Source organism: Trematomus bernacchii, unplaced genomic scaffold (assembly GCF_902827165.1).
Source record: "Trematomus bernacchii unplaced genomic scaffold, fTreBer1.1, whole genome shotgun sequence".
Lineage (NCBI taxonomy): Eukaryota > Metazoa > Chordata > Actinopteri > Perciformes > Nototheniidae > Trematomus > Trematomus bernacchii.
In genome coordinates, this window is record NW_022987705.1 from 7,302,288 (window position 1) to 7,589,769 (window position 287,482).

At 39.2% G+C, this 287,482-nt stretch overlaps 34 protein-coding genes, 1 long non-coding RNA gene, 1 other non-coding gene and 3 pseudogenes across 40 annotated transcripts; 25 read left to right on the forward strand and 14 right to left on the reverse strand.

Annotated features, from left to right (window-relative positions):
• Positions 1-11,868: 11,868 nt before the first annotated feature.
• Positions 11,869-13,546, forward strand: LOC117490612 (mesenteric estrogen-dependent adipogenesis protein-like). Its single transcript, XM_034140372.1, has 5 exons — positions 11,869-12,195; positions 12,276-12,412; positions 12,786-12,907; positions 12,998-13,171; positions 13,298-13,546. The coding sequence occupies exons 1-5, from the start codon at positions 11,996-11,998 to the stop codon at positions 13,310-13,312; spliced, it is 648 nt and encodes a 215-aa protein (XP_033996263.1). The 5' UTR covers positions 11,869-11,995; the 3' UTR covers positions 13,313-13,546.
• Positions 13,547-14,383: 837 nt separating this feature from the next.
• On the reverse strand, positions 14,384-19,223 carry alox5ap (arachidonate 5-lipoxygenase-activating protein). Its single transcript, XM_034140373.1, has 5 exons — positions 18,998-19,223; positions 18,828-18,909; positions 16,376-16,446; positions 14,908-14,989; positions 14,384-14,832 (listed from the first exon to the last, which is right to left on the reverse strand). The coding sequence occupies exons 1-5, from the start codon at positions 19,065-19,067 to the stop codon at positions 14,670-14,672; spliced, it is 468 nt and encodes a 155-aa protein (XP_033996264.1). The 5' UTR covers positions 19,068-19,223; the 3' UTR covers positions 14,384-14,669.
• Positions 19,224-20,717: 1,494 nt separating this feature from the next.
• Positions 20,718-20,789, forward strand: trnae-uuc. The gene has a single exon. It is a non-coding gene; the product is annotated as a tRNA-Glu (tRNA).
• Positions 20,790-21,536: 747 nt separating this feature from the next.
• Positions 21,537-34,273, reverse strand: uspl1 (ubiquitin specific peptidase like 1). 4 transcript variants are annotated; one of them, XM_034139979.1, is made up of 10 exons: positions 34,138-34,273; positions 33,510-33,575; positions 33,000-33,156; positions 32,122-32,244; positions 31,089-32,022; positions 30,301-30,411; positions 27,238-27,367; positions 26,578-26,703; positions 24,121-24,281; positions 21,537-23,635 (listed from the first exon to the last, which is right to left on the reverse strand). In XM_034139979.1, exons 3-10 carry the CDS (start codon positions 33,123-33,125, stop codon positions 21,855-21,857), a joined length of 3,492 nt encoding a protein of 1,163 aa, XP_033995870.1. In that variant the 5' UTR covers positions 33,126-33,156; positions 33,510-33,575; positions 34,138-34,273; the 3' UTR covers positions 21,537-21,854. The 4 variants fall into 4 exon arrangements, with proteins under 4 accessions (XP_033995870.1, XP_033995869.1, XP_033995868.1 ...); XM_034139978.1 differs by having other exon boundaries at positions 33,510-33,578; XM_034139977.1 differs by lacking the exon at positions 33,510-33,575.
• Positions 34,274-37,670: 3,397 nt separating this feature from the next.
• Positions 37,671-41,718, forward strand: hmgb1a (high mobility group box 1a). The gene is made up of 5 exons (XM_034140175.1): positions 37,671-37,805; positions 40,049-40,209; positions 40,461-40,606; positions 40,763-40,937; positions 41,040-41,718. Exons 2-5 carry the CDS (start codon positions 40,063-40,065, stop codon positions 41,190-41,192), a joined length of 621 nt encoding a protein of 206 aa, XP_033996066.1. The 5' UTR covers positions 37,671-37,805; positions 40,049-40,062; the 3' UTR covers positions 41,193-41,718.
• A 17,828-nt stretch (positions 41,719-59,546) lies between these two features.
• On the forward strand, positions 59,547-89,721 carry ubl3a (ubiquitin-like 3a). The gene is made up of 5 exons (XM_034140639.1): positions 59,547-60,182; positions 83,900-84,008; positions 85,606-85,692; positions 86,869-86,946; positions 87,745-89,721. Exons 1-5 carry the CDS (start codon positions 60,156-60,158, stop codon positions 87,795-87,797), a joined length of 354 nt encoding a protein of 117 aa, XP_033996530.1. The 5' UTR covers positions 59,547-60,155; the 3' UTR covers positions 87,798-89,721.
• Positions 89,722-96,927: 7,206 nt separating this feature from the next.
• On the forward strand, positions 96,928-98,262 carry LOC117490822. Its single transcript, XR_004556696.1, has 3 exons — positions 96,928-97,004; positions 97,831-97,912; positions 98,117-98,262. It is a non-coding gene; the product is annotated as an uncharacterized LOC117490822 (long non-coding RNA).
• Positions 98,263-105,233: 6,971 nt separating this feature from the next.
• Positions 105,234-106,217, forward strand: LOC117490809 (olfactory receptor 1-like). Its single transcript, XM_034140640.1, has one exon. The coding sequence runs from the start codon at positions 105,234-105,236 to the stop codon at positions 106,215-106,217; it is 984 nt and encodes a 327-aa protein (XP_033996531.1).
• Positions 106,218-106,820: 603 nt separating this feature from the next.
• LOC117490577 (olfactory receptor 51M1-like) lies at positions 106,821-108,817 on the forward strand. Its single transcript, XM_034140340.1, has 2 exons — positions 106,821-106,830; positions 108,276-108,817. The coding sequence occupies exons 1-2, from the start codon at positions 106,821-106,823 to the stop codon at positions 108,815-108,817; spliced, it is 552 nt and encodes a 183-aa protein (XP_033996231.1).
• Positions 108,818-110,391: 1,574 nt separating this feature from the next.
• LOC117490821 (olfactory receptor 1E5-like) lies at positions 110,392-111,237 on the forward strand. Its single transcript, XM_034140652.1, has one exon. It carries the CDS (start codon positions 110,392-110,394, stop codon positions 111,235-111,237), a length of 846 nt encoding a protein of 281 aa, XP_033996543.1.
• Positions 111,238-113,757: 2,520 nt separating this feature from the next.
• Positions 113,758-114,741, forward strand: LOC117490810 (olfactory receptor 1-like). Its single transcript, XM_034140642.1, has one exon. It carries the CDS (start codon positions 113,758-113,760, stop codon positions 114,739-114,741), a length of 984 nt encoding a protein of 327 aa, XP_033996533.1.
• Positions 114,742-116,144: 1,403 nt separating this feature from the next.
• On the forward strand, positions 116,145-117,128 carry LOC117490811 (olfactory receptor 1-like). Its single transcript, XM_034140643.1, has one exon. It carries the CDS (start codon positions 116,145-116,147, stop codon positions 117,126-117,128), a length of 984 nt encoding a protein of 327 aa, XP_033996534.1.
• A 1,236-nt stretch (positions 117,129-118,364) lies between these two features.
• On the forward strand, positions 118,365-119,519 carry LOC117490579 (olfactory receptor 1-like). The gene has a single exon (XM_034140341.1). It carries the CDS (start codon positions 118,536-118,538, stop codon positions 119,517-119,519), a length of 984 nt encoding a protein of 327 aa, XP_033996232.1. The 5' UTR covers positions 118,365-118,535.
• Positions 119,520-124,717: 5,198 nt separating this feature from the next.
• LOC117490580 lies at positions 124,718-126,421 on the forward strand (annotated as a pseudogene).
• Positions 126,422-129,635: 3,214 nt separating this feature from the next.
• Positions 129,636-131,685, forward strand: LOC117490581 (olfactory receptor 1-like). Its single transcript, XM_034140342.1, has 3 exons — positions 129,636-130,568; positions 130,891-130,914; positions 131,674-131,685. Exons 1-3 carry the CDS (start codon positions 129,636-129,638, stop codon positions 131,683-131,685), a joined length of 969 nt encoding a protein of 322 aa, XP_033996233.1.
• A 28-nt stretch (positions 131,686-131,713) lies between these two features.
• Positions 131,714-133,007, forward strand: LOC117490817 (olfactory receptor 1-like). Its single transcript, XM_034140650.1, has one exon. The coding sequence runs from the start codon at positions 132,024-132,026 to the stop codon at positions 133,005-133,007; it is 984 nt and encodes a 327-aa protein (XP_033996541.1). The 5' UTR covers positions 131,714-132,023.
• A 2,515-nt stretch (positions 133,008-135,522) lies between these two features.
• On the forward strand, positions 135,523-136,506 carry LOC117490814 (olfactory receptor 1-like). Its single transcript, XM_034140646.1, has one exon. The coding sequence runs from the start codon at positions 135,523-135,525 to the stop codon at positions 136,504-136,506; it is 984 nt and encodes a 327-aa protein (XP_033996537.1).
• Positions 136,507-137,905: 1,399 nt separating this feature from the next.
• On the forward strand, positions 137,906-138,889 carry LOC117490815 (olfactory receptor 1-like). Its single transcript, XM_034140647.1, has one exon. The coding sequence runs from the start codon at positions 137,906-137,908 to the stop codon at positions 138,887-138,889; it is 984 nt and encodes a 327-aa protein (XP_033996538.1).
• Positions 138,890-140,990: 2,101 nt separating this feature from the next.
• LOC117490820 lies at positions 140,991-142,103 on the forward strand (annotated as a pseudogene).
• A 1,684-nt stretch (positions 142,104-143,787) lies between these two features.
• Positions 143,788-144,771, forward strand: LOC117490813 (olfactory receptor 1-like). The gene has a single exon (XM_034140645.1). The coding sequence runs from the start codon at positions 143,788-143,790 to the stop codon at positions 144,769-144,771; it is 984 nt and encodes a 327-aa protein (XP_033996536.1).
• A 1,407-nt stretch (positions 144,772-146,178) lies between these two features.
• On the forward strand, positions 146,179-147,163 carry LOC117490819 (annotated as a pseudogene).
• Positions 147,164-148,848: 1,685 nt separating this feature from the next.
• Positions 148,849-149,832, forward strand: LOC117490582 (olfactory receptor 1-like). The gene has a single exon (XM_034140343.1). The coding sequence runs from the start codon at positions 148,849-148,851 to the stop codon at positions 149,830-149,832; it is 984 nt and encodes a 327-aa protein (XP_033996234.1).
• Positions 149,833-155,025: 5,193 nt separating this feature from the next.
• On the forward strand, positions 155,026-156,514 carry LOC117490583 (olfactory receptor 1-like). Its single transcript, XM_034140344.1, has 2 exons — positions 155,026-155,254; positions 155,970-156,514. Exons 1-2 carry the CDS (start codon positions 155,026-155,028, stop codon positions 156,512-156,514), a joined length of 774 nt encoding a protein of 257 aa, XP_033996235.1.
• Positions 156,515-158,406: 1,892 nt separating this feature from the next.
• On the forward strand, positions 158,407-159,390 carry LOC117490812 (olfactory receptor 1-like). Its single transcript, XM_034140644.1, has one exon. It carries the CDS (start codon positions 158,407-158,409, stop codon positions 159,388-159,390), a length of 984 nt encoding a protein of 327 aa, XP_033996535.1.
• Positions 159,391-160,484: 1,094 nt separating this feature from the next.
• Positions 160,485-161,778, forward strand: LOC117490816 (olfactory receptor 1-like). The gene has a single exon (XM_034140648.1). The coding sequence runs from the start codon at positions 160,795-160,797 to the stop codon at positions 161,776-161,778; it is 984 nt and encodes a 327-aa protein (XP_033996539.1). The 5' UTR covers positions 160,485-160,794.
• Positions 161,779-163,185: 1,407 nt separating this feature from the next.
• On the forward strand, positions 163,186-171,552 carry LOC117490584 (olfactory receptor 51F2-like). Its single transcript, XM_034140345.1, is given in 4 exon segments — positions 163,186-163,266; positions 170,127-170,673; positions 171,196-171,337; positions 171,339-171,552. Coding segments are annotated over 4 exon segments (984 nt in total).
• A 4,415-nt stretch (positions 171,553-175,967) lies between these two features.
• Positions 175,968-176,993, reverse strand: LOC117490818 (olfactory receptor 2AT4-like). The gene has a single exon (XM_034140651.1). It carries the CDS (start codon positions 176,991-176,993, stop codon positions 176,028-176,030), a length of 966 nt encoding a protein of 321 aa, XP_033996542.1. The 3' UTR covers positions 175,968-176,027.
• A 2,008-nt stretch (positions 176,994-179,001) lies between these two features.
• Positions 179,002-179,967, reverse strand: LOC117490585 (olfactory receptor 2AT4-like). Its single transcript, XM_034140346.1, has one exon. It carries the CDS (start codon positions 179,965-179,967, stop codon positions 179,002-179,004), a length of 966 nt encoding a protein of 321 aa, XP_033996237.1.
• Positions 179,968-181,940: 1,973 nt separating this feature from the next.
• LOC117490587 (olfactory receptor 2AT4-like) lies at positions 181,941-182,906 on the reverse strand. The gene has a single exon (XM_034140347.1). It carries the CDS (start codon positions 182,904-182,906, stop codon positions 181,941-181,943), a length of 966 nt encoding a protein of 321 aa, XP_033996238.1.
• Positions 182,907-184,419: 1,513 nt separating this feature from the next.
• On the reverse strand, positions 184,420-185,881 carry LOC117490628 (olfactory receptor 2AT4-like). The gene has a single exon (XM_034140386.1). It carries the CDS (start codon positions 185,879-185,881, stop codon positions 184,916-184,918), a length of 966 nt encoding a protein of 321 aa, XP_033996277.1. The 3' UTR covers positions 184,420-184,915.
• Positions 185,882-187,993: 2,112 nt separating this feature from the next.
• Positions 187,994-188,959, reverse strand: LOC117490712 (olfactory receptor 2AT4-like). Its single transcript, XM_034140500.1, has one exon. The coding sequence runs from the start codon at positions 188,957-188,959 to the stop codon at positions 187,994-187,996; it is 966 nt and encodes a 321-aa protein (XP_033996391.1).
• A 3,254-nt stretch (positions 188,960-192,213) lies between these two features.
• Positions 192,214-193,179, reverse strand: LOC117490588 (olfactory receptor 2AT4-like). Its single transcript, XM_034140348.1, has one exon. The coding sequence runs from the start codon at positions 193,177-193,179 to the stop codon at positions 192,214-192,216; it is 966 nt and encodes a 321-aa protein (XP_033996239.1).
• A 2,110-nt stretch (positions 193,180-195,289) lies between these two features.
• Positions 195,290-196,255, reverse strand: LOC117490589 (olfactory receptor 2AT4-like). The gene has a single exon (XM_034140349.1). It carries the CDS (start codon positions 196,253-196,255, stop codon positions 195,290-195,292), a length of 966 nt encoding a protein of 321 aa, XP_033996240.1.
• Positions 196,256-198,302: 2,047 nt separating this feature from the next.
• LOC117490197 (olfactory receptor 2AT4-like) lies at positions 198,303-199,345 on the reverse strand. Its single transcript, XM_034139811.1, has one exon. It carries the CDS (start codon positions 199,327-199,329, stop codon positions 198,364-198,366), a length of 966 nt encoding a protein of 321 aa, XP_033995702.1. The 5' UTR covers positions 199,330-199,345; the 3' UTR covers positions 198,303-198,363.
• Positions 199,346-200,231: 886 nt separating this feature from the next.
• Positions 200,232-201,855, reverse strand: LOC117490198 (cytochrome c oxidase assembly factor 4 homolog, mitochondrial). Of its 2 annotated transcripts, none has more exons than XM_034139812.1 (2): positions 201,687-201,835; positions 200,232-200,609 (listed from the first exon to the last, which is right to left on the reverse strand). In XM_034139812.1, the coding sequence occupies exon 2, from the start codon at positions 200,587-200,589 to the stop codon at positions 200,338-200,340; it is 252 nt and encodes an 83-aa protein (XP_033995703.1). In that variant the 5' UTR covers positions 200,590-200,609; positions 201,687-201,835; the 3' UTR covers positions 200,232-200,337. The 2 variants fall into 2 exon arrangements, 1 of the variants encoding a protein (XP_033995703.1); XR_004556660.1 differs by having other exon boundaries at positions 200,297-200,612; positions 201,687-201,855.
• Positions 201,856-203,923: 2,068 nt separating this feature from the next.
• Positions 203,924-204,877, reverse strand: LOC117490655 (olfactory receptor 2AT4-like). Its single transcript, XM_034140430.1, has one exon. It carries the CDS (start codon positions 204,875-204,877, stop codon positions 203,924-203,926), a length of 954 nt encoding a protein of 317 aa, XP_033996321.1.
• Positions 204,878-216,292: 11,415 nt separating this feature from the next.
• waif2 (Wnt-activated inhibitory factor 2) lies at positions 216,293-217,364 on the reverse strand. Its single transcript, XM_034139791.1, is given in 2 exon segments — positions 216,293-217,306; positions 217,308-217,364. Coding segments are annotated over 2 exon segments (1,071 nt in total).
• A 16,085-nt stretch (positions 217,365-233,449) lies between these two features.
• On the reverse strand, positions 233,450-238,809 carry smyd4 (SET and MYND domain containing 4). Its single transcript, XM_034139788.1, has 10 exons — positions 238,621-238,809; positions 238,266-238,410; positions 237,950-238,039; positions 236,450-237,419; positions 235,878-236,123; positions 235,415-235,617; positions 235,144-235,291; positions 234,921-235,037; positions 233,818-233,941; positions 233,450-233,659 (listed from the first exon to the last, which is right to left on the reverse strand). Exons 1-10 carry the CDS (start codon positions 238,755-238,757, stop codon positions 233,536-233,538), a joined length of 2,304 nt encoding a protein of 767 aa, XP_033995679.1. The 5' UTR covers positions 238,758-238,809; the 3' UTR covers positions 233,450-233,535.
• Positions 238,810-239,114: 305 nt separating this feature from the next.
• LOC117490175 (replication protein A 70 kDa DNA-binding subunit-like) lies at positions 239,115-277,066 on the forward strand. The gene is given in 19 exon segments (XM_034139789.1): positions 239,115-239,247; positions 239,729-239,776; positions 240,008-240,083; positions 240,315-240,420; positions 240,510-240,601; positions 240,689-240,787; positions 246,452-246,637; positions 246,699-246,855; positions 249,124-249,175; positions 249,177-249,227; positions 249,341-249,409; positions 252,400-252,592; positions 255,812-255,948; positions 256,489-256,637; positions 258,873-259,002; positions 265,670-265,846; positions 265,984-266,091; positions 266,330-266,416; positions 276,253-277,066. Coding segments are annotated over 19 exon segments (2,052 nt in total). The 5' UTR covers positions 239,115-239,214; the 3' UTR covers positions 276,355-277,066.
• Positions 277,067-287,482: the final 10,416 nt, after the last annotated feature.

Here is a 287,482-nt window from a genome sequence, read left to right on the forward strand (position 1 = left end):
AAAATCCTGCCAATGATTGAATGTTTGGTAGTTTTGAATACGTTAGAAGTTGTTTATGTGATTCATGAAACAAAAAGTAGAAAAAGATATTGATGTATGATGATTTAATAGAAGTTATTATGGGCGTGTACATTTTTGCCACGAAGGTGTCCAGAGGTAGTATCTGATACTACGTAAAAAATAATAATGCAGTCAAATCAATTGTGTTGCTAATCTTTGACACATCCCAGACTCTAATAACCACCAAAGTTCCATCCCTCTACTAATTATTATATTGAAAGAAATTCATTTTTTGTGTTTTTTTGTAATAAATAATGAAATAATTCAAATAATTAAACAGGCATTTAAAGGGTTAAAATCCAGAAAAGTATTGAATGTTTGCTAGTTCTGAGTATGTTATAAGTTGTTTATGTGATTCATGAAACAAAAAGTAGAAAGAAATGTTGATGTATGATGATTTAGTAGCAGTTATTATGGGCGTGTACATTTTTGCCACGAAGGGGTCGAAAGGTTGAAAATTCGAGGAGGGCACAAGGGTTAAGTAAAAGTACAAAAGTATAAGCATCACAATATATGTATAGTACCAAAAGTACTCAGACATTTAACTAAACTAAAAGAAGAGCATCAATATCACGTTGTTTTTTGGACAACTATACAAACTATACTCCTGGGAGACGGATCCCTCCTCTGTTGCTCTTCCCTGGGTTTTATAACATTTTTACAGATTAATTGTGGGGTTTCTTTGGTAGTTTTTCTTTTAGCGCTGCAACTCTAAGGATAGAGGGTATTGTATGCTTTACACACTGTAAAGCCCCCTGAGTCAAATGTGTAATTTGTGATAGTGTGATTGATTGATTGAGTCATTGTAATACCAAATAAATTCCAAGTCTTACATTTTTACAACAGTGCTTGAGAGAATGTAGCCCACTTATTTATGTTCAACTTCTGGTAATACTGATATAATTAGCCCTAGTTTTGCTAACAGACTTATTTGCTACATTAGAGGTATTCAAAAGCTAGACTGATTTTACTAACAAAATATGATGGCTGAAAAATATATACTAAACTATTTTTTTTTTCAAAACCATTTTTCCTCCTGGTCTCTTGCGCCCCTGTCATGCCTCTGCGCCCCCCACTTTGAGAAACACTGTACTAACCAAACAGTATATGTTCCTCCTCAATGCTGCAGATCAGCCAAAGCTGCACTGACTCTTATCTCTGAGAGCAGCTTTTTCACTTTTGGACTCAGTATGCTACACAATCAACAGACAATAAACAACTAGAGATATACTAGAATTTATGAGTTTTTACACAAGCTGATTGTAAGGATTTTGAAGCCTTGTTCCCAGTATAGCAAACGTTGTCTAGTGTAATTTATATTATAAATAGATGTTCAGAAAGAAGGCTGAAAGCATGATTTCTGTTGTTGTCCATGCAGACTGTTAGACATACAGAACAAATGAGTCAACAATATCCTGGCCACTGAGTCTAAACATGGACTTCTTGCCCACACAAATTAAATAGTCTGTCTCCGTGAAACCACAGCTGTGGGTGTTCACATTTTTGTGTGAATAAAGCGAACTCTACGGAAAGAAATCCAAATGGGATTTATGTTTCCTACAAGCTTGAAGAACAAGGAAATAAGGTCAGAGCTTTACTAGCTTTATGGATCTGTTTTGGACTCTTATCGGGTGAGTGTTTAGGGGAGACAGCTAAAGTAAATACTCGAAGACTTACTCATGAGCACTGACCAAACATTGCTTATGAATAAAAACGCCAACAGGACGAGAATCTGTTGATACACAAACACCCACACACAAAGACACACACATAGCCTACACACATGCAGAATATTAATGTCATCGTACCACAAAGGCTGGCAGGTCACTCAATATGTTTTTCATTACTGTACTTTTCCTTCTCTGTTCAAAAGCTCACTTTGTTCTCGACAGGAATGCCAATTGCTCACCTCAAGTGGCTTTCCCGTAAAGTCCGGAAATCCATCTTCATTATTGTGGACATAATTGAACAATAGTGTTATTTAAAAAAAAAAAGTTTTGATTTAGTTATTTATTCAGGTATATATTAATTGTTCATTCATAATTCACTTATTTTCTCGCTTACTTAGGGCCTATATTGTAGGTTTATCATGTAAGCTATGTAGGAAATGGCCAAACAGTTTTATGAAAGTAAATACAGCTCTGGAAACAAATTAAGAGACCACTGCACGATTATCAGTTTCTCTGGTTTTACTATTTATTTTACTTGTGTTTGAGTAAAATTAACATTGTTTTAATTGTATTCTATAAACTACTTACAACATTTCTTTGTGTTGGAATTCAACAGAAACTGGAATGGATTGTATGGAGCTAATTTCCTGCCATAACTCCACAAACAAACTAAACAGGTTTTACAAATGCCTTATGATTCACTAACAAACACAATGTGGTTTGCAAATACAAAACACCATCTACAAACTAATGAATTTAGTTTTGCAAAGAAAAAACGTATCTATCAAACAAACACATAACATTATTCTAATAAATCATGTTTCAGAGACAAATTCAGCTTAGGTTTTTGTTGTGCACCGACAGAAATGCTAGAGAGATGCATGTTATTTACGTTTGCTTTCTCTCATTCCAGGCTTCCTGATTATTTTCACCTGTGTCTCCTGTGCTCATCAATGTCAGCCCCGCCCCTGATTGGTCCCACCTGTGTCTAGTTACCCTGTGCTTATATTCCCCTGTCTCCCAAGTGTTCTTTGTCAGTTCGTATTGTCTCTTGCTATGGTCAGGTCTATGCTCTTTGTACTCTTGTAAAGTTTGATTCCTCACTACGTGAGCGCTTTCATTTTGTTCCTCTATTTTTGTCATCTCGGTTAGAGATTTGATAGTTACCTTTTTTGTTGTTCATTGCTGTATTTTGGAAAATAAAGTATCTTACTAATACTTTACCTCTGTCTCCCGGGTCGTGCAATTGGGTCCTACATCCTAAGTGTCTGAGTTCGTAACAGAACGAACTGACCATAATGGACCCAGCCGACCCAAGAACGCTTCACGCAGCGCTGTCAGCACAGGGCGTGAAGATCTTTCATCACGAGGAACAGCTGGGCCTAGTCAACCAGGAAATGCAAGAACTAAGAGGACGCCAGGCCGAGATTCAGGAAGCATTATCCACACAGATGCAACAACTGGCTGTCCAAATGAATCATTTTTTCACTCACCAACAGACTGCTCCTCCGGTGACGTCATCCACAACTGAGAGGTTGCCTGTCAATGCTCCAGCTGATTTCCCAAGTCAGGCTGTTTCTTCCCCTTTACGGCTGGCTCTTCCGGAGAGATTTTCCGGAGATTCTTCTAATTGCAGAGCCTTTTTGGTACAGTGCGATCTGCATTTTCAACACAACCCAGGAGCTTTTTCATCGGACCATGGTAAAGTGGCGTTTATTGTGTCTCATTTAACGGGAAGAGCTGCAGCCTGGGCTACTGCAGAATGGTCAAGAGAAACTGAACTATGTTACTCATTGACCGATTTCATAGAGACTATGAGTCGTATTTTTGACCACTCATCGCCTGCTACAGAGGCCAGCAGAAAACTTTTTCATATACGCCAGCTCAACCGCCAGGTGGTTGATTACGCCATCGAGTTTCGCACAGCAGCAGCGGACAGCGGATGGAATGTTCCGGCTCTTCGTGACGCCTTCATGACGGGACTTTCGGAACCGATAAAAGACCAGCTGGCTCCACTGGAGACACCCCGGGATCTGGAATCTCTCATCGCCGTGGCCATCCGGATCGATAACCGTCTTCGGGAAAGAGAGAGGGAGCGTCGACGCAACCGAGACGTTATTCCCAGCTCCCAGAATGCATCTTGGTGGGTCGCGCCGCCAGCCGAGGATGTCCAGCCCATGTTACCACACCGTCAGAGGATTACACTTCCGAATGACTCCGGGGAATCCATGCAGCTGGGAAGAACCAGGCTTTCTCTGGAGGAGAGGCAGCGCCGTCTACGGGAGGGTTGTTGTTTCTACTGCGGCCAGTCGGATCATCAACTCGCTTCATGCCCGGGAAAAGATCGTGCTCACCAGTCAAAAGGAGGGCGCTGGTGAGCAAGTTTCCCGCAGACTTTCCTCCTCGACCTGTTACGCAGGTAAACATTTGTATTAACAATCAAACCATTGACCAGGGTGTGTTAATAGACTCAGGGGCTGACGAAAGTCTTATGGACTGGGGCGTAGTAAATCAGCTAGAAATAAAGACTGTTCCGCTATCTCATCCTATTAATGCCAGTGCCTTAGACCAGGGGTTCCCAACCTTTATTGTGCCAAGGACCGGTAGATACATTAAAAAAAAATCGCGGACCGGTTGTCAATTTTAACTGATTTTAATATTTACTCACCACCAGCAGGTAGCAACAGAGGCTAATTGTATGTAACAGCCTGAACAAATACTAGAACAATATGCATCCAAAACATATTAACAAAGTTTAAAAAAGAACCGGTGTTGTTTTTTGGTTTTTCGGAAAACCAAAAAACCGACGTTATTCAGTTTTTAAACCAAAACGGGAAAACAGATAAATCAACGTTTTGGTTTTGTTTGTATGATTTACGGATAATCCAGTGAATGCTGGGAAAATGTCGTTCATTCCGGTGCACTCCCGACAGCATTTAGCATCGAGATTAAGATTAAACTAATTTATTTTGGGAACAGCCGCATATATGCCGGTGTCGGACAGACACAAACACACCGAACACACAGAGCTGAGCTGAGCAGAGCACATACACACACACATCATGCGCCTTGGTGACTGACTGGACATCTCCTTCATAAAACTAATAAAAGGGGGAGTAATCGGGCAGTTCGATGTGTGTAGATGTGTGTGTGGTTAACACGTAGCAGCCTGCAGTCACTCTTAAACTGTTCTGATTAAGTTAAACACAGCGAAGGCGGTGCGTAAAAAGGCACAGCTCTTTACCGAGTATAGGCCTACGTCCCGCTGCCTCCTGATGCTGCAGCCATTTCATGAAGGAGGGTTTCCTTCTATAAAACAGCTGCGGGCAGCAGATCGTGAGAGTCCCGGACATTAATTCATAGATCAAGGCATACTGGTTTACTCTCCTGTTTTGCCAATCCAGTGCTTAAACAAATAGCTCTACACCCCTGGCCGACATGTCCTTAAAATGAAGTCCGAGTTTGAAATATATCTCAAATAATGTATGCACCACCATTTCCCCCACATAAACATAACAGTCTGCAATCAAACGGTGTCTCCTGTGCGCTCCTCTTCCTACTTGGCGCACCGGTAACATGCTCGTGCGCACAAGAGGCTGAGACCTTAGGCTGAGCCGCCGAATCCCTCGGAACATCATAAAAGCCATTTTCAACGGTTTTCTGGTGAAAGATTAACTAGCTACTGGATGAAATAATATGACTGGTGGCATAGGTGCGAAAATTAAACACTTTTTGAAAAAAATATTATGATAAAATATTTTTATATATTTATAATTCTGCAAATATTACGATAAACTCACAGCTATTTCGCGGCCCGGCAGTAACACCTCCGCGGCCCGGTACCGGTCCGCGGACCGGGGGTTGGGAACCCCTGCCTTAGACGGCCGCTTGTTGTTCAGTCACCCATTGCACTGAGCCCATTCAGATTACTGTGAATAAGGACCATACCGAGAGCATGCAATTCCATATTTTTGAGTCGGCTCAGCACCCGATTATTTTGGGGTTTCCATGGCTAAAGATCCACAATCCTCACATTGACTGGCGTTCAGGGAAAATTAAGGAATGGGGAGAGGATTGTATGGGCAGGTGTAAACTTTCACAACCTGTTAATGCACCAACAGACTCTCGTAAAATCATTATAGATCCCCCCGACTATCCTGATCTACAGAAGGTACCTTCCTGTTACCATGATTTAAAGGAAGCCTTTAACAAATCCAAAGCCATGTCGCTACCTCCTCACCGAGATTTTGACTGTCCCATTGATCTCTTACCGGGAGCCCCCATTCCCAAGGGGAAACTTTATTCGATTTCGAGACCTGAGAGAGCAGCAATGGACGAATACATTTCCTCTTCACTCAAATCAGGAATTATCCGTCCTTCATCTTCTCCAGCCGGAGCGGGATTTTTCTTTGTGGGAAAGAAAGACGGGTCTCTGAGACCTTGCATAGACTACAGTCCACTAAATGACATTACGGTGAAGAACCGCTATCTTCTGCCACTCATGACATCTGCCTTTGAACTACTTAAAAGCTGCCCTCGAGGAATGGAGACACTGGTTAGAGGTTGCAGAGCAGCCGTTTTTAGTCTGGACAGATCACAAGAATCTGGAATATATAAGAAAGGCTAAGCGTCTCAACTCCCGTCAGGCCAGGTGGACACTATTCTTTAGTAGGTTCAATTTCACCCTCTCTTTTCGTCCCGGGTCTCAGAATCAAAAAACCCGATGCTTTGTCTCGTCTTTATGATCCGGAACCACTTGCGGTAGAGCCCAAGACCATCCTTCCACTTAACCGTGTGATCGGAGCCTTTTCCTGGCAAGTGGAGTCGGACGTAAAAAAGGCGAATGTCAAGAATCCAGCACCTAGCGAGTGTCCCAACAATCTGCTGTTTGTTCCTGAGGCTCTTCACTCCAAGGTCATCCACTGGGCTCACTCATCTGTGCTTTCGTGCCATCCGGGGGTAACAAGGACAATGTTCAGGATACAACAACGTTTCTGGTGGCCAGCCATGAAGAAAGATGTGGCAGAGTACGTAGCGGCTTGTCCGGTGTGTGCGTGTAATAAGACCTCATCACAAGTCAAGATGGGCTTGCTCCAGCCCCTGCCGATTCCCCAACGTCCTTGGTCACACATTTCAATGGATTTTGTGACAGGATTTCCTTCATCCAGAGGCAAGACTACGGTCCTAACAGTGGTGGATCGATTTTCAAAGATGGCTCACTTCATCCCATTGACCAAGCTTCCCTCTGCCAAAGTCACCGCAGAGGTCATGATGAATCACATATTCAGGATCCATGGATTCCCTGATGACATTGTTTCCGACAGGGGTCCACAATTCATTTCCGTTTTTCTGGAAGGAGTTTTGTCGACTCATAGGTGCCACCGTCAGCTTGTCATCAGGATATCATCCTCAGTCAAATGGACAGTCGGAGCGTCTGAACCAGGAACTAGAGACTACGCTACGTTGTCTCGTCTCCCGGAACCAGACTACCTGGAGTGACCACCTCACATGGGTCGAGTTTGCCCACAATACTCTTCCTACGGCAGCCACAGGTCTCTCTCCATTCTGTCAATGGTTTCCAGCCTCCATTTTTCCCTAACAACGAGGAAGAGGTGAGGGTTCCATCGGCTCATGCCATGATCAGACGTTGTCGACGAGTTTGGGCTGGTGCTCGCCAGGCTCTTCTCCGAAGTTCAGCTCGGATGAAGGCTGTTGCAGACGTCCATCGCAGGGTCGCTCCCTCCTACAGACCAGGCCAAAATGTTTGGCTTTCCACTAAGGACTTACCACTCCATGTCGCCTCAAAGAAACTGGCTCCGAGATTTGTGGGTCCTTTCCCGGTGTCCAGAGTCATCAACCCGGTGTCTGTACGCTTGCAACTCCCCAGAACTATGAGAGTACATCCGACGTTTCACGTCAGTAAAATCAAGCCGGTGTACGAGAGCACACTTGTTCCCGCCTCCAAGCCCCCTCCACCGCCCGAGTTCTTTGAAGGGGGTGAGGTTTACAAGGTCCGTAAGCTACTGGAGGTCCGTAATAGGGGGAGGGGGAAGCAATTCCTGGTAGACTGGAAGGGTTACGGTCCTGAGACTAGAAGCTGGGTAGCTGCGTCATTTATCGTAGACAAGACGCTTATCCACGATTTTTACAATCAGCCTGGGCCATCAGGAGTTGGCCCTAGAGGGGGGGGTACTGTTGTGCACCGACAGAAATGCTAGAGAGATGCATGTTATTTACGTTTGCTTTCTCTCATTCCAGGCTTCCTGATTATTTTCACCTGTGTCTCCTGTGCTCATCAATGTCAGCCCCGCCCCTGATTGGTCCCACCTGTGTCTAGTTACCCTGTGCTTATATTCCCCTGTCTCCCAAGTGTTCTTTGTCAGTTCGTATTGTCTCTTGCTATGGTCAGGTCTATGCTCTTTGTATTCTTGTAAAGTTTGATTCCTCACTACGTGAGCGCTTTCATTTTGTTCCTCTATTTTTGTCATCTCGGTTAGAGATTTGATAGTTACCTTTTTTGTTGTTCATTGCTGTATTTTGGAAAATAAAGTATCTTACTAATACTTTACCTCTGTCTCCCGGGTCGTGCAATTGGGTCCTACATCCTAAGTGTCTGAGTTCGTAACAGTTTTACAAGTACACAACTTTTTTTTACAAGTGCACAAATTTGTTTTACAACTACAAAACTTTTTTTTACAAGTACACAAATTTGTTTTACAACTACAAAACTTTTTCTTCTCACGGCGGAATATTACTGCCAAAAGTCACGTGAGTCACGTGACTTTTGGCAGTAATATTCCCCCGTGGCTGGCTCATACACAGTCACACATGCTACACGGCAGCAGGGGGCGCTACTGAGTCCATTGGGAAGACGGGAGGTTGAGCAGAGCATGGAACAGCTCTTGCCAGTCTGATGACAGGTGTTATAGTGATAATATTATAAACAAGGTGAATTTAGCGATCACAACGAAAACAGTCAAGACACATATTGAGCCCAGAAAATAAATGTTATTAGGGGCTGTAAATATAATAAGCCTGTCTAAAATGGACAACATTGTAACTAAAGAGATTTAAACTATATATACAGCCAGGGGACGTTCGGGACGAATCCCGATGGGCCGGTACTGAAGTGGGCCGGTCGGATAAGTCACTGCTCACCCCCCCTTCCCCCCCGTCGACAATTTCCTCGCGGTATTTACTTGCGGCACCACCGAGGTGGGCCGCTTACTTGCGGTACCGAGGTGGGCCGGCGGTACCGAAGTGGGCCGGTCGAGAGTCCCGGGCTGATTTGTTGTCCCAGTCCGCCCCTGTATACAGCGATTCTGCACTCGGTCAATCAGCTGCTTTTCATTTTTATTCCTGCTATATTCAATGAGTGATACAAATATTTTTTACCACAAGTTCTTAATAAAACTGACACTGTTGGACTTGGTACTAGTTGACTGCAACCAGAAATAAAATGAAGTACTTTACTGTGTACTTTGTGAGTAATCCTCTGTCAGAGTCCCCTCCATAGTACATAATGCATGTTTTTTGCTATCTTTGATGAATGATAAAAATAAAATGTTACCATTAGTTCTTAATGAAATTGATACGGTTTGACTTTGTATTAGTAAGCCTACTACTAACAATACATTGAAGTACTTTTACTGTGTATTTTTTGAGAAATACTCTGTCAAAGTCCCCTCCTGTGAACAAAATCAAGCCACTTCTGCTAAGTTTGATGAGGGAATTCTTTTTTGTTGCCATTAGTTCTTCGTGAGATTGATCCTGTTGGACTCAGTACTACTGATACTACTCCCACAAGTACTATGAAGTACTTATTGTGTACTTTTCCAGTAATCCTCTGTCAATGTCCCCTCCTGAGTACAAGAATGCATGTTTTTCTTTTAATAAGCATTAAAAAACATTTCTTCCTGAGACTGATATTGTTGGACAGAGTATTTTAAGAGGATGGTAGACATGATATCAGCAATACTTCCAGTCAGTACTCCGGCAGCAGCATTTTCACACCTTGGAAAGTCTTTAGAGTCTGGCCTGGAATGGATAGCTGGTCACAAATATCCTTCAGCAAAGTAACACACTCTGTCACATGGTTGCCCTCTTATGATGCTGCTGTCTTTTAATATATAATTATTCCTCTGCCGCTAGTTCGTTCCTCGCAGATTCTTCAGTCTCATCAGCCTCATCCTTCCATCAGTCCCAGTTAACGCCTCCAGCCCACTTCCAGTATCTGACTCCATATGATATTGTCCTGATGCTGTAAGGGTGATGCCCCATGATCACAAAATGACCCCTCTAGAGTGCCAAGGACCTCATATTATGTCTGTCATTAATGTTACATCACCCATTAAATCACCCAACAAATATTTTTTTCCCTCATCAAACTTAGAAGAAGTGGCTTGATTTTGTTCTCAGGAGGGGACTTTGACAGAGTATTTCTCAAAAAAATACACAGTAAAAGTACTTCAATGTATTGTTAGTAGTAGGCTTACTAATACAAAGTCAAACCGTATCAATTTCATTAAGAACTAATGGTAACATTTTATTTTTGGGTCATTCCAGAATTGGAGGACATTTCATGTCCCCCATATAAAAAATCTAATAATCCATGCCCAAAAAGCTAAGACATGCACTTGTGTTAAATATACTTGTCTTGAGACAAGATGCATATAAAGTTGTAGAAAAAGTGGTTTCAAAATATTATTTAAAATATCAAATAGCTCTCGAACACCCCCTAAAATTGCCCTTTTCTCTTGTCCCAGCTTCTTGGTGACCAACTTGCATGTCAACTATAACATTTAAAATAGGGTTTTTATTTACTTTTTTGGTATTATTCTATTGATATATGTGTCTTGTAATGGTAAAATCAATTTGTTAAATCATAAACACATTTTAAATAACAGTAATTTTGCACAGAAGGTGTGTCCCTCAACATGCGCGCAACCCTGTTACCGAAACCTTTTTAGCTTGGCAGAGGAAGTGAAAAAACTGTTTGCCGCATGACACAGTGGAAAGGACATCAGCAAGCCATGTGCTACTACCATGGGTAGACCAAAACTAAGTCCTCTCTTTTATTTGTAATATATTTCCAATCTTGTCACTCTTGAAGGAGTGTGGCACTCATACAAACGCAACCCTGTTACTCAAATTATGAAACAAAAACAAATTAATTTCAAATGTATCTTTCTTTTGTTAAATATATATAAATATAAATATAAATATAATATAAAGTGTGTCCATTCCTTGACAATAGCATTACATTGTGCAGCTAGCATTAATTCCTGAGGTAAAAGCTAAAATTAGCATTGATTTTCAACCCTGTTACTTGCAACCCTGTTACTATAATTAGAGTAACAGGGTTAATTCTTCATTGGAAAATATACATTTGATGCCTTAGCTGGGCAAATCACTTTTTTTTATGGTTTATTATCTGTTTTTCCTAAATACATAACAAAAAATAATAAAATGAAAGGTTCATTTTTCAAAAATGTTGGTGTCTAAATTGTCCTCCAATTCTGGAATGACCCTTTTATCATTCATCAAAGATAGCAAAAAACATGCATTATGTACTATGGAGGGGACTCTGACAGAGGATTACTCACAAAGTACACAGTAAAGTACTTCCTTTTATTTCTGGTAGCAGTCAACTAGTACCGAGTCCAACAGTATCAGTTTTATTCAGAACGTATGGTAAAAAATATTTGTATCACTCATTGAATATAGCAGGAAAGAAAATGAAGAGCAGCTGATTGACCGAGTGCAGAATCGCTGTATAGTTTAAATCTCCTTAGTTACAATGTTGTCTATTTTAGACAAAGGCTTATTATATTTACAGCCCTAAGAACATTCATTTTCTGGGCTCAATATGTGTCTTGGCTGTTTTCGTTGTGATCGCTAAATTCAGATGCTGGATCGCTAGAAACACGGCTGTCATGATCAGGCTGGCAAGAGCTGTTCCATGCTCTGCTCAACCTCCCGCCTTCCCAATGGACTCAGTAGTGCCCCCTGCTGCCGTGGAGCATGTGTGAGTGAGCATGTGTGAGTGTGTATGAGCACAACCACGGCGGAATATTACTGCCAAAAGTCACGTGACTCAGTCACGTGACTTTTGGCAGGAAATTAGCTCCATCATTTGAGACCGGAAGTCTGGTCGTGTCACCATCATGTCTAGCTTCGCAGCGTTTATTTAAGCTACAGACTTCAGGCAGGCATTATAAACAGCCGGAGCCACAGGAAGACGTACCAGAGAAAAGCGTGACACCATGAATGCGAGCAAGACGTCCCACAGCAGGATGAGAGTGACAGAAGTGGAAGAGTTTCTGAAAAATCCTCCGGACGGTTTCTCCGTGGAGGAACTCTCCTCCGGTCACCGAGTCTACAGCGACCCGGAAAAGAGCCTGGTGCTCATCGACGACTTAAACTCCTGCAGACGGGAAATAGTTTTCCTGAACTCGGTGGGAAGGTGAGGGAAACGCTTCATGGGATGCTTTAAAACACACATATTATTATACACAAAAACATGTTTGAATTGTTTCAAAACAGGAAGGTTAAAATGCAAAACTTATGGGAGTATACCAGCATGAGGAAGAGTCTGCTGTCCAAGAGGATTTATCTGCTGATGTCTGCATGCGAAGAAAACTTTTCAGTGAACGACAAAAAGGCAGCCAATAAAGCAAGAGGTAACTTTAACTGTACACAAGGCTACTTACTACCATTATACAAAATGACCTCATCATGACGCAGACACACGTTTTTGTGTAATTACACTGAAATAACTCAAAAAAGATAAATGGTACTTAAATCCACCACTGGCTTTTTTCAATTCGCACAACATTATACTTTTGAGCACAGTGTGTCATGCTGCCTATATGTGGCATGGGTGACTCAACTGCATGTGGGCTGAAATCGAACTTGGGATGTTTGCAATGGGTGGAGTAGAGTAATGATAATGGCTGTACAGTGCTTCTGCACAATGACAACATGTCTTTCTGAGCTCTCTTCTCACTGGTTTCCCTCTGTTTTCCCCATAAATTATCCTACACCTTGTATCAGTGGCAGTGCTCAAGCAGTTTGTGGTGTCCATCGATGGAAACGATCCTTTCATCAAGTGGCAGATGGAGAAAGGCCTGGACTGGAGCATCTCCTCTGTCGCAGGAGAAAGCTACAGGGTGGATGTAAGCAGGACTTTGTGTCACTTTTAATGTAGTTCACACCGGGAGCTAGTGTGTTTTGTGGTTTTTAAATATGTCTTTTGTTTATATCAGATTGACTTGACTGAAATAATGGAGAACTGGGCAGTGAAAAACAGCAGCGTTATAACCGACAAATTAACAAAAGTCCAACCTGTGTGGAGAGACACCTCCTTCACCCTCAAATACTACTCTGATGCCCTCTTTGACTTTGCACACCGGTTTGGGTTCAGCAAAAGGAAATTTAGTGTAAGTATGTCTTATTCTTCTTAGCAATATAGTAGTGATAGTATAATATAGATAGTTACTTTGCTGGATTTGTCAGATTGCACTTGTCTAATTTGTGTTCTCTGCTCACATCTTTTACCATTACAGTTGAGACTGACATGAGCAAGCAGTGGATGGGAAAGAGAAACAAATGGAGTTTTTGCACTCAGTTTTAATGGCGTCTGGGTCTGCTTCCTTAAAGGAGAGGTGTCATGCTTTTCCGGTTATTATCCGTCCCCTTGTGTGTTATGAAGGTTTTTATGCATGTAAACGGTGTGCAGAGTCAAAACCCTCAAAGTACACCCTGTAGCGAGTAAAACTCTAACACAGAAAAGACCTCCCCAAAACGCCTCGTTGGAGATACGTCACTGCCCATTTGAGTCTTCCATTTCGTTCCGGGTACGGCATGATGTCAAGCGGTACCCGGAACGAAATGGACCAATCCCGAAGAGCCGTTACGTTACGTCCGCGGAGCCGTTACGTTAAGCCCCCGCTGATTGGTCCAAATTGACCGATCCACGGACTTCCTCACACACACATCTGTGTGCAGGGAGCAGGCAGCTCAGCTGATTTCTCATCCCTGGCTGCAGGCTGATAACAGACAGTTGGGATCGCGGCAAAATTCTCTCTGCAGACCCATTCTCACAGCGTTTATCAACCTTTTTTTTACTCAATATCAAGTCACACTTATTGTTTTTACTTCGGATGTGAGTTTGTGTGTGCTCAGGATGAGTTTGGCTGTGTTTCGCTATGTATCCTAAACAAGGAAACAACACCTCCACGGAGCTCAGCGTGATTCACAACGTCCCGACCAATCAGAGCACACTGTGCTCACAGGGAGGGTGGGGGCTGGAGCTATTGGAGCTACAACGAGCCGTTAAAGGAAGATAGTGAAATTCAGTGAATACAAGTAGTTTACAGAGATGCTGTATGAGAAACCAATGTGAGTTTGGAAAAATGCACAATATAAATCTATTTTAGTAGACCTCAACAATGGAATTATGATCAGTGGAAATGGCCATGACACCTCTCCTTTAAGGAAGTTTCCTGGTCAGCAGAAGAATGTAACCTGCCAGGTAAAGGAGCAGCCTACCTCTTCAGACAGAACTGCACTATAATGGCTGTTGGGTACTTCTTCTGTTAAGTTGGTGGAAACCACTGACAAGGACTGACAAAGAATTACTGAATGCCATGAAGATTATCAAGGAATATATTGTGTATTTTTTTCCAGTGTTTTTCGATAGTAACCAGATGTTTACCTCATTTGATTAGAGTTGAAGGGGTCAAATCTATATTGCAGAATGAATTGTTTAAGACGTTTGTACAGAAGAATCATACTTTGTTAATGACATTTTATTTATTTACCAAACTGACACACAATAAATGCTCTTTTATAAGAACAGAAATTAAATCAGACTTTTGTTTTTGTTCAATTAAAAGACATATAAGTTGTTTGTGCCATTATGGGACACACCTTGCCCTAAGGGAGTAGGAGAAGAGCAGACGCAGCGCTGGTGATGGTTTCCACGTATTCCTTATAGTCGCTGCTGCAGAAGCGCACCAGCAGGTAGTTGAAGATTCCCACAATGCACATCAGGAACAGGAAGAACAGGATGCGTTTTCCAAACAGGTAGCCTGGGGTGCTACGAATAATATTTAAATATATGTTAGACTATGCCTCTTAACAAACAAAACACAGATCGCTCATTATAATTTACCTTTGAGAGGTTTGTCCCATGTATCCGACAAAGTACTTCTGCCTGACTACAAGATAGATGACCCCAGCAAAGGAAGCAGGAGCTTCAGAGATGTGACAGAAAAAGAAATATATATATTACTTCCTGGTTGGGTTGTACAAACTGAGATCATCATGGTATGGTCTCAGAAAACATCACAGTATTACATTTGTGTAATTATCATTATTAGTTACAATGAAACTCTAAAGAATGAGAACATAGTTGTACAGAATTATGAACTGGGAAACCAATATCATATTACTATATGAGGCTATATTAGAAAAACATGGCAGTTTACATGTTAGCAGCACTATAGCATGTTAAAAAATACTTTTAAGTAGTTTATTTGAGTTTTAACTATTATTATTATTATAACAATTAACATATACTGTTGGTGCTGCTCGTGTCTTTCTAACTCACACACACTCACTTTTGTCCATTCATTTAACAGAGCATATTTTTTACATGTAAACGTTATATGATGACCAGCAATTTTGAATAGCCTGGTATATTACTACAATCCCCATTTTCATAACTCACAATATGGAACATATGGAAACTCCTGGCCACTTTTATTTGGGTGTCATGTTTTGGTCTGTGGCTCTTTTTCCCGGTTCAGTGATACAGTCACTAATGATACTTCAGAGAATACCGTGATTCAACTGTGTGAACCAAAAATAATATATTCACACATTTGTTTATGTATTACTTGAAGTGAAGCCCAGGTAGTGTGGGCAGAGGGAGAAAAAATGCATTTGAGGACTGACTGTTGGCAGTCTAGAAACTTCAAGAGGCTCTCTGTTTATTGTTCTATAAGGTGTTTTATGAGCTATTGTAATGGTTGAGACATTGTTACAGTAAGCTATAAGGAAATGTTGCTTTCCTTTACAAGTAGTTGTCACTCAAGTGTAAAGAGCTTCTTATAGATGGTAGTGTATGAAAGGTAAGAATTCCAGAAAAAAGGTTGGAATACTTTTGATTTACATTTTAGTGTAAATGAGAGCCTAGGTGGAACAACATGAGTTAATATGTGTCAGTTGTATCGGCCTGTTCTGACTATCCTGGGTTAAAAAGTTGTCTCAATATTTTAAAGTTGCAGATGAATATACAGCAAGTTTGATATGAATTTATATTGTAATTTAATTCTGCCAAAGCACCCTGTCCTCTGCATGTGTTGGCTGAGCCTGATTGGGCTGTACTTCATTGCTGCGTAAGTTTTGAATTACATGTATGTGTGGTCAAGTGTCCATATCATTTTGGCTAAATAGGGTTAATGGTATTATATTATAAGTGCTCCTCAAATTAAGGAGTCATCTATAAAGAACAAAATAAAATAATCTATAGAACAAAATCCTTTCTTGAATGTTTTTCCTCAGCTGAACTGACTCTGTGGGAGTGTTCTGTTTATGACCAAAAAAAAAGTCCTTTACAGTAACTGATTAATGATTACCTTGACTGAGACACAGACCGGCACACCACATCACTGCCAGGAACGTTGGGTAAGAATCCATGCAGTTACGACTGAGAGATGAGTAAACAAGAGGTGCGATTAGTACAATCAAGGAAGTTAACTGCAAAGAGGATTTATGGAGCAATCTGATAACGTTTGATATTTAAGAAAACATTTTTAAACTGTATAGCAGAAAAGGCTGTAAAAAAACAACAATGGAAAACCAATGTGGCTGTCTGAGTGTTGGAGGAGAAGAGTTGAAATGGAAAAATGTCGTCCACTCTGAGGTAGTACGTACTGGCTGCTGCAATACACTGCAATAATCAGTTCAGTGTGTTTCACAGAGCCATGTCCCTCAAACCTTTTCTATCTCACGCATGTCTGGAGAATTAGCCAGTGGTGTAATGTAGTGAATTACAATTACTCAAGTTTTGTACTTAAAGGTGGGGTAGGTAATTTTGGAGAAACCAGCTCGAGTGCGCTAGAATTTGAAAATACACAACCGGAGAAAATCTGCCACTTCCTTACAGAGCCCCTCCTCCAACACACACGAACGCGCACATGACCAATGAGGGCACGAGATAAGTCTGTGCACAGATGGAAGGCTGACAGGCAGGTAGGCCATCCAGTTATTTTAGCCGGGCCGGCTAAAATGATCGGTCGTGCTTTTTACAGTATTACGGCTTCCACAGATGACATTTTTTTATGGAGTTTTTGTCAAAGCACTTAAGATATTCATTGCTATCGGGATGTTAAGAGCATTCCATGGAATATAACAAAAAGTGTATCTCGAGCCGGTTTCTCAAACTTACCTACCCCACCTTTAAGTACGATTTTGCGTTATTTTCCTTGAGTATTTTTATTTTATGCTACGGTTTTACTCCACTACAATATGGAAGCCAATATTTTCCTTTTAATCCACTACATTAATTTGACATAAATATATACTTGTTACTTTACAGATTCAGATTATTAGCAAATACAAAATATAAGAAATAAACTATGCTATATAGTTATAAGTAAAGTATCCAGCAGAAGTATAAGAGTAGCTCCACTTTTACCAGCTGTGATAAACACATTACTTTAATAAAAAATAATAATCCAGTAATTGAATGTTATTCTGAAATTGGAATTACGTACACAATAAGTACTTTCCCTTTTGATACTTTAAGTATATTTTGATGTGAATACTTATGTACTTTTTCTAAAGTAAGATTATGATTGCAGGACTTTTACTTGTAAGAAAGTATTTTTACACTGTAGTATTTCTACTTTTATTCAAGGAAAATATCTGAGTACTTCTTCCTCCACTAAACTGGCGAAAAATGTCCTATCTCAGAACGTTTTTTTTTTTTAACCTTTCGGTCAGGACCCTACAAGAGCCCTCAACATAAATCTGAGAGGTCACAAGCTGATTTGTTTCCTGAAAGGTAATTATATATCTTTTCTCAGATTTATTTCTACACCTACCTCGAAAAACCTTTAATAAGAGACGGGTAATTTTTCAACTTTAAGCAAACGTTTGCATCACCCAAACGTTTGAAATCCAAGACAGGATGTGGCTGAGATGTTTCTTAAAAAAAAACAGGAAGTGCATTGCAGCCCATGGAGCTGCCCAATACTGAGACGTTGTGTCACTAATATTAGATTTGAATTTCAAGGTAGCCTAACTACTTTTAATGATTAAATGCAGCATAACGCATTTTTGTCCTCAGTGCCACAATTTATGGATTTGTTGATATTTTTCTCTGTTTAACCAATGAATTGTGGCCCATAAAAAAATCAGAAGCAAATGTGCAATAACTACAAGTTCCCGAAGCCTGAGGTGACGTTTTTTCACTTTTCTTACCAACAGTCCAAAACACAATCACATTCAAATGACAATGACAGGAAACAGAGAAAAATTGAAAATTCTGATATTTTAACATAATAGTTGTCAAAGTGTCAAATAATTGAGTAGTTTTGTGTGTGAGGTATCTAAGATGTAAGGTGGATACACTCTTGAATTGACAAATGTTGATGTGCCAAGTGGTTTTGCAAGAAGCGTGAAAGTTACAGTTTTGAGAAACAGGCTTGATTTTATATTGCACGATCATACCTGGATTGCAATTTTAAACAAAGCAAAACAACCTAAGCTATAAGTCATTTTTAAACACAACTTTAAACACATGAGGATGATGAGGATGAGTCACCTCACTGAGAGGCTTGTGGAATTAAATGTTTTCCTAACGGTTATTGTTGCTTTCCCAGCAAGCATTCAAATGAGCTCTGTCGTTTTTTCCAGTATCTGGGAGTGTTCAGGCAAATGCAGACTGCCTCTCCAAAACAGGTCAATGGAAAACCAAATGGAATTTTTATTTTAGAAGGAAACAAAAATAACAAAAATCCCATAGTTTCACTGGCATATGTTTCATTAGATTAGCAGAGGAACTGAGTATACAATTGTACTTACTTGGCACAAGAAACTCGTTCAAAAGCAGCTGGGTTTGTATTTACCCTCCTGCACTCCTTCTCTACCTTCAAAGCAAAGAATGCTAAAACACAAAGATCATTAACGTCATCACACACATCTTACTCACATCTTTAACTACTGATTTAGAGTTGCTTCTTGCTTTTTCTCACCATTCTGAAGTACGCTGATGAGGGTGACGATGACCAGCATGTAGATGTTTTCCACCACGATGCTGTACATGATGATTGTGTGAGCTGTAAGAGAAGATGAACGGAGATGCTGAGCTTCTTTTTCCCGTCCAGAAGTGTGTCTCTCCAGTCAGCCTGAAGAAAATAAACTTGATCTGTGTCTCTATGACATACTGCACCATCCCACCTCAATCCTACATAGAAAACTCGTTTGTGGTTTCCTCTTTATGCAAATTATGTTCTGGCTTAATACAGAGGAGTGCACACAGGCCTGCTACTTCCTCTGTGTTTGTGTCAGAGATTGCACGGCCATGAACACATTTGCATTACTCTATTAGGGTAATTAAATGTTCTTTGTGAGGGCCTTTTTGGAGTCTTTCTGGCAAATGAGCAAGACCAATACACGGGAATCCTTTAATATTATATTTTATGAAAGGATGTCCCCCAGACAAGTTCAAATGTGGATAGCCTTTTTCTCAAAGCAACAGGGTGACTTATATGAGAGAAACTCCAGGTGTTCCTATTCAAATGTTCATTCATGTTAATAATTACACCTTCGCTTCTCCTTTTATGAAGTCAAAACATCTACTGCACTGGAAGAAGAAGTACTTATACATTTTACTTAAGTAAAAAGATAAATACATCAATATAGAGAAATTACATAACAGCTAAAGGTTGTTCTTTTATTGTACTAGATCAGAATGTAAGCAGTATACAGTTAAAGTGTGTAGATTTGAGAGTAGGGGTTTTCCTGGAGGTGGGCTCTTGTCAGACTACGCTTGGAAAAAGGAGCCCCCTCATCCCTACAGTTAACTTGGCTTGGTTTCACTTATTTCCTGGATGGCTGTGAGGTCCTAATTATGTTATTTGAACCTACCTCCAGCTTTGAAAACCTCTAGTATAAAGCAATCATATTAAAAAAATGTATCCTATATGTTTTGTATTTGTGTTCTTGACTTTTTATCTCATTCAAATAAATGAAGATAAGAGGAAGAGAGCAATGTTCACCCCTGGAACATGCTCGATAAGCAGAGAAGTGTAATATATAAAATGCTGATCTCGGGGAAAGCACACATGCCTGAACAAAAGGGTTTTATTGTAGTACAGTATACAGTATACAGCCATTTACAACCTGTCTAAATCAAAGACTGTATATACTATGTCCTGGCCTACCAATAGACAAACAGCACCTGCGAGTGCATTAAAATGGTAATGCAGCTGCTATTTCCCCCAATTGGTTAGTGACTGTATTTAAAAACAGAAACATGTTCAAAATGCAATATTTGTTGAAGTAGTTTATGAAAGCTCTTTAATTCAATTAATTAATTATTTACATACAAACTTACTATATGTACTTAATGACCAACATACATACTTGAACCTACTAAATGAATAAACTACTGTTTTTTAACCTCCCAACAAATACAAATGAAGAGATTTTCTAATGTGAAGCTAGTTCAAACATTTAATCAAGCAGTGTTGTTACATTGTTTAGGCTGACATTACTATCAAACACAAAACTAACTAAGCGTGGTAGTGTATTTAATTTAAATTATTTACAGTAGATAGTCGAAATGATACCAGCTGAAGTCATGGTCTGCTAGTTTGTACCTTTATAGTTTATATAATTTATATACGTATACACGACGCGTTATCCATGGCTATGTTCAAAATGGCTAACGGTCGTGAAGGTTAACGTGAGTCCCATATGGTCTAGCGGTTAGGATTCCTGGTTTTCACCCAGGCGGCCCGGGTTCGACTCCCGGTATGGGAACGACTCTTTTGAATTCTAGGTTGAAATTCATCCAGGCTAGACACTAGTGATCCTAGAGACTGCTTAAATATGTAAATAGTAATAACGATTTACATATTTTATAGTTTGCCATTTTCCCACAAGGTCTGCTAAGTGACTCATTGATATATGAAGTTTAGCATTGCTTTGGTAAAACAAATCATATTACTTTTTTTATGCATGCTTCTACGTAACATTAAGCTGTCTTTGGCTCGTTTTCTACTGTAACAACGTACATTTCCCCTCTGTGGGACTAACAAAGGTATTCTGATTGTTTCATATTACCTGGTAGTTATACAGTATGTGACTATGTTCCTATTTGTTGAAAGACTAGATCACTTTGGACTAAATACACATATTATAATTAAAGTTCATATTGAATTACGTTAAACCAAGCAGCTGAAAATTACACCTAAACTTTACAGATTCAACTGAACATTGCCATTTTCAAATGATACATTCTAAAGATAGTTATTGATGTGCTGTAAATTAGACATATTTTCCTGCAAACAATGAAAAAGATGCATCGTGTTACCTTGCTGCATTATCACAACATTTTGTTTTGTTTTCTTTCAGGTGTAAAAGATGTGTAATCAAAGCAATGTTGATGTCTGATTGAAGGCACAGGGTTTTATTTTCTAAATATGTGTTCTTAAATGAACTGTTAATCTTTCAGTTACAATAAACTAACAGTTTTGCCCTCAGTTATAGTCTCATGTCTAAGGCAAGTCAGTTTTTACATGGACTTAACAAACCTAAACTATAAATATTTTATTGTAAGAGGAAGCTGAAACCAAACAACACATTTTGTACAACACAGTAAAGTCATTAAAGTATTTATTAAATGACAATTAAAAAAAAAAATCATCAGGAGACTTTTCAAGTAATTTTCTAATTAACAAAACAGAAAACTCAAACAAGCTCTGCTGTAAACATAATAAATGCATACAACTCATTTACATACAATATTTACACTACAAAGTGCCAAACTTGCAGACAGTATTTTAAGGTGTACAACACTTGACAAGCATATAAACTTCATAGAAGTCAAATGAACAGGTCACTGAGGGCGTCCGTCTCCATCTCACTCGGCGATTGAGTCACGGCCTGCGAGAGAAACTCCTCCAGGAAGTTGTCTGTGTTGTTCATCTGAGGCAGCGCTCCTGCAGCATTGACCCCACAGTGTATCTGCTCCACCTGCCCCTCCTGGCCGCTGGCGAGCAGCTCCAGGAAGCCCGTGCTGTCCGGGGAGAGGTTGCTGGCGGTCGTTGCCGGCGAGAGCAGGTCCGAGAGGAAGTCGTCGCAGATGGAGCTGTCGTACGTGCTGGAGGTGACGGTGTTTGGGGATCCCAGGATGGTGCTGTCCGGTCGGAGGCTGGCCCCGCCTTTATGCCCCAACATCTCATTCAGCTTAGCGAGCTTCTTCTTCTTTGCCTTTAGCTTCTTTATCAGCTTGTACCTGAGGGCTTCTGTCTCGCTGAGGCCTGGAGGAAGCTTCGAGGACTTATTTGAGGACCTTTCCGGTAGCCGAGTTGCTCCAGGCATACACAGCGGCGTGTCAGACACCACCATAGTGTTCAATAGGGATTTCTGGTTGCTAGGTGTAACAGGTGGACTCAGCTTTGATTTTCCTTTGAGAAGCGCATAAGATGGGAGCGGACTTGGGGAGCTCTTCGCACCAAATCCACCGTACATTTCTGCAGCTTTTAGCGGGAGACCATCGCTGTCCTCTGTCCTGAGCTGAGGTTTTTGGAAGACTACTGCAGGAGGCAGCTGTTTCCTCACAGGGTTGGGCGTTGAGTGGATGGGAGGACTGAGCTTTCTTAGAGGAACAGAGGTGGGTGTTTTGGAGGGGGTGACTTTAGCAATTGACTTTTTAACTTGGTAGACTGGGTGTTGGCTGAGCATGTAGGACCAGTGAGGGTTCTGAGGGGGCATGGTGGCATTGGGATTTTTCTGTGGCGTATCAGTTGCAGACATGGGGGCTGCTCGCTGTGTAGTTTCAACAGGCGGTAGGTTTTGAGAAGCAGCGTCTCTCTCAGGTTTGCTAATGACTTCTTTTGAGGGCTCAGAGGATGTAGTTGGTGAAGTTTGCGGAGCTGCTTTTGGCTCCGCTACCTTTGTAACCGTTTTTCGGCCAACCTTTCTGCCTCTGCCAGCTGCTCTGCCTCTGCCTCTGCCCCGTCCTCTCTTTCCACAAGGCACAAATGTAGGATCACACAACGAGCCGTCCGCAGAATCCGATGAAATGGAGGGTAGCTGAAAATCAGGGTTGGGAGACGCTTCACTTTGTATTACAGCGGAAGAGCTATCGGGTATAGAGTCAAGTGTTTCATCCCTGCTGGGAGCGCTCAAATCCTCGGTTTGTTTGTTCTCGTCCAAAGGAGGCATTTCTGAAGGATCTAATTCCACCAGGGTGAGTGTAATGATGTCATCGTGGGAAAGTCCCTCGAAGGCGTCCAGCAGCGTTGTGGAACCGATAGACGTGTCACCTCCTGCCGTGATCGTCGTGTCAATGATGTTGTTCCCGTCATCAGATGCTGAGAGTGCACAGACTATGTCAGTGTCGTTGTGAGACATAAGAAGAGACTGATCGGTGGAGCAGTTCAACACATTGTCCGCTGTTGAGCCATTTTCACTTAGACAGGGGTTCTTCTCATTCTCAGATGGGGGACATTCAGAAAATGTGCTCGATGGAGAACAGGCACGAGACTCTTTATCCTCCTCCGCCTCCCAGAAGACGACGTGCATCTCCTGAGCCGGGACCTGGAGCTTTTGGTGAGTCTTACAATCGGGATGTTTCAAGTCGTCATATTCTAACCAGGATCCTGTAAGACAATGCACAATAAGAACTATAAACGGCATAAAAGTGCCTCACATATTCATAATGGAGGAGCCAGGACAGCAGCAGCAGCATATGTAAAAGAATGTTAAAAAATCGAAAACGTAACAGACTAATAATAGAATAGGTAAAATGTGGAATTGTCATCCGTCAAGCCGCAGAATAACTTATCTATAAAATGGCAATGAAACAAGTCTTCCTCAGTTAACATTGCATGAATTGTCCAGCAGAATGTGCTGTTGGCAATCTACCACCAACACTTAAACAAGCACATAGTAGATTACAGCTAAATAGAGTTCTCATTCACTATACATGTTAATGTACAAATATTGCAAAGGATAACAGCATCTAACAACTTAAAATTGTACTAAAATACAATTAATGATGTATTAATTGATGCCTTAATCACAAGGGATGTTTTTTTATTGACTTACATTTCAACAATACAACTATAAGAAAATGGAAACCTACCGTCAGAATCACAAATCCAGGTGACAAAGTGCTTCAGTTGGTGGTTGTACTGTATGACGGTGGTGATGGAGTAGCGTTTCCCCTTGAAGGAGAAGGTGTAGATACTGACATCGTTGTCAGGAAGTCCCTCTACAAAGTGCAGCCCAAACACCGGCGCCACACTAAACAAAACACAAAGCAAAAATCTGGTTAAACAGATAGAAAAGTGAAGAGCACAGTGTTCTCACTCCTGTAATTATTAGACTGCATGTACTATAATGAGATGGTTGCGCTTCATTGTGAACAGATTTCCTACTAAAATGAATGAAGTCTTTATGTATGCATGTCTGTTTTTAGATGTTCTCCACAGTTGTACATTTGTTTAGTTTCACACATGGTGGGTGTTTTGCTGAGGACCAAAGGAAGCCGTGTGAAGATGAAGATGTTTTGATGAGTTTTCAAAAAAAGTGAATGCAGCCAAACCAGAGGCAATCGGCCATAGAGGCACTGCACTGGTATCTTTTAATTTCTCACAATTTGAAGTGTTAGGAATAATTAATTGGCAATTTCAATCACCTTGGGAGTCATTACTGCCACTTTAACCTGTTAAGCACCAAGCCTGTTTTTCATGTTTCAGGCTCGAAAATGACATGCTCAAAACAAATGAGTACAACTTAACTTCTAAAAGGGTTATATGAATAATTTATTTTATCAAAGCAAGGTTACATCTGTGAGTTGGATGTAGAAGTCTCAGAATCAATATAGATGTTTTTTATTTTAAAGACAATTCAGATTTTACATAGTAAAAAACGGTAAATGATAGTGTCCGTCCAAAAAATTTATTTTTACTTATAGTGAAAACTACCCTTGGATGATGGGTTAGTAGACTAAAAGCTTTAGGAATCCAAAGTACAACATATAATAAGTACCCTGTATCAAGATTGATGATGTTTTGTTGTGCCTACTGTGTCACTGTTGACAGAACTTGAGAAATTAGGAAAAAACGCCTATGGATACACCTGTTATTTGTTCATAAAATGTGTATATAGGTTCATGCTACCTCAATCAAACTTTCACATTGTCATAGTGACATCCCATGTATATATTTCCAGCTTTCAAATTGTTTCGTTGTGCATGTTTGTGTTACCTATATAAAAAATAATATCATTTTCAAAATCCGTTTTTACATTTTTTTCTCAAAATGAAAAAAATAACTATCAGGCCATATAGGTGAGGGTGTCCTTAAAAAAAAGATACCAAACATTGACATGCCAAACATTTCTTAATGGGGTTTAGTAAGACAAATCGAGTATGCGAAAACGGCCAAATTAGCCCAGGACTCCAAAGGGTTAAGCCCCGAGCCTGTTTTCCAGGTCTCAGGCTCGAAAATGACATGCCCAGAACAAATTACCATAACTTCACTTCTAAAAAGGGGTAAATTAATAATCTTTTTTCTCAAAGCAATGATAAACCTGTGAGTTGGATGTAGAAAAGTCAGAATCAATATAGAATTGTCTTTATTTTAAAGTAAATTCAGATTGAACATAGTAAAAAAAAAATGTAAATTATAGTGTCCGTCCAAAATAAACACATTACTTATAGTGAAAACCACCCTTGAATGATGGGATAGTAGACTAAAAGCTTTAGGAATCCAAACTATAACGTATAATAAGTACCCTGTATCAAGATTGACGCAAAACAAGTGACATTTGACCTTTTTAGAGAGGTTTAGCAGAAAATAAAACCACCTTTGGGGTCATTTGGGTGGATTTGCCATTTCTCTGGAACCCATTGGTCGATTTTGGTGATTGACATCTCTTTTGAACTGTTAGAGCCAATAGAATCGAAGGGGAAGTTCCACATACACACGCGTTACCATTGAGGAGGGAGAGTGACGCGCACACAAGCTATGTTACGCTCTGAAAACTGAAACCTGAAACCTAGGCTCAAAGGCTGGTGTCTTGTTTGTGCAGATCTGATAAGTGGTGGAGTGTTTCTACCGTGAGTTCTGTGCTAAGTGCATTAGCATTTTTTCGCTCAGGGCTAATTCAGAGGCTTGGCGTTAGACTTATGTTTCATTTGGCTAAAAATTGTTCATATCGTCACTTAGCTGAGTTTCTTCCCATTAAGTGGATATGACACATTCATAGTTTGTTAAATGTTAAGAAGCCCTCAGACGCTGTTTCTTGCAAGATGTTGCGTTTTGCCCCCCGCGGGGGCATGGGGCTTAACAGGTTAATGTCTTTAATTTTTGTAAAGCATTTTGAATTGCCTTGTGTTGAAAGGTGCTATATAAATAAACTTGCCTTGCCTATACAATTATGTGACATTCTTTATTGACATGGTAAACAATACACCCCTGTGCTACAGAATAATAATGTTTGAACAGTAGATGTGATTACTTTGCAAGTGGTGGTCTGATTTCTGACATATTCACAAACAAAAAATCCCACCACACACACACACACTTATTATTACCTCTCCAGTATCAAAGTCCTTCTCTGGTTCTTCTGGCAGCACACATTGCACGGGGCCAAGTGGACTGCATCAAGAGGGCGCCAATCAGGCAAAACCTTTGTGAAGGTGGGAAGAGTTTTTATAACCCTGAGAAACACAAAAAGAAAGGGATTAAGAATGTGTTCAGTTTGCTTGCAATAGAGAATAATTATACATTTCTAGCAATGTGATGTTGACAAATAGGCAACGTTCACTTGTTTCATATTTATAATTTGGTGATTGGCTTTTCTATTTTTTTCTTTCATACTTAATTTAACACCTTACTACTTCTAGTCAAATATAACAAGCAATCTCCTTTTGGGCTCTGGTAAACGGATAGGCCTTTTGCAATGTTTTCAGGTATAATATGGACTAAATAAATTAACTAATTAATTATTAAAAATGCATTAAGTATGTGACTATTAACAGGATAACCACCTTGCAGTTGTATGCCTCCTCTGCTTAGTCAATTTGCATCTATTTTGGACCAAAATGTCATAGTCAGATTTTATCAACGCATTGGCAAAAAAAAAAAAAGAATAGCTTAAACTTCACAAGCTACACACACACACACCTCTACGGACATAAAAACATCACTATCACTCTGTCAAGTAAATCATGTAGTATCTGATCATCATCTACCTTTCTTTTGTGGCAGTTTTGCATTCGCTGCACTTGAACTCCCAGTGAAAGGTGGACTGGAAGAGAGGCTCCGCCCAACAGTCAGTCTTCAGGAGCAGCGGCAGGGCGAACACCGGAGTCTCCTCCTGACCTGCAGGCACAAACATGCAGCCGTTAGAGCATCATCACAGGGGGGGTGCTGACGGAAGCTGTGGTTACACACTCTAGGGCAAAAATCATTATCCCGATTATATTTGGTTAATATGAGACGACAAGTTCTTAAAACAATCATTGCATTGAAAACATCACACATTTTACCGTTTAAAGTTGAATGCCTCAATCTGGTGTACTTGAGAGCAGCATTAAGGGGTGGGACCTATGAAGAACCTGCTCTTGTTAACAAAATAAACATATTGGTCAGATATTAATGGTGATGACAGGTCACACCAAAAAGGCTTTCTTAAAGGGGACCTATTATGCAAAATCCACTTTTTCATGTCTTTTATACATAAACATGTGTCCCCTCTGTTTTAAGTGATTCTGAAAGTTTCAGGAAAAAAGATTCGCTCACTTTTTGTCCTGATCCATTTATATAAAAACCTGTCTGAAAATGAGCTGATCAGATTTTGGCCACTTTATGTCATAACGATTTGTTGGGTTGTGTAACCATTAGCCAATCAGCAACCAAGGTAACCCCCCCCCCCACCTTATCACCTGAATCTCCTCCTAGAGCACCAATGTGTTCTTTGTAACCAAATATCTATCAGAGGGGCGTGGGGAGTGGCTCCTTATTATTCATCTAAAGTAAAAGACAGAATCAACACTTTTGAAACACGGCTGAAAGAGAGATGTCTAAAATGCATGATCCGTTTGGTATTTTGAGCAAAACAGATCATAGACATGTTTTTTATATATTTGTATATATCTGAGACTAATAATATATGCCTAAAAACAGCATAATAGGAGACCTTTAAATCTGTTAAGCCCTGAGCCTGTTTTCCATGCCTCAGGCTCGAAAATGACATGCCCAGAACAAATGACTATATCTTCACTTCTAAAAGGGGTAAATTAATAATCAAAGCAATGATACACCTGTGAGTTGGATGTAGAAAAGTCAGAATCAATATAGAATTTTTTTATTTTAAAGTCAATTCAAATTGAACATAGTAAAGAAATGTAAATTATAGTGTCTGTCTAAATATAAACCATTACTTATAGTGAAAACCACCCTTGAATGATGGGATAGTAGACTAAAAGCTTTAGGAATCCAAACTATAACATATAATAAGTACCCTGTATTATGATTGATACAAAACAAGTGACATTTGACCTTTTTAGAGAGGTTTAGAAGAAAAGAACCCACTTCTGGGGTCATTTGGTTGGATTTGCCATATCTCTGGCCCCCCTCGGTCGATTTTGATGATTGACAATTTGACTCTTTTGAACCGTTAGAGCCAATAGAATCGAGGGGAAGTTCCTAAAAATCCATCTGAACATTACCATTGGTGAATGCATGCCAGCATGCCCAAAACCGAAAGCTGGGTTGTAGCTCTCACAAGCATGCATATGAAATCTCCGTTTTTGACAAAAATGGAAGGAAGGATTATCAGTGATAATTTTAAAGTGACACAGAGACATTGGATTAACCTTGAGCAGCGTTTTTATTCCCTTGAACACAACTTTTTATCACAAAACAGCAAAGGTAAGATGTAATTATTGTTATGGTTTTGAAAACTGATGTTTTCTTGCTCTGTTCTGGCTGCTCGCTCAGTGAGTTCTGGTCGCGCAATGATGAGACTTATACCAATGGAATCTCAGCTTTCAGATGATATGTCGTTTGTGCAGATAGTATGAAGTATAAAAGATCGTTTTTGTGAGATATGAGCAGAAAAGGCATTAGCCCGTTTTCGCCAAGCACTCATTTAGCTTCTTGTGAGACTTGTGTTTTGTTTCTGTAAAAATGATTCGTCTCGTCAGTTAGCTGAGTTTCTTCCCGTTAGGTGGGTACGACACATTCATAGTTTGTTAAATGTTAAGAAGCCCTGAGACAGTTTTGTGTGATCTGGTTGGCAAAAAAAAAGGCAGTATGAAATATAATATTCATGAACAGGCGGCTTGAGGGGCCCTGGGAGCGCAGTGTTTTCGAGTTTGAAAAACATTTGCTCAGACATCTCCCCCATGCTCACAGTAGCTTTGCACTATTTGCATATTGTTTCTGAACTGAGAAAGATTTCCCATCATGTCTGGTAGCACCAGAAACACCGGCCCAATCCAATAAATATTTTACTACTTTATTTTCAAAACGTAGCCTTGGCCTAACATCGTCTAATTGTATTGTTAACCTTTGTATTGTCAACCAATGTATGTGCAGTGAAGTAGCCAGTGTGAAATTGTATCTTTGCTACATTGCACAGTCTTCAAACCAAGTTGAGAGAAAATTAAAGGGGACCTATCATGCAAAATGCACTTTTGTACGTCTTTTATAGATGAATATGTGTCCCCGGTGTGTCAGGGAACTCACCAAGTGTTAGAAAACACAACCCTCTCTTTTCCTCCATACCCAAATCTCTCAAAACGGGGCTGCAACGGAGCTGATAAAGATTTGAAATTGTTCTGACGTTAGAGCGAAATGAGGCATGGCTAAAATGCATGATCTGTTTGGTATTTTGAAAAAAGAACTTCACAGACATGTTTTATATAGGTATGGCCCTACAATATATTATTCAAATATAGCATGATAGGTCCACTTTAAGCAAGAAAAGTATGAATGATGACTGATGAAGTAGTGCACAACAATTGTTGCCTTTTCCATCACATACTAAAAAGGTATGCTAAACAGGACTTGTGCACTGTGCAAATAAACCTCGGGAATGAGACATCCATTCAGAATGTATTTCTAAATATAATCCTGAGAGCGAATATCATCTCCTCATATCGACACAGCCGTTTTTTTTGGCTGCCATGGCCTGAATCTGCACCAATGTGGATCGAAAGAGACATTAACCAAGAATGTCCAAAAACATTACTTCATCAACAATGTTCAATTCCTTTCAGCACTGGTTTGTCTTCAGTGACTGAGCTTACCCAGCTTGCAGTGCAGCTTGGGCTGCAGCAGTTTGAAGATGGACATCCTGAGAGTGTGTAGTTCTGCATTGGCCTTTTGCAGCACATGATATGGCACCCGCACGTCGCCATCTAGATAGATAACACACATTATATATTATATCTTCAAAACTTTTACAGATGTGTATTTGGTAAATTGTGTAATTTCTTTAATCTTTAATATATATATATTTTTTTTTATGCATGCTTCTTAGTTAATATTAAGTTGTCTTTGGCTCTTTCTTGCTTAAGCAAATGCAAATGTCCCCTCTGTGGGATACATAAAGGTATTCTGAGTAATGCACTCCATTATATCTATATATAAAAACAAAAAAATTATCACGAGTAAATTAACTCAATTGACTTTTTAGTCGAAAGAATTTGCAATTTGTCATTGATGGTAGCGCTACTTTACACCCAAGTTAAAAACCTATCAAATTGAAAACCTTTTGTGTACATTTGGAGAGATTTCTGTACATGTACACCTGGCTTGACATTGGTATTTCCTTAATCAATCATCTCTGAAATACAGTTTATTGTCTCTTAGGAGTAACACTTATATGTATGTACTCCATTAAAACAAATCTACAATTACATTATTAATATAAACAAATATATTAAAACACCTTCATGCGCCATTTTTGGCTTCTGACCTCTCCTAGAAAAAACCCTAAAGGCATGTGATGTAATATTGAGTGTGCCGTTTTAGAACAAGCAGCTCTTTTGTATTGCAGAAGATACAATAGAGCTCAGGGATGTGCACAACCTACCTCTGTCAGTCTGTTGATGGAGTTGGGTGGCAGCACAAACGTCTTCATATCCTCTCATCAGCTGCAAGACAGAAGACTGCTGAGGCTCATCTTTGGGTTTACTCCTTCTCAAGCTCTTACAGCTCACCAAAGCAATAAGCATCGAGTCCAGCCAACACAGGTTGTCACAGTTATTCCAGAAAAGATGATTCGGAGCAGATACAAGCTCGTCTGACTGCGTGGTTATCCTGGTAGGGGACAAACCCTCTGTTTTGGACTTAATGCTGTCTGTAATCAGTGGTTTCTTTGCAGTCCTTGCTGTCTGTTCATTGTGCGGAGGTGATGGAGTATTGATTCCGTTTGAATCAATTGCAAAAGAGGACTGATCGGAGTCCAGACTGCAGCATCTGTTCAGCGCCTCAGGAGGACTGTTCTCCTGACAGAAGTCATCCTCGGCCTCTGACACATCAGGAGAAACACGATGATGAGAAAGTGCAACCTCAGCCGCATCAGAGGTCAACGCGGCTTCTGATGAGCACTGCAGGAGTCCAGCTGGAGTCAAACATGTAGCAGAAGCAAAAACATCCGTACAAGTGGCATTCTCTGGTTCCTGGTCCAAAATATCATCTTCATATTGTAATGACTCCTGTAGCGGTGTCTCTACAACTGGATAATCCTTATATCCATTAACTCTTTCATCGCCTGCCTTTGGTGCTGCATGTTGGCCATTAACGACACAGTTCAAAGCACCTTGCTCTGCTTCTTTCATGAGGTCGTCCGTAATGCTTTGTGGTCCAAGACTGTCGGATTCACTCAGTCGCAGGCGTTTGTGTACTGGTCCAATCAACTCTCCTTCTTCTTCTTCTTTTTTTCTCTTGTTCCCAACTGAGGGCTCCACAGGAACCAAGCTGGCCAAAACATCCTCCAAGGAACGGCTGACCAGGGGGAAAAGGCACTATGAAGAAACGAAAACAGAAAGATTTTAACATGGCTGCTTGAAAGAAAAGCATAAACCATGGCTGTTCAGCTGGATGTTTGATGAACTAAGACTTACCTGTGGGTTTGTGCAGAGTGTGATGGACTCCTGGAGGTTGATGCGATAAGAGCGCAAAGCATAGTTCGAGCCCTTCGAGGTACACCATGGACAATACTCAAGTGAAGCAGCTCTTTCCTGAACCTTTAAAAAGATCATTAAGATCACAGAAACATGGTATTAATACGATATGCCACAAAAAAGGATGATTGTTTCACTGTAGCATATTAAAACACAAGTTATCAAACAGTTTTAAAGAACATGCAAAGCTGTGTAAAACTTACATCTATCTTTTTGCGATTCATGCAAAAATGTTTTAAAAACTTTATACATTTGTATCAGATGAATGGATTTCTACCTACCCACTTCACTGTCATATTTCAGCATCTTTCTCCACCACTGTCAGCAGCATTCATTGTATTCGTCCAATCACATTTAAATACACATCTGTACATGCATTTAACTAACAAAAGAAAATTAGAATTTTGTATTCGATTTACCTTGCAGGGGTGACGCATACAAGCAAGAGTAAAACTGCTGACAGAAATGTTCAGTTTTTAGTGATTTTTTTTTTTCACTCTAGATTTTGGCTTCACGTTTTCACTCATCATTATTAATGGGATGAAGTATACATGAAGTTACATTTAAATAGATCTATAATTGAATTGTAGATAAGATTATTTTTCTAAATAGATCATTTTAACAAAATCATGTAGTACACAGTTTCTTATAAAAACATAAATAATAGGCTTCAAGCCTACCCAAAAATCTTTCGCCTTTTACTAAAGATTTCCTTTTTATGTTTTGGATTGGTACTGCAAAGTCACAGTATTTTTTTCAAATATAATTCAGCTTTGCGCAAGTGACAACTGTTAGAGGAAAACAAGAGCTCTACTGACTTTTCCCAAATACCCCACCAGTGGTAAGGCCAAAGCCCCCAAACCAGTGTCTTCACCAGTCATTGGCAAGCCACTGCTGCTCTTCTGATCCATAGCTGTCCGATGCCATTCAAAAAATAACACCATGTCACTGCAACCAGGTTCCAGTCCTGAGGAGCTGGGGAGAACAATACAGCACCACATAATGCAATGTTACTCAATACATGAGGTGTGTGAACACAATTGACCATAAGACTATATAGATGTGTTAGATAATGGTATATTGTTAATACAGCAATACCATTCACTTTAATGTTTCAAGTTATATTGACTGAATGGTGCAAAACAATGAGCAAACGCTTTGTGGCAATACTGGTTTGACAGGATCGCATCCATGTCATAAAGCCTTATGATCTGTCAGGTATTTCATTTACTGTACGAGTGTAACTATTTAGAATTCCTTGATTTCCTAATATGATATTAATAATAATGTGAACTTTTGTATATTACTTACTATTAATAATTACTTACTTCACGTGTCTACAGTCAACATTTAAATAATCCAGAATGATGTGTACTCTTTCACATTAGCCGTTTCTGCTAACAACAACAACAACAACAACAACAACAATCATTACGGGATATAATACAGGATAAAAAACTGTTTCACTGACTATCTTCACAAAAACTAACCTAAGATAGATGTTTGCTGGCACACGTGGGACCAGCGGTCCACTATGACCTAACACATGAGTGTTAACCTTTAAAACAATATAAAGACATTGTAATATACATGGGAAACTGTTAAGTTGACACACTGAGTAAATGAGCATTTCCCATGGCAAATGCGGCCTTCAGAGAACACTTTAACTCCTTTTAGGAGCCAAACTAATTAGGAAGATGCAAAACAGTCAATTTTATTTAGCTAGGTGATTCGATAAATCCTTAAATGGCTTGATTTTTTAAACCTGTCAAACCTACTGTAGAAGTGTAAACTCTATTTACAATCCTAACATTACAGTTAACAATCCACGCACTTACTAAACCATCAGCCTCTGCACCTTGCTGCTAGCATGCTAACATATTAGCCAAGAGCCGGGCATTAATTCAGGCACTAAAGTCTCATTTTCAGTATTTGTGAATGAATAAATATACGTACCGACACCAGATTTAAATGATATCTAATATAACGATGCAGGTCGGCGAAATTCATCCACGCAGAGCCGCATTTATTAATTCACAAAGAGTCCATGTGCACCCTTCTGCCAGTTCGTATTACAAACGTTCTTATTCCGCTTGTTGGGCGGTTGTGCAGCGGCCTTTGTCTTCCCCCTCTTACAGACAAAGGTTCCGCTGGCCCCCTCTTGGTAGTTCAAGTGAACAGCAGTAGCCTCTCTATTCAAGTTATTGTTCCTGCTTGTACTGTATGTTGGTAAGACACTGCCCATGAAATCGGGACTAATCGATGCGAGAACATGCACGTGATAAAAGATACGCTGAATTGAATCCCGTTATTTAATAGCATGCTCATTTTTGCTTATGAGTATTAGGCCTTGGTTATCATTGTTTTTGTCTTCCAAGTCATTCTTTTACAGGGTTATATACATGTGGAATGGCATGTTTTTGAGGGGAAACTATAAACTGCTTAGAAACAAGTCTTACTTGTTAACAAGCAATTATTTTATATTGAATTATTATTACTATTATTATTATTGTTATTCATTTATTTTCAATCACCATAACTGATAGTAGTAGTAGTAGTAGCGGCACAACGGTTATATTTTTAAACTGAAATAAAACAGAAGAACAAACATCCTTTTACATTAATTGTGTAAATACAAGATGGATGGATTTTCAATATTAAAACGGATAAGCCTGATTGTCTCTTCTGATTTGTCAAATATACTTGAAGCAGTAAGTCCAGAGTCAATTCTATTTTTAAAGATATTTCATACATATTGATTATTTGATTTCTTCTTCACCCATTCTGTAGTTAACTGTTTTGGTCTAGTAAAAAAGGTGAATTTATTATTTATATGAGAGGTAGGTTAGTGGAGGCTGGGGGTTACATATGTCCCTCAATCTGGTGCTTTTAATACAGCCCAAATCTCACACCTCCTGCTCCTCTACTCTCCAACGTACACATTCACAGACGTGTGCACACATGTCTCCCTGCACCCAATCCCCCTTTTGCATGTGCCCTCTTCCCTTAAGCCCCTCCTGTATCTGCTGCTTTCCTGTCCTCTATTTTCCTCTTGATGACAAAATGAATTTGCATATCTTTCCCAGGGAGTGCTCATTAGAATGCATAAACCGGCCGCCTCCTAGCCTCATGAGCAGGCTATAGCTTTCTACCGCGGCATCTCCTGATGCAAAATGAGACACAGACAGGGAGGCAGCAGCACAGACATGTGGCCTGAGTCTGGGTTGTGATTGGCATTTGGAACCACTTCACCCTTCCCATTCTTAATTCAAGGATAAGAAAAAAAGTCTGTGTCAGCCATTTTTCTTTTGTTTCTATATTAGCTGCTAAGGAAAAGCATATTTCCTCATAAATTGCATTTAGAAACAGTTAATTGTTTAATAAGCATGATTATTTCACCTTCAGTGGGCATATTCCATGTCTTGCAACAGAGCATGGGCATTCTCTTTTTTTCTGGCACCCCACCCCCACCACCATATTAGAACACGTACACAGACAAGACCAATATAAAGTCAGGTAATTGCATTACCTCTTTTTTGGACAAAATTAGCAAGTCATCTTGAAGAAGGCCTTTTCACAGTCTGAAATCATCATCCTGAAAGGTGTACAGTAGCTTGGTCAATGGTTGCCATTTTTTTCTCATCTCATTTTATGTGATATTTTATATTTTTTAACTATGGTGGTGCTAAAGCTCAGGTCACAAGTTCACACATAGAATTGTACCTTTTGGAAGGGTAAGGGTTGAATCCAGTAAAAATATGTAATCACAATTAACTATGCAAAATTACTACATAACCATTTTATATTACAATAATATACAGTAAATTAAGTGTATATCGAGATAGCATAATGATACTAATGGGCAAAACACTAATTAAACCAATTATAATCTTTGTCTGATGGTGGCGCTAGAGTGATTTTACAGGGTCATTCACCTCATTATAGTTGGTTTCTAAAGAGCCTAAATGTGCAAAGAACATTTAATATATATGCTACCTAATACCATCTGTTGTTGGTCAGACAAATCAGCAAATACATAATCACATGACATATGGACATATTTTGGCAGAGCTAATGAGATACATTGTTTAACAGCTGCACAACAAAACAGTATTTTAGAGTCCTGTTGTCTACATATGACAGAAAAACAGGTGGATGTAGGGTATAGTATAGCTTACAGGGTATTCTGTACTCTAATTTGTATTAAATTATCAAAAAGTAGGACAGTGTTTTGTAAAGTAAAATATGTTTATATTAATGTGGTCCAGAACAATGCAATATCAGATAAAACAAATATTAAATATTAAAATGAATCTTACCTCAATATTGTCTTTTTCAAATCTATCTATATTGTTATAGTATGTTGAATTTAGGGGTTTTAACCATTGCATTGCACAGAACATGTGTCTGGGGTAGAGAGTGGAGTCTCACTGTTATATCTATGGGTTTATCAGCAAGTTTAAATATTTAAATATTGCACAACACCGGCCTGCAAGCAATATTTAAATCAGTCTAATTATAAAACAAATATATATGTCGACCTGAAATTACTCTCAAATGCCATACTTTTAACTATAAAATGCCCTATTCAAAAACGTTGGCGTAAACTATGTAACTCTTTGATCTTGATAAGGCTGTGTTTTACCTGGAGATGAGCACACTATCATTTGCCAATGAGTACTGTAAGCCCATTCAAATTACCCCCAAAAACCATATAAATCTGAAAAAAATAAAAGCTTTGGGTCCTAGTATACATATTAAATGCTTTCACCATGATTTGATGCCTGTTTATATCTTTTTTTATATGAGCCTATTAGGGACTTCAAATACAGACATATATTATGAGTGCTTGCTAAAAGTATTATTACGTATTCTTGTTGTAAAAGACTAATATAACACTGTGTGGTTACGGTATAGTGACATTACCTATATAATTGTCTGACAAATGAAAATTACGGTTTATAATGTAATTAAAAGGCAGGTCATTAACCCAATTGGTATTGTGTTTTCATTCTAAATCCTGTCTTAATGCTATAAAATGTCTTATAAAGTGCGTATAAATGAAAAAAAGCATCTGCTGCGTGTTACACTTGAACGTGCGATGTTTATTTTATGCATTTTTCAAAGTCATAATTTGCAAATAAGCTTAGTATATTGAGGATAATGAACAATGGAGGTGGTGGAGGAAGAGGTGTGCAGCCCACCCAACACAATCGCACAACGTCTTACAGCTTGTCCGTTCACTGCCTACAAGCGCTCCACGTTTTCTCATTCATTTAACTTGCCTACTGTACACTGTGCTCAACGTAGTGAATTCAATACTATGGCAAACACACTACACTACTACCAGCTCCAGCATGCTGGGACTGGAATATTTTTGTATCTACGCGCCTCAGAAAACTTCAGTGACGTTTCACAAAAGGTAGCCAATCGAACCTCGTCTTCTATTAGGACAATGAAAACCCCCCGTCCAATCAGAGCAGCGCTAGACCGGGCGCTGGCCAATGGGGTGAGAACCCCGTCGAGAGTAATGTTAGAGAGCTGAAGACTGAAGACACTGCGTATCGCCTGTGTTCCTCACATACAGCCATTGCAGAGCATTCAGATCCAGCGATAGTCCCTAGGTAAGTATCACACGCGAAAATTCTAAGTGTTCTTAATGATGAAAAGTATGATAACAATTCTAGATATCTCACTTATGTGTTTGCTATGATTGAATACATTATGTCTTACTGTTTGAAAATGATTTTTATTGCGATGAAACGTAAAAAAAACAAAAACAAAAATAGCCGGCGCAAAGCAGGTAACGTTACAGTGCCCTGCCTGGTGTGGTCCAGACGCTCTTTAAAAAAACCGAAAACAAAATATTATCCTTGACTGAATTCGACGATAATGGTCGATTTTGTTGCATATAAATAATTTTGTATATTACTATTGTGTCATTGTTATAAAATGGAGTCGAATTGAACGGTGGATATCGCGTAAAAATTCAGGAATGTCTAGTGGACAACACCGTTAGCGACAATGGTAGAAAACTCACCGTTTGCTAGCCATTGCAGTGCATTGCGAAGCTGAACGGCTGTCATGTGAAGACTGGAGAGCGTACGGGATATGCAATGCAAACATAACAAATTACAAAAACATGAGAAAAAGAAAGAATGTTTCAAAGTATACAAGTCCATATGATTGTTTGCTATAATTCTCCCGAGAAGACGGTGAAAAAATTACCTCACGATCTGCGCTTTTACTGTAATGGCTGACTGTATTCGCATAGGAGGAAAGGCAGCGAGGCTAGTGACAGAGGCGCAGTTCAGATCAACTTTTTCTAACCGGGTTTTCTCGAAAAACAAACCGGTAACTATCAAATGTAACGACGTAAAAAGAAATACCAATCTTTCGTGATTCCAACGATGCTATTGCAATATTTTTCCGATTATGTTAAAGGGTTTAAATCGGGGGTTGAAGTAGAGTGGTCGCCGCGGTCGCTCTGCCCTCTATCGCATGGCTGTGCGTTGACACAAAGAGAAGGAGCCATATTCTCCATGTTAGTGGATGAAGACGAGCGGCCATTAGGAGCTCATAGAAACCAAGGCAGCAGCAGCCGCTCATAGACACAGTGCAGTCCCAATGTATTACTATACAAACCGGCTAGTGCAATAGGATTCAATCGGGGAAATATTTTGTATAGAACGCCGGCTTTCCAGACATATTTGTCGAGTTGCAAAGCGAACTGAAGGGAGTGAGGAGACATTTGAGGGGGACTTTCTTTCATGAAGAAGGCTTTCTCACAAAATGGAAGAAGAAATATTGCTGTCGTTGTTGACCTCCTTTTCCTTAACGAAAGCCTATGCGCCATTACTACTTCGGTCGACACAAGCTTTAACGGGGAGTTACAGTAGGCATTTTAATGGGAAAAATACATTGGAAATATAACAGATTTTAACAGATTTGCAAATCGAACGGAATTATTTTCAGAATAGGAGGAAAGGAAGACTTATAATATACTATTGTCAAACGACATGGAATTGCAGTTTACGTGTTTTAATTTCAATAAATAAGCTTTTATGTGCAATTTGTGTCTTTTTTGTGTCCAAGTAATTTGTTGGATAAAACATGAACATGAATGGTCCAGATGGTCTTTTTTCATGGCAGATGAGACTTGAGGGTATTTTTTTCCACAAAAATGTCTTAGCGCCAGGTCCACTGTTATAGTCCCGCAGAGGGCTGGGGTTTATGTTATCCCGTTGCACTTGGGGAACTTTTGCACAACATGTGAAAGTGATATGGACCAAAACGGGCATCCCAAGATGGAATAAATGTATTTATGGACGTTTTTGGTGATTTTTATTCTTGATTACATATCTGTGGGTTAAGACAGTTTTAAACCACCAACATTGTAGTTGACCACTTAGTTATATGAAAAGACCCTGTTACAGATTAACGAATGGTTAATAAAGTATTTTTTTTTCGCATTTGCCCCTTCTTTGCCAAACGGCTTTATTTTTAGCGGACTGTATAAAAGGTCCTAACTTGCAGTTTGACCGCAGAGGGGGCCGGGTCACTTAAGTAGTGCCATCAACAACACCAGTGGTCAATGGAGGGACATAAAGATGTTCCTATTGTATGACACGATTAACATGGTGGGTGGGTATATACCACCTGCTGTGTATGATTCATAATTGGAATTATAATAATTAATAAAAACAAATATTACAAACAATTAATTATGTTTATACATATATAATAAAGTATATTTGGGAAATTTTTCACAACATCCCTGCTAGTAATCCACTTGTTCCTCTTTCCAAAGTAAACATAAGATTCAATTATACATTGAATAAAAGCTAACCTAAACCTTTGTTTTTAGATTCAACTGTCAAGATGGTGAGAGAGCCAGGAAAGCCCAGGGGCAAGATGTCCTCCTATGCCTATTTTGTCCAGACCTGTCGGGAGGAGCACAAGAAGAAACACCCTGAAGCTTCGGTTAACTTCTCCGAGTTCTCCAAGAAGTGCTCTGAGCGATGGAAGGTAGGCTGAATGGATGGATGATGTCCATTTATAAAATAGTCAGATTATTACATTTCACATTTTATTGTTCTAAATGGACTATTTGACCTATATCAAGTTAATTCAGTGACAGGATGTTGATTGTTTATCTTGATTAGCTACACTTAGGTTGCCACATTGTGCAATAAAAATATCCCAAACCTAGAAATCTGAGGTTTTTGTTAAAGGAATATTCTGACAGTACAATCAGCAAATTACTTCTCTTCTTTCAGCCATTGACTGCTAAGGAGAAAGGAAAATTTGAGGACCTGGCCAGGCAGGACAAGGTGCGCTATGAGAGAGAGATGATGAACTACGTTCCAGCCAGTGGAGGCAAGAAGAAGAGGTTCAAGGACCCCAATGCACCCAAAAGGCCCCCGTAAGTACAGCAAGTCATTCAATATTTGACACTCTTGAAATAGAAATCTTTCTCCAGAACAAAACTAATCTGAATCATAAGCAGCTGACCTATGTTATGAAGACACTGTGAATATTGTTGTACTATGAAAATGACAATCTTATTCTTTGTTTCCAGATCTGCCTTCTTCGTCTTTTGCGCGGAGTATCGCCCTAAGGTGAAAGAAGAGTCCCCTGGTTTGACCATTGGAGATACTGCCAAGAGGCTTGGGGAGATGTGGAATGGCACCGCTTCAGAGGACAAGCAGCCCTTTGAGAAGAAAGCGGCTAAACTGAAGGAGAAGTATGAGAAGGTAAAGACGCAGTGATCTGTTGTATGCAAATAGCACACATGATACTACCTACAAGTGACTGTTTGGGCATTAGTTCAATATGTTTTCATTCATCCCTCCCAGGACGTAGCAGCATACCGCGCTAAGGGCAAAACAGGAACCAGTGCCCCCGCACCTGCAGCAAAAGCCCCGGCCAAGGTAGAGAAGAAGGAGGATGACGATGATGATGATGATGACGAGGAGGATGACGACTTTGATGATGATGATGACGAGTAGATGTGGAATGACATGTGTTGTGGTCATTTTTCTTGTTTATAAAGCATTCAACCCCCTTGTACACACGTCACTTACCGAAAGAAATACATTAGTATCCAAGGGGTAGAAAAAAAACTAAAAAGGCTGTGTATATCAGTTGTTTTTATGCTGTACAGTTTTTTTTCTCCTTTTTGTATAGTTGACACTACACAAGTATCGTGTCTATCTTTCTGCCAGTCTTATTTTTTCAGTGATAGTTCCTAGACCACTATCCTGCCTGGTACAGTGTAAAGGAGTGGGCTTACAGTATGTTCCCTAGCTAGAGGTGCACAGCACACAAAAACAGTTCTAAGTTAGATCTGAGTGTCTCTTCTTTTCCTTTTTCCTGTGTGTTTTCATTTTAAATGACGTGTTATCAAAATTGACGTATCACAGTTGTTTTACTGAACTTTATGTACCACTGTAATAGCAAGAGTAAAAAAAAACGGCTTGTTTAATGTTGAAATTTAAATTGCTTCTGATGTCAATAAACATTTTTTTTAATAAATTGGTTTTGTGTTTGTGTGTGAGCGGGTTCTGTCTTAAAAGAGCTAGCTTATTTTCCTCCTCCCAAAGTCCACTAGTTTCAGTGAACATTAATGCAAAATTCCTCTGAGTCAAAGCTATAATATCCCTATTATAGAAGTAGTATTAGGATAAACAGTAACTCAAAACAAATCAATTTTCTGCACTGGAATGCTAGCACTGCCAAAATCAATACAAACAATTAAAACAGCCTAGATGATTAAATATCATACAAACGTCTATGGGACTGATTATTCCTCTTAAGTAAATGGTTTAAGACTAAAGAGTTATTAATTTCCATTTGGAGGTGTGTCTTGTGTGCTAATTGCATTACAGTCTACGCAAAGTGAAATTGAGTTATTATGCTGTGCTAAGAGATGGTTAAGTGAGGAGGATGTCCATGCCTTTACTAGCTGTCCCTAATATAACTGAACTAAAACATTTTATTGTATCATGCATGTTTAACGCTACCCTGATTCTATGCCAAGAAGCTGTGTGTTGAAGCTCCTTGGCGTGGTGGAGGTACACTGACAGTTGTAGCATGATTGCTCTGCATGCATCACTAACTGTTCCTGTTTTATTTAGATACAGCTGCTTCATCTGTCACGTATATTCCTATCCAGAGGGGGGGAAAAGCATTTATATAAGAAGGATTATGTGCTTTGAAAACCCAGTGACACAAGGATATAGCTGATGTGTACAAACCACTGCAGACCACAACTAAAAGGCACACACACATACTGTACATTGTGCTGTCAACACCGCTTCCCCCATGGGAGAGGCATATTCAGACGGGGGTTACCAACCTTCAGCCTGAGCATACAGAGATTCACAGAAATGAGCTGGGCAGCACAGTGTGATCGTTGGTGTAAAACACAATGATGTATCTTCTTCTTTGCCGCCTGTCTGCTCAGCCTCTGTCATAATGCCGGCCTTGGCCTATATGATCCTTGCATCAATAAGACCAGAGGACAGGCAGACACAGGGCAGTAGCTGACCTCTGCACTGCTCCGATAAAGCCCAGCTGGTCCCTGAAGGTGACACAGCCTCTTGCTATCCCGGACCATTCCTCACACTTACTGATGAGGCTTGCTTTTTCCTATTACATTTGAATCTAGCGGATGATGGCATCCATGGGGACATTTTCCTTACCCCCAGCCCCAGCCTTGAGTCACATCATGGATGTGTTGTCTACATCTGATAGTGTCGTGAAAGCTGCACGGAAAGCTAACTGGGGGCAAACATAATATACAATTACCAAACATGTGACAGCTGCAAGCTGCTGTCACGGCTCATTATTATTTCCCCACTCTTCCTGTGTTCAATGTGCAGTATGGCCTACCTACAGTTACAACAGATTGAGGGAAGCAGTTCAAATGGAGAATGTTCACATCCACAGAATAGGCCCACATGTTGTGTACTCCATACTGCAGTTGAGCATGCAGGATAGGGGGAAACCATGCTGGAGCAGTTGCAGCCCCGCATGGCTCTCAGCTGTTGATCAGTGCCTGTACGGGCCTGTTCAGACCAGAACAGAAGCATACAGAGGGAGGTTTAGCTACACAGCGCCACTGCCGGCTCCACAGCCTGTTAATCCAGCCACCTGGTGTCCGCTGCACACTGCAACCAACCAGCGGTCTCCGGTGACACCTAGCGGTCAATCACTGCAACTGCAACAACACTGGGGATGAAATCCATCATTAGAGGTGAGAACAGTTGTTTTCAAATTGTAGCTGATTTTCAGTACTTATGATGACAGGTCCAAAAATCAATTAGTGGCTGATTATGTAAATGTAGTACAATTCTACCACAACTGCACTTAAACCCAATATAAATTGTTTTTTATTCTTCAAGTGACTTCAAGCAAAAGCATCGCAGTTTTTTCATACACGGGTCAGGTTTAAAATGTTGCTTCCATGACATGAAGTAGAAAAAAACATCAAAAATATACTTTTAGGTATATATTACTACACGATATCTATTCGCATGTGCAGATAATTTCCCCAAAATTCCCTGAAAGTTATCATTAGACATGTTAATACATCGTGGAGGGATATGTGAACCTATGGTAACAATTTAACCTTGGCCCTTTGAGTGAGGAAACCCTACAACTCCATGCAAACAGAGCGAAATAATAGCCTTAAAGAAAATGTGCAGTTTATGCAAATCTGTAATTGTCTTTCTCCTGACCCATTACAATTGGATGTGTTTTTACTGCTTTAGAGACTTAGAGCATTGCTGGATTATTTATTATATAATTTCCTTTCCTGCCTCTCTGATTCTGCCTGCCTGAACCCCTGCTTGTTTCCTGGATTGATGATTCACTGCCGGCCCCCTGCCTGATTGAATTTGCCTTTCTGATTAATCTCACGGTTTTGACCTCTGATTTGTTCAGGTTTAAAGCTGACAAGAACTTGGCATTACTCTGACTGCCTTTGTCTCTCTTTTGAGTTCTGGTCTAGTCTGTGGTGTAAACATCAGGCATTCATTAAATGGATTTGTGGCTAATTTCATATTTAACTCCTGCATTGTAATTGAATAAGTAAGTTATTGAGTCAAAGGAAAATCCAACTGAAAATTCAACTATGTTAAAGGTTCCATGTCATGGCCATTTCTACTGATCATAATTCCATTGTTGAGGTCTACTAGAATAGATTTATATTGTGCAATTTTCCCAAATCTCATTGGTTTCTCATAGAGCATCTCTTTATAGTATGTGTATTCACTCTCTGTCCTAAACGGCTTGTTGGAGCTCCTGCCCCCCCTCCCTATGAGCCCAGTGGCCGTCTGCGAGACAGCGAGACACAGCGAAACCCAGCCCGAACACACACACACACCCGCAGCCTGGCTGGGAGTTTGTGTGTGTGCTCACACACCGACTCACAGCCTCGCCGTGTCCCGCCGTCTCAGGGAGGAGAAATCGGCGGAGCTGCAGCTGAGAAAAGATTGAGTGTGTGTGTGTGTGTGTGTGTGAGGAAGTCCCCGGATTGGTCCAAATGGACCAATCCCTGGAGCCGTTACGTTACGTCCGCGGAGCCGTTACGTTAAGTCCGTGGATTGGTCCAAATGGACCAATCCGGGGACTTCCTCACACACACACTCAATCTTTTCTCAGCCGCAGCTCCGCCGATTTCTCCTCCCTGAGACGGCGGGACGCGGCGAGGCTGTGAGTCGGTGTGTGAGCACACACACAAACTCCCAGCCAGGCTGCGGGTGTGTGTGTGTGTTCGGGCTGGGTTTCGCTGTGTCTCGCTGTCTCGCAGACGGCCACTGGGCTCATAGGGAGGGGGGGCAGGAGCTCCAACAAGCCAAATGGGTCCATTTGGGTATGGGCACGTCACTGTACCCAGGAAGAAAAAGAGAAATCTCCAACGAGGCGTTCTGGGGCAGCATAGACAGGTCTTTTCGGTGTTAGAGTTTTACTCGCAACAGGGTGTACTATGAGGGTTTGTGACTTTGCAGACCGTTTACATGCATAAAAACCTTCATAACACACAAGGGGACGGGTAATAACCGGAAAAGCATGACATGGGACCTTTAAAGGAAGAATAATCTCACTTATTTTTCATTGCTGAACACACTGGTGGCTTGTTTCTGTCCGCTGGGGGCCATCAAATGGAGCCATAGTTTGTGTGTTGACGCTATTGGTGTCAGTTTTGAACCTCTGCCATACACTCATTTAGTGCTGCCTGCATTGACGAGCAGTTGCATTTGCTGGACAACATTTCTCATACCACGTACATATACTTTTTATTGGCACCATGATTTAATCGAAATATATTTTTTAAATAGCTATTCAAATGATGTAAACAAAAAATAAGAAATAATCATATTCAGCGTTACAAGCATCTGTGGGATTAACGACAAATAATTTGTTTTATGTCTTTCCCACTACAAATATATTGCGTGAGTTAAATTGATCCTTATATTTTTTATGGTGTCATTGACTCAGCTCACCTTAACAGATACTTTTCAGTTCATTCACAAGATTGGATATATTTTTAAATATATATTTAAAAAAAGATTTCCTCCATTCATCTTGTGTTGGAAGTTTGATGCCTTTTTTATGTAATAAATACCTGTTCCTTTTTCCACATGGGGAAGTAGAGTGTGCATAAGACTTGGTTTATCTCCCTGAGAAAATAAAGAATTGCGTGCATAGCCCTACAGTCTGAGTAGCGCAGGTACTGTGATGGTCAGTCAGCTCCTAATGAAGGCCCAGACCTGATGAAAGTCATTTGTACTCTGCAATTCTGTGGAAAATAACTGCTCTTCCCCAAAGACATTTTGCACATCCAGGAGCCGTCAGCCAGCATGAGAAGCATCATAACCCGGTGCCGTCTACCGACTTCATGTTCACTGAAGGGAGCATATCGAGGCTCTGCAGAAGGATGGCAGAGCGCTTTGATTAATTGCTTTTTTCTGGATAAGAGACGTCTCATATTGTGATTCAGTGAGGTTTTTTCATTATTTCTTATATTTTTTTCAGTGATAAGTCCTTGTTATAACAATGTGTGTTTCATAATAATGTGTTCCTGCATGTATGTAGGACTAATATGACAGAAATCCACATTCCTTATATAAACAGTATATTGTTCTTTTGTTTTAACCTCATACGACGATATACTTGTGATTTTTGTGTGTAAACTGGACATAATTTGTGTGACTCATAAATGCAATGCAAATGTAGGCTACACTGGCAAGGCCATGCATGACTGCACACAGATGTTCACACGGCAATATGTGTGTGCATGTGATTGTTTGTTTATGTGTGTGTGTGTGTGTGTGTGTGTGTGTGTGTGTGTGTGTGTGTGTGTGTGTGTGTGTATGTGTGTGTGTGTGTGTGTGTGTGTGTGTGTGTGTGTGTGTGTGTGTGTGTGTGTGTGTGTGTGTGTGTGTGTGTGTGTGTGTGTGTGTGTGTGTGTGTGTGTGTGCGTGTGTTTGTGTGTCATACCACTCTCTGCTTCCGAATGTCATCATGATTAAAAGTGATGACCCAATCAGCTGCATCTTTTCAGATCCAGCCCACATCTGCACCAATCAGGTAAGGGCTGGTTCCCTCAGGCCTGGAGCATCGGCGTGCCCGAGCTGCCTTTAAATACCAACAAGGGATTTTATTTGAAAGAACCAAGCACAAGGGAATCATTTTGAAGGGATATCATTTATAAAGGCTGTTCTTATCTGTAGAAGCAGCCTTTTAAAGATAGTTTTCACCATCATTTTCACACATTTACTGTTTAATCTGGTAAACCTCATCATCCACTGGGTGATGCTGTTGGACAAGGTTACCCTGAGTTTACATTCACTTTTATTGTGATTTCTAAAAACAAGAGTATAGTTGGTCTGCCACCATTTGAGATTTTCACTACACTATCATCTTGTCCAAAATAAATTCACAATAATGGAATTGTTGCAATATCTATAGAAAAAAAGTCATTCTCAGTCATATTCATCTTCATCCTTGTTACTTTTCTCTCAATTGTGTATGTGCCATTGGGGAAGAGAGACCATTCATATGATATTAATATTAAGATGATATGCATATTTAATCTTTTAAAAAATCCTGGTTATCACCAGTATACTGCAACACCCCAATGTTCACCGATATAATATAAATACTGACTGTGTTTATTTTATTTGTGCTCAGTAAAAAATAACTCACTGAGATGTTACAGTACTTCTATTTTCAGCAGGGAGCTTTCTAAGTGGGAGAAAAGTCAAGCACTTCTGTTTGTCTGTGTACATTAAAGACAAAGTGCACGTTTCTGCATGTTCTCGTGTTTTTATGCTGACAAACGCTTGAGTAGGCGGCTACACAAATGTTGAGTTCATGTGAAATCAGATTTGTCATCCTGCACTCATAGTTGCATCACATGAGTCATCGTATCTTATGCCTCTTTTCTGTGTGTGTGTGTGTGTGTGTGTGTGTGTGTGTGTGTGTGTGTGTGTGTGTGTGTGTGTGTGTGTGTGTGTGTGTGTGTGTGTGTGTGTGTGTGTGTGTGTGTGTGTGTGTGTGTGTGTGTGTGTGTGTGTGTGTGTCTTTTCAAACTGCATGTTGACTTGTGGCTGGTAGTTAAGTAAAGTCACATGAAATACAGAGAATTATGTTTTAAAATGATCCGTAATGCAGCATTAATATGTGCACACATTGAAATACACATTAGTCACCATGTTTTCTATAAAGTTGATCTCTCAGGCTGTTTTTAGTGCTCTTTACGTCAAACCTACTATGCCAGGAAGATACTTTTATAACTTCCTTATAAAATAATCCAAATAACTTTAAAGAACTCTTGGCATGTCCTTACAGCGCCACAGGGTTGTTGTTTATTCTCTTATGAAATGTCTTGACAACTTTTTGATGGATTGCTATCAAATTTGTTGCAAACATTTATGTCATGAAATATTTAAATCACTTTGATCGCTTCACATTTCAAGTGCCACCAATTTATCAAAAATGTATGTTTATTGTTAGATTGAGACCCCTTATTTTCCTTAAGTAGTTTTGTTTAAATTCCCAATGTTTACAACTTAAAAATGCATTTGCTTTCCAACCTGCGTGACCTCATAGGTCATGTTGTTGTTAGGGAGTCATTCTGTTGTTTTTTAAGGATGTGCTGAGTTTGGGGCATGATGAATTTACGTTTGTTGATACTTCTTTATATATCATGTTGTTGCATACAAACACATCCGCCCAAGAATGAAGCCAAACCAATCACATGAAAGAGTTCTGTCACCTCCATTTGACAGTGTATAGTTAAGATAAAAACTGTTCTTTGTATCATGTATTTTGTAACCCTTTCTTCTTCATGTATCAAAGCCTGCTCTATAGATTTAAGCTCTGACCAACTTTGTACATTTAATCTCAAATCCATCCCCGAATAGATAGTTTCAGATTAGTTGGATAAAGTAATTGCATTTATGTTTCTCAAAATGTTTATGACAGACACAAAGCAAAACATCTGTTCAGGATAGTGTTTACAGACGTGTCATGCATTGCTTCCAAGATCAACAGAACAGCCTGGTGCTTCATATCTGATGAAAAAGCAAACAAATAGTAACATTTACTGACTGAGTGTTATCTGTGGAGGTTTTCCGTTATAACCTTTGAACAATAGTGACAATAAAGCTCAACTTACACATTTTATTATCGTGATATTAACACAGTTAATAAAAAGGGAATGCTGTAATTAGCACTGACATTGGCAATATAATAAATGTGCTCTTTACAGCAGTGTCACACATCCGTTTATTGATCTGTAATCAATACCTTTGTCAGTTACATCCTCCATTAAGTCCCTCCATCAGTCTGTATTTTGTGTGTGTGTGTGGTGTGTGTGTGTGTGTGTGTGTGTGTGTGTGTGTGTGTGCGCGTGCGTGTGTGTGTGTGTGTGTGTGTGTGTGTGTGTGTGTGTGTGTGTGTGTGTGTGTGTGTGTGTGTGTGTGTGTGTGTGTGTGTTGCTGTGTCATTACTCAGACGAACAAAACAAGCTCGAGATGAAACTGAAATGTCAAAGGAGTTTCTCAGTATTTTCCCAATTTAATATTAAAAGATCACATTAACACAAGGTTTGGAATATGTTAAGGTGCTTTATGAGAAAGGAGGGAAACAGGATGTTAATAAAAGAAGCAAAAAAGTGGCATTACTTTCACTTTGTTGCTGCCTCAGTGTGTGGAGCAGGTTGAGACTGGAAAGGCTGATTAAGGTAATCAGGTCATGAACACACTACAGTTTTGATTTACACTGATTATACTGTAATCACAAAGCCAATATAAAAATATTCTCCAGTTGGGAATTGCAAATAAGGCATTCCTCGAGCTCAGCACTTAAAGGGACCCGGCCTGGCTTTAACAGACTAAACAAACAATCAATCATAGGAACCAGAGCTAATGTTTTAATATGTTATTAACCTCATTCCTTCTCTCTGAGACAGCTGGGACTGCTTTCATAGATACATCCATTTTCATTTCTTTGATATAGAAAACATACAACCAATGTACATTTAAAGCAGGCAGTTAAACCATTTACCATGCAGTAGAAAGTACCAACAAGACATGTCATTGTATAGGATGAATAGCAACTATTAAAACATTGCAAAGACTTTACAGAAGGTAAATATGCAATAGTTAAAATGTCTGGTACTAACACCATAAAAGATAACATACAATATGAAAGGGGTTGTGTTTAACCCACAGAGAATAACTCCAGACCTTTGAAGCTTTTAGCTGTAATAAACACACTGACACTACCCACCCAGCATTTAACAGATGGCAAATAAAATGAGCAACTACCTGGTGATGAAAGTTATTATGACAGTGAATAGAGCATGCATATAAATGAATGCAGTACTTTTCCACAAAAGTACTCAAAGCCCAGGTGGTATTAATATTGTTAAGAGTGGCTCTAGTCTAATCACGTGTCCCAGTAACCTGAAGGAGCTAAATGGAACTCAGCCATCGTTCATTTGTGCATTATGATGGGGTCTATGTCAAAATGTCTTACCTTACATGACTATTACAGCCTGTCTTTGGCGAAGACAGCTTGGTAACAATGATAACTTTCCAGAATTGTAAAAGCCTGTCAGTTGCACTGTGCAGTGTTTTTGGTGTCTGATAAGCCTTTAAAATGGTGGATCTCCTTAACCTTAGTCAGGATGGAGTATTCTTTTTAAATACCGGGCTTTTTCCATTCCTCTAACTTCATGCCAGTCTGAGATCAGAGTTTAAACCGCTCTCTCTGTTTGAAAGTTTGAAAGCCTTTAGTAGCGCCCGAGGGAAACCAAACTTTTCTCCCAGCTCAGATCACTCGTGATGTTTTAAAACAGTTTGGTCTTAAACCCTCCAAAGGTAGCTTGGAGAAAGATTGAGGATTTGTGAACTTTCACAGAATCAAAGCGTGTACTTTCAAAGGGGTTTTATGAGAAAATATGTGCCAGGGGTTTTTATCATCAGCCTCTCATAAACCAATGTTTTTTCTATGTTGTACAACGATGCATTTTTGGCACATTCATCAATCCAAAGGTTAACAAGATAACATCACCACACTGGTTCAATGAATAACTTGATGTGATTACTTGATTACAGTTTACCTGTTTTAACTCCCCGACTGTTTTAATAGCGTGAACAAAACAGCATCTTCTATGATAAGGAAATCCAACATCAATATTGCAAGATACTGTATATATAATAACTGTGTGTGCATCTTGTTATTTATATGATATCCTGTGTAAAATTACATATTTTACTGAAGAGAATAGCTGAGAGCACCTTGTCGAATTATATTTCAGTTTTTCCTTTAACAGATTTTTAACTGCTTGGATAGACGTAACATTTCCTGCACTTGTTTTCAACAATAACTAATCAACTTTGTGTGTGTGTGTGTGTGTGTGTGTGTGTGTGTGTGTGTGTGTGTGTGTGTGTGTGTGTGTGTGTGTGTGTGTGTGTGTGTGTGTGTTAGTGCACACACAGACACATCCTCCCTTGACTTTGAGCCAGTGAATTTCAGCTGATGGAAACTAAAGCAGGAAGTGAGGCGCCGACAGCAGAGGGAACAAACACATCCTTCCCCACAGACAACTTATTGAAGGGCATTGAATATTACTTATCGTAACAATAATGTTTTTGTCTATGTATTTAAGTATGTTTTTTATGATAATGCCGTTTTACTGGTTGTATGTAGGCAGACGTAGATGCATTAAATGTTAAAAGCCAAGTTTCCATCCAATTATATTGAATTTCAACACATTTTGACACATTTTTTTGTGCTTGTAGGAGATTAGCCCACATCTAGATAGGAGAAAGTGGTGCAAAGTCAGATTTTTCTCCCCATGTTTTTCTTCCTACTTTGCTATCACTGCCATATTCTGTCAAAAAATAAATCCATGCCAAAACAAAGCACTTGCCCAAGGTGATTCAAAGAGACAGTCTTGGACAAACATCAATCAAGTGGCCACCTGAAAAGCAACAGCTGCACGAGGACTGAGCCCAGCAAAAACAACACCTTAAATGTGCTCATTGATAAAAGGCCAAAGGAAGCAGATGACAACAACCTTTATATGTATCCTCTTGTTTTTGTTTTGAGCTCTACAGGGAAGTCTAATCACAGCTTTGTGGTGCCATAATAACCACCTGACATCAACAGTGTGGCCATAATGCCAACCGTGCACTGCTGATAACGCCGACTCACCCTCCACTTTATGCCTGCCTAGTCACCATAAGAGAGGGAGGAATGGAAACAGGAAGAACAACAGAGGGGGAGGTGAAGGAGGAAGCCAAGGCTGACTCAGGTACACGGAGGTTGTTGCTGCTTGCAGTTTGCTATAATAATGTGTTCATGGCCAATGTTATCCGACTTAACTGATGTGAATAGGGTTGACACATAATCACAACAACAGAAATTGTAATCGTTTCTATTTTTTGTAGGTTGGTGATAGTATCTGTGTAATCATACAGGCTTGACGGTGTCACAGTGACAATTGGATTTTGCATCAATGACATTACAGGTTTTGTGACTTCCTGGTGTCATATGCCTCTTCTCAAATATCATTCTGTTAGTTGAGAGAAAGAACAAAAAGAAAGAAAGAAAGAACGACTGACCTTTCACTGACCTTTTTATATAAGAGCCAAATCATTTGGACTTTATGTTCCAGATTGGCTAAGCTGCATGCAAAGCCATTCATTTCATTTCAAACCTTTATTTATCCAGGTGTATCCCATTGAGATCATTGATCTCTTTTTCAAGGGAGACCTGCTCAAGTAGGTTCCACATGAAACATAAAAACATAAACAGAACAACAAAAAGGACATCATACAGCATCATTACAGGGATTACAATTTACATAACTATCCACATGAACAGGTACCAACAGCTTCCAATTGAGTAGCATCCAACCGAGCTTTAAAAACATTTAGTGGCACCAGATTGCTCAGTTTCCATTTCAATTGCAGACTATTCCAAGACAGTGGAGCTGCGCATCTAAATGCTATCTTCCCTAAGACAGTCCTAGCAGTTGGCACATTTAATAAAACCACAGCATGCGATCTCAGGCAGTAGCCACTTACAATTCGCCATGAGATCAGGGAGCAGATGTAGGATGGCAGTTTCCCTAACATGGCTTTGTATATAAAAATTGTAAACACAGAGCTGTGAAACATTTCACACTGAATTAAAAACACTTATCTCATGATCATAGGGAATTGTAATTATTAGATGCAATGAAGATGAAAAATGAAAAGAGACTTTGTGTGTGCCCTTTAAAATGTGTCATTTTCGATTTCGTCTGTTTCTCTTCTCTTAAAATGATTCACTTAAGCTTGATAGCCAATCAGAGTGATTTCTGTCACCAACAGGCTCTGCTGTCAATTCAACATGGCGACAAGGGCCTATAAGTGACAGCAAACCGGACACACCACAACCCAACCTTGGTGTGTCCGGCCCTTTAAACCCTTACTTTTAGATAAGGAAAAACTCCCCCACCAAAAAACCTTTTAGATAAATACTGAATCTCCTTCTAACTGGTAAACGGGAAGAGAACAGATAAGCATGTACACTCACAAAAGCAGGTGCACAAAGATACAAACACTGAGTAATGTACTTTATTCCCCTTCTGTGGCAGACAGATGGCAAGAACGTGAGATGATGAAAAATTGTTTTCACAGCAGAGCGGAAGAAGACTATGACGAGTGTGTGAGTGGTGTTTCTATCTTCAACAAACCACCAACAACATTCAAAAAACAAGCACTCAAATGCAGTCACAAGATATCACAGTTACAACTCCTATCTCAGATTTATCCTCCAGCGAAAGGTCTATCAGAGGGATCTGTGGATATTTACTACTGAGTGTGTTAGACAGGTGGTCAGATTAGAGAAGCACCCACCTCCTCCTGATTCCCACAACAACAGTTAGTGGATAAGCTCAGGCTTACACTGTCTCCTGGTAAGTCCGAGCCAAATCCAACACAGGTTTAGACTGCTGCTTTCGAGAGGGACATGATCCTGAGTAATAAAGGCAGCTCTATGACGTTGTAGAGACACAGAAAATAATGGGTATGTTTGAGTTGTCTATGACAATGACAGGAGAGAATATTGGAAAAACAGGCTAGACTAATCGTGTGGCTTATTAACAGTTTCATTTGAAAAAGAAAACGTGTACCATATTCACATTTTATGCCTTATTTCCACTTCTTGGTAAGATATCGCTCTACTCAACTCTCTTTTGGTCCTTAATACCAAAGTTGAGGAAAGCCCTCAACTCTTTGGTAGTCTCGGTTCCACGCCAGTGCGACAATACGTAAATGGGGAGTTAAAACACAACAGACCACTGACGGTTATAAAGAATTGTGACTAGCGGACAGGATATTCTGCAGTCCCGCCATTTTTAGATGACAAGATACCGCCATTAGAGACAGGAATTTCTAAATTAGGAAAACATTTACCAAACTACGCTGTACACTACGCCGTCCTATTGACGAATTTCAGAGGTTCTTGAAGTCACCAATGAAAGGATATGTCGTGTTGAAAATTATGTAGGAGCAGTTTTTGGCGGCGACAGTGAAGGGGTTCTCTTCCCAATGGAAAACAATTGGAGAGAATGACCTGGTACCATAAAATGAGTTGAGCCGAATAGACGGAAACGGTTCGTGCTGATGTTATTCAGAATTGCAGTAAGCCCCACATACAAAAGCTTATTGACTTGCACATTTGAAACCCAAACGACCCCAAAATCAAATCTGCATGGTTGTAAATCACTAGATGAAAGTGAGATCATATGGATCATTTTGGCAACTTCCGAACAAGGCCGTCAGTGTGCCATTGATCTCTCTCAGGCAGGGGCTGAAGGCCACGAGGGAGAGTGAAGACGAGCAGGAGGGCATATCAAACAGTGCTGTGGTTATGGTTGGGGAAATGATTGCTCACATCTCCTCTGGGAGAGCTGGATTGTTCTATTTGTTAGGGGGTGTGAAGCGTAACGCTGGGTGTTGAGTTCTGTCGGTGGCTCCCAACATCAACCTTTGCGCCACAGTACAACTCAAAGTCTGCAGCAGGATCTCCGAATAGCTGATGGAACACGGTGAATGTTAATTATCAGCGGGAAACATGAGGAGGCAGTGGAAGCACAGCAGGGAGATGTTCGAGTACTGCTATCTGGGCGTCAGTGTTTATATATATGGAGCAAGAGTGTCGTGCACGCTGCCCTTCAATGCAACAACTGTTTTGCAGTGACACTAAAAACAGAAATAGATCAAAGTTTATCTTCTGCTCCGACCCCGTACAAGTGGATACAATATACTGGTTAAATTCTAATTACGCCCTTTGACCTTTCAACCTCAAAAACCTTGTTGCCTTATTTGTGCTCTCTATATATATATATATATATATATACATATATATCACTATATGTCTGTGTGTGGTCTAAGCAACACAGCACGTGCTCAGACGAAGAGTCAAGAGGCTTAATAGATTACAGAGTTGTATTGTCTTTACACAAAATGTAACATTTATGTTTGACCAGCAGACCTTAAAGAGAGGAACGAAGGGACTGTAAAGGTGACCTGGTGGTTCGCATTACACAGACCTGCACTGTGAACAAGTACAGGCAAGTGGTGAGGAGGGAAACACACACACACACACACACACACACACACACACACACACACACACACACACACACACACACACACACACACACACACTCACACACACACACACACACACACACACACACACACACACACACACACACACACACACACCACCCACAAGTATTTCTTTGATCCAGATACATTTTGGCTTTGGTTGAAAGATAGCCCGCACATTTAAATTATGATAATAAACAGGCATGTATTGTTCAAAGTAAGTTAATGAAATGTACTGTTATGTTAGTAAAACTAAAATAACACAATTTCCAAACCTAGCATTAGACAAAAGCACATCACAGGTTTTAAAGGATAAATAGTTTTACTGTTAGAGCCTTGAAAGCAGGAAGCAGACAAGATATTTATAAAGAATTAAGTTGTATACCTTGCTGAACATTGTACCACAATTATTTTTAGACATAGGCCATTCTTTATAAAAAAAAACACAAAAAAACAAAGTGACTGAAAGGATGAGACTCTAACACATAAATAATTATGTTTCATAGTCATGTAACCTATTGTGGTGTTAGCGGTCAGTGAAAGTTAAACACAGCACTGGCGGTTGGAACAGTGTGTGGTAGAATTCACTTTTAGTAAGAAGAGAAAGGTAAGCACTGTCTAAAAGTGGTGAAACATGACTATGTTTAGTAAGTTACTATAGTGCAGTGGTTCTCAAACTTTTTCTGTCAGGCCCCCCCTTTGGAGAAAAAAAAAAGTCGGGCCCCCCCAACACATGTCAGGCTCAGTGGCGGCGCCAGAGATTTATTTTGGGGGTGCTGTGGGGTAGCTTGACGTTTCATAGATGGTGCTCAAACATTTAGGGTTTCCCATTAATGTACCGGTCGCTACAGTGGAATTTTCTACTGCAACAATCCCCACGCATATACACAATGTACCCGCGACTGTTACAATGAAGGCTCGATAATCAGCTCACGGCATATAGGTGTAAGCAGGGGTAAAGTGCTATTTTTATAGGTGGTGTGTGGACCTCACATAGGGGGGTCCGGGGGCAAGCTCCCCCGGGAAGATTTATTTTTAAATATTGAAGTTAAATGGCGCGCCCCCCACATTGGGAACCACTGCTATAGTGCATGATAGAATAATACTGTATGTTTCCACCTGTTATTTCTGTATCACTTAAAGTTGTAATCATTAAACTGATAATTCAATGGTGTAAAATAAATCATCGGTAACAGAAATGACCGATTCATGTTCAAAATCATTAATTAAGCTTGGCCATGTGACAATTTGCTCTTAATTTCTTATTTATATCATATTGTCTACCTTTTTTTAAGATGATCTGGCCTTTTAACATTTTATATATCGAACTATTAATTAAAAAAAGAATCACGAGAGGATTGACTGATGAAATGGTCATTAGTCGTTGCCCTATTTGGCTCAATAGCTTAAAAATCACACACTGACCTACATTTTGAAAACACAGCCAACAAAAACACATTCACACCTCCCTTGTGTTTGTGCAGGCATGATTTGTTTTTGTCTCTGTCTGTGTGTGTGTGTGTGTGTGTGTGTGTGTGTGTGTGTGTGTGTGTGTGTGTGTGTGTGTGTGTGTGTGTGTGTGTGTGTGTGTGTGTGTGTGTGTGTGTGTGTGTGTGTGTGTGTGTGTGTGTGTGTGTGTGTGTGTGAGGCCCCTCTCCACTCTCCCTTTATGGTGAGGAGATTAGGTAGTTAATCCAGTAGATCTCAGAGAAAAAGCCACTCCTGATGCCACAATGGATTTCACTCAGTCCGCCAGAGAGACGGCAGACTTGCTGCCGATACGCATTGCGACCTTTGACGTTAACAGGGCACACGCACACGCACACGCACACGCACATGCACACGCACGTGCACGCACACACACACACACACACACACACACACACACAGACACACACACACACACACACACACACACACACACACACACACACACACACACACACACACACACACTTTACCAAGGACAGGATATTATATTACATATGTATTAGGTGCATGCTATTAATAACTCCACAACCACAGTGAACTAATATTATTAAACTGTCACGTCATTCACGAACTCCCTATGATAATGCTGACTTTATACTGTATGTTAAACTTACAACATATATAGTTAAGCAAGTGTTACACACACCCAAGTCACACAGGCTGTTTAAAAAAGGCCATTAATATACTGTTAAGCTATATGTGACACTCTTCATTCTCCATGACAGCACATGCACTCGTGGATACTGATTAGCTAATGTATTGATTAAGTCCTTACTGAAGGAGTCTGAGGGATGAACAGCATGTTCCCTTGTCTTATCCTCTAAGTCACTGATCACTTTGAATAGACCTAGTGTCACCATGTATGACAGAAAATATAAATGCAAATAGTTGCGTTTGAAGCACTTCCGTGAACCAGAGATCAAACTTTGAATTCAGCTCTATGCTGCCATTCTGCAGCTGATCCTGACCTTTGACCTTATACATGTCAGACAAAAGGGTGTTTCCTTTGACAGTCAATCATTTGTGTTCTTGTGGTAGACTTTCTTAACACGGAAACACTCATACATTGATTATTGTGTTCGGATCAGGTGTAGCTTTTAAACATTAACAGCAGGATGTCATGAATTTCTTATATTCTCAGAAAGATCTCATTGATTATCCACAGCCCATTTTGTCTCGGCTTGTCTATTAAGAAGAACAAAACTCAGGAGGTGTGTGTAATCCTTCCTCCACCTAGGCTGTGCTCTCTCCCACTCAAGCTCCCACTTCTCACAGCACTCTCTTCCCTGTTCAACCCATAGTTATTGTTCAACCCTCCAATCTGTGGATTGTCGCCATGTTCTTAAAGAGGCTGCATCAAGCAGCACGTTGAGAAACATAATCCCCGGATATTCAGTGATTCTGACTTCAAAATAAAACACATACTCAAAATGAACCTAACTACTTGTTTTTTTGACAGTACCTAAATAATATTATATAATACTAACAATAAATCTTATTTTTTCCCCAAAACATCAAAATTGACCAACTACAATTACCGTTTACTTCAAAATAAAGGTTCTCAAATTCTACATTGTTGTGTTTTTAATTTATAATTTTAGAAATTTTACAAAATGTATGATTTTTCAACTTCTGTTTTATCAATGCTATTAATTTAACGAAAAAACAAACACACATTACTTGATACAGTTAAAAGTAGGTCCAACATGATTAATTAATGATAATGATCGATTACAAGAAAAGCTGAATGTCTCAATAATAGCTTATTTTACTTCATTGATGTTAAGTTAAATGATTACAATCCCACTTGGCTTTACCCCTCTGCAGTAGGCCTATGCACACATAATGTTAAGTCGTTCTTATATAAAGAAGTTTAAGTTATATTTTTGTCCTCCCTTTTTTGTTACATAGCTTTGGTGTAAGACCATCAAGGACACAGAAATCGACAGTCTTAATATTTCATCATTAACCAATGTCAGCAGAATATTTGATATGATTTATATAAATGATACACAATAAGAGGAATATGAATATTAACATAAACATTGATTTATATAAATTGTATCCTATATATTTATATGCGTTTGAGTGGGTGTGCTTGTGCATATGCCTGAGCGTGCTGATGAATGGTTAACAGTGTATGCAGACAGCAAAACACAATACAGTTATCATATGTAGGAAATCATTCACTAATTCAATAAGAAAAAAATTATCCAATTAAGTATTATTTATGCTTAATTATATTTAATTTACAAAAACTCTGCACTTTACTGCTTTCAGCACTTCTTCAAATACAATATTATACATACTGTCTTATATTGTGCCCAGTGATGTAAAGTAACTAAGTGCATTTACTGTACTCTAGTACAATTTTGAGGTACTTGTACTTTACATGAGTATCTCCTTAGTACTTTACCCCGTCATTGCCGTCAATATTGTACTTCTATTTACCTACATGTATTTAATACCGGAAGTTACTTTTGTACTTTTTCTTGAGTAACATTTTGATTTCAGGACTTGTACTTGTAACAGGGTATTCATACACTCTGGGTACAATATCTGAGTATGTCCTCCCCCACTGATAATACCACACACCAAAACGTATGCGCATACTGCGTGCAAGAAAGGTGGTTTTATTCTGAAATGCATAACCGGAAGTCCAATTTCGGCTTCGGTCACTAGCTTGCCGTTAGTGTTCAGGATGACAGCTGAACGGGTCGTAAAGGTAGAGCAACGCAGTCTCTACCATTAACAACAATCATCACAAACTCGAGTTTAACAGAGAGGACAGACACATTTCACGGTGTGACACATTTTTATACCACCGGCGGAACTGTTTGAGTGTACCGGAGGACGGTAATTGTTAACCTTGCGGATATTTGTAGTTCTTTTTCAGGAAGAGAGAGAAAGATCCGTGTCCGGATGTGCCAGCAGTATTGGGTTTTTCGCATGGCGTAGGCACCTTTTCTAAAGCAGGACATTCTTCATGTTTGGAGGGTCGCAGGAGGCCCTCGGGTCGAGAGTTTATCCCGCTTTTAACATTAACTACACCTCTGAAATAACCAACTTGTGAGGAAATGATCAACGAGATGATTGTGCAATAAGAGAAAGAAGCGTCGTAACACGTCTTGCCTCAGTGTTGTCACTGTGGAGAGAGCAATTCACCGGAATACATTGTTTTTTTGTTTCCTGGTCGAAACCCCAACAACAAACGTTTCTTTGAGCTCTAACAAGGGAGAGAAAAAAGAGAGGGGATATTGTGTGTGAAGCCCTCCAAGGACCGGGAAAACCTTCACGATGACGAGCAGCACCCCAGCGGACATGGTGAGAGAATTGACTTTCACACTTTACCATTTACATCCATTTACTTTCCTGAGGGTTATGACAAAGAATGTTGAGACTGTGGCAGTTTTCAATGCTGCTACTTCTGGTTTCATTAATTTGCCTTCAAAACTTATTTGTAAAGGCCCATAATGGCATTTGGAATATGTATCCTATTGGTTATAAAAGTTGGGCTTGTGTATCTCCAGTGCAAATTGGAAAGAAAACAGTGGCAGTTTAACTGTTCTTATCAGCAATTGCAAGATATAAATACTTAACTATATTCACTTTGCCTTTAATCTTTTTTGATCCTTTTTAAAATGCATGCATCATTTTAGATTCAGTTCCAGGCAGCCATAGACTCCCATTAAATTATCCGTACTACAAAACACTACAAGCACACTTCCAACTCTTCTTCATGTTCTCTATTCTATTTCTGTGAACAATACGTTAGTATAATTGTCTGTTTGGTTGTTGTCTGATAGATGTAAACATTTTCACTAAATTGCCTCAGGATGATAAAGGAAGTATGAAAAACATGAATGCACACTTGATGTTCATTATAGATCAAACTGCAAAATAATATATCGCTCAAACTGGTTTTCATAATGCTTAGAAACGAATGGAAGACAAAGAAAGTAAACCAAATCCACATTTCTAAAACCAACCAAAGTGGCTTGCAGTATAATTTGGTGTTATTCTGATTACAAATATTGTCCGTCAAGCGACAAGACCAACAGGAACAGCTACATATTATTTTTATTTTGGTTAGATTTCTTTGTTTTGTTATTATGCTACAATTCCCTGTTTGGACACACTGGCACCAAATTCCTCTCAGAAAATCCACCAAGCTCTCATCAAATGAAGGCTCTACTCCTTTCCCTGATTTCTACTTCTCTGTATTTGATGTTTGACATTTTGTGAACCTTTAGCATCACATATAGCCGGTCAGGAAATGAGTTGAGGAGAAGGTTAGGAGCTCTGCTGCTGGTCTGGAGTGCATGGTGACCGGTAATTGCATTGCTGCAACAACCCCATTATGTCACACCTGCTGATGTAGTGGTGCTTTCAAAGGAGGCTCAACTATAACCTTTAAGTCTGCGGTCATCATCGGGTGACTTTCAGCTTAACCTCACCCTCTGAAGACGCTATCCTCTTATGACTTCTATTGCACCAGCTTACTGACTGTGGTGTGTCTTATGAGCTCTCATCATAAAGATTGATGTCTACATCTCGTGGGTGAGCTATTCCACTAATTAAAAGGCGTATAAAATGCGTTTTGTTGTGTTCAGCCAGTCTCACAATATATCTCCACTCTGTCTGGCATGTTTATGTCTATCATCGTTACTGCTACTGCATAGTGTCTCTAAGAATAATTCCAGGTCTATGTATAGAAAGGATAAACCACGTAATGTGCCCCTCCGCGCTGACATCAGCTAACCCAGCTATGCCTCTACTCCTGTGTCCAAGTTTGCTGATCCCTTAAACAGCAGGTCCATTATGTTGTTGGGGTAATACTCTAGAGGTGAGTCGGCCTCTATTGATATGTCGGGTCAAAGCTAAAGCATCTAAGTATAGCACATTTCAAGGAATTTCCATGGATTATAGACATAATCATGAGTCTAATCGTTCACTTTTTACCCTTTTGTGACGGATAACTAAATCTTTATGCTGTTCATAGAAGGTCTTGTGTTATGTCAACATCTGTGTGGATATTTGAGGCTTTGTATGAACTTTGGTCACAGCTTTATGGCTCAGTTTACAGTCCTAATTGTGTTTTTCTTGTGTATTATAATATTATTATTCAGCCGTAGGAACTTTGGTTTAAGCCTCCAGCCGGCCTTCTGAAGTATCTTTAGGCAACACACTGAATCCCTGCCAGCTGCTTTATAGCCTGATTTGTGCTGTAAGAATTTCCCTTTAGGGGGGAAGTATCACATTATTATCGCATCATTTATCGCCAGTGTCGGGAATAAAGTTCAACAGTAAAGTAATAATACTTTTCCAAACACTCAAGCGTAGTTTCAATGGGTTTTATTCCTGCCAGAGCTGCCGTCCTCAGGCTCATGTTATTAACATGCCTGCTGCAGGAACATACAGTAAAGGTCAAACTCTGCTCATGAGTAAGACATTTCAGTGTTCCTGCCAGTAAAGCCCTTCAGAGAAATGGCTTCCTTTTGTGGCTAGGCTCAGTCTATACATCAAACTAGCTTCTTGTGTTCCCCATGGAAAAGTGGGGAAATATCAGCTCTCTGCAATTAACTCATCCTGTGTGGTTGAAATCAGCAGCAGAAGCACCGTACGTCTCCCCCACAACTCTCTCTCAGTCCAGGGAAAGAGCAAGTGTATTCACACACACACTCTCTCTCTCTCTCTCTCTCTCTGCTCTCTCTGTCGATCTCTCTCTCTCTCTCTCTCTCTCTCTCTATCTCTCTCTCTCCTCTTCTCTCTCTTCTCTCTCTCTCTCTCTCTCTCTCTCTCTCTCTCTCTCTCTCTCTCTCTCTCTCTCTAATAAATGCTGCATGGAGTGGGAGGAGAGGAGATTGTCGGTGAATGAATCTGAGAGAAAGAATAGTCGTGCCTCCTGCGAATGGAGGATGGGCAAATTGCCTTGCTCCAGGCAAACCTCAAAAGTGCTGACAGGGCTAAAATGGTCCCCATGGCAACAGTGAGACGCTTGGATGTGAGGCCTGAGGCAGTGTTTGAGTATGTGGAGGGGCCAGGGTGCACTGTAGGTATGTGTGTGTGTGTGTTTGTTTGTAACAATAAGCATAAGAGAGAGAGTAGTACAGAAGCAGGAGAAGAATAAAGCACGCCAGTTCAGATAAGAGCCGCTGAATAAATACACTCCAGAAAAAGACTGAAAGCCCCATGGAGCGGAGAGTGAATTTCAAACATCAACGATTTCGATATGTCCCAGCACAGCAGACAACACAGGGAGATCAAGGCACACACACACACACACACACACACACACACACACACACACACACACACACACACACACACACACACACACACACACACACACACACACACGGAGAGAGGGAAGAACATGGCGGCTCCACTTTATCATTCAGGTTTTCAGTTGTACCAAATGGTTTTATTAATGTTAATAAATACTGTATTAATGCTTAAGGGCTTAAAAACAAGAACTTTTGGGTTGGTCTCATGAATTTAGAATAGTTTCTTACTGATCTCATTGACAGCTGTTTCTCTTGCTTGGGAATACGCTGAAACTGTGTTTCAAAGTTAAAATGCAATCTGACATCCATTTGACTTAATATTTCACAACATACATTTTGATGTTCAAAAAACCAAGCAATTTTCTTTATGTATTTCTTGTTTCAATCTCCAAAACTAAGAACATGTCAAGGGCACACTGTCTGTTTTTAAAATGGATGCATACATCATTAGTTAATCATTACTTGACCTTTAATAAAACATAACTGTATCTTTTCTTCCTGGTTGGACGGCCATACTAAAGGCCTACAGGCACACATGATGCTGATAAGATATGGAGAGATAAACACTCTCACCTCACTCAGTGGGTAGTATTCAACACCCTGTCATTACTACGATGGTATGTGTTGGATCCTGTTGGAGCTGGCATCGCAGCTCACACACTCGCCCAGACCAGGAGGCACGATGGAACAGTGGTTCTCAACCAGGAGGGACCTTTTTCAGAAAGGCATAATGTGTGTCAAAATAAAAATAAATTGTACTATCATTGCCAAAATTATTCAGAATATTTCTAAATAAATAATATTAGTTTATCATCTGATAATTTTCACAATAATAATTGAGTCTATCAAATGTTGGAAAAAAAGTATTACTCAATCCCAAAGTATTACTAAATACTAAATATTCAGTTCAACAATCTTTGAAGACACACCAGCATTGCTTCATATTTGAGGAGCTATAACCAGCTGTCAGTTTGTGTCTAAAAGCTACCTCTGCTACTCTGTGTGTGGCTAATTATCATTTTGGTGCTTTTTAAGCAGTTTATAGTTCATTCCCACATTGTTAGAGTCCTTTGGGGAGACAGAAGCACAGACACACACCCACAATCACACACACACACACACACACACACACACACACACACACACACACACACACACACAAAGGAGTCAAAGGCTGGGTCGGAGGTCAGAGGAGAGTAGGTCGCGGGTGAAAGAAACAATGGGGGGGGAATCCTTGCTGCTGAAAACAGCGCTCCATGTCCCTCTGCCCACTCCAGCTTAGCTCAGCACTTATGACAGCGAGCAGCTAGAGACGGAGAGACGTCCACAGGCCGTCCTCAGCCTCGGACGGGAGCTGCTGACCGGGCTTTGATTGACACCTTCAGAGGGAGAAAGAGCACTATTGATCCTGACAGTTGGATGAAGCATGTCAGTGAATGTGTGTGCGCTTGCTGATGCCATGTGTTGTGGGTCTGAGTCACAGATCAGGATTGCATCATCCCGCCGGGGTGCAGGAGTTGATTTATCGACTCTGACATTGTCACATGTAGACCTCGCCGAGCCACGGAAACTTCTGACAGCTGTGGTGAAGGTGTGTTTGTTTCTTTGAAGTTAATTTAAAGCATTTCATAAAGCAATAACTCGGTGTAGAAACCCTAGACAGACATCTAATAATAATACTAATAATGATAATGATTGATTGGCTGTGATATCAGGCTTCGTCTCTGTAAGAATGATTGTAAAACATGTTGAACTTTGTCATTTGCTGGTATCAGCAAGCGTTAAATTAGCGTTTTGTCAATGCGTATGCCCGGCAGCCCTCTGTGATTGTGTAGAATTAATTCAATTGTATTGATGCATGTCTGCTAAAACAACATGAAGCCCTATCGAGAACCTCTCGTCCATTGATCCCTTATGTAACGGTTTGTTTGCTTGCGGATGTCTTTGTATTCTTCAGTGTGGCTATACATGTGCATCCTATTTGATGTCCTCCATGAATAATGAATCCTACTGTACACACTATCTGTCAACACTCCTGCTTCCCTTTTTCTGTGTTTCCTCTATCTGTTGATCAGTTCATCATATTCTCTATATCACCTGATCTCTGTCCATGGGAGCCATATGCTCTTGGTGAATATGTTATGCTTAAAACATCACATTTTTGGCAGGCAATAAATATAACCTTCTGTCTATTTGATAGCTATCATTTTTTTATTCTGAACCAGCACCGTGCACAAGCATGCCCTGTATGTTCTTCTTTCATTAGAATTGTAATCATATGCTAATCTCTGAATTACTTTTCATAAAAGGTACTTTTCACAATTTGTTGAAAATGTTCCCTGTTCCACTTCTACCTTAAGGGGACCTATCATGCAAAATGCACTTTTTTATGTCTTTTATACATACATATGTGTCCCCGGTGCGTCGGGGAACTCACGCAGCGTCAGAAAATAAAACCCTTTCTCTTTTCCTCCGTACCCAAATCTTTTAAAAACGGGGGTACAGCGAGCGGATACAGATTTGCTGCCGATATGACGTCAAATCGGCGGCGGACCCACAGAAAGTTGCTATCAGAAACAATGCCTGACGTGTTTTGGACGTAATCTCATCTTTGTTTACATTAGCAAGCCTCGCTAACACTCAGAGCTAACCTGTACTGGAGTAGAGCACATGTGTTTAAAAAGCAGGAAATAAAAAAAGGAACTCACCTTGTGATAAACCCGCAAGAGAAAAAGCATTTGAGCTCCATACTGTTTCAGAAATAATCCTTGATGTGGTTTAGAACAGGGTGGCGTTTTATCACAGCAGAATTTAACTTTATCTCCGGTAGAATTCTGAGCAGGCATTAGCTCCGCCTCCTCTTTTTTTTCTTTTTAAAGCTAAGCACCCAAAATCCGCGTTTCTCTAACAGGGCTGCAAAACAACTAATTGAACTCGGGTTATTGGACACGTGTATATGTCTCAATTAAACTTGTAGCTTATTTATAAATGTTTGCAAAGGTTAACTCATTTAATAGATTATTCATGACTGTAGTGCTGATGATAGTTTTGGCTAGACACACATTTCACAAAACAAAAGTCTGACTAAAAGTGTATTTCTGATCAGCCAAGCCAGGAGGCTGAATAGTTCTGTCAGTCACCCCGGGGGTTTCTAAGAAAATGAAGTCAGTGTGTGAAGGATAAGAGCTTATTCTGCTGGAAAATCCCCCTCTTTTCAGCAGTCAGCGTTGGCAGGTATGGCTTTGCTCCGGCTGAGGAATGTGTTGAACCACTTCACTGCTTTTGGGGCTCCTGGGGTTCCGGTTCAAGAGGAAACTTCTGGTGTACACTTTTGATTCTGGTCCTGATCGCTCTTGTCAGTGAATTGGCACTTGAATGCTACATGTCATCATGCCCTTGAATATTAATACAGAAGGAGCAGAGATATTGACGTAATGTACTCCAGTTCCCTGTGCTAATTACGATTGCTGAGTGTAATGCTCTGTACAGGACATGCTGGACACTCAGGACAGAAGTAAACTGAGGACACTCTTCAGCTTTTATGCTACGTGTTACAGAGTCAGGGCATGACATAAGTGGGTGTGATTGTGAGAACTGAGATGACTCCAACACAACAGAGTCCAGACTCTGTATGCCGGCAGCCACCTTTGTTTATGCGTGTGCACATTTGCTTGGAGAAACCAGCTGAAGCAGAACCTGCTCTCCCTGTTTAGTGTGCCATGTTTGCTAATGGCTTTGCCAATGGGGTGACACCCACTACAGTTCACTTTTGCGTCATAGAAGAGCACAAACTCATCTAAAGGCCATTGTTTGCATGTAATGATGTTGTGTGGCAGGGTGCCATTAGGTACCTTTATATTTCTTAGGAAGTCTGACAGTCAGGGAAATATTCATTTCTCTCCAGATGATATTGTTGAAAGCTTTTTTCACATTGGCAAGGATATTATTCTAGTGGACAAATACTAAATTCAAATATAATTGGTCTATAATGTACATATAAACCATAGCAGAGACATAACTTTCTTTAAAGAAACAAATTGTCTATGAAACTGTTGGCCGGAATAGTAAAATGAAAAGGGGAAGAGAAACTTGAGTGCAACCGAGTAAAATGCAGAGGAAGATGAACAGCCAAAGAAAGCTTATTTGAATGGACTTTAATATATGAACATTTTATTTCTCTGAAGGAACAGAATGAATAGCATGTTGTGTGACATTTTTTGCTAATCAGTAATGTGAACTAATGTGACTCATTAATGGAGACTGGAGTTTCTGTGTTCATTTTAGATAACAAGTCCCTAATGGAAGGTCTCTACAAATAGTGTGCTCCATCAATGTTCTTCGCCCATGTAATGAATTCAGATTCAAACCATTACAATAATTGCTTTGAAAGACTCAATATTATTATTCTAGTCTTTTGTTTTTACTTTCGTTCAAGTCATGTTACAGGAAGGGGACTTTCCATAAGCGGTAATTTTCTTAAACTTAATTTAAATAAATGTAAATCAAAAGCTCTCTAGGGAAGAAAAAGTGTGTGTGTGTGTGTGTGTGTGTGTGTGTGTGTGTGTGTGTGTGTGTGTGTGTGTGTGTGTGTGTGTGTGTGTGTGTGTGTGTGTGTGTGTGTGTGATGGGGGCTGGGGAGGGGTAGTGTTTGACTAGCTCAATAAAAGGAGCCTTTCAGCTGCACTGGAAACAATTTCCAGCTGAGGGGACATTTATATTAAAGCTTCTTCCCTGCCAGCACAGACTGTTTGTGCCTATTCGTCACAGCAGCCAACTAGCAAGAATCAACTGTCCCTCTTTCTGATGCATCTTGGGACAAACTGCCATTTTAAATTAAGTGTTTAAATCTGTCTCAATATCCGAACGTCCTGTGCCAGTGCAGTCAGACGGACAGTATGTTCTGGGGGAATTAGAGGGGCCGTGCGGAGGCCCTTGGGGTCCCAGACAGGCCACACATCAGCCACGGAGCAGTCATCCAAAGGTTAGCCTCGGGGCCTCAGTCCTCACACACCTTTAACCCTTACTCCATTATGGTTTTCTATTAAATAAATGAATGTCTTGTACTTCCAAAGTGTTAATGGCCCGACAAGCTTTTGTTCTTCAGTTCATCATAGCTGATAGGGAGTGCAAGTTGGGATTATTGTCATAGTAGATTCATCTGTTCATTTTCAGATTCATTGATTGATTGGTAATGCTCCGTCTGAGCACTATATGTCAGAAAAGAATAACTCAACAATAATAACATCATTTCCAGATCACAGGTCAATGTCCCAAGATTGTCTAATTTGTCAGACCAACAGTCCAAAAAAACAAAGATTTTCAAAACTGAAAAGCATCGCTTATGCTATGATAATACCAAAATGTGTTGAACATTAAAGAAGAAATACTTTTTCAATTTGTTCTACCTTATATTTGATCCTTCAAAGCACTCAAAGATGTATCGTTCCAATCTGATCACTTGGCACATCTGGATGATACTGCTGTTTTACCGACACACCCCTAACAATAGTTGAGACACTACTTTATCAGTTTCTGTTGGAGCTGTTAAATACACAACAGGAGCTTGGGTGGAGCTCTTTCTTGTAAATATTGGTTTCACAATACAAACATCTTCTATGTACAGCTGATGTTTAAATAGGCTGTCGGACTGTGGCCCTCGTACCGACATGGTTAAGTAATAATAACAAACCATTAAAGCCCTAATAATGACATTTCGAGAGGTGGAGCTAGGACATGTTTGTCCTTTTTGCTTGATAAGTGCCTCAAATGACTAATCAATTATCAACAAACATGGGTATTGTAGTATTCAGGGCCATGCCAGTCCCAGCGAGTCCTCACACTGCCCGACCCTTTTAAATGACTATTTGTTGCTAGGTAACCATCTCTAGAGTTCATCCTCCAGGAGCTTGTGTGTCACACAGCACGGACTAAACCAGAGTCTTTATCCTTCGCTGATAATATGAGCAAGCTTTAGTATTGAGGCCTTTTCATGTGAACAGTCTGTATAGACATTAGAAATCCTGCTCATTTTAAAAATAATTATGTATTTCTTGTATCCACCACTTTTCTATAACTTCATTGCAAATACGTTACATGTGGTGTCCTTGCACTAAACTTACAAAACTAAACTCCTGTGTATGTTTTGCACACTTGATAGTGATTCTGATCTTAATGCTAAAAGATTTCCAACTCTTACATTGAACAGGATGTTCCAGTGCATTGATTGTGAACTGTAATGGCAAGAGGGAAAGACAATTGTTTGTAGTTGCTGACTTTTAATACAAATTGCTGTGCAGTCAGAGGAAACGTTGGGTAAAAGACGCCTCAACATATTTTCGGATTTTGTGACATTTTCACAGACACACTCAGTGTGCAGCAGTCATACAAGGGTTACAGATAGAGGAGACAGCCACAGACAGGAAAGAGTGAGTGAGAGTGTGAATGATAGAGAGAAAGAGCGGGCATGGAGAGAGGGTATATTTGGCCTTCATGCTGTCTTGCACAAATGTGTCATTGCATGTTGAATGCTTTAGAGAACTCTGACAATGAATATCTCTAATGATCCCAACAGGGGTTATGTGTGTGTATTTCGTGTGTGTGTGTGTGTGTGTGTTATCTGAATGTGCGAGCAGTAATGAAGCATTGGACCTTGCACTACAATGATTGAGGGCTTTTCATCTACTTTCTTCTCAATTATTTTAAACGAGGAAGCATTGGTTTATCTTGAGGGAAGCAGCAGAACTTCGACTCACACAGAGCACATCAGATATCGACCTATTGTTTAGTTTAATTGCACATGTTCATGAAGTTGCTGCGCTGAGCCTGAGATCATTTGGCTTAACATACAGTTACCAGAGAAACAGAGATGTTCACTGACCCTTAAATAAGTATCTGCGGCTAGTAGACGTTTTATTTTCTTAGATAATTGTGAACATTGCTGCACATACCATTTCTAAAGACTGCACAGCTCTCTCATTATTTTTTTCACATTTCCTTTTGTAGTTTATTTCTTTTCTTTTTTTATATTTCTTGATCGTGTACTTGCTTATACTTTCACCATGTTCTCTTATGTTTATGTTCTGCACGATATTCCAAAGCAAATTCCTATAGTACCTGAAAATAAACCAGATTTTGATTCAGGTTTTTTGGCGAGTAAGGCTGCTACATATTAGCTACGTTTAGCTCGGCAAAGTATAGCTGAGCTGATACTGGCGCAGTAACAGTTAATGGTTCATTGTTGATAAAAGGAACCATTAGGATCTTGCAGGTATGGTTATCTTGTTGTTTAATGTAAACGTCACAGTGGAGAATAAACAGGGTTATATCTGCGTAGTGAACATCAGTCTCAAAGTAACCTTTGAGCTACATGCATGAACGTTGTTGTGTCCTCAGGCGGTTATATGAGTAACAGATTCCTTATTTTATTATCCAGCACTGCTTTAAATATCTTAATATGCTGACATCACGCACCAGGCAGAACAACATCCCCTAAAGAGCACCGTTTGGCTGATTGTGTCATGTGTATTCATCTTGTTTCCTGCCTTGGGGTGGAACAATGTTTGTCAAAGATCTTGATTGGGTCCCCAGCCACCCTCACCCCTCTCCACTGCCCCCCCCCCCCCTCCTCCTCCCCCCTCCCCCTCCTCCTCCAGCCCCGGTCCTTCCTGTTGTTTCTTGTGTGAGCTATTGCCTCCACAGTCTCCCCACTGAGGCGGCCTCCTTCCTGTCGACACAACACAAACATAACCAGTGGCTCTGATGTCTAACCAGACAACAATGGCAAAGGAAAGCCCTACAGGTGCATGTATTACAAACTCAGACACTAACTTTGTGTCTGTTGTGATCGTTTATTCAATTCATTTGTAATTAGATGTGCATGTAGAACCGTGGCATCCTGTCTCTTAACCATGGATTCTCTGTTGAATTAACTCTGCTAATTATTTAGCCCATAGTTTGTGTTGCAATCGACACATTATATTGTGTAAGTCTAGATAAAATGGTTATACCCACAAGTTTGGTATTTAATACACACCTTCATAGCTAAAGTCTTAACAAAAATGTACTATTGCAGGCTCCACAAAGATATCATTTATTTTGGGGCTGGAGCATTAAATCAACATAATGTGCTGATTGATAATAACAATCATAGAAATTATAATAATAATAATTGGAATTTCCTTGTTTGTTATATTCATTCACTTATTATTGCTATTATTATTGTTATTATTAGGAATATTATTATTATTATTATTATTATTATTATTATTATTATTATTATTATACAATTATATCTCTTGAATACTTCTAATAAGTTATTTATTACCATCACACATTTTCACTTTGAAATGTTATAAATGGCTTTCATTGCATGTTAACCTGCCTCTATTCCTGTCACTGCATGCTTCCTTCATTCCTGAATAGCCCTAGAAAATATGCGTGTGTGTATATATGTGTGTGTGTGTGTCTGTGTGTGTATATATGTGTGTGTGTGTGTGTTAGTATTACCCCTGGTTGTTTCTGTCCAATGCCATCTGGTGAATTCCAGCACAGAGGGCATTCTAGCTTGCCAGCAGTCTCTATCTGTGTGCCTCTCTCTCTCTCACACACACACACACACTCGCATGTAGACACACATTTCCTCTGCTACATACACATCATGTGAGTTGTGAATGCAGGGCAGTAATCTTTTCTGGAGGAGAAAAAATAAAATGCAGTGTTGTGGATGTTACTGCTGTCTCCCAGCCGTTTTCCTCTCTACTCATTGTCTGTTATCTCTCTCATATGTAACATCAGTTTCTCCTCTAAAGGTCTGCTGAGCCTATATCGTATCTGAAGGAAGATAGTTATAGAAAGGGAATTCATTTTGGGACCTGTGTGTAGCAATGTGCTTTGCTTCGTATATTGGGTGAAAACCATCTACAAAAACAACAAATGATCTGGACTTTAGATACAGAGCTGGACTGCAAACCGTTCACTCTGTTATAATGGAATTAGATTTTTAAGGGTTTTCTCAAATCACTGCCCATTTCACAATTCAGTAACAAGCTGGATTATAAACGGGAACAACACAATGATAGATGATAATACATTTGTAACTGAACTGAGTTATATGTATTTGTCCCATTAAAACCCTGACCAGGAGACAAAGAAAAAGAGAGGAAATGCCTGTTTATTTAAGAACTTTTTTTCATTTTGGATTAGTTTGTGTAGTTCATTTTGATAAAAATTAAATGTTGTATTACCGAATGCCAGAAATCAAAGAAAAGTATCCACGTTGCTCCTTTTATGTAACCAGTGTGGGATTGTTGCATGGTAAATGGCTTAACCATTTATTCTTTAACTCACATTTTTTTCAATTGACTTTCAGCATAACAGCATTTTTTAAGACTTATTTCATTTCGTAGTTGCCAGATGTGCACAAAAAATGTGTGAAGTTTATTTATGTGTAAAAATATCCTTTCAATATCCTAAATCTTAATTTAGATACAGACATGATTAAAAAAAACAGGAAAAGGCTTCAAAAAAACTACTTGAAGGTTCCAAATCAAGTTAATCCTGACTGCAGGGCATCGGCTGCACATCACTGGGGACCACCTAGGAAACAAGAAGGGGGGGGGGGGGGGGGGGGGTACGCACAGCAGGAGGGAGGGAGGGGGAAACAGGGTAAGGCAGAGGTCACCACAGAGTATGGGGGATGCGTGGGGATGTTTTACATGACTCCAGGGCTTTCACAGCGGGGAGTTAGCCAAACACAGGGGAGGAAGTCACATTGGTGAGACACCCTGGGATGGGGGTGAGGGAGAGTGACGGGGGGAGGAGGGAGCAGACAGGACTGCTGCAGAGCTAATGGTAGGACGGAGGAGGTCAGGGACCGGAGCTGCTTTCATCTCATCATCATCAGGGGGCCTCGGCCCTCTGTGGGGTCCCTCAGCAGCATGTTAGGGTCTCTGCTGACGCTGATTCTGCACATTTAAGTATATATTTAACCTTTATACATATCTGTTTATATGTACAGTCACTTGTTCAGTTGAATCATTTCTACCACTATAACTACATGTTTTATTTGATTGGATTATTGGATATTTGTATTCTTATTATCCCATGTGCTCTATCTGCGTTTCCCTCTTAGGCGTAGGCTCCACGAGGACGAAAACGGGTTGAATCCGCATATTTCTCATGCGTATAGCCCTTTAAGCTCGACGACGCCGTAAGGGAAACGTAGAAACATACCCCGCAAACGACAACGGGTCCAAAGGTGGATAGATCTGGGAACGGAGCGCTCTGGGGGGTCCAACGGGGCCGTGGGGTCGCCTATACGGTCATGCGTTTCATAGCCCCGCCTCTCCCCGCCTCTCCCCACCTCTGCTGCTCACCCCCGCAAAAGTACACTGCACACTGAATTCAGATTATTTATCTTTATCTCGATATGAACATAAACGCGAGTGAAGTCTAATCTGACAGGACGGAGACACGCAGCTCCTCCGGCTGTGAAGCAGCGGGAGGAAAACACACACTTCAAGTCAGATCACCACCTTTAGCTATTTTAATTACCTCTCAAACTACCTAAACTAGTTATAAATATGTTTATTTTTACTGTCGGGTTTACTTACTGGATCAGCTGCTGCATGAGGAAGCATGAAGATTTAAACTTTACCACACATTGACCGGCGAAAAACTCTGCGCGGTTCCCTCCGCCCCCACCCATGGATGTGCCCCCACCGCGGAGAATAAACAGAAGTGCAGCCATGACAACCATTCTTCTTCGCTGCTTTTGTGGAGGAAGTTACAGCGCCACGTACAGGTTCGGCATATGTACTGCAGCTTTTCCAGCGGTTGGATGTAAACGGAGCCGTCTCGTGGAGCTTGACACAATCCGGTGTATATTGCGTGTGGGCGGAAGGTTTTTTGCGGTTGCGTTTGCGTTACTCCGATGCGTTTTGCCGTATGCGTTCTCGTGGAGCCGGGGCCTTATTCTGCTGCTGCTGCTATAAACACCTACATTTCCCTACTGGGATCAATAAAGCTCCGTCTCGATTCACAGGGAAGTTCAAACTCATCTCACTTTCTCACCTCCACAGGTCGGTGTAAATGTCAGTGTGTCTTTGTCGAGACATTACAGTAATTCTGAAGGCGGGTAAAGTGCGCTGCCATCCATTCAGCCCTTTTGAAGACACAGAACGGACCCCTCAAGAGTTTAAAAATAGCCGTTTCCTTTGTATTCACCCAGTTATAATCTGGCAAACTAGTGGGATGCTATTTGCTGCTCGAAACAGAGCATGTTAAGCATCAGCCTCGCTGCAGTTCTTCATCTTTTCTTGCTTTTTGTCTTTGGGATTATTAGAAAACATAATTCCTCTTTCTGTCTGATCTTATTGTCGCCTGTTTCACATTCCCTATCTCATCTCTTGCCTTGTGTTGCGAGAGGGGGGACAGACAGTCTAGACGCTGACAGAGGGTTGAGAGGAGAATCGATTGAAGCATGCAAGAGCAATTTCACGTCTCGGCCCACAGCTTCAAAAGCAGAGCCTCAGCAGCTCCGCCAGCGGGCCTTTGGAGCGAGCACACACAATGTTTGTGTGTGCTCGAGCAAGTGTGTGTAATGTAAAACATCAAATAGTTAGTGGATGACCGAAGGAACTAAGTGGATTTCCCATTCATGCTTCCTCTTTTCCGCTTCTCTCTGACCTTCCTCGTTTCTTCCTTGAATCCTCTTTGAATTCCTTCTTGCCCTCTCTCATTTCCTTTCTCTCCTTCAAAAGCGTCAGCGTTTCCTCTGTCCTCCTACAGTATCAGACCTGGTCATCATTATCATGCTGTCTGTATAGCATCAGCACTTTGGTGGTGATGTGTGATCATGACTCTGTGACTTTATGGCCTTCATTCTCTCCCCCCAACTTTTAAATCTCTCTATCTGTTCGCCACTTTTCTTTTGTGTTTTCGTGTGGACGTTTTTTCCACTCTAATGAAATGGGGACTGTTGCTTAACATGAAGACTCTTGGCTCTTTCCAAAGTAAAAAATACATTTACCAATACCTAAAGTTCACTAAGGATCATGTAATAGCTCATATTTATAGGCTAACATACTGTATAAGAGAGTGGAATCTACTTATGTAACTCCAAGGCATCTGACAGACAAACTTCCTCATTCACAAAAGTTAGTAAGAAGAATATTGTGAAATGATCCGGTTATGTGGTTTGAGCAGGAAGGAACTTCTCCACTCTTGTCATGGCAGGTTTTCCCGTAAATGCCTAGAAAAGAGGAAATGCTTTTTTTATGTCAATATTTAGCCGGACTCGAAACTCAATGACTCATCACCAGGCATCTGGTCCAGTCCATCAGCTCTTCATCATAACTTCCATACATTACATTACATGTTCTTGTTAGACGCTTTTATCCAAAGCGACTAACATACTCAATACTGTGGACAGTCCCCACAGGAGCAATTTGGGGTGAAGTGTCTTGCCCAGGGACACAACGACATGCGGACTGCAGTGGGGTTTGAACCTGTGACTCCCTGATCCGAACACCAACGCACAACCCACTGCGCCACACACCAACACAGTGTTGGCATGTTCATTAATATGGCCCTAGGGTGTTGAACAGCTATTTTGAAACGTGAAGCAGCAAGACGTAGAGTTTTGGGAGAGGCAGCAAAGCGGAGTAAATGCGTCAAACTCTTTGTGACGGCACTGATCACAGAGAAGAAGCGATATGAGGAAGGTATGAGGAAGGTGTGATCAAAGGCTGCCGTCTGTCAGGAGAGAGGAATGCAGCTCTGGGTGTGTGTGTGCCAGTGAAGCGAGGTGAGTTTTCATAGAAGACACCAGGAGGGGAGATGACAGCATGAGAGCAGCTCTACCTGTTTCTGGAGAGAGGGGAAGCAGCTGATGGATTAAAGGGTTATCTGTTAGTAAACGGGCAGAAGGGAGAGTGATGAAGAGAGAGGACAGAGAGCGAAGAGCTGTCAGGTACAGTGCCGGCTGCAGCGCAGGAAACTGCCTATCATGCAGGTGACAGGGAGGAGAGGGAGGGATGAGAGGAGCAGAGGGGTTTCATGGTTGGGATGAGGACGTCAGCTTATCAAGGGAAAGGTCTGTTTGAATGACAGTACAAAAAGACGAGGGCTTGGAGAGAGATATGAGGTATGATGGGTAACTGAGTAATGAGACGTATGAATGATAGTGAGAGCAACTAAAGGATGAAGGGAGATTTGTCGCTCGTTTTCTCCTGGATCAAAGTTATACCTGCAGCAGTGGGATAATGATGTTCATAGCTCAAAGCCCAACATGTTTAAAAGTCTAAAAGAAGACGTTAACATACACAAATCAATGATGTAAAATTGTACGGAACATTTAAAATAGTTATGTGTTTTAATCCTTGCAGAGGAGTAGTAAATAATAGCTTCTTTGTTTGTGCGATAAAACCGCCACAGGATGTGTAATGCTTTAATGAAGGAAAGAAAGCTTAATTTAACAACACTATCAGGACTGTAATGTAGCCATTAGCCGCCGCTGCCACAGGAAGTTAGCATAATACATCAGATGTGCAACTATACAGGTCTGTGGTGTTGGCCTTTACAATCCCTCTTACAGGAGATCCTCTCTTTAATATTTAATGGCCTTAATAGAGTGCTGAGATGACGTGTTTTTGAAAGGCCGACCCACGAAATTAGCATCGCACTGGGTCCCTCAACAAAAAGCCAACAAGAGATTTTTTTTTAAGTTCAGATTATATCTGATGATAAGCTCAGCAACAAAAGGTTTATAATGCCTAAATGTTTTGTTCTGCAAGATAATCTTCACAAATGAAAAAACACTTTTAGGATTTGAATCTCTAAACTAAACAACTTACCAAAAACCTGAAATGTATTAATAATCTAAGATAATGTTTAAATTCCAAGTTGAAATATGAATGCAACTCAGACATTGATCATGTTCCTGCCGAGTGGTCATGTATGTTGCAAGAAAGTCTATTAATGGTTTGCTGAGCCGTTAACTGTAGTCTTAGCCCTTTTGCCTTTAAGCAAACACTGGTCATTGTGTGCAATAAAAAGAACAATGATCTACTAAATCTAGAAAGATTGAGCAGTCACAATAAGTCAGTGTGTGACTTATTCAACCTCCAGCTTTGGGTCTACAAGGACATCAGAGTAAAGTACATTTCTCTACCTGCCAAATGATAAAATCTTCTTGTCTTTGAGCAGTTTCTGTAACTGATCAGGTTACAAATGTTTCATATTAACGACACTGAAGCGTAGCCAAAGAAATGTTCCACCACAAATGTATATATGACATTAAATACACACAGAACCGGTAAATAATATACCGACAACTTAACGCTACTTTAACAGATTGTTGACCACTGCTAAAGGACATATATATTTATTCATCTTATCATATCTTATCTTATCCTACCTTAACATAGGTAACAAAGTACCTGTCATCAAGACCACCCGAGGTGACAGGGCTTTCAGTGTTGCAGCTCCCAGACTGTGGAACAGCCTCCCAGTACATATCCGGACTGCTGAGTCTATTGAACTTTTTAAATCTCAGCTAAAAACTCACCTCTTTGCACTGGCTTTTAATACTAGTTGAACATTACATTTTTACATTTGTATGTGTTTTTTTAAAAATATTTTTCTAGTTATTGTGCTTTTTATCATGTTTTTAATTATTGTTTTATTATTGTACTCCCATTGTGTTATTTAATATGTATTACCTGTACAGCACTTTGGTCAACTGAAGGTTGTTTTAAATGTGCTATATAAATAAATAAAGATTGAGATTGAGATTGAAGACCAGCTTGAATTGTTATAATATCATGGTGCCTTATTTTGATTACTTGATTTGATATCTGAACATGCACGAGTAAACGCCACTAATGAATAACTAGCTTCCTGGTTTCCAAACGTGTTGGCATGACAACCATCAGAGCATGACCATTGGTATCAGTGTTAGAATAAACTTGACCAGTCGGATTGTATATTTATTTTTGTCTTAAGAACAGCAGCTTTTTGTTGGTAATTGTTCTCACTCTGCAGCTTTCTGTCAGTTCCTTGTACGTTGCAGTAGTAATACCTCACTTGTTGACTCAAACTCCAACCTTTGTCCATCATGGAAACAGCAGATACCTAATGTTTTGCATATGGTGCGTGTTATGTAATACAAGGGGTTGGTTAAGTAGGCCAAAACAGACCATGACACACTAGACCTTATAGATAAGTGCCCTATAAAGGTTATAAAGTTAATAATAAACAAACTTCAGCCGGGTCAAGGTCCTACTGTTTATTTCGAGATCTGTACTGCAGTGAAAATGTCTGTGGCATCCCTAAGCTGTCTGCAGTGAAGTACACGATGTAGTACATATGGTCAACTTGCTGGTTATTGTAAAATGTGAGATAATGTAGCTCACACTAGGGCTGCTCGATTATGGCAAAAATCATAATCTCGATTATTTGGGTCAATAATTGATATCACGATTATTAAAAACGATTATCCATTTACTTTGAAAACATCCATTTATTGGAAAAAAAAATGTGAACAGTATGTTTTTAACAGTTGATTACCCTGAACTTTAAGTATAATTCAACTGAAAAACCAATATAAAAAAAAAATAATAATAAAAAAAAAATCGTTTTGTTTCGATTACGTTGTTTTCGTAATCGTTGCAAGCCAAAATCGTAATTGCGATTAAAATACGATTAATTGAGCAGCCCTAGCTCACACTACAGCACACATTGAAAAAACACGCTTCTCAGTGTGTTTTTAAATGAAAGGAAACAATGGCCCCATGACAGAATGAGTGTGCTAATAGGGGCTAATCATTGCACTAGCTCTTTTTGTGTTTTCAAAATCACTAAAAGCTTGAAAAGCTGTTTTATTGACACAGTGTTGGCTAATTAAACAAATGGGATCTTTCAGGCTGCTGTTTTTCTTCTTTTTTGTTGGCTTTGTTTACAGTTTGTCCAACAAGCCTATTATGTTTTCTATTTTACACATTTTAATATTCATTAAAATGTGCAGCCTTGCTAGAAAGAAAATAAGTAATTATCAATAAAATAGGCGACTGATAATGCATGTGGGATTTGTTTTCTTAAAGTGCGGCTTATAGCTACATTCTTGAGTTTATAGTCTAATTTTCTCCAGATTTAATTAGCAAGTTAAAGCAGGCTGGCTGCTAGATCCGGGCGGCTTGTTTTAAACAGACTCCAGTCAGGATAATCACCAACCTCCTCTCTTAAACTCATTCATACAGTCAGGGATCTGCACGGACAGCAGCGGATAACCTTACTGTGCAGACTACGTATAAAGCTGCTCTAATATATTCCCACAGGAAGGCTTCCCACTCTATAATTGTTGACTGCTGCAGAGGGTCTAAAGAGCAGCAATACTCTTTAATGTACTTATAAACACAAGCACATATAAACACACACGAACACACACACACAATTGCCTTGAGAAAGATTTGAGAGTGGTACTCAAGGAGGAATAATTATAGATGGCATTGAATTTCCTGCTCTCCACCGTGTGCAAACAGTGTTTAGAGGGTTTGCTTACTTCACATGTTTACACCATGGCACGACTTGGCAGCAGGGCCACATTATTGTAGTGTGTTTGAATGTCTGCAGTGGAGACAGGAAGCTGTGTCACCACTTCCATACACAAGTAGTTTCATTTATTCCATTTCTTTTCAGAAGTGGACATGAATAGAAGCTGGAGCACCATGATGTTTCCGTTTACAAACAATCTGACATCTTGCAGTTCTCCAAGCTCTGCAAACTGGTGAAACCTTCAGCTTGTCTGGCATCATGAGCGCAGAGAGAGACTGGTTGTTAGCTAGTACGTGCTGTTTGTGAAGCGCGAGTAACTGGCGGTTTGCCTGCGGATATGTGCATGTTCTGTATAGTTATGGTTATGCATGAATGCTTGAAACAATGCTCCCCCCCCCAATACCTGGAGCTGTTGTGTTTGTTCTACAGAATATAAACAGTAATTGAATATACATCCCTGAGCTGACAGTGAAACCTCATTATCAGCCCCGGTGCGGAAGAGAGTCAAGGGAGAAAGAAGGCACATGGACCACCAGGGAGAAGGGGGGAGGGAGAGGGAGAAGATCAGGAGATATTCAATGCCTTGATTCGGTTAAAATCACAATCAAAATACATGTTGAAGGGACGAAAGAGAAGGAAAATGGATGTTAAAAGCTCACCTGTCCAGACACAGATTACAAGACAAAAAGATGAAGAAAGTGTCCTTGTGTTGGCCCGCCGTTAACCAACAGAACAGCTTCAGTGTTTCCTGGCAATGATCCTGAATATCTCTTCTCTATTTGAGTTTTAACGCTGCTGGTGACTAGTACCCCCTGTAGGTATTAAAGCTGGTGACTATGAAGGCCGTAGTTCACCATTTTAATACAAATGACATCATTCTCGATCTTTGCACCTTGTCTGAAAGCATCTGTATTTATGTGTCTTTCCATTAAGGGTTATATATGTCAGCTGTCTTCATGAAGTAAATGACCTATCACCTGAAAGAGTAGAGGAAGCAAAGAAAGATGGAGAAGGGGAAAGAAGCAAATAAAGAGATTGTGCAGGGTTAATGATAGGGAGAGGAATGCTGAGTTTATGTTGTTTAATTGAAGCTACTGTAGTTCAGTCCTCTTTGTTATTCAGGCATTGTACAAACCCTCCAGGCCTAGGCTCCACGGGAACGAAAACGGGTTGAATCCGCATATTTCTCATGCGTATAGCCCTTTAAGCTCGACGACGCCGTAACGGAAACGTAGAAACAGACCCTGCAAACGACAACAGGTCCAAAGGTGGATAGATCTGGGAACGGAGCGCTCTGGGGGGTCCTAGTTATAAATATGTTTATTTTTACTGTCGAGTCACTCATTACAGGATCAGCTGCTGCATGAGACAGACACTGACGCTGTCAGAAGAGAGGAAAAAGAGACAGCCTCCGTGTATTTTATTATTATATATCATTATATCGTCGTTATTCATTTGTTTTAAAGCTCAATAAATAACAAAGAAGACCTTTGACCGGCACTTTTACAATTTTGTCCGGAAGATTTCAACTTTAGCACACGTTGACCGGCGAAAAACTCTGCCCGGTTCCCTCAGCCCCCACCGCGGAGAATAAACAGAAGTGCAGCCATGACAACCATTCTTCTTCGCTGCTTTTGTGGAGGAAGTTGCTGCTTTTGTGGAGGAAGTTACAGCGCCACGTACAGGCTCGGCATATGTACTGCAGCTTTTCCAGCGGTTGGATGTAAACGGAGCCGTCTCGTGGAGCTTGACACAATCCGGTGTATATTGCGTGTGGGCGGAAGCTTTTTTGCGGTTGCGTTTGCGTTACTCCGATGCGTTTTGCCGTATGCGTTCCTGTGGAGCCGGGGCCTGCGGTGCAGAGCGAGACATTGACAGAGTGGGGGAGAGAGGCAGAGTGGGGGAGGGAGGGGATGCGGAGATTGCTGCAAGGCGAGGAAGACAATGTGATGTGACACTGTAGGAAACGGTAAGGAGGCAGAAGGGAGGAAGGGTGGAGCTATCTGGTAGGTGTTATCAGGTTAAGCCACCCACCACTGGCTGTCGTCATAGTAACACCATGGTAACGACCAGGTGTGGAGACTGGGTGAAGGAAGACCTTCTGCTACCTCTGCGTGTTTCCTCATTAATTGATGTCTTCATCTCATTCAGTGTTTCTCAGGTTTTGCTTGTATGAAAGGCGGTTGTATTTACTACAGGTAAAGTGACTTGCATTTCCAAAACCCATGAACAATTACTTGAACAATTTATTGATTACCGGAGGAGTTTTGTGGATCAACTAATCGATAAGTCCACGAAATACTACAGCTCTAGATGAGGTTGATCCTCAATATTATGATGTATATAAATACAAACTAAAACAGAAGCTCAAAAAGTACATCTGATCTCTTAGCAGCGGTTTAATTTATGTATATGAATTGATGTGGTCTAGTTGAGGTCAAGTGCAGCTTTTGTTCTGATTATTGTTTGTTTTTGTACGTATGTACTGTATGGGCATATATGTCTCTGACTGTATGTCTTAAACCTATAATCTGATTTGATAACGTGCTTACAGAGATGTCCGTTTCAATCCGTCGGTGTTTGCTCTGTTACATCACTTTGTGTGCGAGTGTGTGTGTGTGTCGCTCAGCAGACTGGGCAACAGACGCGCTGCACATGGACACACACTAGAAACAAAGACACACACGTGCTCATGCCATGGATGCACTGCAGGCTAGACACATATAGAACGCTAAATCAAACACACAGAGCTTTGCAGTGGCTCTTAAAGGAAAACTGTACACATCAAGCCAATTGATGCATTTAATGGTTTTAAATGCAAAAAGCTAATTCATGAAATGTATTCATCTTAATCTTTACTAGGATTAGGAGCTCAATTAGTCTTTGACAGAAAAACGAATTATTTTGTTAAACAATCAACCTTTATAATATTTTTTTAAAGCAAACGTTTATTTAGCCTCTCCAATATAAAAAATATCAGCTTTTTTCTGTTAAATATGATATAAAACAGATTATATTAGGCTTATGGACTGACAAAACAACATTATCTTGGATTTTAAGTGAATTTATTAACCAAACTGTTAACCTAGTATTGAATCATCAGATGAAAAAAAAAAAGAGCAATATTTTTATTTTAAAAAACAAAACATGTTCACTGCCCTTCTGTATTTGGGTGATTTAAGGTGAGAGGTGCACACAGAGATGTGACGTTTAGCTAAAGTTCACTCACTTCCAGCTCTCACTGAACAGTTTGAAGTCCTCGTTGCCCTCCTCATCCCTCAAAATCCACCTATCTCCTTTACATAGATTCTGTTTGATTCCCTATTCTCTTTATTTAAAATGATTTTGATAAAACACAGCCAGTTTATACTGTGCTGTTTTGTACAAAGTTGTTTGTTTCAGTAATCTCAAAGTGTGCCCCCAACACATAAGTAATGCAGTAGACCCCATAATGACAACCTGCTCTTGGGGTGATGTTCAGTAGCTGAAAGAGGACTTGGACACTGTGAGCATTAGTCTCACACTATTTGTGATTTATTATTCCACTTGGCTGTCACCACTGACTATTGAGATAAGCTATTTGTGGCAGGTTACACATTTTAACAGCCTGTAGTATTTCAGCTAATTGTTTGTGTTTTGTGGGCTTTTTACACGCAGTGAGAGCCAAGTTTGGTTTTGTCGAAATTACAAATATAACCCACGGTCTCATTCATAAATGATCAGAATCTTAGTTTATACTGTATGCCTGCAAGCCCGAGGCTTTTAAGGGGTACTTCTTACCCAGTACAACAACCTTGAAAATGTGATACAGAAAAAAAAATGAATATTTAATTGGAGAATGTACCCTCTAAAATCAGATGCTATTTAAACCTGGGTGACTATAGTGAACAATGCTTTTTGTACACGGGTGAATATAGTATACATCAAGTTTCAACCTCAGACAAAGGAACACTTCAAAGCAAAACATCTGCCTAGGGAATTGTCAAAGTAACCGAATTGTGAACTAAAGACAAAGAAACAGAGTGTTGGAGGCATGAGAAAAAATGTAGGAGGAAGTTTGCGAGACAGAAGGGAGGTAATCCTGCGGAGGGACACTCCTCAGGGTCCTCATATCCTTCCTCTGTGTCCTATTAAATTACCTCTCTTGAACCTGTATGCTTCCTGATATGACTGAGTCTAACCTGCATATTTTGTTTTTTACAGATAAACCTGCGGCTCATTTTAGTCAGCGGGAAGACGAAAGAGTTCCTCTTCTCTCCCAACGACTCAGCAGCAGACATTGCCAAACACGTGTATGACAACTGGCCGATGGGTGAGTAGCAGCTCCATCTAAATATCCTGTCTTTGCTACTGGCAATGGCAGTTGATGAAGATGTAGCAGCAGTTACATCAACATGTGTGGTCCCAAGGTGAAGGCAATAAAACCCTCCTTAGGTGATCCACATATTTCTTCCTCTTTGATCAGACAATGATTTATTTGTGATTCTCATCACTATTATTTCTTTATTTTCCCCAAAGCCTCCTCCATAGGGTTGGGCCGGTGTAGAGGTTGTAAAACAATAATCAAGGGCGTCTGTTTTGACACCAGGCTTTCAGCGATGGAATATTTAAACTCGCCTTGTCTCTTCAACCCATCAAATGCATGAGCTTTCTATTAAGAAAACACTATGTGCACTTAGTCCTATATTGGTGTTATTTTGTAATAAATCACGTTATTGCATAAGCCTAGTTCCAGTGTGTTTGCTTAAGGTGTACTTGCTAACTAATTAGCTGCTAATGCTCTTGGAAACCAGGTGATCTGACTCATCCTGGATGTATTTTCTATGACAAAGATACAAGCAGCTGGTTCGCTTATCCAGAGAGCTGAGATCACATTCAAACCCACTTTTTATTATTTACATGTAGTTCTATAGAGCAGTGTGGGAACATGCGGTCTTTGGTTAAGAGTAATTAGTGGGCTCCTCCTTTCCGCACGCTTATCATTGCATACAGGAATGTCAATTTGCAGTAACTCCCTAACTGCAACAGTGTTACAAATCATTTGATACTGCCGATCTCACTCCTTCACATCTGATGCTGTGAATGTAGTCTAGTTTTAGAGAAGCATTTAACCACTATAAACTTTACTGGTGGTTTCATATCCTCCTTGACAAGAGCAGTTTCCCTTCCAGTCCTGTCAGATCACACAGTGTTCCTGCCAGACAACAGATCTGAACCCTGTGAGACTGTAAGCATCAACACCCTCCGTTTAGATGGAGACAAACATCTGGTGGCCAGACGCTGCTGCTGTGCAACTCCCCCCACTGTTTTGCTCTCGGGTTTATTTCTTCACTTTTGTCTGTAGCTCTTCCCAGGCCACACCCCTTGTTCCTCTGTTGCTTTCCTTCTTTCTCACATTCGGTTATGCATCCCACAAAGCCCACACATTATACATTCTGCATGTAATGATTTCAAATAAAGGCTTTAAAGTGATTTAAAAATAACTTCACTGCGGTTGTTGGTGGTCTTTTTTCTCTCACCATGCAATTATTCCTTTTCATTGCACTGTTGATGCATATCCACTGAATTAACTCAGAGCCCCATAACAGCTCATAGCCCCTCGTGTCCTTTTGTTAAACTACAGATTGGCAACCTTTTAGCAATGTTTAATAAGAAACTCATTTTGTGGTTTTTACAGGTAGCAATAGAAAAGGTTGTGAAATGTCTTTATTGAACCTGCATGTTCTCAGTTTAGAGATTATAGATTATATAATGATGATTTATGGGAAATAGATTAAATAAATGGCAATCAAGACAAACAAACTTGCAATGGCAATCAGGAAGAAAAGAAAATATATGAAGCGTGTTTCCTGTTTTTCTCTTCGTCGATTTCTTTCTTCAACTCTCTCTTTGCCCCTTTTTTCTTTCAGACTGGGAGGAAGAGCAGGTCAGCAGTCCTAACATCCTGAGGCTGATCTACCAGGGCCGCTTTCTCCACGGCAACGTAACACTAGGAGGTGAGAAAACACAGAAAGTGCACCTCCCAAAATAAAAAGTGCTCATAGACATGGACACAAAATCACAGCAGTGTGTTGCTGGAAAGTTCTTTGCTGTTCTTCCTGAGCCGCAGAACAGAGGTACCTCAGTGCTCCGGACAAGCCTGCTTTGACGGAGAGTGGGAGGAGAGAGGAAATAGAGAAAAAGAGAGTGGTCAGGAAGGGGGCAAGACTGGCGTTAGAGTAGACCTCAAACAGCACAACAAAGAGACAGGAAGGGAGGGGGGCGTCAAAATGAAAAGTGAAGAGAAAAATAGGAGTGCAGCCCACTTCACTTCTCCCTGGCTTTCAGGCGTTTTAGTCTACTTAACCCAATTTTGGTTTGACTGGTGTTCTGTGTTGTTAATGGGGTTATGGCCGTCCCTGACCCTTTTACACTCATCCCATTACTGCATTTATCTGATAATTCCCTTGTCGTTGGCTCAACGCGTTTGCACGTCCACACAGAATCCTCTTAAAGTCGAGCCAAAACAACGAGTAGATGTTTATATTTTGAAATATAAACATAGACAGAACCACGTGTGTGAAGGCAGAGTTCATGATATAAATAAGCGGGTTTTGGGATTGGGTTTTCATAAAGTTCAAAATAGGACATTGGGATGTGGTTAAATGACTGTTTAACACAAGGCCATAAATACATGAAGAAGCAGTGATTGCTCTGTTCCATAGTTTTTCATTACATGAATCAACTCTTGATGTTAGCAAAATAAAACTGTGAATAGCTGATTTTAAAATGTGTTACATGAGTAACATATGATCAGGTCATCACAATATGTAAGTCAATCATCATCTTTATTTATTGGAAGTGAAAGCATTTAAAACTGTCTTTGCTTGCTGCATGCTGAGTTATTTCAACAGTGAATTTAGTTACTCAGGGGATGGGGGGGGGGGAGGGGATCATTGAATTGCTTCGTTACCTGCAAGAGATTATTATTCTGCAACAAAAGACAGACATGCTGTAGCTCACTGAATAACCTTACATCCTCTCTCTCTCTCTCTCTCTCTCTCTCTCTCTATCTCTCTCTCTCTCATCTCTCTCTCTCTCTCTCTCTCTCTCTCTCTCTCTCTCTCTCTCTCCTCTCTCTCTCTCTCTCTCTCTCTCTCCTCTCTCTCTCTCTGTGTATTTCTCCCCTGTAGCTCTCAAACTGCCCTTGGGGAAGACCACAGTGATGCATTTAGTTGCCAGAGAGACTTTGCCTGAGCCAAATTCCCAAGGTAACAAGCCCTCCTTTCCTTTCAGTAGGCCTTTTCACACGCTGAGCCACTTTAATCGTTCCGCTCCCAGACATTATTTATCTCTACACATGGCTTCTGTTTAAGGAACAGTCACCAGTGCAAATAATTGGCTCCATTAAGGGTATCTCCAAGATACAGCACATTGTGTACAATGCACAGCTGATATAAATCATATTAGTTGACTGGTCTCCTTTTTGTGTAGTAGAAGCTGATTGTGTGTTTAGAACAGGCCCTGATTTAACCTAACAATAGGCAGAGATCAGAGGGACATTTAAGGTCACACAAAGCGCTACATTTATTGACTATCCACAGTTTGCTATGCATTCTGGGTAAGATAAACTCAAGGTAAGGTCAAATAAATAATTACCCCATGTTAACCCCAGAAGAAAATGTCCTCTAGGGAAGAAATATTAAAGGGCAATGGTAAGTTATTTAAATAAATAGCAGCACAAATGGTTACTGTGGTTACTCGCTCCACAACATGTAGCACACTACAAATAGAGCCATGTTTTCCCCTTTTTAGTCAGTTTGCAAGGAAGGGGTGTACAATTAATCAATGTTTTGTTGAACATGGTCTAATGCAACTATCAATTTGCAGTAGGCATAATGTTTGGTAAAAGAGAAATGTTTAAATTAAATGTTGTCATGCTGCAGAGATGTCCATGGTTGCATGTATTTGATTGGCCATAGCATCTTGTTTGATGATGACCTTGTCTGCCAGGGTTTTTCCTGATGATGATGGTGTGTGTGTGTGTGTTTGTTTGTGTGTGTTTTCAGGTCAGAGGAATAGAGAGAAGACCGGGGAGAGTAACTGCTGTGTCATTCTGTAAATACACACCACTGCCGCCGGCCCTCCATCCTTCTCATCCGATCTCTCCCTCAACATCCTGGACCTAATGAGTGTGTCCCCTGTCCTGGAGCCTGTCCACAGTGCGGATATGCGTACAGACAAACACGCGCACACCCTTCTCTATTTCTTTTGATCCCCTTCTCTCTCTCTCACACACACACACACACACACACACACACACACACACATACACATACACATACACATACACATACACATACACATACACATACACATACACATATATATATATAGAAAGACAGCAGGCTCTGGCTGATTCAGGACACAGAGTTGAGAGCAGGAAATTGATTAACAATAGAGTTGATTCCTTTGTTGTACTTGATTTGTTGTCATAACTGAAAATGTGTGGAAGGAACTGGATTTGCATGTGTTTTTTTCCCTTTTTCTTTTCTTAATGCACACCTTTTTAAGCCTTCTGCAACACACTTGTACACACGCATACAAGCAACAGACACACACACTTTGTCTAGCCCCCCTTGGCCGGTGTGTCAAAAGTCCTTTACTAACTGGCTCCTCATTCCAGCTGGTTGTCATAGTAATGTGTGTGGCATTGTTTTCTCATACAGACCACTGAGAATTTTAACCACTGACAACTCGCCAACACACCAACACATGTATACACACAAACACACATACACACACACACGCACACACACACACACACACACACACACACACACACACACACACACACACACACACACACACACACTATGACATCCTGTATACACATCCTACCATATGTGCTTGTGTGATCTCCCTCGGTGCAGCAGACTTAGACGTGCCTGATCAGAAAACTCAAACCAGGACACACAAACACACATATATAGACACACCGGTGTCCTTTTTACTGCCCTCATCTGCCCTTAAAGGTCACAAGAGAGAAATTATTCCTTTTTGTCTGCAGGGCGCTGTAGAGACCGATGCATCCTACTCTTTCACTCGTCATATTCTTAGCCAAACAAAGCCTAACAAACAGACAAATAGACAAACAACCATTGTTGGTGGTGTTGTTTTGGTTATTTGTTTGTCCATGACATTTGTGACTGTGTTTTGACAGTCCATGCATATTACTGACCGCCCAGTGTTGTAAAAAAATGAAACGTCATGTCAGTTACCTTCCCTCCCTGATGCACCATCCCCTCTCTCTGTGAGGAAAGGCTCATTGTGCTTCTTTTCTAACAGTGTTGTGAAGGATCTCTACGACAAATTGCTCTTGAGCAGGGAAATGAGCTCGGAATGAAATTGTTCCTTATTCGTCTTAATTCGCTTCTTACTCTTTCCTTGATTCTCTCTCTCTGCATTAATACAGTAAGTCCATTTTGCACAACGGAAGCATGTGCTCCTTCATCAGATTAATTCAAATGTATAAAAAGTTTTATTGTTTTATTTTATATTTTTCCAATGGAAGTAATGTTCCAAACTAAGGTAACGTGTAGATTATATTTAATATGAATCTTATATAGAACATGATGACTTTAGATCTTGTTGATATACAGTATATTGGTGTTTAGTCCATGATTGTGTATATGGTTAGCTTCTAGCCAGTTCACTGTCACTCGCTGACAATGTCTTGTGCTTAACAGCAACACCTCCCTAATCATCGACGGACTGTATTTTTATTTTCTCTTTTATTATTTTTTCATTTGTTTATAATTTAATGTAATCCTTTTTTTCTTTGTGAGTTTTTTTGCTTTAAAGAATCGCTTTGTAACAGCACTAGGTCTTAAAAAAAAATGTATTGTTTATATTGATCAGGGTTCAAATCTGTACAGAGATAAAAGTTTTCAAACCAATTGTAAATAGCACTAATGCTCCTTCTCCCCCATTCAAACTTCAAAATGGAATACATCTGTAAACAAAATAAAGGTTATTGAAGTGCACTGCCTTTTGTCTTGCCTTAAAGTCGTAAAACTCTCAAGTGTCACCTGATTTTGACATCCTTCTGTTGAAAATCACTTGAGTGTCAACAAGTGTTTTAACACACAGCTGAATCAAGGAGGCATGTTAAGCTGACTTAACAAATGTTCAACTACCGACGACTACTTGGAAGTGGCTGGTAAAGTATTACTGCGAAAAAGGCTTTGAAACGGTCAGCACACAAGTTAAGATAATAAGCTGTTTAAAGTTAGTATTAATGAACTTGAATGCAAAACACCTAACTTATTTTATTGACCAGTGATGCCTTCAAGGGCTTTGATACTTTCTCAACTTAAAGTAGTACCACATAGTAAAAATCCTCAAGTAACAGTATAGGGTTATTAAACCTGACATGTAAGCAGCATTTCAATGTACCTGGTTGAAGCGGCATTTTATTTTCACTAATTTTGGTTAGCTATACCACAGAATGTAAGGTAATGATTTTATTCTAGTTTCGCAAGAACAGGGAACCTGAGAGTGTCTGGGTAAATGTAGAAATAAGCACTCAAGTAAAGTACCACAAACTGTACCTCTTACAACTTAAATAAATGTGTATGTGTGTGGATAATTATTACTCCTCAGTTAAGCCTTGCTCAATTTACATAAAAATGAATCAGTGATTTAAATTGTCAGAAGGGAGAAAGATTGCTAACTAACCGCTCGCTCAACATTCAATAAAGATGATAGACTGATAAAGTCTTGATGCAAGAAAGAAAAAAACTTCACTGAATATTCGTTTTACTGTGTCCACTTTGCACAACAGTCAGTAGGCCAAAGTGCAGCAGGAAGAACAGAGTGGAACACCGAGTACAGTTCAGACTGCCATCTCAACAGCACTTTCTGAGCTGTTTGGTGCTCTACATGCACTCTGCTTTGGGGAAAGTGTGTGACATGGCAGCATGGTATCAGGTGTGTTGTTATTTGCAAAAAAAACATTAGGATATACATGTTATTAAAAGATGATGACTGGACTTCTGTTGCCTTCAGTGAAATCCTGTGTAGTTTTTCCTTTCCTCCCTGTTTTTATCCCTCCCACCCTCCTCTCCTGGGTTAGGGTCATGCAGTCATGCTGTGTCCACACAGTGACATGAATACAACTATTCTTTGGGTGACACACACACACACACACACACACACACACACACACACACTCACTGTTTAGAGAGTCTGGGTGCAGACAGAGAGGATTGTAGTTACAGTAGTAACATTCAGAACGGCACACTCTGTTTTCTTGACATTAATCCCAGTATCGCTGCTGCCTGGCCCCTGAACAATACACTAGTCTTTTTAAACAGGCAAATGATTGTTTGAAAAGTTGTGTCAGTCTGCATAAATAAACATTTTAAGGTATGATTTAAATACATTTGGCATTTAAATATAGGCCTATAACTAGACAAAAAACTGTAGTAAACTGTATATGATTTGATGCATCTTGTGAAGGACAAAAGCTACAAAAATAAATACTTGAGTCGATACATTTTAGAAATTGCTATTAAATGTACCGAAAATAACATCAATGTTTTTTCAGCTCTAGTCTCTAGGCAGATACAAATGTAAAGAGAGTAAAAAAAAAGTTATATTTTAGCTTTGTATTAATACTTATGTTCTTGTTTAGATGCATTACATAGGCAAAAAATGTATTATGGGGTATGGTCCAACAAACATTTTTGCTCAGTGTGTGACCAATAACAAGCCGCTTAAAGGTTTGAGGATGTCGCCATCTTCTGGTCAAATACCTCTGTAGCATCACTTTAACCACCAGTGCTAACAAATGTATTACTTGAATGATACTGGCCAAGTGTTTTTTTGTTTCTGCTTAGGTCAGGTGAACATAAACCCCTTGCAATGTTATCCTATAGTTAGATATTTCTGCACACCTGTTCTGAATAAACATGACCTCAATACACATGTGCTGTTGTCATTTAAATCCCCATGGTAGGCCATCATGATTAGTAGTAGTTATATCATGATATGGTAGACACATATGTTTATATAATAATGCAGGATGTGCCTTACTTTAATATCACTTTACTTAGCCTCTACCAAAAGTAAAGAGTGGAAAACATTACTGCTGCGTTAGAAGGAAATATTGCTTTAATTTAAGTAGAATGGGAAGGGTGAGCAGATGTTGCTATAGAGAGGCGAAGTCCCGCCCTTCTACTTCCGCCCCATGGGACCTTATTTCGGAAAAATTATGCATTGAAGTCAATGGGGAGAGAAAGATTATCTTTCGATCCCGTTTGAATTGTGCCACGAATTACACATATGATGTTTGTCAATCTTAAATAATAATTTCCATGTAAAAAAAGTCACAGTTTGTCGTAAAACTGTTGAAATATAAGACTATGAAAAATACGCAACTAGAAAGACTACAAATCCCAGAATCCCGGTCCCGCATGCTGGCTCTTACGAACCGACTAACTCCCCTTTTGTGTATGTACGGCTCTCAACATGCCCAGACTTGTAGTGATTTTCACCTCTTTTAATACTTTCCGCCTCATTCTGAAAGAAAGAGGTGAAATGTGCCAACGTGACGGCCGTCTTGGTGTGTGGTGCGAGACGGGAGATGTAGTTCATTGAGCGGTTTCACACAAAAGAAAATGTTACTTCACATTTTTACGACACATTTTTATTCTTTTGACTTGCAAAATTATCTTTTAAATTGACAAACATCATATGTGTAATTCGTGGCTCAATTCAAACGGGATCGAAAGATAATCTTTCTCTCCCCATTGACTTCAATACATATTTTTTCCGAAATAAGGTCCCATGGAGCTCCCCCGGAAAGGGAGGGACTTCGCCTCTCTATAGCCCTCATTTGGATAGATTCACCTACTGAGATATCTATAAACGTAGCCGGCCCCTCGGGGCGGGCCTACCTGAATGCGCGCGCAAGCCCACCATATATAAGGTGGCCATGCCACGTCAGGACTTCACCAAGGACTTCCCCTTGGTGATGGCCATGGCGGCAGAGCGTGTAGGGCTTCCGCTCCCCCCACCACTGCCACCGAAGCCGGTGAGCCGCCTCTGTCAGGGGTTCTACGGCCCGGTTCGTCCGGCACAGCAGGCCTTCATCTCGCCACCGTTACCAGATATCTGGCAGTGTGTGGAGGCGACATGGCGGTAGCCACTGAAGACGAAGGCTCCAGTGGCAGGTATGGCGGGAATCCTTAGGGTGCAGGGCCGCTCGGACACAGCGTGTCCCGCCGTGCCCCCTCTTGATGAGAGCCTGGCGGCCCATCTGCTTCCACAGGCAGCTGGATGGGCGGAGGGGAAGAAGCCTCTGCCCCCGCTGCCTCGTGACCGAGAAATACTGGAATATTTGGACAAAATATTCCAGCTCAGAACGCAGATGGCGGCAGCGGCCAATAATCTCGGTGTGTTGGGCATCTCGTTGATCACCTCTCAGCAGGACGCCCCCGCCCCCCCGCCTCAGGACGGGAGTGATTATTTGGACCGCTGCATTGGTCAGATGAACAATCTGATCCATGGTGTAGCCGCCACAGCTGGCCGTGTGATGTCCCTGGCCACAGTGGCGTCACGTCACGTGTGGTTGGGACTCACCGCACTTTCCAGGAAGGATCGTGATTATCTCCTTGGGGCCCCCGTATCCACGGAAGGGCTCTTTGGATCGATCACCTCGGTCACACAGCACTTCAGTCGCTTGGAGGGAGAGAGGGTGCAGCTCAGCCGCATGCTGCCGCTGGCTCTTCCTCGGGCTCCTCCTCAGGGGAGAGAGCGCGGCGCTACGGTGAGAAGGAGAGAGAGACGCCGGTACAGAGCCCCCGCGGCTCCCGTTGCTCCCTCTACCTCCTCGGCTCGTCCCGCGGAACCGGCTCAATACCTGCATTCGTGGGGACCCTGACAGGCTTCTGCTCCGGCTCCACCTCAGCAGAGGGCTTCTGGGTGGGGTGCACCATCCTCCCGGAGCTGACTGGCGGTGGGAGGAAGCGTCCCAGCGGAGAGAGTGGCTTTCTCCACCAAGAACGCGAGGGCGAATCCCGCCTCCTCCCTCTACGATGCAAAGATTGTGACACACACTTTCAATAAAAATGATTGCATTTATCCCAGTCTAAGTGTCATTTCTCTCCACAATTCCACACTTCCACATAATGTTAACCGTACAGATTCCCCACTCGCTGCCCTAGTTGTAACTCCAGTAAAGGAAGCAGCTAGTGGACATGCGCATGTGAGGGTGATAAACCGCAGGAAATGCTATCAAAGCGCTATGCGGGTACAGGGACATTGGGGGGGGCTGCATCCCACGAGAGCACGCCGCGGTGCGTTCAAGGACCTCAGTAGAAAATCGGCCCTTTCTGTGTCAGCCCCCCATGGGCCGAACTTCTTTTCATGGAGAGTTTGGCGGCGGAGTGGGCCACCAGGGAGTACCACAGCTTCCTAGCTGTGGCTCCACAGCTGATTGCTTGTCCCCTAACACAGTGTTAATCGGAATGGAAGCTCAGCTGTGTATTAACAAAGTGGATGGACAGGACACTGAAACAGGGTTACTCACTCCAGTTTTGCAGCGTCCCTCCTCCATTCAACGGCATAAGAGAGGCAAATCTATCATCCCAGGAGGAGATAGGTTTCCTTTCGGCAGAGATTCAGGCCCTGTTGCAAAAACAGGCGGTGTCTGTTGTGCACCCTCAGCACAGAGAGAAGGGGCTTTATTCCATGTACTTCCTGGTTCCCAAGAAGACAGGAGAATTCAGACCCATTCTGGATCTCCGCAGCCTGAATCAGCACATTGCCTGCAAAAAATTCCATATGTTAACTATAAAACAGTTATTGGAACTAGTGCAGCCGGGCGATTGGTTCACAACCATCGACCTGAGGGACGCTTACTTTCATGTCGAAATTGCTCCAGAGCACAGAAAGTATTTGCGTTTTGCCTTCCAGGGGATAGCCTACGAGTACAACAGACTCGGCTACTCCCTATCCCCACGCACGTTCAGCAAATGGGTGGCCACAGTGCTTCAGCCGCTTCGCGACCATGGCATGAGGGTTTTCTTTTATCTGGACAACCTTATAGTCATGGCCAGGTCCAGGGAATGGGCAATGTTTCACACAGCCCAATTGATCCTACATCTAACCAAGTTGGGTTTTGCGGTCAATTGGAAGAAGAGCAATCCCATACCTCACCAACAGGTGCAGTATCTGGGGATGTTGCTCGATACAGGCAGGCTACGCACCACCCTGTCAGAGAGCAGACAGGCATCCCTGCTTCGGGCAGTTTGCAGACTGCGACAGGGGGCAACGGTGACAGCTTTGACCATCATGCAGACTCTGGGTCTCATGGCGGCTGCTCACTTCGTGGTGCCGCTGGGGTTGCTGCATATGCGCCGCCTGCAGAGGTGGTTTGCCGGCCTTCGTTTAGATCCCAAGAGGCACAAACGACGTCTGGTGACCACAGCGGAGAACCTGTGGTTATGGGCTTCAGAGATTGTGTTGTCTCTGAGAGCCCTCCACATCCCGGGACTGGAGAACAGGGGGGCCGACCTCATGTCAAGAGGCGGGCCCCTGCCAGGCGAGTGGGTGCTTCACCCGGAGGTGGTGAAGCAGATCTGGGCCCAGTTCGGGAGAGCGGAGGTGGACCTGTTTGCCAACCGGCGCAACAGCCACTGTACCCTGTGGTTTTCCATGGCTCGGCGAGACAATCCGCCCTTGGGGGTGGACGCGTTTGCACACGAGCCATGGCCAAGAAAGCTGCTCTACGCCTTTCCACCACTGCGCCTCATTCTCCCCCTCCTGGAGAGGGTGAGACAAGAACGTCTGTTAGTCATCCTAGTGGCCCCAGATCGCCGCGGGGCGCCGTGGTTCGCAGAGGTGACACAGATGATGGTGGGCCAGCCCTGGGTGATTCCTCAGGTCTGGGGGGCGATGTCTCAGGAAGCAGGTACAATAGGGGCGTTACCCTTTCTGGGCCAACCTCTCCAGGCCTGCCTCCTCAGAGGGACAGGCTGAGACAGGGGGGACTGTCTGACAAAATTATTCAGACTATCCAGGCAGCAAGAGCAGGATCCACCACAGCCTGTTACAGGCCAAAGTGGTTGGGATTCCAGCGATGGTGTGAAGAGGGGAGTCTAGAGCCCCTATCTTGTACGCTGGGCTCTATTCTGTCCTACTTATGGAGGCGGAGCCCTCTACCTGGGGCCCTGTCTGTCCTATGCCGCTCGCTGAAGAGGGTGTAGGATGACAGTCAGGAGGCGTGGCCGCCTTATATACAGTGGGCTTGTGCACGCATTCAGGTAGGCCCGCCCCGAGGGGCCGGCTACGTTTATAGATATCTCAGTAGGTGAATGCTCGCATAGTATGGTTGAGAGGTAGTACCCATAGAGTCCAGTAGAGGGCTCCGTCTGTGCTTATATAACTAGGGTTACAATACGTAACCCCCCCCGTATGCATACACACCAGATGGGAAGGCTACATGTGTGTAGCATAGAGTACTGTTCCAAAAAAGCAAGCTTTTATATTGTAAATAGGCTAGTTTAGGTTGTGTTTTCCCAGACAGCAGGGGCGGACTGGCCATTGGGAATACCGGTGGGCCGGTACCGAAGTGGGCCGGTCGGACAAATCACTAGCACCCCCCACCCCCCCCCCCCCTGTTGACAATTGACTAGCGGTACCGAGTTGGGCCGGTCGGCCGGTTGAGTTTCCCGGGCTGATTTTTAGTCCCAGTCCGCCCCTGCCAGACAGTATTGAAATATAAGAATATTTACAGTAAGTGCCATGAAATTCAGTCTACTGGTCTACTCATGTATTGTACCTAAGTAGCCTACGATTTTGGGGTTCTTGTACTTTACTAATGTTTTTCTTTGTTATGCTACTTTATACTTCTACTTCAATACAATTTGGAACCCAATCTCAATTTATGACAATCATTTAGACAACATTAGTTACTAGTTTCTTTCCAGATTATTAGCAATTATATTAATATAAATTAACCAAGAAATAAAATATGCTTTGAAGTTGTAGGTAAAATATCTAGCAGTAGTATATCAAGTAATTAAAAGTAACTGAACTTTTATTTAAGTAGAAGGTGAATGCAGGACTTTTATATGAGTAAGATGTCTGAGTACTACTTCTTCCACCACTGATGAAATTATAAAACTACAAAAATGGCTGCAAAATGTCAGTTGGTTAAGGTAAACTGTTGGAAACATGGTCGGAAACAAGTAGCTAAAAATAGGAGTAATAGCCTGCTAACGTTACCAGGCAACCGGAGAACATACTGGGAGGGACCGAGGTGAGTTTATAGGAAGTATTTGTTTGCGTTATGTTTTTACTATGACAAACGAGAGGCTTCAATGATTGGGGCTAATAATGGGGTCAAATGTAGCTAGGCTAGAGTTAACTTCCCAAGAGAAAACGCTCAACGCTAAGCTAGCTAAATAAACGTTAGTTAGCAAGGTAAGTCTCTTTGTAAACCAACACGGAGATTCAAATATGGCGACTGAACTAGCTAACCTGCTAGTGAACTAGTTAGCCAGGTAGAGTTGGTTAATGGTTAACTCCAGTGGTGGAAAGTAACGAAGTACATTTCCTGAAGTACTGTACTTAATTACACATTTGAGGTACTTGTACTTTACCCGAGAATCTTACTACTTTATACTTCTACTCTACTACATGTTATACTTTTTACCCCCCTACATTCATTTAACATATTTATTGACTATTTACTTAGGGTTAGCTTAGAAGTTTTTTGTTCAAAAATATTTCACAGTTCAAGCTTTTTTAAATGTGAAGAGTTGCTGCTTTTGCTTTAAGACATTTACAAAAATATTGAGTACTTTTACTTAAGTACTATTCGCGTTGCGGTACATTCACTTGAAATTGAGTAATGACAGTGTGTTTTTTTTTGTGTAATGTGAACACATCAGCCATAAACTGTTGCTAAAATATAGTGACTGAGTATCCGTCTATTTTTCATGATATATTACTGCCTCGTGGTGGCCCAAAATGTATTCACCTTTATTATTTAGGGCAACTTTTAACAATAGGATATTGACTTACTGTACAACACATTGCTTTTGGATGACCTAAAAGGCATGCATATTGTACATTTCTTACAGTGGGCTCGCTCATGCTGGGGAGTCTTTAGGACCAGAATGGAGAAATGGATCTAACCCTGTGACCCTCTCGAAGCACATATGAGTGAGTACAAAATCAAGAAACACTTAAGTACACAAACCTACTGTAAGCTTTAACCTCTAAGCTTTGATACAACCTGAAGAAGATTGTGATGCATTTTAAATGTCAGGTTTGTAGTCTTATATGCCACGTTTGCTGTTTTGGTCCTCTATTTAAAAAATGTAAACATCAGATTTTAATTCAAAGCATTTGCTTTATATTCAACAGTACATGAGGGCCATTCTGTAATGCTGGAGAGCTGTCAGTTCCAGCAGGGGTGAGCTTTTTAAGTTGCCTAAAGGAATAGCAATCTGGTTTTCAGATGATTTTATGATGGAAGATACTTTTCTGTTGCTGGTATACAGTAGATGAGCACAAACTTTCAATGTACAGTTAAGTTTTATTTTATTTCTTTTTAGGTTTCCTTACTGTAGTTTAAGGAAAACTCAAAAGTACTTGAACAACAATAAGCTGCAGCATTTTTGTGATAAACATTTGTGCTACTGTCTGTAATTTGGTCTGAACCCTCACAGGATCAATTAGTCAGTTTGATCATAACATGTTAAAGCACGACTGTTTCCCCCGGGGAAAAGCCTGGTTTCAGAAGAAAAACTGTTCAGGTCTCTCCTGAGGGCAAAGGAGAAGTTACAGTTGAGTAGCTTTGAGGTGCGATTCCCTCGGGTCACTCTGCTGCGGGGTTGACAGACCTGTTTCTAATAGAAGGAAGTCAAGCTGTCATGATGATTGCTTTAAGTTCTCTTTACTAAAGTTAGTATTCAGGCAACTTAGGAAGACTTGAGATAAAAAAATACTTCACAGCACCGTCACTTTTGTTCACTACTACGACTACTCTTGCTATTTCTGATACTTTTGCTAATAAGACTGACTAAAATTATTACTACTGTTACTATTACTGTTTGAAAAAAGCAGCGTTCTATTTCTAATTGAATAAAAACTCTCTTTTTTTCTATAATTTCAATTCTACAGTAACAATATCTCGAGGATTATACCTTAGAAATCTTAGGCTATAGCCAACAGGAAAATAAGCTGTAGTTGGTTAGCTAAAATGTTAATTAAATAGTTTGGCAAAAAAAGAACTTTCAAAGATGCATTGCGATTCACGTTTTGGGCATTGTCTCCTCAGTAGAGCGCCCAAAGTACGCTCTGAGAGTGTGCTGACCTAAATAACCGAAAGCTTACTAAAGTAGTATTGGTATTCCCTATATGTGTACTGCATCTTCAGATAGTAATCCTACTCTACCAGTACTGTGATTAAGACGACAAGCTTATGTATATTTTACACAAGTGCAGCATACGTTATTAGTTATCAATATATAGTGACAGAAAGTTATTATTATTATTAATGTTTAAATTAATGTTAAATACAAAAAATACCAGCACTTTTACAGCTTGTAGGGTGTGTATTTTCAGCTTTCCTTTATCTTATTCTGAAATCTTGAAGAAGTAACCAAGTAAATTAATTTTCTTAACAAATTAACTGCATAAATTGATAAATAATAAAGGTATTAGTTGCAGCCCCACTTCGCTGCCCCTACAGTCCTGTGTCAGGTTGATTTTCTCAAGAGGCTAATCTCCGAGTTTTTTTTTGCAGAATGTAAAATAGTGTAATGGTCCCTGCAGGCCTGAGTCCGTGGATACATGCGTCATTTTGCCTTCTATTTATTTGCAGAAGACACAATTAACACCTGTAGTACCCAGGGAGCCAATTTAATTAATTTGGCGACTAAACCGTAATAATAAATCCCTACAGATAATAATCAATGTAATAATTTGTTTGTAGATGTCTAAAGGCTCTGGGGCTTTAATAGTCTCTTGAGTAGGTTCTGTGTTTTAGACACCGCACACTGAGCCAATTGAAACTAATAAGTATAATGAATGTACATACCCCAGGAATTTAAAATGGGCTTTCTCTGAGGCAGGGTTTATTCAATCTCCCTCTTGCTTTACTGTTCTCGTTGTTCTATGATTTGCCTTTACCCGCTACATCGTTAGATTTCACATAAATAATGATATTATAATAGATATTCTCACCGTGTAAATATCTTTCAAAAGCATCAACGCGCAACAATTTGCAACGATATTCAAGGATTTGGTCAGAAATATTGTGATATATGATTGAATTTGTAACGCCAAGCCTTAATTTCCAGGATAAACAGGTGAGTTATACTTTTATTTATTTTCTCTTTAGGTTTGGCCTAGGATTTTAAAGCATCATTACAAATATGCTGCTTTAAATGTGTTGTCATAGAATATAAAAAATGAATCCTGAGCATTCTTCTATTGTGTGCATGGCATTGTATCTTGAAATGCTTCGCTAGTTATTTAGGTCTCTATTCACACTTACTTACTTAATGAAATTTCATTATGTGAAGTGAATGTCAACTAAGCAGGGCAACACGGTAAGATTACATTTTTTACCCTCATATGTGATTTAAAGTCTGTGTAGTAAACATTATTGGTTAGTTGAACATTTTTGTAAATAGCTTTATTGAAGATCAAAACCACTTGTGACTCATGACTGGGCACGACATGTCATTAGTGGAAGTAAGAGAACCCAGCAGTGTGAAGTTTAAATACAACTCAACTAACATAAACTTAAAAGAAAAAAGGTATATCTGGGGTGTTTAATCCATGCAGCCTAATCTAGAAATGTTTTTACTTGAGTATCACTGGAACAGTTTCTGACACAGTAAGTCAATACGTGTATTTCCCAAAATAAATTATGTCAGGTGGCAATGCATGTCATCAAGAACATCGATTTTTGGTATTTGTGAATAGTTGAAGATGAGAGGATTTTATTTGTATTTTTTTCGTGAATCAATATTTTTCACTTTAATCCTAACAAGCCAGTATTTTATTTTGTAGTTAAAGTAATCCAGGAAGTTAAAACTTTCTTACTTCATAAGGCAATTTTCATCTTGCTGTATTTCAATTGACCTAACATGACCCGCTCTCTCACTTGATTGCCACAAATGATGTTTACCTAACTGTTCTGGATGTGTCATCATCCTGCAGGAGCAGTGTCAACAAACATCTCATTAACAGCCTCATTAGACAGAGCTGTTTCACGTTCAACAAGGGAGTGCAGAACTGTCAAGGTTTCAAGTTTTTACTCACGACGACTGCAACAGTGATACATTCACAGTTCAAGTGAAAAACAGCAACACAAACTTTTATTCTTTCTGACTTCATGGAGTATTTACAGTATTTATTATGTTTTTTGACTTCATGTAGTATTTAGATTATTTATTATGTTAAAAACAGCATGATCAGATGCGTACTATAAAACACACTTTTTTACATCAATAGTATGTTTCAGCAGGATGAATTGATATGATGTTGTCTACAGCATCTTCAACTTAGCTTTGAAAACATTTCACAGCTCAAATATGGCAATACATTTTGAAACTCAAAGATGAAAGATTCTTTAAAAGATTTCTCCATGTAGTTTTATATAAGATCAGAGGCTTGTACTACGAAGCTGGTTCAACCTAACCTGGATATGTTTGAGTTAGCCGGTTGGCCCAATCCAAAACATACGCGCTCTGGCTAAACTGTACTACGACGATGGTTATCAAGTGGATCGCTCAAGCCAGCCGTGTCCTATCTAGTTAGGTGCGCGTTCACCTGAAAGGGGTGGTATTTGGAGCATTCGACCAATCTCAAACACGGACAAGCGTACTGACAGCGCAGCGTCATACTTCCTGAATGAAAAGTGAACTTTAATATTAGTCAAATATGAAGAAGTTAAACTTTAAACATCCATGTCTTAAACACTTTATCCAGGATAAAAGCCACATAGCTGCACCTGCAAGGTGAATACAGCTGGTAAAAGAAAAAGTGTTTGAATGCGTACATTAACAGGTTTATGAAATCACTGCCCCGTCCAAGACACGAGTGGATCTGACTTTAATTACATTTGACTCGAGTGTTTCGTCAACTTAATGTGTTGCTTAAAATAATACTTCTGCATACAGTATGTGACACTGTGAGTGTTGCACGGCCAGATACGGCTCAAGAAGCTGACTCAAATAAGGAAATATATGATACATTATGATGTGATATGATATGAATGATAATGGGACACATCGACGTCTGCACTCACAGTGCCGCGGACTGTACTTAATGTTACTCTGATCCGGTTACTTATGTCGTGGCAGATATTTAAGTAAGCTTTCTTAACGCTAATATTATAATAGTCAGATTTCTCTGAAGATGGGAGGGGATATTCTATTAATTTTCACGTTCACACAGTCAGTTGATTTTGGCCGGGCGTCTTTCCTGCAACGGCAGTTTTTCTGTATTTCCTCTATCCTGTAATATGAATTGATCGCTTTAAACTCTGCACACGGAGCTCTGATTGGTCAGCAGGCGGTGCTTTCACTGAGTTGATCTCTTGGCCTGCCACCTAACCTGCTCCGGAGCAGGTTTGCCGCTCAGCATAAGTTACCATGGAAATCTAGCCTGCTAAAAAGAGAACCAGCGTCGTAGGACCGGAAAGCCCGAGATTTCCCTGAAGTTAGCCGGCTAAGCGAAAATCCAGCTTCGTAGTACAGAGGCCTGTACTACGAAGCTGGTTCAACTTAACCTGGATATGTTGGAGTTAGCCGGTTGGCCTAAGCCAAAACATACGCGCTGGCGCTAAGCTGTACTACGACGCCGGTTATCAAGTGGATCGCTCAAGCCAGCCGTGTCCTATCTAGTTAGGTGCGCGTTCACATGAAAGGGGTGGTATTTGGAGCATTCGACCAATCTCAAACACGGACAAGCGTACTGACAGCGCAGCGTCATACTTCCTGAATGAAAAGTGAACTTTAATATTAGTCAAATATGAAGAAGTTAAACTTTAAACATCCATGTCTTAAACACTTTATCCAGGATAAAAGCCACATAGCTGCACCTGCAAGGTGAATACAGCTGGTAAAAGAAAAAGTGTTTGAATGCGTACAGTACATTAACAGGTTTATGAAATCACTGCCCCGTCCAAGACACGAGTGGATCTGACTTTAATTAGGAGAATTTGACTCGAGTGTTTCGTCAACTTAATGTGTTGCTTAAAATAATACTTCTGCATACAGTATGTGACACTGTGAGTGTTGCACGGCCAGATACGGCTCAAGAAGCTGACTCAAATAAGGAAATATATGATACATTATGATGTGATATGATATGAATGATAATGGCACACATCGACGTCTGCACTCACAGTGCCGCGGACTGTACTTAATGTTACTCTGATCTGGTTACTTATGTCGTGGCAGATATTTAAGTAAGCTTTCTTAACGCTAATATTATAATAGTCAGATTGCTCTGAAGATGGGAGGGGATATTCTATTAATTTTCACGTTCACACAGTCAGTTGATTTTTGCCGGCTGTCTTTCCTGCAACGGCAGTTTTTCTGTATTTCCTCTATCCTGTAATATGACTTGATCGCTTTAAACTCCGCACACACGGAGCTCTGATTGGTCAGCAGGCGGTGCTTTCACTGAGTTGATCTCTTAGCCTGGAACCTAACCTGCTCCGGAGCAGGTTAGCTGCTCAGCATAAGTTACCATGGAAATCTAGCCTGCTAAAAAGAGAACCAGCGTCGTAGGACCGGAAAGCCCGAGATTTCCCTGAATTTAGCCGGCTAAGCGAAAATCCAGCTTCGTAGTACAGGCCTCAGGCCTCAGGTATTCCTCGATCTGTTATGTTGATGTTGTACAGAATAAAGACTGTATCAGCATGTTGCTAGAGTTACATCAATCACTAAACTACTTTCATATACTTGAATTACTTTTCAACGTTAATCAGCCGAATTTCTACCATAAATAATGACCTGAAATATTCCCCCTCATAGTGTTATCTGTGTACACAGGCCTATAGATACAGTACTCTGCTGAAAGTATCAAACTTCGTTTCAGTAAATATCATGGTAAACAGCCACCTCCTCCTGCCATTAGCCTCGTGCACCCCAGCGTGATGTCCATCTGAAGTGATTGACAGCTACAGTATATCTAGAAACGTTGACCAATCAGAGCAGACTCAGGAGATCAGCTGGTTCAGAAAAGAGCAATATTTAGGCATGTAGTATGAGAAGAATAAAGGGGTTCTTGAACATTAGAGCATGTTAACATATTCGTTAACATGTAACATCGTTAATGTAGAAATATGTCTTTCAGGTCGACTGATGTGAACCAATCTAGCCTGATAACTTGCAGTCTGTGCCAGCTGTGCGGCTGAAGCGGCTATCATAATTTTTCTGGGCCAGTTTGTCCTTGTTTCATGCTTGGGTAGAGCAATAGGGCCACTTTGCTAGGGATTTTGAACTGGGAGGGCACTGAGCGAATTTCTCTCGGGGGTAGGTGAAGGCGGCGACTGGAACTTTGCCGGGAAGGCAAAGCAGGATAGCCTACGCCACCTTCTAGCCGCACGCTGCTTCTGCATTAGAGGCCAGAGCGGTACAGAAAAAGGGGAGCAGGGACAATTGGCATGTCCAAAATGTTTCTTTCTCCCTTTCCGGTTTGTCAGGTTGAGCTGTCTGGCTCTTGACTGCACTCCCTCATCCCAGGGGCATTGCAGTGGGCCTTCTAACAAGACTTTCCTTCTGTAAGTCTGTGGTTATTAACAGCTATTTCTGTGACCACGGCCAGATATATCGACTGGCTTGCAATAAAGCGCTTTCGGCGAGGCAGGATGCAGGGCAACCGGCGCAGGTAGGTGGGAATATTCGACAGTAGAGGCGGGACGGACGATTTATGGTTGCCAGATGTAGGTTTGGGCAGCAATATCAACTCCAGTGAGGGTCTGAGGTGGAGGAGAGCTTGGCGATCGTAAACGAGCAGAGCAGAGACATTCTGACAAACATAAAACAAAAACAGGATAGCTAAAGGTAGAGAGCTGAGGGAGTGGCGTGCCGACACAGGCGCCATCTTGAATCACGTCGAAAAAATATGGAACGTTACCATGTCCATATGTGATTTGATTTTCTCAGTGTGTCCCTTAGCAAATTGAGTTTAACACTCCTGCTCCGCAGGCTTCGACTGGATAGCTGCATTGGATATTCCTGTCAGTAGACTTCCTAAGTGCAAGACGTTCATTGGACTAAAGATGTATTTTTTTCTGGTGCTTGCGTACAAGAGACTCAAGGGAACAGACCTTCCATTTGACACAAACAATGTTAGGGATTGCAAAATAGCTAACGCTCATCAGGGCTTCATTGTCGGAAAGAGAGCAGAGAGAAGAGCTCACCTGTGTCCAACAGAACACAGTGCTGACGCACAGTTCTGTTCTCTGCATTAAAGACTGTGCTTCCCACAGCGTAGGTTTGAGAGGTTTTTCATTATGGACTTCTTCAACTCAGCTCTTGGAAAAAACATCACTTTTGTGCGTCCTGAATATTTCATAATAAGTGGATTTATTGGCATACCGAATATCAATTATTACTATGTATTCCTCTTTTTTGTTTATATTGTTTCAGTGTTGGGAAACACAGCTGTGATGGCCATAATATACTTGGACCATAGGCTGAGAACTCCAAAATATATTGTAGTTTTTAATTTAGCATTTGTGGACCTGTGTGGTAGCTCTGCTTTGGTGCCAAAGGTTCTTGATATCTTTCTGTTTAACCATCAGTACATCCCCTACGCTGACTGCTTGGCATTTCTTTTTTTCTGCTACACGTGCCTTTCAATGCAGGTTCTTAATCTAGTTGCACTCTCGTATGACAGACTGATAGCTATCATCTACCCACTGCACTACCAAGTGAAGGTGACCCACAGGTTCATACTGTCTTTGATTGCCTGTTTCTGGGTCTTTGTTATTACTGTTATACTTATTGCAGTGGGCCTTCTAACAAGACTTTCCTTCTGTAAGTCTGTGGTTATTAACAGCTATTTCTGTGACCACGGCCAGATATATCGGATGGCCTGCAATGACTATAAACCTACTTATTACTTTAGTTGGTTTTTAGTAGTTCTAATTCTTTGGCTTCCACTCACATTTATTTTGTTTACTTATTCATGTATCGGCTATGCATTGTCTAAAGTTGCCACAGTTCATGAAAGAGTGAAGGCCTTTAAAACCTGCACAGCTCATCTTTCGTTGGTGGTAATCTATTTCGTCCCAATATTAGTCACATTTACTTTGGGTTCACAAATACCTCCAAATGCCAGGATTCTAAACCTGTCTCTGACCTCTGTCTTTCCTCCAATGCTGAATCCAATCATTTATGTTTTGCAGACGCAAGAAATCAAAGAATCTATGAAAAAAAGATTGAAATTTAGAAAGAAATCCCAAATTACAGTGAAGAGAGAAATCATGAAATGATTATTTGTGTATTTAATTTGGACATTGTTTTAATGCCGTTAGGTTAATTTTATTAATTTCTTTAACATCCCATACATATTTTAACATTTAATTAATCACAAGTTATTTCATAGAAATTACATTATAATCATTGAGCTTTAAATTAATAAACTAACTAATAGACAGCACAAAACAGTAAACATTAGAAATACAGTGTGTCAGGTATAACACACCTACTGTACAATGAGAGTTCTCTGCTATTTGTTTTATTGTGATCAAAGTGTGTGTCTCTGTGCATGTTGTCTTGAAGGAGTCTACTGTATATTAGAAAACAAATTGTGTCTTCAATGTAGTCTTTTACAGCATAATCAAAAGCATACAAATAAACCAATTTAGTATTCATAAAAATCAGTGACTATAAAAGTTTTTTTTTGCAATCAAATGATGTATCCTTGTTCTGCTTCTTCATGTTTGTCGATGGATACCTCATATTTAAAAAGTAACAAGACATATTTTGTCTCTTGGTCCGCTTCTCTTTTCTGAATCAATCTATGTTTTCTAACTCAACACTAATGACATGAAACCCTTCAGGTATCATCAAGGATGGATGTAGTTTAGACCGATATGACGAGTGGTTTGTGTGGATTTAAAAAAATAAAAAAACGTATGAATATATAAAGAAACTATAATGCTCAATTTCAGTCGGGAATGAGACGTGTCCGTAGAAGGAGTTCTAGATTGGGGACCAAATGAATACGTGGCAGTAAATAATTCCCCAGAAATTCACGTATTACTTATCCATGTTAATTTTGTTTTTTAATGAATGTCCTTGGTAGGAATAAATGGACTTTGGTTAAATTCAAAAGTCAGAGTAGCTAAATAGGAAAGTAAAGAGAGAAAGACCATGGCCTTGTCTGCTGCTTGTTAGCCTGCTTGTATCATGTTGTCAGAACTAATTATTAAAGGGCACATGTCATGGCCATTTCCACTGATCATAATTCTATTGTTGAGGTCTACTAGAATAGATTTATATTGTGCAATTTTCCAAACTCACATTGGTTTCTCATACAGCATCTCTGTAAACTACGTGTATTCACTGAATTTCACTCTCTGCCTTTAACAGCTCGTTGTAGCTCCAATAGCTCCAGCCCCCACCCTCCCTGTGAGCACAGTGTGCTCTGATTGGTCGGGACGTTGTGAATCGCGCTGAGCTCCGTGGAGGTGTTGTTTCCTTGTTAGCGATACACAGCCAAACACAGCCAAACTCATCCTGAGCACACACAAAGTCACAGCCGAAGTAAAAACAATAAGTGTGGCTTGATATTGAGTAAGAAAAAGGTTGATAAACGCTGTGAGAATGGGTCTGCAGAGAGAATTTCGCCACGATCCCAACTGTCTGTTATCAGCCTGCAGCCAGGGAGGAGAAATCAGCAGAGCTCCCTGCTCCCTGCACACAGATGTGTGTGTGAGGAAGTCCGTGGATTGGTCAATTTGGACCAATCAGCGGGGGCTTAACGTAACGGCTCCGCGGACGTAACGTAACGGCTCCACGGATTGGTCCATTTCGTTACGGGTACGGCTTGACATCATGCCGTACCCGGAACGAAATGGAAGACTCAAATGGACAATGACGTATCTCCAACGAGGCGTTTTGGGGAGGTATTTTTTGTGTTAGAGTTTTACTCGCTACAGGGTGTACTTTGAGGGTTTGTGACTCTGCACACCGTTTACATGCATACAAACCTTCATAACACACAAGGGGACGGGTAATAACCGGAAAAGCATGACATGGGCCCTTTAAGCTTCAGGAAATGCTATGATGGCTATGCACAACTTTTGAATTGACTTTTTTTGTGCTTTATTTGGACCAAAGTGAATGTCAAAGGCTGATGTGACATTTACAATATTATCAAATATGTTGACATTTTTAAATACAAAAATAAAACGGCTTTTAAATCAACTGTTTATTTCTGGCTCTTGATGTGATTTTATTTTCTCAGTGTGTCCCTTAGCAAATTGAGTTTAACACTCCTGCTCCGCAGGCTTCGACTAGATAGCTGCATTGGATATTCCTGTCAGTGCTGTCTTTGATTGCCTGTTTCTGGGTCTTTGTTATTACTGTTGTACTTATTGTCGTCGGCCTTCTAACAAGACTTTCCTTCTGTAAGTCTGTGGTTATTAACAGCTATTTCTGTGACCACGGCCAGATATATCGGATGGCCTGCAATGACTATAAACCTACTTATTACTTTAGTTGGTTTTTAGTAGTTCTAATTCTTTGGCTTCCATTCACATTTATTTTGTTTACTTATTCATGTATCGGCTATGCATTGTCTAAAGTTGCCACAGTTCATGAAAGAGTGAAGGCCTTTAAAACCTGCACAGCTCATCTTTCGTTGGTGGTAATCTATTTCGTCCCAATATTAGTCACATTTACTTTGGGTTCACAAATACCTCCAAATGCCAGGATTCTAAACCTGTCTCTGACCTCTGTCTTTCCTCCAATGCTGAATCCAATCATTTATGTTTTGCAGACGCAAGAAATCAAAGAATCTATGAAAAAAAGATTGAAATTTAGAAAGAAATCCCAAATTACAGTGAAGAGAGAAATCATGAAATGATTATTTGTGTATTTAATTTGGACATTGTTTTAATGCCGTTAGGTTAATTTTATTAATTTAAATAAATCTCTCTATCAAGATCACAAACTTTATCTAAAATGTCAAATACGTTGTCTCAATAAATTAGGTTTGCATTTGGAGGTCTGTAACAACATCTTACCAACAAAGGTTTCAAGTGTGGTAAATTAATTTGCAACCAAAGTACTTCAATATCAGCAGACATCAAATCATATCTCACTTTAGCTGGTATTTGCTTTTGAACGTATACTGCCACCCCACCTCCATATGCATTCCTGTCCTTTCTAAATATACTATATCCATGAATGTCCACTGCAGCGTCATTAAAGGTGTCATCTACAGTAAGTGAGTTTCAGATATTGCTAACAACTGAATACCACATGATAATATTTCCTCTATCTCAGACACTTTATTTCTTAGACTACAGTTTACTTGGTAACTTATTTGACATTAAGATGGCAAATTAAATGTTATCTCATTTTCACTTCCTTTCAAATTGAGAGCTGAACTAAAACATACATGTAACACAATTTCAACCACACACACCATCAACCCAACATTTAACTGCACATAGATTGCTATACATGTGCATACTCACTCACTCACTCAATTAGACGAGTCTCCTGGTAGCTCCCAAACCTTTTTAGATAATATTCATTGTATGAAATAGATTCATGGTAATATGAAAAGTGGTTTGTGTGGATTAAAAAAATAAACGTATTCATATATAAAGAAACTATAATGCTTTCAATTATAGTCGGGAATGTGGAGTGTCGGTAGAATGAGTTCTGGATTGGGGACCAAATGAATACATGGCAGAGACTAACTCCCCCAAAATTCACGTATTACTTATCCATGTTAAGTTTTAAAAAAAAGTAATGCCCTTGGTAGGAATGAATGGGCTTCGGCTAAATGCCATAGTTAAAGTAAGTAAATGGGAAAGTCAAGAGAGAAGGACCATGGCCTTGTTTGCTGCTTGTTAGCCTGCTTGTATCATGTTGTCAGAACCAATTATTAAGCTTCAGGAAATGCTATGATAGCTGAACTTTTTAATTTACTTTTTTTGTGCTTTATTTGGACGAATGTCAAAGGCTAATTGTAAATAAACAATATAATAAAATATGTTTAAAATGTTTGACTTTTTTAGTTTATAAAAACAAATTGCTTGTAAATTAACTGTTAATGTCTGGCTCTTGATGTGATTTTCTTTACCAGTATGCCCCTTAGTAAAATAGAATTTGACACTCATGCTTGACTGGATAGCTGCATTGGATATTCCTGTCAGTAGACTTCCTAAGTGCAAGAAGTTCATTGGACTAAAGATGTATTTGTTTCTGGTGCTTGCGTACAAGAGACTCAATTGAACAGACCTTCCATTTGACACAAACAATGTTAGGGATTGCAAAATACCTAACGCTCATCAGAGCTTCATCGTCGGAAAGAGAGCAGAGAGAAGAGCTCACCTCTGTCCAACAGAACACAGTGCTGACGCACAGTTCTGTTCTCTGCATTAAAGACTGTGCTTCGGACAGCGTAGGTTTGAGAGGTTTTTCATAATGGACTTCTTCAACTCAGCTCTTGGAAAAAACATCACTTTTGTGCGTCCTGAATATTTCATAATAAGTGGATTTATTGGAATTCCTAATATCAATTATTACTATGTATTCCTCTTTTTTGTTTACATTGTTTCAGTGTTGGGAAACACAGCTGTGATGGCCATAATATACTTGGACCATAGGCTGAGAACTCCAAAATATATTGTAGTTTTTAATTTAGCATTTGTGGACCTGTGTGGTAGCTCTGCTTTGGTGCCAAAGGTTCTTGATATCTTTCTGTTTAACCATCAGTACATCCCCTACGCTGACTGCTTGGCATTTCTTTTTTTCTGCTACACGTGCCTTTCAATGCAGGTTCTTAATCTAGTTGCACTCTCGTATGACAGACTGATAGCTATCATCTACCCACTGCACTACCAAGTGAAGGTGACCCACAGGTTCATGCTGTCTTTGATTGCCTGTTTCTGGGTCTTTGTTATTACTGTTTTACTTATTGCAGTGGGCCTTCTAACAAGACTTTCCTTCTGTAAGTCTGTGGTTATTAACAGCTATTTCTGTGACCACGGCCAGATATATCGGATGGCCTGCAATGACTATAAACCTACTGATTACTTTAGTTGGTTTTTAGTAGTTCTAATTTTTTGGCTTCCATTCACATTTACTTTGGGTTCACAAATACCTCCAAATGCCAGGATCCTAAACCTGTCTCTGACCTCTGTCTTTCCTCCAATGCTGAACCCAATCATTTATGTTTTGCAGACGCAAGAAATCAAAGAATCTATGAAAAAAATATTGAAATTTAGAAAGAAATCCCAAATTACAGTGAAGAGAGAAATCATGAAATGATTATTTGTGTATTTAATTTGGACCTTGTTTTAATGCCGTTAGGTTAATTTGATTAATTTCTTTAACATCCCATACATATTTTAAAATTTAATTAATCACAAGTTATTTCATAGAAATTACATTATAATCATTGAGCTTTAAATTAATTAACTAACTAATAGACAGCACAAAACAGTAAACATTAGAAATACAGTGTGTCAGGTATAACACACCTACTGTACAATGAGAGTTCTCTGCTATTTGTTTTATCTGTGTTTGTGTATTAGGAGGATATTCTGGGAACACATTATTGTGATCAAAGTGTGTGTCTCTGTGCATGTTGTCTTGAAGGATTCTACTGTATATTATAAAACAAATTGTGTCTTCAATGTAGTCTTTTACAGCATAATCAAAAGCATACAAATAAACCAATTTAGTATTCATAAAAATCGGTGACTATAAAAGCTTTTTTTTGCAATCAAATGATGTATCCTTGTTCTGCTTCTTCATGTTTGTCGATGGATACCTCATATTTAAAAAGTAACAAGACATATTTTGTCTCTTGGTCCGCTTCTCTTTTCTGAATCAATCTATGTTTTCTAACTCAACACTAATGACATGAAACCCTTCAGGTTTTTCAGGTACATACTGACTTTAACTGAATAACTTTATTGTTAAGCAGCTGCAAAAAATGTAGAATCTAGAACGGGATTTCTTGAATTTAAACATTTTGTAAGATGAACAACCCAAATGTGCCCAAATGTTTATCCTGAGTAAAGTTATCATCAAGGATGGATGTAGTTTAGACCGATATGACGAGTGGTTTGTGTGGATTTAAAAAAATAAAAAAACGTATGAATATATAAAGAAACTATAATGCTTTCAATTTCAGTCGGGAATGTGACGTGTCCGTAGAAGGTGTTCTAGATTGGGGACCAAATGAATACGTGGCAGTAAATAATTCCCCAGAAATTCACGTATTACTTATCCATGTTAATTTTGTTTTTTAATGAATGTCCTTGGTAGGAATAAATGGACTTTGGTTAAATTCAAAAGTCAGAGTAGCTAAATAGGAAAGTAAAGAGAGAAAGACCATGGCCTTGTCTGCTGCTTGTTAGCCTGCTTGTATCATGTTGTCAGAACTAATTATTAAAGGGCACATGTCATGGCCATTTCCACTGATCATAATTCCATTGTTGAGGTCTACTAGAATAGATTTATATTGTGCAATTTTCCAAACTCACATTGGTTTCTCATACAGCATCTCTGTAAACTACGTGTATTCACTGAATTTCACTCTCTGCCTTTAACGGCTCGTTGTAGCTCCAATAGCTCCAGCCCCCACCCTCCCTGTGAGCACAGTGTGCTCTGATTGGTCGGGACGTTGTGAATCGCGCTGAGCTCCGTGGAGGTGTTGTTTCCTTGTTAGCGATACACAGCCAAACACAGCCAAACTCATCCTGAGCACACACAAAGTCACAGCCGAAGTAAAAACAATAAGTGTGGCTTGATATTGAGTAAGAAAAAGGTTGATAAACGCTGTGAGAATGGGTCTGCAGAGAGAATTTCGCCACGATCCCAACTGTCTGTTATCAGCCTGCAGCCAGGGAGGAGAAATCAGCAGAGCTCCCTGCTCCCTGCACACAGATGTGTGTGTGAGGAAGTCCGTGGATTGGTCAATTTGGACCAATCAGCGGGGGCTTAACGTAACGGCTCCGCGGACGTAACGTAACGGCTCCACGGATTGGTCCATTTCGTTCCGGGTACGGCTTGACATCATGCCGTACCCGGAACGAAATGGAAGAATCAAATGGACAATGACGTATCTCCAACGAGGCGTTTTGGGGAGGTATTTTTTGTGTTAGAGGTTTACTCGCTACAGGGTGTACTTTGAGGGTTTGTGACTCTGCACACCGTTTACATGCATACAAACCTTCATAACACACAAGGGGACGGGTAATAACCGGAAAAGCATGACATGGGCCCTTTAAGCTTCAGGAAATGCTATGATGGCTATGCACAACTTTTGAATTGACTTTTTTTGTGCTTTATTTGGACCAAAGTGAATGTCAAAGGCTGATGTGACATTTACAATATTATCAAATATGTTGACATTTTTAAATACAAAAATAAAACGGCTTTTAAATCAACTGTTTATTTCTGGCTCTTGATGTGATTTTATTTTCTCAGTGTGTCCCTTAGCAAATTGAGTTTAACACTCCTGCTCCGCAGGCTTTGACTAGATAGCTGCATTGGATATTCCTGTCAGTAGACTTCCTAAGTGCAGGAAGTTCATTGGACTAAAGATGTATTTTTTTCTGGTGCTTGTGTACAAGAGACTCAAGGGAACAGACCTTCCATTTGACACAAACAATGTTAGGGATTGCAAAATAGCTAACGCTCATTAAAGCTTCATCGTCGAAGAGAGAGCGAGAGAGAAGAGCTCACCTCTGTCCAACAGAACACAGTGCTGACGCACAGTTCTGTTCTCTGCATTAAAGACTGTGCTTCAGACAGCGTAGGTTTGAGAGGTTTTTCATAATGGACTTCTTCAACTCAGCTCTTGGAAAAAACATCACTTTTGTGCGTCCTGAATATTTCATAATAAGTGGATTTATTGGCATTCCTAATATCAATTATTACTATGTATTCCTCTTTTTTGTTTACATTGTTTCAGTGTTGGGAAACACAGCTGTGATGGCCATAATATACTTGGACCATAGGCTGAGAACTCCAAAATATATTGTAGTTTTTAATTTAGCATTTGTGGACCTGTGTGGTAGCTCTGCTTTGGTGCCAAAGGTTCTTGATATCTTTCTGTTTAACCATCAGTACATCCCCTACGCTGACTGCTTGGCATTTCTTTTTTTCTGCTACACGTGCCTTTCAATGCAGGTTCTTAATCTAGTTGCACTCTCGTATGACAGACTGATAGCTATCATCTACCCACTGCACTACCAAGTGAAGGTGACCCACAGGTTCATGCTGTCTTTGATTGCCTGTTTCTGGGTCTTTGTTATTACTGTTGTACTTATTGCAGTGGGCCTTCTAACAAGACTTTCCTTCTGTAAGTCTGTGGTTATTAACAGCTATTTCTGTGACCACGGCCAGATATATCGGATGGCCTGCAATGACAATAAACCTAACGATGTCATTACTCTGTTTTTAATAGTTTTAATTCTTTGGCTTCCACTCACATTTATTCTGTTTACTTATTCATGTATCGGCTATGCATTGTCTAAAGTTGCCACAGTTCATGAAAGAGTGAAGGCCTTTAAAACCTGCACAGCTCATCTTTCGTTGGTGGTAATCTATTTCGTCCCAATATTAGTCACATTTACTTTGGGTTCACAAATACCTCCAAATGCCAGGATTCTAAACCTGTCTCTGACCTCTGTCTTTCCTCCAATGCTGAATCCAATCATTTATGTTTTGCAGACGCAAGAAATCAAAGAATCTATGAAAAAAATATTGAAATTTAGAAAGAAATCCCAAATTACAGTGAAGAGAGAAATCATGAAATGATTATTTGTGTACTTATTTTGGACCTTGTTTTAATGCGGTTAGGTTAATTTTATAATTTTTTTTAACATCCCGTACATATTTTAACATTTAATTAATCACAAGTTATTTCATAGAAATTACATTATAATCATTGAGCTTTAAATACATAAACTAACTAATAGACAGCACAAAACAGTAAACATTAGAAATACAGTGTGTCAGGTATAACACACCTACAATGAGAGTTCTCTGCTATTTGTTTTATCTGTGTTTGTGTAGTAGGAAGATATTCTTGAAACACATTATTGTGATCAAAGTGTGTGTCTCTGTGCATGTTGTCTTGAAGGAGTCTACTGTATATTAGAACACAAATTGTGTCTTCAATGTAGTCTTTTACAGCATAATCAAAAGCATACAAATAAACCAATTTAGTATTCATAAAAATCAGTGACTATAAAAGGTTTCTTTTGCAATCAAATGATGTATCCTTGTTCTGCTTCTTCATGTTTGTCGATGGATACCTCATATTTAAAAAGTAACAAGACATATTTTGTCTCTTGGTCCGCTTCTCTTTTCTGAATCAATCTGTGTTTTCTAACTCTACACTAATGACATTAAACCCTTCAGGTTTTTCAGGTACATACTGACTTTAACTGAATAACTTTATTGTGAAGCGGCTGCAACAAATCTACATGCTTTAAATTTCAGTCGGGAATGTGGTGTGTCAATTAATGCCCTTGGTCGGAATAAATGGACTTTGGTTAAATGCTAAAGTCAAAGTAGGTAAATGGGAAAGTAAAGAGAGAAGGACCATGGCCTTGTTTGCTGCTTGTTAGCCTGCTTATCATGTTGTCAGAACTAATTATTAAGCTTCAGGAAATGCTATGATGGCTATGCACAACTTTTGAATTGACTTTTTTGTGCTTTATTTGGACCAAAGTGAATGTCAAAGGCTGATGTGACATTCACAATCTTATCAAATATGTTGACATTTTATAATAAAAAACTAAAATAAAAAACGGCTTGTAAATGAACTGTTTATGTCTGGCTCTTGATGTGATTTTATTTTCTCAGTGTGTCCCTTAGCAAATTGAGTTTAACACTCCTGCTCCGCAGGCTTCGACTAGATAGCTGCATTGGATATTTCTGTCAGTAGACTTCCTAAGTGCAAGAAGTTCATTGGACTAAAGATGTATTTTTTTCTGGTGCTTGCGTACAAGAGACTCAAGGGAACAGACCTTCCATTTGACACAAACAATGTTAGGGATTGCAAAATAGCTAACGCTCATCAGAGCTTCATCGTCTGAAAGAGAGCTGAGAGAAGAGCTCACCTCTGTCCAACAGAACACAGTGCTGACGCACAGTTCTGTTCTCTGCATTAAAGACTGTGCTTCGAACAGCGTAGGTTTGAGAGGTTTTTCATAATGGACTTCTTCAACTCAGCTCTTGGAAAAAACATCACTTTTGTGCGTCCTGAATATTTCATATTAAGTGGCTTTATTGGAATTCCTAATATGAATTATTACTATGTATTCCTCTTTTTTGTTTACGTTGTTTCAGTGTTGGGAAACACCGCTGTGATGGCCATAATATACTTGGACCATAATCTGAGAACTCCAAAATATATTGTAGTTTTTAATTTAGCATTTGTGGACCTGTGTGGTAGCTCTGCTTTGGTGCCAAAGGTTCTTGATATCTTTCTGTTTAACCATCAGTACATCCCCTACGCTGACTGCTTGGCATTTATTTTTTTCTGCTACACGTCCCTTTCAATGCAGGTTCTTAATCTAGTTGCACTCTCGTATGACAGACTGATAGCTATCATCTACCCACTGCACTACCAAGTGAAGGTGACCCACAGGTTCATGCTGTCTTTGATTGCCTGTTTCTGGGTCTTTGTTATTACTGTTAATCTTATTGTCGTCGGCCTTCTAACAAGACTTTCCTTCTGTAAGTCTGTGGTTATTAACAGCTATTTCTGTGACCACGGCCAGATATATCGGATGGCCTGCAATGACTATAAACCTACTTATTACTTCAGTTGGTTTTTAGTAGTTCTAATTTTTTGGCTTCCATTCACATTTATTCTGTTTACTTATTCATGTATCGGCTATGCATTGTCTAAAGTTGCCACAGTTCATGAAAGAGTGAAGGCCTTTAAAACCTGCACAGCTCATCTTTCGTTGGTGGTAATCTATTTCGTCCCAATGTTAGTCACATTTACTTTGGGTTCACAAATACCTCCAAATGCCAGGATCCTAAACCTGTCTCTGACCTCTGTCTTTCCTCCAATGCTGAACCCAATCATTTATGTTTTGCAGACGCAAGAAATCAAAGAATCTATGAAAAAAATATTGAAATTTAGAAAGAAATCCCAAATTACAGTGAAGAGAGAAATCATGAAATGATTATTTGTGTATTTAATTTGGACCTTGTTTTAATGACGTTAGGTTAATTTAATTAATTTCTTTAACATCCCATACATATTTTAACATTTAATTAATCACAAGTTATTTCATAGAAATTACATTATAATAATTGAGCTTTAAATTAATTAACTAACTAATAGACAGCACAAAACAGTAAACATTAGAAATACAGTGTGTCAGGTATAACACACCTACTGTACAATGAGTATTCTGCTATTTGTTTTATCTGTGTTTGTGTATTAGGAGGATATTCTGGGAACACATTATTGTGATCAAAGTGTGTGTCTCTGTGCATGTTGTCTTGAAGGACTCTACTGTATATTAGAAAACAAATTGTGTCTTCAATGTAGTCTTTTACAGCATAATCAAAAGCATACAAATAAACCAATTTAGTATTCATAAAAATCAGTGACTATAAAAGGTTTCTTTTGCAATCAAATGATGTATCCTTGTTCTGCTTCTTCATGTTTGTCGATGGATACCTCATATTTAAAAAGTAACAAGACATATTTTGTCTCTTGGTCCGCTTCTCTTTTCTGAATCAATCTGTGTTTTCTAACTCTACACTAATGACATTAAACCCTTCAGGTTTTTCAGGTACATACTGACTTTAACTGAATAACTTTATTGTGAAGCGGCTGCAACAAATCTACATGCTTTAAATTTCAGTGGGGAATGTGGTGTGTCAATTAATGCCCTTGGTCGGAATAAATGGACTTTGGTTAAATGCTAAAGTCAAAGTAGGTAAATGGGAAAGTAAAGAGAGAAGGACCACGGCCTTGTTTGCTGCTTGTTAGCCTGCTTATCATGTTGTCAGAACTAATTATTAAGCTTCAGGAAATGCTATGATGGCTATGCACAACTTTTGAATTGACTTTTTTTGTGCTTTATTTGGACCAAAGTGAATGTCAAAGGCTGATGTGACATTCACAATCTTATCAAATATGTTGACATTTTATAATAAAAAACTAAAATAAAAAACGGCTTGTAAATGAACTGTTTGTGTCTGGCTCTTGATGTGATTTTATTTTCTCAGTGTGTCCCTTAGCAAATTGAGTTTAACACTCCTGCTCCGCAGGCTTCGACTAGATAGCTGCATTGGATATTTCTGTCAGTAGACTTCCTAAGTGCAGGAAGTTCATTGGACTAAAGATGTATTTTTTTCTGGTGCTTGCGTACAAGAGACTCAAGGGAACAGACCTTCCATTTGACACAAACAATGTTAGGGATTGCAAAATAGCTAACGCTCATCAGAGCTTCATCGTCTGAAAGAGAGCTGAGAGAAGAGCTCACCTCTGTCCAACAGAACACAGTGCTGACGCACAGTTCTGTTCTCTGCATTAAAGACTGTGCTTCGGACAGCGTAGGTTTGAGAGGTTTTTCATAATGGACTTCTTCAACTCAGCTCTTGGAAAAAACATCACTTTTGTGCGTCCTGAATATTTCATAATAAGTGGCTTTATTGGAATTCCTAATATCAATTATTACTATGTATTCCTCTTTTTTGTTTACATTGTTTCAGTGTTGGGAAACACCGTTGTGATGGCCATAATATACTTGGACCATAGGCTGAGAACTCCAAAATATATTGTAGTTTTTAATTTAGCATTTGTGGACCTGTGTGGTAGCTCTGCTTTGGTGCCAAAGGTTCTTGATATCTTTCTGTTTAACCATCAGTACATCCCCTACGCTGACTGCTTGGCATTTCTTTTTTTCTGCTACACGTCCCTTTCAATGCAGGTTCTTAATCTAGTTGCACTCTCGTATGACAGACTGATAGCTATCATCTACCCACTGCACTACCAAGTGAAGGTGACCCACAGGTTCATGCTGTCTTTGATTGCCTGTTTCTGGGTTTTTGCTATTACTGTTAATCTTATTGTCGTCGGCCTTCTAACAAGACTTTCCTTCTGTAAGTCTGTGGTTATTAACAGCTATTTCTGTGACCACGGCCAGATATTTCGGATGGCCTGCAATGACTATAAACCTACTGATTACTTTAGTTGGTTTTTAGTAGTTCTAATTTTTTGGCTTCCATTCACATTTATTCTGTTTACTTATTCATGTATCGGCTATGCATTGTCTAAAGTTGCCACAGTTCATGAAAGAGTGAAGGCCTTTAAAACCTGCACAGCTCATCTTTCGTTGGTGGCAATCTATTTCGTCCCAATGTTAGTCACATTTACTTTGGCTTCAAAAATACCTCCAAATGCCAGGATCCTAAACCTGTCTCTGACCTCTGTCTTTCCTCCAATGCTGAACCCAATCATTTATGTTTTGCAGACGCAAGAAATCAAAGAATCTATGAAAAAAATATTGAAATTTAGAAAGAAATCCCAAATTACAGTGAAGAGAGAAATCATGAAATGATTATTTGTGTATTTAATTTGGACCTTGTTTTAATGACGTTAGGTTAATTTTATTAATTTCTTTAACATCCCATACATATTTTAACATTTAATTAATCACAAGTTATTTCATAGAAATTACATTATAATAATTGAGCTTTAAATTAATAAACTAACTAATAGACAGCACAAAACAGTAAACATTAGAAATACAGTGTGTCAGGTATAACACACCTACTGTACAATGAGTATTCTGCTATTTGTTTTATCTGTGTTTGTGTATTAGGAGGATATTCTGGGAACACATTATTGTGATCAAAGTGTGTGTCTCTGTGCATGTTGTCTTGAAGGACTCTACTGTATATTAGAAAACAAATTGTGTCTTCAATGTAGTCTTTTACAGCATAATCAAAAGCATACAAATAAACCAATTTAGTATTCATAAAAATCAGTGACTATAAAAGTTTTTTTTTGCAATCAAATGATGTATCCTTGTTCTGCTTCTTCATGTTTGTCGATGGATACCTCATATTTAAAAAGTAACAAGACATATTTTGTCTCTTGGTCCGCGTCTCTTTTCTGAATCAATCTATGTTTTCTAACTCAACACTAATGACATGAAACCCTTCAGGTTTTTCAGGTACATACTGTACTGACTTTAACTGAATAACTTTATTGTTAAGCAGCTGCAAAACTTGTAGAATCTGGAACGGGATTTCTTGAATTTAAACATGTTGTAAGATGGACAACCCAAATGTGCCCAAATGTTTATCCTGAGTAAAGTTATTATCAAGGATGGATGTAGTTTAGACCGATATGACGAGTGGTTTGTGTGGATAAAAAAAAGAAGAAGGAAACTTATGAATATATAAAGAAACTATAATGCTTTCAATTTCAGTTGGGAATGTGCCGTGTCCGTAGAATGAGTTCTGGATTGGGGACCAAATGAATACGTGGCAGAGAATAACTCCCCAAAAATTCACGTATTACTTATCCATGTTAAGTTTTTTTAACCTGGTAGGAATGAATGGGCTTTGGTTAAATGCCATACAGTAGTCAAAGTAGGTAAAAGGGAAAGTCAAGAATAATTTTCAATCAAATACAAAAATACTTTGAAGGTAACACACTTAATACTGTGTATCAACATGCTTACAGGCCTGACCATTCGACATGCACCGCTTTAACACAAATGACAGATGACTGGAAGGGTGAACTGGATAATAGGAAGTTAGTGGGTGCAGTACTACTTGATTTTAGTTCTGCTTTTGATGTCATTGACCATTCTTTGTTGTTACACAAGCTGGAACAATATGGTTTTAATTTTGAAACGCTGATGTGGTTAGAAAGTTACCTGACAAATCGAAGTCAAACTGTTTTTTTTAATGGAAGTCTCTCAAAAATGAAAACAGTCACTTGTGGAGTACCTCAACTCTACACTAATGACATTAAACCCTTCAGGTTTTTCAGGTACATACTGACTTTAACTGAATAACTTTATTGTGAAGCGGCTGCAACAAATCTACATGCTTTAAATTTCAGTCGGGAATGTGGTGTGTCAATTAATGCCCTTGGTCGGAATAAATGGACTTTGGTTAAATGCTAAAGTCAAAGTAGGTAAATGGGAAAGTAAAGAGAGAAGGACCATGGCCTTGTTTGCTGCTTGTTAGCCTGCTTATCATGTTGTCAGAACTAATTATTAAGCTTCAGGAAATGCTATGATGGCTATGCACAACTTTTGAATTGACTTTTTTTGTGCTTTATTTGGACCAAAGTGAATGTCAAAGGCTGATGTGACATTCACAATCTTATCAAATATGTTGACATTTTATAATAAAAAACTAAAATAAAAAACGGCTTGTAAATGAACTGTTTATGTCTGGCTCTTGATGTGATTTTATTTTCTCAGTGTGTCCCTTAGCAAATTGAGTTTAACACTCAATGAAAAAAATATTGAAATTTAGAAAGAAATCCCAAATTACAGTGAAGAGAGAAATCATGAAATGATTATTTGTGTATTTAATTTGGACCTTGTTTTAATGACGTTAGGTTAATTTTATTAATTTCTTTAACATCCCATACATATTTTAACATTTAATTAATCACAAGTTATTTCATAGAAATTACATTATAATAATTGAGCTTTAAATTAATTAACTAACTAATAGACAGCACAAAACAGTAAACATTAGAAATACAGTGTGTCAGGTATAACACACCTACTGTACAATGAGTATTCTGCTATTTGTTTTATCTGTGTTTGTGTATTAGGAGGATATTCTGGGAACACATTATTGTGATCAAAGTGTGTGTCTCTGTGCATGTTGTCTTGAAGGAGTCTACTGTATATTAGAAAACAAATTGTGTCTTCAATGTAGTCTTTTACAGCATAATCAAAAGCATACAAATAAACCAATTTAGTATTCATAAAAATCAGTGACTATAAAAGGTTTTTTTTTGCAATCAAATGATGTATCCTTGTTCTGCTTCTTCATGTTTGTCGATGGATACCTCATATTTAAAAAGTAACAAGACATATTTTGGCTCTTGGTCCGCTTCTCTTTTCTGAATCAATCTATGTTTTCTAACTCAACACTAATAACATTAAACCCTTCAGGTTTTTCAGGTACATACTGACTTTAACTGAATAACTTTATTGTTAAGCAGCTGCAAAACTTGTAGAATCTGGAACGGGATTTCTTGAATTTAAACATGTTGTAAGATGGACAACCCAAATGTGCCCAAATGTTTATCCTGAGTAAAGTTATCATCAAGGATGGATGTAGTTTAGACCGATATGACGAGTGGTTTGTGTGGATAAAAAAAAGAAGAAGGAAACTTATGAATATATAAAGAAACTATAATGCTTTCAATTTCAGTTGGGAATGTGCCGTGTCCGTAGAATGAGTTCTGGATTGGGGACCAAATGAATACGTGGCAGAGAATAACTCCCCAAAAATTCACGTATTACTTATCCATGTTAAGTTTTTTTAACCTGGTAGGAATGAATGGGCTTTGGTTAAATGCCATACAGTAGTCAAAGTAGGTAAAAGGGAAAGTCAAGAATAATTTTCAATCAAATACAAAAATACTTTGAAGGTAACACACTTAATACTGTGTATCAACATGCTTACAGGCCTGACCATTCGACATGCACCGCTTTAACACAAATGACAGATGACTGGAAGGGCGAACTGGATAATAGGAAGTTAGTGGGTGCAGTACTACTTGATTTTAGTTCTGCTTTTGATGTCATTGACCATTCTTTGTTGTTACACAAGCTGGAACAATATGGTTTTAATTTTGAAACGCTGAGGTGGTTAGAAAGTTACCTGACAAATCGAAGTCAAACTGTTTTTTTTAATGGAAGTCTCTCAAAGATGAAAACAGTCACTTGTGGAGTACCTCAGGGTAGTTGTTTGGGACCACTTTTATTTTCTATTTTTACAAATGACCTACCATTAGTGTTAGAAAAAGCTAAAATTGTAATGTATGCAGATAACTCAACAATATATTATGCAGCATCAACTACAAGAGAGTTGACAAATGTTATGAATAAAGATCTACTACTGATATCAGAGTGGGTCATAAATAATAAGTTGGTACTTAATGCGGGAAAAACAAAATCTTTATTAATAGGATCAAATCATCAGTTAAAAGGTGAACCACAATTGCAACTACATTTAAACCATATTCAAATTGAACAGGTCAAGGAGACAAAATTGCTAGGTATAACCCTGGATCATAAATTATCTTGGTCTAAACAAATTGATAATGTTGTATGTAAATTGGGAAGGGGTGTGTCACTTGTAAAAATAATTGTAAAATATTTGCCAATGGATGTCAGTAGACAAGTTTTGGATGCTTTGGTTCTGTCGCAGCTTGATTATTGTTTGGTTATATGGTCTAGTGCTGCAGAAAAAGATTTAAACAAACTACAAGTAGCACAAAATAAGGCAGCACGATGTGCACTGCAGTGCTCCTACAGAACCAGAGTCACTCAACATGCTGGAGACACTGAAATGGTTAACTGTCAGACAGAGGTCAACTTATTTTTTGTTAAATTTTGTCAGAAATATTACAGTGACTCACTCACCACATATATTATCACAAAGGTTTATAGCGCAATATGCTCAACATAACTATCAAACACGACATACAATAGAAGGAAGGTTTGTATTACCCAAATCTAAATCAAATATGGGACAGAAAACAGTCATGTACAGAGCCATGGTCAGCTGGAACTCTTTACCAGTCCACATCATTCAGGAAAATTCTCAAGCACATTTCAAAAGGTTGCTAAAAAATTATTTAAGTATTATAAAGTACAATTGAACTGTGTCTGTGGCTATGTATGCATATATTATTATGTACACTTATTTGTATTTACTTTTGTTTGGCCTTAGGATGGCGATAATTGGATGACCATTTTGGTTTTCACTTCATACAGCACTGTAAATTGCATGAAATTATGAACTGTTTTGTTTTAATTTTGTTGTATATATGTTTATGTATGTTTTGTGTGTGTGAGGACCCCAGGAAGAATAGCCAATGCTCATGCTAGTGCTAATGGTGATCCTAATAAAGACATAACAAAAAAAAAGAGAGAAGGACCACGGCCTTGTTTGCTGCTTGTTAGCCTGCTTGTATCATGTTGTCAGAACTAATTATTAAGCTTCAGGAAATGCTATGATGGCTATTCACAACTTTTGAATTGACTTTTTTGTGCTTTATTTGGACCAGGGCAAATGTCAAAGGCTGATGTGTCATTAACAATATTATCAAATATGTTGACATTTTTAAATACAAAAATAAAACGGCTTTTAAATGAACTGTTTATGTCTGGCTCTTGATGTGATTATATTTTCTCAGTGTGTCCCTTAGTACATTGAGTTTAACACTCCTGCTCCGCAGGCTTCGACTAGATAGCTGCATTGGATATTCCTGTCAGTAGACTTCCTAAGTGCAAGAAGTTCATTGGACTAAAGATGTATTTTGTTCTGGTGCTTGCGTACAAGAGACTCAAGGGAACAGACCTTCCATTTGACATAAACAATGTTAGGGATTGCAAAATAGCTGACGCTCGTTAAAGCTTCATCGTCCTAAAGAGAGCAGAGAGAAGAGCTCACCTCTGTCCAACAGAACACAGTGCTGACGCACAGTTCTGTTCTCTGCATTAAAGACTGTGCTTCGGACAGCGTAGGATTGAGAGGTTTTTTCGTAATGGACTTCTTCAACTCAGCTCTTGGAAAAAACATCACTTTTGTGCTTCCTGAATATTTCATAATAAGTGGATTTATTGAAATTCCTAATATCAATTATTACTATGTATTCCTCTTTTTTGTTTACATTGTTTCAGTGTTGGGAAACACAGCTGTGATGGCCATAATATACAGTACTTGGACCATAGGCTGAGAACTCCAAAATATATTGTAGTTTTTAATTTAGCATTTGTGTTACGCTTCCCGAGAAGTGACTGAAGAAAAGAACCCGCTACGCAGACACTTAGACGGAAACAGTGGTGAAGTGTCAAATAATAGTCTTTATTTGACCACGGCACAGGCAAGGTGTAGAGAGGAGCTCAGAGCTGGCGAATGTAGTCAGGATGTGCTGGTGTGCGTGGAGGCACGGAGGAAACACCGGCGTGGAGAGCCGGAGATCCAGAGCTGGCGAATGTAGTCAGGATGAGCTGGTGTGCGTGGAGGCACGGAGGAAACACCGGCGTGGAGAGCCGGAGATCCAGAGCTGGTGAATGTAGTCAGGATGAGCTGGTGTGCGTGGAGGCATGGAGGGAACTCAGACGAGGAGTCGGAGGCTGGACGTGGCAAGCAGAGCGGCAGGTGTGTGTGGATCTGGAACAGGAAAGATGCAGGTTTAGGAAAGAATAACTTCTCACTATGAGCATCAAAAAGGTTTACTAGAATTTAATGCTAGTAGGCCTGGAACGATAGTTTACCACTGAAGAATAAACGAAGAACTGGCGAAGTCTGAGGATGGGAACCAGGGTTTTAAGCAGGTGCAGGTGAGTAGTGGCAATCAGTGAGATGAACAACAGCAGTGGAGATGAGTTGGCGGGAATCAGAATGTAGGTCAGCCACGCCCAGCCAGGAAGACAAACAAACATAGAAGTGGAAAAGAAGGAGGAAGTACTGCAGATCCTCACAATTTGTGGACCTGTGTGGTAGCTCTGCTTTGGTGCCAAAGGTTCTTGATATCTTTCTGTTTAACCATCAGTACATCCCCTACGCTGACTGCTTGGCATTTCTTTTTTTCTGCTACACGTGCCTTTCAATGCAGGTTCTTAATCTAGTTGCACTCTCGTATGACCGACTGATAGCTATCATCTACCCACTGCACTACCAAGTGAAGGTGACCCACAGGTTCATGCTGTCTTTGATTGCCTGTTTCTGGGTCTTTGTTATCACTGTTGTACTTATTGCAGTGGGCCTTCTAACGAGACTTTCCTTCTGTAAGTCTGTGGTTATTAACAGCTATTTCTGTGACCACGGCCAGATATATCGGATGGCCTGCAATGACTATAAACCTACTTATTACTTTAGTTGGTTTTTAGTAGTTCTAATTTTTTGGCTTCCATTCACATTTATTCTGTTTACTTATTCATGTATCGGCTATGCATTGTCTAAAGTTGCCACAGTTCATGAAAGAGTGAAGGCCTTTAAAACCTGCACAGCTCATCTTTCGTTGGTGGTAATCTATTTCGTCCCAATATTAGTCACATTTACTTTGGGTTCACAAATACCTCCAAATGCCAGGATCCTAAACCTGTCTCTGACCTCTGTCTTTCCTCCAATGCTGAACCCAATCATTTATGTTTTGCAGACGCAAGAAATCAAAGAATCTATGAAAAAAATATTGAAATTTAGAAAGAAATCCCAAATTACAGTGAAGAGAGAAATCATGAAATGATTATTTGTGTATTTAATTTGGACCTTGTTTTAATGCCGTTAGGTTAATTTAATTAATTTCTTTAACATCCCATACATATTTTAACATTTAATTAATCACAAGTTATTTCATAGAAATTACATTATAATAATTGAGCTTTAAATTAATTAACTAACTAATAGACAGCACAAAACAGTAAACATTAGAAATACAGTGTGTCAGGTATAACACACCTACTGTACAATGAGTATTCTGCTATTTGTTTTATCTGTGTTTGTGTATTAGGAGGATATTCTGGGAACACATTATTGTGATCAAAGTGTGTGTCTCTGTGCATGTTGTCTTGAAGGAGTCTACTGTATATTAGAAAACAAATTGTGTCTTCAATGTAGTCTTTTACAGCATAATCAAAAGCATACAAATAAACCAATTTAGTATTCATAAAAATCAGTGACTATAAAAGGTTTTTTTTGCAATCAAATGATGTATCCTTGTTCTGCTTCTTCATGTTTGTCGATGGATACCTCATATTTAAAAAGTAACAAGACATATTTTGTCTCTTGGTCCGCTTCTCTTTTCTGAATCAATCTATGTTTTCTAACTCAACACTAATGACATGAAACCCTTCATGTTTTTCAGGTACATACTGACTTTAACTGAATAACTTTATTGTTAAGCAGCTGCAAAACTTGTAGAATCTGGAACGGGATTTCTTGAATTTAAACATTTTGTAAGATGAACAACCCAAATGTGCCCAAATGTTTATCCTGAGTAAAGTTATCATCAAGGATGGATGTAGTTTAGACCGATATGACGAGTGGTTTGTGTGGATAAAAAAAAGAAGAAGGAAACTTATGAATATATAAAGAAACTATAATGCTTTCAATTTCAGTTGGGAATGTGCCGTGTCCGTAGAATGAGTTCTGGATTGGGGACCAAATGAATACGTGGCAGAGAATAACTCCCCAAAAATTCACGTATTACTTATCCATGTTAAGTTTTTTTAACCTGGTAGGAATGAATGGGCTTTGGTTAAATGCCATACAGTAGTCAAAGTAGGTAAAAGGGAAAGTCAAGAATAATTTTCAATCAAATACAAAAATACTTTGAAGGTAACACACTTAATACTGTGTATCAACATGCTTACAGGCCTGACCATTCGACATGCACCGCTTTAACACAAATGACAGATGACTGGAAGGGCGAACTGGATAATAGGAAGTTAGTGGGTGCAGTACTACTTGATTTTAGTTCTGCTTTTGATGTCATTGACCATTCTTTGTTGTTACACAAGCTGGAACAATATGGTTTTAATTTTGAAACGCTGAGGTGGTTAGAAAGTTACCTGACAAATCGAAGTCAAACTGTTTTTTTTAATGGAAGTCTCTCAAAGATGAAAACAGTCACTTGTGGAGTACCTCAGGGTAGTTGTTTGGGACCACTTTTATTTTCTATTTTTACAAATGACCTACCATTAGTGTTAGAAAAAGCTAAAATTGTAATGTATGCAGATGACTCAACAATATATTATGCAGCATCAACTACAAGAGAGTTGACAAATGTTATGAATAAAGATCTACTACTGATATCAGAGTGGGTCATAAATAATAAGTTGGTACTTAATGCGGGAAAAACAAAATCTTTATTAATAGGATCAAATCATCAGTTAAAAGGTGAACCAAAATTGCAACTACATTTAAACCATATTCAAATTGAACAGGTCAAGGAGACAAAATTGCTAGGTATAACCCTGGATCATAAATTATCTTGGTCTAAACAAATTGATAATGTTGTATGTAAATTGGGAAGGGGTGTGTCACTTGTAAAAATAATTGTAAAATATTTGCCAATGGATGTCAGTAGACAAGTTTTGGATGCTTTGGTTCTGTCGCAGCTTGATTATTGTTTGGTTATATGGTCTAGTGCTGCAGAAAAAGATTTAAACAAACTACAAGTAGCACAAAATAAGGCAGCACGATGTGCACTGCAGTGCTCCTACAGAACCAGAGTCACTCAACATGCTGGAGACACTGAAATGGTTAACTGTCAGACAGAGGTCAACTTATTTTTTGTTAAATTTTGTCAGAAATATTACAGTGACTCACTCACCACATATATTATCACAAAGGTTTATAGCGCAATATGCTCAACATAACTATCAAACACGACATACAATAGAAGGAAGGTTTGTATTACCCAAATCTAAATCAAATATGGGACAGAAAACAGTCATGTACAGAGCCATGGTCAGCTGGAACTCTTTACGAGTCCACATCATTCAGGAAAATTCTCAAGTACATTTCAAAAGGTTGCTAAAAAATTATTTAAGTATTATAAAGTACATTTGAACTGTGTCTGTGGCTATGTATGCATATATTATTATGTACACTTATTTGTATTTACTTTTGTTTGGCCTTAGGATGGCGATAATTGGATGACCATTTTGGTTTTCACTTCAAACAGCACTGTAAATTGCATGAAATTATGAGCTGTTTTGTTTTCATTTTGTTGTATATATGTTTATGTATGTTTTGTGTGTGTGAGGACCCCAGGAAGAATAGCCAATGCTCATGCTAGTGCTAATGGTGATCCTAATAAAGACATAAAAAAAAAAAGAGAGAAGGACCACGGCCTTGTTTGCTGCTTGTTAGCCTGCTTGTATCATGTTGTCAGAACTAATTATTAAGCTTCAGGAAATGCTATGATGGCTATTCACAACTTTTGAATTGACTTTTTTGTGCTTTATTTGGACCAGGGCAAATGTCAAAGGCTGATGTGTCATTAACAATATTATCAAATATGTTGACATTTTTAAATACAAAAATAAAACGGCTTTTAAATGAACTGTTTATGTCTGGCTCTTGATGTGATTATATTTTCTCAGTGTGTCCCTTAGTACATTGAGTTTAACACTCCTGCTCCGCAGGCTTCGACTAGATAGCTGCATTGGATATTCCTGTCAGTAGACTTCCTAAGTGCAAGAAGTTCATTGGACTAAAGATGTATTTTGTTCTGGTGCTTGCGTACAAGAGACTCAAGGGAACGGACCTTCCATTTGACATAAACAATGTTAGGGATTGCAAAATAGCTGACGCTCGTTAAAGCTTCATCGTCGGAAAGAGAGCAGAGAGAAGAGCTCACCTCTGTCCAACAGAACACAGTGCTGACGCACAGTTCTGTTCTCTGCATTAAAGACTGTGCTTCGGACAGCGTAGGTTTGAGAGGTTTTTTCGTAATGGACTTCTTCAACTCAGCTCTTGGAAAAAACATCACTTTTATGCGTCCTGAATATTTCATAATAAGTGGATTTATTGGAATTCCTAATATCAATTATTACTATGTATTCCTCTTTTTTGTTTACATTGTTTCAGTGTTGGGAAACACAGCTGTGATGGCCATAATATACTTGGACCATAGGCTGAGAACTCCAAAATATATTGTAGTTTTTAATTTAGCATTTGTGGACCTGTGTGGTAGCTCTGCTTTGGTGCCAAAGGTTCTTGATATCTTTCTGTTTAACCATCAGTACATCCCCTACGCTGACTGCTTGGCATTTCTTTTTTTCTGCTACACGTGCCTTTCAATGCAGGTTCTTAATCTAGTTGCACTCTCGTATGACAGACTGATAGCTTTCATCTACCCACTGCACTACCAAGTGAAGGTGACCCACAGGTTCATGCTGTCTTTGATTGCCTGTTTCTGGGTCTTTGTTATTACTGTTATACTTATTGCAGTGGGCCTTCTAACAAGACTTTCCTTCTGTAAGTCTGTGGTTATTAACAGCTATTTCTGTGACCACGGCCAGATACATCGGATGGCCTGCAATGACAATAAACCTAACAGCATCATTAGTGTGTTTTTAATATTTCTAATTCTTTGGCTTCCACTCACATTTATTCTGTTTAGTTATTCATGTATCGGCTATGCATTGTCTAAAGTTGCCACAGTTCATGAAAGAGTGAAGGCCTTCAAAACCTGCACAGCTCATCTTTCGTTAGTGATTATTTATTTCATTCCAATATTAGTCACATTTACTTTGGGTTCAAAAATATCTCCGAATGCCAGGATTCTAAACCTGTCTCTGACCTCTGTCTTTCCTCCAATGCTGAACCCAATCATTTATGTTTTGCAGACACAAGAAATCAAAGAATCTCTGAAAAAAATATTGAAATTTAGAAATAAATCCCAAATTACAGTGAAGAGAGAAATCATGAAATGATTATTTGTGTAGTTAATTTGGACATTGTTTTAATGCCATCAGGTTAACTTTGATTTTTTTTGTTAACATCTGCACACATTTGAACATTTAATTCAACACAAGTTATTCCATAAAAAATCAATTATAATAATTGAGCTTTAAATACATAAACTAACTAATAGACAGCACAAAACAGTAAACATCAGAAATACAGTGTGTCAGGTATAACACACCTACAATGAGAGTGTTCTGCTATTTGTTTGATCTGTGCTTGTGTATAAGGAAGATATTCTGGGAACACATTATTGTGATCAAAGTGTGTGTCTCTGTGCATGTTGTCTTGAAGGACTCTACTGTATATTAGAAAACTAATTGTGTCTTCAATTTAGTCTTTTACAGCATAATCAAAAGCATACAAATAAACTGATTTAAAATTTATAAAAATCAGTGACTATAAAATATTTGTTTTGCAATCAAATGATGTATCCTTGTTCTGCTTCTTCATGTTTGTAGATGGATACCTCATATTTAAAAAGTAACAAGACATATTTTGTCTCTTGGTCCGCTTCTCTTTTCTGAATCAATCTGTGTTTTCTAACTCTACACTAATGACATTAAACCCTTCAGGTTTTTCAGGTACATACTGACTTTAACGGAATAACTTTATTGTGAAGCGGCTGCAACAAATCTACATGCTTTAAATTTCAGTGGGGAATGTGGTGTGTCAATTAATGCCCTTGGTCGGAATAAATGGACTTTGGTTAAATGCTAAAGTCAAAGTAGGTAAATGGGAAAGTAAAGAGAGAAGGACCATGGCCTTGTTTGCTGCTTGTTAGTCTGCTTATCATGTTGTCAGAACTAATTATTAAGCTTCAGGAAATGCTATGATGGCTATGCACAACTTTTGAATTGACTTTTTTTGTGCTTTATTTGGACCAAAGTGAATGTCAAAGGCTGATGTGACATTCACAATCTTATCAAATATGTTGACATTTTATAATAAAAAACTAAAATAAAAAACGGCTTGTAAATGAACTGTTTATGTCTGGCTCTTGATGTGATTTTATTTTCTCAGTGTGTCCCTTAGCAAATTGAGTTTAACACTCCTGCTCCGCAGGCTTCGACTAGATAGCTGCATTGGATATTTCTGTCAGTAGACTTCCTAAGTGCAAGAAGTTCATTGGACTAAAGATGTATTTTTTTCTGGTGCTTGCGTACAAGAGACTCAAGGGAACAGACCTTCCATTTGACACAAACAATGTTAGGGATTGCAAAATAGCTAACGCTCATCAGAGCTTCATCGTCTGAAAGAGAGCTGAGAGAAGAGCTCACCTCTGTCCAACAGAACACAGTGCTGACGCACAGTTCTGTTCTCTGCATTAAAGACTGTGCTTCGGACAGCGTAGGTTTGAGAGGTTTTTCATAATGGACTTCTTCAACTCAGCTCTTGGAAAAAACATCACTTTTGTGCGTCCTGAATATTTCATAATAAGTGGCTTTATTGGAATTCCTAATATCAATTATTACTATGTATTCCTCTTTTTTGTTTACATTGTTTCAGTGTTGGGAAACACCGCTGTGATGGCCATAATATACTTGGACCATAATCTGAGAACTCCAAAATATATTGTAGTTTTTAATTTAGCATTTGTGGACCTGTGTGGTAGCTCTGCTTTGGTGCCAAAGGTTCTTGATATCTTTCTGTTTAACCATCAGTACATCCTCTACGCTGACTGCTTGGCATTTCTTTTTTTCTGCTACACGTGCCTTTCAATGCAGGTTCTTAATCTAGTTGGACTCTCGTATGACAGACTGATAGCTATCATCTACCCACTGCACTACCAAGTGAAGGTGACCCACAGGTTCATGCTGTCTTTGATTGCCTGTTTCTGGGTCTTTGTTATTACTGTTGATCTTATTGTCGTCGGCCTTCTAACAAGACTTTCCTTCTGTAAGTCTGTGGTTATTAACAGCTATTTCTGTGACCACGGCCAGATATATCGGATGGCCTGCAATGACTATAAACCTACTGATTACTTTAGTTGGTTTTTAGTAGTTCTAATTTTTTGGCTTCCATTCACATTTATTCTGTTTACTTATTCATGTATCGGCTATGCATTGTCTAAAGTTGCCACAGTTCATGAAAGAGTGAAGGCCTTTAAAACCTGCACAGCTCATCTTTCGTTGGTGGTAATCTATTTCGTCCCAATATTAGTCACATTTACTTTGGGTTCACAAATACCTCCAAATGCCAGGATCCTAAACCTGTCTCTGACCTCTGTCTTTCCTCCAATGCTGAACCCAATCATTTATGTTTTGCAGACGCAAGAAATCAAAGAATCTATGAAAAAAATATTGAAATTTAGAAAGAAATCCCAAATTACAGTGAAGAGAGAAATCATGAAATGATTATTTGTGTATTTAATTTGGACCTTGTTTTAATGCCGTTAGGTTAATTTGATTAATTTCTTTAACATCCCATACATATTTTAAAATTTAATTAATCACAAGTTATTTCATAGAAATTACATTATAATCATTGAGCTTTAAATTAATTAACTAACTAATAGACAGCACAAAACAGTAAACATTAGAAATACAGTGTGTCAGGTATAACACACCTACTGTACAATGAGAGTTCTCTGCTATTTGTTTTATCTGTGTTTGTGTATTAGGAGGATATTCTGGGAACACATTATTGTGATCAAAGTGTGTGTCTCTGTGCATGTTGTCTTGAAGGATTCTACTGTATATTATAAAACAAATTGTGTCTTCAATGTAGTCTTTTACAGCATAATCAAAAGCATACAAATAAACCAATTTAGTATTCATAAAAATCAGTGACTATAAAAGCTTTTTTTTTGCAATCAAATGATGTATCCTTGTTCTGCTTCTTCATGTTTGTCGATGGATACCTCATATTTAAAAAGTAACAAGACATATTTTGTCTCTTGGTCCGCTTCTCTTTTCTGAATCAATCTATGTTTTCTAACTCTACACTAATGACATGAAACCCTTCAGGTTTTTCAGGTACATACTGACTTTAACTGAATAACTTTATTGTGAAGCAGCTGCAAAAAATGTAGAATCTAGAACGGGATTTCTTGAATTTAAACATTTTGTAAGATGAACAACCCAAATGTGCCCAAATGTTTATCCTGAGTAAAGTTATCATCAAGGATGGATGTAGTTTAGACCGATATGACGAGTGGTTTGTGTGGATTTAAAAAAATAAAAAAACGTATGAATATATAAAGAAACTATAATGCTTTCAATTTCAGTCGGGAATGTGACGTGTCCGTAGAAGGTGTTCTAGATTGGGGACCAAATGAATACGTGGCAGTAAATAATTCCCCAGAAATTCACGTATTACTTATCCATGTTAATTTTGTTTTTTAATGAATGTCCTTGGTAGGAATAAATGGACTTTGGTTAAATTCAAAAGTCGCTAAATCGGAAAGTAAAGAGAGAAAGACCATGGCCTTGTCTGCTGCTTGTTAGCCTGCTTGTATCATGTTGTCAGAACTAATTATTAAAGGGCACATGTCATGGCCATTTCCACTGATCATAATTCCATTGTTGAGGTCTACTAGAATAGATTTATATTGTGCAATTTTCCAAACTCACATTGGTTTCTCATACAGCATCTCTGTAAACTACGTGTATTCACTGAATTTCACTCTCTGCCTTTAACGGCTCGTTGTAGCTCCAATAGCTCCAGCCCCCACCCTCCCTGTGAGCACAGTGTGCTCTGATTGGTCGGGACGTTGTGAATCACGCTGAGCTCCGTGGAGGTGTTGTTTCCTTGTTAGCGATACACAGCCAAACACAGCCAAACTCATCCTGAGCACACACAAAGTCACAGCCGAAGTAAAAACAATAAGTGTGGCTTGATATTGAGTAAGAAAAAGGTTGATAAACGCTGTGAGAATGGGTCTGCAGAGAGAATTTCGCCACGATCCCAACTGTCTGTTATCAGCCTGCAGCCAGGGAGGAGAAATCAGCAGAGCTCCCTGCTCCCTGCACACAGATGTGTGTGTGAGGAAGTCCGTGGATTGGTCAATTTGGACCAATCAGCGGGGGCTTAACGTAACGGCTCCGCGGACGTAACGTAACGGCTCCACGGATTGGTCCATTTCGTTCCGGGTACGGCTTGACATCATGCCGTACCCGGAACGAAATGGAAGAATCAAATGGACAATGACGTATCTCCAACGAGGCGTTTTGGGGAGGTATTTTTTGTGTTAGAGGTTTACTCGCTACAGGGTGTACTTTGAGGGTTTGTGACTCTGCACACCGTTTACATGCATACAAACCTTCATAACACACAAGGGGACGGGTAATAACCGGAAAAGCATGACATGGGCCCTTTAAGCTTCAGGAAATGCTATGATGGCTATGCACAACTTTTGAATTGACTTTTTTTGTGCTTTATTTGGACCAAAGTGAATGTCAAAGGCTGATGTGACATTTACAATATTATCAAATATGTTGACATTTTTAAATACAAAAATAAAACGGCTTTTAAATCAACTGTTTATTTCTGGCTCTTGATGTGATTTTATTTTCTCAGTGTGTCCCTTAGCAAATTGAGTTTAACACTCCTGCTCCGCAGGCTTCGACTAGATAGCTGCATTGGATATTCCTGTCAGTAGACTTCCTAAGTGCAGGAAGTTCATTGGACTAAAGATGTATTTTTTTCTGGTGCTTGTGTACAAGAGACTCAAGGGAACAGACCTTCCATTTGACACAAACAATGTTAGGGATTGCAAAATAGCTAACGCTCATTAAAGCTTCATCGTCGAAGAGAGAGCGAGAGAGAAGAGCTCACCTCTGTCCAACAGAACACAGTGCTGACGCACAGTTCTGTTCTCTGCATTAAAGACTGTGCTTCAGACAGCGTAGGTTTGAGAGGTTTTTCATAATGGACTTCTTCAACTCAGCTCTTGGAAAAAACATCACTTTTGTGCGTCCTGAATATTTCATAATAAGTGGATTTATTGGCATTCCTAATATCAATTATTACTATGTATTCCTCTTTTTTGTTTACATTGTTTCAGTGTTGGGAAACACAGCTGTGATGGCCATAATATACTTGGACCATAGGCTGAGAACTCCAAAATATATTGTAGTTTTTAATTTAGCATTTGTGGACCTGTGTGGTAGCTCTGCTTTGGTGCCAAAGGTTCTTGATATCTTTCTGTTTAACCATCAGTACATCCCCTACGCTGACTGCTTGGCATTTCTTTTTTTCTGCTACACGTGCCTTTCAATGCAGGTTCTTAATCTAGTTGCACTCTCGTATGACAGACTGATAGCTATCATCTACCCACTGCACTACCAAGTGAAGGTGACCCACAGGTTCATGCTGTCTTTGATTGCCTGTTTCTGGGTCTTTGTTATTACTGTTATACTTATTGCAGTGGGCCTTCTAACAAGACTTTCCTTCTGTAAGTCTGTGGTTATTAACAGCTATTTCTGTGACCACGGCCAGATATATCGGATGGCCTGCAATGACAATAAACCTAACGATGTCATTACTCTGTTTTTAATAGTTTTAATTCTTTGGCTTCCACTCACATTTATTCTGTTTACTTATTCATGTATCGGCTATGCATTGTCTAAAGTTGCCACAGTTCATGAAAGAGTGAAGGCCTTTAAAACCTGCACAGCTCATCTTTCGTTGGTGGTAATCTATTTCGTCCCAATATTAGTCACATTTACTTTGGGTTCACAAATACCTCCAAATGCCAGGATTCTAAACCTGTCTCTGACCTCTGTCTTTCCTCCAATGCTGAATCCAATCATTTATGTTTTGCAGACGCAAGAAATCAAAGAATCTATGAAAAAAATATTGAAATTTAGAAAGAAATCCCAAATTACAGTGAAGAGAGAAATCATGAAATGATTATTTGTGTACTTATTTTGGACCTTGTTTTAATGCGGTTAGGTTAATTTTATAATTTTTTTTAACATCCCGTACATATTTTAACATTTAATTAATCACAAGTTATTTCATAGAAATTACATTATAATCATTGAGCTTTAAATTAATAAACTAACTAATAGACAGCACAAAACAGTAAACATTAGAAATACAGTGTGTCAGGTATAACACACCTACAATGAGAGTTCTCTGCTATTTGTTTTATCTGTGTTTGTGTAGTAGGAAGATATTCTTGAAACACATTATTGTGATCAAAGTGTGTGTCTCTGTGCATGTTGTCTTGAAGGACTCTACTGTATATTAGAAAACTAATTGTGTCTTCAATGTAGTCTTTTACAGCATAATCAAAAGCATACAAATAAACTGATTTAAAATTCATAAAAATCAGTGACTATAAAATATTTGTTTTGCAATCAAATGATCCTTGTTCTGCTTCTTCATGTTTGTCGATGGATACCTCATATTTAAAAAGTAACAAGACATATTTTGTCTCTTGGTCCGCTTCTCTTTTCTGAATCAATCTGTGTTTTCTAACTCTACACTAATGACATTAAACCCTTCAGGTTTTTCAGGTACATACTGACTTTAACTGAATAACTTTATTGTGAAGCGGCTGCAACAAATCTACATGCTTTAAATTTCAGTCGGGAATGTGGTGTGTCAATTAATGCCCTTGGTCGGAATAAATGGACTTTGGTTAAATGCTAAAGTCAAAGTAGGTAAATGGGAAAGTAAAGAGAGAAGGACCATGGCCTTGTTTGCTGCTTGTTAGCCTGCTTATCATGTTGTCAGAACTAATTATTAAGCTTCAGGAAATGCTATGATGGCTATGCACAACTTTTGAATTGACTTTTTTGTGCTTTATTTGGACCAAAGTGAATGTCAAAGGCTGATGTGACATTCACAATCTTATCAAATATGTTGACATTTTATAATAAAAAACTAAAATAAAAAACGGCTTGTAAATGAACTGTTTATGTCTGGCTCTTGATGTGATTTTATTTTCTCAGTGTGTCCCTTAGCAAATTGAGTTTAACACTCCTGCTCCGCAGGCTTCGACTAGATAGCTGCATTGGATATTTCTGTCAGTAGACTTCCTAAGTGCAAGAAGTTCATTGGACTAAAGATGTATTTTTTTCTGGTGCTTGCGTACAAGAGACTCAAGGGAACAGACCTTCCATTTGACACAAACAATGTTAGGGATTGCAAAATAGCTAACGCTCATCAGAGCTTCATCGTCTGAAAGAGAGCTGAGAGAAGAGCTCACCTCTGTCCAACAGAACACAGTGCTGACGCACAGTTCTGTTCTCTGCATTAAAGACTGTGCTTCGAACAGCGTAGGTTTGAGAGGTTTTTCATAATGGACTTCTTCAACTCAGCTCTTGGAAAAAACATCACTTTTGTGCGTCCTGAATATTTCATATTAAGTGGCTTTATTGGAATTCCTAATATGAATTATTACTATGTATTCCTCTTTTTTGTTTACGTTGTTTCAGTGTTGGGAAACACCGCTGTGATGGCCATAATATACTTGGACCATAATCTGAGAACTCCAAAATATATTGTAGTTTTTAATTTAGCATTTGTGGACCTGTGTGGTAGCTCTGCTTTGGTGCCAAAGGTTCTTGATATCTTTCTGTTTAACCATCAGTACATCCCCTACGCTGACTGCTTGGCATTTATTTTTTTCTGCTACACGTCCCTTTCAATGCAGGTTCTTAATCTAGTTGCACTCTCGTATGACAGACTGATAGCTATCATCTACCCACTGCACTACCAAGTGAAGGTGACCCACAGGTTCATGCTGTCTTTGATTGCCTGTTTCTGGGTCTTTGTTATTACTGTTAATCTTATTGTCGTCGGCCTTCTAACAAGACTTTCCTTCTGTAAGTCTGTGGTTATTAACAGCTATTTCTGTGACCACGGCCAGATATATCGGATGGCCTGCAATGACTATAAACCTACTTATTACTTTAGTTGGTTTTTAGTAGTTCTAATTTTTTGGCTTCCATTCACATTTATTCTGTTTACTTATTCATGTATCGGCTATGCATTGTCTAAAGTTGCCACAGTTCATGAAAGAGTGAAGGCCTTTAAAACCTGCACAGCTCATCTTTCGTTGGTGGTAATCTATTTCGTCCCAATGTTAGTCACATTTACTTTGGGTTCACAAATACCTCCAAATGCCAGGATCCTAAACCTGTCTCTGACCTCTGTCTTTCCTCCAATGCTGAACCCAATCATTTATGTTTTGCAGACGCAAGAAATCAAAGAATCTATGAAAAAAATATTGAAATTTAGAAAGAAATCCCAAATTACAGTGAAGAGAGAAATCATGAAATGATTATTTGTGTATTTAATTTGGACCTTGTTTTAATGACGTTAGGTTCATTTTATTAATTTCTTTAACATCCCATACATATTTTAACATTTAATTAATCACAAGTTATTTCATAGAAATTACATTATAATAATTGAGCTTTAAATTAATAAACTAACTAATAGACAGCACAAAACAGTAAACATTAGAAATACAGTGTGTCAGGTATAACACACCTACTGTACAATGAGTATTCTGCTATTTGTTTTATCTGTGTTTGTGTATTAGGAGGATATTCTGGGAACACATTATTGTGATCAAAGTGTGTGTCTCTGTGCATGTTGTCTTGAAGGAGTCTACTGTATATTATAAAACAAATTGTGTCTTCAATGTAGTCTTTTACAGCATAATCAAAAGCATACAAATAAACCAATTTAGTATTCATAAAAATCAGTGACTATAAAAGTTTTTTTTTGCAATCAAATGATGTATCCTTGTTCTGCTTCTTCATGTTTGTCGATGGATACCTCATATTTAAAAAGTAACAAGACATATTTTGTCTCTTGGTCCGCGTCTCTTTTCTGAATCAATCTATGTTTTCTAACTCAACACTAATGACATGAAACCCTTCAGGTTTTTCAGGTACATACTGACTTTAACTGAATAACTTTATTGTTAAGCAGCTGCAAAACTTGTAGAATCTGGAACGGGATTTCTTGAATTTAAACATGTTGTAAGATGGACAACCCAAATGTGCCCAAATGTTTATCCTGAGTAAAGTTATTATCAAGGATGGATGTAGTTTAGACCGATATGACGAGTGGTTTGTGTGGATAAAAAAAAGAAGAAGGAAACTTATGAATATATAAAGAAACTATAATGCTTTCAATTTCAGTTGGGAATGTGCCGTGTCCGTAGAATGAGTTCTGGATTGGGGACCAAATGAATACGTGGCAGAGAATAACTCCCCAAAAATTCACGTATTACTTATCCATGTTAAGTTTTTTTAACCTGGTAGGAATGAATGGGCTTTGGTTAAATGCCATACAGTAGTCAAAGTAGGTAAAAGGGAAAGTCAAGAATAATTTTCAATCAAATACAAAAATACTTTGAAGGTAACACACTTAATACTGTGTATCAACATGCTTACAGGCCTGACCATTCGACATGCACCGCTTTAACACAAATGACAGATGACTGGAAGGGTGAACTGGATAATAGGAAGTTAGTGGGTGCAGTACTACTTGATTTTAGTTCTGCTTTTGATGTCATTGACCATTCTTTGTTGTTACACAAGCTGGAACAATATGGTTTTAATTTTGAAACGCTGAGGTGGTTAGAAAGTTACTTGACAAATCGAAGTCAAACTGTTTTTTTTAATGGAAGTCTCTCAAAAATGAAAACAGTCACTTGTGGAGTACCTCAACTCTACACTAATGACATTAAACCCTTCAGGTTTTTCAGGTACATACTGACTTTAACTGAATAACTTTATTGTGAAGCGGCTGCAACAAATCTACATGCTTTAAATTTCAGTCGGGAATGTGGTGTGTCAATTAATGCCCTTGGTCGGAATAAATGGACTTTGGTTAAATGCTAAAGTCAAAGTAGGTAAATGGGAAAGTAAAGAGAGAAGGACCATGGCCTTGTTTGCTGCTTGTTAGCCTGCTTATCATGTTGTCAGAACTAATTATTAAGCTTCAGGAAATGCTATGATGGCTATGCACAACTTTTGAATTGACTTTTTTTGTGCTTTATTTGGACCAAAGTGAATGTCAAAGGCTGATGTGACATTCACAATCTTATCAAATATGTTGACATTTTATAATAAAAAACTAAAATAAAAAACGGCTTGTAAATGAACTGTTTATGTCTGGCTCTTGATGTGATTTTATTTTCTCAGTGTGTCCCTTAGCAAATTGAGTTTAACACTCCTGCTCCGCAGGCTTCGACTAGATAGCTGCATTGGATATTTCTGTCAGTAGACTTCCTAAGTGCAGGAAGTTCATTGGACTAAAGATGTATTTTTTTCTGATGCTTGCGTACAAGAGACTCAAGGGAACAGACCTTCCATTTGACACAAACAATGTTAGGGATTGCAAAATAGCTAACGCTCATCAGAGCTTCATCGTCTGAAAGAGAGCTGAGAGAAGAGCTCACCTCTGTCCAACAGAACACAGTGCTGACGCACAGTTCTGTTCTCTGCATTAAAGACTGTGCTTCGGACAGCGTAGGTTTGAGAGGTTTTTCATAATGGACTTCTTCAACTCAGCTCTTGGAAAAAACATCACTTTTGTGCGTCCTGAATATTTCATAATAAGTGGATTTATTGGAATTCCTAATATCAATTATTACTATGTATTCCTCTTTTTTGTTTACATTGTTTCAGTGTTGGGAAACACAGCTGTGATGGCCATAATATACTTGGACCATAGGCTGAGAACTCCAAAATATATTGTAGTTTTTAATTTAGCATTTGTGGACCTGTGTGGTAGCTCTGCTTTGGTGCCAAAGGTTCTTGATATCTTTCTGTTTAACCATCAGTACATCCCCTACGCTGACTGCTTGGCATTTCTTTTTTTCTGCTACACGTGCCTTTCAATGCAGGTTCTTAATCTAGTTGCACTCTCGTATGACAGACTGATAGCTTTCATCTACCCACTGCACTACCAAGTGAAGGTGACCCACAGGTTCATGCTGTCTTTGATTGCCTGTTTCTGGGTCTTTGTTATTACTGTTATACTTATTGCCGTCGGCCTTCTAACAAGACTTTCCTTCTGTAAGTCTGTGGTTATTAACAGCTATTTCTGTGACCACGGCCAGATATATCGGATGGCCTGCAATGACTATAAACCTACTGATCACTTTAGTTGGTTTTTAGTAGTTCTAATTCTTTGGCTTCCACTCACATTTATTTTGTTTACTTATTCATGTATCGGCTATGCATTGTCTAAAGTTGCCACAGTTCATGAAAGAGTGAAGGCCTTTAAAACCTGCACAGCTCATCTTTCGTTGGTGGTAATCTAATTCGTCCCAATATTAGTCACATTTACTTTGGGTTCACAAATACCTCCAAATGCCAGGATTCTAAACCTTCTTGAATTTAAACATTTTGTAAGATGAACAACCCAAATGTCCCCAAATGTTTATCCTGAGTAAAGTTATCATCAAGGATGGATGTAGTTTAGACCGATATGACGAGTGGTTTGTGTGGATTTAAAAAAATAAAAAAACGTATGAATATATAAAGAAACTATAATGCTTTCAATTTCAGTCGGGAATGTGGCGTGTCCGTAGAAGGAGTTCTAGATTGGGGACCAAATGAATACGTGGCAGTAAATAATTCCCCAGAAATTCACGTATTACTTATCCATGTTAATTTTGTTTTTTAATGAATGTCCTTGGTAGGAATAAATGGACTTTGGTTAAATTCAAAAGTCAGAGTTGCTAAATCGGAAAGTAAAGAGAGAAAGACCATGGCCTTGTCTGCTGCTTGTTAGCCTGCTTGTATCATGTTGTCAGAACTAATTATTAAAGGGCACATGTCATGGCCATTTCCACTGATCATAATTCCATTGTTGAGGTCTACTAGAATAGATTTATATTGTGCAATTTTCCAAACTCACATTGGTTTCTCATACAGCATCTCTGTAAACTACGTGTATTCACTGAATTTCACTCTCTGCCTTTAACGGCTCGTTGTAGCTCCAATAGCTCCAGCCCCCACCCTCCCTGTGAGCACAGTGTGCTCTGATTGGTCGGGACGTTGTGAATCGCGCTGAGCTCCGTGGAGGTGTTGTTTCCTTGTTAGCGATACACAGCCAAACACAGCCAAACTCATCCTGAGCACACACAAAGTCACAGCCGAAGTAAAAACAATAAGTGTGGCTTGATATTGAGTAAGAAAAAGGTTGATAAACGCTGTGAGAATGGGTCTGCAGAGAGAATTTCGCCACGATCCCAACTGTCTGTTATCAGCCTGCAGCCAGGGAGGAGAAATCAGCAGAGCTCCCTGCTCCCTGCACACAGATGCGTGTGTGAGGAAGTCCGTGGATTGGTCAATTTGGACCAATCAGCGGGGGCTTAACGTAACGGCTCCGCGGACGTAACGTAACGGCTCCACGGATTGGTCCACTTCGTTCCGGGTACGGCTTGACATCATGCCGTACCCGGAACGAAATGGAAGAATCAAATGGACAATGACGTATCTCCAACGAGGCGTTTTGGGGAGGTATTTTTTGTGTTAGAGTTTTACTCGCTACAGGGTGTACTTTGAGGGTTTGTGACTCTGCACACCGTTTACATGCATACAAACCTTCATAACACACAAGGGGACGGGTAATAACCGGAAAAGCATGACATGGGCCCTTTAAGCTTCAGGAAATGCTATGATGGCTATGCACAACTTTTGAATTGACTTTTTTTGTGCTTTATTTGGACCGAAGTGAATGTCAAAGGCTGATGTGACATTTACAATATTATCAAATATGTTGACATTTTTAAATACAAAAATAAAACGGCTTTTAAATCAACTGTTTATTTCTGGCTCTTGATGTGATTTTATTTTCTCAGTGTGTCCCTTAGCAAATTGAGTTTAACACTCCTGCTCCGCAGGCTTCGACTAGATAGCTGCATTGGATATTCCTGTCAGTAGACTTCCTAAGTGCAAGAAGTTCATTGGACTAAAGATGTATTTTTTTCTGGTGCTTGCGTACAAGAGACTCAAGGGAACAGACCTTCCATTTGACACAAACAATGTTAGGGATTGCAAAATAGCTAACGCTCATCAGAGCTTCATCGTCTGAAAGAGAGCTGAGAGAAGAGCTCACCTCTGTCCAACAGAACACAGTGCTGACGCACAGTTCTGTTCTCTGCATTAAAGACTGTGCTTCGAACAGCGTAGGTTTGAGAGGTTTTTCATAATGGACTTCTTCAACTCAGCTCTTGGAAAAAACATCACTTTTGTGCGTCCTGAATATTTCATATTAAGTGGCTTTATTGGAATTCCTAATATGAATTATTACTATGTATTCCTCTTTTTTGTTTACGTTGTTTCAGTGTTGGGAAACACCGCTGTGATGGCCATAATATACTTGGACCATAGGCTGAGAACTCCAAAATATATTGTAGTTTTTAATTTAGCATTTGTGGACCTGTGTGGTAGCTCTGCTTTGGTGCCAAAGGTTCTTGATATCTTTCTGTTTAACCATCAGTACATCCCCTACGCTGACTGCTTGGCATTTATTTTTTTCTGCTACACGTCCCTTTCAATGCAGGTTCTTAATCTAGTTGCACTCTCGTATGACAGACTGATAGCTATCATCTACCCACTGCACTACCAAGTGAAGGTGACCCACAGGTTCATGCTGTCTTTGATTGCCTGTTTCTGGGTCTTTGTTATTACTGTTAATCTTATTGTCGTCGGCCTTCTGACAAGACTTTCCTTCTGTAAGTCTGTGGTTATTAACAGCTATTTCTGTGACCACGGCCAGATATATCGGATGGCCTGCAATGACTATAAACCTACTTATTACTTTAGTTGGTTTTTAGTAGTTCTAATTTTTTGGCTTCCATTCACATTTATTCTGTTTACTTATTCATGTATCGGCTATGCATTGTCTAAAGTTGCCACAGTTCATGAAAGAGTGAAGGCCTTTAAAACCTGCACAGCTCATCTTTCGTTGGTGGTAATCTATTTCGTCCCAATGTTAGTCACATTTACTTTGGGTTCACAAATACCTCCAAATGCCAGGATCCTAAACCTGTCTCTGACCTCTGTCTTTCCTCCAATGCTGAACCCAATCATTTATGTTTTGCAGACGCAAGAAATCAAAGAATCTATGAAAAAAATATTGAAATTTAGAAAGAAATCCCAAATTACAGTGAAGAGAGAAATCATGAAATGATTATTTGTGTATTTAATTTGGACCTTGTTTTAATGCCGTTAGGTTAATTTAATTAATTTCTTTAACATCCCATACATATTTTAACATTTAATTAATCACAAGTTATTTCATAGAAATTACATTATAATAATTGAGCTTTAAATTAATTAACTAACTAATAGACAGCACAAAACAGTAAACATTAGAAATACAGTGTGTCAGGTATAACACACCTACTGTACAATGAGTATTCTGCTATTTGTTTTATCTGTGTTTGTGTATTAGGAGGATATTCTGGGAACACATTATTGTGATCAAAGTGTGTGTCTCTGTGCATGTTGTCTTGAAGGAGTCTACTGTATATTAGAAAACAAATTGTGTCTTCAATGTAGTCTTTTACAGCATAATCAAAAGCATACAAATAAACCAATTTAGTATTCATAAAAATCAGTGACTATAAAAGGTTTTTTTTGCAATCAAATGATGTATCCTTGTTCTGCTTCTTCATGTTTGTCGATGGATACCTCATATTTAAAAAGTAACAAGACATATTTTGTCTCTTGGTCCGCTTCTCTTTTCTGAATCAATCTGTGTTTTCTAACTCTACACTAATGACATTAAACCCTTCAGGTTTTTCAGGTACATACTGACTTTAACTGAATAACTTTATTGTGAAGCGGCTGCAACAAATCTACATGCTTTAAATTTCAGTCGGGAATGTGGTGTGTCAATTAATGCCCTTGGTCGGAATAAATGGACTTTGGTTAAATGCTAAAGTCAAAGTAGGTAAATGGGAAAGTAAAGAGAGAAGGACCATGGCCTTGTTTGCTGCTTGTTAGCCTGCTTATCATGTTGTCAGAACTAATTATTAAGCTTCAAGAAATGCTATGATGGCTATGCACAACTTTTGAATTGACTTTTTTGTGCTTTATTTGGACCAAAGTGAATGTCAAAGGCTGATGTGACATTCACAATCTTATCAAATATGTTGACATTTTATAATAAAAAACTAAAATAAAAAACGGCTTGTAAATGAACTGTTTATGTCTGGCTCTTGATGTGATTTTATTTTCTCAGTGTGTCCCTTAGCAAATTGAGTTTAACACTCCTGCTCCGCAGGCTTCGACTAGATAGCTGCATTGGATATTTCTGTCAGTAGACTTCCTAAGTGCAAGAAGTTCATTGGACTAAAGATGTATTTTTTTCTGGTGCTTGCGTACAAGAGACTCAAGGGAACAGACCTTCCATTTGACACAAACAATGTTAGGGATTGCAAAATAGCTAACGCTCATCAGAGCTTCATCGTCTGAAAGAGAGCTGAGAAAAGAGCTCACCTCTGTCCAACAGAACACAGTGCTGACGCACAGTTCTGTTCTCTGCATTAAAGACTGTGCTTCGGACAGCGTAGGTTTGAGAGGTTTTTTCGTAATGGACTTCTTCAACTCAGCTCTTGGAAAAAACATCACTTTTATGCGTCCTGAATATTTCATAATAAGTGGATTTATTGGAATTCCTAATATCAATTATTACTATGTATTCCTCTTTTTTGTTTACATTGTTTCAGTGTTGGGAAACACAGCTGTGATGGCCATAATATACTTGGACCATAGGCTGAGAACTCCAAAATATATTGTAGTTTTTAATTTAGCATTTGTGGACCTGTGTGGTAGCTCTGCTTTGGTGCCAAAGGTTCTTGATATCTTTCTGTTTAACCATCAGTACATCCCCTACGCTGACTGCTTGGCATTTCTTTTTTTCTGCTACACGTGCCTTTCAATGCAGGTTCTTAATCTAGTTGCACTCTCGTATGACAGACTGATAGCTATCATCTACCCACTGCACTACCAAGTGAAGGTGACCCACAGGTTCATGCTGTCTTTGATTGCCTGTTTCTGGGTCTTTGTTATTACTGTTATACTTATTGCCGTCGGCCTTCTAACAAGACTTTCCTTCTGTAAGTCTGTGGTTATTAACAGCTATTTCTGTGACCACGGCCAGATATATCGGATGGCCTGCAATGACTATAAACCTACTGATCACTTTAGTTGGTTTTTAGTAGTTCTAATTCTTTGGCTTCCACTCACATTTATTTTGTTTACTTATTCATGTATCGGCTATGCATTGTCTAAAGTTGCCACAGTTCATGAAAGAGTGAAGGCCTTTAAAACCTGCACAGCTCATCTTTCGTTGGTGGTAATCTAATTCGTCCCAATATTAGTCACATTTACTTTGGGTTCACAAATACCTCCAAATGCCAGGATTCTAAACCTTCTTGAATTTAAACATTTTGTAAGATGAACAACCCAAATGTCCCCAAATGTTTATCCTGAGTAAAGTTATCATCAAGGATGGATGTAGTTTAGACCGATATGACGAGTGGTTTGTGTGGATTTAAAAAAATAAAAAAACGTATGAATATATAAAGAAACTATAATGCTTTCAATTTCAGTCGGGAATGTGGCGTGTCCGTAGAAGGAGTTCTAGATTGGGGACCAAATGAATACGTGGCAGTAAATAATTCCCCAGAAATTCACGTATTACTTATCCATGTTAATTTTGTTTTTTAATGAATGTCCTTGGTAGGAATAAATGGACTTTGGTTAAATTCAAAAGTCAGAGTTGCTAAATCGGAAAGTAAAGAGAGAAAGACCATGGCCTTGTCTGCTGCTTGTTAGCCTGCTTGTATCATGTTGTCAGAACTAATTATTAAAGGGCACATGTCATGGCCATTTCCACTGATCATAATTCCATTGTTGAGGTCTACTAGAATAGATTTATATTGTGCAATTTTCCAAACTCACATTGGTTTCTCATACAGCATCTCTGTAAACTACGTGTATTCACTGAATTTCACTCTCTGCCTTTAACGGCTCGTTGTAGCTCCAATAGCTCCAGCCCCCACCCTCCCTGTGAGCACAGTGTGCTCTGATTGGTCGGGACGTTGTGAATCGCGCTGAGCTCCGTGGAGGTGTTGTTTCCTTGTTAACGATACACAGCCAAACACAGCCAAACTCATCCTGAGCACACACAAAGTCACAGCCGAAGTAAAAACAATAAGTGTGGCTTGATATTGAGTAAGAAAAAGGTTGATAAACGCTGTGAGAATGGGTCTGCAGAGAGAATTTCGCCACGATCCCAACTGTCTGTTATCAGCCTGCAGCCAGGGAGGAGAAATCAGCAGAGCTCCCTGCTCCCTGCACACAGATGCGTGTATGAGGAAGTCCGTGGATTGGTCAATTTGGACCAATCAGCGGGGGCTTAACGTAACGGCTCCGCGGACGTAACGTAACGGCTCCACGGATTGGTCCACTTCGTTCCGGGTACGGCTTGACATCATGCCGTACCCGGAACGAAATGGAAGAATCAAATGGACAATGACGTATCTCCAACGAGGCGTTTTGGGGAGGTATTTTTTGTGTTAGAGTTTTACTCGCTACAGGGTGTACTTTGAGGGTTTGTGACTCTGCACACCGTTTACATGCATACAAACCTTCATAACACACAAGGGGACGGGTAATAACCGGAAAAGCATGACATGGGCCCTTTAAGCTTCAGGAAATGCTATGATGGCTATGCACAACTTTTGAATTGACTTTTTTTGTGCTTTATTTGGACCGAAGTGAATGTCAAAGGCTGATGTGACATTTACAATATTATCAAATATGTTGACATTTTTAAATACAAAAATAAAACGGCTTTTAAATCAACTGTTTATTTCTGGCTCTTGATGTGATTTTATTTTCTCAGTGTGTCCCTTAGCAAATTGAGTTTAACACTCCTGCTCCGCAGGCTTCGACTAGATAGCTGCATTGGATATTCCTGTCAGTAGATTTCCTAAGTGCAGGAAGTTCATTGGACTAAAGATGTATTTTTTTCTGGTGCTTGCGTACAAGAGACTCAAGGGAACAGACCTTCCATTTGACACAAACAATGTTAGGGATTGCAAAATAGCTAACGCTCGTTAAAGCTTCATCGTCTAAGAGAGAGCGAGAGAGAAGAGCTCACCTCTGTCCAACAGAACACAGTGCTGACGCACAGTTCTGTTCTCTGCATTAAAGACTGTGCTTCAGACAGCGTAGGTTTGAGAGGTTTTTCATAATGGACTTCTTCAACTCAGCTCTTGGAAAAAACATCACTTTTGTGCGTCCTGAATATTTCATAATAAGTGGATTTATTGGAATTCCTAATATCAATTATTACTATGTATTCCTCTTTTTTGTTTACATTGTTTCAGTGTTGGGAAACACAGCGGTGATGGCCATAATATACTTGGACCATAGGCTGAGAACTCCAAAATATATTGTAGTTTTTAATTTAGCATTTGTGGACCTGTGTGGTAGCTCTGCTTTGGTGCCAAAGGTTCTTGATATCTTTCTGTTTAACCATCAGTACATCCCCTACGCTGACTGCTTGGCATTTCTTTTTTTCTGCTACACGTGCCTTTCAATGCAGGTTCTTAATCTAGTTGCACTCTCGTATGACAGACTGATAGCTATCATCTACCCACTGCACTACCAAGTGAAGGTGACCCACAGGTTCATGCTGTCTTTGATTGCCTGTTTCTGGGTCTTTGCTATTACTGTTAATCTTATTGTCGTCGGCCTTCTAACAAGACTTTCCTTCTGTAAGTCTGTGGTTATTAACAGCTATTTCTGTGACCACGGCCAGATATTTCGGATGGCCTGCAATGACTATAAACCTACTGATTACTTTAGTTGGTTTTTAGTAGTTCTAATTTTTTGGCTTCCATTCACATTTATTCTGTTTACTTATTCATGTATCGGCTATGCATTGTCTAAAGTTGCCACAGTTCATGAAAGAGTGAAGGCCTTTAAAACCTGCACAGCTCATCTTTCGTTGGTGGCAATCTATTTCATTCCAATATTAGTCACATTTACTTTGGCTTCAAAAATACCTCCAAATGCCAGGATCCTAAACCTGTCTCTGACCTCTGTCTTTCCTCCAATGCTGAACCCAATCATTTATGTTTTGCAGACACAAGAAATCAAAGAATCTATGAAAAAAATATTGAAATTTAGAAAGAAATCCCAAATTACAGTGAAGAGAGAAATCATGAAATGATTATTTGTGTATTTAATTTGGACCTTGTTTTAATGACGTTAGGTTAATTTTATTAATTTCTTTAACATCCCATACATATTTTAATATTTAATTAATCACAAGTTATTTCATAGAAATTACATTATAATAATTGAGCTTTAAATTAATAAACTAACTAATAGACAGCACAAAACAGTAAACATTAGAAATACAGTGTGTCAGGTATAACACACCTACTGTACAATGAGTATTCTGCTATTTGTTTTATCTGTGTTTGTGTATTAGGAGGATATTCTGGGAACACATTATTGTGATCAAAGTATGTGTCTCTGTGCATGTTGTCTTGAAGGACTCATACTGTATATTAGAAAACAAATTGTGTCTTCAATGTAGTCTTTTACAGCATAATCAAAAGCATACAAATAAACCAATTTAGTATTCATAAAAATCAGTGACTATAAAAGTTTTTTTTTGCAATCAAATGATGTATCCTTGTTCTGCTTCTTCATGTTTGTCGATGGATACCTCATATTTAAAAAGTAACAAGACATATTTTGTCTCTTGGTCCGCGTCTCTTTTCTGAATCAATCTATGTTTTCTAACTCAACACTAATGACATGAAACCCTTCAGGTTTTTCAGGTACATACTGACTTTAACTGAATAACTTTATTGTTAAGCAGCTGCAAAACTTGTAGAATCTGGAACGGGATTTCTTGAATTTAAACATGTTGTAAGATGGACAACCCAAATGTGCCCAAATGTTTATCCTGAGTAAAGTTATTATCAAGGATGGATGTAGTTTAGACCGATATGACGAGTGGTTTGTGTGGATAAAAAAAAGAAGAAGGAAACTTATGAATATATAAAGAAACTATAATGCTTTCAATTTCAGTTGGGAATGTGCCGTGTCCGTAGAATGAGTTCTGGATTGGGGACCAAATGAATACGTGGCAGAGAATAACTCCCCAAAAATTCACGTATTACTTATCCATGTTAAGTTTTTTTAACCTGGTAGGAATGAATGGGCTTTGGTTAAATGCCATACAGTAGTCAAAGTAGGTAAAAGGGAAAGTCAAGAATAATTTTCAATCAAATACAAAAATACTTTGAAGGTAACACACTTAATACTGTGTATCAACATGCTTACAGGCCTGACCATTCGACATGCACCGCTTTAACACAAATGACAGATGACTGGAAGGGTGAACTGGATAATAGGAAGTTAGTGGGTGCAGTACTACTTGATTTTAGTTCTGCTTTTGATGTCATTGACCATTCTTTGTTGTTACACAAGCTGGAACAATATGGTTTTAATTTTGAAACGCTGAGGTGGTTAGAAAGTTACCTGACAAATCGAAGTCAAACTGTTTTTTTTAATGGAAGTCTCTCAAAAATGAAAACAGTCACTTGTGGAGTACCTCAACTCTACACTAATGACATTAAACCCTTCAGGTTTTTCAGGTACATACTGACTTTAACTGAATAACTTTATTGTGAAGCGGCTGCAACAAATCTACATGCTTTAAATTTCAGTCGGGAATGTGGTGTGTCAATTATTGCCCTTGGTCGGAATAAATGGACTTTGGTTAAATGCTAAAGTCAAAGTAGGTAAATGGGAAAGTAAAGAGAGAAGGACCATGGCCTTGTTTGCTGCTTGTTAGCCTGCTTATCATGTTGTCAGAACTAATTATTAAGCTTCAGGAAATGCTATGATGGCTATGCACAACTTTTGAATTGACTTTTTTTGTGCTTTATTTGGACCAAAGTGAATGTCAAAGGCTGATGTGACATTCACAATCTTATCAAATATGTTGACATTTTATAATAAAAAACTAAAATAAAAAACGGCTTGTAAATGAACTGTTTATGTCTGGCTCTTGATGTGATTTTATTTTCTCAGTGTGTCCCTTAGCAAATTGAGTTTAACACTCAATGAAAAAAATATTGAAATTTAGAAAGAAATCCCAAATTACAGTGAAGAGAGAAATCATGAAATGATTATTTGTGTATTTAATTTGGACCTTGTTTTAATGACGTTAGGTTAATTTTATTAATTTCTTTAACATCCCATACATATTTTAACATTTAATTAATCACAAGTTATTTCATAGAAATTACATTATAATAATTGAGCTTTAAATTAATTAACTAACTAATAGACAGCACAAAACAGTAAACATTAGAAATACAGTGTGTCAGGTATAACACACCTACTGTACAATGAGTATTCTGCTATTTGTTTTATCTGTGTTTGTGTATTAGGAGGATATTCTGGGAACACATTATTGTGATCAAAGTGTGTGTCTCTGTGCATGTTGTCTTGAAGGAGTCTACTGTATATTATAAAACAAATTGTGTCTTCAATGTAGTCTTTTACAGCATAATCAAAAGCATACAAATAAACCAATTTAGTATTCATAAAGATCAGTGACTATAAAAGGTTTTTTTTGCAATCAAATGATGTATCCTTGTTCTGCTTCTTCATGTTTGTCGATGGATACCTCATATTTAAAAAGTAACAAGACATATTTTGTCTCTTGGTCCGCTTCTCTTTTCTGAATCAATCTATGTTTTCTAACTCAACACTAATGACATTAAACCCTTCAGGTTTTTCAGGTACATACTGACTTTAACTGAATAACTTTATTGTTAAGCAGCTGCAAAACTTGTAGAATCTGGAACGGGATTTCTTGAATTTAAACATGTTGTAAGATGGACAACCCAAATGTGCCCAAATGTTTATCCTGAGTAAAGTTATCATCAAGGATGGATGTAGTTTAGACCGATATGACGAGTGGTTTGTGTGGATAAAAAAAAGAAGAAGGAAACTTATGAATATATAAAGAAACTATAATGCTTTCAATTTCAGTTGGGAATGTGCCGTGTCCGTAGAATGAGTTCTGGATTGGGGACCAAATGAATACGTGGCAGAGAATAACTCCCCAAAAATTCACGTATTACTTATCCATGTTAAGTTTTTTTAACCTGGTAGGAATGAATGGGCTTTGGTTAAATGCCATACAGTAGTCAAAGTAGGTAAAAGGGAAAGTCAAGAATAATTTTCAATCAAATACAAAAATACTTTGAAGGTAACACACTTAATACTGTGTATCAACATGCTTACAGGCCTGACCATTCGACATGCACCGCTTTAACACAAATGACAGATGACTGGAAGGGCGAACTGGATAATAGGAAGTTAGTGGGTGCAGTACTACTTGATTTTAGTTCTGCTTTTGATGTCATTGACCATTCTTTGTTGTTACACAAGCTGGAACAATATGGTTTTAATTTTGAAACGCTGAGGTGGTTAGAAAGTTACCTGACAAATCGAAGTCAAACTGTTTTTTTTAATGGAAGTCTCTCAAAGATGAAAACAGTCACTTGTGGAGTACCTCAGGGTAGTTGTTTGGGACCACTTTTATTTTCTATTTTTACAAATGACCTACCATTAGTGTTAGAAAAAGCTAAAATTGTAATGTATGCAGATGACTCAACAATATATTATGCAGCATCAACTACAAGAGAGTTGACAAATGTTATGAATAAAGATCTACTACTGATATCAGAGTGGGTCATAAATAATAAGTTGGTACTTAATGCGGGAAAAACAAAATCTTTATTAATAGGATCAAATCATCAGTTAAAAGGTGAACCACAATTGCAACTACATTTAAACCATATTCAAATTGAACAGGTCAAGGAGACAAAATTGCTAGGTATAACCCTGGATCATAAATTATCTTGGTCTAAACAAATTGATAATGTTGTATGTAAATTGGGAAGGGGTGTGTCACTTGTAAAAATAATTGTAAAATATTTGCCAATGGATGTCAGTAGACAAGTTTTGGATGCTTTGGTTCTGTCGTAGCTTGATTATTGTTTGGTTATATGGTCTAGTGCTGCAGAAAAAGATTTAAACAAACTACAAGTAGCACAAAATAAGGCAGCACGATGTGCACTGCAGTGCTCCTACAGAACCAGAGTCACTCAACATGCTGGAGACACTGAAATGGTTAACTGTCAGACAGAGGTCAACTTATTTTTTGTTAAATTTTGTCAGAAATATTACAGTGACTCACTCACCACATATATTATCACAAAGGTTTATAGCGCAATATGCTCAACATAACTATCAAACACGACATACAATAGAAGGAAGGTTTGTATTACCCAAATCTAAATCAAATATGTGACAGAAAACAGTCATGTACAGAGCCATTGTCAGCTGGAACTCTTTACCAGTCCACATCATTCAGGAAAATTCTCAAGCACATTTCAAAAGGTTGCTAAAAAATTATTTAAGTATTATAAAGTACAATTGAACTGTGTCTGTGGCTATGTATGCATATATTATTATGTACACTTATTTGTATTTACTTTTGTTTGGCCTTAGGATGGCGATAATTGGATGACCATTTTGGTTTTCACTTCATACAGCACTGTAAATTGCATGAAATTATGAACTATTTTGTTTTAATTTTGTTGTATATATGTTTATGTATGTTTTGTGTGTGTGAGGACCCCAGGAAGAATAGCCAATGCTCATGCTAGTGCTAATGGTGATCCTAATAAAGACATAACAAAAAAAAAGAGAGAAGGACCACGGCCTTGTTTGCTGCTTGTTAGCCTGCTTGTATCATGTTGTCAGAACTAATTATTAAGCTTCAGGAAATGCTATGATGGCTATTCACAACTTTTGAATTGACTTTTTTGTGCTTTATTTGGACCAGGGCAAATGTCAAAGGCTGATGTGTCATTAACAATATTATCAAATATGTTGACATTTTTAAATACAAAAATAAAACGGCTTTTAAATGAACTGTTTATGTCTGGCTCTTGATGTGATTATATTTTCTCAGTGTGTCCCTTAGTACATTGAGTTTAACACTCCTGCTCCGCAGGCTTCGACTAGATAGCTGCATTGGATATTCCTGTCAGTAGACTTCCTAAGTGCAAGAAGTTCATTGGACTAAAGATGTATTTTGTTCTGGTGCTTGCGTACAAGAGACTCAAGGGAACAGACCTTCCATTTGACATAAACAATGTTAGGGATTGCAAAATAGCTGACGCTCGTTAAAGCTTCATCGTCGGAAAGAGAGCTGAGAGAAGAGCTCACCTCTGTCCAACAGAACACAGTGCTAACGCACAGTTCTGTTCTCTGCATTAAAGACTGTGCTTCGGACAGCGTAGGATTGAGAGGTTTTTTCGTAATGGACTTCTTCAACTCAGCTCTTGGAAAAAACATCACTTTTGTGCTTCCTGAATATTTCATAATAAGTGGATTTATTGAAATTCCTAATATCAATTATTACTATGTATTCCTCTTTTTTGTTTACATTGTTTCAGTGTTGGGAAACACAGCTGTGATGGCCATAATATACTTGGACCATAGGCTGAGAACTCCAAAATATATTGTAGTTTTTAATTTAGCATTTGTGTTACGCTTCCCGAGAAGTGACTGAAGAAAAGAACCCGCTACGCAGACACTTAGACGGAAACAGTGGTGAAGTGTCAAATAATAGTCTTTATTTGACCACGGCACAGGCAAGGTGTAGAGAGGAGCTCAGAGCTGGCGAATGTAGTCAGGATGTGCTGGTGTGCGTGGAGGCACGGAGGAAACACCGGCGTGGAGAGCCGGAGATCCAGAGCTGGCGAATGTAGTCAGGATGAGCTGGTGTGCGTGGAGGCACGGAGGAAACACCGGCGTGGAGAGCCGGAGATCCAGAGCTGGTGAATGTAGTCAGGATGAGCTGGTGTGCGTGGAGGCATGGAGGGAACTCAGACGAGGAGTCGGAGGCTGGACGTGGCAAGCAGAGCGGCAGGTGTGTGTGGATCTGGAACAGGAAAGATGCAGGTTTAGGAAAGAATAACTTCTCACTATGAGCATCAAAAAGGTTTACTAGAATTTAATGCTAGTAGGCCTGGAACGATAGTTTACCACTGAAGAATAAACGAAGAACTGGCGAAGTCTGAGGATGGGAACCAGGGTTTTAAGCAGGTGCAGGTGAGTAGTGGCAATCAGTGAGATGAACAACAGCAGTGGAGATGAGTTGGCGGGAATCAGAATGTAGGTCAGCCACGCCCAGCCAGGAAGACAAACAAACATAGAAGTGGAAAAGAAGGAGGAAGTACTGCAGATCCTCACAATTTGTGGACCTGTGTGGTAGCTCTGCTTTGGTGCCAAAGGTTCTTGATATCTTTCTGTTTAACCATCAGTACATCCCCTACGCTGACTGCTTGGCATTTATTTTTTTCTGCTACACGTGCCTTTCAATGCAGGTTCTTAATCTAGTTGCACTCTCGTATGACAGACTGATAGCTTTCATCTACCCACTGCACTACCAAGTGAAGGTGACCCACAGGTTCATGCTGTCTTTGATTGCCTGTTTCTGGGTCTTTGTTATTACTGTTATACTTATTGCCGTCGGCCTTCTAACAAGACTTTCCTTCCGTAAGTCTGTGGTTATTAACAGCTATTTCTGTGACCACGGCCAGATATATCGGATGGCCTGCAATGACTATAAACCTACTGATCACTTTAGTTGGTTTTTAGTAGTTCTAATTCTTTGGCTTCCACTCACATTTATTTTGTTTACTTATTCATGTATCGGCTATGCATTGTCTAAAGTTGCCACAGTTCATAAAAGAGTGAAGGCCTTTAAAACCTGCACAGCTCATCTTTCGTTGGTGGTAATCTAATTCGTCCCAATATTAGTCACATTTACTTTGGGTTCACAAATACCTCCAAATGCCAGGATTCTAAACCTTCTTGAATTTAAACATTTTGTAAGATGAACAACCCAAATGTCCCCAAATGTTTATCCTGAGTAAAGTTATCATCAAGGATGGATGTAGTTTAGACCGATATGACGAGTGGTTTGTGTGGATTTAAAAAAATAAAAAAACGTATGAATATATAAAGAAACTATAATGCTTTCAATTTCAGTCGGGAATGTGGCGTGTCCGTAGAAGGAGTTCTAGATTGGGGACCAAATGAATACGTGGCAGTAAATAATTCCCCAGAAATTCACGTATTACTTATCCATGTTAATTTTGTTTTTTAATGAATGTCCTTGGTAGGAATAAATGGACTTTGGTTAAATTCAAAAGTCAGAGTCGCTAAATCGGAAAGTAAAGAGAGAAAGACCATGGCCTTGTCTGCTGCTGTTAGCCTGCTTGTATCATGTTGTCAGAACTAATTATTAAAGGGCACATGTCATGGCCATTTCCACTGATCATAATTCCATTGTTGAGGTCTACTAGAATAGATTTATATTGTGCAATTTTCCAAACTCACATTGGTTTCTCATACAGCATCTCTGTAAACTACGTGTATTCACTGAATTTCACTCTCTGCCTTTAACGGCTCGTTGTAGCTCCAATAGCTCCAGCCCCCACCCTCCCTGTGAGCACAGTGTGCTCCGATTGGTCGGGACGTTGTGAATCGCGCTGAGCTCCGTGGAGGTGTTGTTTCCTTGTTAGCGATACACAGCCAAACACAGCCAAACTCATCCTGACACACAAAGTCACAGCCGAAGTAAAAACAATAAGTGTGGCTTGATATTGAGTAAGAAAAAGGTTGATAAACGCTGTGAGAATGGGTCTGCAGAGAGAATTTTGCCACGATCCCAACTGTCTGTTATCAGCCTGCAGCCAGGGAGGAGAAATCAGCAGAGCTCCCTGCTCCCTGCACACAGATGCGTGTGTGAGGAAGTCCGTGGATTGGTCAATTTGGACCAATCAGCGGGGGCTTAACGTAACGGCTCCGCGGACGTAACGTAACGGCTCCACGGATTGGTCCACTTCGTTCCGGGTACGGCTTGACATCATGCCGTACCCGGAACGAAATGGAAGAATCAAATGGACAATGACGTATCTCCAACGAGGCGTTTTGGGGAGGTATTTTTTGTGTTAGAGTTTTACTCGCTACAGGGTGTACTTTGAGGGTTTGTGACTCTGCACACCGTTTACATGCATACAAACCTTCATAACACACAAGGGGACGGGTAATAACCGGAAAAGCATGACATGGGCCCTTTAAGCTTCAGGAAATGCTATGATGGCTATGCACAACTTTTGAATTGACTTTTTTTGTGCTTTATTTGGACCGAAGTGAATGTCAAAGGCTGATGTGACATTTACAATATTATCAAATATGTTGACATTTTTAAATACAAAAATAAAACGGCTTTTAAATCAACTGTTTATTTCTGGCTCTTGATGTGATTTTATTTTCTCAGTGTGTCCCTTAGCAAATTGAGTTTAACACTCCTGCTCCGCAGGCTTCGACTAGATAGCTGCATTGGATATTCCTGTCAGTAGATTTCCTAAGTGCAGGAAGTTCATTGGACTAAAGATGTATTTTTTTCTGGTGCTTGCGTACAAGAGACTCAAGGGAACAGACCTTCCATTTGACACAAACAATGTTAGGGATTGCAAAATAGCTAACGCTCGTTAAAGCTTCATCGTCGAAGAGAGAGCGAGAGAGAAGAGCTCACCTCTGTCCAACAGAACACAGTGCTGACGCACAGTTCTGTTCTCTGCATTAAAGACTGTGCTTCAGACAGCGTAGGTTTGAGAGGTTTTTCATAATGGACTTCTTCAACTCAGCTCTTGGAAAAAACATCACTTTTGTGCGTCCTGAATATTTCATAATAAGTGGATTTATTGGAATTCCTAATATCAATTATTACTATGTATTCCTCTTTTTTGTTTACATTGTTTCAGTGTTGGGAAACACAGCGGTGATGGCCATAATATACTTGGACCATAGGCTGAGAACTCCAAAATATATTGTAGTTTTTAATTTAGCATTTGTGGACCTGTGTGGTAGCTCTGCTTTGGTGCCAAAGGTTCTTGATATCTTTCTGTTTAACCATCAGTACATCCCCTACGCTGACTGCTTGGCATTTCTTTTTTTCTGCTACACGTGCCTTTCAATGCAGGTTCTTAATCTAGTTGCACTCTCGTATGACAGACTGATAGCTATCATCTACCCACTGCACTACCAAGTGAAGGTGACCCACAGGTTCATGCTGTCTTTGATTGCCTGTTTCTGGGTCTTTGTTATTACTGTTATACTTATTGCAGTGGGCCTTCTAACAAGACTTTCCTTCTGTAAGTCTGTGGTTATTAACAGCTATTTCTGTGACCACGGCCAGATACATCGGATGGCCTGCAATGACAATAAACCTAACAGCATCATTAGTGTGTTTTTAATATTTCTAATTCTTTGGCTTCCACTCACATTTATTCTGTTTAGTTATTCATGTATCGGCTATGCATTGTCTAAAGTTGCCACAGTTCATGAAAGAGTGAAGGCCTTCAAAACCTGCACAGCTCATCTTTCGTTAGTGATTATTTATTTCATTCCAATATTAGTCACATTTACTTTGGGTTCAAAAATATCTCCGAATGCCAGGATTCTAAACCTGTCTCTGACCTCTGTCTTTCCTCCAATGCTGAACCCAATCATTTATGTTTTGCAGACGCAAGAAATCAAAGAATCTATGAAAAAAATATTGAAATTTAGAAATAAATCCCAAATTACAGTGAAGAGAGAAATCATGAAATGATTATTTGTGTAGTTAATTTGGACATTGTTTTAATGCCATCAGCTTAACTTTGATTTTTTTTGTTAACATCTGCACACATTTGAACATTTAATTCAACACAAGTTATTCCATAAAAAATCAATTATAATAATTGAGCTTTAAATACATAAACTAACTAATAGACAGCACACAACAGTAAACATCAGAAATACAGTGTGTCAGGTATAACACACCTACAATGAGAGTGTTCTGCTATTTGTTTGATCTGTGCTTGTGTATAAGGAAGATATTCTGGGAACACATTATTGTGATCAAAGTGTGTGTCTCTGTGCATGTTGTCTTGAAGGACTCTACTGTATATTAGAAAACTAATTGTGTCTTCAATTTAGTCTTTTACAGCATAATCAAAAGCATACAAATAAACTGATTTAAAATTTATAAAAATCAGTGACTATAAAATATTTGTTTTGCAATCAAATGATGTATCCTTGTTCTGCTTCTTCATGTTTGTAGATGGATACCTCATATTTAAAAAGTAACAAGACATATTTTGTCTCTTGGTCCGCTTCTCTTTTCTGAATCAATCTGTGTTTTCTAACTCTACACTAATGACATTAAACCCTTCAGGTTTTTCAGGTACATACTGACTTTAACGGAATAACTTTATTGTGAAGCGGCTGCAACAAATCTACATGCTTTAAATTTCAGTGGGGAATGTGGTGTGTCAATTAATGCCCTTGGTCGGAATAAATGGACTTTGGTTAAATGCTAAAGTCAAAGTAGGTAAATGGGAAAGTAAAGAGAGAAGGACCATGGCCTTGTTTGCTGCTTGTTAGTCTGCTTATCATGTTGTCAGAACTAATTATTAAGCTTCAGGAAATGCTATGATGGCTATGCACAACTTTTGAATTGACTTTTTTTGTGCTTTATTTGGACCAAAGTGAATGTCAAAGGCTGATGTGACATTCACAATCTTATCAAATATGTTGACATTTTATAATAAAAAACTAAAATAAAAAACGGCTTGTAAATGAACTGTTTATGTCTGGCTCTTGATGTGATTTTATTTTCTCAGTGTGTCCCTTAGCAAATTGAGTTTAACACTCCTGCTCCGCAGGCTTCGACTAGATAGCTGCATTGGATATTTCTGTCAGTAGACTTCCTAAGTGCAAGAAGTTCATTGGACTAAAGATGTATTTTTTTCTGGTGCTTGCGTACAAGAGACTCAAGGGAACAGACCTTCCATTTGACACAAACAATGTTAGGGATTGCAAAATAGCTAACGCTCATCAGAGCTTCATCGTCTGAAAGAGAGCTGAGAGAAGAGCTCACCTCTGTCCAACAGAACACAGTGCTGACGCACAGTTCTGTTCTCTGCATTAAAGACTGTGCTTCGGACAGCGTAGGTTTGAGAGGTTTTTCATAATGGACTTCTTCAACTCAGCTCTTGGAAAAAACATCACTTTTGTGCGTCCTGAATATTTCATAATAAGTGGCTTTATTGGAATTCCTAATATCAATTATTACTATGTATTCCTCTTTTTTGTTTACATTGTTTCAGTGTTGGGAAACACCGCTGTGATGGCCATAATATACTTGGACCATAATCTGAGAACTCCAAAATATATTGTAGTTTTTAATTTAGCATTTGTGGACCTGTGTGGTAGCTCTGCTTTGGTGCCAAAGGTTCTTGATATCTTTCTGTTTAACCATCAGTACATCCCCTACGCTGACTGCTTGGCATTTCTTTTTTTCTGCTACACGTGCCTTTCAATGCAGGTTCTTAATCTAGTTGGACTCTCGTATGACAGACTGATAGCTATCATCTACCCACTGCACTACCAAGTGAAGGTGACCCACAGGTTCATGCTGTCTTTGATTGCCTGTTTCTGGGTCTTTGTTATTACTGTTGATCTTATTGTCGTCGGCCTTCTAACAAGACTTTCCTTCTGTAAGTCTGTGGTTATTAACAGCTATTTCTGTGACCACGGCCAGATATATCGGATGGCCTGCAATGACTATAAACCTACTGATTACTTTAGTTGGTTTTTAGTAGTTCTAATTTTTTGGCTTCCATTCACATTTATTCTGTTTACTTATTCATGTATCGGCTATGCATTGTCTAAAGTTGCCACAGTTCATGAAAGAGTGAAGGCCTTTAAAACCTGCACAGCTCATCTTTCGTTGGTGGTAATCTATTTCGTCCCAATATTAGTCACATTTACTTTGGGTTCACAAATACCTCCAAATGCCAGGATCCTAAACCTGTCTCTGACCTCTGTCTTTCCTCCAATGCTGAACCCAATCATTTATGTTTTGCAGACGCAAGAAATCAAAGAATCTATGAAAAAAATATTGAAATTTAGAAAGAAATCCCAAATTACAGTGAAGAGAGAAATCATGAAATGATTATTTGTGTATTTAATTTGGACCTTGTTTTAATGCCGTTAGGTTAATTTAATTAATTTCTTTAACATCCCATACATATTTTAACATTTAATTAATCACAAGTTATTTCATAGAAATTACATTATAATAATTGAGCTTTAAATTAATTAACTAACTAATAGACAGCACAAAACAGTAAACATTAGAAATACAGTGTGTCAGGTATAACACACCTACTGTACAATGAGTATTCTGCTATTTGTTTTATCTGTGTTTGTGTATTAGGAGGATATTCTGGGAACACATTATTGTGATCAAAGTGTGTGTCTCTGTGCATGTTGTCTTGAAGGAGTCTACTGTATATTAGAAAACAAATTGTGTCTTCAATGTAGTCTTTTACAGCATAATCAAAAGCATACAAATAAACCAATTTAGTATTCATAAAAATCAGTGACTATAAAATATTTGTTTTGCAATCAAATGATGTATCCTTGTTCTGCTTCTTCATGTTTCTAGATGGATACCTCATATTTAAAAAGTAACAAGACATATTTTGTCTCTTGGTCCGCTTCTCTTTTCTGAATCAATCTGTGTTTTCTAACTCTACACTAATGACATTAAACCCTTCAGGTTTTTCAGGTACATACTGACTTTAACTGAATAACTTTATTGTGAAGCGGCTGCAACAAATCTACATGCTTTAAATTTCAGTGGGGAATGTGGTGTGTCAATTAATGCCCTTGGTCGGAATAAATGGACTTTGGTTAAATGCTAAAGTCAAAGTAGGTAAATGGGAAAGTAAAGAGAGAAGGACCATGGCCTTGTTTGCTGCTTGTTAGCCTGCTTATCATGTTGTCAGAACTAATTATTAAGCTTCAGGAAATGCTATGATGGCTATGCACAACTTTTGAATTGACTTTTTTTGTGCTTTATTTGGACCAAAGTGAATGTCAAAGGCTGATGTGACATTCACAATCTTATCAAATATGTTGACATTTTATAATAAAAAACTAAAATAAAAAACGGCTTGTAAATGAACTGTTTATGTCTGGCTCTTGATGTGATTTTATTTTCTCAGTGTGTCCCTTAGCAAATTGAGTTTAACACTCCTGCTCCGCAGGCTTCGACTAGATAGCTGCATTGGATATTTCTGTCAGTAGACTTCCTAAGTGCAAGAAGTTCATTGGACTAAAGATGTATTTTTTTCTGGTGCTTGCGTACAAGAGACTCAAGGGAACAGACCTTCCATTTGACACAAACAATGTTAGGGATTGCAAAATAGCTAACGCTCATCAGAGCTTCATCGTCTGAAAGAGAGCAGAGAGAAGAGCTCACCTCTGTCCAACAGAACACAGTGCTGACGCACAGTTCTGTTCTCTGCATTAAAGACTGTGCTTCGGACAGCGTAGGTTTGAGAGGTTTTTCATAATGGACTTCTTCAACTCAGCTCTTGGAAAAAACATCACTTTTGTGCGTCCTGAATATTTCATAATAAGTGGATTTATTGGAATTCCTAATATCTACTGGAGCAGTGGTTCTCAACCTGTGGTACGCGTACCACTGGTGGTACGCCAGCTCCCGCTAGTGGTACGCGGAGGAATCTGACATATACAACAACAACAAAAATGAAAATAAATTGTTTTCTTTTTTTTTTAAATGTTATTTAACCAGATGAAAACATTGAGACAAAATCTCATTTACAATGCTGACCTGGCCAAGAAGGCAGCAACGTTACACGTTCTTACACATAACACAGACATATAAAATACAGAAAACACAACTAAGTAAACAAAAAGACAAAAAGTAGCCACTACATTGTGCTCATTTGGGACAGTAAGGTACACGAAAGTGAACAAGTGAATGAGGAGGAGGACAGTCATCAACCGAGCACAAGCGCAGGCTCCGCCAGCAACGCAAAAGTGATATGCACAGCCACAACGCTGTGATGGAGGAGAGAAGTGACTCAGAAAGAAGGCATTTGCGCAAAGAATGGAGAGAAGGCTGTGACCGAGGTCAAAAGCTGAAAAAGCACACACTTGTCCTTAATTGTTATCTTTTTTCTTTTCTTTTTTACTTTGCCACCACAGAAATGGCAATAGCAAACATCAGCAGACTGAAGATGAGCTATTAGCCCTTAGGCTCATCTGCTCCTGGAGGCTTTCATTATTATTGTGGAACTGAATTCCCAAGAGGACATTTTCTGTTACAATGTAGGTTGTTGCAGGAGGCCTACATTCAAACTTTGGTATAGGAAATGACATGTATGTACAGTTGTCATTTGTTGTGTGAGAATAAGTTATTATTTTGTTCTTTATATTCTCGCTTGTCGTGTGTGTGTGAGTGATGAGTGAGAGAGAGAGAGAGAGACTGCCCTTTGTACATGTAGCTGTGGCTGACAATAAATAATGTTATTATGAATAAATTTGCCTCCGAGTCCTGCATGAACTGTGCATAGACTGTACTTTAACATCGGTCATATGGTGGTACTTGGAGAGCCAACTATTTTCTCAGGTGGTACTTGGTGTAAAAAGGTTGAGAACTACTGTACTAGAGCAGTGGTACCCAACCTGGGGGATCGCAGGGGGGGGGGCGCCAGGCCTCGGATGATTTGAGGCCAAATATCATATTTAGACTTATTTTTTTTTTTACATATAATTGTAACGCAATACATGATTGTCACTAAAAGCCTTGTCTCTACATTACAATAAAATATAAAAAATAATTGATTAATTAATTTGAATAAAAATTCAAGTTAGTACAGATGGAGCATCTTATTTCAGACAGTTTGAAACGCGAGGGTCGTTATTGGCTCGTGCACGGTCCGTGATCGGCCCGTGATCGGTTCGTGATGAAGAGCCGGCCCCCAGTCTGACTTGATACCGCCCCCGTGATAAATAAATTTAATTATTGTGAAGCCAGCTGCAATGGATCATTGATCCACCAGGGGGTGCAGTGGGGTTCCACACTGGAGCTCATGTGAAATCAACTTCGATACAGTAAGCTGGATGTACAGTATGTCTGGTACTAATGTATAGCGGATCTTTGTTAAGATCCATATGTCACGGATAGGATCATAGTCTGTGCTAAATAAGACATGTAATCATTTACAAAACATCACCATGTTGTTATTTAAAAAAATAATGTTGTTTAGTCGAAAAAAACGAAGGAGAGGAAATGCAGCCGGCTCTCCCGATTTTTAATCCTAATTTAATCATCTTCACCACGATGATTTATGTTTATGTTCGCCGAATTGACATGAAATCACTGACAAATATGAATATTCTGTATTCAACTTCATTAAAACGATCAGGATCCCTGGGTGTTATTTTTCCCCACAATGAGAAATAGTCAGAAAAGCAGAAAAAGAACACTCAAACCGAGAGATGAGTTATTATTACAACGTGACTTCACTATTATTTAACAACTGTTTTTATTGGGTTCTTTTATTTGGGGTTAAGTATAGGTGAATTGCACTAATGTGGGAAAGATCGTGATGTCTCCTCCGATCTGCTTTATGATCTTCTTTCTCCCGCTGTGTAGATTGGGGGACCGCCGTCCTCTGTCTTCAATGTTCGACATCGCGTGAAACAGAGGATTTCGACATTCTGTATTCCTTGCTTACTTCCTTAAACCTTTTCTCCTCCTTATCTCTTTCATTACTTTTTATTTAATGCTTTATAACAGCTGTAATAGTTCGTTTAGAAATCCTAGAAACACTTTTACGGCAGCTCTCATTTACGGTAACTCCTTCTGACGTCATAGCTACCCACGTATAATATATAAACAAAGTCTTGGCTTTCAGAATATGAAACTTTTATTTCCAAAATCACACGATAAATACATTTGTGACGCTTGTAAAGGGAAGATGACAGGCACCTCTCACTCGCAATCTGCTCCTCCGCAGCGCCGCCCACCTCCCTCCGGCTGAAATTATGAATGTACAGTAAGGCATAGTAATCATAGATAACACGGCAGGGTTCGTTACAGTTTGTTTTCATCTGATTTCAAATAAACAAAGTCTTGGCTTTCAGAATATTAAACTTGTTTCTGCAAATTTAGATGATAAACACAACTACATGTATGAAGCTTGTAACGGCATAATTACAAGCGGAGAACGGAGTAATTTAACGTTACAGCAGGCATAACAACAGCCGGTGTTTATTTTATTATTATATATAGTCGTTATTCATTTGTTTTAAAGCTCAATAAGGAAGATTTAAACTTTCACACACGTTGACCGGCGAAAATCTTTGCCCGGTTCCCTCGGCCCCCACCACGTTGAATAAACAGAAGGCTGCTTGTGTGGAGGAAGTTACAGCGCTACGTACAGGCTCGGCATATGTACTGCAGATTTTTCCAGCAGTATCCATAAATCTCTTAATTTTGACCTCAAAGTGCACCAGATTCAATATAAAGAAAAACATCTTCTGTTGTAACAACAATAACATTATAAATAGTAACATAGCTGAACATGGTATTGCACATTTAGCTTTCAGTGTTACTGACCTGAGATGTTTTTATTACATGAATTAAGGTGACTGAGGCTTTTTAACATAGACTTTTCAGTGTCCCACATACCCACATACCATTCACCATCCCCCACCCCCCTACTGTATGTTGATTTTTGACTTTGTGTGCCTACATGTAAATGGGTGGCATTTAGTACCTACCCCCCTCTGAGTGAATACCTGTTGTACCTGTCTGGGGCTAAGCCCATAGGACGATGCTCTGATGTCATCACCCTCGCACATTTGTCATATGTTTACAAAAAACGATGTTAACACTTTCTCATTCTTAATATATGTTATATTTAGGGTCGATATGTGTTGAATTTACTTTAAAATAGCAGATCACTGTGACCGGATATAGTTTTTTCGGCTTAGTGAACGTGTGTCTCTTCCTCCGCTGCTCCTCCGTGCAGAGAGTTTGCAGCGGTGTGTGTCAGCAACTTGCGTCTAACTCTCCCCCCCCCCCCCCCCCCCGTCGCACCTTCTAACAGAGCCCCCCCACATATCAAATCCCAATTTAACCCCTGGCCTCTGGAGCAGAAATGAGAGAGTTTTAAAAATGTTTACGTTTTGGTAAGTTTTTAGGGAAATGTTGTAATATTGCAACGTTGGCCTTAGGTGGGAGCAGAATTTCTGTATTTCTACTCACATTGTCTGAATAAATATATTGAACAACTAAGGGTTAATTTGCAGGATTGATTGCTTACTTAGCCCTATATCAGTATATAGCATGAATAATAATCACACATCACTCATATTTGTTATGAATAATCATTTATCATTTATTAAATAGTAAGTCGCTTTGGATAAAAGCGTCAGCTAAATGCAATTTATGAAAGCCTCACTCAGGATTTTTTTACCAAGTGTTTTTATTGCTCTTGGGGAATTAAAAACAAGATTTTTACTTTAGTTTTTTATATAATATCTGCATTTTCTCTTGTGAAAAACTAAGTCTTAGTTTGGCCATAGTTATTTAATATATAAAGACTATATATTATTGAATTACAAGATTAGATATACTTCATTTGATCTAAAATATTGATGCTCCATCTGTAGAAATTAAAGGCATAAAAAGACAGAAATTTATAATTCTTTCTTTAATAGAAATGTTTCTTCTGCCCGTAAAGTGTCCAAACCAGGCTTGTCTTGCATCGCATTTTTAAAACATAGTCATTGTCCATGCCGGTTTCAGTTGGATTATTTGTCACAGTTGCTCCGATCAGATCGGTCTGCTCCATTTTGTAGATTATTTACGACTTTTGAATCCACATAAACACATCGGAAAAATCTGGCTTACTTTGAGCATGTGTTTTAAACAGTTTAATCCCTTTGTGAATTGTTTCCACTTGCGCCGTTCTTTAATTTCTTCATACAGCGGGAATCCAAATGAATTAATCCTGAGTCCAATAACCATCAAAGTCACTCCAATAGTGCTCCTTAATTACGCTTTCATCCTCCTTTAGCAAAATACTTCACATTCATCCAGTTTGTGACAGTAGTTGTAGCATTTTGAGACTTTTAAACTTTAATTACCGCTGTTGCGCCCCCCCCCCCCCCCCCCATATGATATTATGAATACTGTGGGCCCACATACCTTAGTGTGATTATAAGTGCATGTGAGTGAATATTGGCATGCAAATTCGTTTTTATACGTCCTATTCATTGTCTCAATGCGCTCATACATCTTAAGAAAGTTATGTTATGTTAAGAATGTTTTTAGAGACATTATCCTACCTTTCAGAAGAACATTCTGGGAACCAAAATAAAACGTCCCGCTGAAAACATTTTAAGAACAGTAGGGCATAATGTTCTAACAATGTTATCAAAAACATCTTAAGAAGGTTATCAAAAACATCTTAAGAAGGTTATCACCAAACATTTTAAGAATGTTTTTAGAGAACGTTATCCTACCTTTCAGAAGATAATTCTGGGAACCAAAATAAAACGTCCTGCTGAAAACGTTTTAAGAACAGTAGGGCATAATGTTCCAACAATGTTATCAAAAACATCTTAAGAAGGTTATCAAAAACATCTTAAGAAGGTTATCACCAAACATTTCAAGAATGTTTTTAAAGAACGTTATCCTACCTTTCAGAAGAACATTCTGGGAACCAAACTAAAACGTCCCGCTGAAAACATTCCTAGAACAATGAATGGTAACATTCTCAGAATGTTTTGAGAACCAAAAATGTCTAGCTGGGAACTCACACATGCCACCTCAAACATGCAATATCTGCTTACAGTTTATCATGAATTACGTGCTTGTTTGTTTTTTTCAAAAGGAAAATATAGTGACATCAGATTTTTTTAAAACATCCTTTTCAAACAAATGCAACAAGCTTGTTTTTTAAAGCACTCTAGAAATAAATCTGACGTTGACCATGGCCGTGTTAATATTTGCCATCACAGGAACGTTTTATAAAAAAAGAATAACATCCTGAAAACATTTTCAGAATGTTTCTTGGAGAATGTTCTTCATTTGTTATCATGTGACATTGAGGGAACGTTTTATAAAGAACATCTTTAATGTGTTACCCCAACAACGTCCAAAACACATCCTTAGAATGTTGCAGGCAAAACGTTCCACCTTTGTTAACATATCACATATCACACGTTTTATAAAAAAACTTTCTGTCATCTCAGGCCTTAATAACATCCTCAAAACATCCTCTGAATGTTGCAGTTAAAACGTTATGTCTTAGTTAACCTTAAACCTTATAGGAACATTATTTGAAATAATAAACATCCTAAAAAGGTTCTTTGAACATCAGATTAAAACGTTTCTTTAAAACATTATTAGAACCTGTAGGTAATGTTAGCCAAAGTTGTGAGAACGTTCCCCGCTAGCTGGGTTGTCTCTATTTTTGTTTACATTGTTTCAGTGTTGGAGAACACAGCTGTGATAGCCATAAAATATTATAGCCAAAAGCACAATAACTTATTTCACCGGTACAACAATATAATTTACGCACAATAAATCGCAAAAGCCTATTAACAGACTTTAAAACTTGCTTTCACCATCTCAAACGGATGTACATGTTTAGAATACCTTCACTGCTTTACCTTGCTGTCAGAAAGCTATTTCCTTCTTTCTTTGCCAATTTACCGAGGCAGCAGCAACTGTGTGTTCTGCGAAGGCAAAATTATTGTTTTTGGATAAGGAGTCTGGCGGTGTTGCAGAGACAATAATTGGCTTTAATGACTTTAGCTCCTTTTTACAAAAGGGTTGCATGATGGCAAGGTAGAGTAGGTATGTTCTAAAGATACTTTACACTAAAACTGATATGGGTTATTTTAGGAGGTCCTTTAAAACGATAAAACAAAATAAACAAATGTAATGGAAGAGTCTTTATTTCTGCCAGTCTTATTTCTTCAACTTCAAAAGAGGCTAACATGACGCTTAAAAATATCGAGTTAGTGAAAAAAAGCTGTTTCCTTAAAGGCAGTCTTTTTAGCATTAAGATAATGATGAGTGTGATCAGTAAAATGTTTAAATCCCTCATTTAAGATTGTTTTCTTTTGAATCGTGATTATGCTCTATAATTGCTGGCACTCATTATCCTGACAAAGGTTAACTGAGTCGAATGCTTTAACTTGTCAATCATATTCCCTTCATAGCTATACGTTGAATGGTCATGTGGTACACCCAGCTGCATTTCTAATGGCTCACAAAGGGGTGGGAAATAAATGTCATGTCTCTCACTCAACTGCTCACTTCAAGGCACTGCACTCTTGATGTTTTGGTTTTTTGTTGATCTAAAGAAAGAGATATATAAGATGATCCCAGAGGCGAGAGCTGCTTCCACAGTGAATGCCACATTTGTTCGTCCTGCTAAGTTTTATCTCAGCGGGTTTTCCAACATGCCTCATGTTAAGTATTACTATGTGTTCCTGTGTTTTGTCTACATTGTGACTGTTCTTGGGAATGGCATTCTTCTCTCAGTTATTTACTATGTCAAGACTCTGCATACTCCCAAATACATGGTTGTGTTTTACCTGGCTTTGACAGATATGTGTGGGAGCACAGCTCTCATCCCAAAGGTCTTAGATACTTTTTTGTTTGAAAGGAGATACATTGTCTATGAAGCTTGCCTAAGTTATATGTTCTTTGTTTTATTCTTTTTATCTGTACAGTCATGGACACTTATCACAATGGCATATGACAGATTTATAGCAATTTGCTTCCCTTTAAGGTACCGCAGTATTGTGACGACCCCGTCTATCGCTGCATTGTTGCTGTTTTCGTGGGTTACTTTATTTAGTTTAGTAGGATTTACTGTTGGAAATATTGATAACCTCTCCTTCTGTGACTCTTTGTTGGTAAACAGCTTTTTCTGTGATCATTCACCAGTATATCGTCTGTCCTGCAATGACTCGTCTATAAATAACATAATGCAGGGTTCTTACGGTCATTAAAAACCTGGAAAAGTCATGGAAATTCAAAATGCTAATTCCAGGCCCTGGAAAAGTTTTGGAAAACAATATTTTTCCCAAAGTCATGGAAATGTAACTAAAGTTGCATCAAATATAATTTATATTTTACCTAATCGCCGAAATAGTAATACTATAATGATAATAAATACTGTATCGTATAGTAATGAAACGTAAACTGGCATTTAACTGTCGAGGTATTTTGCTGGTGAGAGATTTTTACAACCACGCCCTCGAGTCGACAGTTGCTTTAGCCTGTAGCAGCCTGTAGGAGCTAGTAAGCCTACTATTTGATTTGTTTTAGATAGGCACAACATGTTTCATATGCAGACCTTATTTTCCTGTTCCATGTTAAAATAAACCATTTTCAGTGGTACCGCTGAGAAAGAGTAATTTTTTTGGTCATGGAAAATTAGGTAAAGGTCATGGAGAAGTCATGGAAAAGTAATTGAAAATCATTGGTGAAAAAGTGTATGAACCCTGATAATGGCATATGTAGCTCTCATTATAATCCTCTGTATTCCTCTTATATTGATAACTTTATCGTATGTTGGCATTTCAATAGCACTAGGCAGGATTGCATCAGGAGAGGAACGACTCAAAGCCTCTGAAACTTGTACCTCTCACATGATTCTTGTGGCAATTCCTACCAATTATTGGCACCAACATAGCATCAGTAGTCTCTTACATAAACCCTAATGTCAGAATGATAAACACATCTTTGACAAACACCATGCCAGCTTTGCTCAATCCTATTGTATACTCTTTAAAGACGGAGGAAATTCTGATGGCTATCAAGAAGCTTGTCAAAAGAAATAGGATTAGCTTCAGTGCCAAAAAAAGGTTGAAATCTTAAACACTGCTTGCTATTTAACATGAAAAGGTTGCTTGATATATGACTACAGTGGCAATATTGTATAGTATCAAAAGGAAATGTCAGTATCTTATGAATTATTGCTGTGCTTATTAAACATGGTACATCATTTTGTTAACATCGGTTTTGCCTGATTGAATTGACACGTTTTTTCTGTGTTAGTAGTTAGTTAGTAGGTTTTAGTAAGTTGGGGTTCTCAAACAGAGATACAGTATTTAGGTCAGTTTACACATACATTATTATAGACATGAGTTTTAAGTAGTCTCTACTAAATATTATTCATTTATAGTCTCAATTGTGAGGATTTTATGTTTTACTTTTCATATATCATAATAAACCAATTATATTTGGGTTTTGAACTGTTGTTTTAATAAACTTCCAAAATTGAATGCATCTGCAAATAATTGGGAGAAGATCATGATAGTATATCCAGGTTGCTGAAACCATGATGTGGTGTACATGTGTGACTCACAAAGGGGATACTCCACAGGGATATTTGTCCCAATTAATGAGCACACAAAGATGCAGTACATTATGTTTTGTTTAGTTAAGTTTTAACATTTTGTTATTAGGTTGGAGCTTTTATACAGACACATTTGTTGAGTTTTAGTATCCCAAATGTGTCTCGTATTTTGATTTAAATCAGTTACAGTAAGTAGTCGATTCATGACCTTATGATTGACAGAAATTATATATCTTGTACCTGCTAATAAATTGTGACATCTCAAAAACAAGGTTTACAGATCCAAGACAGAGTTTTATTATTTAACACTTACGCCTAAAATCTGAGATTCATGAACTAAGTGTATCTTTAAAGTTGAATAAAATCTGATCTGTCAGTCAAGATTTAAATTCACATGTTAGCATGCCGTTTTAGGAACAAACATAGTAGACCATATTGGGCTGTGACACAACTATATGTGACATTAATAACTGAGTGTGATTCATGGTATGGCTTGCACTGCACACACAAACCCACAAGAGGGCAGGCACTCGTCATATTACTACTTCACTACTCTTCACTATTTCGTTCATCATTCTAAAGTACAGTGTAAGCTATTGTTGTAATGTATCATAATTTGATCTTTGTCAGAGAGTCTTTCATAAAAACAGTATCTTTAACCACATTTCAGAAGAGGACATAGTATATGATGGAACATTATCCATTATTAATATAGTGTACATTTTCTATGTATTATCCCTTTCTCTAGGCAGGTTGTGAAAATGTCTCTATGTATTCAAGTAGAATATACATGTTTATTTAAACACCACATCTGTTCAAATATTACAATGCTTTAGGTTCATATATACAGTAGAAAAGACCTCAGATAATCTAACTTCTAGTATACAGTAGATCTGTTCTTTTATACCATATTAAAAACCTCAAGTTTTAAATTGATCCAATAACCAACCTATCATGTGGGAACATGGTTTTGTGAAACTTTTAATTTCTCCAACCACTTCCAGAGGTCTTTTTGATCTCTTTGGTTTAAAAATATATGGTAGGATTGTGGCAGATCAAATTATCTTTTTTAACATCTACCTGATCTTTGTTGAATTAAACAAAAATAGGTAAAATGCATATATATGCATAATGAACTCATGCTGTTGCATTTTACTAAATAAGTACACTTTGATAAAACTTAACACATATGTTGCTTTTGATCTGTACCCCTCTGTAATAATGAGGTCACTTGTAATCATAGTTATATATGAGTGTAGCTTTCAACCTGCACTAACCCTACACACCAACAACCCAACTGTAACCTGAACCTTTGAAACTAAGTAATAACTAATAAGGACTTTGAGTTTGCCTGAAACACTGAAACTGTTAAAATCAGAAAATATTGCCAGGTTAAGTCCTATGATACAATTAACATTACTAATTTCAGTACTGCATAAATCAGAGCTCAGTCGGAGAGCATACTATAGCGCCTCAACCTGATGACTCTGACCTCTTATGACAACATGGCAGACAAAATGTATCCTGCCTTAACGTTAGTTAAGGCCGATATTGACTATTAGCCTGTAAATACTATATTTACTGTGGCCGATATTGACTATTAGGCCACAGTAAACTAGCATTAACATTTTGTTAATTTTGCTGAAAGGAAGAGAATGAACAGTGCAGCATGACAACTTGCATATTGCAGAGTTTATTCCCTGAGGATGGATTAGCCGATCAACAGGCCGCAGTTAGCCTTAAATAAAATGTGAATGTTTTTTAATTTGCGATGACATTACCAGAGTGGTAGTTAATCGCTTTACCAACACGGTTCACTTTTTTAACTTCATCCTAATTAATCTCAGTTGCACCTATAAAGAATGAACAATTCAAACTTGAGGAAATAGGTTATGTCACTTTCATTTCTATTAAAGTGCATTGTCTTTACAAAGGGCAACAAGAAATATGTGTAGTTTTAGCTCAAATTTGTATTAGTAACAGTACAGGTGAAAATGAATTGCTGCAGCTATTGATTGAATTTATTTTTGTTCAAATAAACGGACCACAAAGGTATTAAAAGTGCAGACATTTATTGCATGAAATATAAATAAGTAAATGAAAAACATTTAAAGTAAAATTAGTATATATTTTAGGTTGGGCCCAATGTAAAAACTCTTTCAAAGTATTTGTATTGAATAATATTGAACTTATATTTTGATAACTAAAGTGTTAGAAAGGTAGAGGATAGATTGTTAAAGCTGGAAATGAAAATAATGTGTGTCAATTTAATTGTTCTCTGGTGCCAACGATCTCAGGTATTAAAATTGAGTCCCAGGTCTAGAATTGATAAGCTTCTACCGAGACATATGATCACCTTTCTAAGGTTTGCTCTTACATTGGTCTGTGCCAATTTTACTTTTTCTTACAAATGCCACAACTCTGATTTTGATCTCTTTGGACAAAACAACTTTCAGAAAGTTTGGAAACAACATGCATTATGCTGACTTTCTTAAACAGGCCATGGTTTTAATGAGCCTAATTTGGGATGCCGTCACCAGAGAGTTTCTGTTAATGACCTTGTCTTTAACAAGCAAACCTTTTACTGTGCAAACTTCAAACTAATTCATCTGAGTTGTTATTGTTACTGATGCGAATAAACACAATACAGCATGGAGGTTAAAGGTCCCATTATTCTATGGTGTTTTTAGAAAGCGGTCCTTTCATTTAAAGTACCTTTTTCCAGGCCAGCAGCCGGGTCGGTTGTCTTGGTCTTTCTACACTGCCTAAAAGTCTTAGGCTGCTTTCTCCTATTAACACTAAAACTCCAGATATAATGTGCCACCTTTGGTCTTGTTGTTGGCCTTGTCATGCTCCTTTGGCATGTGTGACTAGAACTGCGATGCTACGGTTGAATTCAAATCAATTCAATAACAGACTTTATTTCACTAAATGTTTTACTTGAAACATTGTGTTCTACAGCGTGTGCAAGTGAATAATATGTAATTGTAAAGAGGGTATTAAGAGCTCATTCATTCAATTGTGTTTTGGAGTTTATATATACTTGTTCTCTGAAACATTAGCTATTATTTTAGCAGTAAAGTGTTTAGTGTGATAGAGTATATTCAAACCTGGTAATTTGGTGATATGGTACAAGCCAGTTTTCATGGTGAAGGTTCACCGGGGTTACTCAATCTGTGATGTAGTCAGTGAATCTCACATTCATCTGCACGGTCATTTTATTTTCTTCATCCTTAAACAAGGTCTGTAATCGGGTTTTCTTTCAGCACGTTAGATTTACTAGATTCCCAAAACAACAAAGTTAAACCAAGATTCAATGATTTGAACAGTAATGAAGTACACAGGTACATGAAGTCCACATGTTTAATGCTTGTTACATTTTTTACAGAGCTTTAAATCATGTATACGTGGAAGATGAATTACTTCACTTTTAAACTTCATTGTTGGTATAAATAAACACAATAAAACAATATTCACTTTTATCAGTCACAAATAAGATATCTAAGCAGTTGAAGTACATTCAAATTTGAGAAAGTTCTGACAATGAATAATTACAAACAACATCGACACCAAATCTTTAAAGGTTCTCAAAATATATAGCACATCACAACACAAAACCTGCACACAAAACAAAACAATGATCCTTTAGAGTTGAGCCTTTTGAGATTCATTTGTGTGGCTCATGCATGCTGTCTGCCCATAACCTGCTTTAGTGATGAGGAGCAACAGAGCCTCAAGGCTGCTGCTCTATAGTCATGCTCTTTTCCGTTAATTTCTTTAACACTATGAAATGCACACAGTAGATTTAACGAAAAAGTGTTATGATAGAAATGTCGAATTTTACTTAAGTACAGATTAGCTAAGTAATATTAGAGATACCAGCAACAGCATACTAGTAAATCAATTGACTTACTACTGCCAATTGGTCCTTTTTTTAAATTTAGTGCTGTGTTTTATCAACCCTAAAAGGATTGTTTTTTGGGGGGTTTGTTGGTTATGTGCCAATTGTATTTCTTCTTACCAATGCCAGAACTCTGATTTTGATCTCTTTGGTTTTCAAAGAATATATGAGAGGATTGACACAAGGTGGGATGCAAGAGGCCAACGACAGACTCAGCACACGCTGGTCTGGGTCGATCAGACCCAGATAGAACCCAACGCAAAATATGGTAAGAATAGGAATGTAAAACACAGCAACAAGGATGATATGCTCCACACAAGTGGCCAGAGCTTTCACCCGACTGTCTAAAGATTTCATCATGAATACAGTCGCCAGAATGCTCACATAAGACAGGAGAATAAAAATAAAGGGTACTGCAAGTATCAAAATGGTAAGGAAAGACGCTGAAGCCCACTGCATTGAATAATCATTACAGGCGAGTCTGAACACAGGCGCATAGTCACAGAAATAGCTAAACACTATTACAGAATTACAAAAAGACAGTCGAGACATTATACCTGTTGTAAATAATATTACTCCCAGACCAAAAAACCAAGTCACGCCGACAATCCATGACATGCTCTGCATTGTGTTGATCGAGTTGTGACGCAGAGGGAAACATATTGCAATCAACCTGTCATAGGCAAGTATAGCAAGTGCATATGACTCCAAAGATATAAAAGCGTAGTAGACGAACATTTGTAACATACAAAGGTTAAATGGAATAAAGTTGTCTTTAACAAGGAATATCTTTATCATGCTGGGAATAGTGCATGTGTTCAGGATAACATCAATTACTGCAAGGTTTACCACAGCCAGAAATTTTGGAGTGTGTAAAGAACGATTAAAGCAAATTACATAGATCACCAAACAATTGGCAAGCACTGTGACCACATAAACAAACGATAGAAAGATAAAGTAGACACTGATGAAGGGAAAAGTCTCAAACCCAATGATATAGAAGCCTGGAGGATGAATGATGATGTTAGAGTCATTAAAAACAGTCCTGAGAAAAGACATAGTAGATCTCCGCAGCCTGTGATGGAGGATGGCTCTCTGGTCTGATAAAGAGGAAATAAATCACATCACACACGTAGACGTTGAAAAGTCTCATATGCATAATTATCATGCCATTTTCATGAATACAATTCAACCTAACAGTGTTTAAAGTAGTTATGTGATAGTTAATCATGAAGCTTACCTGAGGCCCTGGATCAATAGTAACTCTGACTCTAACTGTCTGATCCCTTATACAGTGGAATATATACTTTACTTATTGATCTCCCGAGATAAAGCTTTCTAGTGATACTGAGAAGAAGAAGCCTTTTAATGATATTAATTTGTTCCACAGAGATCACGGCATTACTTTTTCTTTTCATTAAACTTATTAAGCTCAGTTCACAAGCACTTTATTTCCCTCACTGATGAGACTGACCTAATTTGAGTAGATGTACATTAACTTTTTGTATATATTAACAAGACCCTACTTTCAGAAAGTCTGTAAACAACATGCATTATGCTGACTTTCTTAAACAGGCCATGGTTTTAATGAGCCTAATTTGTGATGCCGTCACCAGAGAGTTTCTGTTAATGACCTTGTCTTTAACAAGCAAACCTTTTACTGTGCAAACTTCAAACTAATTCATCTGAGTTGTTATTGTTACTGATGCGAATAAACACAATTCAACATGGAGGTTAAAGGTCCCATTATTCTATGGTGTTTTTAGAAAGCGGTCCTTTCATTTAAAGTACCTTTTTCCAGGCCAGCAGCCGGGTCGGTTGTCTTGGTCTTTCTACACTGCCTAAAAGTCTTAGGCTGCTTCCTCCTATTAACACTAAAACTCCAGATATAATGTGCCACCTTTGGTCTTGTTGTTGGCCTTGTCATGCTCCTTTGGCATGTGTGACTAGAACTGCGATGCTACGGTTGAATTCAAATCAATTAAATAACAGACTTTATTTCATTAAATGTTTTACTTGAAACATTGTGTTCTACAGCGTGTGCAAGTGAATAATATGTAATTGTAAAGAGGGTATTAAGAGCTCATTCATTCAATTGTGTTTTGGAGTTTATATATACTTGATCTCTGAATCATTAGCTATTATTTTAGCAGTAAAGTGTTTAGTGTGATAGAGTATATCCAAACCTGGTAATTTGGTGATATGGTACAAGCCAGTTTTCATGGTGAAGGTTCACCGGGGTTACTCAATCTGTGATGTAGTCAGTGAATCTCACATTCATCTGCACGGCCCTTTTATTTTCTTCATCCTTAAACAAGGTCTGTAATCGGGTTTTCTTTCAGCACGTTAGATTTACTAGATTCCCAAAACAACAAAGTTAAACCGAGAATCAATGATTTGAACAGTAATGAAGTACACAGGTTCATGAAGTCCACATGTTTAATGCTTAAGTTTTTACAGATTTTTAACTCATGTATACGTGGAAGATGAATTACTTCACTTTTAAACTTCATTGTTGGTATAAATAAACACAATAAAACAATATTCACTTTTATCAGTCACAAATAAGATATCTAAGCAGTTGAAGTACATTCAAATTTGAGAAAGTTCTGACAATGAATAATTACAAACAACATCGACACCAAATCTTTAAAGGTTCTCAACATATATAGCACATCACAACACAAAACCTGCACACAAAACAAAACAATGATCCTTTAGAGTTGAGCCTTTTGAGATTCATTTGTGTGGCTCATGCATGCTGTCTGCCCATAACCTGCTTTAGTGATGAGGAGCAACAGAGCCTCAAGGCTGCTGCTCTATAGTCATGCTCTTTTCCGTTAATTTCTTTAACACTATGAAATGCACACAGTAGATTTAACGAAAAAGTGTTACGATAGAAATGTCGAATTTTACTTAAGTACAGATTAGCTAAGTAATATTAGAGATACCAGCAACAATATACTAGTAAATCAATTGACTTACTACTGCCAATTGGTCCTTTTTTTTAAATTTAGTGCTGTGTTTTATCAACCCTAAAAGGATTGTTTTTTGGGGGGTTTGTTGGTTATGTGCCAATTGTATTTCTTCTTACCAATGCCAGAACTCTGATTTTGATCTCTTTGGTTTTCAAAGAATATATGAGAGGATTGACACAAGGTGGGATGCAAGAGGCCAACGACAGACTCAGCACACGCTGGTCTGGGTCGATCAGACCCAGATAGAACCCAACGCAAAATATGGTAAGAATAGGAATGTAAAACACAGCAACAAGGATGATATGCTCCACACAAGTGGCCAGAGCTTTCACCCGACTGTCTAAAGATTTCATCATGAATACAGTCGCCAGAATGCTCACATAAGACAGGATAATAAAAATAAAGGGTACTGCAAGTATCAAAATGGTAAGGAAAGACGCTGAAGCCCAATGCATTGAATAATCATTACAGGCGAGTCTGAACACAGGCGCATAGTCACAGAAATAGCTAAACACTATTACAGAATTACAAAAAGACAGTCGAGACATTATACCTGTTGTAAATAATGTTACTCCCAGACCAAAAAACCAAGTCACGCCGACAATCCATGACATGCTCTGCATTGTGTTGATCGAGTTGTGACGCAGAGGGAAACATATTGCAATCAACCTGTCATAGGCAAGTATAGCAAGTGCATATGACTCCAAAGATATAAAAGCGTAGTAGACGAACATTTGTAACATACAAAGGTTAAATGGAATAAAGTTGTCTTTAACAAGGAATATCTTTATCATGCTGGGAATAGTGCATGTGTTCAGGATAACATCAATTACTGCAAGGTTTACCACAGCCAGAAATTTTGGAGTGTGTAAAGAACGATTAAAGCAAATTACATAGATCACCAAACAATTGGCAAGCACTGTGACCACATAAACAAACGATAGAAAGATAAAGTAGACACTGATGAAGGGAAAAGTCTCAAACCCAATGATATAGAAGCCTGGAGGATGAATGATGATGTTAGAGTCATTGAAAACAGTCCTGAGAAAAGACATAGTAGATCTCCGCAGCCTGTGATGGAGGATGGCTCTCTGGTCTGATAAAGAGGAAATAAATCACATCACACACGTAGACGTTGAAAAGTCTCATATGCATAATTATCATGCCATTTTCATTAATACAATTCAACCTAACAGTGTTTAAAGTAGTTATGTGATAGTTAATCATGAAGCTTACCTGAGGCCCTGCATCAATAGTAACTCTGACTCTAACTGTCTGACCCCTTATACAGTGGAATATATACTTTACTTATTGATCTCCCGAGATAAAGCTTTCTAGTGATACTGAGAAGAAGAAGCCTTTTAATGATATTAATTTGTTCCACAGAGATCACGGCATTACTTTTTCTTTTCATTAAACTTATTAAGCTCAGTTCACAAGCACTTTATTACCCTCATTGATGAGAAGTACCTCTTGTGAGTAGATGGAGAATTCAGGACCAACCACACTTGAGTCACTGACTTATTTGGTCACATACATGTAATAAGCATTATTGTGTAATCATTTGCTTATTTAGATTTCTGTAAATGTACTTTTTCAATACATTATTGAGACAAAACAACTTTCAGAAAGTTTGGAAACAACATGTATTATGCTGACTTTCTTAAACAGGCCATGGTTTTAATGAGCCTAATTTGTGATGCCGTCACCAGAGAGTTTCTGTTAATGACCTTGTCTTTAACAAGCAAACCTTTTACTGTGCAAACTTCAAACTAATTCATCTGAGTTGTTATTGTTACTGATGCGAATAAACACAATACAGCATGGAGGTTAAAGGTCCCATTATTCTATGGTGTTTTTAGAAAGCGGTCCTTTCATTTAAAGTACCTTTTTCCAGGCCAGCAGCCGGGTCGGTTGTCTTGGTCTTTCTACACTGCCTAAAAGTCTTAGGCTGCTTTCTCCTATTAACACTAAAACTCCAGATATAATGTGTCACCTTTGGTCTTGTTGTTGGCCTTGTCATGCTCCTTTGGCATGTGTGACTAGAACTGCGATGCTACGGTTGAATTCAAATCAATTCAATAACAGACTTTATTTCATTAAATGTTTTACTTGAAACATTGTGTTCTACAGCGTGTGCAAGTGAATAATATGTAATTGTAAAGAGGGTATTAAGAGCTCATTCATTCAATTCTGTTTTGGAGTTTATATATACTTGATCTCTGAATCATTAGCTATTATTTTAGCAGTAAAGTGTTTAGTGTGATAGAGTATATCCAAACCTGGTAATTTGGTGATATGGTACAAGCCAGTTTTCATGGTGAAGGTTCACCGGGGTTACTCAATCTGTGATGTAGTCAGTGAATCTCACATTCATCTGCACGGCCCTTTTATTTTCTTCATCCTTAAACAAGGTCTGTAATCGGGTTTTCTTTCAGCACGTTAGATTTACTAGATTCCCAAAACAACAAAGTTAAACCGAGAATCAATGATTTGAACAGTAATGAAGTACACAGGTACATGAAGTCCACATGTTTAATGCTTACGTTTTTACAGATTTTTAACTCATGTATACGTGGAAGATGAATTACTTCACTTTTAAACTTCATTGTTGGTATAAATAAACACAATAAAACAATATTCACTTTTATCAGTCACAAATAAGATATCTAAGCAGTTGAAGTACATTCAAATTTGAGAAAGTTCTGACAATGAATAATTACAAATATCGACACCAAATCTTTAAAGGTTCTCAAAATATATAGCCTCAAGGCTGCTGCTCTATAGTCATGCTCTTTTCCGTTAATTTCTTTAACACTATGAAATGCACACAGTAGATTTAACGAAAAAGTGTTACGATAGAAATTTCGAATTTTACTTAAGTACAGATTAGCTAAGTAATATTAGAGATACCAGCAACAGCATACTAGTAAATCAATTGACTTACTACTGCCAATTGGTCCTTTTTTAAAATGTAATGCTGTGTTTTATCAACCCTAAAAGGATTGTTTTTTGGGGGGTTTGTTGGTTATGTGCCAATTGTATTTCTTCTTACCAATGCCAGAACTCTGATTTTGATCTCTTTGGTTTTCAAAGAATATATGAGAGGATTGACACAAGGTGGGATGCAAGAGGCCAACGACAGACTCAGCACACGCTGGTCTGGGTCGATCAGACCCAGATAGAACCCAACGCAAAATATGGTAAGAATAGGAATGTAAAACACAGCAACAAGGATGATATGCTCCACACAAGTGGCCAGAGCTTTCACCTGACTGTCTAAAGATTTCATCATGAATACAGTCGCCAGAATGCTCACATAAGACAGGAGAATAAAAATAAAGGGTACTGCAAGTATCAAAATGGTAAGAAAAGACGCTGAAGCCCAATGCATTGAATAATCATTACAGGCGAGTCTGAACACAGGCGCATAGTCACAGAAATAGCTAAACACTATTACAGAATTACAAAAAGACAGTCGAGACATTATACCTGTTGTAAATAATGTTACTCCCAGACCAAAAAACCAAGTCACGCCGACAATCCATGACATGCTCTGCATTGTGTTGATCGAGTTGTGACGCATAGGGAAACATATTGCAATCAACCTGTCATAGGCAAGTATAGCAAGTGCATATGACTCCAAAGATATAAAAGCGTAGTAGACGAACATTTGTAACATACAAAGGTTAAATGGAATAAAGTTATCTTTAACAAGGAATATCTTTATCATGCTGGGAATAGTGCATGTGTTCAGGATAACATCAATTACTGCAAGGTTTACCACAGCCAGAAATTTTGGAGTGTGTAAAGAACGATTAAAGCAAATTACATAGATCACCAAACAATTGGCAAGCACTGTGACCACATAAACAAACGATAGAAAGATAAAGTAGACACTGATGAAGGGAAAAGTCTCAAACCCAATGATATAGAAGCCTGGAGGATGAATGATGATGTTAGAGTCATTGAAAACAGTCCTGAGAAAAGACATAGTAGATCTCCGCAGCCTGTGATGGAGGATAGCTCTCTGGTCTGATAAAGAGGAAATCAATCACATCACACACGTAGACGTTGAAAAGTCTCATATGCATAATTATCATGCCATTTTCATGAATACAATTCAACCTAACAGTGTTTAAAGTAGTTATGTGATAGTTAATCATGAAGCTTACCTGAGGCCCTGGATCAATAGTAACTCTGACTCTAACTGTCTGACCCCTTATACAGTGGAATATATACTTTCCTTATTGATCTCCCGAGATAAAGCTTTCTAGTGATACTGAGAAGAAGAAGCCTTTTAATGATATTAATTTGTTCCACAGAGATCACGGCATTACTTTTTCTTTTCATTAAACTTATGAAGCTCAGTTCACAAGCACTTTATTTCCCTCACTGATGAGACTGACCTAATTTGAGTAGATGTACATTAACTTTTTGTATATATTAACAAGACCCTACTTTCAGAAAGTCTGTAAACAACATGCATTATGCTGACTTTCTTAAACAGGCCATGGTTTTAATGAGCCTAATTTGTGATGCCGTCACCAGAGAGTTTCTTTTAATGACCTTGTCTTTAACAAGCAAACCTTTTACTGTGCAAACTTCAAACTAATTCATCTGAGTTGTGATTGTTACTGATGCGAATAAACACAATACAGCATGGAGGTTAAAGGTCCCATTATTCTATGGTGTTTTTAGAAAGCGGTCCTTTCATTTAAAGTACCTTTTTCCAGGCCAGCAGCCGGGTCGGTTGTCTTGGTCTTTCTACACTGCCTAAAAGTCTTAGGCTGCTTCCTCCTATTAACACTAAAACTCCAGATATAATGTGTCACCTTTGGTCTTGTTGTTGGCCTTGTCATGCTCCTTTGGCATGTGTGACTAGAACTGCGATGCTACGGTTGAATTCAAATCAATTCAATAACAGACTTTATTTCATTAAATGTTTTACTTGAAACATTGTGTTCTACAGCGTGTGCAAGTGAATAATATGTAATTGTAAAGAGGGTATTAAGAGCTCATTCATTCAATTGTGTTTTGGAGTTTATATATACTTGATCTCTGAATCATTAGCTATTATTTTAGCAGTAAAGTGTTTAGTGTGATAGAGTATATCCAAACCTGGTAATTTGGTGATATGGTACAAGCCAGTTTTCATGGTGAAGGTTCACCGGGGTTACTCAATCTGTGATGTAGTCAGTGAATCTCACATTCATCTGCATGGCCCTTTTATTTTCTTCATCCTTAAACAAGGTCTGTAATCGGGTTTTCTTTCAGCACGTTAGATTTACTAGATTCCCAAAACAACAAAGTTAAACCGAGAATCAATGATTTGAACAGTAATGAAGTACACAGGTTCATGAAGTCCACATGTTTAATGCTTACGTTTTTACAGATTTTTAACTCATGTATACGTGGAAGATGAATTACTTCACTTTTAAACTTCATTGTTGGTATAAATAAACACAATAAAACAATATTCACTTTTATCAGTAACAAATAAGATATCTAAGCAGTTGAAGTACATTCAAATTTGAGAAAGTTCTGACAATGAATAATTACAAACAACATCGACACCAAATCTTTAAAGGTTCTCAAAATATATAGCACATCACAACACAAAACCTGCACACAAAACAAAACAATGATCCTTTAGAGTTGAGCCTTTTGAGATTCATTTGTGTGGCTCATGCATGCTGTCTGCCCATAACCTGCTTTAGTGATGAGGAGCAACAGAGCCTCAAGGCTGCTGCTCTATAGTCATGCTCTTTTCCGTTAATTTCTTTAACACTATGAAATGCACACAGTAGATTTAACGAAAAAGTGTTGCGATAGAAATGTCGAATTTTACTTAAGTACAGATTAGCTAAGTAATATTAGAGATACCAGCAACAGCATACTAGTAAATCAATTGGCTTACTACTGCCAATTGGACCTTTTTATTTGTATTTAGTGCTGTGTTTTATCAACCCTAAAAGGATTGTTTTTTGGGGGGTTTGTTGGTTATGTGCCAATTGTATTTCTTCTTACCAATGCCAGAACTCTGATTTTGATCTCTTTGGTTTTCAAAGAATATATGAGAGGATTGACACAAGGTGGGATGCAAGAGGCCAACGACAGACTCAGCACACGCTGGTCTGGGTCGATCAGACCCAGATAGAACCCAACGCAAAATATGGTAAGAATAGGAATGTAAAACACAGCAACAAGGATGATATGCTCCACACAAGTGGCCAGAGCTTTCACCCGACTGTCTAAAGATTTCATCATGAATACAGTCGCCAGAATGCTCACATAAGACAGGATAATAAAAGTAAAGGGTACTGCAAGTATCAAAATGCTAAGGAAAGACGCTGAAGCCCACTGCATTGAATAATCATTACAGGCGAGTCTGAACACAGGCGCATAGTCACAGAAATAGCTAAACACTCTGACAGAATTACAAAAAGACAGTCGAGACATTAGACTTGTTGTAAATAATGTTACTCCCAGACCAAAAAACCAAGTCACGCCGACAATCCATGACATGCTCTGCATTGTGTTGATCGAGTTGTGACGCAGAGGGAAACATATTGCAATCAACCTGTCATAGGCAAGTATAGCAAGTGCATATGACTCCAAAGACATAAAAGCGTAGTAGACATACATTTGTAAGATGCATAGGTTAAATGGAATAAAGTTATCTTTAACAAGGAATATCTTTATCATGCTGGGAATAGTGCATGTGTTCAGGATAACATCAATTACTGCAAGGTTTACCACAGCCAGAAATGTTGGAGTGTGTAAAGAACGATTAAAGCAAATGACATAGATCACCAAACAATTGGCAAGCACTGTGACCACATAAACAAACGATAGAAAGATAAAGTAGACACTGATGAAGGGAAAAGTCTCAAACCCAATGATATAGAAGCCTGGAGGATGAATGATGATGTTAGAGTCATTGAAAACAGTCCTGAGAAAAGACATAGTAGATCTCCACAGCCTGTGATGGAGGATGGCTCTCTGGTCTGATAAAGAGGAAATAAATCACATCACACACGTAGACGTTGAAAAGTCTCATATGCATAATTATCATGCCATTTTCATTAATACAATTCAACCTAACAGTGTTTAAAGTAGTTATGTGATAGTTAATCATGAAGCTTACCTGAGGCCCTGCATCAATAGTAACTCTGACTCTAACTGTCTGACCCCTCATACAGTGGAATATATACTTTCCTTATTGATCTCCCGAGATAAAGCTTTCTAGTGATACTGAGAAGAAGAAGCCTTTTAATGATATTAATTTGTTCCACAGAGATCACGGCATTACTTTTTCTTTTCATTAAACTTATTAAGCTCAGTTCACAAGCACTTTATTACCCTCATTGATGAGAAGTACCTCTTGTGAGTAGATGGAGAATTCAGGACCAACCACACTTGAGTCACTGATTTATTTGGTCACATACATGTAATAAGCATTATTGTGTAATCATTTGCTTATTTAGATTTCTGTAAATGTACTTTTTCAATACATTATTGAGACAAAACAACTTTCAGAAAGTTTGGAAACAACATGTATTATGCTGACTTTCTTAAACAGGCCATGGTTTTAATGAGCCTAATTTGTGATGCCGTCACCAGAGAGTTTCTGTTAATGACCTTGTCTTTAACAAGCAAACCTTTTACTGTGCAAACTTCAAACTAATTCATCTGAGTTGTGATTGTTACTGATGCGAATAAACACAATACAGCATGGAGGTTAAAGGTCCCATTATTCTATGGTGTTTTTAGAAAGCGGTCCTTTCATTTAAAGTACCTTTTTCCAGGCCAGCAGCCGGGTCGGTTGTCTTGGTCTTTCTCCACTGCCTAAAAGTCTTAGGCTGCTTTCTCCTATTAACACTAAAACTCCAGATATAATGTGCCACCTTTGGTCTTGTTGTTGGCCTTGTCATGCTCCTTTGGCATGTGTGACTAGAACTGCGATGCTACGGTTGAATTCAAATCAATCCAATAACAGACTTTATTTCATAAAATGTTTTACTTGAAACATTGTGTTCTACAGCGTGTGCAAGTGAATAATATGTAATTGTAAAGAGGGTATTAAGAGCTCATTCATTCAATTGTGTTTTGGAGTTTATATATACTTGATCTCTGAATCATTAGCTATTATTTTAGCAGTAAAGTGTTTAGTGTGATAGAGTATATTCAAACCTGGTAATTTGGTGATATGGTACAAGCCAGTTTTCATGGTGAAGGTTCACCGGGGTTACTCAATCTGTGATGTAGTCAGTGAATCTCACATTCATCTGCATGGCCCTTTTATTTTCTTCATCCTTAAACAAGGTCTGTAATCGGGTTTTCTTTCAGCACGTTAGATTTACTAGATTCCCAAAACAACAAAGTTAAACCGAGATTCAATGATTTGAACAGTAATGAAGTACACAGGTACATGAAGTCCACATGTTTAATGCTTGTTACATTTTTTACAGAGTTTTAAATCATGTATACGTGGAAGATGAATTACTTCACTTTTAAACTTCATTGTTGGTATAAATAAACACAATAAAACAATATTCACTTTTATCAGTCACAAATAAGATATCTAAGCAGTTGAAGTACATTCAAATTTGAGAAAGTTCTGACAATGAATAATTACAAACAACATCGACACCAAATCTTTAAAGGTTCTCAAAATATATAGCACATCACAACACAAAACCTGCACACAAAACAAAACAATGATCCTTTAGAGTTGAGCCTTTTGAGATTCATTTGTGTGGCTCATGCATGCTGTCTGCCCATAACCTGCTTTAGTGATGAGGAGCAACAGAGCCTCAAGGCTGCTGCTCTATAGTCATGCTCTTTTCCGTTAATTTCTTTAACACTGTGAAATGCACACAGTAGATTTAACGAAAAAGTGTTACGATAGAAATGTCGAATTTTACTTAAGTACAGATTAGCTAAGTAATATTAGAGATACCAGCAACAGCATACTAGTAAATCAATTGGCTTACTACTGCCAATTGGTCCTTTTTTTAAAATTTAATGCTGTGTTTTATCAACCCTAAAAGGATTGTTTTTTGGGGGGTTTGTTGGTTATGTGCCAATTGTATTTCTTCTTACCAATGCCAGAACTCTGATTTTGATCTCTTTGGTTTTCAAAGAATATATGAGAGGATTGACACAAGGTGGGATGCAAGAGGCCAACGACAGACTCAGCACACGCTGGTCTGGGTCGATCAGACCCAGATAAAACCCAACGCAAAATATGGTAAGAATAGGAATGTAAAACACAGCAACAAGGATGATATGCTCCACACAAGTGGCCAGAGCTTTCACCCGACTGTCTAAAGATTTCATCATGAATACAGTCGCCAGAATGCTCACATAAGACAGGAGAATAAAAATAAAGGGTACTGCAAGTATCAAAATGGTAAGGAAAGACGCTGAAGCCCAATGCATTGAATAATCATTACAGGCGAGTCTGAACACAGGCGCATAGTCACAGAAATAGCTAAACACTATTACAGAATTACAAAAAGACAGTCGAGACATTAGACTTGTTGTAAATAATGTTACTCCCAGACCAAAAAACCAAGTCACGCCGACAATCCATGACATGCTCTGCATTGTGTTGATCGAGTTGTGACGCATAGGGAAACATATTGCAATCAACCTGTCATAGGCAAGTATAGCAAGTGCATATGACTCCAAAGATATAAAAGCGTAGTAGACGAACATTTGTAACATACAAAGGTTAAATGGAATAAAGTTGTCTTTAACAAGGAATATCTTTATCATGCTGGGAATAGTGCATGTGTTCAGGATAACATCAATTACTGCAAGGTTTACCACAGCCAGAAATGTTGGAGTGTGTAAAGAACGATTAAAGCAAATTACATAGATCACCAAACAATTGGCAAGCACTGTGACCACATAAACAAACGATAGAAAGATAAAGTAGACACTGATGAAGGGAAAAGTCTCAAACCCAATGATATAGAAGCCTGGAGGATGAATGATGATGTTAGAGTCATTGAAAACAGTCCTGAGAAAAGACATAGTAGATCTCCACAGCCTGTGATGGAGGATGGCTCTCTGGTCTGATAAAGAGGAAATCAATCACATCACACACGTAGACGTTGAAAAGCCTCATATGCATAATTATCATGCCATTTTCATGAATACAATTCAACCTAACAGTGTTTAAAGTAGTTATGTGATAGTTAATCATGAAGCTTACCTGAGGCCCTGGATCAATAGTAACTCTGACTCTAACTGTCTGATCCCTTATACAGTGGAATATATACTTTCCTTATTGATCTCCCGAGATAAAGCTTTCTAGTGATACTGAGAAGAAGAAGCCTTTTAATGATATTAATTTGTTCCACAGAGATCACGGCATTACTTTTTCTTTTCATTAAACTTATTAAGCTCAGTTCACAAGCACTTTATTACCCTCATTGATGAGAAGTACCTCTTGTGAGTAGATGGAGAATTCAGGACCAGCCACACTTGAGTCACTGACTTATTTGGTCACATACATGTAATAAGCATTATTGTGTAATCATTTGCTTATTTAGATTTCTGTAAATGTACTTTTTCAATACATTATTGAGACAAAACAACTTTCAGAAAGTTTGGAAACAACATGTATTATGCTGACTTTCTTAAACAGGCCATGGTTTTAATGAGCCTAATTTGGGATGCCGTCACCAGAGAGTTTCTGTTAATGACCTTGTCTTTAACAAGCAAACCTTTTACTGTGCAAACTTCAAACTAATTCATCTGAGTTGTGATTGTTACTGATGCGAATAAACACAATACAGCATGGAGGTTAAAGGTCCCATTATTCTATGGTGTTTTTAGAAAGCGGTCCTTTCATTTAAAGTACCTTTTTCCAGGCCAGCAGCCGGGTCGGTTGTCTTGGTCTTTCTACACTGCCTAAAAGTCTTAGGCTGCTTTCTCCTATTAACACTAAAACTCCAGATATAATGTGCCACCTTTGGTCTTGTTGTTGGCCTTGTCATGCTCTTTTGGCATGTGTGACTAGAACTGCGATGCTACGGTTGAATTCAAATCAATTCAATAAGACTTTATTTCATAAAATGTTTTACTTGAAACATTGTGTTCTACAGCGTGTGCAAGTGAATAATATGTAATTGTAAAGAGGGTATTAAGAGCTCATTCATTCAATTGTGTTTTGGAGTTTATATATACTTGATCTCTGAAACATTAGCTATTATTTTAGCAGTAAAGTGTTTAGTGTGATAGAGTATATCCAAACCTGGTAATTTGTTGATATGGTACAAGCCAGTTTTCATGGTGAAGGTTCACCGGGGTTACTCAATCTGTGATGTAGTCAGTGAATCTCACATTCATCTGCACGGCCCTTTTATTTTCTTCATCCTTAAACAAGGTCTGTAATCGGGTTTTCTTTCAGCACGTTAGATTTACTAGATTCCCAAAACAACAAAGTTAAACCAAGATTCAATGATTTGAACAGTAATGAAGTACACAGGTACATGAAGTCCACATGTTTAATGCTTACGTTTTTACAGATTTTTAACTCATATATACGTGGAAGATGAATTACTTCACTTTTAAACTTCATTGTTGGTATAAATAAACACAATAAAACAATATTCACTTGTATCAGTCACAAATAAGATATCTAAGCAGTTGAAGTACATTCAAATTTGAGAAAGTTCTGACAATGAATAATTACAAACAACATCGACACCAAATCTTTAAAGGTTCTCAAAATATATAGCCTCAAGGCTGCTGCTCTATAGTCATGCTCTTTTCCGTGAATTTCTTTAACACTGTGAAATGCACACAGTAGATTTAACGAAAAAGTGTTACGATAGAAATTTCGAATTTTACTTAAGTACAGATTAGCTAAGTAATATTAGAGATACCAGCAACAGCATACTAGTAAATCAATTTACTTACTACCAGAGGTGGGACCAAGTCATTGTTTTGCAAGTCCGAGTCAAGTCTCAAGTCTTTGCGCTCAAGTCCAAGTCAAGTCTCAAGTCAGGATGGGAAAGTTCAAGTCAAGTCCAAGTCCTAAACTTTGACAAAACGAGTCTTAAACAAGTCCTTATGTGCTTTTCAACAAATGTAATGACATCGATCAACAGAATAATACTTAATAATCAAACTGCTCTTTATTAGTCACATTAATAATTTAATAATAAATGTTCTCTCTGCCGGTAAAGTAACGTGTTTTTCTTCTATTGTAAGAGGGATCAGTAAGGTAAGGCTACCGTGACGGTTTGATTCAGAAGGAGTTTAATGTATAAGATCCCTGATGTTGAGGTGACCAGAATGTTTATTTCCACTGTGTACAACATGTTATAAGGGACCCACAATCTATCTTTATGCAAGGGATAATGTGCAGCGAGGCGTCTCTATGGGGAAAAGAACACCTGAATCTAGATCCCTCTGCAGGTGGTACTTTAACTGTATTTTGATGCTAATACTTTTGTACTTTTACTTGTAACATTTTGAATGCAGGATCTTTTATTGTAACCGAGTATTCCTACACTCTGGTACTGTTACTCAAGTACAAGATCTGAACTTCTCCCACCTCTGACAATAAATCCTGAGTGGTTACCAAAAAAAAAACCCTGCTCTGAAGGTTATTTTCATTTTACAAATCCTGCACTCAGCTTTGCTTTCTCCAATATCATTGAAATGCAGCCAGAAGCTGCTCCTTTTTTCGGTTTTCGCTAATTTCTTGACTTTTTCCGACGCGCTTGCATTTAAATCCGTCTCCCCGTCGCTCTGTGTAGCTGGCCTGTACCACTACACCTGCTGTCTTTGGAGCGTCTGCCCCCCACCCTTCTTTCACATAATGGTATGATCCTAGTGTGTCCTCGCATATGATTGGCCGCATGGTGGCTCAGCAAAATAAAGTCCCGCCCCTGCCTGCAAGGATTCTCAGCAAGAGTTGCAGCGGCTGAAGATTCTGCTCTCCCCGACGGGAGTCTGCTCTTCTAGCGGCATCTAGCGATCGGCGTGTTGGAGACCCCTGAATTAAATGATCAAGTCACCTCAAGTCAGAGGGCTCAAGTCCAAGTCAAGTCCCGAGTCATTGGTGTTCAAGTCCAAGTCGAGTCGCAAGTGTTTTGTGATTTTGTCAAGTCGAGTCCAAAGTCATCAAATTGGTGACTCGAGTCTGACTCGAGTCCAAGTCATGTGACTCGAGTCCACACCTCTGCTTACTACTGCCAATTGGTCCTTTTTATTTTTATTTAGTGCTGTGTTTTATCAACCCTAAAAGGATTGTTTTTTGGGGGGTTTGTTGGTTATGTGCCAATTGTATTTCTTCTTACCAATGCCAGAACTCTGATTTGGATCTCTTTGGTTTTCAAAGAATATATGAGAGGATTGACACAAGGTGGGATGCAAGAGGCCAACGACAGACTCAGCACACGCTGGCCTGGGTCGATCAGACCCAGATAAAACCCAATACAAAATATGGTAAGAAGTGGAATGTAAAACACAGCAACAAGGATGATATGCTCCACACAAGTGGCCAGAGCTTTCACCCGACTGTCTAAAGATTTCATCATGAATACAGTCGCCAGAATGCTCACATAAGACAGGAGAATAAAAGTAAAGGGGCCTACAAGGAGCAAAACAGTAAGGAAGGAAGCTGAAGCCCACTGCATTGTGTAATCATTACAGGCGAGTCTGAACACAGGCGCATAGTCACAGAAATAGCTAAACACTATTACAGAATTACAAAAAGACAGTTGAGTCATTATACCTGTTGTAAATGCGATTGCTCCTATAGCAAAAAACCAAGTTAGGCCGACAATCCATGACATGCTCTGCATTGTGTTGATCGAGTTGTGACGCATAGGGAAACATATTGCAATCAACCTGTCATAGGCAAGTATAGCAAGTGCATATGACTCCAAAGATATAAAAGCGTAGTAGACGAACATTTGTAACATACAAAGGTTAAATGGAATAAAGTTATCTTTAACAAGGAATATCTTTATCATGCTGGGAATAGTGCATGTGTTCAGGATAACATCAATTACTGCAAGGTTTACCACAGCCAGAAATTTTGGAGTGTGTAAAGAACGATTAAAGCAAATTACATAGATCACCAAACTATTGAACAGCACTGTGACCACATAAACAAACGATAGAAAGATAAAGTAGACACTGATGAAGGGAAAAGTCTCAAACCCAATGATATAGAAGCCTGGAGGATGAATGATGATGTTAGAGTCATTGAAAACAGTCCTGAGAAAAGACATAGTAGATCTCCGCAGCCTGTGATGGAGGATGGCTCTCTGGTCTGATAAAGAGGAAATCAATCACATCACACACGTAGACGTTGAAAAGCCTCATATGCATAATTATCATGCCATTTTCATTAATACAAATCAACCTAACAGTGTTTAAAGTAGTTATGTGATAGTTAATCATGAAGCTTACCTGAGGCCCTGGATCAATAGTAACTCTGACTCTAACTGTCTGATCCCTTATACAGTGGAATATATACTTTCCTTATTGATCTCCCGAGATAAAGCTTTCTAGTGATACTGAGAAGAAGAAGCCTTTTAATGATATTAATTTGTTCCACAGAGATCACGGCATTACTTTTTCTTTTCATTAAACTTATTAAGCTCAGTTCACAAGCACTTTATTACCCTCATTGATGAGAAGTACCTCTTGTGAGTAGATGGAGAATTCAGGACCAACCACACTTGAGTCACTGATTTATTTGGTCACATACATGTAATAAGCATTATTGTGTAATCATTTGCTTATTTAGATTTCTGTAAATGTACTTTTTCAATACATTATTGAGACAAAACAACTTTCAGAAAGTCTGTAAACAACATGTATTATGCTGACTTTCTTAAACAGGCCATGGTTTTAATGAGCCTAATTTGGGATGCCGTCACCAGAGAGTTTCTGTTAATGACCTTGTCTTTAACAAGCAAACCTTTTACTGTGCAAACTTCAAACTAATTCATCTGAGTTGTGATTGTTACTGATGCGAATAAACACAATACAGCATGGAGGTTAAAGGTCCCATTATTCTATGGTGTTTTTAGAAAGCGGTCCTTTAATTTAAAGTACCTTTTTCCAGGCCAGCAGCCGGGTCGGTTGTCTTGGTCTTTCTCCACTGCCTAAAAGTCTTAGGCTGCTTTCTCCTATTAACACTAAAACTCCAGATATAATGTGTCACCTTTGGTCTTGTTGTTGGCCTTGTCATGCTCCTTTGGCATGTGTGACTAGAACTGCGATGCTACGGTTGAATTCAAATCAATTCAATAACAGACTTTATTTCACTAAATGTTTTACTTGAAACATTGTGTTCTACAGCGTGTGCAAGTGAATAATATGTAATTGTAAAGAGGGTATTAAGAGCTCATTCATTCAATAGTGTTTTGGAGTTTATATATACTTGATCTCTGAATCATTAGCTATTATTTTAGCAGTAAAGTGTTTAGTGTGATAGAGTATATCCAAACCTGGTAATTTGGTGATATGGTACAAGCCAGTTTTCATGGTGAAGGTTCACCGGGGTTACTCAATCTGTGATGTAGTCAGTGAATCTCACATTCATCTGCACGGCCCTTTTATTTTCTTCATCCTTAAACAAGGTCTGTAATCGGGTTTTCTTTCAGCACGTTAGATTTACTAGATTCCCAAAACAACAAAGTTAAACCGAGATTCAATGATTTGAACAGTAATGAAGTACACAGGTACATGAAGTCCACATGTTTAATGCTTGTTACATTTTTTACTGGGTTTTAAATCATATATACGTGGAAGACGAATTACTTCACTTTTAAACTTCATTGTTGGTATAAATAAACACAATAAAACAATATTCACTTGTATCAGTCACAAATAAGATATCTAAGCAGTTGAAGTACATTCAAATTTGAGAAAGTTCTGACAATGAATAATTACAAACAACATCGACACCAAATCTTTAAAGGTTCTCAAAATATATAGCACATCACAACACAAAACCTGCACACAAAACAAAACAATGATCCTTTAGAGTTGAGCCTTTTGAGATTCATTTGTGTGGCTCATGCATGCTGTCTGCCCATAACCTGCTTTAGTGATGAGGAGCAACAGAGCCTCAAGGCTGCTGCTCTATAGTCATGCTCTTTTCCGTTAATTTTTTTAACACTATGAAATGCACACAGTAGATTTAACGAAAAAGTGTTACGATAGAAATGTCGAATTTTACTTAAGTACAGATTAGCTAAGTAATATTAGAGATACCAGCAACATCATGCTAGTGATCAATTTACTTACTACTGCCAATTGGTCCTTTTTTTTTATTTAATGCTGTGTTTTATCAACCCTAAAAGGATTGTTTTTTGGGGGGTTTGTTGGTTATGTGCCAATTGTATTTCTTCTTACCAATGCCAGAACTCTGATTTTGATCTCTTTGGTTTTCAAAGAATATATGAGAGGATTGACACAAGGTGGGATGCAAGAGGCCAACGACAGACTCAGCACACGCTGGCCTGGGTCGATCAGACCCAGATAGAACCCAACGCAAAATATGGTAAGAAGTGGAATGTAAAACACAGCAACAAGGATGATATGCTCCACACAAGTGGCCAGAGCTTTCACCCGACTGTCTAAAGATTTCATCATGAATACAGTCGCCAGAATGCTCACATAAGACAGGATAATAAAAGTAAAGGGGCATACAAGCAGCAAAACAGTAAGGAAGGAAGCTGAAGCCCACTGCATTGAATAATCATTACAGGCGAGTCTGAACACAGGCGCATAGTCACAGAAATAGCTAAACACTATTACAGAATTACAAAAAGACAGTTGAGTCATTATACCTGTTGTAAATGCGATTGCTCCTATAGCAAAAAACCAAGTTAGGCCGACAATCCATGACATGCTCTGCATTGTGTTGATCGAGTTGTGACGCAGAGGAAAACATATTGCAATCAACCTGTCATAGGCAAGTATAGCAAGTGCATATGACTCCAAAGATATAAAAGCGTAGTAGACGAACATTTGTAACATACAAAGGTTAAATGGAATAAAGTTATCTTTAACAAGGAATATCTTTATCATGCTGGGAATAGTGCATGTGTTCAGGATAACATCAATTACTGCAAGGTTTACCACAGCCAGAAATTTTGGAGTGTGTAAAGAACGATTAAAGCAAATTACATAGATCACCAAACTATTGAACAGCACTGTGACCACATAAACAAACGATAGAAAGATAAAGTAGACACTGATGAAGGGAAAAGTCTGAAACCCAATGATATAGAAGCCTGGAGGATGAATGATGATGTTGGAGTCATTGAAAACAGTCCTGAGAAAAGACATAGTAGATCTCCGCAGCCTGTGATGGAGGATGGCTCTCTGGTCTGATAAAGAGGAAATCAATCACATCACACACGTAGACGTTGAAAAGCCTCATATGCATAATTATCATGCCATTTTCATTAATACAATTCAACCTAACAGTGTTTAAAGTAGTTATGTGATAGTTAATCATGAAGCTTACCTGAGGCCCTGGATCAATAGTAACTCTGACTCTAACTGTCTGACCCCCTTATACAGTGGAATATATACTTTCCTTATTGATCTCCCGAGATAAAGCTTTCTAGTGATACTGAGAAGAAGAAGCCTTTTAATGATATTAATTTGTTCCACAGAGATCACGGCATTACTTTTTCTTTTCATTAAACTTATTAAGCTCAGTTCACAAGCACTTTATAACCCTCATTAATGAGAAGTACCTCTTGTGAGTAGATGGAGAATTCAGGACCAACCACACTTGAGTCACTGACTTATTTGGTCACATACATGTAATAAGCATTATTGTGTAATCATTTGCTTATTTAGATTTCTGTAAATGTACTTTTTCAATACATTATTGAGACAAAACAACTTTCAGAAAGTTTGGAAACAACATGTATTATGCTGACTTTCTTAAACAGGCCATGGTTTTAATGAGCCTAATTTGGGATGCCGTCACCAGAGAGTTTCTGTTAATGACCTTGTCTTTAACAAGCAAACCTTTTACTGTGCAAACTTCAAACTAATTCATCTGAGTTGTGATTGTTACTGATGCGAATAAACACAATACAGCATGGAGGTTAAAGGTCCCATTATTCTATGGTGTTTTTAGAAAGCGGTCCTTTCATTTAAAGTACCTTTTTCCAGGCCAGCAGCCGGGTCGGTTGTCTTGGTCTTTCTCCACTGCCTAAAAGTCTTAGGCTGCTTCCTCCTATTAACACTAAAACTCCAGATATAATGTGCCACCTTTGGTCTTGTTGTTGGCCTTGTCATGCTCCTTTGGCATGTGTGACTAGAACTGCGATGCTACGGTTGAATTCAAATCAATCCAATAACAGACTTTATTTCACTAAATGTTTTACTTGAAACATTGTGTTCTACAGCGTGTGCAAGTGAATAATATGTAATTGTAAAGAGGGTATTAAGAGCTCATTCATTCAATTGTGTTTTGGAGTTTATATATACTTGTTCTCTGAATCATTAGCTATTATTTTAGCAGTAAAGTGTTTAGTGTGATAGAGTATATCCAAACCTGGTAATTTGGTGATATGGTACAAGCCAGTTTTCATGGTGAAGGTTCACCGGGGTTACTCAATCTGTGATGTAGTCAGTGAATCTCACATTCATCTGCACGGCCCTTTTATTTTCTTCATCCTTAAACAAGGTCTGTAATCGGGTTTTCTTTCAGCACGTTAGATTTACTAGATTCCCAAAACAACAAAGTTAAACCAAGATTCAATGATTTGAACAGTAATGAAGTACACAGGTACATGAAGTCCACATGTTTAATGCTTACGTTTTTACAGATTTTTAACTCATGTATACGTGGAAGATGAATTACTTCACTTTTAAACTTCATTGTTGGTATAAATAAACACAATAAAACAATATTCACTTTTATCAGTCACAAATAAGATATCTAAGCAGTTGAAGTACATTCAAATTTGAGAAAGTTCTGACAATGAATAATTACAAACAACATCGACACCAAATCTTTAAAGGTTCTCAAAATATATAGCACATCACAACACAAAACCTGCACACAAAACAAAACAATGATCCTTTAGAGTTGAGCCTTTTGAGATTCATTTGTGTGGCTCATGCATGCTGTCTGCCCATAACCTGCTTTAGTGATGAGGAGCAACAGAGCCTCAAGGCTGCTGCTCTATAGTCATGCTCTTTTCCGTTAATTTCTTTAACACTATGAAATGCACACAGTAGATTTAACGAAAAAGTGTTACGATAGAAATGTCGAATTTTACTTAAGTACAGATTAGCTAAGTAATATTAGAGATACCAGCAACATCATGCTAGTAAATCAATTGACTTACTACTGCCAATTGGTCCTTTTTTTAAATTTAATGCTGTGTTTTATCAACCCTAAAAGGATTGTTTTTTGGGGGGTTTGTTGGTTATGTGCCAATTGTATTTCTTCCTACCAATGCCAGAACTCTGATTTTGATCTCTTTGGTTTTCAAAGAATATATGAGAGGATTGACACAAGGTGGGATGCAAGAGGCCAACGACAGACTCAGCACACGCTGGTCTGGGTCGATCAGACCCAGATAGAACCCAACGCAAAATATGGTAAGAATAGGAATGTAAAACACAGCAACAAGGATGATATGCTCCACACAAGTGGCCAGAGCTTTCACCCGACTGTCTAAAGATTTCATCATGAATACAGTCGCCAGAATGCTCACATAAGACAGGAGAATACAAATAAAGGGTACTGCAAGTATCAAAATGCTAAGGAAAGACGCTGAAGCCCAATGCATTGAATAATCATTACAGGCGAGTCTGAACACAGGCGCATAGTCACAGAAATAGCTAAACACTCTGACAGAATTACAAAAAGACAGTCGAGACATTAGACTTGTTGTAAATAATGTTACTCCCAGACCAAAAAACCAAGTCACGCCGACAATCCATGACATGCTCTGCATTGTGTTGATCGAGTTGTGACGCATAGGGAAACATATTGCAATCAACCTGTCATAGGCAAGTATAGCAAGTGCATATGACTCCAAAGACATAAAAGCGTAGTAGACATACATTTGTAACATGCAAAGGTTAAATGGAATAAAGTTATCTTTAACAAGGAATATCTTTATCATGCTGGGAATAGTGCATGTGTTCAGGATAACATCAATTACTGCAAGGTTTACCACAGCCAGAAATGTTGGAGTGTGTAAAGAACGATTAAAGCAAATGACATAGATCACCAAACAATTGGCAAGCACTGTGACCACATAAACAAACGATAGAAAGATAAAGTAGACACTGATGAAGGGAAAAGTCTCAAACCCAATGATATAGAAGCCTGGAGGATGAATGATGATGTTAGAGTCATTAAAAACAGTCCTGAGAAAAGACATAGTAGATCTCCACACTGGACGAACTCTGCTGAAAAGCTCTCCTGTCTAAAGAACAAAGAAATATTGTACATTAGACCTCTATAGAAGTTATAAACCACATGTGCATGCTGGTTCAATTAGCAAATTAAAACATTGCAGTATATCAGACATTCTCAGTCAATTCAAAACTGTACAAATGCTGAAAGAAATCTGTGAATGTGGCCTACCTGATGGTCTCTTAATGATCGTTGAGCAACAGCTCTAATGTAATGCTGCAATCTCAAAGCAGGAAACACATGACTGCACGTCTGTCTTGTGTATTGGGGAAGATATACTTCCTTCATTGATCTCTTGAGACAAAACTAGCTAAGGAAGTCATTAAGAGCAGGTTTACAGCTTATTCTGATTAAGCTTATTTTATACTCAAACTCAAATAACATCTGATTATTGTTTTAAGTAATAATGCTTTTAAACCGTTCAGGACTTTTTAAATGTTTGGATACAATGCTTCCCAATATAAAGTGGCTGTGTTGCTGACATGATTTCTGTATCATTGACATGATGTTGCAGTAACACTGCACTTATACTTTAATCTTCACAAATATGACAACTTTATGTTAACTCTTTGTCAATTTACAAATTCCTAAATCACAGCCTTTTCAAATAATACTATTGTGCCATTGTGGCCTCTGGTGACAGCAGTGTGTTTGTATCCAATTATAATAAAAAGACATGTTAAACATTTTCTGCTTATTAAAGTGACAATAAAAAAAAAAGAACTTCCCTGTGCTCTCTGCTGGATAAAACATTTAAAATAAAGTTATTAGATGTCCTCAAACCTTTCTTTGGCATAATCTCACTTTTACTTCTATTAGCTCATATTTATCCATAGCGCTCTTGACCACACAAACATGAAAGTCCAAGTCGTTGTTTTCTTTGTAGCTGCTCATACTTTATTTGAATCAACAATATTGTGATTAGGTACAGTCTTTTGATTTGCATGCCCTCAACACATCCCAGCCAGTGTGTTCAGCTCGGAGCAGACTCAGGGAAGGTTTTCTGCCGCTGCTTCATCAGCTGCTCTTTCCGGGCGATTTGGAAATTCATCATGCAGTCTTTGAAAGTCTGGACCTGGCTTTTGCAGATGCGCCAGTCCTGGTGTTCAGCCATGCACTCCTGCACAGCGTAATGTTGCTCTGCACAGCCAGTGCGGGATATCATCCGATCAACGGGGTCATCCTCATCTTCATCTTTACGGCTGCGGTCATGGGGGGACGCCATCCTGTGCTGACTCAGTTGCTCTGCTGAGGATAACACATAATGGTTTCAATAGACAGTTAATACACAGGTAATAATATAGTCTTAGGAAAAACCACAAAACATCTAGTAGGTCTATCCAAGTGTCTTTGCTGTTCATTTTAACAGGGAAAAATCTGTACTTTTTTCCTCTTTTTTTTGATAGCCCCATATAAAAACAAACAATGAAAACTAGTAATGCCTCATAGAATAGATAAAAGCACTAAAATAAATTAGGTGTGTTATTTTTCCATTGGGGTAATCATATTTGAATTCTGAGTCCCTGGGTCACATGAAATGGAAGCTATTGAACAAAAATGTATGATCTTCTATCATGTAAAATCAATTAATGACACATCAGTAATCATAATAGGTGAGCATAAGACATATAGATAGATATATCATATAAGAGAGCAAGCATGAACATAACTTTGGTTTTGTGTCACTCTAACTATAATTAATTGATGGTCCCTAAGTGCAACCTTGTAGTTAAGATCAAGGACTCGAATGTGAGCTAACTGTCCTCTAGCTGCTGACAGTCTGTGAAACTGAGCAAGAAGACTGGAGTGAATTTCTGTTAAAGATCCGACCTAAAACTAGCTTCTACAGTCAAGACATTAGCACTTATACTTTCACTCCACTACACAGACTCACAGTTTCAAAACATATAATGATCTTAACAAATATGATGATGAACAGCTGAAATGAGCTTCACCTCGACCAGCTGCAACATTGGTCTGACATGTTGATGGACCAATAATACCCTTCACTTCTATGGGAGACATTTTGCACAACGAGTAGTTTTACATTTAAAAGTGACACTTAACATTAAGCAGGCTAGACTTTGCTTAGAGTACCTGTTATTGTACCAGAGCGGAATTTTGAAATAGGGCTGTTAATTGACGTGGATTTCCTTAAAAAAGTATTGCTACGTATACTTAAGTACAGTAAACATTCGTCGTTGTCATGTAGCTGCATTAATAAGAGAATACACTCTATAACCTTAGCTCAAATGTAGGCTAACAGTATCGAGAGAGGTGCTAGCAAACACACATGTTTACGTAACCCTTCGTTTTTCTTACCTGTTTATTCTCTTTGAGCGATCTTTTCGTTGAGACACTGGAATTATTTTTCCAGAGCCTACTAAACTTTATTCTAGACTTCTCATAACAAACCACAGAGTCAACTGCAAGTGTTTCTCGGAGGACACATTTTAGCAGCGGACGAACGTGTAACCGTAAAATAGTTCCGTCGATGTCCGTTCGTCATTAGTTCCGCTTCCTACCGAACACTCAACTCATTATGTTAATACATCGTAGCATTCCTGGCTATCAGTGAATACATTGTTGCAACAACATCATCATTTTGTAGTCCATACTTTATCATAGTATGGACTTAGCTTATGTGGTGAATGTTTTACAATGCATATATATATAGAATGTTCTGTAGTTCATATAACCTGAAGAATAAAAAAGCTTGCCTGTTACAAACATGTTGGGCCCACTCACGGGGGCTCATTATTTTACAGCCTGGTTCATAATGGTTCAAGATGTTAACATTTATTAATAAAAAAACAACAACAACTTAAGAAAAACATGTTGTGCCTTCTATGGTGCATTGATCTGATTCTTGACAATTCAGTTTCATTAGTGAAACAAATTATATATTGTTTTCAATTTATTCGTTTATTTTAGGGGGAGAAGCACAGACACACAATAACATTTGCAGAGGCAGTTTCTGAGATGCTGTACACGTATATACAAGCCAAAGGTAAACATAAAAACGAAAAATTCAAAATAATACAAATAAAAAACAGAACTCATATTATGGTCCGTCTTGTAGTGTGACTCTTTAGAAACAATGGTTCAATCAAGTTGCTGTCAGCTGAATACAGGTAGAGCATACAGAGTTCAATTATTGTGAGATAAAACTTTTTAGTCATTTTGTGAACTGTGTTTGTACAGACTTAGTAATCAGGGACAAACACATTAAACGACTTTTCAGTTGGTAAATGTTCCCAGAGGAGAAATTCATCACTAAACACGATGGGTAAGACAAAACAAAATAGTTATAATGAGCCCAGCTTGTGTTGCCATCTCCAGAGAATTCAGATTAATGATCTCAACTTTAACGAACAAACATTTTTACTGTAATCAGACTAATTAATCTCAGTTGCACCTATTAGGAATAATGGCAATTAAAAACAGAGGGAAATCGGAGCATTACATTAATTGCTTGTGTGAAACTTTCTTTTCATTTAACTTCCAACTGCTTTCTAATGGCTGCAGGAGACACTCCAGAGGTCATTGACCTGCCACTCCGACAGTGTCCTCTGCCTATGTTTTGTTTAATCAAATAACAATTTTTACTTTGTTTTATACATTTATAGGCCTTCCTAAAGGACTTACAAACACAAATTTCCATGCAAGCTTTAGGCTCAGCGGAAAGTGATTCTTGTACATTCATTTTTAGGTTTATTGGTAGATTTCCACATAGAACTATATATCTAATGCCAGTTTATATATATTATATATATTTATATTTCAGCAAATAAATCATTTAAAAATAATTTACAGATATCTACTGATGATGTTGGTATTTTCAATTGAACCACTTGCCGACATGGTTCATAGTAGGAGACATACAACAGTAGGAACAATTGCGTATTTCATTTATCCTCCCAAGTATGCTCCAGTTAATTTTTTAAATATCAAAAGTTTAAAATATTTATCCTTGAAAATGATAATGCATGCCTACTCTTTTCATCACATATTTAGGAAAGGAAAAAAAAATTCAACTTGTGCCAACATCGTCAAAAATGCTTCTCTGATGTTGTTTCATGCAACACACATAAAGGGACATTTTGCTTTGCCAAATCATTTATAAGGAATAAACAAAAGAGATACAGTAAACAAAAGTATTTCAGATAAGAGGATTCCATATGACACAGAAGAACCAGAGCAGTCATATGAACACATTGCAAATAATTACAATCAAATACAGTTTACAACAAGTATATTTTATGTCATAAGTCACTAATATGTTTTCCGGCATTATTTCATGCTCTTGAATTTGTTAACGTAATAGCAGTATATCAAATAAAAAGAATATAAGAAAAACATATTATGAATTAATATGATTGATACATAATATTAAACTTTAAGCTTTGAAATGCTTATAAATCAGACACAACCATTCCCATTTCCTTTACTGTAGACCTCTTTTTGTTCCACCACACACATGCACACACACGCACACAATCGTGACCGTTGAGCATTATAACTGTCCAATGATAGCTTTTGGAAGGAAAATAAATTTGTTAAGGGCTTACTTTTACTCTTTTGACCAATGCCAGGGCTCTGGTTCTGATCTCTTTTGTTTTTAAAGAATATACAACAGAATTTATACAGGGTGGGATGCAAGAGGCCAGCGACAGACTCAACACGCGCTGGTCCGGGTCAATGGATCGCACATAAAGACCAATTAAGAAAATTATGATTATAGGAGTGAAATATACAGCAACAAGGACTAGGTGTTCAATGCAAGTAGCGAGAGCTTTCATCCTATTATTTACTGATTTCATCCTGAACACAGTGACCAGAATGATGACATAAGACAGGAGGATAAAAGTCAAAGGGCCCATCAGATTCACCATGCTTGAAGTTGAAGCGATTGACCACTGCGGTGTGTAATCATTACAGGCGAGTCTAAAAACAGGTGCATAGTCACAGAAGTAGCTAAACACTCTGACAGAATTGCAAAAAGAAAGTCGAGTCATGATTGCGATGCTGTATGCAAGTATTCCCAGACTGTAAACCCAAGTAACGCCGATAAGACAAGACATGATCGGCAGTGTGTTGAATACGTTCTGACGCAGAGGGAAACATATTGCAATCAACCTGTCATAGGCAAGTATAGCAAGTGAATACGACTCCAAAGATATAAAAGCGTAGTACACATACATTTGTAACAAACAGAGGTTGAATGGAACAAAGTTGTCCTTAAACAGAAATGTCTTTATCATGCCTGGAATAGTGCTTGTGTTTAAGACAATATCAATTACTGCCAGGTTGACAACTGCCATGAATTTTGGAGTGTGTAAGCAGTGGTTACAGGCAATTATGTAGATCAATAAAATATTGAACGCTAGTGTAACCACATAGACAAATGTTAGAAAGATAATGTAGACACTGATGTTGGGAAATGTCTCAAATGCGATGATATAAAAGCCTGGAGGATGAATGATGAGAGAGTCGTTTAAAACAGAAGACATAGTTGAACTCGGCAGGCTACAGACTGCTGCTGGTCCGCGTTATATCAAAGCTCTGTGGGCTAAAAAAGATTAAGCAAATACATTTATTACTTAGCTTTCCTATCACATACTTCAAATGTACACATGTACACCATGACCAGTCTTGAAAACACACAACAGAATACAACACAGTCTACTTTTTACTCACCTCCTGTGTTGATGTCCGTTATACACAATGAGGCTCCATGTGTCTGCGTGTCTGACCTGTGTACAGTGGAAATTATATCATCTTCATTGATCTCTAGTGATGACATGAACTCTACTAATTAAAAATAATATGTATAAACAATAACATAATTAGTAGGGCCCTTTACTTGCAATTAAAGTTGAATCCGTGAAGACTACTGCATTGTTTCATAACTTATCTTGCAGAGAAAAAAACACATCATTATTGTTTTGTGGCTCTCATTAATCTTTTTCTAAAGGGAAGGAAAAAAATGCAGGTTATAAATAATGTCACTTAAGAATAACACTGAAACCCAAACAGCAAAGTTTGGAAGTGTTATTTACTCTTTTTGATTCTCTTTACAATATTAGTTATTCAAACAAGCCTTTATTTATTCGCACAACATTAATGATTCTAATCTTTTTAGGATACTGTCAATAGATTTGGGAGATTTGGGATTATCTGATTTCATGTGATTGTGAATTGTATAGACCAGTGATACCAACTCTGTAAGCAGTCTAAATATGGCTATATTTTAGCGAGAGGAACAACTGTCATGGCCATATTCACAGCAGTCCTTTGACCTGTCATCACAATATCTCTTAATGAAAATGGGGATCTATTGGTACACATGTACCTCCACTTAATAGACATGCTTATCCCAGTTTGGGGAAAAAAACATTCAGTCTTAGAATTGCGTAAATTGGGGATTTCTCTAAATCTGAGACAATTGTGAATCCGATTAGCTCAATTGTTTTCACGTGTGATGATGTTCCGAGATAAGCCGCACCATTATAGTGAGACCATCTTTTTGAATCTTGACCTCCCTGTCAAATTTGAGTTTTTCTGGTATCTAGGATAATCACAGCCTCATAAAGCGTTACAACAGCAAACTTGAGACCTAGGGCATTCAGAGGACGATTGGCTTTTCTACTCATATTGACGATACGGTGGTAGTTTTCAGAATAGTTCTCGCCAACCACAAAAACAATACATTATAGCAGAAGTCAAATGTTTTTATTACCAAATCATGAATGTTTCTACTGAGTTGCTTTGGGTCCTGAATGCACTACAGTTGCATTTTCGAGGGATTTGTTTTGCCTTTTTATCAATTCTTGAGTGATTGGTTAAACTTAACCCCAAAACATTTCTGTCTTGACCACGGTGTAAATGGTAGAATCTGAATAAAATCTTTATGACTAAAAGCAAATGAAAAACAATGTCCAAAGCATCCTCCTCTCTGTTATCATCAAACAGTACATAATGACTCCAGACAAAAGGACTTTCTGTTGCAAATGACACCTTAGAGTCTTTCTAATGAACCCAGTTTGAGATTTCATCATCGGAGAAAGCAAATTAATGGCCCTTCTGTTAACAAACAAAACTGTTTACTATTCAAACCTTTGCCTAATTATTCTCACCTGCATCTATTAGCAGGTCTTGCGGTCTCACACTTGGAGGTAAATAGGTGGAACATGTTGGCCCCTGTGCACTGCGCTTTCTCCCCAAGAGTACCTCATCTGAAATAACAAGTTAAGTTTGTTAGGCTACAAAGTAGAACTTCATTTGATTTGGAAGAGGATAAATACAATACTAATTGACCGACTGTCTTACTAAATTGAGTGTTTAGTAATGGGAAAACTATAAACAAATTCAGTTTTCTTTTCCAAAAACTGTCACACTTTGTATAAACTTGGCGTGAATGCATTGACTTGGAAACAAAGTGTAACATTGACAATAAATAGCATTTCCTGAGGGGGCTTTTATCACCAAACAGGACACAGTGACCCCAGACAAAAGGATTTTCTCCTGCCACACTGACTCCTAGGAACTATGCTAATGAGCCCTATTTGTGATGTCATTACCAAAGGAGGCTAGCTAATGACCCTGCGTGCAACAAACAAACCTTTTACTGTTGAGGCTTAAGCCTAATTAATCTCCTCTGCATCCATTAGAAGGTTTTGCTCTCTTGCAATTAAAACTTGAATGTTATGGGAATGGGTATACACTGATATTAATGAGTCATTAGTGTTCTTAAACATCTCAAGTACAAAGCCCTTAACAATCTAATGCTCACGTACCTCTTCTCTAAAGGGCTGTATGAGATAGGCCTGCTGCAGCTCAGCCCCCTTACACCAATGAAGCCCTTTTTGTAGTTGTCTTACTCTAAAATAGTATTCAAATTGTGAAAAAGATGCGGATAAACTTTAGATTGTGTGAAGTTACTAGCCGTGTTAGCATTGGACACAATAACGATTTACTGCAAAATCATCGAAGCTTAATATATTGGAGATTGGCCTGAAGCAACAAGACATCGAAAATGAAATTGTGCAGCAGCAAAAAATTAAAAATGCCTCACAAAAAAACAGAAGAAATTAAAGATCGCTATTAAGGATGTTGTAAGTAACCACCACCAATTAATGAATGCCCCATCCAATGTTTAATTTATAAAGCAAAGTATACATAGACTTTTCAGAAATCTCTCTATGAAGCCATGGTCCTTAAAACACAGCTAGTGACCCACTGTCACTAAATAAATACTACTAGAAACACTACAATTTAATAACAATGCTTAAGAAACTGTATCTATTGTGGATAAGAGACAACTGGCTGGTGATTTGCTCAATAGGGTCAGGGAGAGGCCGCCAGTGTGTACAACTGAAACCTTATCAATAAATTATCTTTACACTTTTAAAGAAAAGTTGGGAAGTCCAACAGTGTAACAAATCCTTGAGAAGTATTTTCTCAAGTTCATCACAAAGGTCTAGCAATTAACTTTTAGACAGACTTATAAAAGTTGGCTGATTCAGTGTCAAGGCATTATGATGACTTTGAAAATAGGACAAGTTAGTGATAAGGCCCAGCCAAGAACCAAGCATGATCCATGAGGACAGAGCAGATAAGAGCTGACCTCAGTGTTATTGTGCAGCGCAATAAAAACTGTGCAAAGATTAACTATCAGAGGCAAAGTCAGAAAAACACAATCAGAACTCATACATTTAAGGAGGGGCTGTTTAGTGTTTAATCAGTGCTAAAATTGTATTTTTAAGTAAATTGTCACCAAAATGTGTGTCATTTATCTAAATTGGTAAAATGATGAATCATTTCAGAACTATTAAAAAAGGATTGCTTGAATGCAATTGTTCTACTACTTCCTGTGTACATACAATGAGTGTATGTACACATTATTTTCTTTAATTGTTTACAGTCGGCTGTTACTTTAAACATTTATGTTATGAGGGTTTAAAGAAGGGTCGCTATTTTATCGTTTGTCTATATTGAAGTATCAGGTTTTCCTCAAAATGTAACTTTAAAGTTTTTGCATTACCACTTTCCTTCCGTTGTAATTACTGAGGGGAAAGATTAATTAGACAACAGTGGTTCAACAGTAGAGTGTTTGTTTACAGACAATGTCATTAAGCATGGTTCCCCAGTGCTGCCTCACAACTGGGACTCGTTAGAAAGACTCTTCAGAGGCTTGATCCTTCTGTCTTGGGTCATCATGTCCTCTTTGATAATAAAATGAAGATGTAATAAAGTCCAAGGGGAATCTCATGAAAGTGCCACACTGCCAGACAAGACTAAAAATAACCACATCTAAGAAAAAGGCAATAAATGATGATGTCATTATATTTTGGGTTCCCTGCTATGGAACTGTATTCCATGTCCAAGTTCAAGTTCTAACTCAGACCTTGGCTAAATGAATGCAATTAACCCGTGACATACGCTGTCATGGCGATATACAGCAGGAAGTTATGCGTTTCTCCTGGCCTTTGATTTATGTAGGTTATTTGGATTTAATGGAAGCCTTGAATACAGAATCCTGAAAAAGGGAAGGCCGAGAAACCCTCTTTGAATGTATTTCCTCAAAGAGAAGAGATCCAACAGCTGATTAAAAGTTTCAGGAACACGGATAGAGACTTTTGTGAAACAGTTAGACATGAGCTGATAGGAGGGGTTTCAAAAATAACATGTGTTCATTGTCAAAATGTGTTTTTTACCACAACTCACTCCCTTTGTGTGTGTTGTACCTTTACGTATTTGAACAACTTGCAGTAACAGTGATTTACGGCTGAACATAAACTTCCGGATCAACATTTCTTGAACCCTGTCGTTGATTTATGATTCTTTTCACTCCAAGGTAAAGGATATAACACGAGCACTTCTATTTTGATTTAATTGCCTGCATGAAATTGACGTGTGAAATTAAATTTAATTAAATGTCATAAATTAAATGTTTATATTAACTTTCACTGGGGACAGTCACAGTCTGGGGACAGATGCTCTCAGCAGCGTCAGCTCCACCTCACTCTTCACCTGCCAATCTACTCATATTCTCCTTGAAAGCAACTCCTGCATCTTGCAATTCAACCTCCATGTGTTGTATAGTGTGGGGACAGCTTATATTTGCCCGATAAAACACTGCTATTCTTGGCCTAAATATATATTGTAAATTCAATATATATTTAGACTGTATTCCTACAGTAGTGTAGTTTTATTACATTGATACCTCAACCCTGTAATTCCAACTTTTCTAACAGCAATAGCAGACATGTTAAGCAAAGTAAGCCGTACTCTAATAATTGACTAGTGCATGTCAAAATATGTTTTTTGCCTGAAGTGTCTTGCCAAAATCACATTCCAGTGAATTGGTCCAGCTGCATTATATCCATATGGCCACATGAGGGTAGTAGTTTGTGGATTTTCATAGTCAAAGAAAAAGTTAGTGTTCACTGAAATGCACTTTGGACAAAGTAACCAAAAGCTCACTGACCTTAATGGTATATCAGTTTAATGTTAGGATGCTATCAGAGATGTTATGAGAGTTTGTTAAACACATTACACTTGCTACTTAATGGGACTTTATTTGTGAATACTGATAAAATACAAATGTATAAAGTTAAGGGTACACTTAAAGTAACTGTAATGTGGTGTTGATGCATGTTTAAATTCAGGATGTAGTTAGTTGGATTGGAGTTGTTCACTGAGAAGAAAGAGCTCTTTGAATGCTCCAAAAGTGACAGACAGGTTGTCAGAGCAGATGCTGTTCTCTCCGAGGTAACGGACCAATGTTATGACCGCTCAGAGGATCAGACACTTCTCTCCAGCGAAGGACAGCATGAAATATTCAAAATGCTGAGACAGCAATTTATTTTCACAGCCATTTCAATGAGAAGCAGCCCATCACACACTCTCAGTGTGCTGGCAGCTAATTAGCAGAGCTACAGCAGTGGCGTTATTGATGAGGAGGAGATTAAATGAACACTAAACAGTTAGTATTTAGGCTGAATTATTGTCATAAGGAACTTAAATGCTTTGTTCTCCTAGAACCACATCACTGATTTTGTTCTACTTTATCAAGTATAATAGAGAAAATGACTTACAATCTAAGTAGGAAATGTAGAGCAGTTTGTCTTATATGGACCTAGTGTGTAAATCTAATAGAAAACAAGCATTTGAATGCAGTGAGTACTTACTGTTAACTTCAGATAAATAGCAGCCAAAACAGACAAACGTTTATATTTTTGGCTAGAGATTAAACATCTGCATATCATTTTTTCTCGTATCTTCACCACAGAATTCAAGATATCATGCAGGTTTTAACTGAGGCAAAGAACGTGTGGGTTTATCTGTTATTAAAATGTGCTGCCGGGCATGGCATAATAAATGTACAACTTTTACATTTAATTATTCATTTAAACATTGATGGAGTGATTGCTGGTTATATTTCCTACTTGTCCTTGAGAGGACAGGCCATCCATTAAAATCTTAATTACTTCCTCTCAGCAGCGAGGCAGCTGCTTGGATTCAATATTTAGTGGACAAAAACTTAGTTTGAAGATGTTGTATTAAAAGGCAGAGCCATAAGGGCGTCAGCCAGTTTGTCTCTGATCTTTTGGCGCAAAGCACCAATGATTGACCTTTGTGTGATTTCTTAGTTCTCTGTATGATAACGGCCATGGTGCCTGGATTATATATTTTGCATAAGCGTCACAGTTCCAATCATTCCCATAACCTGGGATGTGAAGGGTATTTGTGATGCATGTTAATCGAATTATCTAATCCAAACGCACCTGTGCCCTCGCTGCAACGTAACTTGATTGAAATTAGCGTGTGAAATCTAAGGGAATTCATATTTGTCCTTCAGTGAGGGATTAAGGTCAGAGCTCTCTCTCTGTATCTCTCTCGTGGAATCATTCCATATATTGACTGCTTAGACATTGACAGGAAAGTCAAAGGTTTAATTAGTGTATAGATCTGAGGCACCTGTACAGCTTGTTAGAACAGATCCAGTTCTGCTGGTCAGAGGCTGATCGACCAGCTAACTGTGTTTATCCACAGTACAGGATGAATAAAGTAATAAACCAGCCTGCACTGCAGTCAACCTCTTTAGACCCTGATGTGGTCCTGATCAAAGCCCACATGACCTTTGAGCTTAAAGGCCAGACAGAGTTCACCGCATTGGTTCCCATGGTTAGTTATTGCACTGCAGAGTAGACAGAAAATAAAGTATTGACTGGAGGAGTGCAGGCGAAAAATGGGATTGATGCATTATTTAATAAGTATCTTTCTTATCCTAACTTTAATCATACAATGCTGGACTTCTTACTTTTCTTATCTTACTGTGTGTGTATTTTAGAAGCATAAGCCAACACAATATTATGATGACATGCCAAAAGTATACTTTTCCCAGAGGCTGCATTTATTATCAGCGAGGTCACGGTGACCCCAGACAAATGATTCCTGCCTCTGTGACTCCTGGGAGTCGCTCTAATGAGCCCCAATTATGATGGCATTACCACTGAATGCGGGGTAATGACCTTCCCTGTAACAAACAAACAAACAAAATGTTAACTGTTCAAGTTAAAGCTTAATTAATCTCATAAGAGCATGTAGGGAATCCCAGGCCTGCATTCTGACAATTAAAAATGAAAGGGAATTTGTGGGGGTGCAAACTAATAATGAGCCTTTCACAGACTTTAATTAAACATTTATTCAAAGTAAACATTTTAGTGACACTTATTCATTGATGTTTGTGTTTAAAAACACGTTGTTGGCTTGCTCTTGGGGGAGTCCCCGTCACCATCTTAAATCCAATCCTCTCAAATCTAATGTCTGATTTCAAGGGATTTTTTGTGAGTTCAAGCCTTCAAGGGCTGAGGGAGGAAGTGAGCAATGGCAGACTGTAGAGGAGCATATTTACCCAGAATGCATTGTAATCTTTTATTACATCATCTGTGCTATGTGAAACATGTATGGATATGCAAATGAACATAGGGCTGGCTAATGTTTTGAAATGTCTCAATACCGGTAGCTATACAATATCTGTATTTATTTGATACCTCACATTGAGCATTTACTTTTTATTATTCAGTGCCAACTTTCAATTAACCATCAACAATCAACAATGTTTAGACACCAACGTAAAAGGTGGCAAATGTTCCCTTTAATACAAATCTATCTGGATCAGAATCAGACTTGTTTGAATGATGTGCTGATTTTAGAAAAAATACTGGCCAATATTTTTCGATATATATATATATATATAACAAATCCTAATATCAGTTTGCACACCCAGGGCAGAGGAGAAGTAAAAAATACTGTTAAATAATTTAGATTTTGCACCACAAAGTTTCTTCCATTGATCGCCTTTTTTTATTATTAACAGCTGCTGTCCTGTTCTGTATGTAAACATTAGTACTGAATCAAAAATGCAATGCATTTGTAGTCGATGGGAACGTGTGAAAGATTTGTCTTTTGAAGTGGAGTCAAAAGTTAACCTTTCAGATGCAGGGGGAATTTCTGGCTACTGGTTTTGCGTGGGACAGAGATTGGATAAAAAGAGAAATATAAAATCACATTTGCTCTGAGGTCACTTTGCCCAATACAAACATTAGCACACAGTTCCCTTTCATTGGACTGTTCTCATCTCATAAAGTTTTACCAATAAAATAATTATTTGAAACATGAACCCTCTTCTCTTTAACGTCATAGACAATTTAACCTCAGTAGAAGCTAACGGGACAGATCTGTCCTCAGAAACACGTCTCGTTCTCCTCTCCTGCGATAACAAACCCCTTCATGTATCTTCACAAGGCAGCAGAGGCACATCCAGCAATCAATAACCTCAGCAGACTGTAAACTGGCAGACTTCTCTCCATAAGTCACAACCTTTACTTTCAGCTTGATGCATACTATTCAATCAGTGGTTGATGGACTATGAGACATCAGAGTGAGTGTTCCTACAGAGGAGAGACAGAGGTCATTTAAAAAGTTGCTGGAAGTTCAGAAACTCAGATATGATTGCGTCCTCTGATAGCAGCAGCGGTTTATAGTTGATTTTCACATTCATTTTAGACGTGTCCCATAGTTTGCAGTTGAGCTTTTGCCTCCCAGACATTCATATAAGAAAGGAGAGGGTGAGTCATAGCTTTACATAAGTCAAGGACATTCAGTGCCTGGACTAAAGAACTCTAATGAATCTTTTCTCTACTTCCCTGTCCTTTATCTGTCTTTTTTCTTTCTTCCTTTTTACTGTGCTCAGCTTAAACCCTGTCCACGCATCCTTTACAAAGTCATTTACCTGGATGAAGGGGAGCGAGAGTGGGAAATAGACAGAGAGCGGGGGTGGGCCGTGTAAGGCAGAAAGGAAGTCTTTGGGAAGCATGGTATTTGTAAGGAGAATGTGGCAAAATAGCAGAGGAGAAAATAAATACAGCAATAAGAGGTCAAATATATGGAGAATGCCTGAATACTTTGAACATGCAAATTCAGTTTACTGTATTCCCGCTAACTCTTTATTTGTGTCCAAAAATCCATTAAAAATGGAAAAAAAGCTGATGACTGAGGAGAAAAATACAACATATCAGCCAAAGAGAGAATATGTCAGCAAAGGCAGGATGAAGATATCATTAGATATTAGTTATTTTATTAAACATATGGCACAAAATTGCTCAAGAGATGATGACAAGTAAGATGGTGATCATCATAGACATTATACCTGCTAAATATCAGCATGACGGCATTTTCACTGTGAGCATGCTGATGTTGACATTTAGCTCTGAGCGCTGTGTCCTATAAATCTGTGTAGGTGTAGACTGGGTATGCCATGCATACAGTACAGTACACATCACACACACACACATGAACACAAACAACATATCATTGCCATGAGTGTAATTTATTTGATGTTTGGCTGTTTGGTTCCTTTATGATGGATGTATTGTTGCTACTGTAAAGAGCCTTGTTGAAAATGTAGGTGTATGATGTCAACAAGAGTCAAGTCAACATGCTTTAATCTTTGAACAATGATTTCCTAACAATGAAGCTTGTCTCTTCAGTCTCTATGTACAACATGACATGCCCAGGACACTGCCATGGCACCTGACATGTAAGTCACAATGTCTCACATCTCAGTGACATCATTATGTAAAGGCAGCTCCTACACTGCTGACCTTGTAAAATTCTCTCATCAAGAGTACATTGGAAGAGAAAATGATCTATCTGTCTAGTAGCCCGTGTTTCAGAAGTATCTAATAAATAATGACAAAACAAATGTTTTAAATGTGCAGCAATTATCACTTATTTACATTTTTAAGGGAAAGCAGGTGAAATCACATTGATTCCTGATAGTTTTGCCGGTCGCTTATTTTGATACACACATCTTTTTTTTCAAGCGTTCTCTGCCCTCTGCCACTGATATGAGGTTAAATAGGAAAAAATGCAAACTATAACCTGTTTATGAAACAAATTATGAAATGATCAAAATCCCTGATGGTTTCACAAAAACATCTGTGTTGCTTTTTACCTTCATCTGTTCTTTGCCTGACATGGTTTTCACATGACTTGAATTGATATCCTCACACACACATTCCTATCTCCTGCTGTTGTGCAGATTTTCCTGTATGACCCGTGGTTCAAAAATCCCTGTGATTGTAGTACAGAGTGCAGACCTTGAGTTAGGAGGGTTGATAAGCTCCGGGCTGCAGAGAGACACTGACTTCACGGGTCGATCGTGATTTCCCAAGGTTTATTCGTCACAGTTGGGCTGATTTGATTAACACTGCCATGCCTTTCTGTCAGGCTATATCTCCCCGCGCAGACCTCTGCCAGCCCTGCACTCTTTGATGCTTTAAAAATAAAACAGATGTGAAAGTCCAGACCTTTTTTGGAGAGCCTCGAGGGGCTGACAATGTGACATCTTACTGTAGTTCAGTGACACTTACTCAAATGTTCACGTGGAGCAGGTGCACTCATTCACGCCTACATGGAGCTAATTGATTTTTTTACAATATGTTTTTGATTAAATACAAATAGGGAAACACTTCCTTCGTTTATTGTCTGGCACAGTGCTGCATGAAGTCAACATTTCCTGACAGTGATGATAAAATGTTGTGACGTAAAGAACACTGCTAACTCACCATTTTTATTTGACCTTTTATTAATGTTTTGTTTGGTTTTCTATGCCTACAACAATCACATGCATGGTTAGACTCTGTCTCTTTCTCTTTTGCCCTGATAAACTGACCTGGTGTCAAATGATAAACGTTATTTTCAGAGGTCAGAGGTGGTTTGGAAAGACAAGGTTGGTAACATTATCCTGTGTTCTCCATGATGAAATATGACAGTTAACTCTAGCATCGCCTGCTTGCGGGAACATGGCATTTACCAGCTTCCTTGCCTCATTTTACCTGCCCCATGTCTCTCTCAGCACTTTGCAATATGCACTATACGTAGATTAGAAACAACCTTGTTCTCTCTGGGGTGTCCTGAATGTAGGCCATTACTTTGCAACAATTTGCAAGGGCTAGTTTTCAGTAATTACATTGATTCGTTCCAGCATTAATACAACTGAAATTATATATATGTACTCTACTGTATATTTGTCACTTGGTTAATAAGATACATAATACTAAATTGGATAAGCTGCTTTAGATTGTGCAAGTTAACACAATCCTCTCAAGATACAATATGTACAACAGTGCTTGGAAGTTTTAAGTATTCAGTTGTGTAAGATGAACACTTAATAGTCTCTTTACAGTCATTTATCTGTGTTTGGCTCTGTGCATATCCCACTGTGAGAGGAATATGCATGCAGTTCATTGGCCAGCTGCTGAGAATTATGAAAGTGATTGTAAAAACTATTGATTTTGACTGTGACAGGGCACTGCCAGGGAATCTCCCCAGTCTTTTTGATATGTTTCTGATGGTTAAACAGCCACATTGGCCAGTCTCGGGTCTGAGTCCTGCTCGTACCGGTAGTGGTAGACCTCCATCTGGTCCCTGCACACATCTCTGATGTTGTTGAGCCACCTTTTGATGCCTCCCCGGTTTAGATAGAGCACCATGAGAAACACCACCCCGATCAGAGCCAACACCAAACCGAGAAACACGTAAGAAACCGCCTCCAGGTTCTCGTTCCTACAATCCACGTCCTCCTCCCTGAGCTTCTCCACAGGGACTCCCCTCCTGGACTCTGGCTCGCTGCACACGAGCTGCCCTGCATCCGGGCACTGGGATGAGTTCTTCAACCAGTAGTAAAACGCCTCAAGCTCACAGTTGCACCGAAATGGGTTTAAAGACAAGTAGAAGCGAATTCGCCTTTGCTGGTACAACGCGGTTACATTGTCCCCGCCTATGCTCTCTATTGAGTTGTTTATCAGCACTAAAGCGTGGAGATTATGCATATCTAACCGAATCTGGGGGATATACTTTAGCATGTTTCCCGCCAACTCCAGTCGGTGGAGGTTGGGCAAACTTTGTGTGCTGAGTGCATTTGAGAGCTGCTCCGTGGCTGGAGGTAAAAGCGAGTGATTTAGGTAAAGAGAGCGCAGCTCCAGTAACCCGTGAAAAGCCCGGGCTGAGATAAACTCCAGCGAGTTGTGGCTAAGATCCAGCAAATGCAATCGAGGAAGTCCCAGGAATGCGTAATGTTCAATAACACGTATCCCGTTATAGGAGAGCGAGAGTGTCGTCAACTCCGTCTCCGTCCCATTGCTCATGAACGCACCACGCTGCAAAGTTGAAATGTTTCTCCCCTTGAGTATCAAGGTGGACGTCCACTCCGGTATATCTCCCGGTACCTCGGTGTCCTTCCCGTCACGGCAGGTCACTGTCCCGGAGTCTCTGGCACAGATGCAGTCCTCTGGGCAAGCGTCATCCGTCCTGACAGTGGAAAACAACAAACACGCCACCGCTGCGTAATACAAACACTGATTCCAAATGAGAAAAAAAACACTTTGAATTGTCGGCTCTGTGAAATATCCACATCTTCTTCCTCATTTTAGTCTCAAAGCAGGTCTGAGTCTGTGTGTCTCGCAGAGAAGGTGAACGACAAGTATCTTTTCTCAGGCATGTAAAGTCGAATCAGTCCGGCTTCGGTCACTTTGGACCAGCAGAGTAGAAAAAAACACGCTCTTTCCACAGTCACCTTGGTGATGTGGGTCTCTTTCCGGAGAAAAGATGACTTTTCTTTAGGATTCTCGGTACGGTGGACAGGCAAATGTGGCTACGTGGAAAGCTGCTGATTCGCGCTCCCTTGGTGGTATTTTTGACGCCTGTCACAGAAAGAGAGAGAGAGAAATAGCGAGAGAGAGAAAGGAGGGGGGAGAGAGATATGCAAGCACTCCCGAGTCACTCATCCTCATATTATACTTATTAATTTGGAAAAAGTAAGGGAACATTAAATATAGATATATACTATGCTTTTAAGGCATTGTGAGTTAAATAATTGACATGTCCACGTGATGTTGCATGAAAAGTGACTTATTTTCATCATTTTCCAATAAAAAAAACAAATCCTAATCCCCCCAGTTGGAACGATAACATTAGCTAGTTTATCAAAACTTAGATGGTTGCCAGATAATTGAACTCCAAAAGAGTTTGCCATTTCCTTTCCACATCACGTTTCCATCATTTACGGTCCTAATTTATGGCATCTTATGTTTGTTGCAAATCAGTTTAATGTGTGTGGGCAGTGAGTTTATGGAGGCCTTTGCAGTTCTTTCTAATTGATCCCTTTTTCAAAGAAAGTAAACAGTTTTTCTGGGAATTGGTAACGCTCTCGCTGTCTACAGCTTAGAGTTGGCAAACAAATCAATAAGCTTGAATACATAGCTGCATCCAACTGAGATTTGTATGTGGTGCAGGATTGACATAGGTCTGTCATGTTGTCTCTGCTCATGAAGAAACAGAAAACAAGGAGTTGTAGTGATCACTAATTAACGGGGTTACATAATTCAATCCAGGAACTACAGGTTGGGGGTATTGTTTCCGCCCGGACATATATGTTGACGGTACCTCCGGGGTACCTACCGTGGGTGTTTCTCAATCGCGAGTACGCTTGCTTGGTAGCACATGTCTGCCGAGCATCTTGCTTCAGAAGCGAGGCAAGAATACTTCCTGGCATTCGGAAAACGAAGAGTGGAACACGCTAGCAAGTGTGCAGGTGTGCGTCATATGAGAGGCCCCGCCTTACATTTTCCGCCACAGATTTGGGGAAATTGGTCCGTGCGCAAAGCATTGTGGGGATTTTAAGACCGCGGAGTCTACACGTGTAGCCTCGAAATTTCTCGCTACGAAGTACGCCGGGCTCGGTAGATTTCCAAGTATGCTGGAGATTGGAACAGTACTTCGGCAGCACTCGATGACGTAGTATGCTTGAAATAGTGGCTCTGAAGCAGCTTTACTCGCGATTGAGAAACACCCAGTGTGTGTGTCCCTTTCACTTTCTCTTGCCTTCTCGGGCTGCGACCCGACAGCATGTCGATTTCTGCTGCTCAATAAAGTGAGATTTGCACCTTTGATGCACCGCTTCCGATTCCCTTCTCTCGGCACTATTGGTGACCCTGACATAAGTCTCGCGAAGGTTCCGGGACTGAACCGAACACGGCAAAAGACTCTTGTTTTCTCGGTGCGCCCCACGGGATGGCGGAGGACGTCGCTCGCCATTCCCGCTTTGTCTCGGCGCTGGAGGGCAGCAAGCCTTCCTGCTACGAGGAGACGATGCACGACCTGCTAGGTATGGAGGGACCCGACTTCTGCCTCGTGGAGCTGGTTCTTCGGGACATGCGGCTGCATGTCCGGGCTGCGCTAGCTAACTCGGCTAGTGTTGAGCCCCGCGCTTTGGCCGAAGATGCTAGCCGGTTCCTCCTGGCCGCCCGGCGATTTACCCCTGAGGTGCTTGCCACTGCACGCTGCAGCACCTTCCCTGGTGGGGGCACGCCGCCTAGCAGAGGCACCGGGGCCGACGACAGCGACTACCGGCCGTCGAGAACAGCTAGCCACGACTGCTAACGGCTAGCAGCTACCAGCGGCTAACGGCAGCTAGCGGCTAGCAGCTACCGACGGCTGTCGACGACAGCTAGCTACAGCTAACGACTAGCGGCTACCGGCGGCTATCGACATCCGACTGTTTTTTTTTGTGGTGCCGGAGAGGAGGTTCGATCACGTCTGGTCGGCCTCGTGTGGATCCTCTCACAATTTCGCCCACATGTTTTTGTTTGTGGACGGGACGACCCTTTGAGCTTTTTCTGGTGCCTGAGAGGAGGTTCGACCATGTCTGGTCGGCCTCGTGTGGACCCTCTCGCTGTTTCACCACCTCGACGGCGGCTTCGGACGTCACACACGCCTGCTTCGGCCCGTGGGTGGCGCGCTTCTGGACCCCGTCTCGCCTCTTCCCTCGCCTCGGCGGTTTCGAACGTCGCCCATGCCTTCATCGGCCCGTGGGTGGCGCGCTTCGGGACCCTGCCTGGCCTCACCTCTAACCCCGGCTCACGGTTCGCCTCAACGGCGCCCCGTCTGGCCTCTCCCCTGTCCACGGCTCCCTCCTCCCGGGAACACGGCTCCTTCCTCCCGTGGACTTCGTACCCGCCGCCGCTGTGCCTTCGCCAGCGGCCGGGCGGCGCTCCTCCCTGCTGGGGACCTCCGGGTTTTTCACGCCCGTCCCCACGTCGCAACACAGCGACCCTGCTTTCTGCGGCCCCCTGATGACGGCCCATTCCGGCCCGCCCCCCACCCCCCGGTGGGGATGCCCTCGCCCTCGTTGGGGCCCCTACCCTCTCCTGCGGCCCCGTTACATGGCCCGGCCCTCGCCGGCGGCCCCGCCCTCCTCGGCCCCTGTGGTGCTTCCTCCCGGACGTGAGGATTGTGTCCATGGTTGAATTCTGGGGGGGCTTGTGTAGTGATCACTAATTAACGGGGTTACATAATTCAATCCAGGAACTACAGGTTGGGGGTATTGTTTCCGTCCGGACATATATGTTGACGGTACCTCCGGGGTACCTACCGTGTGTGTGTCCCTTTCACTTTCTCTTGCCTTCTCGGGCTGCGACCCGACAGCATGTCGATTTCTGCTGCTCAATAAAGTGAGATTTGCACCTTCGATGCACCGCTTCCGACTCCCTTCTCTCGGCACTACAGAGTTTAAATTCAAGCCTGCAATGAGGATGTAGTCATTTATACCCTTTTTAAGCACACGGGTGGCTGGAAGCTTTGATATGAGGGCATCAGACCACAATGCACCACTAAAATGCAATATTCCCTTTATCTACAGTTATACGTGCCTTATCCCCCTCCAACATAATTAAGGACATATAAGCCAGAAAAAGGGGAATGGGTTTGTTTAGGATTTAAGTGGTCAGCAAGAAATAAAGAGGGATAGAAAGAAAGTGTTATCATAAGACAAAGAGAATAAGCACTAATGACAGCTTTACAGAAAACTACATGGCATTAAAACATGTATCTTCAAAGGAAGCAATGAAAGAAAAAGCCTACAAATAGAAAAGTGAAAGGAAAGAAAAATGTAAAGCGGAATGCACTTATTTTGACCAACAATAAATACAACATGAGCTGAGGAAGAAAAGAAAATACAGATGGAGACAGAAAGGAAGCAAGATTCAGCACCACGGATAGCTCCAAAGTGCAGCACAGTGCAGTCAGTTCTGAGCTGAGTTGGGATGAAAGTAGGAAATGGAAGAGAAGAACAATAGCAAAGAAAGACTGTTTAAGACAAAAACAGAGATATTTAGACCATGTAGAGGAGATAAGCACTACTCGAAATAGCTGATAAGGGAAATAGAGAAAGGCTTAATGCTACTTAACATATCCATCACTCTCTATCACGTGTGGTCCCATTTATTATTTATAACAGAAATTGGACATAAAAAATAACTTTCAGGATGTCCTCACCATAATAGTCTTTTAAAACAAACCAAGCTCAGACCAAACCATTTGGGATGTACTTAATTGGAGCAGATGCAGAGGAACAGTAAGCTGTCGATAGTCATTGAACATCTCGCCAAAAGTAAACACAATTATGTGGAAAGAGTATCTGAATACTTTTGGCTCTATAGTGCATACAGTAGTGTAGAGTGCAGATCTGACTCTATTTTTATTATAATGGAATAGAGACAGATAAACGGGTTACATCGATATATAGTCTAAGTTGGCAAAAGAGCAAATAAGCATATTAATCAAAATGACAAACTATTCCATTAAAGGACAATAGGAACCATAAAAGGCCTAGTGTTTGTATTTACTATGGCTCATGGCACTGGGGAAGCTGGAGCTGATTGCAGTTCGCTGTCAAGCTCAAGGGCACTAAATCTGGATCGGCCGGACAACAGCGGCTATGCTGGGGATATAAATATAGACACTGTGAGAGGTAGAGCGAGAGAAACTGAAGCAGAGAGGCAACAAGTCAGAAAGAGATAAAGAGTGATAGAGGATGGCCGTACTGCTGGTGCTTCTGATAAGCGCAGAAGGCCATATTAATGTCAGGTTGTTTTTCCTATTACAGAACATGGGATAGTATTTCTTCCGCCAAACAAACAAGGACATCTGCTAAGTCCTCATCTTGTCCTCTCAGGACTCATTTGCCTGCTCCACAAGTGTCCGCTCTATCTGCCCGTGCAGAGAGCTGATTTAGTGCTGGCAGCTATTCACAGGCTGTCACTGGGATATTGTTATGGTGCCCTCCTCGTGACCTTCAACTTGACACTGAACCTTGTAATTGATTTACTCAAGGCCCATCCCTATCTCCGGACCACAGTGAGTGTGTTTGTGTGTGTATGTTTGCGTGTGTGTGTCAAACTAGTGACCAGTTGCCAATAACCTTGGCAGGCAAGTTTTCCTCAGGTGTGTCGTTATTGCTGACGGCTCTGATGCACATGCTAAATTAGCAGTGGCGTGTGTGTGTGTGGTGTGTGTGGTGTGTGTGTGTGTGTGTGTGTGTGTGTGTGTGTGTGTGTGTGTGTGTGTGTGTGTGTGTGTGTGTGTGTGTGTGTGTGTGTGTGTGTGTGTGTGTGTGTGTGTGTGTGTGTGTGTGGTGTGTGTGTGTGTGTGTGTGTGTGTGTGTGTGTTTACATGTTGTGTGCGCTGTGTGTAGGATTATCTGTCTTCTGCATATTCCACCCTCACATTTTGATTCCCCCCATCACACTTCCTCCATCCCTTGTCATTCATTAACCTTGTTTTTAACAGCCGAGCTGATCATTACTTGATCTTCCCACCAGCTGGAACACATGGACTGACACATGCTAGAATTCCTTAATTACAATCAAAAGATGTAACAGAAAAGAGTATACAAAAGGCATGTGAAGATTGTAAAGTATTCAAGGCTTTAGAGTATCACAGTGTATACAAATCTCAACATTATTCTGCTACTATATCATACAAAATTATGTACTACCTTTATTGACAGCAATTTCCAAAGGCACATTTACATGTATCCTCTTTGCTGGATAAAGCAAGGGTCAAAGGGGTGAGGACAAAACAATAAGAACAACTTTGCTAATATTGCTTATGATGTTTTGGTTGTGACAGCATCAAAGAGATGCAAGCCTCAAAGCAGTGTTGTCCCTTTTTCAACTTCTCTTAATTGCTATCAAATGTTTGGAGAATCTCCCCTTCTTCCCACCTTTGACAGATAAGCATTGTTTATTTAGGACTTGCGTGAAAAAGACATAAAGCCAGCTAAAAGCACACACACGCTTATATTGCTCCTGTCCATTAGATAGGTGCCAGGGGAGATATTGTGGTACACCAGGACGTTCTGTCCCTTCCGCCTGAAAATCCTTCCTTAATCTTTCTCCTTGCACCATGTGTTTTATAGTTTGAGGTGAGAAGTTGAAGGACTCTTTATCTACTGTGAATAATGTGGTTTACAAACTCATACACACACATACACACACAGGGTTGAAAAATATATATCTGATCCCACACAAAAGTTAACTGTGCTCAAAAGCCAGTGAAATGTATGATGCTATCTGCCTAAACTCCTGCAAAATAACAGTTGAAAGGCCAAATAGATAGTAACACATCCCCTATTTCACTCTTTCTATCTCTTTCGCCTTCCACCCAAAGTGCAGTTTGTTCCTCTATTTGTCCACTCAACCTGTCTCTAAGTCTGTATATCCGCAGGACTGCTCCTTATACAGTATACTCCACATCCGGATGAATAAGAGATGAGGGGATAAGGGAGAACAGGATGGAGGTGAGGGAGAAGTGAAGAAGTGTAGTGGAATCCGGGCAGAGTCGTGAGGAGATGAGGGTGTAAATGGATCTTGAGGAGCCGGTGTCCCCTGTCCCGGGACCATTAATTAGTCATGTAGATTTGTAATGGAGTGAGCCGTAGACAGACAGACACAACCAGTCGAACAAAGCCAATTCACTCATTCAGAAGAGTTAGCTGTGGCTGTAAATCACTCTGTGAATGGAAAGCTTTAGAGCAGGGGTGTCAAACTCAAGGCCCGGGGCGCCAAATCCGGCCCGTGACTTCATTTTCTGTGGCCCGCAAGAGGTTGCAAAGAATATAATATGTTTATTATACGGTTACAGGCCGATTTACAGAAGCACGTTGCCCATAAACTACATGTAGCACAATGCATCTCAAATTTGACTTTTTTGTCAGAATTGGACTTTTTTGTCAGTATTTGATTTTTTTTCTTCAAAATATGCATTTTTTCTCCGATTTTGACTTTCTTTCTTCAAAATATTCCTTTTCTCTTAGAATGTGCCTTTTTCTCAGAATCTGAGACTGGCTTTCTTTTTTTTTCTTCTTACTTTTTTTCCAGGATTTGGCTTTTCTTTTTAAACCATTTTGTGACATTCTCCCTGAAGAGACTTGCAATGATTTGCCCTAGACTTCTGCTGTCAGACGTAGTTAATTATGAAGTTCTTACCCTATCCGATAATAATCCAATGCAGAGGCAATAATGTAATATAATACATTATTTTATATATATTAAATATTTATATATGTATTTTTATATAGTCTTATATATAAAACTGGCCCTTTGAGTGCAACCATGATGCTAATGTGGCCCGAGATGAAATTGAGTTTGACACCCCTGTTTTAGAGGATGTTGTGATAACATTACATCTGATTAAAGCGACTACAAGGAACATTCATCGTGTGTTGAGTTCAGTGGCCACCATGTGTTATGTTTCCATGAGCTACACCTCAAGAGGTAAAGATTGTGATCTACCTAGCCCGAGCATTTCTAGTGCAAAATGCATTTCTTTAAAAATATATTCATAAAAATAGCACTATGCAGAATGCCCCATGCACTAAACAAAAGTTTATATTTGTAGTTATGCACAATGAACAACTGTAATGTGGTATTGGTGGAACAAAGTACATTTTATTTCACTGGCCAAAATAAATTAATTTATTGAAGTTTAATCATGTCTCACCATCTATTTCACAAATAAAATAGAGATATGACATACCTGTGTAGGATCAAGGAGGCCAGTTCAGGATATGTTTGAATCCTTATAAATCTCTGCATTTCTCTATCAGTTGAATGGACGACCAAGTTTTACACATGTTTTCTGAGTGACTCTGTCACTTATATTTTTATTTTCCTATTCGCTTCAGAATCTAAAGACTTGAAAATAAAGAATACAGGTTAATCACGGGTGATATAAAGTCATACGCAAGTTAACAGATATTCATGACGTTATGGGCCCAATAGCCCTATGGATTTCCACAGTTAGGATTACAAAATAATGAGTCCCTCAGTAGCCGGATGGATTAGTTTACGTCTCCTCCCGGTCCATAATAACATTACGTTTATAACGATCACCTAACAAACAAATGACATGGATACTTGGCTTGCAATGACTCTATTTAGATTGAATTACAAAACGGTTGATATCTGATGTTCAGGTGACCGTTGTTTGTCCTTCTGGCTGTCATTGACGGGCGACACAGAGGTCCTATGGCAGTTAAGACACCCCTGCTGAAGGGTGAAGTGTATCAGTGACACCCTGAAAGTGAACCACCTGAGTCAGGGCAAGACATTGGCCTGCTGCCAGTCCTGTTAGAAGGGGTTCATCAGTTCCAGTAAGTCGGTGATCCTGTTTCAGCACCACTGTACGGACATAATCTTCCAATTGCTTCCATTTGTCTTTTAGATAATTGCACTATAAATACTTTACTGTATGTTTACTTTCTTTATGTGGTCGGTCAATCACTTGAGCTTAATAACATGATGATACCATATAAGCATATAATACCTTTCTTTTTTTTATCTCACTTTATTTTAGAAATGTATTATCCCAGAATAAAAGGAAAATAGGAATCATGTCGTTTTCAAGGAGATCCTAAACTAACACCAAACAAATGGAAAACAGGAGGTAGAGTTTCAAGAGTCCAGAGGTCATCAGATAATCAGGTGACAATGTGTTGACATGGGTGTTGACAAATCGTTAAATACCAGCGCTAGGTTATCCTAGCATAGTAAAATAAACTAAATTAATGAATAAATAAAAGACTTGAACAACATTTTTATAGCAGAGTCGTGTACATTTAAATGCTGGCTGTGGCCTAGCCAGCCTGACATCACTCTCTCAACAGCTTTCAATAAACCTTGGTGCTGTCAGGCTGTCTGGAAGAGGATAATTAAGAGATGGTATTTATGTTTGGCAGGGCAAGGCAATCAGAGTAGTGCCCTCCATCCATCAGCAGCCAGACTGCTCGTCACTTCTCCGTCAGGGTGAACTTTCCATAGCAAACTCTCTCCGTTCTGCTGTGCACCCGGAGCAGCAGGAGGACCAGAGACCAGAGTCTGGCCTCTTACCGCACTTATTCAATAATGAATGTATTTGTAGCTGATGAGAGATGTGTGATGGGAGATCTCCAGGACTGTGTGGTCGAAGAAGGTATTAGCAAAAGTTAGTAACCACAACACAATGGTGTAAATTATCTATGTGTTTATTTACTCAAGTACTTGACTACATCTTTGCGTATTTGGTACTTTTGTATTAGCATTTTTCTATTCACTATAGCTTTGTTCTTACACTCTACTTCATTTACGGAAGTTTTATACTTTTTACTTCACTATATTTATATAAATCAGTAGTGATTATTTGAAATAGAAAAACATAGCTTATGCAGTACAATATATTGTTAATTATTACCAACCTTTCTGGCTACTACAACTAGTTAATCAATAAAAGCCATTAAGGAATTCATACTTTTTAGAGGTTTTAAATAACATGTTCGTTTGTGGATGCAACTTCTCTTTCGTTCTCAGCACATTGTGTAAGAATACAATGTGCTATATAAACTAAGTATATTTTGCTTTAGTGTAGTGTAGGGGCCCTTGACATATTTCTTGTTAGCAGTTCCATAAAATAGATGTTTTTGAGTAGGTTTCGTTTTAGGGTTTTGTTCAAAGCCCATATTGAGGATGGATTACCTAATATTTCACACCAAATCTAAGAGATCTCAAGAGATGTATTTTTGCTATGTATGCCTAGGCTTTAAACCACTAGACACTAGTAAGTGTACTCTGTATGTAAACTAGCTCTAACTAGACTAGACCACTTACCAACAGGAGAACCAGCGAGGATTATCCCTGCTGAAATGTCACGACACTTGAACACGACACCAATTTCCAACCTGCTCTGCTGCTGGTGAGAGATGAAGAAAGTAAAAAAGGAAATTTCCCTACAGAGAGCAATAAAGAATCACATTACATTACAGGGAGGGAGGGATAGCTGATGAAGGAGAAGCATGAGCAGTCAGCGAGGGAATTGTCTTCATCATCCATCCACGTTTCACCACAGTGCTGAAAATACTTGTGCCATTATGTCTGAGAGCAGAGCGAGACATGCAGAGAAAAGGAGGCATGGGGAGATGGAGGAGGAGGAAAGAGAGATTATCTTACATTTATTATGGCGGAGCTTATTAAAAAGAGGAGGTCATTATTTTTATCTGGAGAGGAGAGCGAGGGGGACCTATTCTTAGCTCTTAACCCGACAAGATAGATCATGTGAGCCTGTTTCAGAAACCCAAGCTCAACTGCTTCCTCAAACATTGTTTTTTCAGATAAATATACCTTTATGGCAGTTATGTAAACAAATCTTCAGTTAACCTATTTAGTGCCTCAGGCGGCAGCGTGGAGTGCTGACACCACAGAATATAAACTAAGTAAATAAATACATATCCCCAAGGACACTCAATATTCCTCAATATTTTTTATTTGCTTTTTTAGGTTCAAAGTATGTCAACTGGGTTATTGTCCCCTGGAGTGGTATGAAAAATGTAGGCAATATTCAGCTTTCATATCAGGGAACATCTTAACAAGAGAGCAGACGCTGCAGTCAATTCCTCCCTAGTGTTTGTCAACAACATCTCCTCCAGTTGGAGAAGATAATGTGATGCTAATGAAACCAAATTATGCAAAGTTATTTCTGCAATCATGTAATGACATGATTGTCATATAATCTAAAAGTGCTGAGGATTTAAATGTCAAGAACCAGCTGGTATAGGGTTAAACTTAACTTGACAAACTCACAGACAAATAACAAGTCTAAGAGGATTTCATGCTAACTTGCTAACCCCAATCATGATGCTAACATGCACACAATAACAGCAGGTGTGATTTTTCAGTATCTTAGACCGCACTCCATATTGCATGAGGCTTGCAAAAACGAATATGATTGCATCGTAATTTAAACCCTTAGGTGTGTGTGTGTGTGTGTGTGTGTGTGTGTGTGTGTGTGTGTGTGTGTGTGTGTGTGTGTGTGTGTGTGTGTGTGTGTGTGTGTGGTGTGTGTGTGTGTGTGTGTGTGTGGTGTGTGTGTGTGTTGTGTGTGTGTGTGTGTGTGTGTGTGTGGTGTGTGTGTGTGTGTGTGTGTGTGTGTGTGGTGTGTGTGTGTGTGTGTGTGTGTGTGTGTGTGTGTGTGTAGGAGAGTGATTGCTGGTGGGTGTGCTGGCCCAGCTGACCCTCACCTTGTCCCGTAAAGTCTACACCTCTCAGGCAATTCTGCCAAATTTAGCAAGCCCTTCTCTGTAGAGCTGAAATGACACCAGCCCTCACACACACAGATCGTGATTCCCCTTCAACCCACCAGCCCTCTCTCTTTCTGTTGAAATTGTAGCCTGCAAGCTCCAGCAAAAACTAATGAATGTTTCTATTTTTGCTCCAAATCTAAAACAATCTTTCCAAACTGATTTAAATACATCATTGTACTTTAACAATAAGTCTTGAGTGACTATTATTTACTGTCAGCTATTTCCATAATAGTCGGTAATAACCTTGCCTGTGTGAGAGATGGATAGGGATTTTATTTTTACATGAGCAACAGCCACATTACCATCCTCTGCATCATGTATCAGATGTCGGCCTTTGAAAGATCGAGCACCTTTAAGAAATCCTCTTAAAGGCAGATGCCGACATCGGAGAACCCGAGGGGGTTAGGCCCTTCAGAGAGGAAGAAGGGGCTCATGTATCTCTCAGGGTGGACAGAGGGCTTATAAAGGTGAAGATGAGACCCTCCAAAGGGGCCCGCATGGGATAATTTAAAGTGCAGGATGATGGATGAACAGTGAAAGACAGTTCAATGGGATAAATAACAGAATACAAATTAATTATGATCGCAAACAGCAAACCCAAATTATTAATGTTTTAAAAACATCACAAAGAGTTTAAAATCATTGCTTTTCTTCAGGGTTTTAGTTTCGGGTTGGCTTTTGGGTAGTGTTTCGGAGCTTGACGTTAGTGATGAAGTGGAAATAGAGTATACTCTGCATCTGCTTTTCTATTGGTCAGATAGTGACAGAAATACCTGGAAAAATAAGCTCTAAAGCAAAGAACAAAAACCAAAAGAAAAGCAAAGGGACACTAATTTATGAGAAGTGCTATTTAATTTGGCACTCAAATTCATGGTCTTTATTATCTTTAGGGAGGCCTGACTTTTCATCTAGCCCCATTATTACGCAACCATTTTTTATTTGTCTTTCTATTTTGATATAGTTATGTGTACCAGTCAGACTCCCAATTGGTGGAATACTGTAGCGTGGGTCCAGTGAGAGACCATAACGTTGTGTATCGAATACAAATCACAGGGTGAATTACCAACTATTTTTTCACTTGCTTTTATGGCAAGATAGGGGGTGTTTCTCAATCGCGAGTAAAGCTGCTTCAGAGCCACTATTTCAAGCATACTACGTCATCGAGTGCCGCCGAAGTACTGTTCCAATCTCCAGTATACTTGGAAATCTACCGAGCCCGGCGTACTCCGTTTGGAGAAATATCGAGTGTGCACATGAGTAGACTTCGCGGTCTTAAAATCCCCACAATGCTTTGCGCACGGACCAATTTCCCCAAATCTGTGGCGGAAGATGTAAGGCGGGGCCTCTCATATGACGCACACTTGCTAGCGTGTTCCTCTCTTTGTTTTCCGAATGTCAGGAAGTATTCTTGACTCGCTTCTGAAGCAAGACGCTCGGCAGACATGTGCTACCAAGCAAGCGTACTCGCGATTGAGAAACACCCACAGTCTTTGACCTTGGTGGAATTCGTTAGTGTAACACATTCAATCAATCAATCAATGTTTATTTATATTGCCCAATATCACAAATGTTACATTTGTCTCAGTGGACGCCACAGTTTGTACATAATATCAGTATGACAATACGACACCCTCTGTCCTTAGACCCTCACATCGTACAAGGAAAAACTTCCAGAGAAAAACCCCACAGTTTAAAGGGGAAAATGGGAGAAACCTCAGGGAGAGCAACAGAGGAGGGATCCCTCTCCCAGGACGGACAGACGTGCAATAGATGCCGTGTGTAAATTGAAGAGATAATACATTTACAGCATAGGTAGACCGAATGTTTGGAAATACATGTGTCTATAATAAGAAGATGAATCCACGAGGATGTCAACAATCCTGTGGGAGCCATCAGGGAAGTAGTATGATGAGTCAGGCAGGACCGCAGAGATAGGTTCAGCCACGACTCGAAGTCCAGGACTCAGATCCAGGACTCAGGATAGAGGATCCAGGACACAGGATCCAGGACTCAGGACTCCGGATCCAGGACTCAGGATCCAGGACACATGACTCAGGATCCAGGACACAGGACCGCAGCAACAGGATCAGCCACGACTCAGGATCCTGGCGTAGATAGACACCAAAAAGAAATTTGGGGGAAGCTGGGTTATTCGGAACATGAGAGTACACAGGTACAGACAGTCTAAGCCTATAGCAGCAAAACTAACGTGTCTACGTACATGGACTCCCTTAGGATAGGTTGAGGGAAGGGGTAGGAAGTAAGGAACAGAGGTGAAGAGGCATAACATGCAGGCTTCTTACTGTAAAGTTATCTCTCATTAAACGTTTCATACTGTAGTTGATGATGATGATTCTAAACATTTGATCGTACAAAACCCTGGTAGGCCTATTATTAAGTACCTAAAAATGTGACTTTCTTTAACTTTACCATATCTAGCCACACATTCAGACTGAAGACCAGAGTGCATTGTTAAGGTTACCAGCTGTGTGTATAATTCATGCAGGGTGGGCTGTAACGTTTGAGGCTTACAGGAGATCTGGGTCTGTGTTACAGATATTGACGCAGGCCTTGTTACAGAATACACACGCCACAGCTTTTTGTTGTCAGTCTGGCCAATTTTGAATTGCATTATGTATAGCAAGACATCTGATAAGCCCGAGACCTCAGCCACTGAAAATTGGCTCTGGACATTCAAATAAGGAACCTGTGATCTGATACGGCCGCAGCACGGTGATGTCTGCAGACTTCCTCGTGCTGGTTGTGTTTCTATTTCTCATGCTCCTGTTCATGCTGTTTGCCTTTTTTTGAAACATCAGCTGACATTCTCTCCCTGACCTCCTGCCTGATATAGAAACTTACAAACAAGGCACACAAACAAACAGAAATAACTCAGAAACCAGCATGTGATTTTAGATCTCGAGATGTTCAGAATTTGAATGTGGGGCCTTTTTCTTATCAATAGTCTTTCATCAGGGTGTTTGGAGAGGGTTTTAACATTAAAATACTGTACCTTTAATACCTCTTGGATTACTATGACAGTAATGTTATCACTTGCTCTACTTAAGGGGATGTTCAGCCACATTAGTATCTTCTTTTGTGTGCTGCATCTCCCTATATGAAATGTAAGCACTGTTATCTCTGGCTCGACATTTGCATATTTTAAGCTGCATCAGTGATTTTCCCACTCTGAGAAGGCATTATCTGAAATGTCATGTTAACATTATGGTAATGTACAGTAGCTCATTAGAGGACAGACTGTACAAAAAAGTACGTGCTCAGGATTTTCTAAGAGGGATTTCAGCGAGGAGTGGAATTACAAAATAGGGTTCATATCTGGTTCACTTTTGAGGACTCTCTCCAGCAGTGTCTCCAGCATGATAATATTTTCTGATCTGAAAAAACCCTTGAGCTGGTGTTTGGACATTCTTTCAAGCCAGCTATTTTAGACATCTACTGATTTGCAAACAACATAAAAGTACTATGTAATTTATTACAAAAAATGTATAAAATTCAAAGACTCTCGGGTCATTTAAATTGATTTTTAGGTTATTTTTAGGCTATTTGTGGCACTGACCGTATGTTACATAAGATTTAAGGTATTATATATACAAACATGTATGCATATTTAAATGCTGTTTACAAAAAATACTAGATAAAACATACCAAAATAGCAAGTACTGAAGATATACAAAGAATGAAAAACAACGGCAAGATATAATAAAGTTGAAAGAGATGTATCATCACAGTATAAAATTCAGTATTGCCCATAAAATGTAATTTAGCTGCATGTTCTTTGGTACATCGCCCTTCATAGTTTATTGTTCGTTGTTCAAGGCCTTCATAGCCTGTGTGAAACTCTTCCTCAGCTTGTCAGGCCTTGATTTGTGGCTCTGAAGTCGCTTGGCTGATCGCAGCCACATACAAATTCCGTTATCTTCCTAGCTCTTCGCCTCTTGTTTTATAGACTCTGTAGTAAAACAAAATAATAAGAAACATTGCTCTTCAGTATCTGCTACCTTTTTTAAGAAAGTAGTGTAAACCTTCTAATAACAATTCATTGTTTGAATCATTTCAAACATTTGATTGTCTCAGGTGCATAATAGCAAATGTAATGTCTGGGAGTTTTGAATGGTTGGTTGTACAAAAAGACATAATGGGTTTTATTCTCTCATTGTCTTGGGTTTCAACAAAGAATGAAAAGAGCAAAGCCACCGTGAAATGATCCCTGCTTGTGATATGCTTTTATTATTTCCCCCCTTGCTCAAGAATGACTTTTTTTTTGGTCTTGAGCCTAATATTAAGCATGCCCCCGCCCCCGTGTAGCCTTCACACACGACTTCTCCTCTGATTTATAGTCTTAACCTTTCTGTGAGTACGTACCCACGTCAGTCGAACTGGCTGCCACCCAGGAACTGTTGACGTCTAACTGGCAGATGCCTCAGGAGTTCTAGCTGTGATCGACATGTTAGTGTCTTTGCACAACAGGAGCTTTATATCATCTCTGAAAACCAATTAACCTCTTCAGCAGAGCTCTGTGACCAGAACCCTCGTCTCTTGATGTTCATGTAGCACATGATGATGATGATGCTTTATAACACTGGCTCATAAAGACTTTAAGTTGAAGGTATTGGGGGACATGGGGTTGGTTCTGTTGGTTCAACAGTCAAAGCTACATATTGCTTTACGGCCATTGAAGCATTACATTTAATTTGTTGGTGGATAAATGCTGCCACCTAAAGGTCAGAGGGCTACCTGTGTACGTGGGCATTTGCAGATTTTATAAATTGATTAACTTGGTGTAAACCTTTTTGTTACCGGTGTGTAAGTTGCCTCACACTTCAATACTTTCATTGAAGCATGACATTGAAATTCATGATGGAAGCATATGGAGCCACGATTAACTGAATCCTGTGGCCATGTAGACGGCGTGATAACATGCACGTCACTTCCAAAACAGTATGTCAGTATAAAGGTACCTGTACATACCCTCAAGTGTTCGTAAACAGTGATATATCTCAATTTCTTAATACATTAAAAAGCACAAAAGGCCAACAATTAGAAACGTTCACAGATTTGTATTTACTTAGACTTCGTTCATAACAAAAAATATACTGCAAAGATTTCCGCTCTTGTTATTATGTAAGACTATGCTGTTAGACAGTCCTCCATAGCTTGCAGCTCCTGTAGTTCTTCACATTGAGGGCCACAGTGAAGGCAGAGCAGTTTTCTGACCCTGGGGATGACAAAGAGGGCGGGGCCTCTGGCACCACTGGGAGAAGGACAGGAGAGCAAAACTATTATTTTCTACCAATAATGTTTGTCAAAATAAGAACACAGCAGAACCGTTGCACATTGTTTAGACATTACACATTGAAACAAACGACACACCTTGAACATTTTTACTTTATGTCTGCACAACTCACTCACCCATTGAAGTGAAGCTGGGCTAATTTGAAGAGTTGTCGACCCAGTTCAATGCTCTCCTTTCCGTACTGGTTCTCAATAGCTACGGCACTTCTCTCAAGGTGTGAGGCAGCTTTACTCCAATCGCCTACAGGAAAAATAAACCACCCAGTAAGAGGGTTGCAAAAGTTCAAAAATATTCACATTTGACACCTCAGGGTGTCTGATAATTCCGTTATTGTTTTTCGGCTTTTCCTTCATATTTAATATAAGCATTACACTGTTAAGAAATTCAGCTGATTCAAACATCAACATATCAGTGTGCTTGTCCAGTGGCTGCCAGTACTACATTTCTAGTAAAGTATGCCAGGATACCAAATACAATTATTTTTTTCAGAGTGGTTATCTTTGACTCAAAAATGGAGCCTTCCACAGCTAAATAGTTGCTAGGGTTAATCATTTCACATAAACTGCTGGAGGTCAAATAACATTAACATTGTTTTAATAATTAACATCCACTTTGAGCATGGTACACCTGGAATACTGCCATTTTTATCGCTATCTCCGACTTTTATTTGTATTTATTTATTTGTATTTTATATTTTATTTTTATTTATTTATTTTTTATTATTATTATTTGTTTAATCTCTCAAATTGTATCAGTGTCCTTTGTTGTGAAGCGCTTCGAGATTTGTCTTGGCAGATGAGAAGCTCTATATAAATGTAAATTATTATTATTAAATGTATTATTATTAATGATAATGCTTGATACAGTTTGTATATGTGTGTAACAGCATCTGCCTGAAAAAGCACCAATAATAATGGTAGATTATAATTAAAGTAAATGAATTATTCTTTAAACCTTCAGTACGTTTCCCTACTGTTTGGTATTGTTATTGAATTATGACATGCTGTTGAAAAAAAATTTGATGTTTTATTGATTGAGCCAGATCCAGCCCAAAATTATATAACAAATCCCCAGAGTGCACTTAGAGAGGGAACTTTTCAGGTGGCAAACTTTCAGAAGGTTTCGATGCTCAACCAACAGAGTAGAGAGTTCTGTTATTGTAAAAGTTCAACAGCAGGTGTGTATTCACCACAGAGGTCACACACATTATTATTCTCACCCATGGTAGCATACGCTCTGGCCGTAGCATCTTCCAGCTCCCCCTGTAACGGATGTGTCTCTGCGAGGCTCAGAGCAGACGGACTCTGGGTCCTCCTCAACAGTCTCAGAGCCTCATCTGACGGAGGGGGGAGCAGAAGAATAACATGAAGGTGTAAAAAAGAACATAGGGAAGAATGACAGTGATGCATTACTGTATCTACATTTAGGTTTTTCAGAATCACCTGGCCTCTCTCTTTCCATCAGGTCCACAGCCTTCTTCAGGTCCTGCTTTATTTCCTGCAGTCTCTGGTTCACTTCAGATAACGCCACACAGTGACCGCAGGATGCCTGGGAACATATGAATCCTTTTCCTCTCTCCTCGCTGCTTCTCTGAAAATCATAAAGTGATTCAAATGATTAAGGATGGAACCCTAGAAAGATAGAGAAACTCAGACAATTAATCATGTTTAATTGCACGAAAGAAAATCCACAAAAACCCTTAAGAATACCTACATTGAGAGATCCTTTGCACTTCCCACACAAAAGTCCAGACTGTGGATTGCCTCCAACACTTGAGCACTGCAGTCTGCCCTCTGAACCGTCCTCTTCCTCTGACTGCTGCTGCAGCGTGCAGGCCTCACACTGACACAGGAAGTAGTATTGTTCCTGCAGGAGACGCTGGCGTTCTTGGGTCGCCATCCTCCTGCTGTGGGGACCTGAGGGAGGGAGGATAGGGCTTTATTACAGCACCAGTTATAACACAACAAGAACAGTTAAAGAATAATAATAACTGCCAACTGAAAGCACAGTCATTTCAGCTGAATAATGTCAGTGTTTAATCTACAACAAAACAATCAAAAAGCATTGTTTTATCCACACTATATGTAAGCTACTGCTTTTATATGCAGATTTGTATGTTATGAAATTGGTCAGCACCCTAAACAATTTTTTGGAGCAGAATAAGACATTTTCCTACCATAGCAGTGCAGGATCTCTTGTCCAGGAGAAATATCTTTGGCTGCTCTGACAGTGACAGTGACTCCGCTTGCTTTGCTTCTCTTCTCAGCTACACTCTCACTGAAGTCTGCAGACAGGTGTGTTCCTGTGCTGAACGCCAGACTGGTGTTGGGACAGCAGGAGTGATTCAGAAGACTGAGAGTTGGGAACATCGCCGTCGCAATGCGAATTTCCCTGCTAGACTGCACCGGTGAGTTTTCCGCTCCTGTGAGATGCAAGAAAATGTCAATTTACGATTAGACGACATTCAAAGCTGAAGATAAAGTTATTATTAAAAGAGCATACATTGTTCTATTGTGGATTGTACCATTGAAACAATTAAAGTAAAGCAAAATGAGTCTACCACCAGAAAAGAATAGACAAAAGTTGAGATAATCAGTTAATATGGCCAATTCACTGGTTCTAACTTCACAAAAGTCAATGTTTGTTTTCTTCTATAATAAGAATCTGAATACCTAAAGATGTGAACAAACTGCTTTAATGTGTCTGACTATAAGTCTTGATTTTTCACTTGGACAAAACTCAATTCACCTGTGTCTTGCAGCGTGATGATTGCCTGAGCGTTACACCTCAGCTGCAGCATGTGCCTCAGGACTACACTTCCCATCAGCCACAGCTCTGAGTTCCAAGCTGCTCCAATACCTCCCTCCTCGTCTGGGGGATGGCTGTTTGCCTGTAAGGGTCTACTAAGGTCCCAAGATGCAGGTGGAGGTCCTGCCTTGCTGAGCTTTAGGTACAGTGTTGCTATGGTAATCGCACTCAAGAAACGCACACAAGGGCTGTGGAGATTCAGGTGGTGTTGTAAGTGAAACACGCTGCGATAAGTGTCACCGTAATGTGAAGCACAAGGATCGGGAGGCTTTGAATTCCTGGACTCTGGCTCTGTGTGCTCGTTTCTGATTGGCTCCTTGGCCATTTGGATGTTTTTCAACCCCGCCTTTAGTGTGACCCTCAGAGCGAGCTGTGACATCACGCCCATGACCATCAGATCTGCTCCCAATGAACACTCCCACTGGTGATGTTCCTCCCAGGCGTCTCGCTGACAGGAAGTTGAGCAGTATCGGGTGTAGCTGCAGCCCTCACACGGCACAGGACTCAGAGTTTCAGTCAGACACCTGTGACAGCGCCGGTGCTCCACTCCTCCCTCTGCATCCTGCCTTCCTCTTTTACCTTGTACCTCCTCCATCCCTGGAATAAGGACACAGCTGTATGGCCTGTCATGCAGAAGCACCTCCCCAGCTGCTATTCTCTCCGCAGCCACAAGGTGTCGCCCTTTCTCCGGGCTGAAGCCAACAGCAGCTTGAGGACAAATCCCAAATGAAAGAGGTCCAACAGATGTCCCTTTTCCTCCGTCTGTAGGATTCTTTGAGGCAGGATTGTCTTTTCCCTTTTGATCTACAGAGAGGTGCCTGAGGCATTGTGTGCGACGGTCCTCTAGTTTGTGTGAAAGATGAGAGGGGTAGCCATGCTTTAGAGCTCTGTCAATGTCTTTAAGGGAATCCTGAGGGATAATAAGAATCATTGAACTGTGAGCAAAATATAAAGATGGACATTTTAATAACTAATTTATAAGCAAAAACAAGTCTAGGACTGAGTACAGATCTAAAACTAAACCAGGCCTAAAAAGATGAAAATAAAACACACTCAATAAAAGAGATAAACATAAACAAACATAAAGATTGCATAGAATACATAAGAGATACATATGCCCTGAACACACGGTCTGTATGTAATGTCTTGCCTGTCCTCCAAATATATATTGGGTGGTGGGCTTGTAAATAATGCACTTTAATCTCAAATCACATACGTATGTGCTCTTGCAAAGCATCTGCTATATGAATGGACTTTAGTGTGAACAGCATGTTAATCATGTGCAGAAACTGTTTGATTGTGTCACCTTTTGATCACACAATGGTGACACAATGTGTTAGATTTCCCCAGGCCCATTTTCACACAGCCACTATATAGCAGAACTGGTTTAAACAGGCTTTAATGATACAGCAAGTGCCACACTTTCTTATTATTTCTTACCTGGTAGTGCTGCAGATGGTAGAGAGCAGCAGAGCGGTTTGCATAGCAGAGAGGCAGCTGCTCCGAGCTTAGAGGCGCAACACATATTCCCTGTCATAACGAGAGGGAGATCACTGGATGTCAATATGTATTTATTTCGACAGTTAGACATGTCATGCTATATAATCACAAATTAATTTAAACAATGGGGTTCTCAAAATATATTCAATTTACATTTTCATTATATTATTGCTTCAGCCATGACTGACATAAACATAATGTCTTGTGTTTTTATTTTCTGGCACATAGGGCTCAATAGAGTAATATGTGTACTCACCTGTGAATAGTGCAGAGCAGCTGCAGTGAAGTCTCTGATCTTGAAGCTGGAGTTTCCCCTCTCCCTGCATTTGGCTGCCTGCTGTGCCTCCTTCTGTACGGAGTATGCTGCAGAGATGGACTGCACGAAGTCCAGATCCTCCTGGCTTTAAAACACAAATGGAGACAAACTAAGTAGCCTACTAATCAAGAAGCCTACTAAGTTATAACTTGAGTTAAAGCTTCTGGGTTCAACATATTCTATTGGTAATTGTTTACAGATAGTTAAATAAAATTATTTAGTTAGTAACGTTGGTCTCATATTATACGTTTTAAACCCACAAGCAGCTAACTACAGCAGTAAGCTAGCTACTCACGTTGTCAGAGTTAGGCTACATTTGAAAACATCATCTATTTCAAGCAGGGTTGTAAACTTTTCCTTTAGCTCGGGGTCGAGTACGGTCCATTTTTGTGCAACATAATCTTGCCACTTGATGCATGGAAGATCCATCATGAACTACAAATAAACCACATGCGCACCGGACGATACTTCTGGAGTTTCGTTTCACGCGTGCTCGCGGCACACAGAGCACAACTGTCAAGGTAGCGTAGATTAAAAGACAACTTCCGATCCCAACCTTCAAAATAATACCCTAACATCTAAGCCAAAGGGAACAATGGTGATTAATTGCAATGCATGAATATCATAATTGAATACTGAGTGTAAAATATCCAGACTTTTTCGTTCATGTTAATTAACCTTACGTGTTTTTAAAAATTCTAGTTGCGTTTCACAATTCCTGACCGACTGTACTTTATTTTGAAGGCATAAATGTTCAATATCCGAAAAAATCCGTGTTGCAAATATCGTTTGTCTCTCTTCTCTCGCGATAGGTTACCATCTTTTTTACCTGGCTACGCACAACAAAACCTAAAGTCTGCTGGCTTTGAGAAGCACATTACCTGGGAAAATGAGTGTAACACTCACAAAGGGGGCAGTTGAAGTAAGCGTACATGTTAATATAATACACTGTTTATTTTATTGACTTGAAATAGTAATACTAGCTTCGAGTCGTCGTTTTTCTGCAGCTGTTAGCACTGTCAGCTAATGAGATTTTGTTTTGTCAGCTGAATATAAAGCAACATTAACATTAACCTACCAAATTGTGAAACGTTTTATGTTATTTAAATCCAGTTTTCTGTGTTAATGGTGTTAAATAAATACAAGCTTGCCTCATGTATTCAAATATTGACGCAAAACAACGCTGTATTTATGTGTTGTGACTCAAATCTCACTATTTGACCAATTCTTCCTAAACATTTGGTGTCCATGTTGTTGACGCTTACCTTCTAGGGGCGGTACATGTATTTGCCACTTAATTAATCTCTTATGCATGTTTTACTGTAACTTTGGTATCATGGCAATGTGACATGGGACAGGATGGGGCCAGGAAGCAGATACTAACCATGTTTGTTGTTGTCTAGGCCCTGATAAAAGGCTCAGAGGTAAACAATGCCGTGCTGCAGATACTTGTAAGTAAACTCTCACTCTCTGCATTGCCTCTAATGTCTATGCTGTCTCTATACAGTAAATACAGCCATGCTTATATGAAGATTATTATTAATGTTTATATTTTGTTTACTGTACTATGTGCACAGGGCAGTTGGATTTCTAATGTTACTGTCAAATGAGTGTGATCATGTTGAGCCTTTATGTTAGTTTTTTGTACTTATAAAATCCTGCTTTCCCTTTGTGTTTGTCAGAACATCCGCCAGGTCTCTACTGGCTCTCCACCCAGGTACCGGCTAAGGATGAGTGATGGTCAGCACACTTGGTCTTGTGAGTATCTTGTAGTTGCCAAATCGGTGACTGTGGGTTTGAAATGTTGGTAGCAAGTTGTAATGTCATTCATTATTAAGCATTGCAAGAATTAGTTTTGAATTATATACGGTCTCTTTTTTAAGAAAATCATGCCTAAGGAGATAATCTAGAACCAGTTATGGATAAATCAGTTGAGTCATCTTTATTTTGGAATGAACATGAATATGTTTGTATGTGTTTTGAATGTAGCCTTCCTACTGGCTACACAGTTAAACAATCTGACAGAAGACAACCTGGTACCTAACAGTGTGTTTCTGGTGAAGAAGTCCGTCAACAATACATTGACAGATGGAAGGTATGTGTTTTCATTTGCATTTCCTCCATGATTCCTTTTCTATATTTATTTGGTTCTTGCCCTTAATTTAGACATATTTTAACTTCCAGGTCTGTGGTGATTTTGTTGGACATGGAGATGTTGCAGTCTGCTGAAGAAACTGGAGGGAAGATTGGAGATCCCACTCCATATGAAACAGTTGGTATGACTTTTTTTAAATGCGCATTCATGAATTCATGATCCATTAAAAATGGCTTTCATGTTCCTTATGGTGTTTTTGAACTTGCAGTTAAGACGTCATCTTCACAGGAGTCTGTCTCCAGCACCTCTGTCCCGGCCTCCCCTCCATCTGCAGCAGAACGTGGACCCTCTAAGTGGAACAAAAGCAGTGAGTGTAGTATTTAAAGCTATCGTGTAGTTTAGTGTTTTGAAGCCAGTAAAGTATTGACAGTACCAAAAATATATGGGTTGCTTTTCCAAGCCACCGCTTGCAAGGCAGAGACTTAAGAATAAATCTTTCTCAAACACAACAAAACAATGCCTCCAGAGGCCCTCTGTTCGTGATATTACATGTCATTTAGATTGATACTACTCATTTGCTACACAGATTACAGTCATTAAATACCCACTGATGTAAACAAGTTCTAATTTCTTCATTTAGCTGAGTTAGAAGCACTGAGCATAAGGGCTGTGATTGAGGTGAATACAGTTTTGTTCACAAGAAGTCACAGAATTAATTATTTGTTCTGGAATCATGCAGAAGGAATTCTTGATTGATATTTACTTTGAATGTGTAGTTTTCAATGTATAACTTATTCACCATCGTTTAGTAATAAAATGTTCTTCTTTTTAGACAATCAATTATTACATTTCTCAGATCTCAACATATTTTGTTGATTTTTCTTATTTAAGACAGTCATTATTAATCTCCGTTGCACTGTGAATATGGAGTTATTGAATGATAGTTGCACAATAACAGGATATTTTAGGATTGATGAGATTGTTGTTCGTTTTGGATGTTTTATAGAAAATCTCAATACTCAACCTCTCATGTGACCAACAGAGGGAGCCATGTACCCTTGGAAAGAATAGTGTTGATGATAGATTGAAGTTCTGTTTTAGTTTTCCTCAACACTTTACAAGTCTTTGTTTTTCAATCGCTTTTACTATACCAAACTTTAACTGGGAATATAGACTAAAAATATCATCCTGGCATCATTCTTTTGATACTCATAGAACTTCAGTGTTCAAATTCGGTAGACTGAGCGTCAGTTAAGAAGATGAAACCGGATCACAAAGCACAGCATGGTATTCAACCAGGTGGAGGGGTAGCGACAGCAAACGCCAATGTAATGGAAGACTGCAGCTCCTTTGCTCTATTTTCATATCACACTTTGCACTTTTATCTTATTTATTGCTCACCTATTCAGAGCAGGGAACTATCTTATCCACTGGCCTCTGCAGCTGGTGGAGACAATAAACTCACACCTTTGACTGTTTTACCACCAGTCAGCTTTTTATAACAGAATGGGAACTCAAAATGATGGTTGGTGTTCTGCCAAAACGGCTGGGTGCCATGTATCATGCCGAACGTAGCCTGTGTGTTTATTGGGTGCTATTTTGTTAGCTGAGTCTTTGTTTCACTCACTTGCTTTCCTACCACCAGCTGCTCTCAGCATCCACATTGATTTTTGTTGTGTGGCAGAAACATAACCCAATAGTCCTCCTCGGTGGAGGATGTAGGATGTGGGTGGATAATGAGTGCTTGGTATATATTGTTCCTTTGTAGGTTGTGTGTGTGTGTGTGTGTGTGTGTGTGTGTGTGTGTGGTGTGTGTGTGTGTGTGGTGTGTGGTGGTGGTGTGTGTGTGTGTGTGTGGTGTGTGTGTGTGTGTGTGTGTGTGTGTGGTGTGTGTGTGTGTGTGTGTGTGTGGTGTGTGTGTGTGTGTGTGTGTGGGTGTGTGGTGTGTGTGTGTGTGTGTGTGTGGTGTGTGTGTGTGTGTGTGTGTGTGTGTGTGTGTTGTGTGTGTTGTTGTGTGCTGTGTTGTGTGAGTGTGTGTGTGTGTGTGTGTGTGTGTGTGTGTGTGTGTGTGTGTGTGTGTGTGTGTGTGCTGTATGTGTGTGTGTTGTGTGTGTGTGTGTGTGTGTGTGTGTTGTGGCGGCTGAGGGAGATGTGTGGGCCGATGGCTCCTCCAGTTCATGGCTTCATGAATATTGTTTTGTGGACTGAATTCCCCTCATAGCGATGCACAGGCAGACAGAGGGGGAGAGAGAAAGTCAACTAATTTCACTGAGCAAAGATGAGGCTTTGCATATGAGTTCATCAAACTTCCTCGTTAGATCCTTTGAGTCGTGTTACCTCAAGAGATCGCCGCCAAATACAGAAAACTGGCTGCTCTATTTATTGTTCTGTTGATGAAACACTCCTGCATTCTTTTCTACAGCCAAAGACAAGCCTTATGCATAATGTCTCACTAGTAAGTTGTATCTCCTACTGAATGTGTTTAATTACTTTGTTTTTGTTAATAGCAATGCGATACATTTGTGTGCCGTTGAAATATTATGCAAGTGCCACAAATGATTTGTTTCCAATGAGCTGTGAGTGTTAAGACTGGGTAGGGTCCTGTTTTATCAGAGAGTCGGGGTTCAAGCCTCTTCACAGTCCTTCAGCTCCTCCAAACAGGGAATGTGAGAGAGAAGGAGGCAGAGTTGCAAAGATGGAGGAATGGTTTTAACTGGACGATGTGGATTTTAAGAGATGGTTACCCCTCATGACGCACATCATCTGCCTGATGCCTCAACAGCAATTACAGATCTATTGCTGCATTAGAGCATTGTAAAATGAACATCAATACACAAATACATGTGGTAATTACTAAAATAATATAACAAGCCATAGAGCCCAATCATGTAAAACATTCTTCTGTGACGGTGTGTCTATCCTAAGCAGGCTCAAGCTAGATTTAAAAGACTAATATAAATAATCTGTGAATCTCTTTAGGATAAACATTGTGCCTGAATGAGCCAGTTGGAGCCGTTTGTTATGATTTAATATGTTGATTCAGAATAAACACGGATAATCATTTATGTTTTCTACATAAACATGAAAAATGTTCAATGTACAGTATTACAATTATTCAATAATATTACTAAGTCTTACAATATAGCTGTTTCTAAAACAGTCCACTGTCTGCTCTTGTACTGTCCAATCAGATCAGCCGATCAAGCACTGAACAGGTTCTGACTTTAATGGTGTTGCTGTGCCTTTAAAAATACTTCCACCTAGCATACACCTTTTGGTTCCTTCCTTCTTGTCTTTTCTGAGACATATCATCCTTATGATGAACTTGATCAATATCCAGATCACAGTCCAGAGGCAGGAAGCGAGAAAGCGTAATTAGCTGAATGTAAAAGCCCGCCCTATCAGCCACGGGTACTCTAATCTGCAGGGAAGCACTGACCTCTGGCAGCGCGGACTGGGAGGATCTTCCCCTGATGTCAGCAGACTTTGATGGAATAATTTCAAATATTTTCAGCATTTATTATTAATGTACATGTATGGATGACTTGTAATCTCTGTCAGTCATAAGTTACATTGTTCTCTCTTAAATACAAAAATATAGAAAATATTACCAACATTAATATTCTGTATTGTTTTCAAACAAACTAATCTGTAAGCACTAGGTGTGGAGCCAAAGGTCATGACATAGTCGTCACTGACGTCTCTGTGTTCCCATTTAAATATTCATCAGCAGCAACCCTGAAATAGACCACCTTAAAACTGCTTCGCAGAATGATATTTAAATTCTAAAAGAGATCTGCACTCGCTGAAGTGCAGTTAAAAAATGATTCATTATTCATTACTAACAATTCTCTGCAGGTTTCTTTTGTCCTCACAACTCTTTACACTTTGCCACTTATTCTCTGAACACGCTCTCACTTTCTTATCACTTTCTCTATTTATGGGCTTTCCTTGTCTATATATTTTTTATTTTCTCTGCTCCTGTTGTATCCTCACCATCAAGCACTCTCCTCAAACGGGGGCGTTGAATACGTTAGTGGCCGACATATTAGGACTCTTGTACTCATCTTAATCACCAAAAATGAGGATCTTGATCAATCTCTGTGCCCCGCTCTTTTGCTCTGTTCTTCTCCCGTCCTCGCCTATCATCAGCTCGTCTCTTCTTCACTACATGCAATCTTTCCTTTAAACACTCCATCCGAATGGCGTGTGTATGAATATTGATGTTAATTACCCCTCGCCTGAAAATAGCTGTTCAATCTGTGATTCCCCCAAGGATACATGAAACACACACACACCACACACACACACACACACACCACACACACACACACACACACACACACACACACACACACACACACACACACACACACACACACACACACCACACACACACACACACACACACACTCACACTCTCACACACTCTCACACACACACTGCACACCAGCAGGGGAGGGTATCATCGAGGTGAGTTGCTGTTATGCTCCAGAACAGGAGCTTATATCAGCGGAGTGGTCTCTGTGGAATTGCGCCTTTTTATCCCTGACAATTCTTCCCCTCAAATGCTGTTCCTCAATATGGCACGCCTTTCAAGCCAAAATTAGAATTGAGCAAAATATATTTTGACAACAGCCAACTATCTAGCCTGAGTCACTGCTGATGGGGCTGATTCAACGTTATTGTGGGAGGTGAGAATAACACCCTTGCAATTCTGTAGGCCGGTCGGAACTGTTCAAGTTTGCTGCATTGTCATTTTTTAAATAAATATAAAAGATGATATATTTAAAAACAATGGAACTTTTCTTAACTTGCTTTTGTAGTTGTGTTGGTCTTTGTCTGTGATTCTTTTTATATTGGGTCAAAGTAAGGTGGATTTAGTGCACACCTACCTAATCTTGAAAACTTGATCAACCTAGTAATTCATTGTAACAGCATACTGTAACATTTTAAGCTTTATTGATTAGATATTACTTGTATTTTTATGTATACAAGTGAAGGCTTCCTCATTGATTCATACTGCTAAACACATTACTGCCTATTTAAAACATTCATGTTACCTTTTATACAAGGTATAATACCCTCTAAAGGTTTTGTTTTACTCTGACACAGATTCGTGAATGTGGTTAGGAATTTGTACTTAGAAATGTATATTTGATGTCAGTACTGATATTCGGATATTTCATTATTATTTTCCAATGATCGAAAGGCATACTGTAGGAAAGTAATTAAAACATTTAATAATCGATGGGCAGTATTACCCTAAAGAAAAACGGTTTCATTCATTGGCACAAACTTTACAAATTAGTAACTCTACAGGGAGATCTGTGCGGAGAGTTTAATTTTCTCAGGCAGTTTATCATTTGGCTGCCGCTCAATGATCAGATAACAGTACAACCACTAATGTTTTATAATCGCTAAATATATTTTTAGAGTGTTTCATTAATTCCACATTGCCTCTTGGAAAAGCCAGTAGGTGTTCTACCCAGTTACGTACCCTTATCATCAAATTAAGTGGTTTAACCTCATCTACTGTTCAGGAAAACGTTTGCATGTGCTTGGAGGGTATTTAGCAACTCAAGAACTCCCAAACATAAAAGATTAGTAAACACAGTACGTTATATGCAATTTGTTGAAATACCTGGATGTACAAGTGCAATCTGGTCACAATTTGCATTACAGTAGATATGTGAGCAAGAGAGTCAATGTCAAAGGTGCCTATTTGGATAAAGTAGTATGTCCCAATTATATACATACTGTACACAACATTTACACACTTTGTTTTAGGGCTAGCTGCAGAACGTACCAAAAGTTGAAGAAAGTGATGATATTTTGGGAAAGCAGCTTCAGATTGAGCATGTCTGATTGTGGGCCACGTAGGCTCCACATTTAGAATTTGTTTTTTTAAGGTTTTGAAAAGTGTAATTGCTCAATAAATGTACTACTCTTTAATCACTATTTTAAGTTTCATCTTGTACATTTGGAGTATACACATATTCAGGAACAATCTAACTTTGTTTCCCTGCAGACCGTTCTCCTCCACGAGGACAGGGGAAGTGGTTTTGTGGGAAAGTCCCCCCAATGACGGCATCACCCATGAACGCTTCACCCATGAAGGCGTCACCCATGAAGGCATCACCCATGGAGGCGTCACCCATGAAGGCGTCACCCATGAAGGCGTCACCCATGAAGGCATCACCCATGAAGGCATCACCCATGAGGCGTCAACCCATGAAGGCGTTCACCCATGAAGGCCATACCCATGAAGGCATCACCCATGGAGGCTTCAACCTCCAAGTTTTCACCAATGAAAGCTTCACCAATGAAACTTCCCCTCAGAAGTTTACACCCACAAAGGTTTGTCCAGCACTTCTCCAGGTTTTCTTCAACAAAAGTGATTCCAATAGCAGGCCTCAACCCTTACCAAAGCAAGTATAGTTTTAAGGTGTGTCCATTTCTAAATGTGCCCTGTTTTCACATATATGTACAGTAGTTTTAAAATTCTTTAAAGGTCCCCTATTATACTGTTTTTCATCAATATATTATATGTCTCAGATATATACAAACATGTCTCTGAAGTGTTTGGCTCCAAATACCAAACAGATCATGCATTGCAGCATCCCATAAACCCCTCTGTTTCATCCCTGTTTCAAAAGTGCTGATTCTCTGTCTGTTACTTTAGATGAAATAAGGAGCCACTCCCCACGCCCCTCTGAGAGATATTTGGTTAAAAAGAACACAATGGTGCTCTAGGAGGAGATTCAGGTGATAAGGACGGGGGGGGGTGGGTGTTACCTTGGTTGGTTATTGGCTAATGGTTACACAAGCCAACAAATCGTTATGACATCATAAAGTGGCCAAAATCTGATCAGCTCATTTTCAGACAGGTTTTTATATAAATGGATCAGGACAAAAAGTGAGCGAATCTTTTTCCTGAAACTTTCAGAATCTCTTTACACAGAGGAGACACATGCTGGATGTATAAAAGACAGGAAAAAGTGCATAATAGGTCCCCTTTAAACAAAACTTAACTTTGCGAGGAAGCTGACTGTATGCATTTCCTCCAAGATTCTAGGAAAACAATGTTTTTTTCCTTCTACTCGTTATAACAATTTCCTATCATGCTGTGACTCTACTTCCTGTTTGCTGCTATTTCAGAGACTCACTTTGGGGCATGTTTTAAAATATGTATCTTTATGCCTGCGTGAGCATTCAGTTTTTCTTTATCAATTGCCTATATGCTTGTGTGTGTGTGTGTGTGTGTGTGTGTATGGATTTGCGTGGCACTCAGCCCATCTGCATGGAAATGAAATGACCAATCTTTCCTCAGAAAGGTAGACTTTAACGGCAGGTCCTGCTGGGTCTTTATGGTCTTGCTGCTGAGGTTTTGATTTGTTATTTTATACCCTTGGTGGGGATTTGGCACAACCTCGTTTTTTTCCCCCCTTCCTTCTTTTCTCACAATTTCTTTACTTCCTCCGGGGTTTAATTTACTTGCTGCCCCCCCCCCCCCCCCCACCACACCCCCCCCCTTGCTTCTTATCTTTTCATTTAGCTTAAGTCTCTCGCCTTCAAATTGGCCACAAAAGACAAGGGAACCGTCTTTATAGCGAGATTGTATTTACCCGATTGAACTAAAGGTATCTGCAGCTCTCTCTCATGTATGAACTCTGATATTGTAGCCCAGTTTGAAATTGCAAGCTGTAAAGTTAACTGTTGCCTCTAGGTGTTGTAACAAACTGATGACTGTTCTAACTTTGAAGTGGGGAGTAGTACCATACAGTGAGCAAAACAGATTACTTCAGCAGCTGTGTGTCTGCTACGTATGTTAGCGTGAAAAGAAAGGCGTGTGTGGGATGCTGTGTTTGTTTACATGGTCTTATATGGCCATTTGCACAGCTTTCTCATCCCTTCTGCCCACTGTTAAGTAATAGCATCTAGAGCAGAGTATAATTGGGCTTTTGGCTGCCATAAACCTGGGTGTAGCAGTCTTATCCATACTGAGCAGGGAATGAGGTTCACTCGGGCCAGCATCTGCTCTCATGATAGGGGATTTAATTGCAGGCAAAGTTATGGTATGAATATCCTCAACTGCACAATTATCAACGCAAGTCAAAAGCTCACTGCTGCATAAACTGCCCGAGCTAGGCTGGCTGTTGTTAAAAACAGAACAAGAGGTATATTTTAAATGCATCCCGGAGTTGGCAGATGAACACCTAGTTCACTCTTTGAAAAGAAAGTTGCTGGGTGTTTTTTTTCTTCTTTTCTTTTATGAAACTTAAAAAAAAAAAAAAGGAGACACTCATCCAGTTTCCTTATGTAAGAGTTGTGATGCTCATTAACAAAAAAAGAAACTTTTAATATTGTCTCTGCAGCGTTCTTCACTGTTTGGTTTGACCTGAAAACTTCTACACTTTTAATTAAGTTGAAGAACATAACTGTGTTTTTTTTGTTATAGTTACGTGTAATATGTGAATACCCATAAAATAAATCTGATTTAAGGCATTCTCGTTCATCCTGCAGGTAAAATATTTGAAAAAAAGCGTATGCAACAAATGTCTTCTTTAATGTTTTCACCAGGGCCATTTGGGCTAAGTTCCGTCAACATCACTTATTGCACATCGCGTGATTTACCTTATTTTGTTGACATATGCTTTGGCAGCTCTGATTCATTATAATACGCTCTGTGTGTATTCTTAGATGGACTATCAGAGTCCGAGTCACCAACAAGTCCAGCGTCCGCACCTGGAGTAAACTCTCGAGGAGACGGAAGGCTTTTCTCTTTTGAAGTACTGGACGAGAGTGTGAGTAGACGAGTGGAGAGGCCTGAATATCAGTTTTGTACCATATACCATGCATGTCAAACATATGTCACACATTGCGAAATGTTGTTTGATGGAAATGTGCTGCTCAACAGGGAGAAATCAAGGTCACAGCGTTCAACAAAGAAGTGGACCAGTTTTTCTCTCTAGTGGAGCAAGGCAAGGTGAGCAGACCCCCCCCTCACCCACACCCATCCTTACTGGAAGTGATGAGAGTTTCTTCCCTTAAAAATAAACTTTAGTTCATTTGTTACACATTATTATTCCAGCTTCGAACACTGGAAAGAAATGTTTGTATTTGCATTGTTTCAGAAGGAGCTTTGAAGCATTGCAGCCATTTCATTTCTTTGATGAAGTTGACAACATTAAGACAATATCTAAAGGCTGTAAAATCCACAAACAACTTGCAGAGTAAGCTTCTAAGCTCAGTTATCCATATTTTATGCGCATAACGCCTCAAACTAATATATCATACGTAAAAGAGTGCCTAACAAACCCTTCTGCAAAATCCTTTAATGCCTTCAGGACTTCTGACCAATGAATGAGCCGGAGGCAAGTATTAGAGGATTTTGTGGAAGGGATTTATTATGTCATATTTTTCTGAAATATATGCTATTTATTTGAGACATTTACAGCATTTGGGAAGATATATGAGGCCAGGAGTATGCTGAGAACAGTGTGAAAAAACTTCTGATGTGTTGATATTGTTTTGTTGGTTTGTTTGCTGATATTAGTGGATAGTGGTGGTCTAATGGATAGTGAGGTGGGCTGAAGATCGGAAGGTTGTGAGTTCAAATCCCGCCAGGAACACCTCCACTAGTGTGCCCTTGAGTAAGGCACTTAGCCTTCAGTTACTCCAGGCAGAATGTCCCTGTAATTGGTCATTGTAAGTCGCTTTGGATAAAAGCGTCAGCTAAATGAAATGTAAATATTACATCCATCACCAATGTATTGAAATGGCTACCAGTCCAGCAGGCTGTGTTCTCCATGGATGTTACTTGTTTAGACGCTTTTATCCAAAGTGACTTGCATACTCAATACTGTGGGCAATCCCCACAGGAGCAATTTGGGGTGAAGTGTCTTGCCCAGGGACACAATGACATGCTGACTGCAGTGGGGTTTGAACCTGTGCTCCCTTGATCCGAACACCAACGCTCTACCCACTGCGCCACACGCCTCCCGACGTGTTTATAAAGTTTATATTCCAGCATTAGTAATCGATACAGAGATAATTATTATTTTGTGTCAATATGCTCACTCCTTCTCTACATATTAGAAGCGAAGCAATCACTTTAAACACTGGAAACAATGGGGTGAAGAAATGCACAGTTTTCATTTGTTCATATTGGTGTCTTAATCCTGGTAGTCACATGGTGATTTATTGCCAATGTTGTGTCCTGGCACTTTTACTTCCAGGATGATCACAACACATTTCGGCACATCATCTCCCTCTACTTTATTGTCAGACTTGCAATCCATTAGAAAAACCTACAACACAAACAACGAAACACACAAGAAGAATGACGCTTGATTTTCTCACTTTTCTCTTAGACTGTAGTCACGGTACATCTCTTTACAGCAAGTAAAGAGAAGAGGAATTACAGCTACCAAAAAAATCTTCGAAACAACATTTGCTCAGGCTTCTTTTTTAGTCAAAGGCCCACATATTTGAATACCCACTTTTTTATTTGATTTCAAATGACTGTTGTAATATATATTTGTATTTCTTGAAAGCCTAACAACACAAGATCATCAGATAAGCTATGGCTTTATAAAATAATAAAAAATCCTTTGGGATTCTAGAATTTATCATATCGACTATAACTAGGATCAAAATCAGTGAAACATTATCATTATTTTTAATCTTGTCGCACAGTCATTTCTCAGAAAAAACTTGGAGATAGCATTCGTTAATAGGATCATCTTTCATCCCGAGGGTCCTGATTCAAGACCCTGTGTCAGCGAGGATCTGCTTTACTGTCCAGCTCCAGCTAAGGTTATGTAACTGACACTGATGCTGGAGGCCTGCAAAAACAACTACACAATAATGTTATGTTGTATGGTAGGATCCCTAAAATACTAACGAATTTTAAGAAATAATTCAAATTTAAGAATTCCTTTTAACAATAAAACGTATAAGTGCTGCCCTTTAAATGAAACTTGTGCCTTCAGGTCTTCGAAGTTTGAAGTCATGTTCACAGTATACCAGAATATTGCATAAAAAAACCACAAGGCTGGCATTAATAAACAAGTGATAAAGAGTAAAAATGTCAGAAGAGGTATACAGATGTAGGAGGGCAAACAAGGAGAGATATCACCTTTTTTCCTCGATAAGGCTTTGGCAATGGTCTCAGGCTATTGTTCATGCAAGAAACAATGGCCTTTCCAGTGCGTGCTGTTTGTGTTCAAATGGGTGGTGCTCACCCTGAACATGCCATTTGGAAATGAACGATAGGTAGAACACATGTTAAAGCTCTTGCTCAACTCCGTGTGTCCACAGAGCTTAATAACTCAATTAACCCCGACCATCGTTTTGCTCGTCACACGGGCTCAGGTATCAGCCGCTGACATGGACTCCCAACAGCCCCACATCCAATTTGTGCCCTCTGCCCTCAAAAGATAAATAAAGGAATGAATCCGTCTTCCCTTCGTGATCGGAGTATTGACAGAACAGTGAGTGGGTGTGACTGGCTCTGAGTGGCCAGAATGCTTATCACATTAGCTTCATCTCTGTGTGGGATAAATCAGAGAGAGAGGGGAAGGAAAGCAAGCAAGTCATAGAGCGAAAATCAGAGGCAGAGAGATGGAGGGGGAATATTGGAGGGTTGGGGGAGTAAACGAAGAAGTGTGCCTCGCATATTGAGTTTTACATTTAGCTGTTTAGCAGACTTGCTCTCAGCTGCCGCTTATTTTCTGGTGAATTACAGAAGTGATGGGCCTGATATGACACCACATTTTAGTAGGACCTGAAGGTTTTTCCTTTCTTATTAAGATTTTTGGGTGGAACAAGAGGCTCTTTTGTAAAATAATAATTTCCTTTGCAGGATCAATAAAATGGTTACCCAATCGATTGGTTCACGCTGCTTTAACTTCACAGGAAATAATCAGTCTGATTAGCTTTGATTTGATGACTTTGCTCATCCTTTCTCTGTAGGTGTACTACATCACTAAGGCTACGCTGAAGGTAGCTAACAAACAGTTCACCACACTGAAGAACAACTACGAGATGACCCTCAACGCTCACTCATCCGTCGTGCCATGTGATGACAGTCAGGGCATTCCCACAGTGAACTGTGACTTTGTGCCCATTGCAGAGCTGGAGAACAGCGATACAGACATCATTGTTGGTAAGAGAAGAATTTCATCAATGAGAATTGATTAATACATTTCTAGCATTCAACCACTCAAAGATAAAAACGTAAGAGTGAGATAGCAGGTCTGTTAGAGGGAACGGCAAATGTAAATGCAAATGAAGTGTGGCCGATCAAGGTTTTTGTTTTGACATCTCTCTCTCAAGCGCATGGTTTTCAATCCTGTCTCGAAAACAGTTAAATCAACTGATTAAGATAGATATGTGTCACAACCAATCAGCCGCCTGTGGTTCGGGCTCAGAAGATGACTCACTCCCTCTTCAAACCTTGTGAACAGTGGAAACAAGTGTTAAGAGTGATTCATCAACTGTGTAACCCAAGAAACCTAAAATACTTTTATCAGGGAAAAATAGAAAGCATGCGGCCCAATTTATAACCCAGAGGACGGCTGGTCAGGCTGCCAGTATTAGAACATTTGGGGTATCGGCTGGGTCATCTCTATATCTACTCTATCAATTCAGACAATTACAAATGATAGATTAAATGTTTTGCAATAGACAGGCTCATGCCAGTTGTACCATTATGATGGGGTCAGAGGGAAGGTTAATTCAGACATATTGGAAAGAGTAGAGATGTAACGAGGATAATGCTCCATTCACTGTTTTTATGAAGGTTAGTTGCAATGCCTGCCCTCTGTGCCTGAGAGAAATGTCTTATCTCGGGGACAGGTAAATTGAGACGACCGATGTGTAGATTGGTCTCTATGTTATTAGTGAGATGATGTACAGGTATTATACTAATAATAATAATTAATTGCGTTTATTTTAGCGCTTTCCCAAGTGCTTTACATTACATATTACATATATTAGATAGCAATACATCAATACTGTGGACAATACCCACAGGAGCAATTTGGGGTGAAGTGTCTTGCCCAAGGACACAACGGCATGTTGACTGCAGTGGGGGTCATGGCGGGATTAAACTAGTGTTCCCCTGCTCAACTGATCTGAGGATCAGCGCACTATCCCCGGTGTGACAGTGATGTTTCTGTAGTTGTGGCAAAGAGTGCCTTTTTTTAAAACTGCTATTGGTCTGTATGCAAGTACATGGCTTATTTTTGAGTAGGGCATTATTTAAATGTATATCATTTTAATTTCAGTACAGGTTTATAAGGACCCATTTAAAGCTGATGGTGTCATTAAACGGCCGCTGATGGTGTCATTATACGGCCATTACATCTTCCAAACAACTTTATAATGATAACTTTAAGCATTTTTTTTAATTGCTGCTTAAACAAAATGAAATAGACACACATTTTGATTCAAATAGACACATAATGACTTAATCACATTCCAGTCTGAGCAGAAAAGTACAGAAGCCTTGAGAAGTTATAAAAGTTAAATGGCCAGTGAGTATTATAGTGAAGCAGAATTTAAAGAGCAATCTCTGACGCATTTCTCACCACATCCATCAGTTTCTTCATTTTATCACACACACCCAGATGTGAAATTGCACTTCACTTTGCATTGTATAGTGCTGTAATTAAGTATTCGACATGCCATATTAGAGATTAAATTAATGGTGGCTATGAAATGCCAACCACATACTGTAACTTACCGAGTGGATGATTCATGTAGGTTTACATTCAGAGCAGTAATATTGCATCACTAAATTAGCGTAAACTATGAGCAATGTAAGCCAGCGGAGCATCACTGTTTAGATGCACTGAGAGGGTTTACCTGCTGGAGTGTGTTCGCAGAGGGGCAGCGTTACACGTCCTGTGTGTATCATCTGTTGTCTCTCCATTCACTCTCTCCCCACTACCGCTCTCCTTGCTCCTTTGTTAAATAGGGGATTATAACATGGTAATGAGAACTGTCAGCCTGTTCCTGTGGTGATAATGGAGTTCAGAGGTGGATGACATCGTCTCAATCATAATGGAATTATCGAGGGCTAAAAAGGCACAGACACGGAGCAAGAGAGGAGGGGGGAGGAGGGGGGAGAGGGAGAGTTTAGAGAAAGGTTAGCAGAAGTAGCAGTCTGGACGATGACGTTTAGAGAATGACTGGTTTCCAAAATCTATATTGTAATTAGGCCCAGTCATTTTATTTAATGCATGGGCTCTGGTTGTGACACCATGGGATGACGGACAGAAAATTAACTAACTCTAATTCAATCATTGCCATTTAAAGGGGCCCTGTGGAGCATTTCACCACTAGTAGTGCTTTTGGCAATGCTTTTACATGTGGGTCCCTGTTACATGTATGTGCACACACAACACAACACATAACTCAATAGATGGCGGAAATGAAATTACAATGCTGTAACAACGGCAATGAAGAAGACTGCAGTAGTAAGTAAGTAAACAATGCAATAAAAAATAAGCTTTTTTAAATTGTTCAAATGTTGGTTTAAAATGAGGAAAGGCATTCAACATATTGTCAGGTCAATGACATACACAGTGCAGTTTAGAGGGTAACTTTGTTTATTTACAAGAAAAACTGTACCTTTCAACCATTAGGTTTTACATCATGTAAAATGACAAACCTTTGCCGCTAATAGCTTCGTTGATTTGGCTGCTTTTCTTTTCATACGATTGAAAATATAGAAGACATTTTGTTCGTGTCAATTCTAGACTAAAGATTCAATCATAGGATGTCAGTTTGTACACACAGTCTATGTAACCTTTGGTTATATGATTAAAATGTGTTCATTCATAACAATTCATAATCATTTTCCGAAATTGATTCAGTCTTTTTATTTGCTTTGTTTTCAGTAACCTTTCAACACTCCGTTTGTTCTCCAAGAGCGTCTTGAATTAATTTGACTTCGGATTTAATTCTTAATTTCAGTCCTTTTAGGCTCTGCTCTTCACCTTCTCAGCGCTCAGCAGTAATCCTGAATGAAGTTTTGTCCATGAGCATGACAGGAAACATGAATGAGCATGTTTGTTGTGGTTCTGAGTGTGGTTCTGGGTGTTAGCCAGCATGTTATGACATTTATGTCAGTCTGCTACAACTGGCAACATCAGAGGGGTGTCTACTCTCTGCTGTGTTGGGTCTTTAGTGCTCATGATGTGATACCACTTGATATAATGTAGTGTATCCAGGGGGTATTTTCACACTTTACACCATGTGGAGGCATTTCAAAAGGCTCTTTTCACATAACAGACAATTGCTTTCTTACCTCTTTGGATTGTTGTCTACCTGGAGTTATCTATAGATGGAGATATAAAATGACTCTCTCTGCCTGTAGATGTAATTGGAGTGTGCAAGAGTGCCGACGATGTATCCCGTATCACCACAAAGACCAGCAGAGAAGTCTCCAAGAGGGCCCTCCAGCTAATAGACACGACTGGCAAAGTGGTGACACTCACACTGTGGGGAGAGGAGGTAATAACTATAATCTCTTTCCTTGCTTTCAGGGATGGATTTGCGGTTTATCATAAAAACTTGTTTAGCAGGCTGTAATTAATCGTGTGTTTTATGAAGGTGCCCATCCATCCATCCATCTATGCACATTATCTGTGTGTGCTCTGGCGAACAGAGGCGGGTGGGCTTTCTGGACTGTAAAATTTGGATCGGTCAAATCGTTCTCCTGACCTTCAGGAGTGTTTTGAACCAGAGGCCCTGATTTGAGCTGAAGGCTAAATAACTCTCGAATGTGCATGAAATGGCACTATTCTTCTCTAAGCTCATTCAATCTGCAAGAGCTAATCCCTCCTCTTTGCCAAAATCCAAAAATGACTTTCAAATGACTTGTAGGTTGTCCAATTATAAAAGCAAACTCTACCACATATTACTTTCTGCCTTCTGCAAGCTGCAGGAACAGACTGCACATACAAGAAACAAAAAAACAACTTATTTTGTCGTCTCTTGTTCTAAATCTTTCTCCCCTCAATTACTGTCTGACACAGTTTGTTCTTTCTGCAGGCGGAGAAGTTTGACGGCTCTGTTAACCCCGTGGTGGCCGTCAAAGGCGCTCGGCTGACTGATTTTGGGGGCAGATCTGTCTCGGCTTTGTTCAGTTCAACAGTCATGGTCAACCCAGACTTACCCGAGGCTTTTAGTCTGCGGGCCTGGTGAGTCACACTGCTGTTCACTCATTCACCGACACTCACTCGCCAACATAATCATAAACACAAACACAATTGTCCACGGACATCCAACCACAAGCACCACACAAGACAGGTTACATGTAGACAAAGGACACAAAATATTGATTGTATTCTCATGTTTATGTTCTGTATATGAGATATATTAAAAAGTAAACACTAGGGCTGCACAATATAGTTACAGCAGTGACTCTGGGATGTTTGCATGTGCATAACCATACCGCAGGAAAGTCCTCTTCTGAGCCCTAACCACTTATCAAATAGAATATAGTTTTCTCCGACTAAGTTGCCAGTTAGTGACATGCAGTCTCCGCTTTCACAACAAACAACTAATCACAATAATTCTTGATCAGTTTATCAAACAACCAAAGTAGGCCACTGAGACCACAACATGAAATTGAGAGAGGAACAGGAAACAAAAGGGAGAAAAGTGAGATTTGATTGCAAAAAGGAACACATTTGCATACAGAAACATTGGTTGTATGGATGTGTTATGGCTACAGAGAGGAGGATGTTTTTAAATATATAACTTTGTCTTCATCTGGTTGAAATTCCTCTTTATATCCCAAAAAACGAAATGTCAGTTTTTCCCAACATGTGCAGCCCTACCTAACACAGGTTCACACATGCACATCACCCAGATGAGCACGTGTCAGGGGACTGGTGGCATGTGCCTCCCCAGTCCCAGCAAGACTCTAGACAGGATTGAGGGAATAACAGAAAAGCAGAAGGCGGATATTTCTGGATTTCCGCTCTGAACTACTACTGTACGTGCACAGAAATATGGGCCCACAGTGAGCCGCATCAAACTGGATTCTTATTAGCAGTTCCTGTGCAGGGATTTTAAATTATGACTCATTCACCCATTAAGGCTGTTCCCAAGCCTGGCCACCGCTGAAATATAAATGCATTTATTCTCCTTTTTTCTTCTGTTGTGTGTATATACATTTCAATGCCTAGTGTGCATGTGCCTGCTTGTGTGTTACACTGAAAGCTATTCTTGGATGGAACTACGTCAAACAGTGCACTCACAGCGTCTGAATGCTATAAATAAAGGTTTAGGTTGGTTGGTTCCTGTGGGCACTATTATGTTCATTCTTTCAGTTGTTAATGACTGGTTTGAAAAGTAAGCTAACTGCTGGAACAAAAGCCATTTGTGTGTAAGTGTGTGTTGCATTATTTATAGCAGTAATACAGTGTGTGTGTTGGAGAGAGGGCATGTTCCATTGCTGGAGCTTCAACCTGAGTTCTATTAGTCTTTGGTCAATACATCTTTATATTCAAAGGGCTAAAAAAACACCCTGCCTGTCCTTTCTTTCATTTCTCCCCCCCACCCCCCTCTCTCTCTCTCTCTGCTGCTGTTTGCTCCTCTCTCCTGTTTACATGCTGACATCGGTTTAGGAATGACATTGAATGTTTTTCAAGGAGTGTAGGTCTGCACTTTGCGAAGACAAAAAGTATCTGTCTGACTCCTGTTCCTGTGGCGGCGTGTTGCTTTGAGATATTGTTTTGACCAGGCTTGTTTGCATAATTGAAGGAAACTGATGAATTTGGATGATGCCTTGATTAGATTGTTCTGCTCCACTAGAATACAGAGCAGGAATCACGCTGATGCAATAGGATTTTAAAGGGAATATTAAAAAGGTGCATACATTTATAGATGGAGTAGAAAGAAAGAGAGACGAGCATTGTTTTTCTTTCTGCCTCATTAAAGAAACAGGCTTTAGGGACTCAAATGTATGTAAATATAAAAGCTAAATGAAGAATAATGCCTTTGTCCTTGATGGAAAGCCATATGTCAGATGACATAGATTGCAGGATACTGACGCTGTAAATCAGTTACGGGATTAAGGGAGTTATTCAGGCATGACTGTAGGCAGTTTCTTTAGATAATAGAAGATACAGTGCAGTATCTCCTTCACAGGAAAGTCTGTTTATATAACACCTCCATGTATGTAAGCAAACACACACATTAGCTTTCACATCCACTTCTTTGCCAGATGATACACTTCTACATGTTTACAGATGACTAATATTGAAGGTGTTACTTGAGCTTAATCAGCTCAGCACACGTTCTGTTTTTGTTTCATTTCACTCAAGAAATCATCCTTACGCTCTAAATAATGCATGTTTGTTTTTGTTGTGCAGGGCATTTGAGCATACATTTATTTGCACATGTGTGTTTTCATGTCCACACAATAGGTATGACCAGGGAGGCTATGCGCTGGACAGCCAATCCCTCACAGAGACCAGGTCAGCGGGCAGCGGAACAAAGACCAACTGGAAAATGCTGAGCGAAGTTAAGAATGAACACCTGGGACATGGAGAGAAGGTGCAGTGCATACTTATAGCCTTACACACCAACATAGCATGCCACCCATCTAAAGAAGTATTAAACCTGCTGACCTTCAAAAGAGAAAGAAAAAGTGACTTCAAAGGATAAGTTCACCCACATTACACCAGAGACAGAAAAATATAAAACCCGGCCATATCAAATGAATACTTACAATTAAATACTATATTACACATGCATTCTTTTTGGTCATTTGGATAAATTGAACCTTGAAAGAAACTATAAAACCGATTTGGGTTACATTTTTTATTTTCCATCCCTTTTGATATTATGCTATATTCTGATTGATAACTACTATCAAAATGAAATGGGGCTGTTGCTAATTAGTTATATTTGATATGGATCTGAAGATTGTTGATCTATTGATATTGTAAATTAATGTTTTTTGTCTTCATTTTACGGAATGTTTGGCATTTACAGTATTTATGTTTCTTTGGCTTTGGTTGAAGATTTATTTAGGACCTGCATGATTCAGTGCAGTCCACATTATAGGATCAGAAAGGAAGACTCATAATGAAAACTCTAAACAACCGTGACTCCAACAGTTTACCTTGCTTTTATTTGGGTTTTAGATTAGTTTACTTTCTCAAGTTTTATTCTCAGAATATGAATATTACCTAATTATTTAAAAAATAAATATTGGTATTTGCGCTGCAGGTTTAGTTGGATCTCTGGGTTTAGCTGGAAGCAACTAATATGTTTATTAAAAAAAAAAAGATTCTCCCACTTGGGCTGCTGGCTACTGTTTAAAGACAAATGAAAGAAACCCTTAGAACTGACGTTGGATCAGCGTAGCTACAGTAGAGCAGAGCTGATGTAAGACGAGCTCAGTAAACACAGGGTTTTGGTGTCAGTCCTTGAAAATCAAAGAGTTCCAGCTTTACTGTTTTGCAGTCAGACAGGATCAAAACCAAATGTTGAGGGATTAAAAACATCAAGAGCTTGAGTCTTGCATTTTGTTGACACATTTCACTCACTTGCTGTAACTGTGGCTTGTGCTTTCTTAAGCTACATATACAGTGTGACCCACGGCTGAGTTCAACATGAGGCTTTTAGGAAAGATCACATGGTAAATATCGCCGTGTCAAAGGATATAACAGCTGAATGGTGATTGTTTAGCCATATGGAGATTACACTGATGGCCTCTTATTTAAAAAGAAGATTTTCTGTGAATAGTCAGGATTTTAGTCAGCCTCCTTTTGAATGTAAGCATTTAGCCAAACTCAAATCCACAGCCAGTCTTCTTTCATTGTAAATAGAGCAGTTGGAGGCCGTGCCTTTTTACGACTTGACGGATTAGAGTCATGGTTCTCCTGTTATAGCAGTGGGAGGGAGATAGTGATGCTCGCATATTAGCAGTACGGGGTTGAACTGCCATATGCCGGAGGAGCATGTGAGAAATTAAACCTTGTGCCATTTTAAGAAATGTCATTGTACAGAATTATGCGAGGCTGCCACTAAAAGTAAAGGCAATGTAATGGTACGTGCCACTCATAAACTTTCTATCTAATAAATTAGGTTTATTACATGTCATTTGTTAGTCGCTTTTATCCAAAGCGACTTGCATACATTCAGTACTGTGGACAATCCCCACAGGAGCAATTTGGGGTGAAGTGTCTTGCCCAGGGACACAACGACATGCTGACTGCAGTGGGACTCAAACTTGCTACCCCCTGATTCGAAGTCCAGCACTCTATCCACTGAGCCACAGCCGCCCGTTTATCTCCGACTAGTCTCCCTCATCCCTCCCGTTTAATTAGAAGCCACTTAGAGGTAGCTTCAAGATCAATGTCGTTTCTAATGAAAAATTCGAATTATCTGTTGGAGTTTGAGGAAGCCTATAGGGCATAACATTACCAGAAGGGAAGTAGTGCGGACGGAGAACGTGGGAGAGTGAGAGCCGGGAAGGAAATCTAGACACTTAAAATTCATGTACCTTACAAACCTGTGTAGCAGGATGTAAGGAAACAAGGGCACGGAGAACAACAAGTTAAAACAGTGTGAAGAGTGTGGTGACTAAAAGAGAGAAGTGATAAGGGGTATTTAGAAAAGGATAGGAACAGTTAGCTAAGTGGCAGTTGTGTGGGAAATGGTTGAGAGGTGAGAATGTGTTAATAATTCAAACTCTGATTTCGCTCCTTTCTTTCTCTTTGGGTTTTACCTTCATTTAGTTTTACCTTCATTTAGTCTTCTCTTATTTTTCTCTCTCTGTACCCTCTGTGCCCCCAACCGTTTCTGTAATTGAACGGCTTTAAGGAGGTTGTCAATCAAACTCTGAGGCTGCAGCTTCGGTAATAACAATGGAAGCCAAATGATTAGCTTATACTTTGAAGGAATCTAATTTGACATTCTACCTGTGTGTGTGTGTGTGTGTGTGTGTGTGTGTGTGTGTGGGTGTGTGTTTGTGTGTGTGTGTTGTGTGTGTGTGTGTGTGTGTGTGTGTGTGTGTGTGTGTGTGTGTGTGTGTGTGTGTGTTGTGTGTGTGTGTGTGTGTGTGTTGTGTGTGTTGTGTGTGTGTGTGTGTGTGGTGTGTGTGGTGTGTGTGTGTGTGTGTGCATGTGTGTGTGTGTGTGTGGTGTGTGTGTTGTGTGTGTGTGTGTGTGTGTGGTGGTGTGTGTGTGTAGTGTGTGTGTGTGTGTGTGTGTGTAGTGTGTGTGTGGTGTGTGTGTGTGTGTGTGTGTGTGTGATGTGTGTGTTGTGTGTGTGTGTGTGTGTGTAGTGTGTGTGTGTGTTGTTGTGTGTGTGTGTGTGTGTGTGTGTGGGTGTGTGTCGTGTGTGTGTGTGTGTTCTAATTAATGTAGCAGTGTGTGTTGGGGTTTTGGGACAAGCATTAACGTTGGCACGTCAATTATGTGAAGTAGATTTTCACTTGGTTGCCCTTCCACATACACATTTTAATTGCATTTAGGTGCCAGAAGGTGACATAGGGATTTGGTGTGATAAGAATGAAAACTATTTACAGAATGTTAGAGTTGTGTGAGTGTGTGTGAATCTTCAGGTAAGTCTGCGCGGATATTTTTGTCTCTGATATGTGTGCAGCGTTAGTCGTGCTGCTCCTCTAGGTTCTTCTCGGTGTTCTAAAGGATAATATTTTGCCCCAAGGCTTCGATATACACGCTAGAATACAGAGGGTGACAAAAAAAGAACAGAAGAAGAACAGCAGAGAGGATGACAATTGCAGAGGGATTTATTTGGAGGGGTGTAGTCGTGATGGAAGCACTATGGTCCAGATACTTCCAACTTGTTATCCTCATATTTTCTGTAGCAGCATCCCGAGCCTTCAACAAGCCCCCGAACAAGGCGTTGTGTTCTTCCTTCCTGCCGCGTGCCGCGTCCCACCCTCCTGCCACCTTCCCCCCCCCCCCCACCGCCTCGCCACCTCTTCAGCCTTCTAGCGCTTCAATCTGCCCATGTCTGCAAAATGTGATGAGGCAGGCATGCGGGCGGAAGCATGGGAGAGCAGTGATGATGGGGAGAGGGCTGTTGCTTAAGGGAGACATTCTCCTAATTAAAAAAAACCGTCTTAGTAAGTGTTTCTGAGGGGTCCTTGCTGTGTGGCATGGGTTCTGGTAGATGGACAGATTATGAGGATGTGAGTCAGTGATGGCTAGCGGGAACAAAGTGTCAGATAGCTCCGAGTCTGACAGAAGTATCTGCAGAGGTCGAGGGGACAACATCAAACATCTCACAGGGGATGCAGAGAACACTATGGACTTTTCATATCAAATGCTCCCTGTGAAAATTGTACAGAATTTGTGGGTTGTTTAAAGAAAGCAGCATTGCTCAGTCAGTGTGTAAAGTTGGCCAGCGTCCTAGAGAGAGTCTTTGATGGACTCATTTTGGCCAACATTAGTAATGAGTCTGGCCCAGCTCTTGCTTGTAGTTGTTGTTCAGAATGCATTTTAAATCCTGGCTGTAATTCCAACATCTTGTTCAAGGCCCGCTCTCCTGGTAGAAGATACCGTTACTGTTTGAATGCAGGCGTGTACACGAGTGTGCTTCTTCCCAATGAGACACAGTTCAGCTGCTGTATGCATTTTTTTTTTTTTTATATTTATGGAAATCGAATGCTGTGCTTCTCCACAGGATGAGAGAATAGCATCTTCTCCCCCAGAATTAGCATTTTGTTACTTTTTTGCTGTTGATTTTACGCAGTGTGAGTTCTGCCACTTTAGGTGCTAATATCTGTTTAAATTACTGCGACTCGCTGGATTGAAATTTGATTCTGTTTGACTGTGTGCACTTCAATTTAAATTCACAACTGAAAGAAGTTTAGGGTGTTTGCATATAGCCCTGCATGTTAGTGGTGCAACTTATGTTTATGCCGTCCCTGTGTGTGTGTGTGTACTTTAGCTCAATTTATGTATTAGACAGGGAGAGAGAAAATCGTCTCATCTTGCATCCATTATGCAAAAACCTCTCAAACCCTCTCTGCTTTCTTTTCAAACCGTTCCAAGATTGTTTGGAAGTCAAATAGAGATGTGTAAACAGCGCGCTTCTACCAGCTGGACTGACTCGCTGGCAACAGTTTTACTGATGAAGCCAAGTTTGATCGAAGTTTACTCTCATTTTATTTAACGTTTCTCTTTACACCCTAAGCAGCTTATTTATTCGCATTCAAATGAATTAAAACTCTTGAAGGATTTCCTGTCTGCTCTAGAATGAGCTTTTGTACTCCTTTGTTTATTTCATAGACCTTGACGGGCTTTGGTTTAACATGTGTGTGTTGCAAAGTTATGATTTAAGAATACCAAATGTAATGGCAGCCATGATAAGATTAATGTTTGAACGCAGACATGGTGCACATGTGGGCAATTCATTTCCTGCACTCTTTCTGTACTGATGGTAGAATTATCTTACCCAACACTACTTGATGGTCATTAAAGCCACATGGCCAGTTGTTACTCCGTTGCCTTACTGTGATTGACAACACAACGTTTATTACAGATATTTCTTCGCCCTTTAGAAATGTGTTTTTGTTTATTATAAACAGGACGGCTTCCTGTTGAACCGATCTGCTGTTAATCCCCAACAGAAAGCTGTTAGAAGTGTTGCATGTTCTAAAATAGCTCATCGTACCCGTTTTGTGATTTTGTTCCTTGTACTGGTGATTACTCATTGTGCTCTTACAGCCTGAGCCACATGGCGCCTTGTTCCTTTACCAAGATGTATCCTCCTACATAACAAACACTGATGATGTGTCTTGTTCGGACCCATTCATTTTAAACCTGAAAGGTCGGAGTCTTTTCTCAAAGCTCCAGTTGGAGAAATGTCCCTGTTAAATGGTAAATGCACTGTATTTATCCTCCAGAGACCCACCCATTCATTTTTGTCCTCTGTGGAACACATTGGGTTTTGGTCCATTACTTTGAGGTTATACATGCCACAGCATTAAGTCCAATTGTACTCCACAGAGGACATCCTGGGCTTTTCAAACATATGACATATGTGGGGGTGTGACTTTGAAAAAGATAATTTCATTGTATTTAAAAATGGCGTCCATCAACATAAGCACTATTTATAGAAAGATAGTGTAATATTTTTAATTAATTACAGTAAGGGAACATCTTAGGAGTTAGTGTAGTGAGTTTCCAGAGCAGTGTAATACTTATTTGACCTAAAACTAAATGTTTTTATGAATGTCCTCTGTGGAGGACATGGGGATTTGCTGACTTTTTATTTTACACAACACAAATGGAGTCCACTGTGGGCCAAAACTAACACGTAGGTTTCTGTAGGGGTCATGGCAGACGGATGCAGTAAGGAAAACATACATCAAGTGCCTCAAGTGTCAGATGTATCTCTGCATTTCAAAAAAGGATGGAGTACTACCAATGAGAGCTCAATATGTGTTGCATTGAGTTGTTGTGCTCTAATGTTGTCTAAATGTACTTGTATGTTAATGTTGTTTGTATACTATGCTTCGCATAACTAACACCCGATGTCCTCTACAAAGGAAACGCAATAAAACTAAAATAAAAAAATATTTTTTTAGTTTTTGTTAGTCATTATGTTAATACCACCCTAAAGACTTGTGTTATCAACAAAAAAAAAGAGGAAATTTGAAACCTTTTTCTTTCTGGGTCTCAGGAGTCTGGGTCTCATAACGCTAAATCCAGTCTTTACGACCCCTCGCTTTACATACTTCAAGTCATTCACCCATTCACACCCATTCATACAGATCACTGCACCTTGCTATAGGAACTAACATTCACACAACAGGAACTCAGGGTTAAGTATCTTGCCCAAGTATACATCGACATGTTGACTGCGCTGGGATCGGGCTGGGTTGCCGAAATTAAACATTTAATGCAGTTCACCTCAAACATTGTGTAAAGGTGTCATGACATTTGACCAGACATCCACATTCATATTCTCAATATATATATATATATATATAACAAATGCAGCACACACATTTCTATAATTAAATGAGTGTTCATCTGCTTAGATTTTTCTGTATGGCATTTGAATTGCAGGTTAGATTTGTCCTTGCACATTGTGTAGGGGGTAGCACCTGCAAATGAATAACAGCCTTTTAGACGTTCAAATTGCAGGAGTTAGATTTTGGTCGTTTTCATTCATCTCAAAGCTCTGTCCCCATAATAAGATTTCCTCTTCTCCCGCTTTTGTTCTCTCATCCCAGGCTGACTACTTCAGCTGCCTGGCGACGGTCCTGTACACTCGTAAGGAGAACTGTCTGTACCAGGCCTGTCCCACTGAAGACTGCAAAAAGAAGGTCATCGACCAACAGAACGGACTGTACCGCTGCGAGAAGTGTAGCCGAGAGTTCCCCAACTTCAAATACCGACTCATACTTAATGTAAGCTCAAAGTGTACATCATTAACGCTTGTTTATCACACATGCAGTGCCGTTGACTTTGAGGAACTTCTCTGATAACACATATACACACACATGAATAATCTCTCGCCCCTTCATCCTCTCTGTCTGACACTCAGGCCAACTTAGCAGACTTCGGGGATAACCAGTGGGTGACATGCTTCCAGGAGACAGCTGAGACCCTGTTAGGTCACAGTGCAGAAACACTGGGACAGCTCAGAGACACAGTGAGAGACGCACACACACACACACACACACACACACACACACACACACACACACACACACACACACACACACACACACACACGCTATGCTACAACACACTCCTCTAACTAGTTTGTTCCCATCTGACAAGAAAATTACTTTAACACATTTTTTCAGGAGGTCTAACTATAACAGACTGCTTCCGTTGCCAATGCTTTTTTATTTACCTTGTCTTTCTTTTGTCTGCGTGCTCCTGAGGACGAGAATGCTTTCGATGAAGTCTTTCAGAAAGCCAACTTTACAACCCACATCTTCAGAAACCGAGTCAAGCTGGAGACGTACAACGTAAGTAGCTATAAACAGGAGCACAAAAGAATATGATACAATGCGAGGCAATTTAGTTTCCCAGGAATAAGAAAGCAGAATGTAATGACATACAACGGTTTCACTCATTGTCCTGCAAGCTGTGAGAAAAATGTCACGTCCGTCTTATCGCTGTTCTGAACAAATGCACCAGCGGTACACTAATAATGGATCTGGAAAAATGGGCTTTTAAAATAACCAGGATTGCAAACAAGTGGCATTGTTGTAAAAACAGTAAATGGTCTCATTTAGGGTCGATTTCATTTCACAATCAAACCAGGACGTTGGAACAGCTACAGTATATAAACCTAAGCTGTGTGTGTGAGTCTGTTTGTTAAAGCAGTTTCTTTCATATGACAACAGTTAAGTTATGAAAAGTACTTTTTATTACAAATGGCAGCATTTAATATTTGTCAATCCCACAAGATTCTGTTTTGGCAGGAAACATGTTTTTTGGTGAGTGAATGTTGATAAAAACATGAAAAGGCAGAGCTTGCAGTGTTTACAGATTTAGTATTTTGATTGGCAGAACGATTAAACTGATCTGCAGCAACCTTTAAGATGATCTTGTTGCAGGCAGTGGTGGAAAGAGTTCTAGTTGGTAGTGAATAGCATAGGTGTAGGAGGAGAAGGAGCTCGCTTGATAACATACCCCCATAAATATTCCAAAGTGAGACTTCACTGATTTATGTGAAGCTTCCCCCGGTGCTAAAGTATGATACATCGAGGTGTGTTGTTTTTTAATTAATGGGTTGCATGCCATCCGTGAACTTGTTTTAACCAGATTGTCTTTGGTTATTATCTTCGGCTTACCAAGCATGCAAAGCCACAAAACAAGATGCGCAATATACAATATAATCACAACGCGCTGTCAGTCACACAACATGAATCTAGAATCATTTCAATTAGTATCACACTGACAAGGGAGTTGTTATGTAGCAAGTGCACTATGGATAACAGAAAACAAATACAGCTGTGGATTCCTTTCTCTTAATTAGGCACTAATTAGCATTTAGCTATTGTCTGTCTAAGCCTAATTAGCTCAATTATTCAGAGGCTAATTTGCTACCAGGAGCGCATACCAAGAGTCTGAGTGGAATGATTGAGATGTTGGATGAGCTCTGAACCGTCCTGACCTCAAGAAATCCTACGAGGAATGCTATGCAAAGTTCATGAGCAGAGCGTCAGGGTTACACAAATTCTTCAAATTCAAAGTTATCTTGTCTGTTTACAGTAAATGTTACATAGCACTGCTCCATACAATTTTACAAGAAAAGCCTTAAACCCCACGAGCAGATGCTGAAGGCTGCTAATTATTGCATCCCACAATGCAGAAGTATTGTTTACAACAAACAACATACTGATTATTTGTTATGTTATCACAGTTTTGCAAGTAGTGGAGCTACATTACAGGAAGAGTCATGAGGTACAAGCACCAATCATCCACTGAGAACCATTGATATCTACGGCAGATTCCAGGGCAATCTGAGCCTAAAGTGCATGACGGACGGACGGACTGACAGTCATGTCAATTGAAAAAAACTAGCAAAAAAAAGTGAATAGAAAAAAAATCGTTATTGCGGGAGATTCAAATAAGCCAACTTGTGATTGAGCCTTCGTCACATTTGATTTGATTTCACCTTTTTCTGGCAGTCTAAATGACCTTACATCATACAAGGTGAGCAACCAAACCTACAAAAACGCACGCAATAAATCAAGGAAATAAACAATAAAACGTGCAATAGAGCATAGCGCAGCAATTAATATAAATAATTGGATGCAGGTTTTTGCAATTAAAGTAAGAATGCTAGTTAAAATTTGGTTGAAATTAATATGACAACCTTTACACCTAAATACATAAACCTAACCCAAATCAGTAAAAAAAACATCGCAAACGGGACTACGGATGGAAACTAGCTCAAAGCTAAAATCCGGCTCATTTACGATACGATATACTTTATTGTCCCCGTAAGGAAATTTGTTCTGGACTCCGTCCTGCAGTGCATCCATGTACATATACAAACATAGTGGACATTAAGAGACATACACATATCATCAGTCATACACCGTTTGAACAAACACAATACACACACGTACATACTGACAATGGCGACCTATTGCACAACCCTCATGGCCAACATTTAAAAAAGTTTTCATTACATTTGACTACATATCATTTCATGTGAATGTTAAGAAGCTTAATCGACATAGGTAGGAATGAGTGCTTATAGCGGTTCAGCCTGCTCCTGGGAACCCTGAATCTTCTACCAGAAGGTAGGAGCTGGAATTCTGGGTGGAGTATGTGGGTGGGATCAGACACAATTTTTTTTGCCTGTCTGATAATCGACTGCTCGTATATGTTTTGGAGAGATGGGTGTTTTTTAACATTTAAAAGCATTATTTTGTTTAAAATGTTCATTAATGTGCACTGTCCCGGTTCAAATAAACGATTAAATGGAAAAACCCATACATTAATTGAATACAAGGCACAATAAGCACTTGCCATTAAAGTCTGTGTTTTGCACTGCATCAGGTTCAGGTTCAGATTCAGGTTCAGGTTATTTATTTGTACCCATAGGTAGATTTTGTTTGCAGAGGATCCACCCTGACACTAAAAACAAACACAAACAACAGACACATCTCTAATAAAAGGACTAGTACAAAGTACAAGTATACCCTGCTCAACCAAATCTCAAAATATTATAAGGAAAACACTAGTACAACATGGACATTCAAAATTCATAATTAAATAAATAAATACACTCCTACTGTATGATGTGTTAATGTGTGCAATAGCTGCTGGGATAAAACTGTTTTATACCGCTTCGTTCTACTCTTTGGGACAACTAACCTCCGGCCCGAAGGAAAAAGCTTGAATTCTGAGTGCAGAGGGTGGGAGTCATCGTGTAATATGGAGCTGGATAACCGCTGTAACTGCCTGAGGTACAGGGTCTCCAGGTTTAGCTGTGGCTCACCAATCAGTCTGCTGGACCACTTTACGATCTGACTCAGAGAGTTTCTGCTCTTTGACATTAGTGAAAAAGACAGAATTGACTCGATAAAAGCACGATAAAACATAATCATCATGGTTTTGTCAATGTTAAAATAGGACAGTTTCCTAAGACAGTACAAACGCTGGTGCCCCCTTTTGCACAGTTTGGATCAGAGCTCAATTTTGAGTCAATAATTGTCCCGAGATATTTGTATGATTGCACAAATTCTACTTTCTGATTCTGGATTGTTAAGACTTCATGTATGTGGGGATGCCTTCTAAAATCAATGATCATGTCCTTGGTTTTGCTTATGTTCAGTTGTAGATAGGACTCCTCACACCACCTGACAAAGCCGTCAATGACAGGGCCGTGGCTGGTCTCATTGTCCTTGAGCCTACTAACAATTACAGAGTCATCTGCATACTTTAAAATAGTCCTATTTTCCCACCTACTTTGACACATATTAGTGTAAAGTATAAGTAATAGTGGCAAAAGGACACATCCTTGTGGGGAGCCAGTGGAGGAGCTGACTTGATCAGATAAGGTCCCATTCACCCTCACTCTTTGTGTCCTATTGGTTAAAAAATCAAGAATCCAGCCGATAAGATTATTGCTTATTTCAAATTGTTCTAAAAGTCTGCCAATTAAAATATGAGGTTGAATTGTGTTAAAAGCAGAGGAGAAATCAACAAATAAAAGTCTAGCATGAGATCCATGTCTGTATTTTCAGGTGAAGTGATCAAGAAAAATGCTTTAGGAGATATTTAAAAGAAACATCAGAGCAGTGTCAGACATTTTTAGTAATTGATGTCAAGACCAGGATCAACACATCCTGTTACATCTATTAGTTTTCATCACCTTTTTCATTATTGTCATACTTTTGTGATGTTGTAAAAATGTGGCAAAAACAGATCTGACGTCAAACAGGAACAGTGTAGCTGATTATAATAGCAAGTACAGATAATGAGGTGTGAGCAGGAGCCACACGGCTTATTAAGATATATTCAGAGCTCTTTTCTTCGCGCCTTGTTTCATAGCTTTTCAAAAAGATGGGGACAGAATTAAAATGAGATTCACTTTTTCTTCTTTTTACCTCTGCTATAGTTCCTAACCCTTACCATATACCTTTGAGGCTACCACTTTGTTTTCATAAAAATAGAAAAATGTCGTGAAATGTCAGAGCCTAACAAGATTAATAAGGTTATAAAACGTTGTAATCATAACCAGGACACAGACGGAGAAAAATAAGTGTGCTCAAGATCATATTTTAATGTTGTTATTCTTTTCTTGCATATAAACTAAGTTTCAAATTATTTAAGGGCAGAGCAAGGATGATAAAGTACCTATTGTTTTATTTAACAAGCACAATTCACTCAAATCTTGTAGTTTTCTCTGCCATCGAGTATACATTATTAAACAGCACAGGCCTTTAGCTGAATGTAACAGATCCTGTGACTCCAGTCACTTTACCTGATCCAGGTCGTATTTTGACTTCATTTGGAGGTGTAAGACTGCTACACTTTCCAACAGATTTATTAAAGTTAAATTACTCAACTTTTCGTTTAAATGTTTTTTTTCTCCTTTGCTATTTTCATGATTCAAGAGATAAGCCTTTATTGACCACTAAAAGTTTAGAGATTTACCAATTTCCAACTGGTTATATGTTACTTTCCACTTTCCACGAGCCGGGACATAACAGGTATGAAACAAATAGTCAACATTATAAAGGTATATAAATTGTTTATACATGATTTATGCACTGTCCAAATATGTCTGAAGATGTATTTTTAAATATTTGAAATGCACAACAGTGTCATAAATGTAATAAACAATATTGAAAATATATTCTATCTGTCTTTCTGTAATGGAAAGGCAACACTGTTTATAGTTCAGCCGACTGCCGAAGTTCCTTACATCTTTTTCTCATCTTTGCACACCTGTACAACTCTGCAGGAAGCGGTTATGATTGTCATATTGCCGGTTTAGAAAGTACCAGAAATGATAGCAAGGAGCCACCCCCCTATTAGGGTGTCAGACAGCTGTGATGGGAGGGGGGTTTCAGATGCTTTCCAACCATCCAACACATGCCTCTATTGGCATACTGGCCCTTTATCCATACTGGAGTCCCTACGAGTCCAGGAGGTTGGAGGTTGGAAAGTTTTGACGTTTGATCTTAAACAGACGACTATTTATTTAAATTCCAAAGAGGACGTAGTACTACAAAGTAATTTAGGAAGAGCCTTCAAGGGATTTGTTGCCACCACACAGTCCGCTCTCAACAGCCATGTGCAATGATTACAAATAAGTTTGCCAGAAGAAGAAAAATGTCACATTTCCCACGTTTGTTGGTATACGTTTCAGCAGAGGACAGCTGCTGAAGTTTCTCCTGTGGAGGCAACATCTGTTTGAACCTGAAAGTGATCAAATGTACTAATCTTAACCGAATATTTAAATAATTCCCTCTAAACTGTCTGACAGGTTTCATTAGAGCGGAGCCCCTGAGAGGTAGGAGAGAGGTAGGAGAGAGCAGTCGATCGGCCCCTTGTGCTTCAGATTTCAGTGCAGTAGGAGCCCATCTCATCTTATAGTGGCATTAATGGACTTCAGATGATGGTGAAAATTAGATCTGGCCCCTAGGATTGCATTTACTTAGCACAGATGAGTGCATTTTCCACATCAAATTTGCATTTGATGCACTTAGAATTTGGGAAAGTGTATCTGATTACAAGCAAATTACTTGCAATATATTGAGTCTCGGTGAGCGTTCAAATCTTTCCGAGGCTGGATGGTTGTTCATCTCAAATCTGTGATTCTATACTTTATTATTAATGTATGTAGAGACAAGAGGTAAGCTGACGTGTGTGAGCCTGATGTTTGCAGGAGGACCTCAAACGTGTGTGTGTGTGCATATGTCGGATTGTGTAGGAGTGCATCCGTCTGTCTGATGTGAATGAATTGATTTAGTCTATATGAATACATTAGTGTCAGAGGGGACCTGTTATTTCCTGCCTTATGTTAACAGACAGGTCACTGAGAGCCACACACACACACTTTACATCCTCCACAAAACACGCTCTTGGCATCCTTTCAACATCACTTTCAGATATTTTCCCTGTCCTTGTACAGAAGATTCTGTAATGGCTGAAGGTGAACACGTTCTGAGTTTCATAAGATAACAGGAAATTATGAAGCTTTAAAATAGGTTCTAAGGGACTCGTCTACAAATAATTGGTTTGCTGCCATGTCTTAAGGTGCGATTCACAGAATGTCTTGATATATATTGGTCGTGTACCAATTTATATCAATACATTCTGTGAATCGCGCAGTTTTGCATCCTATAGAATGTCTAAGCGTAATAGCAATTAAGCTTGTAGGAGTCATTTGGAGCCAGAGGTCTTATGGGGGGGGGGGGCTCATGATGCCACTTAAAAGAAGAAAAAAGCTAAGCCCAGGATTTCTGAAAGGATGGAGAGCTAAAATATTTAGTTTATTTACAGTAATGACATTGTTCTCATTCTTTTTTTTTTCTCGCATGTTTCTTTCGCATTCTTTTTTTCAAAAATGTTCGATAGGGTTGCTTTATTCACTTTCCATTTAAGAGCTGTCAATGCAACCTGTCACTGCTTCCCAAAAAAAATGCGTTCGAGCGGTCTTACTCTTCCTCCTGCTCTTCGAAGACACTTGTATTTTCACTGTAGCCGTTTGTCTATTTTTGCTGCTTTCTTAATTATACTGTTTTTGCAATTGCTTTCCTTTGCATAGAAACTCTGCGCCAAATGTCTGCATATAGCCTAATTAAAATGCGTGCATAAAGTAAAAGAGTGCCGAGACGTTGTGTGCTTGTTTGCATAGTTACTGTAGGTTACTTTGAGAATAACAGGGTTTCTTTTTATTGGATTATTAGATTCTTTATACAGGTTCAGCATCTGCAAATAGCTGCAATTTAAAGGTCTCCTATTATACTGTTTTTCATCAATATATTATAGGTCTCAGATATATACAAAACATGTCTCTGAAGTGTTTGGCTCCAAATACCAAACAGATCATTGCAGCATCCCAGAATCCCCTCTGTTTCAGCCCTGTTTCAAAAGTGCTGATTCTCTGTCTGTTACTTTAGATGAAAATAAGGAGCCACTCCCCACGCCCCTCTGAGAGATATTTGGTTAAAAAGAACACAATGGTGCTCTAGAGGAGATTCAGGTGATAAGGTGTGGGGGGGGGGGGGGGTTACCTTGGTTGGTTATTGGCTAATGGTTACACAAGCCAAACAATCGTTATGACATCATAAAGTGGCCAAAATCTGATCAGCTCATTTTCAGATTTTCAGGTTTTTAAATGGATCAGGACAAAAAGTGAGTGAATCTTTTTTCCTGAAACTTTCAGAATCTCTTTACACAGAGGGGACACATGTTTATATATAAATGACATGAAAAAGTGGATTTTGCATAATAGGTCCCCTTTAAGGCTGACATCCAGCGGGGCTAAACATTTAAAGTGGACCCATCACGCTATATTTGAATAATATAGTGTAGGACCATACCTATATAAGGCATATTTAAAAAAAAAAAAATTTCAAAATACCAAACAGATCATGCATTTTAGCCATGCCTCATTTCGCTCAATTTGACCATTTCTAGCTCTGTTTTTGCAAGGGCTGATTCTGTGAGAACAGCACCATCTACTGGCCTGGCATATGTACTACAGCGTCTCCAGTGCTTTCGAACGGCAATGGCCGTGGCTGTCTCCTCCTGATTGGTGGAGTTGGCCCAATAGCCGTAGCGTCACCGTCCTGACGTCAGGACAGTGTTCAAATCTGGATCAGTTTTTATCAGATCCGTGGCAGCCCCTTTTTTAGAGATTTGGGTATGGAGGAAAATAGAGAGGGTTGTGTTTTCTGACACTTGGTGAGTTCCCTGGAACACCGGGGACACATATTCATGTATAAAAGACGTACAAAAGTGCATTTTGCATGATAGGTCCCCTTTAAGTCAACATCAGCAATGACCACATACTCTCAGAGACAATAAAAACTTCTGATGATGAACATGTAACATGTTTACCATGTTCAGCAGCTTAGTTTATTTTAGCATGTGACTGTTCAGTACAGTATCTTATTCATTCTCATCAAGGGGAATAAAGAGGTGTGTATTGGCTGTTATTAGATGCATGTGTGTGAAGGTGTGGGTCTTCATGTCTGCCTTTTTAATTCTCAAGGAAAGACACCACCTCACCCCCCTGCTGAAATAGAGTCGAGAATAGGGGTTGAATGCGTGGCCACTGAGTAATTGTTTTCTCCAGATGTGATTGGAATAGCTTCACGCACATTTAATTAACAAGCCTTATTTTTCACAGTTCCGCGTCTTAGGAAGACCATTATTTTTAAATAAGTTGTCACCTTTTGTCAAGTAGTACCTTTGTCTCGACGGCCGCCGTATAGTTTAATTTTCCTGGCGTACTCAGATGGATGCAAATTGAAAACTCATAGAGGTGTTGAACCACATATGAGATAATGGTATAATATAAAATCATTGGTGCTGGTTATGCTGCCTGAATTGCTAATGGAAGAATGAACTGTCAGTCAGGTGTAATCATTTTGATAGTAGTTTTAATGTGGACATTAGGTCCTGACAAACCACTTCATTATTTGATAAGGAATATATCTGCTGATAGTCGATGTTGCTACACATTGTTGAGACTGACTGACGCTGAGTTAAAAAATATTTGTAATAATTTAATAAAATAGAAGATACAAGAACATACATTTTACTATTTTTCTTTTAATTGAAGATACACAGACTTAATATCCTGCTTTTGCTGACTTTTAGAGGTTGAAGATTAACCCTCTTTCACACAGATTTCATTTTTGTTTATTCTGCAAATCTAATAAAGTTTCACAGCATAAACGCAAATAAGAAAACACTTCCATTTACAGTACACAATCTCATCATATTCTCAAACAAATACAGAAGAACCAAGCAATCCATATACAAAAATCAATGTATAAACATTGTTAAATATGCATTTATCCCTGAGCTAACGTCATGACTAATGCTTGCCGATGGTTTTATTAACACTAACAAGCTGTTAGTGTCCATGTGTGCAGTCAAGAAATTGTGACAATTACAGCGTCAATAGAGAGATTTGTCACTGAAAAAAAACCTCAAGACATGCTGATATGTACATACAATACATGCTTTCTCAACCCTTGTGGTAATATAAAAAAGACAATACTTGCCTGCCAGTGGAGTCAGACCAACATGTTTCGCTCTCCAGTTAAAGAACAAGATACCTATAAAGGTCCGGATAGTGTAAAATAGTCGGGATGGTTATTTCAGTTGGCACCAATGACCAGCCAACAGTACGCTATCAGAAACTAGTAACGCTGTTGCTAATGACTTAAAGGTGAACGTATTACTTGTATATCAATTATTTCCATCAATTCACCTTTAATTTGTGAATAAAACAATGGAAAATAAGTAAATGTGGGCCATGTTCAACAACATTCATTCACAACTGGATAATGAGACACAACCAGGTCTCATTTATCCACTTATATTCTCACTACTTCCCACACACATGCATTTTCATATAAGCATAACTATTTAAACCACTGTCATATAAACAGAATCTATCCACAGTATGATCAATCGATACTAGAGCTGGACTGTTGGGTGTGAAGCACTCTTTAAACACAGATTTGGTTATGATTTAAACTCACTTAGATCTGTTGTTGTCATGAAATACATCATGCTATGATGTTTATATTTTGAATGTTGCTGATCATAGAGTTTAGAGATGTCTGAAATGTTTCCTCCCCCCCCTCAGGATGAGAGCAGAGTGAAGGTGACGGTGATGGAGGTGCAGCCGGTGGACCACAGGGAGTTCAGCCGGAGACTCCTCAGCAACATCCGCAGATTGTCCAGCTGAACCCGGTCCCAGTCATCTGAAAGCTGCCCGGTGATTAAACTCTTCTTCCACTGGTCTCTGACTGGTGTCCGCCGCTTCACTCCAGCCAGATAACAGCCTATCTGAGACAGCAGAGGGCCGGTGATTCATCGCGTTAAATGGCAGCCAAACAAAAGACTGATATTTAGTTGCTCACTTCCCTCAGCGAGCCATTTGTGAAACACTGCAAATGGCATGGGAATGACTTTTACCTTTTCTTTATTTAATGACATTTTAACAAAGAGCTTTGACTTTCTGATTATGCATAGCTGTGTTCTAGACCTGCTTACATTTGATCATGTTTCATGTGTATCATACATGGTAAGTTTGAAGAGTTTTCTCTTTTTTATACAAATGATTCATCTCTTTGGTTTCCAATCTGTGGCTCAGTGTTCGTTGAGTGAGATTTTATTTGATTTTCAATGTTCCGTTTTAAAGCATGGCAAAAGTGTGTGGGTGTTGGCATTTGTTTCAACTTACAGCGTGTAATTCTTGTTAAAATTATCCTTAGAAGTTTAAGAAAAGAGTTTTGAGTGGTTCTGCACATCCAAGATATGTCAAAGAAAAAGTGATAAATTATGTTAAAAATAATCTCTCATCACTTGTTATTAAAAGGTTTTGATTTCCTTAAATCTCCCTTACCCACATGTTTTATCTTTTGAATTTCTGTGTAAAAATAAAAAATAATGCTGTTTTCAACCAGACATTACTACAGAACACAGAGCTGCAGCAAGCTGTACAACATTAGCTCGAAAGCTAATTTCCTAAGGATAGATTTTTTGCAAAATCAACATTAATTAATTAATTTTTCAATTAATATTCCGTCAATTTCCTGCCGCTTTACCTGATCCAGGTCGTGTTTTAAATTGTTTTAAACATATTTTATTGATTTAATTAATTTTATCATTACGATTTATGTTATATATTGCTAGGAAGTACTAGAAAATGTGATGTGATAAATAATTGTAGGTCTTAATGTCTTTACATTTCACTCATCAATCAGGAATGTGACTGCCATCGGATGCAGCAAACATATTTGTTTCACACTGAACTAGAACTCAGTTTGAAATTAAATGTAACAATATATTTAATATCAAAATAATGTTTGCTGCTTTTTGGTGCTTCCTCTCCTCAGGTGTGGCTGAAGGGCACTGGTGTATGCACCATCAGAACCATCTCCTACCCCACTGTGTGTGGGGGGGCTTTGGGAGATTACACACACACACACACACACACACACACACACACACTGATCCTTCCTACCCAGCTTGACCTTTACCTAAACTTTTCTTCTAATCATGATTTTTTTTTAAGGAAAACCCAACCAGTTTTAAAGAATCCAACACAGTGGCCTCACACAGTGATTCCTAAACAAGGCCCAGGGTTTTAAAAGGGGGCGGGGGGGGGGGGTCAAATAGAAATGTTTTGGTTTCTTTTCTGCAGACAAATTCAGAATCCGAGATATTTGTTGTAAAGGCTGATCTGAAAGTGTGTGGTTATCTGAGTGATAAACAAACTGCATTTTAAACCCTAGGTGAAAAATATATATTGAATTTAGGGAATGATTAATGGGTCACTGATAAACAAACGGAGATGGTGTCAATCAATTTGAAAGGGTAGCATTTCAGATGACATTTGAGGTTTGCTTTACTCTGAAACCCTGCCGGACTTCTCTTTTACATTTTCTGGCATAAGCAGGTGCAGCGAGTGTGTTCTGCTCAGCAAATATCAAAAGGGAAATGTAAGATCAGAAAGTCATTTCCAACTTAAAGCCTCGCTGGTGATTGAGACTTAAGATGGACTGACATCAGCTTGCAGCCCCAAGGCATTGTGGGACGGAGGAGGACACAGTGGAGAGATTAAGAAAAATACTTTGCATTGCCCTCAGAGAACTTTATCTGACTGTGACGTGCTGAACAGAAGGGAACCGAATTGCGGGTGAGGTTGTCATATCTCCTGTCTGGGGACGTGGGGCCTTCAGTGGTGAATATGCAGTGTGTCTCTATCTGCAGAATGTGTGTAAGGCTACAAGGACGCTGAATGGAAATGAGCTGCGGTTCTCACGGAGGTCGTAGCCCTGATCACAGTCTGTAAGGCTGCAGTCTTATCTTAAAACACTGTAGTTCAGTATAGCCGTGTGTGTGTGTGTGTGTGTGTGTGTGTGTGTGTGTGTGTGTGTGTGTGTGTGTGTGTGTGTGTGTGTGTGTGTGTGTGTGTGTGTGTGTGTGTGTGTGTGTGTGTGTGTGTGTGTGTGTGTGTGTGTGTGTGTGTGTGTGTGTGTGTGTGTGTGTGTGTGTGTGTGTGTGTGTGTGTGTGTGTGTGTGTGTGTGTGTGTGTGTGTGTGTGTGTGATTTTGCATGGACCACCATTCTCCAGTATTGGAGCCTTTGATGTACTGCATGCATCACTCTGGAAGCCTTCGTTTAGTTATTGTCAACATATGGCAACGACATAAACATTCATATTTTATTTGGATATTCAAACAAATATGTGAACATAAAATGGCTTCAGGGGTCGGGTTTCATTTCGTGAAAAATAACTAAACTCAACAAGTGTACACCACACCTCATAAACTATCTACATGTTATGCTTTGATTTGCATTACTTAAAATAAGAATGAATTCCCTGTCAGAGAAAGTCACCGCGTGTTCCCCAAAGCTCTGTGAAGGCGTGCAAACATCCTCTCTGCTGGTCTTACAGAATATTTTGATAGACAGTTGACTAACATTCAAAGTGTTATCGAGGACACTTCACTTTCTTAAGGGTATTTATAAGCTCTTTTTTCTAAGTTAAATGTAAATTTAACTTTTCTTTTCTTTTATGCAGCCCTCCCTTCTTACCTCCTTCCACTCTTTACATCAATTACTCAATCCCCCTTCAACGCCCTCCTGCTTCCATTATTCTCTTCATCTGTCTTTCCCTGTCCACCTACAGTATCTGTTTTTTTTTCACGCACTGTGTCCACCAGCATCATCCTCATTTCTCTCTGAGCAGCTCATCGATTTCCTACACCTCTCCTCTCCTCTCGTCTCTCGTCTTAGTTCCTCTGCTACCCACCACCAGTTAAATACACCTCCCCTATTGCCCTCTCTCTGCACCACAAGCACATTGGCTTGAGGGCGTTTGTGTATGTTTTTTTTCTGCTCCACTTGGAGAGCCAGAGGCAAAGCCAACACCAAGGCCAGCATGCACTGTGCACGCCATGTGCCTGTACTTGTGCATGATAATAACACCACGCAGATGGAAAGATTTCCAACTGCCAGTTTATAAAGCTGTAACACGAGTGGAGCTACACGATGGAGCATATCTTTAATGGTGAAGTAATGACATAATGTTCACATTCTTGGTCTATCCCAGTATATTCTGAATAACTTGTGAATTCAATTGACGTGATGTCCAGCAACACAATGCTTTGTGCGCCTGTGCAATGCAGAACCTGTTTATGTAACAAAACTACTTGGTTGGGTTTAGGAAAAGTTCATGATTAAGTTGAACAGAATTATGGAACTGGCGTAACTAAGGCATAGAAGTTACATTTTAAATAAGTGTTTCATGAAGGAAATGAGCAGCAGTGAATGTCCTGTTTTCCTCAGTTCAAAGGAGCATTTAAAAAATAAAAACGCAGCTTCAATTTATAACCTAATCTCCAAGTAAAATGTAGTTTTCTCATTTTATTTGAAAGACATGTTTTGCTTTTCACCCATGCAGTCCATTACGGTGGATCACTCAGCACATGGTCAAATGCAATAATTGAATACCCATTCAACTTTTTGGTAAGTTAATTGTATTGGGACACAGATTAGACTTCCTTTTAAGTTAATGATCTCCTAACAATGCCTCCCAGCAACACTCAGTGATAGGAGCGTGTTGCACTTAGGATGTCAGTGAAGAGAGCAAGAGAGTCAAAAGAAACAGAATGAGAGAAATGTTGTTGAATAAAACTCAGTATTACAGTTCATTTTTGTTCTGTTGTGTCTGTCTCGATGGACAAATTGGTGTCTGGGCTCTGAAGAGTCGACGGTGCAGAGTGCTCACGCTGTGGCAGCTGACTTCTGGATATTTCATTGCTGGAGGCATGTGGCACAATTGACGTTGGGAACGGTGTGATTATGAGAAATATATTACCAGAACGTGGCAGCGGCTCACGTCAGTCATCATCAATCAAATTAGAGTTTATTTTACTTTCCTTCTCTCTGCTTCATGGAGCTCAGGCTGTGATGGAGAGCAGTTGGAAGTGGCTTCTCTCAAGAGGAAACTCATGTATTTTTGTGGGAGGTGCAGGATTGCCGCCAGTGAATGTGTGGCACCTTTAATTAAATTAGCCTAGATAATACATGAATGCATGTTGTGGGACATCGTTACGCAACGAAAGACACAGCGTGATGGTTTATGGGCAAACTAAACTACATGTAATGGCAACAAAAAGTTATGTTTTATTTCTGATGAGGACAGAAACCAGCCAGGATGATTGTTATCACAGTCCACGTTTAAAGTTGCACTTTGACAGACGAAGCTACTAGGATAAATGTCCAATGACGTTTCAGTTTTTGTTTTTATTGTAGGCCAATATGGTTTTCAGTTTCACATGCAGAGCTTTTTCAATTTTTAATGGGTACTTGCCTGTGGCTTGTTTCGCCTTTTCTTTTCCTTTTTAAATGTTTGATTTATTTTTATATTTTAGACCCCAGGAAGACTATTGACCATGTTGTGGAAGAAATTGGTGATCCAAATAAAAAATAAAGAATATGCTAAGGACCTTTAAAGTTGTCCTTCTGGCTGCACACGTGCACAGTATGTTGTTTTTCTTAAACCCACCTGTATGTTCATGTACTGTACATAATACTTTGTAAAAACCACAAATTGCCACAGAAAAAATCCTGCATGCTGTCACGACGTCCCCTCGGTGTGCGGCAGATGGGTGACGCAGGGACAAATACCTGTGATACATGGCATTATAATTGCGCTGCCACTCATGATTGCTTCTGCCTCGGCTGTTCAGTCACCTCTCCCCACTTAAGGTACAGTACAGTACATCTCTCAGCCATTCAACAGGAGGCCAGTTCCGAAAACAACCTGTTCACTTATATGTACAGCACACGGTAGAACCGAACAGAACGTCCTTTTACTAGAGCAAAGCACAGTACATGCTGCTTGTTCTTTGATGGAGGTTTTTCTGTGAAATAGTTACACGGTGCCTAAGAAAACTTTTTAGCTGCTTTTAAAAACTATCTATGTGATGCCATTTCACCCAGTTACATCAACAAAAACACATACGTCCACAACGGAACAACCAAACCCAAATTGCTTTCAGTATTGACATTTTTACATTACACTGAAGGCAATAATTAAACGGTGCTGTTCTGAATTTTAAACAAACTGAGGCTAAGCTTATCTAAATGCACATACTTTGCATGGATGTACAGCTGAGTAATACACTGCTTGAACATTTATAATTACAGCAAAGGACAGATAGATATATCACATTTTCAAAGCAAACTAATATTATGGTTTACAGTCTATACGGATTTATAAGAATATGTTTCTGTTTCATAGTTTCGATAAGCTTTAAAGGTAGGGTAGGTAAGAATGGAGAAACCAGCTCGAGTGCGCTAGAATTTGAAAGTACACAACCGAAAAAAATTTGCCCCTTCCTTCAGACTTCCTTACAGAGCCCCTCCTCCAACACACACGAACGCGCACATGACCAATGAGGGCACGAGATAAGTTTGTGCACGAGATGGAAGGCTGACAGGCAGGTAGGCCATCCATTTATCTGACCCGGCCCGGGGCAGATAATTGGTCGTGCTTTTTACAGCGCCACGGCTTCCACAGATGCAATACTTGTATATATTTATTGTCAAAGCATTTCATGTATTCATTGCTATCGGGATGTTAAGAGCATTCCATGGAATATAACAAAAAGTGTTTCTGAAGTGAATTACCTACCCTTTAAGTGTAAAAAAAACAATATTTGCAAAGCCTACTGACTGTAGGTACCGGTGTCATTCCTCACCTGTCCACCAGGCTCCCTCGTTCTTTCCCACCTGCTGCCTGTCTCATCAGCTCATATCATCGATTCGTGTGTGTGTGTGTGTGTGTGTGTGTGTGTGTGTGCGCAGGGCCGTCCCTCCCTACAGGCCGATCATGCAGACTGTGTGGGGCCTCACCTTGCTGAGGGGGCCTCATCTTGCGGAGGGTGCCTCAACTTAGCCGAAAATGCAGCGCACCTACGCGCTTATGCAGCACAATTAGTGTGGCGCGGCACGGTTCCCCCCCCCCCGTCGACGACGACGACGACGCTCGCGAAACAGAGGGCCTCATCATATAACTTTGCGTGGGGCCTCATGTTGGCCAGGGACGGCCGTGTGTGTGTGTGTGTGTGTTTGTGTGTGTACGTATGTGTTTGTGTGGGTACGTATGTGTGTATGTATGTACATGTATATAGCTGACATTACGCCTGCTAACTTTTGTCAGATTGTCAGCGCTGCCATGTCGGTTTTTCGGCCGCCTGCTAACAACATCCTGTTTCAGCATGTATTTCAAGTTCTCTTTTCGATTTTACCTCAGTCTTTATCATGGTTTTAGACTTGGGTGGGTGCATGACAACTGTACAATATGTTACATATTTCTAAATGTAACGCAGCTACAGTGTTCTGATAGCTCTTCCTGCTGAAACACTCAGTGACTCAGCATATTTCAGCCCTCTCTGTCTCCAGGATCAGCCAGTAGATAAGGGTCGTAAGCCTCTATCTGCACAACCTCTAATCTGATCCCAGAGAGATGACAGTCATAACTCCCCCTTGTTTGTTTTGCTTATCTGCAGGATTAGATACAGCTGCTGGGTTTTACTTTTCCATTAACAGGTAGAGAGAGACGGAGAGGTGACAGCTTTAACAATGAGATCTGCACCGATCGCTGTGATCTAGCCATACATACTCTCATGAATAAGTACGACTCAAAGGTGCCTAAAACCAGTAGTTTACATTCAAAGTATGCAACATAATGTCATGTTTTTAGTATGTAGGGACATTTAAAAAAAAAAAATACATTATCAATCAGTAAAGTAAATGTTTTGAAGGTGAAAGGTCATTATTGCAAATATATTTTAAAGTTCTGCATGCTTTTCTTTTCCGGAGCTTTTTAAATGCCTCTCACTTTCTGAACTCTTCATCAGCCGAGGGAATTTGCGTCATTGTTATGGTATTTTCAGATTTTAATTATATTGACTTATTGTCTTAACATAATCTAATATAGGATAATTTAGAACAACATTTCCCTTTCTTCACACCCACTGTGTGTATACATCCTTGCAGTGTTTCTGTTTTTCTCGCTTCCGGAGGGGAGGGGTGAACATAAAATGCAAAAACGGTAATTGTCTTTGTAGCATATGGATAATTGTCATTATGCTAACATTTGTTTTGCAATGATTTGTTTAAGAATTGCATTATCCTGCTATGGAATTATCCGCAGCAGATGTGGTGATGTTTCTGTCGTTGCTCTGCTTGCTTCCTATCCACTTTTCCAGCAGAGAGCTAAGCATAAACACGGCTAATTACCCAGTTTACACCACAAACGTAATTACATCCCTATATGGAGAGTAACGTGTGGAGTGTGTAGTACGTACTGAAGGAGAGGGGGGGGGGGGGGGAGGCTCTTGTCGGTTTGAATCTGTGTGGATTGATCAAAGGTACATCAGTGTTGTTCGGAGGATCTTCTTGAAGCTCACAGGGTAGATTAATATTTAATTAAGCATTCAAACACCCTTTGAATGTTATCACTCAAGGATTAATAGAAACAAATAGTAAAAAAAAAAGGTGAACATAATTGTTTCGCTATTAAGCTTTCAATACAAGGTATATGACTCAGAGTTAAACAATGCAGCATGAAGCTCATAAATGTCTCTCCTGAAGAAACGTGGCTAATCTGAGACGCACATGTCTGAATATGTTATTCAGACATATTGTTCTGCACGAGGTATCGAGCAACAAAGCGACAGAGCACATTCCTAAACACACAATCTCAGGAGGTGATAGCTGGAATTTTGCAACCTTCTATTAAATTAGATTTAAAAGAAAGAAGGGAGAGAGAGTTTATATTAAATGGGGGATTGGAGAGTAGAGGCTGTCAGGGTGGAGTTAATGTGTAAAAAATGATCTTTTCTTCCTTGTGTTATTATATCCACCTGCTCCAAGCTGCTGTGGTTTCATCCCACATGCAGCATTTGAGCTCACATGTTAGATCTCATACACACACACAGCTCTATACCAATGATTCACACTCTCAACATGCTGCAATTATTTCCGCTCAGTTAACGCAATCATTTTATCATCATTGCCTCGAGTCTCATTTTAGCCTGTTGAACAAAGAATGAGATAAAAAAAAAACAGAAATGGAAACCGGACTAACAGTAATAGTCCCAATCAAAAACCTATCGCCATTACACATGAAATTGTAACATCTGTCCTTTGTGTTTCGGGGCGCTGAACTGCAGTGGCACGTTTAAGTGCTTTATCAAGAGAGGAGAGCAGTTCAATTGTCCCTTTAGGAACATTTTTCGTCAAAGCTTCCTTACAATTAGAGTCTAGCACTTACAGACTTAACTTAACATATAATCAAAAAACTGTTTCCACCAGGGTATTGCACTTGTCGCACATTAGAGAGGACAGATGGGGTGTGTCCTGTCACAGTAAAAATATGTATTTGTTGTGCTCTACCAAGAGGTGGGAAGTAGTGGAGTACAAATACTTTGTTACTGTACTTAAGTACATTTTTTTGGTATCAGTACTTTACTCCACTACTTATTTTTCTGACGACTTTTTACTTTTACTTCTTACATTTTTAACACAAATACCATACTTTCTACTTCTTACATTTTCAAAACAGGCTCGACTTTAGTTTTAATCTGCGTTTTGTGGGGGAGTCATTGCGTGCCTATTGATTTTAACATGATTTTAACACGATCCGTGTGTCCATCATTTCCTGGTCTTCTCTAAAGAAGAAGGACCAATGAAAACGTTGTCATTTTGCCGTTGTTCAGCATCGAAATATTCATTAGCTAACAATGACATTATTGTTCTATTAATATAAACAGCTACTCTTTAAAACAGCTGGTAGTTATGGGTACTTTTGACTTAAGTACATTTCGAAGCCCAAACTTCTTTACTTTTACTTGAGTAAAGAAGTTTAGTCAGTACTTCTACTTTTACCTGAGTATTTTTAAACACGAGTATCTGTACTTCTACTTGAGTAAAGGATGTGTGTACTTAGGCCATCTCGGGCTCTACCTACTTCTTTTATTTGTCCCCTCAAAATTGTTGTTTCCTGCTCCATCCTGAAGACTGTCCTGGTGTTTGTTAGAAAAGCTGTTGGCACACTTTGATAGCCACACATGGCTCGGTTTTAAGGCACTCTATGTGCGCACATGTTGTCACCGGCGTATGGAAACACCTACAGGATGTCCTCACGTTGCTGCATGACTGATCGTTCTGCAGAATGCAAATTAGGTGATGCTAATTGAGAATTGGTGACCTCAATGCCGTAAACATGCATTTTGACAAAGCCTTAACAGCAAGCGGATTATATCAAAATGTAATCCTTTGAAACATTAGATGTGTTCAAGACATTAAGGATACTTATTTTATTCAAAAAATCTAGTTTATATGTAGGGGTGTTTAGCCTCCCCAAAACGCCTCGTTGGAGATACGTCACTGCCCATTTGAGTCTTCCATTTAGTTCCGGGTACCGCCTGATGTCATGCGGTACCCGGAACGAAATGGACCAATCCCGAAGAGCTATGGCCACACCAGCAGCGGCGTGTTCCTCCTCCAGAGGTTCGAAGAACCGGCATTTCACAGACGAAAGCTTCCAAAACATTGCCCAGTTTGAGGCCGGATATGCACAGCTTGTTTGGACCGTTTGGAGCAGGGGAAGATCTGGGTATACAACCTGTAAGTTTGCATTGTTATTTGTGTATTTATCAAACAAGACTGTTTAAATGTGTAAACTGTGTTGGACTGCTAAGCCATTGACACAGTGCTAACTGTGCTAACTAAGTTGCTAGAGTTTCCATATATCAACTCTAATATCAGCAGATGGCCTTGCATACATGTATCTCATAGCAGGAGAAGGTCTGCATTCACACACACGGAATACTCGTACAGTATACTGTACTGTGATTTACCGTACATTGTGACCGTACATATACTGCATGTAGCTAACGAGGCTAGCTGTATGCTAGCGCAAAACAATGTATTCATGCAAGTTACATTGTATGGTAGCAGAATACCCGTATACGATTGCAATTATAAACACGTTATTGCTAGCCTAATATGAACCACTAGCTTTTGTTCATAGTAGTTTTATTACACTGCATTATAGTTGCCTTTCCTCCAAGCTAACGTTCATATCGTGTTAGCTACCAAGGTAAACAAAGCTAGGTTAGCATATTAGCAGGCAAGCTGTTCATTACACAACTACTACTAACGAATCTAAAACAACTAAGTTTCTCTAATATTTTGTGATTTGCATTTGATTTCGTCCAGCCAGATCCTGGCGGACAATCCATGACGTGCTAAAAGGCACTTCTACTACTACTGAGGCGTCGTGCTAAAAGGCACCGCACCGACTGTGCGCAGGCAAGATGCAAGGAGGAGGAATGGATGATATACCGTGTATATATGTATATTTATGTTCATTTTGTACATTTCTAAAAATAAAGTTTAATGGAAATACTTAGTAGGCCTATCCTTTCTTCCCTGAATTCATATATAGCAAACCATGATTTTATTTCTCATCAAACAGTAGTAGTTTATAACGGGTAAAAATAACTTACTCTTTGTTATGAGCGGCTCGTAGGCCACAAAGACAAGGAGACATACACGAGTTTACAAAACCACGGCACATTTATTGTGGTAAATGGAGAGATAGGTGGTTGAGAGGATCGCAGAGTTAGTCTTCCTGCAGCCGCTTTGGAGAGAGACTGGGGCCGTAGTGTCCGGAGGTGTCCGTGATCGTGCTGATTAGCCTCTTCAGCTCCACCCCATCGTAAGACAAAGGCCCTGGGGCCGTCACACTCTTCTATAACAACAGTTAAAAATATATATGTATATAA

Excerpts from the sequence above, each read along its gene's own strand:
- LOC117490712 (XM_034140500.1), bottom strand. The coding sequence starts at position 188,959 with ATGTCTTTTCTCAGGACTGTTTTCAATGACTCTAACATCATCATTCAT.
- LOC117490817 (XM_034140650.1), top strand. The coding sequence starts at position 132,024 with ATGGACTTCTTCAACTCAGCTCTTGGAAAAAACATCACTTTTGTGCGT.
- LOC117490589 (XM_034140349.1), bottom strand. The coding sequence starts at position 196,255 with ATGTCTTTTCTCAGGACTGTTTTCAATGACTCCAACATCATCATTCAT.
- LOC117490812 (XM_034140644.1), top strand. The coding sequence starts at position 158,407 with ATGGACTTCTTCAACTCAGCTCTTGGAAAAAACATCACTTTTGTGCGT.
- LOC117490809 (XM_034140640.1), top strand. The coding sequence starts at position 105,234 with ATGGACTTCTTCAACTCAGCTCTTGGAAAAAACATCACTTTTGTGCGT.
- LOC117490655 (XM_034140430.1), bottom strand. The coding sequence starts at position 204,877 with ATGTCTTCTGTTTTAAACGACTCTCTCATCATTCATCCTCCAGGCTTT.
- LOC117490197 (XM_034139811.1), bottom strand. The coding sequence starts at position 199,329 with ATGTCTTTTCTCAGGACTGTTTTTAATGACTCTAACATCATCATTCAT.
- LOC117490198 (XM_034139812.1), bottom strand. The coding sequence starts at position 200,589 with ATGGCGTCCCCCCATGACCGCAGCCGTAAAGATGAAGATGAGGATGAC.
- LOC117490810 (XM_034140642.1), top strand. The coding sequence starts at position 113,758 with ATGGACTTCTTCAACTCAGCTCTTGGAAAAAACATCACTTTTGTGCGT.
- alox5ap (XM_034140373.1), bottom strand. The coding sequence starts at position 19,067 with ATGTACAGCATCGTGGTGGAAAACATCTACATGCTGGTCATCGTCACC. Across the intron at positions 18,910-18,997 it reads CATCAGCGTACTTCAGAATG|CATTCTTTGCTTTGAAGGTA; the intron begins GTGAGAAAAAGC and ends TTTGTGTTTTAG. Across the intron at positions 14,833-14,907 it reads ATGGGACAAACCTCTCAAAG|CACCCCAGGCTACCTGTTTG; the intron begins GTAAATTATAAT and ends TATTATTCGTAG.
- LOC117490813 (XM_034140645.1), top strand. The coding sequence starts at position 143,788 with ATGGACTTCTTCAACTCAGCTCTTGGAAAAAACATCACTTTTGTGCGT.
- LOC117490588 (XM_034140348.1), bottom strand. The coding sequence starts at position 193,179 with ATGTCTTTTCTCAGGACTGTTTTCAATGACTCTAACATCATCATTCAT.
- LOC117490579 (XM_034140341.1), top strand. The coding sequence starts at position 118,536 with ATGGACTTCTTCAACTCAGCTCTTGGAAAAAACATCACTTTTGTGCGT.
- LOC117490815 (XM_034140647.1), top strand. The coding sequence starts at position 137,906 with ATGGACTTCTTCAACTCAGCTCTTGGAAAAAACATCACTTTTGTGCGT.
- LOC117490583 (XM_034140344.1), top strand. The coding sequence starts at position 155,026 with ATGGACTTCTTCAACTCAGCTCTTGGAAAAAACATCACTTTTGTGCTT. Across the intron at positions 155,255-155,969 it reads TTTTAATTTAGCATTTGTGT|ACCTGTGTGGTAGCTCTGCT; the intron begins TACGCTTCCCGA and ends CACAATTTGTGG.
- LOC117490582 (XM_034140343.1), top strand. The coding sequence starts at position 148,849 with ATGGACTTCTTCAACTCAGCTCTTGGAAAAAACATCACTTTTGTGCGT.
- LOC117490818 (XM_034140651.1), bottom strand. The coding sequence starts at position 176,993 with ATGTCTTTTCTCAGGACTGTTTTTAATGACTCTAACATCATCATTCAT.
- ubl3a (XM_034140639.1), top strand. The coding sequence starts at position 60,156 with ATGACGAGCAGCACCCCAGCGGACATG. Across the intron at positions 60,183-83,899 it reads GCAGCACCCCAGCGGACATG|ATAAACCTGCGGCTCATTTT; the intron begins GTGAGAGAATTG and ends TGTTTTTTACAG. Across the intron at positions 84,009-85,605 it reads GTATGACAACTGGCCGATGG|ACTGGGAGGAAGAGCAGGTC; the intron begins GTGAGTAGCAGC and ends TTTTTCTTTCAG.
- LOC117490581 (XM_034140342.1), top strand. The coding sequence starts at position 129,636 with ATGGACTTCTTCAACTCAGCTCTTGGAAAAAACATCACTTTTATGCGT. Across the intron at positions 130,569-130,890 it reads AATCTCTGAAAAAAATATTG|TGGGAACACATTATTGTGAT; the intron begins AAATTTAGAAAT and ends AGGAAGATATTC.
- LOC117490816 (XM_034140648.1), top strand. The coding sequence starts at position 160,795 with ATGGACTTCTTCAACTCAGCTCTTGGAAAAAACATCACTTTTGTGCGT.
- LOC117490612 (XM_034140372.1), top strand. The coding sequence starts at position 11,996 with ATGAATGCGAGCAAGACGTCCCACAGCAGGATGAGAGTGACAGAAGTG. Across the intron at positions 12,196-12,275 it reads TTCCTGAACTCGGTGGGAAG|GAAGGTTAAAATGCAAAACT; the intron begins GTGAGGGAAACG and ends GTTTCAAAACAG. Across the intron at positions 12,413-12,785 it reads GGCAGCCAATAAAGCAAGAG|TGGCAGTGCTCAAGCAGTTT; the intron begins GTAACTTTAACT and ends ACCTTGTATCAG.
- LOC117490587 (XM_034140347.1), bottom strand. The coding sequence starts at position 182,906 with ATGTCTTTTCTCAGGACTGTTTTCAATGACTCTAACATCATCATTCAT.
- smyd4 (XM_034139788.1), bottom strand. The coding sequence starts at position 238,757 with ATGATGGATCTTCCATGCATCAAGTGGCAAGATTATGTTGCACAAAAA. Across the intron at positions 238,411-238,620 it reads TGTAGCCTAACTCTGACAAC|CCAGGAGGATCTGGACTTCG; the intron begins GTGAGTAGCTAG and ends TGTGTTTTAAAG. Across the intron at positions 233,942-234,920 it reads CAGAGCGTATGCTACCATGG|GCGATTGGAGTAAAGCTGCC; the intron begins GTGAGAATAATA and ends TTTTTCCTGTAG.
- LOC117490821 (XM_034140652.1), top strand. The coding sequence starts at position 110,392 with ATGGACTTCTTCAACTCAGCTCTTGGAAAAAACATCACTTTTGTGCGT.
- uspl1 (XM_034139977.1), bottom strand. The coding sequence starts at position 33,125 with ATGGTGTTATTTTTTGAATGGCATCGGACAGCTATGGATCAGAAGAGC. Across the intron at positions 32,245-32,999 it reads TGGTGGGGTATTTGGGAAAA|GTTCAGGAAAGAGCTGCTTC; the intron begins GTCAGTAGAGCT and ends ATCTTTTTAAAG. Across the intron at positions 23,636-24,120 it reads CTGGATTTGTGATTCTGACG|GATCCTGGTTAGAATATGAC; the intron begins GTAGGTTTCCAT and ends ATTGTCTTACAG.
- LOC117490811 (XM_034140643.1), top strand. The coding sequence starts at position 116,145 with ATGGACTTCTTCAACTCAGCTCTTGGAAAAAACATCACTTTTGTGCGT.
- LOC117490628 (XM_034140386.1), bottom strand. The coding sequence starts at position 185,881 with ATGTCTTTTCTCAGGACTGTTTTCAATGACTCTAACATCATCATTCAT.
- LOC117490814 (XM_034140646.1), top strand. The coding sequence starts at position 135,523 with ATGGACTTCTTCAACTCAGCTCTTGGAAAAAACATCACTTTTGTGCGT.
- LOC117490585 (XM_034140346.1), bottom strand. The coding sequence starts at position 179,967 with ATGTCTTTTCTCAGGACTGTTTTCAATGACTCTAACATCATCATTCAT.
- hmgb1a (XM_034140175.1), top strand. The coding sequence starts at position 40,063 with ATGGTGAGAGAGCCAGGAAAGCCCAGGGGCAAGATGTCCTCCTATGCC. Across the intron at positions 40,210-40,460 it reads AGTGCTCTGAGCGATGGAAG|CCATTGACTGCTAAGGAGAA; the intron begins GTAGGCTGAATG and ends CTCTTCTTTCAG. Across the intron at positions 40,938-41,039 it reads TGAAGGAGAAGTATGAGAAG|GACGTAGCAGCATACCGCGC; the intron begins GTAAAGACGCAG and ends CATCCCTCCCAG.